Source organism: Pipistrellus hanaki, assembly GCF_964339955.1.
Source record: "Pipistrellus hanaki genome assembly, chromosome: 17".
NCBI lineage: Eukaryota > Metazoa > Chordata > Mammalia > Chiroptera > Vespertilionidae > Pipistrellus > Pipistrellus hanaki.
The window spans coordinates 22,020,870-22,266,489 of record NC_140519.1 but is presented as its reverse complement, the minus strand read 5'-3'; the positions used below and the strand labels follow the sequence as shown (position 1 = coordinate 22,266,489).

The 245,620-nt window shown below is 43.8% G+C and overlaps 2 protein-coding genes and 2 pseudogenes across 8 annotated transcripts; 2 read left to right on the top strand and 2 right to left on the bottom strand.

The window, feature by feature from the left end:
* Nucleotides 1–5,987: 5,987 nt before the first annotated feature.
* LOC311612211 (large ribosomal subunit protein eL33-like) lies at nt 5,988–6,390 on the bottom strand (annotated as a pseudogene). Its single transcript has one exon. The product of its transcript is annotated as a large ribosomal subunit protein eL33-like (transcript).
* A 3,596-nt stretch (nt 6,391–9,986) lies between these two features.
* On the top strand, nt 9,987–12,198 carry LOC311612253 (uncharacterized protein). Its single transcript, XM_084865097.1, has 5 exons — nt 9,987–10,101; nt 10,282–10,347; nt 10,780–10,957; nt 11,122–11,191; nt 12,087–12,198. The coding sequence occupies exons 1-5, from the start codon at nt 10,071–10,073 to the stop codon at nt 12,099–12,101; spliced, it is 360 nt and encodes a 119-aa protein (XP_084721223.1). The 5' UTR covers nt 9,987–10,070; the 3' UTR covers nt 12,102–12,198.
* A 21,307-nt stretch (nt 12,199–33,505) lies between these two features.
* Nucleotides 33,506–34,215, bottom strand: LOC311611793 (large ribosomal subunit protein eL21-like; annotated as a pseudogene). Its single transcript has 2 exons — nt 33,980–34,215; nt 33,506–33,771 (listed from the first exon to the last, which is right to left on the bottom strand). The product of its transcript is annotated as a large ribosomal subunit protein eL21-like (transcript).
* A 4,545-nt stretch (nt 34,216–38,760) lies between these two features.
* Nucleotides 38,761–214,086, top strand: CHD7 (chromodomain helicase DNA binding protein 7). 5 transcript variants are annotated; one of them, XM_084865075.1, is made up of 38 exons: nt 38,761–39,112; nt 94,809–96,643; nt 135,132–135,562; nt 148,553–148,688; nt 153,774–153,911; nt 154,954–155,019; nt 161,228–161,283; nt 168,789–168,903; nt 172,034–172,117; nt 173,939–174,076; nt 174,170–174,291; nt 174,641–174,884; nt 176,002–176,178; nt 177,123–177,266; nt 178,292–178,547; nt 184,034–184,244; nt 184,770–184,965; nt 185,268–185,435; nt 185,660–185,839; nt 188,658–188,768; nt 188,857–189,062; nt 191,774–191,973; nt 192,131–192,290; nt 196,471–196,560; nt 197,042–197,145; nt 198,444–198,573; nt 198,950–199,022; nt 199,178–199,235; nt 199,931–200,159; nt 200,398–200,606; nt 200,730–201,398; nt 202,463–202,620; nt 204,695–204,922; nt 205,376–205,819; nt 208,649–208,870; nt 210,072–210,179; nt 210,365–210,469; nt 212,077–214,086. In XM_084865075.1, exons 2-38 carry the CDS (start codon nt 94,991–94,993, stop codon nt 212,989–212,991), a joined length of 8,934 nt encoding a protein of 2,977 aa, XP_084721201.1. In that variant the 5' UTR covers nt 38,761–39,112; nt 94,809–94,990; the 3' UTR covers nt 212,992–214,086. The 5 variants fall into 5 exon arrangements, with proteins under 5 accessions (XP_084721201.1, XP_084721199.1, XP_084721200.1 ...); XM_084865073.1 differs by having other exon boundaries at nt 210,039–210,179; XM_084865074.1 differs by having other exon boundaries at nt 202,460–202,620.
* Nucleotides 214,087–245,620: the final 31,534 nt, after the last annotated feature.

Genomic DNA, 245,620 nt, shown 5'->3' with positions numbered 1-245,620 from the left:
GTGCATCGGGAGCTCGTTGGGCTTGTTGCAAACCAGATTCCAGGGCCACAGGATGTAAGTGAAAGTGGGAGTGGGGAGGGTAGCCTGAAGTCTGGTCGGAAAGACACTCTGTGAGACCTTCCTGCAGCCCTGCCCTCCTCCCCTGACCCCACCTCCTCTTCCTCAGCCATCCCGGGGTCTAGCAGAATGTGACCTTATTTGGAAGTAACATCGTTGCAGGTGAGGTCATACTGGAGTTGGAGCAGAGGGGACTTAATCCAATATGACTGGTTTCCCCAAAGGAAGAAGAAAACAGCGTGTTGGAGGCAGACACCCAGGGGCAGTGCCATGTGCCAGCCAGGACCGAGCCTGGAGCTCGGCAGCTGCCGGCTAGGGGCTGCCAGGAACCCCAGGAGCCAGGAAGAGGAGGGAAGGATGCGTCTCAGAGGTACCATGGTTCTGCCTGCACCTGGATTCTGGGCTTCTAGTCTCCAGAACAAGAGAGTAAATTTCTATTGTCACTTAGTCTGTACTTACTCATCACGGCAGTCCTAAGAAATGACCATTTTAAGGGTAATAGTGGCCCACTGAGTGGCACTCTCACCCACCACTGGTTTTTTTTTGTTGTTGTTGTTGTTTGTTTGTTGTTGTTTTTTGGGAGGGGGGTTGGTTTGTTGTTTTTTTTATCTTGAGAGTGATAATACAATATAAATTGAGTGTTATGTATTGATTAAGCTCTGTGAGATAAGGATTCCCTTTTAACCCCCGCCCCCCACCCCCCAGTCTTGCTATCCCCAGAAACACAGGCTAAAATTACAGACATGACATAAAGGGAGTCTTGCTTCTGCAGCTGCGGCCACTCTGGGTTCATCCCCACTCAGTTATGCTCTAGGCCTGGCTTCTCACCGTGATGTGGTCACAGCCCCCCAAGGATCTGGTTAAGCACAGATTTGGATTCCGAAAGCTCAGGGGACAGCCTAGGCTTCTGCATTGACAATCAGGTCTTAGGTTCTAAGAAGCTGCTGGACCTCAGACATGCTTGGAACAGCAAGACTTTTAATTCCCAGCCCATTCAGGTCCGTGGGCACCTTTTATTGTAATTTTTTAATGTATTTCTTCATTGATTTCAAAGAGGAAGGGGGAGGGAGAGAGAGAAACATCAATGATGAGAGAATCCTGCACACTCCCTACTGGAGATCAAGCCCACAACCCAGGCTTATGCCTTGACCCAGAATCGAACCATGTCCTCCTGGTGCATGGGTCAATGCTCAACCACTGAGCCACTCCGGGTGGGCTGTGGGCACCATGTAGAAGACAGCAAGGGCTGACCTGGGGAAAGGATGAAGCAGGGAGTCCCAAACGAGATGAACACAAAGAGACTCACACCAGGACACATCATAACTAAAATACCAAAATTCAAAGACACAGAGAGAATCTTAAAAGCAGTTAGTTACCTATAAGGGAGCACCCATATGACTGTCAGCTGATTTCTCAATAGAAACTTTACAGGCCAGGAATGGCAAGAAATATCCAAAGTGGTGGCTAGCAAGGACCTATAACCAAGATTGCTCTACTCAGAAAAGCTATCATTTAGAATAGAAGGACAGATAAAGAGTTTCCCAGACAAAAAAGAGCTAAAAGAGTTCATTACCACCAAACCAGTATTCAAAAAAAAAAAATGTTAAAGGGCCTTCTTTAAAAAAAAAATTTTTTTTAAATACACATTTTTATTAATTTCAAAGAGAAAGGGAGAGGGAGAGATAGAAACATCAATGATGAAAGAGAATCACTGATTGGCTATCTCCTGCACATTCCCCACTGTGGATTGAGCCCACAATCTGGCATGTGCTCTGACCAGGAATTGAACCATGACCTCCTGGTTCATAGCTTGATCCTCAACCACAGAGCCACACCAACGAGGCAAGGATCTTCTTTAAGATGGCAAGGGTCTTGGGGGATGGGTGGAAAAGGTGAAGGGATTAAGAACTGCAAGTTGGCAGTTACAGAATATTTCACACGGGGATGTGAAATACAGTACAGGGAATATAGTCAATGTTATTGTAATAACTGTGCCTGGTGTCAGGTGGGTACTAGATTTATTGGGATGATCACTTAGTAAGTTATACAATGTCTAAATCGCTGAGCTGTACACCTAAAACCAATATAATATTGTATATTAACTATAATTGAAAAATAGAAATTATTTAAAGAAAAAGATGCTTTTTAATCATCATAATAATTGCAACAGTACAAATAATATTTAAATTAAGTAATAATTTAAAAAGGAAGTCTCAGTATTTTCACTTGTCAAACATCTAATTATTAAAGCAGAGAAATTGATTGTTGGGACACTGTATCCACCAGTCTGAGGAGTGATGGGAGGGCTGGATACATTATAAGCTCCCGTTGCTTTTTCACGTTAATGTTTGACAATGTGAGAAGTGGATTTCATCAGATTAAGGACAGCCTCACAGACACTGTATCAGAAGCCTGTACCCCGAATAAGCTTTTGTCCTTCTGAGGATACAGCACTGAAGTCAGCCCAACCTCCCACTTACCCTGTCCTGGGCAGGCCTCGGTGCAGGTAATTCTCACCCTCCTCACAGGTCACCGCCAGTGTTTCTTCAGTGGCTTTTATTACTGCGAAGATAAACTTTTTTATTTCTATCACGTGATTTGACACTGAAAATTATTTAAAAGGACGTAGCAAAACCAAAGCCACGACGGAAAACCAATGTGCTGTGTAGGTATCATTTTTTATGCTTGGGACCAGTTTTATTATTTTTGGAACTATTACAAGACTTCTGTTAAACATGTTGAATGTTAAGAGGAAACAGACTCTTGGCAAATGTGGAAAACCAATTACAGAAAACGTCTCTGCTAGAGCTCCAGAAACACCAGGGAGACCAGGGCGCTGTTCTCCGCCTCCTCTGACTGCCCAGAGCACAGACGGAGGAGCTGCTGAAGGAAATACGCCTGCTGCATTGTCTTTGTTTTTATGTTTACAGGCAGAAGACCGTACAATGGTACTGCTCAGTTAAATCTTATTATAGAGCGGGGTACAACGTGGAACTACTTTTCCTAAGGCAACTCTGATGGAAGGAAAGTAATATTTTAAAAATAAAAAACCAAATGACTATTTGCTACACACATACACACACAACACACACACACACACACACACAGCTTCACCATTAATAAAAGAAATCAAATTACCTTAGATTTTAACCACTTGAAACCAAAAATATTAATTCACTCATCTTTTGAGCAAATTATTCATTTACTCAACTTTTATTGGTAACAGCATGCTATCATGTTAATACTCAATATCAGTTAAAGAATATCATTTTATCGATGTAAACACTGACAAGATTGAAATGAGTGAAACTTCAGTTTTGAATCCATTACATTTTGAAAAACTGGAAAACTGATCTAGAAAAAAAGAATCAATGGAGGGAACAAAGCATTTTCAAATTATTTATCCCAGCTCGTGTGGCTCAGTGGTGGGAGCACTGTCCCGTGCACCAGGAGGTGGCTGGTTCAATTCCCAGTCAGGGCACATGCCCATGTTTTGGGCTTGATTCCCAGTAGGGAGTGTGCAAGAGGCAGCTAAGCAATGATTCACATCATTGACATTTCTATCTCTCCTTCTCCCTTACTCTCTCTCCCTCCCCCCCCCCCAAAAAAAATCAAAATAATATTTAAAAAAATTATTTAGCTATTATTTCATGATGTTATTCCAGGTGTTCAGCACTGTCCTACGCACTAAGGTCGTGTCTGACTCTGTCAAAGCCATGTGGCTGTATGTTCTCAATTCCTCACTAAACAGACTTTATTTCTATAGCTATGATCTTTAATCCACTTTTGATCAGATCTTTTTGACAGTTACACATTTCAATATTTTTACATTAGCCCTTTCATGGGCAAGACATGATCTTTGTTTTGTTTGTTTGTTTGTTTTAAATATATTTTATTGAGTTTTTACAGAGAGGAAGAGAGAGGGATAGAAAGCTAGAAACATCGATGAGAGAGAAACATCGATCAGCTGCCTCTTGCACACCCCCCATTGGGGATGTGCCCGCAACCCAGGTTCATGCCCTTGACAGGAACCAAACCTGGGACCTTTCAGTCCCCAGTCCAACGCTCTATCCACTGAGCCAAACCGGTTTCGGCAAGACATGATCTTTGATCTCAAGGAACTTCTGGCTTTGAAAAGGCAAAGCAGTGTTTCAAATGCAATGTGGTAAGTGAAGTTACAGACATAGCCCATGTGGGAGGGGCCCAAGGACGACCTCACAGAATGTTCCTGAAGGAAAGAATAGCGTACGAGGGTCAACATGTAGGGGAGAGGAATTTGCTGCATGAGAGAAAAAGGGTGAAGAAGGGAAAGACCACCGAGATGTGGGTAGGTGCCAGGTCGTGATGGAGTCTGAGGCAGACATGGTCAGAAGATGAAAGAAAAGACACATTCATGGAGCTTTGTGAAGAGCCTGTTAAGAAGTGTGGACAGAGTGAAAGCAACGGTGGGAAGCATCAGCACCCTGAGGCTGAGGAGTGGAAGAGAGAAGACGACGGCATGACCAGAATCTGGTTCTGTGGACCAGAAAGACAGAGTGGCCACTGGTTGAGTGCTAAGAAGTCCTAGAATAAAGATAAATGAAAAACAAACAAACAAAAAGATGTGACTGAAAAAATATATATATTTTTAAGTCTATTTCTTTATTGATTTCAGAGAGAGAGGAGAGATAAAAATATCAATGATGAGAAAGAACCATTGGTTGGCTGCCTCCTGCACGCCCCCTTCTGGGGATCAAACCCGCAACCCAGGCATGTGCCTTTGGCCGGAATCGAACCTGGGACCCTTCAGTCCACAGGCTAATGCTCCATCCACGGAGCCAAAATATTTCTACACATTTATAAGATGCTTTAATATTTGGATTTGAGAAATATTAAGTGGTAAGAGCTTAATTACGGAATTTTGTAAAAATGAAATGAAAAGGCAGTCACTAGCTAATAAGAGGCCTGGAGGCTGTCTGTAGGGGGACCTGCCTCTCTGGATGTGGAGACTTGTTGCAGCCTTGCCTGTCACCCACTGATGGCAGCGGCGCTTGGTGGGCCACGCTTGCCTGATACTGTCCTGTGCTCCAGGCAGCTGTGTGGCTCGCCTGCCAGTGTTTCACAGGCAGCGAACTGCTTACTGGCCCAGGACAAAGCGCTAAGTGCTAGCTTCCTGTGCGGGTGGCAGTGGGAGGAAGGCAATCCTTTTATCCTTCTGGGCCGCCAGAACATCAAATCCTAATGCCGATCCTTAATCAAAAAAGTTAAACAGACTTAGCCAACTCAATTTTCAGTGATAATGAGCATCAGAAATCACATGGATTAATGAGTCACATAGGATCCCCTCCAGAATAATTTTATTTCTAGATTTTAACAGGCACTGTGATCAAGCAATGGCGGGGACTGATTTCAGGCTGACCCCCCTCGGCCCCTCACCTTTGTCAGAGCTATAGAAGACCACCTTCCTGGCCACTGACTGCGGAACCAATGCCAAAAAAAGACCAAGGTGAATGGGAGGGGCAGCAACCTTCTACCCTTGCTTGTCATTGAAGATGTGCCACTTCTCGGCCAAAGGTACAGAGTGAAGAAGAAAGGCAAATATATAATATTTTGCCCCTGAAAGGCACAGTTTTATGCTTCTGAACCCCCAAAATCCCTGTCTTGTGTTCGTGACGCCTCATCCCTCTCCACCTTTTGAAGGACTGGGCAACTTGTAAGCGGCCAATACTGTAACTGAGTGGCTGGCTGCACCAGCACCTCTTCTGGGCCTGGCACCAACTAGATGCAATAAACACGGCCAACAGGTGCTATGGGGGTCCTATGAAGTGATCCATCTGAAAGAAGGAAAGAGAAAAAGACAGAAAGGCAGAGGGTGAGGACTTAGCCTTGTGCTTCTGTCCATGTACACACCTGTTTAAAAAAAAAAGAATAGATGCACATTTGAGAGGTGCTTATTTATTTGTTTATTATTTTACAAATCTGTTTTCTTTATTTTCAGTAGGTGTAAGTCCCTGAGGGGTACAGCATGACACGGGTTCTGTGTCCAATGGCCTCAGCGGGAAGGTTGCTTGGGAATTTAGCATGAACCAGGCCACTGCTTCCATGAGCATGAGTTTACCTTTCCCCAGGCGACTCTGGTTTGGTTTGGTTTGGTTTGGTTTGGTTTGCCACCAGGAGTCACTGTGGTGTTCTTTGCTTTGGACACATAAGCACATCTCTTGCCTAGATAGAATTCTGCTTCCTCTCGAGCATAAACACCTTCAATTTTAAGAAGAGCTGTGTGTTCCCTCTGTGTGTTCCAGAACCCCGTGTATAGCCAGAAAAAATGGCCTTGGGCTACAGCCTTCCAGACATTTTTGTCCTTAAGTCTGTTCCCAGCAGGCCTCCACAGGGTCCAACATGGTGAAAACAAGAGAGAGGTGCTTCTTAAAAAAAAAAATACACAAATGATAGGGATGCTTGACTTTCTGTAGCAAAATAAATACAGACGGCAACCTTGTATCCACATGGTCATCTGAAGTACAAATGAAAGGGCTATAGCAAAAATATTCAAATGCATAACTGTCAAAAAGATCTGATTTAAGAAAGGGTTAATAATCATAGCCATAAAAATAAGCAAGTTTGCTTAGTGAGTGGTCGAGAACACATACCCACATGGTTTTGAGTTGAGTCAAAAGAGGATTTTAGGCCCCATTCCTGGCTCTGTACTCACCAGCTGTCAGACTTGGGCAAGCTAGCTAACGTCTAGAGCTTCAGTTTCCATGCTTCTAAAATGGGGATAATTGTACCTGCTCCTAGGATTTTTGTGAGGATCAAAGAAGAAAGTTGGTTATTTTTTATTACACTATTTCATCACCTAGAAAACTTGTTTAAGATGAAAGAAAACCATGCTCTTCACTTTGACTAATAACTGAGAACCGTGTGCAGCATATACCAAGTTCCACAAATATTATCACTCTATATAGATTACTCTATAGTTATATATGAAACACCAAAGCAAAATTCCTAAGGAAAAGACTTGCTGGAAGTCTCACATTTATTTGGCAAGACTTTTCGGACCTTATAGACTATATTACCTGCTGCTTGTGTTTATTACAAACATCTTAATTTCAGCTTAATCTTTAAATTTAATCACTTATTCAGTCACTTTTAAGTAAAAATTTTAATTATAAAAACCAACTATTTATTTTTTTTAAAATATATTTTATTGATTTTTCACAGAGAGGAAGGGAGAGGAATAGAGAGCTAGAAACATCAATGAGAGAGAAACATTGATCAGCTGCCTCTTGCACATTCCCGACTGGGGATGTGCCCACAACCAATGTACATGCCCTTGACCCGAATCGAACCTGGGACCCTTCAGTCTGTAGACCGACGCTCTACCACTGAGCCAAACCGGTTTCGGCTAAAAACCAACAATTTAAATGCTTAAACTTTAAATAATCAAAACTAAATTTACTGCAGACATCCACACAGCTACCTGTGCCACTTCTGGAGAGAGCTATTCCTTATGCTGATTTCTGCTTTTTTAGTCCTTCGTTATGGTGGGTGAGGGTGAGGAGCCTGGAACCACTGTCATCTGAGAAAGCTGCTACCCTTTTAAACTATTTTAAAAGGTTTCTTTGTATCTCTTCACTGTATGATACCAAAAGGAGAGGGACAAATCAAATTAGTATCATCTGTATAATAAATTTATTTAACATCAAGTCTGGTTTAGTGGAAATCCCTCTATCCCCCTAATAAGGAATGAGGTCATGTCTCCAACGATAAATCATGTCCATTAAACTTATCTTCTTTTCTGGATGCTTTCCTTCTTTCATTTGTTTGTCGTTTCCAAGTCTCTAATTCTTGTTGATTGCTCAGTTAAATGAAATTACTTTTTTTTTTTTAATGTTGAAGAGGGCATGTAACTGAAACTACAAAATTATACCTATAGCAGCACAAGCCTGCTCTTAATTCTACAATCATTTTCCACGTTCATTTAAAAAAAAAAAAAAAAAAAAAAAAGCAAATACCAATTTAATTTTACTCAAAACTCTCCAAACATTTATTTTTGTGTGTGTGTGTTTCTTTTATTTCATGTGTGTCTTCTCTCTTTTGCCATTTTTCTATTCCTTTGATACTAGGAACAAAATGGGAAAGTTGGGTATAGTTTATGACACTATTTCATTACCCGGAAAGCTTATTTAAGATGAAGGAAAACCATGGACTAAGAACTGATTGATCTCCATACATTTCTTTACTGCTTTCATTTTCCTTTACTCCGAAATTACACACGGAAAGATTACAGCTCTGCCTAAGTAACTCCCACCTATTTTCAAAGACAATCTGAGAACTGTGATGTCCTCAAGGGCTCTTTAACAGGTCTCGTCTATTCCCAGGTCTTGAATTATGATCCCCTTACATAGAATATATCAGGATTCTAAGTCTAGGATCAGAAAAAAAGAGTAATTTTAACAAAGGGAGCAAACTTGCAAAGCTACCAGTCCAGAGTCGGACTTTTTACACATGTGGAAACTAAGACCCAAACAGGCTGCACTGTCCAGAACAAGGTTATTTCATGTTATATATATACATATATGCTTAAAATTCTTAAAGAATATTCAGATGAATTATCATAGATCCTAATGAAAGAAATCTTGAAGACAAAACTAAGCCTAACAGTTGGCTTTTTCCAACGACCTCATTTTACATTTTATCTTAAAGGAAGGAGATCTTTATGGGTCAAGCACAATGATTTTATTTCCTTGTGGATAATGCTTTTGTGTGTGTGTGTTTTGAAACGGCACCTCGGTGCCTTTCTTAAAATCTATCATCTCGCAAACGTTGCGTTTTCCACCACCGCGGCGGGGTTCCCAGCACCGCGGCGGGGGCGCCCGGCCCCGCACCCATTCTGACCGCGGCGGCGGCGGCGGGCGCGGACAGAGACGGCCGCCGACAGACAATGTCCTGCATTCACCGCGGCCTCGGCCAATCACAGGCCGGCGCCTCCCGGTCCCGCGCGGCGCCACCGGCCACGGCCCGGCCGCGCGGAAACCTGGCCCCCGGGCAGCCATCTGCGGCCACCACCCCCGGCCGGGCGGCCGCTCCCACGGCGCCCACCGGGAGGAGGGGGCGCGCGGCGGGCCCTGGGGGCAGGGGTCGCGCACAAGGGCAGGACGCGCCGCCCCCTCGGGCTGAACGCGGCGCTGTCCCTTTAAGACGAGCCTCCCTCCCGGGACCTGGGAGCGCGTCGGCGGCCCCGCCGCGGAGGGCAGAGACATCCGGGCTACCGGGCTGGCGACGGCCCCTCGGGGAGCTCCCAGTCCCCGCCGGGCGCCCGGGTGGCCGTGGCCGCGGAGAGCCGCCCGGGCCAAGAAGGGCTTTCAGTGCCCCGCCAGCTTCAACCCGCTGCGCCCCGCCGCCGCCGCCGCCCGCTCGCCCCCACCTCGCGGACGCCCGGGCAGGGACACCGGGGCTGGCACGCGGGTCACGGACGCTCCGTCCGCGGAGCCGCGCCGCGCGCGCCCGAGCCCGTCCGGGGACGCCCCGCCTCCTGCGCGTGCACAGGGGGCGGGGTGCCAAGGAGGCAGCCAATCAGCGCCGGCCATCCAGGGACCGCCTCCCAAGCCCCGCCTCCTGCGCGTGCACAGGGGGCGGGGTGCCAAGGAGGCAGCCAATCAGCGCCGGCCAGCCCGGGACCGCCTCCCGAGCCCTCGCGGGGGGCCGTGCGGGAGGGAGAACTTCGTGGGGGGCGCCGGCGGGGAGGAGCGGGAGCGCCCCGGGGGCTGGGGAGCCGGCGGGGAGCGGGCGGGCGGGCAGGACTCCGAAGCTCTGCCAAGGGCAAGGGGTGGGAGCGGCCGTGAGAACCGGCGCGGGCGGGCCAGGCGGGAGGACGGGGAGGCGCCGGGAGCAGGTGGTGCCGCCGCCGGAGGGGGGCGCGGGAGGGGCGGTGCTGGGCGGCCGAGTTGGTGCCTCCGGGAGATCGGGGAACTGGGGGATGAACGCGCCGCCGAGCTAAGGAGCTTGCAGCCAGAATCTGTCAAGATCTGTTTATGCAGCCCAGAGAACTGGAAGAACTTCCTGGTAGAGAGAGATTCTAAAATGCACCTCTGTCTGTCCAAGTGTTCTGTTGTTGTTTTAAAGGAAAGTGGATATATATATATATATAACTTTCTAGTGATGTTTATTAAAATTTAAAGTTGATCACATAATTTTTTTCCCCACGGGGTTTGGGAAAAAAGAACAGACTTTTTTTTTTTTAAGAAAAACAAACCTATTTCTGGGATCTCCTCTTCCTAGCACTGGAGAGGAATGGATGTCCGCAATCGGGTGCGTTGTGTTCCTGTGCAGAGTGGGGTGGAGGGGGTGCCGGCTGGCCGGCTGGACGTCAAGGTTCACCTCCAGGTGATCAGGAACAAGCCCTCACCCCAGGGTCTCATTTTCCCCACCTGCAACCTTAGAGCAATCACCTCCCTATCTGCCTCGCAGCAGGTAGCGTGCTGATTTGGTGTGTATTTGCAGAAAAGTGGCATGCAAGCACTGTCCCGCCCCGCGGGTGGGGTCCCCTGGGAAGCTGTCCCGGCAAACCCCCCTCCCCCGGTGCACCCCCGGAGCTGCTGGGCCACTCGCAGACCAGGCTGTCCTGCAGTCCGGGCGTGTTTGCCAGTCACTTAGGTGCCACCGAGAGCTCGTCCTCCATATGTACGCACTAAGCGGAGCTCCACACCTTCCCTCCAAACTTTCCGTGTTTCCCGTTTTTAGCCTCACGACAACTCGGTCACTGGCCCCCCCACCACTTCGCCCTTCAGTCATTCAGCCCAGGATGCGTCCTGCTCCCGTGCAACCTGGCGCCCGTGGTGGCCCCGGCCACGCTCCGCTCCTCCCGTGCAGGCCACCGGCTTCGCCCCCGGATCGCTGCAGGTGCCAGCTCCACAGCCAGGTAACCCCTTCGCGTGGGCTTTCCTCCTCCCCCACCCCACCCCCAGCTCCATCTTTCAATCCGTTTGTTTTAGAGGGACTCAGATGGTGTTTCTCTCGTTTAAATATTTTAGGGGATCTCTGTGGCCCTCGGGTTAAAACCCTATCTCTTTAAACTTGCCCTAGGAGGCCCTCCGAATCTGTTTTCATTTATGTCTCCCCTCCAGCTGGCTCTTCACCGCCGGCTCCTCTCCCGGTAAGTTCCCCATTCACCTGACAGGCTCTCCTAGCTCTAAACGTTCCGATCTTCCCATCTGTCTCCTCCTTTCCCCAGAAGTGGCTGTTTCCCCTCCCCTTGCCCATTTATTTACCCAAAGGGAGGATCAGGGGCGCCATGGCATACCTCCCTCTCGGAGCACCCAAAGCCGTACACCGGGGCAGCCCGCCCTCCTGCGGGAGTGTGAGTGACACCCCACGCCTGCCTTCGCAGCGGGGGTGCATCCTGCTCGCCATTGTCCCCAGCTCCCAGCATGGTCCCGGCAATCCTGGCCGGAGACCAGTGACCCTTTTAGCATATACCGTGGTGGGCACAGGAAAGCAAACAGAACTAGTGGTGCTAGGCAATAGGTTCATTTTGTATTGCTGTATTTTTCAGCGAATTCCTCCTCTCTTAGCTGTTCTATAAGAATAACATATTTAATACATATATATATATATATATATATATATATATATATATATATATATTGCAAAGTGTGTAACAATTTTAAAAAGCTTATATAATTTTACTTAAACCAATGATGTGTTTGTCACAATGACGATACATGTCTAATAGCAAAAATAGTGTGTGTGTGTGTGTGTGTGTGTGTGTGGATTGTGAAGTGAAATTCTGGAACAGTGCCTGGCTGTTCTGTGCAAGTGGGCAGAAATGTTCACTTTCAACTCAGACCCGGAAACTTCAAAACGGAGCTGAAACTAATACCCTCATTATGATTGAGGGAAGGCGTGGAAGGAAAGACTATTAAGCTCAGAGTTCTGGCTCCTTGTTTATTAGTAACTTTTAGGATAGCAATTACTGATTTTAAGAATACTCTGATACTGATTTTTTTTTGTTAATCCTGATACTCTCGATATTTTTATTTTGTTTACAGGAGATGCCATTGTAACAAATGGAATTTCTCGTTTTTGGGGGGGGGGGTTCATGCACAGCTAGCACCACTAACATACGTGCATTTCGATCTGTACTGTTTCTAAACACCGCCCTGCTACACACTTTGCAATAAAGTGAAACAAGAATTCTTTGTTAAGAGATGTAATATTTAGAGGGTAGGATAAGGGAATAAATCTTAACTACTACAAATTGTTTCCCTTCAGCCTTACTCTGAAGGAGATCCTTGTTGGTTTTCTCATTACTGTACAACCATTCTGTTGACTTAGTTACATTTTAGTGGAAGAAAGTAGAATTTAGTAAGAAATAAAAAAATTTTTAAGAGAAGAGAGGGAAAGTTTGTTTCTTTAGTGTAACAAGCAAAACATACATGGGATTATATGTGAGTAAGATCAAGTAATGTATCTAAAGTATTTAAATCAGAAAATATACATTGTAATTACTTACTGTTTCTATAGAAAAGTATTCTCCTTATATGTTTCATATCTGTCAATAGGACACACCAAATGATTATTATAAACATATTATAAGGGAAAAGTAAATGCTGGAGAATCATTTTGAGTTTAGAAAACATTTTAGACACTGTGATTTGGCAAAAGTCCTGTAAATACACTTACATTTTAGCAAACTGTTTTTCAGTTTTTAAACATTTTAAAAAATCTTGCCCTGGCTAGGTAGCTCAGTTGGTTAAAGCGTCATCTACACCAAGGTTGTGGGTTTGGTCCCCATTTAGGGAGCATATAAGAATCAACGCATGACTCCATAAATAAGTAGAACAACAAATCATTGTCTGTCTCTCAAATAAATTTTTAAAAATTTTATTTCCAAACTTTATGGAGTGGTGAAAAAAATTTTTAAATGTTGCCCTGGCCAGTGTGACTCAGTGATTAGAACACCAACCCAAGCAATGAAGGGTCTTGGGTTCTATTCCCGTCAGGGCATGTATGCATGTGAGTGGATTGCAAGTTCACCCCCTGGCCTGGTTGGGGTATGTGCAGAAGGCAACCAATTAATGTTTCTCTCTCACATCAATGTTTCTCTCCCCATCCCTTCCCCCCTTCCTACCTTCCTCCTCCCTTCCTACCTTCCTATCTTCCAGTCTCTCTAAAAACCAGGGGGGAAAATATCCTCAGGTGAGGATTAACAACAATAATTTTTTTAAGTTTATAGTGACACATTTTAAAAAAAAACAACTAACTTAGCCGAAACTGGTTTGGCTCAGTGGTAGAGCGTCTGTCTGCGGACTGAAAGGTCCCAGGTTTGATTCCGGTCAAGGGCATGTACATTGGTTGCAGGCACATCCCCGGTAGGGGGTGTGCAAGAGGCAGCTGGTCGATGTTTCTCTCTCATCGACGTTTCTAGCTCTCTATCTCTCTCTCTTCCTCTCTGTAAAAACTCAATAAAATAAAATAAAATAAAATAAAATAAAATAAAACAACTAACTTAAGAGTATATATACAATGAAATACATTTCAGCCTTATTTCAGTGTATCAAACCTACATAGGTGACCGCTTGAAAGAAACATATTTAAGATTGCCATTTGCTACACTTGTTGGTTATTTAGCCATGATTTCGAGCCAATTGGACATTGAAAATAAACAGCTGGCCCAGCAGAGATATGCCGATGGTAACGACTAGCAGAAGTGTAGTGGAAAGAGGATGGGATTTGGAATAAAAAGATCAGGTCGATGTCAGCTTATTTCATACCTTCTGCACGTTACGTCTGAGACTTAGCTTCCACATTTATAAATTGGACAATGCATTCCCATCTCGACCACCTCACAGTGCTGATGTGAGAATCAAATGGATAATGGATAATGGATACCACCAACACTAAAATCGGGCACAAATGGTTACCAGGATTGTTCTAAACCTTCTGTGTTGGACTTGAAGACATTTAGTTTTCATGGAAATCATTATATATACACGAAGGAAATATTCAATACATTACTTTTTCAAAAACTCAGATTCCCTAAAGGGGAGTCACATACACTTGCACTTGTTTATGAGTAATAGCTGATATTAGAGACAACTGGAGCACTTGCTGTAAAAAAAGAATCAAGTACAGCAGACTTGGATACACACTAGGTTTTGTTATGTTCTATGTGTCCTTCAAGGGCAAAGTGATTTCTTCTTAAGGTGAAGAAAACTGTAACTGTCTTAGAGAAGTATAGTAGCTTTCTGTTCACCCTTTGCAAGTAAAAAGGATGGATCGTTCCACTACTGACATGTAAAAAAAAAGAAAGAAAAAAAAAAAGAGCAAGGTGATATTTGTATGTATAAAAAGGTGAGAGAAAAAAAAACTAATAAAAATGGATAAGGAAGAACAAGGGAAATATTTAATAAAGTATTATCTTGCTCAGTGCCCACTGTCAAAGGTTAAGAGAGGAAGAGATTCTATAATGACAATATGATTTGTTATTATTGATCAGTGATCAACCCGAAGGATAAAGTAGCAGCAAAAGCACGTCTATCATCCTTGACTCCTTCACCCAAGTTTGAAATATTTGGCCAGCGGTTAATGATCCTCCCAGGTTTGAGAACTTACGTGCAGAAAGCTATTGTGCACGCTGTATGGGTGGTCAAATAAATACAAGGAAGCTCGCATCCAGTGCTGAGCCCTTCTGTGCTTGGGGGTGAGCCACACTCTGCAAGGGCAGGAGAGCCGGTGGGCCATGCTCCAGCCGCCTCTCTGCAGCTTCTAACAAGTCCCACCCGTGAGCAGAGGGGGTGACGCCTGACTGGGTACGTCACCCTCCCCTCTGCCAGTCCACCATTAGGGTCTCATTCTTTTGAATCCTAAAGTTTTTAATGTTCTAAAATTGCTCCTTAAAACTTAAATATCCATAGATCAACCGAAGGACTTTTATACATGCATATAAGTACAACCAATGGACATAAAACTCTGGGGAGGGAGGGGATGTGTGGGAGGAAGGGAGGGGGGCAAAAAAAAAAAGCAATAAAATATATTTAAAAAAAATAAAAAATAAAAAAAGAACTTAAGTTTTATGTAACTAAAAAAAAAAAAAAAAAAAACAAACAAAAAAAACACTTAAATATCTCTGGAAGAAGTATAGATGGCACTTGAAGCTAACAAACTCCGAAATAATCTTTTACCTGCTCAGTAGAGATTGTTCTCATCCTGTTGAGACCGAGAAAGGGAACTAGCCCAGCCAGCATAGCCCAATGGTTGAGCATTGACCTTGAACCAGAAGTTCACGGTTGGGTTCTGATCAGGGCACATACTGGGGTTGCTTTGGGTTACAGGCTCCATCCCCAGTAGGGGGCGTGCAGGAGGCAGCTGATCAATGATTCTCTCTCATCGTTGATGTTTCTATCTCTCTCTCCCTCTCCCTTCCTTTCTGAAATCATTAAAAATAGATATTTTAAAAAAAATTTTTTAATAGTTTATTGATTTTTTTATAGAGAGGAAGAAAGAGGGATAGAGAGTTAGAAACATCGATCATCCTTTTCCTGCACACCCCCCACTGGGGATGTGCCCACAACCCAGGTACATGCCCTTGACTGGAATCGAACCTGGGACCTTTCAGTCTGCAGGCAGATGCTCTATCCACTGAGCCAAATTAGTTTCAGCTCAAAAAATATTTTTAAACAAAGCAATCTGGAAGCCCACAGTGGGACTCTGGCTGGAGACCTGTTTGTGCAACATGCCTGATGCCATGCCTGACTTTTCTGTGACTTATCCTCAGCCCCTTAGCCGCCTCCCTAGTCTTCTCCAAGTATTCCTCCTCTTCCTCCCTCAGCACACACACTCCTGGACTTGGGCTGGAATCTGCATTCCCCTAGCTCTTCTCAAGCAAAACTCCCTGCTCTGCCCCTCGGCCCCAGGCTGCCATTCCAACCCCAGGCCTTGCTCCCCCTCGTTCAGTAGGGGCGTCTCCTGGCACTGCCCAGGTCTGAAGTGTGTCCATGGGCAGCCTACACCCACAGCCTTCATCCTCCCCCATGACTTTTATTCCATCTGCTTTTCAGTCTCACAGAGACCCCACTCCCTCAGCCTCTCCCCCACACCCCCTCTGGCCCTCAGGGGTGGCCCGCCGTTGTGTGCACTGGTGCCACTGTATATCAGCTAATTGTCTGCAGCCCCAACTGAGTTCAAAGGGAAGCTGACCAGCCCTTTTCCACAGGTCTGCTGGGGACTTCCTTTTCCACTCCTGAAAACGGAACTCTCCTTAAGCCCTGTTCCGTGTCCACGTGGGCCTCTCTAATGCCTCGTCAGAGAGCACCGTTGTGTCACGTTCTAGCGCAGTTCTGCATGAACAGCCCTCATCTCTAATTGCCTTTCCGGTGGCCCTCCACAAGTCTGTGCGCCCTCTGTTCCCAGTTTCCGCCAGCAGAGCCCAGCGCCTGCATCTGCTTCTTTCTTCTTCTTGGTCTGCCGAGCTCCCATTGGTTCTTCAGGCCTCAGGGGGACCTGGGCTCTGAGCAAGCATTCGCTGGCCCTTTCCCAGCTGCAGGAGGGTGTGCCCTAGCACCCTCTGCTGAGTCCCACTATCAGAACTGTCTTACAGTTTCCCCGGGTGTGAGATGCAGGAGGGCGCTGGCGGTGGCTTATTCATACGGCATCCTTAGGGTCTGATACCGGGCCTGATACACTACAATTAACTGAATAGGCCACTGAATATGCTTTTAAAAACATCATTGTAGCCGATACCTGTTTGGCTCAGTGGATAGAGCGTCGGCCTGAACATCGAAAGGTCCCGGGTTCGATTCTGGTCAAGGGCATGTACCTTGGTTGCCGGTACATCCCCAGTAGGGGGTGTGCAAGAGGCAGCTGATGGATGTCTTTCTCTCATCAATGTTTCTAGCTCTATCCTTTCTCTTCCTCTCTGTAAAAAATCAATAAAATATATTTTTTTTAAAACAACAACAAAAAAAATCATTATATGTTTACTCTCGTAGATGATAATTTGGCTTACAATTTGACTTCTGTGATTTTATTCTTATAAATACCTTTTACATAATTTTTGTTTAAACCAATAACTAGTTAATTGTAATACTTATATCTCAATTTGAATTGGGTTTGGCTGCATATAACAGAAAGTTGTCAAATAACATCAGCATAAACAGAATGGAGGTTTTATCCCAATTCTGTACACATTCCTGTACAGTTTTGGGCAGATAGGTGTCTCACTCCGAATCTGCAGGCTCAGTTTTCTTTGGCTTCACCTCCCCCTGCCCGGGCTGTGCCACTGTCTTTGTGGTTCAAGATGAAGGCTAGACTCGAATTCCAGGCAGCATGTGGAGGAAGGAATAATGAAAGGGTGAAGGGCATATGCCAACTGTCTTCCTGGAAGTTCCTCAGATGCTCACATGCAACATTTTTTGCTTACATGCTGTCAGCTGAAGGAATCACACTTAGCTGCAAGGGAGGCTGAGATACACAGTCTTTATTTTGAGCAGCCATGCACCCAGCTAAAAATTCTATTGGTGTGGAAGGAAAGAAGAAGGGAATATTGGGAGATTAAAAAAAGAAAGCTGGCCATACCTGAGTTTAACAGGATATGTAAATATAGCCGTCCGCTCTTGTCTGTGGGGATATGTTCCAATACCTGAGATCACTCACAGCACTGAACCCTATATATACCATGCTGTTTTCCTCAGCATGGTATATATACTATATATAATCCATGTTTAAGATATAGCTTAATTTCTAAATTAGGCATACTACGAGATTAAGAACAAGTAATGATAAAATAATTATAACCATGCTCACCAGTGATTTTCATATTTTTTAGTCCAAACCTATTCCTGAGTCTGTGTGACCGTCCCTCACTTGTAGGAAGTGGCGAGGTCCACTCATTTCAGGGGACCCCTTGCTGAAGCCGTCTTACAAGTTCGATGCTGCCTGGCAAAGCACAGGTGGTCAGTTGGGATGTGTTTTTTGTTCACGTCTTCCACTCTCAAAGGCAAGGCCTTTTCCATCTTCACTGAGCATTTATTACGCACCGTGGCCCTAACTTTTGCAATTCGAGGTGCGACAGCAAAGCTAGTACAGATTTCTTTTTCCTTCCTCACAATTTCGCAGAAGATTCACTCTTACAGTAGAACTTAGCAACTTTAGCATACGCTTTTTTTTTCTTTTTCTTTCCTTATCAAGTTGAGACTTTCGCCTTTTCACTTACAGGAAACACTTAAAGCTTCCTTTGGCACATCCGAGTTGCCAACATCACTACTCTTGCACTTGGGGGCCATTAGTAAATAAAATAAGGGTGTCTTGGTCAAAAGCCCTGCCATACCACGACAGCCACTCTGGTCACCAAGACAGCTGCTCAGGGACTCCCTGGCGGGGGTATATACAGTGTGGCCACACTGGACAAAAGGATGATTCACACCCCGGGTCGGAGGGGGCAAGACTGTGAGACTTCATCATGCTACTCAGAACGACTCTCACTTCAAAAGTTATGAAGAAGAAAAACAGTTAGTTACCTACAAGGGAGTACCCATACGACTGTCAGCTGATTTCTCAACAGAAACTATGCAGGCCAGAAGGTAGTGACAAGAAATATTAAAAGTGATGAACAGCAAGAACCTACAACTAAGATTACTCTACCCAGTAAAGCTATCATTCAGAATTGAAGGTTAGATAAAGAGCTTCACAGACAAGAAAAAGCTAAAGGTGTTCATCACGACCAAACCAGGATTACATGAAATGCTGAAGGGTATTCTTTAAGAAGAGGAAAAAGAAAAAGGTAAAGGTAAAAATTATGAACAACAAAAAGACATCAAATACATACCTACCAACAAGTGAATCTAAAAATCAAGTGAATAAAAAAAAATCTGAAGAACAGAATGGACTGGTGAATATAATAGAATCAGGGACATAGAAAGGGAGTGGACTGACAATTCTCAGGGGGAAGAGGGTCTGAAGGGTGTGGGAAGAGATTGGACGAAAATATTACACCAATGGATGAAGACAGTGGCTGGGGGTAAGGGCATGGGGGTGGGTGGGGAATCAGGTGGAAGGGAGCTATGGGCGGCGGGGAGGAACACCTGTAATAATCTGAACAATAAAGATCTATTATGTATTTTTTAAAAGTTATGAAGATTTTATTTCTCGACTTTTCCATTTAATACTTCAGACTGCAATTGGCCACAAGTAACTGACACCACAGAAAGCAAAACTTTGGATAAGGGGGACTACTGTCTGTCAGCATTATAATTCAGAAAAACCTAGATTTCAAATGTTCCCTCTCTCTCTCTCTCTCTCTCTCTCTCTCTCTCTCTCTCTCTCTCGTTATTGATTTTTAGAGAGAGAGACATTGATATGAGAGAAAAACATAGATTTGTTGCTGGGGATCAAACCCCAACCTGGGCATGTGCCTGACCAGTGATCGAGCCCATGGCTTCTTGGTGTACAGGACGACACTCCAACCATCCGAGCCCGGTGGGCAGGGCTCTTCCTATTTCCCAATCTCCTCTGTCAGAGGATCATGATCTTTAGACCCAGGAGTTTCACACCAAGCAAGTCCCTACATTTCCAGGTTTTTCCCCCCTTCTGTGATCAGGGAAAAATGTTAAAAACAAGGACTATCAGAAGCCAAAGCTGCAGGCTCCACCCTGAAACCTCGCCCCATCTGTAACTGCGAAATGCGACAACAAAATAAATCACAAACAAAAGAAATGGAGGACAAAAAGCGTCTGGATATAGAGTTCAAATCTACGCTTATAAGGTTTTTCAAGAATTTCCTAGAAAAGATGGATAAGACCTATGAGGATATGAAAAGAGATCATCAAGAAATGATAAGGGAACAACAAGAAATAAAGAATACATTGTCTGAAATAAAACATATTTTACAGAGTCCTAAAAACAAAAGGGAAGATCGCAAGAATCAAGTCAAAGATTTGGAACATAAAGAGCCAGAAGACACTCCTCCACAGAAGCTAGAAGGCAAGAGAATCCAGAAAATTGAAAATAATGTAAGAAACCTCTGGGACAACTTCAAGCGAACCAACATCAGAATTATGGGGGTCCCAGAAGATGAGAGAGAGCAAGATATCGAAAACATACTGAAAGAAATAGTGACAGAAAACTTCCCCCACCTGGTGAAAGAATTAGACTTACAAGTCCTGGAAGCGCACAGAACTCCAAACAAAAGGAATCCAAAGAGGACCACACCAAGAAACCTCATAATTAAAATTCCAAGAGCAAAAGACAAAGGGAGAATATTAAAAGAAGCAAGAGCAAAGAAGGTTGTTACATATAAAGGAGCACCTATACGATTGTCAGCTGACTTCTCAACAGAAACCATGCAGGCCAGAAGGGAATGGCAAGAAATATTCAAGGTGATGAATAGTAAGAACCTACAGCCAAAGATAATCTACCCAGCAAAGCTATCACTCAGAATCGAAGGTCAGATAAAGAGCTTCACTAATAAAAAAAAGCTAAAGGAGTTCATCACCACCAAACCAGAATTATATGAATTGCTGAAGGGGGTTCTTTCAGAAGAGAAAGTAAACAAAGATAAAAATTATGAACAACAAATACGTAACTATCAACAAGTGAATCTAAAAACCAAGGAAATTAAAAAAAAAAAATCTGATGAACAATAAAAAAAAAAAAAACAAGGACTATCATCCTGTCCTGATAATGATGTTGGAGATGGGCCGAGGAAGAGTGGAGGTGGAGGGTGTAAGTAGATAGAAGGGCTCAGTAGTAACAAAGGGAGGATGTCACATTGTAGCAGGGCTGGGGTGACCCCTGAGTCTCACCGGCTGGCTTGGCTTGGTCCTGGTTTTCTCCCTGGGGAGGGTTCGTATCTCCCATCAAGCACCTGCAGTTCCGCCACGGGAAGCTGGAGGTCCCTATTCCACCACGGGCCTCTGTGCATGCAGTTTAGCACTGGGTGTCAGTTGACACCCTTCTCCAGTCACCCAAGGGGAGGTGTCATCAAAGGCCACACGACAATCTCCGGAAGAGGACAGGGTGCAGATGCTGCCGGTGAGGGACGCCACTCTGCACTCCACACACCTGTTCTTGCTTATTACCAGCTCTGCCCTCCTTCCTTCCTCCGCCATTGGCCCAAATGCCAAGCCCTTTACTCAGCTATCCTCTCTTTCACTCTCATTCCGGTGCTTCTCTGTGCTTCTTCCTTCCCCATCTGGTCTTTTACCTTCCATTGTTTTTCCTCCTGCACAACCCCTTCTGGTGTCCTCAGGAGCCCTGATTCCTCTCGTGGCTTTGTCCTGTCTGTATTCTCCACCGAACCGGCTTCCCCGAGCCTCTGACCCCACCACAGGCCGGCTCTCCATCTGCCTTCCTCAGCTGAGGACCCTCTGCTCCTGGCCCAGCATCCTCCAGCACTCCATCCAGCAGGCTCCTCCTCACCCTCCTGCAAACTTGCAAGGGGCCCCTTGTCTTTGCTGCACTATCCCTTTCCTTTCTTTCATCACCAAATAAGGAATACACAGCATCCCCTGCTTCACCACTGCTTCTAACTGAATTTCTGTCATGGGGCGGGGGATAGGGGTGAGGTACCTTCAGCATCTTATTGAAACTACTGTGTTGACATCGTCAATGACCAACTTATTTCTTGATTATAACATAACACCATCATCATTGCCCTTTCATCTAAAATTTCTCTTAAGTCCTGTCATGCTGCATGCTACGGTTCTTTTCTTATCTTTTACAAACAGTCTAATGAACACATTCATTTGATTTCACCTTAAATTTTTCCACCCTCGATTGTTTGATAGAACGTCAACCTGTGGTCTGAAGGGTCCAGAGTAGGGGTGTCGAACTCAATCAGAGAAGGGGACAAAATTTAAAATCCAGCCTAAATCGCGGGCCGAATGGTTTACTGAACAGTCATAAACTGACAATGTCATAAACTGACAGCGGAGTGCAGTGATGACAGCGCAGTGCAGGCCACATTGCAAGGCCTGGCGGGCTGGATTTGGCCTGCGGGCCTTGTGTTTGACACGTGTGGTCCAGAGGGTTCCATTCCAGTCAAGGGCACAATCCCCAATAGGGGGCGTGCAGGAGACAACCAATCAATGATTCTCATTGTTGATGTTTCTATCTCTCCCTCTCCCTTCCTCTCTGAAATCAATAAAAAATATATTTACAAAAAAATAATAAGATTTTCCTAGGATTCTTCTTTGGGCTACCTGCTCACCTGTCTGCAGGCACTTACCTTTACAAAGAAGTATTTGACTTTCATGGGGTGAACACATTTATTTAATTATTTCGTTCCTATTTATTATGGAACATTTTAAACACACATGATAGAGAGAATTGTGCAATGTCCCCGTCCCCCCCCCCCCCCCCCCGCCTCCAGGTACTAGCATCCAAATCCAAAAAACATCTATTTATGGCCACTCTTGTTTCTTTTCTTTTCTTTTCTTTTCTTTTTTTTTTTTTTTTAAATATATTTTATTGATTTTTTACAGAGAGGAAAGGAGAGGGATAGAGAGTTAGAAACATCGATGAGAGAGAATCAATTAGCTGCCTCCTCCTAGGGATGTGCCCACAACCCAGGTACATGCCCTTGACCGGAATCGAACCCAGGACCCTTCAGTCCGCAGGCTGACGCTCTATCCACTGAGCCAAATCGGTTTCGGCTCTTGTTTCATCTGTACCATAATATTCTTGGTGCTCCACCTCCACCAGATTATTTTAAAGCAAATTGCAGCAATCAGTTCATCTGGAAACATTGCAGTATATGTTTTAATAACATGAGGACTTTGCAAAAGCCTTAACCACAGATGTTTAAAATATGTTTAAAAATAGAGAGGAATACATTTATAGGAGCAAATAATTAGATCAGATTTCCTTAATTCTGTCATAATTTGCTTAAAGAGTTGGTTCAGATCAGGATCCAAATAAAGTCCACAAATTGCACTTGATTGATGGGACTCTTTAAATAGCTTAATATTTAGATTCTCTTTTCCTCTCTTTTTAAAATTTATTTTTTTAAAATATGTTTTTTTTTATTTTAGAGAGAGAGGGGGAGAGAGCGAGGGGATCATCCATGTGAGAAAGGAAAACATTGAATGGCTGCCTCCTGCATGTCCCCTATTGGGGGTGGGGGGGTGGGGAGAGAGATCGAACCCAAAACCTGGGCAAGTGTCCCAACTGGGAATCGAATGGCAACATTTTGGTGCATGGTATGATTCTCAACCAACTAAGCCACACAGGCCAGAGCTTTAATTTAAATTTTTATTTATTGATTTTTAGGAAGGAGGAGGAGGGGGAGGGAAGAAAAAGAAAGAAAGAACGACTTGATTTGTTTTCTATTTATTTATGCATTCATTAGTTGCTTCTTGTGTGTGCCCTGACAGGGGATGAACCCACAGCCTTGGTATATCGGGATGATGCTCCCACCGATTGAGCTACCTAGTCAGCTTCCCTCTCTTTTTACCCCTTGCAGTTTATTTGTAGAAAACATCAGCTCACTTGTCCCGTGCACTATCCCACATTCTGAATTTTGCTGATCCCATTTCCACGTGCTGTTGTTTAATACCTTTATCCCTTCACCAACCCAAATTTCCAGTAAATTGTTGTCTGATCTAGAGGTGTGATCTGATCCAAGTTCATTTTCAGCAAGAACATTTCATAGGTGAACTACATACTTTCATCAGGAATCTTATTCATTTACTTATTTATTTATTTATGAGAGAGAAAGGAGGGGAGAGAGTTGTTGTTCCACTTATTTAGGCATGTACGGTTTGTTTCTTGCATGTACCCTGACCAGGGTGTAGCCTTTTGGTATATCAGGAAGATGATCTAACCAACTGAGTTGCCTGGCCAGGGCCAGGAGTCTTACGTAGGTGGCTTCTGAATCTGTGTTCAGCATCATTCCTTTATCTTCAGCTAACTTCTAGATCATTCCACTTAGCCTGCCATCATCTCAAAAAACAAATTTATCTTCCCACAAACAAACTTCTCTTCTGACACCTTCTCTTATTTCTGGAATTCCTATTGTCCTTTCAAATCACTTGGGCCATGGTTCACTTCTCCTCAGCTCCCATATTCAGTCACAAAGACCAGTTATTTTTCTACGGAGTGTCAGCATCCTTTCCTGTGCGTTCTCACACCAAAGCATCACAATACCCTTCCCTTCTGGTCTCCTTTTCCTCCACTTTACTCCCTGTACTACCACTGGATTAAGCATTTATACATTATGTGGTCCTTACTGTGTATTTCCTACTCACAATCCACCCATGAGTACCCGTTACTTACAGAACGAAGTCTAAACTCCTAAGAGTTTTCCAACACACACTGGTCCTAGCCTACAATTCCAGGCTCCCCACCATACTTCACCTTGCTTGGGTTTAGATGTCTTCCCATAGGAGTAGAAACCAATAGAGTTGAAAATGCTTAGAGCAATGTTGAGTGTTGGAGATGCAAATGAATTGGAATACGCAGAGCTTCCCTATGGGAGTCATCCGGGATTTGTCTCTGGGGACACCTGGGGTCCCACACTAGGGGAAGGGAGGTTGCCTGTCATGTGGAAAAACACTGCTTGCTGGCTTTCTCAACTTTCCTAAGAGGATATTTGCACTATTACCAGTTTGTCTGGTCCATTGACCAGGACTAGAGAATGCCAGCCTCCCAGGCTCTGCCCTCGTGTCACCTGCTCTCTGGCTCTCCGTAAAAGCCAAGCACACAAACACCCAACAACACAGAGAACTCTCAGCGGAGAGGGGGACGTGCAGGGACATTTCTCTAGGGCAGTGTTTCCCAAACTTTTGACATATGTGTACCCCTTCTATAATTTTCGTAACGCTGAGTACCCCTCGTACTCATGAGAACATAGAATTAGGCGCAGCTAAGCACGGTGCAGTGCATATCCCCACCAAACTCTTCCCATACCCCTGGGGGTACACATACCACACTTTGGGAAACACTGCTCTAGGGGACAATATTCATTGACTCTTCCAAGAACTTTCCAAGGTAGACCAGTGAACATCCTAGGTGACCTCCAACCAGGATGCTCTTGAACATGGTCCTGGCTTACGCAGACCCCTCCAGGGCCGCAGCTCACGGTCTCCCGTGTGATGATGCTTCCTTACCAAATCTGACAGGAAGCACTTGTATTTCAAGAGCTGGTACGCCATCCTTCATGCCACAGGAGTTTATCGTGTTCCTTTCACCAGGAAGCTGAGATACAGTTCCAAAGCTCAGTAGCTGGTTAATCCTTTTCTGTGGAAATGTTATATTTGGCCCTGGGTTCTGATTTCAATTTCTACTTCTACCTTTAAAAAATGTGTGCTGTTAGTCATCTTACAATATGCATTTTGGAACGAGCCGGTGTACACATTAAGTAAATAAAATACTCCCACATTCTTCCACCCGGGCGACGCCGATTGATTTACCTCATCTGACTCCCAGCTTGCTTATTCTGTGCAGTTTTAATTGGAATGCTGTTCCTCCCTCTTCTCTCACCAAATACTCCCCTCTCCCCACCCAAGGCCTACCCATCCTGTCTAGTTCCTTTGGGGGCTCCTCCCCCACAAACAGCCTGACTGCCCCAGCCTAGAGCAAGCCTTCCTCCCTCTGAGAGCTGTTCATGCTGTTCGTACTCTACTCACCACTTCCCACACGCTGTCTTTTATTGTTGGTGTTAAGCACATTTATTTTAAATTTGAAAATAATATGTGCACACGATAGAAAATGCATGAGAGAGGTTGTACAGATAAAAGTGCCCCTAACTGCCTCAGAGGCTACCTCTACTGCTCATTCTTTGTGCATCCTTCCAGACATACCTATGCATTCACAAGCACATGAGTATTCATGTTAAGTCCAAGCAAACATAAATACGTATACACGTGTGTGTGCTTATACATCCTTCATCCTTTTCCCATATCTCTAAACATACCATATACATTTGTCTGCGTCTAGACATTTTTTTATACAACTGTATAGGCTGACGATTATACCGTAGCAATCAGTACATAAATATCTATCTCATTTTGTGTCACTTCTATCATAAGATAAAACGTGCTTTATTTGATTAGTTATGCCATCAAGGTCTATATATGTCTGATTAAATGTACTCTTTCTGAAAGCAATGGAGGGAATATGTCTATACTTAATATATTCCCCCAGAATTCCAGATTATAGCACCTTCTACATAGGAAAAGCTTAGTAATTACCGATTGTCGGTGGTATCAGTAAATATTGTAATGGCAAGTAATTCTATTATATAAAAATATTTTAAGAGTAACTTGAGAAAGTCTTCTAGCATCATCCAATCAGGCACATCTGCCTTTCACTGAACTTTTCCATTTTGTAATATGCCTGTCGTATTATCTACAGCATGTTTTAGAAAGGTTTGGCCTTGTCTGGCTGGCATGGCTCAGTGGTTGAGCATCAGATCTATGAACCAGGAGGTCACGGTTCGATTCCTGGTCAGGGCACATGCCTGGGTTGCAGGCTCAATCCCCAGTGTGGGGCATGCAATAAGCAGCTGATCAATGATTTTCTCTCATCATTGATCTCTCTCTCTCTCTCTCTCTCTCTCTCCCCCCCCCCCATTCTGAAATCAATAAAAATATATAGTATTTGGAGAAAGGGTTGGCACTGAGGCATACTAAGTTTCAGCTCCTGCAGAGAAGGGCTGGGGGGGGGGGGGTTGAGGACCATATCTAAGGACAAGAGCAGGGGCTCTGCAGGACCAGGAGAACCGCCCCAAGGAAAGAGCACAGCAGTGTGTGAGGAAGCCAACTTCAGTCCTGCTCCAGGAGGCGAGGCCTTCATCATGGGGTGGGCAAAGGGACTAGAGGAGCGAAGGTGGGGGTGGGCTGGCGGTGATCTGAGCTGGTCCTAGGGAAGGGGAGTTAGTTACAAAGTGCCAGGACTTTTGTTGGATGGGTCCCAGTCTTTAAAAGGATCACACTGTACCCATGTTCATAGCAGTGTTACTCACAACAGCTACACAGTGGAAACAGTCCAAGCCAGATGAATGAATAAAGATATATCTCTATCTGTCTATCTATCTATCTACCATCTATATCTATCTGAATATTACATATATAATGGAATAGTAGCTCTAAATAATATAATATTATATATAATGGAACATAATGGAATATTACATATAATGGAATATATATTATGTATATTCTATATGGAATATATATTCTATAACATATTATATATTATATAAATGGAATATCATACACTCTTAAAAAGGAAAGAAATTCCACTCTGGTCAGTGTGGCTCAGTTGGTTGGGTGTTGTCCCGTGTACAAAGGGTTGCTGGTTTGATTTCTGGTCAGGGCACATGGTGAGTTGTGGGCTCAATCCCTGGTGGGGGAGCATACAGGAGGCAGCTGATCAATGTCATGCTCTCATATCAATGTTTCTCTCTTTTCCCTTCCTCTCTCTCTAAAAACTAATAAGCTATTCTTTAAGAAAAAAAGAAAAAAAAGGAAGGAAATTCTGACAGATGCTACATAGGTGAATGTTGTGTTAAGCGAAATAAACCAGATACAAAAGAACAAATATTGTATGATTCCACTTAGGTACCTAGAATAGGCAAGTAGCTAGTGACAGAGTGAAACAGAAGTTACCAGGGCCTGGTGGAGGGGAGCATGTTGGCTCATTTGGTTGAATTCCAGTGTCAGCAGGCCAAGGCCTTGAGTGCCATTTCTGTTCTGTGATCTCAGTAATGTCAATGTCATGCAGTGGGGCATAATATCATCATCGCAAGTTCTTGGACAATTCTAGGCTAACCTGTGTCAAACTCAGAGTTGTGCTTTGGCATGTAAAATGAGAACAGGTCAGCATTTGAGGTTGCCTAATTCCATATCTCATGTATCAGGCCTCATGATACTCCTACATTTAACTCTGCTTTAGATATTTGCCAATAACTATTGCGAGCACATAAAATTCCAGTCTTGCCGGGACCGGTTTGGCTCAATGGATAGAGCATCGGCTTGGGGACTGAAGGGCCCGGGTTCGATTCCGGTCAAGGGCATGTACCTTGGTTGCGGGCATATCCCCAGTAGGGGGTGTGCAAGAGGCAGCTGATCGATGACTCTCTCTCATTGATGCTTCTAACTCTCTCCCTTCCTCTCTGTACAAAAATCAATAAAATATATTATATTTAAAAAACTCCAGTCTTCTTCCTCCTCAGTCAAAAGATTCACAGCAGATAGAATATTAGGTCTGGTTTTTGCAGATCGTGGACACACAGCCCACTTTCACAGATGAGGAACTTGAGGCTTGAGAAGTTGCCCTGCTGTGAAGGACAGAAATGCGATTCAAACGCTGGTCTCCTAACACTGGCCCCAACCAAACCTAGACACTGCCAAAAGGCCACTTGCCTCTCTCGTGACCCAGTGTGAACTTACCTCCTTCACATCCAACTGTTTACCCTTCTCTGCATTAAAGGGGGAAAAGTCACATTGGCAAGACAAGTCCGCACCTCGATTTTCACAAGATCTCGCCTGAGGCGGAAGCTCTGGGTAATACTGACTTAAGAGTTATGCAACAATTATGATTAATCCCTTTCTCCTGGTTGGGAAACTGACGGCCCTGCACCTAACTGCGGATCCACGTTGCAGTATGCAGTCACAGGGACCCACAGATTCAGGACAGCACGAGGGTTTGTGAAAGGTTGGTGCCAGAACCTAATTCAGTGCCTGGCACATGACAGAGGCTCGTGGAATTAGCATTGCATTTCATACACTGGGATGCCTGGATACAGGAAAATAATTTTTTAAACAAGCCAAAAATAATTTTTTAAACCATATTATTATTTATTTCAGAGAGAAAGGGAGAGAGAAAGATAGAAACAGTAATGATGACAGAGAATCACTGATTGGCTGCCTCCTGCACACCACACACTGGGGATCGAGCGCACAACCTGACATGTGCCCTGACCAGGAATTGAACCGTGACCTCTTGGCTCCTAAGTCGATGCTCAACCACTGAGCAACACCAGCCAGGCAACAAATAATTAAAAAAATAAAAAAATTATTCTGTGTACTTGAATCTGAAAGTAGAACCATTCCCTAATTTTATTTTAATTTGTATTTTAATATAGTTAACTTCCACCCAACTATTTACTTTTTAAAGTATGCTTTTTACTGTTTTTTTGTGTTTTTTTTTTTTTTGTTTGTTTGTTTTTTTAGGGAGAGAAAAAGGGAGGTGGAGAGAGATAGAAACATCAATGAGAGAAAAACATCAACATATATCAGCTGCTTCCTGCATGCCCCCAACTAAGGATGGAGCCAACCCAGGCATGTGCCCAGATGGGGAATCAAGCCTGCCACCAAGGTATGTGGCATGACTGGAATCCAACCTGGAACCCTTTCAGTCTGCAGGCCAACACTCTATCCATGGAGGCAATCCAGCCAACGTGATTTATTGGATTTGGAGTTCCACCTTCGGTTGCCTTGGAAGGCCAGACCAAATGATTTCACGGGCCTTGTACGGCCCGCAGGCTGGACATTCCCCGCTCCTGAATTAGTCTGAAGTCTGCACCACTGTCTACACTTCTATAACTCCCATTAACTTTCTTATCCAGCCCTATGACCTCACTTTTACTCTCAACACTCAGTACTGAAAAGGTTAGCCCTAGCTCGTTTGGCCTGAGAACTGAAGGGTCCCGGATTTGATTCTGGTCAAGGGCACGTGCCTGGGTTGTGAGCTCAATTCCCAGTAAGGGGGCGTGTAGGAGGCAACCAATCAATGATTCTCATTGTTGATGTTTCTATCTCTTCCTCTCTGAAATCAATGAAAATAAATATATTAAAAAAAAAAAACAAAAAACCATACAACTGAAAAGGTTAACAAGACCGAATTTAGCATTCCTTCCCTAGTTGTTCTGTGACATTTGACATGGCTGCCCCTTCCCTTCTAGAAACTCCTTTCCCTTAACGTCTTATTTTTCCTTTCAGATGGATCTTTGTGAGTTTTCTTTAACGGATTCTCTTTTGATGCGTCCCTTTATTGTTTTGTCTTAACATGAGTTTTATATGGGTAAGTAATGTTCCCCAATGAATCACTCTTCTGGACACGCATGCACTTTTCTGCTCACATTGATTGTGGGTTTGACGGTGTGACTTGCTTTGGCCAGAGGAACATGAAGTCAGCAGGTAAGTGCTTGTTCTTGGGGGCTTGTCTTCTTGGAATACTCCTCAGAGATTGCTATGTTATCCGGATGACTAAGATGAAAGATCAAGTTGAACAAAAAGGAGAGGGCGGGAGAGGGAAACATCAATGTGAGAGTGGAATATGGATCAGCTGCCTCCTGCCCACAACCCAGGCATGTGCTCTGACTGGGAATCGAACAGGCAACCTTTCAGTGCATGGTACAATGCCAAAACACTGAGCCATACCACCAGGGCTAACATAGAGTTATCAAGATTCCTGTTGTCAGCCTGCTATTGTCTCATGTTGCATGTTTTACAAGCCATGTCATCCATCCCAATGAGTTTAAGTACCCTTTATACTCCATACTTCTTACACCCACATTTCTAAATCAGATCAGTCTACTAAGTTCTCATCTCTTACTGGGCATCCACTTGACTATTCCGCAGAAGCACCTTGAGTTCCCACATCAAAGTCTTTTCCCACAAACTGCTCCCACACCTTATTCTTTATCTTGGCTAATGATGCAACCAGTTATCAGTCACTCAAGGAGGAAATACAGCAGCTAGTTTTCATTCCTCCCTTTCATTCACTTGCCAGCAATCGTTCACCAAATCTTAAATATGTCACCTCAAAATCTCTCACAATTAATCCTTTATTTCCAGCACCTGAAATGCTGTCCTGTCATACTCTGACCATCACCAGTGACTGCGTACTGTCTCTCTGCTTTGAGGTCTGGTCCACACAGTCAACATGTCCCTATTTCCCCTGATCATGTTCCTGCTGACAATCCTTTCATGGCTCCTCCCCGCCCATGGGTTTAAGGTAAAGTTTCCTTACTACGTTCTGAAACCCTTCCTGATATGGCACTACTTATATTTCCATGCCCATTTCCTGCCCTTTCCCTGTCTGTGCTGTGCTCTGAGCCAAATTCCTTGCAATGCCAATATTAGCCATCTGCCCCATGGATGCCCTGGACAGTTTTCCTGCCAGGTGTACCTCCCCACCCCTGCCATCTGCAGAGTTCTGGAAGACTCAGTTTCTGTGACGTCTTCTCTGCCTATCTGGGCGGAAGTAAAAGTAGTTGTCCCTTCTTCTGAGCCATAACTGTACCCAATGTTACCGCTGCGGTACACATTTTAATTGTAGTGACATGCTTAAATGTCTGTCACCCCTAATAGACTCAGAGAGCTCCTCCAGGCAGGGGATTGCTTTATTTTTGTTTTTGCAACTCTCAGCACAGGGTGCGATGCACAGCAAGTGCTCAGTAACTATTGAGTGAAGAAGACACAGCCCGGCTGGGTGTGGCTCAGCAGTTGAGCATCGACCCAGGAACCAGGCGGTCACCAGTTCGTTTCCCAATCAGGTCATGTGCCTGGGTTGCAGGATCGATCCCCAGAGGGGGGCGTGCAGGAGGCAGCTGGTTGATGATTGTCTCTCATCGTTGATGTTTTTTTTTTTTTAAATATATTTTATTGATTTTTATTACAGAGAGGAAGGGAGAGAGATAGAGAGCTAGAAACGTCGATGAGAGAGAAACATTGACCAACTGCCTCTTGCACCCCCGCCCCCCCCCCCCACCGGGGATGTGCCCACAACCAAAGTACATGCCCTTGAATGGAATCGAACCCGGGACCTTTCAGTCCGCAGACCGACGCTCCACCACTGAGCCAAACTGGTTTCGGCTCATCATTGATGTTTCTACTTCTCTCTCCCATTCTCTCTGAAACAAAAAAATATATATAATTTAAAAAAAAAAAAAAAATGAGGCCCTAGCTAGTTTAGCTCAGTGGATATTGTGATGGCCTATGGACGAAAAGGTCCTGGGTATAATTTCAGTCAAGGGCACTTACCTTGGTTGCAGGCTCCTTCCTAGCCCGGACCCTGCTCAGGGCTCTTGTAGGAGACAAACAATCGATATGTTTCTCTTACATCGATGTTTCTCTCTGTCTTTCCTTCCCTCTTCCACTCTCTCTAAAAAAAAAAAATCAATGGAAAAATATCCTTGGCTGAGGATTAACAAGACAAGACAAACAAACAAAGAATAAGATGCTATAATTTCTCACTTTACATGTTTTATAGCCCTGGCCAGGTAGCTTGGTTGGTTAGAACATATGCCAAGATTTTGGGTTCAATCCCTGGTTAGGGCACATATAAGAATCAACCAATGAATGCATAAATAAATGAAACAACAAATAGATGTTTCTTGATCTATCTCTTATTTTCTCTCTCTGAAATCAACCAATAAAAATGTTTTGTAAAAGTACCTTATTATAATTGGCTAAGTTAGCACTATAGGTTTCCATTTATTAGTTTATTTGTTTATTTTTCATTTTTATTTTAAGAAAACCGATATTTATTTATACTTCCACTCACAGTGTTGGAAAAATACATATTTCCCTTACAAACTCAACAGATTTCCATTTATTAGTTTAGAAGTAGAAACAAAGGGGCCCTCGCTGGTTTGGCTCAGTGGATAGAGCGTCAGCCTGTGGACTGAACGATCCCAGGTTTGATTCTGGTCAAGGGCACATGCCTGAGGTTGCCAGCTTGATCCCCAGCAGGGGGCGTGCAGGAAGCAGCTGATCAGTGATTCTCTTTCATCATGGATGTTTTTATTTCTCTCCCATCTCCCTTCCTCTCTGAAATCAATAAAAAAAAATATATTTTTTTTAAAAAAGTAGTGACAATGGGATGCTTTAGGTCTGTCCACAGCTACTTGGGATAAGTTCAGTGACAATAGGTCACAGAATATTGCAGATGGTAGCTCAGGGAGAAATAAGCAAAGTGGCTCGCTCCAGGTTGGGGGCTGGGGCCATGATGGAACCACTGCCTCCACACTCCCCGGATACAGCTCTGCCTTCCTTGGCCACAGGGCAGAGTGGCTCTTCTGTTCTGCCTGGTCTTCCCTATGGGATGAGCACGAACGTGACAAACATTTAGTAACAGGCTGAGTCTGAATAGTATAAAGACGTTGATAATTGCTTTTTATTTTTCTTTAATTTTTTTTTTTTTTTGAGGAAGGAACATCATACTTCTACTCAATTAAGAGAAACCTTTACAGAAAATGTATTTTTATTGATTTCAGGGAGGAAGGGAGAGAGAGAGAGAGAGAGTGTGAGAGAGAGAGAGAGAGAGAGAGAGAGAGAGAGAGAGAAACATCAATGATGAGAGAGAATCATTGATCAGCTGCTTCCTGCACGCCTCACACTGGAGCTTGGGCCTGCAACCCGGACATGTGCCCTGACTGGTAATCGAGCCGTGACCTCCTGGTTCATAGGTCGATGCTCAGCCACTGGGCTATGCCGGCTGGGCAAGAGAAACATTCTTAACATTACAGAGGTCTTCTGTGCTTTTCACACGTGTCATGCCATGCCACAAATTCACAGGGAGTGGGTTCCAGCAGCTCAGGCTCCTTCCCATTGGTTCTCACAAAGTGTGCTTCTCTGGGTGGAGCAGGCAGGCACTTCAGGTACCTTTCTCTTCGGCTGCCTTCTTTTCTGGTTCTTCCTCACATGGTTCAGGAAGCAGTCTCAGCTCTTAGCGCGCTGACTATGCTCAACACGTCCATTCATCCTCTTGGCAAGAATCTTGCCCTTGCTTGTGGCAGGGGTGGGGAACGTCAGGCCTGGGGACCATAGGAGGCCCGTGAAATCATTAGTTCTGGCCCTGCCAAGGCATTAGGGGTGAGTTAGTTAAATGTTTGGCCAAACATAGCAGGCTAATGCTTAAGTTGATAATTTTGTAGGGCCTGCAAATGATGTCATAAATATCCACATGGGACCTTGGCAGATAAAAGGTTCCCCACTTCTGGTTTACAGCAATGCCCACTGCATGCTGGGTAACACCATGGACTCTCCCAGTTTTGCCATGGTGATATTTGTGGGGCATTCCTTTCTGAACAGCGCCCATTCCCTTGATGTCCACAATATCACCTTTCTTGTAGATTCGTATGCATGTGGCCAAAGGAACAATGCCATGTTTTCTAAAAGGCCTGGAGAACATATAGCCAGTGCCTCTCCTCTTTCCCTTTGTGCTAGTCATTTTGGAGAGTTACTGGGAAATGGGGTTCCGGCTGAAAAGAAAGGGTAATTGCTTTTATATCTTCCCTTTTCTTATCTCATGAGGAGGTCCTTTTCACCCTTCCTCCCCCGCCCCCCTGCTGCAGGTCTGGTTGCCCCTACCCTTCTTACAGCAGAGTTTAGAAGGACAGATCTGATTGTGACTCTCCTGCCTAGCTCTCCAATGACTCTCTAAAATCTTTGGGGTGACGTCCAGAGCTCTCCTTGGTTCTGATTTAATCTACTACCTCCCAAGCCCACCATTTGTATAAGGAAGGAAGTATCTATTGAGCTCCTTCTATATGGAAGGCTCTGTGCCCATAGAGGGCTGGGGGTGGGGGTGGGGGGGACAGGTAATAACAGACAAGACAGAGTCATTGCCCCAGAGTAGTTCTCAACCCAATGAGGAGATGGGACAGGAACTCATTATAACTCATTATATGTAAACTAGTGTTGATGGAGTTGGGAAACCAAGGAAGGACAGCCAGCCCATCCTGGAGGGGATGGGAGAAGGCTGAGGAGGAAGATCTGCTCACCCTCCATGTCCCACTCGGCATGAAGTCACTTGCAGGAGCCCGCACTCACCAGGCTTTGCAACCTCAACACGTCTTTGTTGACTCTTGGGAATACTCCTCACCCTTCTTGTTCAGACAAACTCCTGTGCCTACCCAAGACCCAGCTCAAGCCTCCGTGGGAGCAGCCTTCTCTGCCGACCCAGGTAGCAAGAATCATTCCTCTGTTTCTGCTGCCACAACCACGGGCTTCTTGCCAACGGGAGCTAACCACGGTCTCCCAGGCGAACAGAGAATCTGGTACACAGTAGGCAGTCAACAGAACCTAGCTACACATGCTAGCTTTGGGAGGCCACGGTGGCCTAATTGTAGTCCTAGAGGCTTTCTATGCACCTGATAGCTTGACTTTCGGGATCTTGACAGTTGCCAGCAAAAACTCATAGCAAGTGGCCCCACGATGGGTGGAATATGAAGAGCGAGTTTCCCCATCCAAAGAGGTTCTTTCCCTTATGAACGAGGGAAGTGATGCTGTTATTCCAGTGGTGCGGGACATGCTTTTTACTTGTCTATTTCATGTTTTCTTAAGACTCTAAATATAGCCTCTAAACACCTATGCCGCTCTTTTTCTATATGTTTTCAATGACAGTACAACTCTGTCATTTAAAAGAGATGTATTGTTTGGAGCCCGCCAAAATTATGTGGATGCAAATTTGGTAAATGATGAATAAGAAAGCGTTTAGTGGGGGAAAGAAGAGATAGGGGCTCTACAGAGAGTTATTGTCTTTGACTCGCAAACTGGTTCTGAACAGTTTCAAAGATGAGCTCCAAAAACGCATCCAAGTTTGTTCTTAGCACTGGAACTAGTGTAACGTATGTAATCTTTTCAAGTTCCCAACATGTGGAAGGACAGATAGGGAGGTATTCCAACGTTGTGGTGATTTTCAGTGGTTCTGGCTGTGCAAATTATAACACCCCTCCCCACCCCCCAAGTATTATAGTTTGATACATGTGGCTATGTTCCCAACCAAAGACAAATATTTATTTGTCTAAGGACTAACATAGCTGAACTATATAGATCAGTTAGCACTAGTTTGAGTTCTTGGAAGAGACTTTTCATTCATTCATGGGTCTAGAAAGCCTTTTTGTAATGGTATTTTTTTTCTCAGCTGCACCCACCCCATTCTTTAATGCCACATTATTTCCCAGGTTCCTAGTACCTTTCACTCTCTCTGGCTACATACAGCAAACAAGACACCCCCCCCCCCCCCCCCCCCCCCGCTTCCACCTCCCCCCCTCCCCGCACCCCCAAATCACCATTTTCTCTTGCCACTAAACCCAAACTACCAGTCCATTAGACTGTAAACTCCAATAGATCTTTTAAGTTTGTGAGCCTCAGCTAGTGTGGGGAGGAAAACAACCCATTGAACTTACACTCATCTGTGAATGACCCCAGTCCCTTATCTCTCCCTAAGGTATTTGCATATTTAAAAGGAAGGCTTGTGAATTCAAATTATCCTCTTTGGGAAAAGCTCCATAGTGAAGCAAATGGAGAGGAAACATTGGAGGCTAAAGGTGGTGGGGGGTGGGAGTTGGGATTTAAGTAGGCCAGAGCTGCCTAGGGGTGTGCCCCGGAGGCGTTCCGCTTTTCAACGCCCCTCCAGCTCCGAGCCAGCCCCGCCCTGAAAAGCTTAGAGACTTCATCATGGCTGAAGGCAGAGAGGACAGGGCTGAACCAGAGAGGGCTGCAGGGCTGTTTCCACCTTGAGCTTTGGATGCACTATTTTTTTTACCGCCTCCCCTGTATTTCAAAGAGAGGTGTCCTAACCTTCTAAATAGACAGATCTCCTCAGGGTCACTTAATATTATTTGTGGATTAAAGGTTAACTCGTTTACTTTCACTGTATGTAGATGCTACATTTTTAGCTTGTAATCTGACTTGAAACAGATGCATGTCTGTCAATGAGCTGGGGTATACTCTAAAAGAAAATTCCTCTTATGCCACTTTGATATTCTGTAACATAGTCAGGTACTAGTGGTTTCTTTGTAGACATTGGGTCCCCCTCTCTCCCCTTCCCCCTCTCCCTCTCTTACACACACATAAACACACACACACACCCCAAAAGCATCCCCTATATGCTTTCACTGAGACATATAAGCTTATTGGAAATGCAAAACTAACTTCATAATTCTGATTCTTGGTTTATGATATGAGGCTTTTAAAAAGGCAGAAGAGTTCTTTAGTGTTTTTCAATTTTTTTCATGCCAGAATTTTCTGTGGTGTCAATTTTCTCTGCTGTTTATTTATAAATCCCTTCAGTGAATCATTTATCTTTTTTTTTTTTTTTTAAACAACAACACTCAAATAGATGGGGGGTGGGCAAAAGGTTTCATGTACTAGATAAAATGTTTATTTTTATGTTATTATTTATTAATTATTGTATTATTTATTTGCATTACAATTATATAAACCTACTTTTGCCCACCCTGTATGATGAAAGCCCAAACTAGTGCATTTCAATAAATGATAGTATAATGTAACAAATATTTAGAAAATGATTACTAATCTAAGGAAAATAAATATTTTAGTGAAAATAAATATTTAAGTCTAGGACACTTAAACTTAGTTATTGAATAGTTGTAGTAATTACCAAAATACTTTTGATCACCCTTTTGTCCAAATAGAAATACCGTGATATTACTAAAGTCTCAGCACAACAGGTGGTGAATGAAGAGAAAGTATATTTTGCATAGTTTGGTAATTTTTCTGTTTATTCTAGAGTCCAATAATGCAAAGTTGCTTTACTCTGTTATCTATCATAAACCTATCTTTGGTTGATTTAAGTTCCTTTCTTGATTTAAAAATAAATACCACCTTTAACCTAATAAAATCATCTGAAAGCGTACAATCGTTGACAGCTTAAAAGAATTATAACTGCTCGGTATTTTGCTCTACAAGGTGCTTGATAAATATTTGTAGATCCATCTCCTAAAAGGAAAATTAGTAAAAGGCAAATTTATTATTTACTATTTATTTTGCACCGGGAGGAGAAATAGAATGAGTCTTGATTAATTTAAGGCTAGGAGATCCTATAAAAAGGGCTATTTTGCCAAAAGAATGATTAAAACATTCCAGTCCCGACACGTTTAATAATGGGCACACAACCTATTTCTTTGTTTCATAACCATTGCGCTGTCTCTCCCTTTTTCTTTTTTCTTTTTTTTTTTTTGGCGTGGCAACAAATTCAACAAAATCGGCTCCATCTAGTTAAACTTTTTTTGATTTGGCCACGGACGCGAAGTTCTGTCAACGAGGAGGAGGCAGGAAGAGCAAATGTGGCGAGGCAGGATCCATGTATTTGCAGTGGAATGCGTCCACGCTAAATAATTTCATGTGGGAAAATCATTCCAAGTTGAAGGATAATTACAGAGAAGACCTCCACACCCCCCTGGAGCCGCGGCCGTCCGTCCGTCCGCGTAGCCTTGGAAACAAGCCCTGGCCGCTGCGGCCGGAGAACCGCCGCTGGCTCCCCGCCGCCGCTTCCTGCCCCGGGGCGGCGCACCGGACCCGGGGAAGGTGCCGCGCGGGGAGACGTGGCACCCTCTCCGGTCCGCGCCCAGGGGCACCGCCGAGCGGCAGCCCCGAGCGCTCGGACCAGCCCGGCCATGGCCATCCCCGGCCGCGCACCGGGCCGGCGGGAAGACCCGTCCGCACAGCCGGCGCCCGCCCGCCCGCCCGCGGACGGGAAGTGGCGCCCGGCCCGCCCTCCGCCGCCCCGCCGCCCCGCGGCCCCGCGGCCCGGCAACCCCGCGCCGCCCCCTTTTTCTCGGCCTCTCCCTCGGCCTCCGCCACCCCGGCCGAATTCTTGCATAAATTATGCCAGGCGCGCCTGACGTCAGGTGGCGGCGCGCGGGCGCCGGCGCGGGCGCGGCGCGCAGGAGCCGGCGGCGGGCGGGCGCGCGCGGCGTGGCGGGGGCGCGCAGGCGCGCAGGCGCTGGCGTGCTGGGGCCGCGGCGGCGGCGGCGGCGGCGGCGGTAGCGGCGGCGGCGGCGGCGGCGGCGGCGCGGGGGTTGAGCCGTGCTGGTGCGGAGGACGCGCTCGTGCTCGGGAACTATCGGATTAAACTTGAATCGAGTGAAATTACACAAAGGAGCGCCGCGGAGGAGGCGGCCCCGGGGACCCAGAGACCCTGAAACTCGCCAGAGCCCCGTTCGCTCCCCGGCCAACTCCGCGCCCGTGGATTCAGAGCGCCCCCCCCCACCCCCCCACCTCCGGCCGCGGCCGCCCAGCCAACTCTCCGGAGCCTGCTCTGCGTTTTGTTCCTCCCTCGGCACCGGGCAGCGGAGGAGCCCGCCCGACCGATCGAGCCGGTGAGCACGAGAGTTCGCCGGGCGCCTGCGGGAGGGGCGGCGGCGGCAGGAAATCGCTCCGGGCCGGGGCCGGGGCCGGGGCCGCGCGGGGAGTTGGGAGCGAGGAGTTGGGCGTGTGCGGGGCGAGGGGCGAGGGGCGCGGGCGCGGGCGCGGGCCGGGGCCGGAGCGCAGCGCCGCCGGTGCCGTGTCGCCGGCGTCGCCGTCCGTCCGCGGGGCCCGAACCCGCGCCCCGAGCGCCGCCCGGCGCCCCAACTTTTGCCTGCGTCCGCGGGGCGGGGGCGCGCGGTCCGGCCGAGGGTCAACTTCCTCGCATGTAAATGGCTTTTTGTTGTGCTGCCGGCTTGGGGGTGGGGGGGGAGGTGGGGAGGGAACGGGGGACGAGGGACCGGGGACAGGAGGGAGCGTGTCTGCGCGCGGGGGAGCCAGAGCGTTTCCTCCCGCCGGCGCCGAGCACGAGTTGCCGGCTCCGCTGGAGAGAAAAAGGAAGGAGGAAAAGTTGGGCTCCAACTCCGGCGCGAGCGGGCGATGGGCGCGCGGGCGCGGGGCGGCTGAGCGGCGGCGGCGGCGGCTCGGGGACGGCGGCGACCCCCGCCTCCCTCCCGCGCCCGCCCCCGCCCCCCGCTCCGGACCGACCACGCCGCGCTCGCCTGGAGCGGCGGCCGCACCGGCGCGAACAAAGTGCGTCCCTCCCGGCGAGGCGGCGCCGCCCGCCCGCGCGGGGACGGCCACCGGGCGAGGTGGGTCGGCGGCGGGGAAAGTGCGCGGGGCTCCGCGTGGGGCGGGGGCGGCGCGAACACGCGGTGCTGGGGGCGCCCCGGTCCCGATCGTGGTCCCGGCCCCGGTCCCGATCGTGGTCCCCGCCCCGGCCCCGGCCGGCCGCGGGCGCGGAGTTGCGAACCCGGGGCCTGGGGCTCCCGGGGCTCCCCGGCGGCTCCCAAGCGCCCGAGGAGAAGAAAGGGAGAGGGGCCGGGGCGAGCGCGGCGCGGAGAGGAGGGGACCCCACCTTGCTGAGCTGGCCGGGCCAACGGCGGCGGCGGCGGCTGCATAATAGCGACTCTTAACCCCCGAAAGCAACTCGGCTCCCCCACCCCCGGGCCCGCCGAAGTGGGGGTCGCCAGGTGGCCCCCGAGGCGGCCGGGGTGCGCCCGGCCCCCCCGCAGAAACCCCCGGTTCGGAGCGTGAACGGCGGAGGTGGCCGGAGGCCAAGCGGTCAGCGGGGAGAGGAAGGAGGGCGGCGGGGGACGCGTTGTTTGTTTGGTTCGCACCGGGGGCTGAGCTCGCTGGGGGTGCGGGGCGCGGGCACCCCGTGGGCTGCGGTGCCCGGCTCGGCAGTCCGCTCGGGGCCGGCACGGCACGGGGGTGGGGGGGGGGGAGAGGAGGAGGGCGGCTGACCCGGGGCGGGAAGGGGAGGGGGGTCGGGAGGCTCCGGGGAAAGAGCCGCCGGCCCTGAGCAGCCATCATTACCGAGCCGCCTTTCTCCGAATGGCTCTGCCTCGAGGAGCAGCCCGGCGGCGCCGTGGGAGCGCACCCCGAACTCCCGGCCGGCCGCCCGCTTTGTGAGCGCCCCAGCGGCGCGGGCGGCGCGGGGAGTGCTCCTGCTGCGGGTCGAACGGTTTTCCTGGAGGTCACTTTTGGAGATTGTTCACGCCTCGATTTTTAAACTAGTTTTTCCCCCCCACCTCTCCGGAACAGACAATGGACAAAAGAAAAGTAGCAACCCACATGGAGAGTTTCCTTTTGAATTGCTAGAATTAGATACACTATCCAGCTCTCCACTTGCTAAGTATACTTTTTAGTTTCCCATTGTATATTACCCAACAACCGGTTTCAGGAACTTATCTTGAAATAATGCTCATCTTCTGGGCTTGATTTCTGGGATGTATGAAATATTTTAATTTATTTTTTTAAAGGATTATGTAGGAGAAGGCCCTGATTTTTATTTTAAAAACACTAATTTAAGCCGTTTTTGCAATGGGCAATGCCTTTCACAGAGGTTGCGTGTATTTTCTCTCAATCCTCTCCTAATAAGGGGAGGGGGAGTACTCACTATAAGTAATAATCAAGTAGGAAAAAAAAAAAAAAACCCTTGTCTTTATTTCCTCACAGATCTATTCTAACGATGACAAAACAAAAATCTTAGTGACTGTGACCTTAGTAGCTTGGGAACCTGCTTTCTCCCAGTTATATTCCATTTAGATTGTAGTAATGTGTAAGTACTGGGTCATTCTTATTTCAGAAATAACTTGAGCAGTGATTTCATGAAGTTGAATCCTCTCCCAGCCCCCAGAGTACATCTGTCGCGGAGTGTTTTTGTCTTGCTGTTGCACAACAGAGCCCTACAGTCTTTACCCTAAAATGGCAGCTTTCATTTGACTGGGGCCCATTCATTGACAATGATAATAAAGAGGCTGAAAGCTAGATGCTTGGGGCACGTGGTTTGCCTTTCTAGGTGATAATAAGTAGGAGACATTTTATGTCTTCCAGATTTGCTCAGGAAAAGTTTATTTTCCCTAGACAAAAAATCTGTAATGTAGAAAAAAGTTACTAAGCAAACAATTTGGAAATGGAAAGGGGCTTGCAGCAAGTTTTGGGAATTAAATTTTCTTATTTGGTCAAATAGTTGAAATCGGGCATCTCCCCCTTACTACCCACTTTTTAGTAACCTGATAAAGGGAGATCATGGATCTTTGGGGGGCTTTAACAGGTGAATTGCCTCACCATGCCACTCAAGAATTGTTTTCTAGCACTATAGACTTTATTATTTATGTTTTCTTGATATTTTTCATTTTTTCCCCCACTCAGTGCAAGCCAGTAAATTAAAGCTTGATGAATTCTAGGTTTTTTGAGATTAAAATGAGTTTCTAGAAAAGAAATGAACAATAATAATGAAAAACGGGTTTGTGAATTCCAAATTCTAGTTATGTTGGTTTAATCAATGGACTTATTTTTAAATTAATTTTAAAAATTATTTCCTTTTCAGTATCTTAATGCAGAAGTCAGGGTAGAGAAATGATATGAGTTCTGTATAGATAGGTAATGGTTGAAAACCCAAATGTTACTTTCCTCTTTTGAGGAAAAACATACCCACACCCCAAAGGTGAAAATACAGAAGTCATGTTTAAAATAACTCCTGTAGTAACTTAACTTAAAAATAGTACATAAATAGATTCACCTGCACTTGATCTAGTTTTTAATCAGTTCACCTTATAGGACCAATTCCAAACTTTTTTTCATGAGAGTGTGTTACTTATATTGAGTTAAAATGAATACACGAGGAGTACATTTAAGTACTGTATCAAAGAAATGTTACCATTTTTCTTCCTACAGTTGCAGTCAGTATAATATTTATAGTATAGTTTTTAAGCAGGTCAAGAGAAAAATAATATTTTCCTCAAAGAGCGAATACAGTCTGAGTGTTCTTATGTACATGCTGTGTAACTCATAAGAACAGTCTACATGCCAAGTTTAGAGTCATTATTTCAAACTTAGGGTTATAGCATGTTATTCCCTTTGCTTAAGAAAGGTTGTCTGCCATGCAGTCTTCTCCCTGTAGTTACTTGGATTCAGCAACCCCTGCCAAGCTTTCAGTGTGTAAATGAAGGGGCAGTGCCTTCCCTCAGAGAGTTTATCCTCTAGTAGGAGAGAGGATTCTATAGGTAACCGAATACATTTCACTTTTAAGATTAGCTTTGGAGGTAGTGGTTACCTTTTTTATCCATAGATAACCACCGATGGCCTTTTGGGTTTGATAGCAGACACCATGGCCATCTTATAAACATCTATAAATAAGGCATCGCAAGAATAAAAAATGCTTAGTCAGGGCTGAGCAAAGTGTGTGACTACAGAACAAAAAGGCCCTTAAACCTTTAAGCTTTGTAATCAAGTGTTTACTTCCAGTATTCAAATGCTTTCTAGGTGTAAATAGACAAGTACTAAAATAGATGTAGGTCACATAGCTAAATTCACTAAAAACAGATGGAGAAGGAGCTTTTTGGGTGATATCAAGAGGATATCGGATACATATTGGCCCTGTATGACTGTCTTTTTCATTCACATGGACACATTCGTGTATTTTTTTTTTAACAAGCTATTCTTTTTATGCTATTAGAAAATCACAATTTAATATTGTATCTTATCAGACTTCTAAAGCCATTATTCCTTTGTTAGTTTGAGAGAGAAATTATTTTTCCCAACTAGAAAACTTTGTTATTTTGTGTTCGTTCTAAAAACAAAACACAAAAACCCTAATATTTAAAGATGATGGATAATATAAAATATAAATTATGAGTAAATGATCGCTTAATTTTCCTACAAAAACCTGAAGATGTGGTGATTTGTTTTAATTTGGGTGTTCCTCAGGTCATGTTGCAATTATGGCAGAAGTCCATAGCTGACGGTGGTGGTGGTTAAGAGCTGGGGAGATAATTAAAAACACTACTACTGCCCTTTCATTATTTTACTTGTATCAATATATTAAAAACCTTAAAGGAAATTTCACCTGTAGGATAAAAATAACAATAATAGGAAATCATAACGATATTGTCACATAGAAATTTATCTCACAACCAGTAATGAATCTTTGGATATTTAGAATGTGAGGGACCTTAGAGAGCTGGTCTAACTTTCTCATTTTACAGAGTAAGAAACCAAAGCCCAGGGAGATTAATTAAATGAGTTGCCTCTGGCTGGTCACCCAGTTATTGCGGAGCTGTCTCCGTTGCAGCTGTCTTCCCGTGCCTAGCTCAGTGCCCGTGCAGGGCCATGCAGGGCCGGCCCGGGGTTTGTCTGCAGGGCCACTGAGCTGGTGCTGGCAGAGTCCAGCTCTCTCCCTCTTAGGTTCTGACTCGAAGTACCTTTTGGGTTAAGAATCCTACAACATATGCCGAAACTGGTTTGACTTAGTGTATAGAGCATTGGTCTGCGGACTGAGGGGTCCCAGGTTCGATTCCAGTCAAGGGCATGTACATTGCTTAAGGGCACATCCCCAGTTGGGGGTGTGCAGGAGGCAGCTGGTCAATGTTTCTCTCGCATCGATGTTTCCAGCTCTATCCCTCTCCCTTTCTCTCAGTGAAAAATCAATAAAATATATTTAAAAAAAAAAGAATCCTAAAGGTGTTCTTAAGCCAATAGTAACTTATTTGCCTCGACTGCGGAAAGGTTTGGTGGTTTTTTTTGAGAGGGGTGGTGGTGGTGGTAGTGTTGATTATCCATCTAAAAAAATTCAGAGATAATTATTCCAGGATTTGATTACTGTTTTCATTTTAGAAGCATGTATTCATTACCATAACTTGATTCCTGTACCTTTTAACTAATGTTAGGTGACTGCAAACATGGTAGTTGTCTCAGTGAAGTATTTTTGGAGGGCTTTGTTTTGTTTTTACTTGGAAAGTTAAAGACTGTCTTTTAAAAAATAAACATCATGTAGGATAGTAGCGAAGAAGCAGGACGTGGTGATAGTAAAGAGCTGATTGGTCCTCGGGCTTGCTTGCTTGCTTGCTTGCTTAGGCCCATGTGGAATCAGCAATTTGTTGGCCATTTTAGCTTCACATTACTGCTGTAGGAGTCAGCTTGGCTCTAGTGGCAAGTGACTCTGGATTGCAGTCAGTTTTCCTGTTTCATCTGTTTTCTTGCTCATTGGTGCAAGTATTTATTGGGTACCTGCTACCTGAAAAGTGCTGGGTTTGTATGAGTTACATACAGTTGTGCAAAGAGAAGACATGGCAGGCCCACACACAAAGTAAATAGAGCTGCTGCAGTATCATTGGTCATGGAAACCGGAAGGAGGGAGGGCGATGTGGGAATTCATCCATGTGGGGCATTACCTCTTGGGAAGTGGCTTTAGCGCTGCCATCCAGATGATGGTAGAAGAAGGAAGGAGAAGAGGTAGAAGAGGGAGAGGCTGTGTGTTCGAGGTCAACAGAGAGCAGCTAGATGAAACTCAAGAGACAGGTAGAAGGAATTCCAGCTTGGGAAGGAACTTGGGATTTTTGAAAAAAGCAGCAGAGCCACCGATGAGTGTTAAGCAGAGCTGGACACAAGCAGATTTAAAGACTGAGTTGGTGGGTGGGCAGAGGAGGGAGGACAGGGGTGGGGAACAGTACCGTGGCTGGTATGGTGGTTCAGGGGATGGGGAAATAATGGTTTGGACTAGAATGGTGGCCATGAAGATGGAGGGAAATGGATGGACTTGAGAAATATTTAAGAGGTTCAATGAATAGGACTCGAGGATGGATTTATTCTCAGGGAGAGGAAGGTATCAGGGAATGTAGCTTTCCAGTGTGTTCCCTGCTTGGCTGGCTGGTGATGCTGTTCATTCCCTGAGGCAGGGAGCTCCTGGGGAGGACTAGATTTGAGGAGGATGTTCATGAATTTTTGTAGCAAATGACTGACGTAGCCACTTAATGGACCATGGTGCCATTGCTGGTAGCATTCCTAAACTTTGCAAGGTAATATGCTAGCTTCCCCCCAAGATGCTGGTGCATGGTGAGCCCACCAAGGATTGCTGGTGGGATCAGTGAAGTGGGGGCGGGGAGGGAACCTTTGTTACTTATGTAAGGTGTGACACTTTCATTTGTTCCTTGCCTAATGTGTAGCACTTTGCTTATATTCCTTGCTTACTATGTAGCACTTTGTAGAAGCTTGCTCATCATAGACTGAGAATCCTATGGTAAGCAGACTTTGCTACATTTTGTTCTGTGTCTCCACATTCGGGGAAACTGTTTTCTGTTGCTAGTTTCATATTGGGACAAGGTCCTTGAGCTCCCAACAGTGGAGCCCAAGGGAGTTGTATTTTAGGAGCTGGTTGCAGTCATACATGGGTGTGTGGTAGGAATGAGTACATTATTAAATATTGTGGGGGAAAATACTAACTTTGATCAGAATACTTACCTGATCTTTAATATATGTAAACTATTTTTATGTGTGAAAGATCTTAAAAGCCTCTTCGTTCATTTACTATAAAAAGGGGATTGTATGACATGGTTGGTAGTAAATGAGAGATGCTAACTGAAAGATCCAGACAGAAAGGCTTCTAAGTTGCTGACTTTAATATTCTGTGAAATAAGTTATGGGAACCCTGAACATTTATCTTGAAGCCATTTATTGAGGAGTGTTTGCATTTTAGTTTTTTGCCAGTTTGTATAGGTGGCACTGCCATCCATTTGTTTTTGTGATGTGTCAGACTTTGACCTTGGTTTGCCTACATTTCCTTCCAGGGACTTGGGACTCATTGTCTTTGGTTGGGGGTCTATTTCAAAGGCACTTTTATTGATATTGTTCCTCATTGGCCTTTCTGGTGGCCAGTATGAATTGGTCAAGTCCACCAGGCCTTTCTGTCTCCTTCAGGGTTGTCAAGATCGTGTGGCTTTACAGGTTAATTTCGGGACTTGGGTTGTAGGGACATGCTTTACTTCACCGTAGGTGGCTTTGAGGGCTATTTGGGTAAATGTTGGGGTAGTAATATTCCCATATGGTAGAATCAAAGAAAATCTGGGTGTGTTGACTTGGATTCAGATGGGCTTGTGCCAACTACTCTGTAGCAGTTGACTTCTAATGCATTTTCTTCAACTTGCTAGTTTTAAATTTTTCAAAATTCTTGAAAAATATATTCTGTTGTTTGGTCCTAATCAACAGTGTATTTTTTTATTTTTATTTTTTTTAAAAAAAATATACTTTATTGATTTTTTACAGAGAGGAAGAGAGAGGGATAGAGAGTTAGTAATATTGATGAGAGAGAATCATCGACCAGCTGCCTCTTGCACACCCCCCACTGGGGATGTACCCGCAACCAACGTACATGCCCTTGACCGGAGTCCGCAGGCCGACGCTCTATCCACTGAGCCAAACCGGTTTCGGCTCAACAGTGTATTCTTATGGTCTAAGAAAAAGTTGCCTTTTCAAAGGTGTAAATACTAAATGCAAAGCTGTATGCAGGTTCCTGTGATGTGGGTTTTAGTGGGAGAATAAAGAGGATGTTTATTTGGGGCTCTCTCTCTCCCACCCCCACCCTTCAGCAGTGGCCCAGAGGCAGCAGATTGCTTTCCACCATGTGTCTCATCAACACGGGGGTGGGAGGGTAGGGGGTGGGCAAAGAGCCACTGTCATTGAGCCTTTGTGTAGGGAAAGGCAGGGAATTAGACACGTGTGTTAGTTTTGACATGTTACTTACTCTCCCTGAGGTTTCCACACTATATTTTATTTGCATTGTATCTGATAAAAGGACGTGGTATCTTTGTCGGTCATGTTCCCCTTAGTTCTGTGGCAAGCTGGGGGACTTCTTTGACTGATTAAAGAGTCTGTTCTCTCTTTATCCTTCTGAGAGAAATATAACATTTTTGGAATCTGTTCTGTTGATATTTAAAACATAGTTATCAAACACACCTATTTAAACACACCTAAAAACTATCGCCTTTAACATGATACTAAGCAGGCAGATAGTGAGAAGTCCCTTGTAGTATGCATGCCTTTAGTTTCCAAGGCAGTGCTTCCGTTGCAATAAGTGAATAATAAAATCAATTTGAGCACAGATGCACGATAAAAAATATGCCTTAGTTGGTGATGTATTTTAAAGTGTGTGTGTCTGCAAATTACTTTATGTAAATATGAGACTAACAGGATATTGAAACTGTTAAGCCCAGATCTTCAAGGTCAACTTAAAAAAAAAAATCTCTCTTGCAGTATTTTATATTCTTGTATATATGACCTTACTTGTACTTGAAATTCTGCTTCGGCCAATTGTAGGCATGTTGATTTCGTCATAAAAGTCATGCAAACTCATCTTGAGAATTTAAAAGTCTCGATTAAATTAAATAGTATTTATTTTCTCTATTAAGGTGTGTGTTCGGGCAGTCAACTAAATAGTACAGAAATAACACAAAAACAATAAAAATAATAGCCACACCCCTAACGAGTAACAGTCACTGAGCATTGAGTGAGAGAGGCATTAAGCTAAGTGTTACTCGTCAGAACAACTCTAAGAAATAGGTAGATGGTCCTATTTTACAGATGAGGATGCTTGGGTTGACAGGTTAAATTGCCCAGAGTCACACAACCCCAGCAAGCAGTGGGGGAGGAATTTGAATGCAGGTTGGTCATTCTCCAGAATCTGTGTGTGCAACCATTGTGCCATCCTGCTGTTTAGATCAGCTCTGAGGCTTGCATCATTGTGCCTTAATAGGAAAAGGCCCATTCAAAGTACCTGCAACACCCTATAATCCCATCTCATATCCTGTTGCTGTATCCTATCAGCTCAACGTCATTTCTGTCCGCTCCTCCTCTGTGCCCACTGTGTTTGTGAGCCGTATGTCTTGGGACGCTTGGCGCCTAAGATGACCAAGTTCCATGCCTGTCAACCTTAATTTCCTTCTTCCATGAGGAGAACAATTGTTCTTGTGAAGGTTTTATTCTGTGGTGGCTGAGACCTTGAGTTGAGTTGTGATATCAGAGAGATCGGCAAGTGAATCATAAAAATGGAAATAATATTAGTCTCCCGGAATGATGGTGGAAGATTAAAGGAGGTACTTGTTATAGCGTCAGGCATATTTGCTGAGTAGTTACTAGCTCACTCTTAATCATGGAACTTATCAAACCACATATCTTGATTTTGTTATTAATTTAGAAAGGTCCCTAACCTCAGATGATGGCTGGGAAAGAATGAGTGGCCTGCAATGGTGATTGGCTGCATCACGTTTTCTCAGGAGGAGACGTCAGTGAATGTCTGCATGTGTCTTTGTTCTGGGGTGTCACTGGGTGTTGTTTCCTGATCCTCTCAGTCGCACGGAGGTGATTCAGACGACCCAGGTACTAAACACGACAAGTTTTTGGGAGCAGTTGATGCTCATACGAAGATGCTCATCTCCCAACTGGATCATGAGTGTCTTGCGAATGAACCAATCATTACTCTTTTCCCCCCAAACCTGCAGTTCTTTAAAAATGGGTGACGCTGTCCTAGACAATCGGGTAGGGTGTATTCAGTCCTTCTGGAAAGTTCGACCTTTCTGGCGTAGACCAGGAAGACCTTTCTTCCTTAGAGGAAGAAAGGTAGGAAGAAAGGTTAAAGAGTTCTCAAAGAACATTTGATCCAGTCCTTTCCCCTCCACATTTTGTTTGTTGCTGAAGAAAGAGAGAAGATGGGATCTCAAGGGAGAGTAGCTTTGGGGTTGGGATCTCAGATTTGAGTCGCAACTAGAGGGTGAGGGGAGGTTCTTCTGGAAGGGCAGAGATGCTGGGCGGCTTCCTGGGAACTCCTCCGCTGTCCCCATGGGCATGAACGTGGAAGCGATGGGGCGCGGACAGCTTTCATTTCATGCTATTCTGTTTCACTGTCAATTACAAGGGATTCTAAGGGAGGAATGAAAACCGGGGCAGAGTATAAACAGTTGATGACTATGGGCATATGGGAGTTTCTGTGCTATCCTTCCATATTACAAATTTGAAAAGTTGTTATTAAAATCAAAATGACAGTGACTGTAGGACTTGATCTCCATAGCTGACACTTGTGGAGCATGGTCTTTATGTGAGTTTGCATTTTGCTGAAAGTATTTACATACCGGTTTTCACGAAGCATCAAAGTAGGATTCATCAAATGGTGAGGTTGGAACAGTAATCACTACTTTATGGGTGAGGAAATGGCATTTTAGAGATTGTTTAATAAGTGTGCCTGAGAGCACAGCTATTGGTGATGGAGTTGGGACTCAAATCAGGATAGGCTGTAGTTGTAATACGTGGCTTAAATAGGGGTAGAACTCCAAAATATAGAAATCAGGAGGTTTCTGTCTTTTAAAAAGAGATAAAATCCCAAATCTGAATACTACTTAGCTTCATATTTTTCAGTAATATATTTCTAGAGTTTGTACAGGTTCATAGTGTTTTCCCCACTTCACAATTGAACAAGGTGTCAATTAGCTTAAGTACAGTGAGCTTCTAGTTATAATTTAAATTTTGCTATTTTTGGTGCACTTAAAATTTTAATTTTGGTCTTTTTTTTTAAAACTGATTTTTAGAGTGAGGGGGAAGAAGGGAGGAAAAGAGAGAGACACATTGAGAAAGAGCGAGAAACATTCATTTGTTGTTCTAGTTATTTATGCATTCATTGGTTGATTATTTATTTATTTTATTTTTTATGTGCCCTGAGCTGGGATTCAACCTGCAACCGTGGTGAATCGGGATGATGCCCTAACCAACTGAGCTACCTGGCTAGGGCCTTAATTTTTGTCTTGATGTATAAAGTTTCAGAGCCAAGTTCATCATCAGAATTAGCATTTTAGGTTTTCCATTTTCCCTCGTATTAAAAAAAAAAAAAATCTGGGCTGGTGTCTGAAACAAACTTCAAGTTTATAAGGAACCTTGTGGCTAGTTCCGTTTCGCCGCTCGGGTTCACAGGATAAGGAGACTCTGTCTGTGTGCTGTCAAATGAGGACACAGCACTGCGGGGACGGAGGTAATTTCTCCGCGCGGTTGAGCCCAAGGTGGTGCGGCTGCTGGGCCTGAGTTGCTGGCTGGCAGGCAGGGCCTTCGGCTGTCGCTGGGGTATGCACGTCCACATGGCACTGCCTGGGTGAACAAAAGGCAGTGTCCTGTTAGGTCCTGCCCGGAAGCCGAGGCTGTGACTCACACATGGTTGATATTGAGGCCCGACCAGCATTCTCTATGCTCAGGCTTTTTGGAACGTAGGGAAATGCCCACACCATTGGCATTATTCGTTGTGGATCATTGCAATATTACTACTACTACTACTACTACTACTACTACTCCTTGCTCAGTAGACTGAAAACGACTCTCAACTACCTTTCTTCCTCTAAGAAAGACCGCTTGGGCTAGCTCTTGCACTGTGAGCGCTCTGATTTGTTTCACCCACACTAGCCTTGTTGATTCAAAGCATTCAGTGTTCATTAATATCCCTGTGAAATCTTGTGTAGCTCTTACTCCTCCAATATTCCGTTTTGTAAAAGGAACCTCAGCTCCCCCCTTTTTTCACTGTTTGGAGACATTTGCACAGAAAATGCTTGTCCGTGTGTTCTCAGACAGAAAGCTAACGGAGTAGTTGCTACTTGTCGTTGCTGGGGAGGAGGGAACAGGCAGCCCTAAGCCTGGCCTGCTGTGTTGATCCTGCAGCTTTTCAACCCAGTTCTCATCTCTCCTCCCTCCCACTCCCAGGACTCAGAGGTATGAGGTTGCTTTGCAGATATAATGCATCCATTGGCGTTTACATAGAAAGCTGAGCTGGACTCAGCCAGCTTTTTCATCTGTTTTCTTCAAGAGATCTACACAATGGGTCTAACAGATGATTTTTGAGGATCTTATGTAATTATTTAAAAAGTTCATCTGGTAATAAGAGAAGTACTGATAGGCCTGGCCAGTTTTTTCAGTGGTTAGAGCATCGGCCTGCAGACGAAAGGGTTGCAGGTTCGATTCCTGGTCAAGGGCACCATACCCCAGTTGCAGGCTTGAACTGGAGGCAACCAAGCAATGTAACTCTCTCCTCTTCCTCCTTCCCCTCTACTCTAAAAAAAAGTCAATGGAAAAAATATCCTCAGGTGAGAATAAAAAAAGAAAAATTAAAGAAAGAGAAAATGACTAATAAAATAGAGATATATCAGGCCTTAGAATCAACACAGTCATCTGGAATACTTGTTAACAGTGCAGATTCCTCACCCCCACACCAGTTTTACTGCATTAAAATCTCTGTGGGCCGTCTAGAAGCTGAACTTTTATCTAGGTGCTTCTGATGTTTTCTGAAGTTTGAAAAGCCACATGTTGAGGCCAATATGTTTAGTTACACAATGAACATACTGTGGAAATAGGAAACAAACACTTAGCAAAATGGTAACTCATATATTCTTAGATTATTTCTTGTGAATTTGCAAGTAATGCTACTCTTTTTTTAAATATATATTTTATTGATTTTTTACAGAGAGGAAGAGAGAGGGACAGAGAGCTAGAAACATTCATGAGAGAGAAACATCGATCAGCTGCCTCTTGCACACTCCCCACTGGGGATGTGCCCGCAACCAAGGTACATGCCCTTGACCGGAATCAAACCCGGGACCTTTCAGTCCCCAGTCCGACGCTCTATTACTGAGCCAAATCGGTCTCGGCAATGCTACTCTTTCTGCACATTAATATAAAAGGTAAAAATAGATAAAAGGTCAAGGGCTTGAAAGCATAGTCTACTTTAAAGGCACTGTTAACAGTGATAGAGAACAGCATGTTTTGCATTTATTTGTTAAAGATTTCATTACTGCCACAGAATAATCAAAAACTTGTTTTCTGTGTAGTTCTAGTTTATGTGGTACAAAAAGCAAATTGGTTTAATATGCATCAGCAAAACTTTGGGGCAACCCATTTCAAGCCAGTATTATTTCCAAGGGCATGTGACATGTTTGAAATGAGAATCATCTAAAGGTAATTCGGTGAGTGGGTTTCTGCTGTCTTTGAGGACTTGGTAGCATGTACCTACCTAGCAGACAGGATGCCAGGTGGAAGGTGGAGGAAGTCCACACACGGGGCTCTTTTCTCAGCTCTGCTTCTCCCTTCCTTTCGGGGTTTGTTCCTCACAAACCATCCCATCCTCTTTGACACTTGTCTCGTAGGCCTCAGCACAGGCACCTTTGGGGTCCGGGGCCTTCCCTCCCACGCGCTCTCAGCTCCTCATTTCTCCTCTTCCTAAACACAGTCTGCACTCGGGCTTTTCACCGTGGCCTTGTCTGGGGGCTACCTCAGGCCCACAGCTTCAGCTCCATGTGATTAACTCCTAAATCTGTATTTTTATTTCCAGTATCTCCCCCAAACGTCTGTCCTGAATGTTCCCACCTTGTCTAAAATCTGACGTCTTCCTAACACCTTCTTTCTTGAAAACGTAACGGAAGCCCGAAATGCCAACCACAGCGCTTTTCTTGAACCTCAGCTCCCCATCTCAAGCCCGGTGTCCTCTGGCCTTCACTGCACTGCACGCTCCTTCTCTTCAGTGGAAGAAGTGTCCTTGTGCTCTGACATCCTTCTGTCACATTGCACCCTCCCTGACACCTGCTTGGCTGCTGGGGCATAGTCTCGGGCTGCAAGGCCACTGCTGTCATTGTTATTTGCAGTGGAGATCAGGGCAGTGGCCAGTGTGGGGGGAATTCTCTCTTTGTAGCCGGTGCCTCACCACTCTGACTATGAGTTTGCTGAGGCTCCTGCCCCTTAGCCCTTCTCCGGGGCACGGCTGCCTGCAGAGAGGGGACTACCCCAGCTCTGCTCCTTGTGGGACAGGCTTGTGGGCCGCCATGGGAGAGGCCTCTGCGTGCAGCAGGACGGCCTGGGTTCAGTGTTGCAGCTGTGTCTCGGGTGGTGTGAGGTTGCCCTGCACCTGAGGCCTGTCCCCTCCCTGCCTCTGCAGTGACAGGTTCCACCCCCTGCTTGGCTGTCTCCCAGCTGCTTCAGAACGTGGGTGGAAGAAGAGGTGCGAGTTGGTCTGGCCTTCTCAGACCCCATCACCATGTCCTGCGAGCAATTGGAGCATTTCCCCACCGGAGCATTGTTTTGACTAGTTACTCTGGGTGCACTGTGGGTTAATCTGCTACTTTTGTAGGTCAGTGTGCAATTATGTCCGTGTTATAATATTGTGCTGGAGAGAAAACTTAAACTAGCAACTGGAATGGTTTCGGGAGGGAATCTCTTGCTTAAGTGAGCTGTACTGGAGTGGGTCGTGTTAGCACTGAGGGACCCATTCTGTGACACTGGAGTCCGGCACACACCTGGTCGGAGGGCAGGCGTTCAGGAAGGGGTTAGGGAAAAAACGGACTTATCCAGATTCATGTTGGAGTGGGCTCTGATGCAGGCCAGTTCTAGGGAGGGTTTTAACGAATGCAAAGATGTGGCTAATAATGACAAGGAAACAATTCAATAATGTTTTTGGATTTATGCCTCTGAAGAGTAAATGACAACTTTTGTGTAAGGCTCATGATAATTTTTTGTTTTGTTTTGTTTCTGTTTTTAGACATATGTATGTACCTGGTGAAAGTTATTTTATTAACTCTTCTCAAAGATGGAGAAGAAAGAATTATGAGTGTGTAGACCTTTAGAATATTCTTGCTATTGTTTTGGTATGACTTTGGTATGTTTGTGAGGGGGGTGCTTATGTAAAATGATAACTGTGCTGAGGTTCTGTGGAATTGCTAAGAACATTAACACACAGGTGAGGGTGTGGAGCAGAGTGGCACAGTGTGAAGTGCTAAAGGTGTGATGCTGGTACAGTAGTAGGGACGGGGCGCAGCTAGTGCAGGGCTTAGCAGTGGAGAAAGAAATTAGGAAGTATGACTTGCACTTGCTTTTGATAGGGTGGAGGAACTGAAAAGTAGCATGAACAAAATCATGGCGATACTGTGAGCCAAGGGTTCTGGCAGGAAACAGCCCAGAGAAACCTGCAGAGGTCAGGGCAGGAACCTTCGCCCCAGTGTCCTCCGAGGGAGAGTGGGAGCTGCAGAGGGACACTCCGCCCCCTCCTCCTGTTAGCCTCCTGGGATGGCCGGCTCAGGGAGGATCAGAGTTAGCCAGGAGGAGAGGGCCCGGGCGAGGGTGGGCTATGGCGAAATTGGAAGTTTAGACAGAGTCAGATCCCGACTTACATGATGGAAATGGAGTTGAAAGGTTAGTTTGGCAACATGTGATGGATTGCACTTGAAGAGGGACTAGAGGCAAAATGTCAGAGGCTGTCGAAATAGCCCAGCCAACAGGCACAGGAGCTCTGACTATGGCAGGGAGATTTGAAGAGGAGAGGGGATGCACGGGGTGGGTGGGATGAGTAGCCTATCCTTTCAAGGGCTCCAGCATGGAGCTGAGAATGGCATGAAGAGAACTTAAGTTCCATATTTTGAACTTTGATTGAATTAAAAAAACAACACATTTGAGGAGAGTAAGATGTATGAAAAGATTTTTTAAAAAAATCAGAAGTGTTCCAAAATAAAGCTATTTCATGATGAAGTTGTACAGTTTGTGAATCAAGAAATAGCAAAATATTAAACCTTTTAAAAAACATATAACCAAGATGGCGGCATAGGTAAACATCGAAACTGCTGCCTAGCACAACAATTTCAAAACTACAACTAAAAGACAAACATCATCCAGAACCACAGGAAGGCTGGCTGAGTGGAAATTCTACAACTAGAAGGAAAGAGAAAAGCTTACTGAGACTTAACAGGAGCTGTGGAAGGCAGAGGTATGGAGGCGGAGGCGTGCACGTGTGGAGAGGGCAGGCAACTGAGTACACGGAGGGCTTTCTCAATCAGGAGGGAGACAAAAGCTCCCGACTCCTCTAAACTTTAGTTCTAAGCGAGACTAGGGGGACCCAGACTCATGCTGGAGGAGAAACTGGACTGTCTGGCAGTGGGCGAAACTCGAGGGCTGCTTTCTCTCAGAGGTGCTTGCAGCGATTACCACGGGACGCTGAGAACCAGGGGCCTCTTAGTGCAGGGCTGATGGGAAGCCATTGCTGTTTGCCCCACCCTGTGATCCTACCCCATGAAGCCATAGCTGTTTGCTCTGCCATGAGACTCTGCCCCATCCAGGCTGAGCGCAGAGGCTTTTGCATATGAATGGCCTGGTCTTTTGAATTTTAAACTTACCTACAGCTGAGTTAGTGAGACCCAGAATATCCAAAAGAAGGTGCAAGGCTCCACAGCAGCTTGCATTGCTTCATAGCTGGGCCTCATCTGGGCATCTCTAAAACCCAAACAAAGAAGAGAAATTTGCAGATATCTCCGGAGCTCCTGCTGGGTAGCCTCAGGCAGAGGCTAAATTAGCACCCCCTTGGAGATCCAAGAGCCAGTGTACCCAGTGGTCAGAGTGGGACCATCCAGGCTACAACTCCTCAGATCCATAAGGGAACACTCAGAGGGCAGACTCAGTGAGTGCCAAAGCCCCACTGAAGTAAGTCTTATCTCATAAGGGTGTCTCCAGCACAGAAATTCTCCCATAGTATAGACACAGTTGATCCTCACAGCCAATTAGCCTGGAAGTCAATTCCTCCTAGTGATACCAACAACAATCAAGACTGTGCACACAGCCCACAAAGGGATGCACCAACAGTGTCCACCCCGGGTAACTAGGGAGGCTGAGCCACTGGGGCCCTATTGGACACTGAGCACACAGAGCCACTCTATCAACTCAGGGAAGTAGCCAAAATGTGGAGACAAAGAAACAGGTCACAAATGAAAGAAATGGAGGAAAGCAAATGACTGGATATAGAGTTCAAAACCACAGTTATAAGATTTTTCAAGAATTTTCTAGAAAAGGCCAATAAATAAGACCCTCAAGGATATGAAAAGGGACCAACTAGAAATTAAACATACACTGACTGATATAAAAAATAATATATAGAGATCCAACAGCAAACTAGAAGATCCCAAGAATCAAGTCAAAGATTTGAAATGCAAAGATGCAAAACACACCCAACCGGAAAAGCAAAAAGAATTCAAAAATATGAAGATAGTGTAAGAAACCTCTGGGACAACTTCAAGCATACCAGCATCTGAATTAGGGGGGTGCCAGAAGAAGAGAGAGAGCAAGATACTGAAAACCTATTTGAAGAAATAATGACTGAAAACTTCTCCCACCTGGTAAAAGAAATAGACTTACAAGTCCAGGAAGTGCAGAGAACCTCAAACAAAAGAGGATCACACCAAGACACTTCATAATTAAAATGCCAAAAGCAAAAGACAAAGAGAGAATAGTAAAAGCAGCAAGAGAAAAACAGTTACCTACAAGAGAGTACCCACACGATTGTCAACTGATTTCTCAACAGAAACTATGCAGGCCAGATGAGAGTGGCAAGAAATATTCAAAGTGATGAATAGCAAGAACCTACAACCAAGTTTACTCTACCCAGCAAAGCTATCATTCAGAATTGAAGGTCAGATAAAGAGCTTCACAGGTAAGAAAAAGCTAAAGGAATTCATCACTGCCAAACCAGTATTATATGAAATGCTGAAAGGTATCCTTTAAGAAGAGGAAGAAGAAGAAAAAGGTAAAGATAGAAATTATGAACAACAAATACATATCTTTCAATAAGTGAATCTAAAAATCTAGTGAATAAAAAAATCTGATGAACAGAATAAACTGGTGAATATAATAGAATCAGGGGCATAGAAAGGGAGTGGACTGACAATACTCGGGGGGAGAGGGATGGGAGTGTGGGAAGAGACAAAAATCATACACCTATGGATGAGGACGGGGGTGGGGGGGTAAGGCAGGGGGTGGGGTGGGAACTGGATGGAGGGGAGCTATGGGGGGAAAAAGAGGAACAATTGCAATAATCTGAACAATAAAGATTTATTTAAAATATATATATAAAACCCAGGATCTTAAAAAAATGATTTTGGGATTATTTTCACATGCAGTTTGACTTTACTTTTGTAAATGACCTTACAACATTCTTGCATTATTACTTATTAGTTTTTGTATTATTTCCTGAACAAACAACTGTGAACCTACTTTTGCCTCACCCTGAACATTTTTAAAATGAGCAGTTTCAGGGAATGGCAATTTCACTTAGTTAAAATCTTGATCCCAGAGTTAAACAGGCCTGGTTTGAATCCCTTCCCAACCCCTTACTAGCTGTGTGACTGGACAAGTGACTTATTAGCTCTGAGATGATCAGCAGGTTTTTAAACTTGTCTAAGACTCAGTTTCTTCAGCTGTAACTGGGGTGTGATAACAATACTTATCTCCTAAGCTTGTTTGGATTAGTGCAACAGTGCATCTAAAGTACTTTTTCACACAGGGTTTGTTGCATTGCAGCGTTCAGAACGTGTTATTTATTTGCATTGCAGGTGGTTTTTATTTTAATCTTTATTTTTTAATAATTAAAAAATTTTAAACTGAAAGGTACTTTTGTTATCCGGAAAAAGCCAGTCCAAGATGCCATCTGGAACTATATATGAATGTTTTAAAATTTTTCTGTAGATAAAATCTGAATTTGGTTAATATTGACTGCACATTTGGCACTCAAATTTCAGACATATTTAGTGCTAGCTTCTGTACATCTCACCTAATTGTTTAAATATGTGAGCATGATTGTGATGTTTGGGAGTTGGAGGAGAAAACCCTTGAGACTTTCCAGCTTGAGTTAAAAGGCTTAGTGTGTCTTGGAGTCAGTTGATGTAAGCTGGGAGGAAGACTTCCCCCATCTGGAACCCTTTCACCTGGCAGTGGTGTCTTTCTCATAGAAGAAACGAATTTGGGCTGCATACAGGCTGGAGAAAGCTCAAGCTACATTTTCTTCACAGGAGGGTAGCAGCTTTGCACTTACAGTAAGAGAGCTTCAAAGCTTTGTCTCCTGGAAATGATGCTACCTTTCATTTACCTCAGACATTCTTTATTACATCTTCTGTAGCAAACAGGAGGCTAAGAAAAGGAAAAACAGACAAGTTGTTAACATTGTTTCCAGTTAATTATGAATAAATGGGTTGATGGTAACATAAAACTTGAAAACCATAGAATCCCGAATATATGCAAATACATTTTGTTATTGTACTTAGTCAAATCTCAGATGGTATCATTTGTAAGGTAGGCCTTATTTCTGATATATTGAAATGTATCAAAAGTATGACTTAGAATCAATGAAATATAATAGTGAGCAAAACAACAACAACAAAAAACTTTAGATTTGATCCCTACTCAGGGGACATAAAGGAATCAACGAATGAATGCATAAATAAGTGGGACAACAAATTGATGTCTCTTTTCCTCCTTCCCTCCCTTCACCCTAAAAGTCAGCTTAAAAAAGGGAGAAAAAGAAAACAAAACACAAACTTCAGTTTGCAGTCATTTGTATTTTTCAGTTTTGTTTCAAAAACTGAATGCATCTGAACTTGGAATTTAAGCCTGTAATATATAGTAGAAAGCTTTCGCAGCCATATGCTACTTTAATCACACCTGGTGCCACCTCTGATACACCTTGCTCCTACGTTGTGAGTTCAGCATTGATGGACTCATGAATCAGGTATTTCAACATGACTCTGCTTGGCTACTGGGCCTAATATAAGCAGACAGTGGGTGACGTTTATAGTGTTAATCTGCCAGACTGCTGTCAACACATTGGGTGCCATAAAGCAGTGTCACCAAGACTGTTCCACCAGAGTGATGCCAGAATCTATAAAACTCACAGTGAAACAAGAAATGTACTGCTAAGCACTAAATGCCTGATTAACCAACAATCAAGTATTTGAGTATAGATTCTGAGCTTAATATGAGCTAGCGCCTATATTTATTGTACATGTGCAAAAGTAGTAAAAATCAGTGGTTCTTGTTTATAAGAAGTTTTAAAATCTTATTACTCAGTGATACAAAGCAAGGAAGGGTCGCCTTTAATTTTTTGTATCTAGGATACTTTGAGAGGAATTTGCATGAGATAGTGTGAGGCCCGTATGGAAGAAGACAGAGTAGGCAGACTTCTCCAGACACAAATGTAGCCTCTTACAGTGATGTCCAAGATTCCTCCTCCACCAACCACAGGAAAAGAAAACCTTCAGGTGAAGTGATAGCAGTTATGAAGATTCCTTAAGTGCGTAATCACAGAGCAGAAAGATAGCCTGGCATAGAGGCTAAAGCCCAGAGCTCCGAGTCAGACAGCCTGGGTTAAAAGCTTAGTTCCAACACTTAACTACTTTGGGGGCTGTGGGCAAGTTAATCTTCGTGTCTCAGTTTCCTCACTTAAAAAACGGGGGTTAATAATAGTACCTCCTTCATTGTCTGACACATATCAGTCATTCATTAGAATGAGCTGTTATTGCCCTGGCTGGGTAACTCAGAGTGTTATCTCAATATACCTAGGTTGCAGGTTCAGTTCCTGGTCAGGGCACATATGAGAATCAACCAATGAATGCATAAATACATGGGACAACAAATCAATGTCCCTCCCTCCCTCCCTCCCTCCCTCCCCCCCCTTACCCTCTCTCACCCTCTTTCTCCTCCCTCCCTCTCCCTCCTTTTCTCTCTTTAAAATCAAAAAATTTAAAAAAAGTATTTGTTAATATTGTCATGGCTTGCTTTGTATCTTTTGCTTTTAAAATACATTTTTATTTATTTCAGAGAGGAAAGGAAAGGAAGAGAGAGAGAAACATCAGTGATGAGAGGGAATCATTGATCAGCTGCATCCTGCACGCCCCCCTCTGAGGACCGAGCATATGCAACCGGGGCATATGCCCTTAACTGGAATCAAACCCAGGACCCTTGCGTCTGCAGGTTGATGCTCTATCCACTGAGCCAAACCGGCCAGGGTTTTGCTTTGTATCTTCTTAGTAAAGAGAATATGAAAGTGAGAGGTGTAAAGATTGAGAGCCTTGGTGTCTGTTAGTATGACTGGAGGTTTCAAATAAAGATGGTAGATAACACCTTTCTTGGCATCACAGGTGCAACTTGTGAGCAATTAGTTATTAACAACTTGAAAAGAAAAGATGGAAAGTGTGATTATGGCAACTACCTATAGAAATTTTGCTCGTGATATCTTGGTCAGGGTTTTCTGGATTTCCCCTTGTGTCATGTGGTTAAATAAGGAGTGGTTGCCACATGACTGTGGATTTAGGTTATAATGAAATGTAGCATGTAATGAAATCTCTGTTTTATCACATAGATTCCTATGTCTTAGGCGGTACAACCAAATATTATAATTTCTTTGTTTTAATATGTTTTATTGATTTTCTACAAAGAGGAAGGGAGAGGGATACAGAGTCAGAAATATTGATGAGAAACATCAATGAGCTGCCTCCTGCACACCCCCTATGGGGATGTGCCCGAAAACAAGGCACATGCCTTTGACCAGAACTGAACCTCGGACCCCTCAGTCTGCAGGCCGATGCTCTATTCACTGAGCCAAACTGGCCAAGGCCAAATATTATAATTTCATCAATAAATTACATGCCCATCAAGAAGAACTGAGGTGATTTCAAAATTGCCAAATATTGATATTTTAACTGTTTTTAGTCACTGGGGTGATCCAGGACAATGTGATAGGTTCTGTTTTATTACTCATTACTCCCCCCCACCCCCCCAAGGGCTAGGATAGTCTTTTGTGCTGTAACCAGCGTCTCCTCTTCCCCACTGCTATGGAATACGTCCAAACTCCTCTGTTTGCTTCCTGAGAGCCTTCTCTCTACTGTTGCGTGGGGTGGAGGAGGTCATAGAAAATGAGAATAAGAAATAGGGCAGGACTTGAAGGAGCTGACAGCGAGTTAACTTTCATTTCCTCTCCAACCCCACGCTGCAGTGACTTCTAGGATCCTCTCTCACATTCTGCTCTCAGCCACGTCATGGGTTAGGTGAAGGGTGGAGTGGGCTTCTCGTCTGACTTGTTTGCTTTTCATAGCTAGAGGTTAGGAGGGAAGCTAAATACTGAATTGATACTTGGTGATTGCTTGCTTTAGCCTCTTTCCAACCATGTTGGCAGTTTTGCACCTTCACACATTGTGTCTAGGACAGTTCTAGAAGTGTCCATCTTATGGTACCAGCCAGTGGCTGTTCTGTAGTAGGCATGTGCTGGCTGACAGGTCATGGGACTTTTCATTCGATGCTCTGCTGAAACTGCATATAAATATGTATGTTTTATGAAGCTGTGGAGCCTTACTTATTTTGTTAAATCCTCACCCGAGGATATTTTTCCATCGATTTTTAGAGAGAATGGAATTAAGGGAGAGAGACTAAGAGAAAGAAACATCAATGTGAGAGACACATGGATTAGTTGACTCCCATACTGGCCCTGAACCAGGGCTAGGGATCAAGCCTTCAACCGAGGTACATGTCCTTGACTGGGATCAAACCTAGGACCCTTGGGTCTGCAGACTGACACTCTATCCACTAAGCCAAACCAGCTAGGGCAAGACTACGTATTGACCTGACTAAAACCAAGGTCCCATCTATTTATCAACTGGAACCAGATGAAAACAGCATCAAACCCAGAGGAGTCGGGACCACAGAATTAGGAGTATGTGTTGGGCCCACCACAAAGAGATGCTGTCATATCAGGTGACCGAATAGTTTTAGAAACTTAAAAATTTTGCCAGCCTTGATGCTGGCGAGGTGCCTGTGTAAATGAATCAGACGGTCTATAAATATGAAAGTTGTCAAACGCTAGCTCTGCTGTTAACCATTGGAGGCAGTATAACCTAACAGTTAAGAGCGTGGGTTCTGGAGTTGGAACCTCATTCTCAGATGCTCACCGGACCACGTGATCTCAGGAAAGCTACTTAAGTTCTCCAGGCTCAGTTTCGGAAGAGACACCGGTGCCTGGCGCACACACACTAAGCGGACAGCTGGGATGATAAGGAGGACGATGGGTTTGCAGTTTCCGCAAGTCTGTCATTGCCTGAGAAGGCGATCGTTTCCAGAAATACAGGGCTGGCTTCACAGATTAGAACAACATGTTCATTTGAATTTTGAGCAGAGTGAAGTCCGTGAATAATGTATATTTGGGCCGGAAAATAGGCTGATGGAAAGTGAGCACACATATGCTTGCAGACATAAACTTGAGGTAATTCAGAATATCTTATGTGTTAGGAATCGATCTATAGCTGCAGCTTGACCAGCAGACTTTAGATAAAATAAATTAGTTGCAGTTAATGTCTCTTCATAAGCAGCAGCCATGTTTTAGTTCCTATGTGTGTGAGATAGCCAGCACACGTAAAATGCCCATGAGGGAGTACGGTCCTGAGGACTCACTAACGTCCTGGTGAATGTAGTCATGATAGAAAAGACCGCAGCTCAGAGGGGCAGCTTTTCAGACATCCATTAGCCTGTAGAAAGTCTATATTCTTAATATCTTTATTTGAGGACTGCTCCTTTTACTTCCCCAAGTAAGTGTAAGTCCCATACGGTGAAGTAGGTATTTTCCTCCTATTTTTTGACATAGTTATACTTGGGCATTTGTTTGGGAAGGGATGGCACTTACCAGTTATAGTGGCCAGGGTGTTTCTTACCAAGAGATTACACTGTGGCTGTCCCACATAAACAGAAATTAAAGCAGGAACTACTGTCTTGTATCACAATTCTTTTGTGTAGCTGTCTATGTAATGGGAGTATTTCTTAGTATGATTCTCTCTTAGAACAACATTTCTCAGGTAATTACAATTTTTAAAGAGTGTATTTTATTTGGAAAGGTGGGTTTGGGTGAGAAAAAAAAACCTGTTCATTTGAAAGGCATTTGGTTTAGCAACAGTTCCTTGTGAACTTGTTAGACATTTTTCACCTTCCTGGGGGTTTTTAAAAATTTTTATTGAATTTATTAGGGTGACATTGGTTAATAAAATTATATAGGTTTCAGGTGTACAATTCTGTAATATACCATCTGTATATTGTGTGTTTGCCACCCCAAATCAGGTCTCCTTCCATCTCCTTTACCCTCTTTTACCTCTTCCCCCACCTCCATTTTCCTCTGGTAATCACCATACTGTTGTCTGTATCTGTGAATATTTGTTTGTTTGTTTGTTTTTGTTTTTGCTTAATCCCTTCAGCCTCACAATCTGCTTCCCCTCCCCTCTGATGCTGTCAGCCTGTTCTCTGTATCTATGAGGCTGTTTCTGTTTTCTTGTCAGTTTATTTTGTTCATTAGATTCCACATTTAAGTGAAATCATATGGTACTTGTCTTTCTCTGATTGGCTTATTTCACTTAGCATAATACTCTTCAGGTCCACTTGTGCTGTTGCAAAAGGTATGAGATATATATATGTCTTTCTTTTGTGGCTGAGTAGTATTCCATTGTGTAAATGTACCACAGCTCTTTCATCCACTCATGTACTGATGGGTGCTTGGGCTGCTTCAAATCTTGGCTATTGTCAGTAACCAAGGGTTCCCTTTTCTCTACATCCTTGCCTACACTTACTGATTTATTGATGATAGCCAATCTGACAGGTGTGCGGTTATGGATATCTCCTTGTGTATATAATTTGTATTTATCTCCTTGTGCTTTTAATTTGCATTTCTCTGATGATTAGTAATATTGATACTACACTTGATCTTAGCCAAAAGGCCGAGAAGCGATGATGGTTAGTGATATTGAGCATCTTTTCATGTCTACTGGCCATTTTATGTACTCTTTAGAGACGTGTCCGTTCATTTTTTGCCTATTTATTAATTAGACTAGAGGATCAATGCAGCCCCAGCTTCGTTAGGAAGGTCGTCCGGATGGTTGTCCAGAAGGTCATCCAGAAGAACAACCATTTTTGTTGTTTGATCTAATTAGCATATTAGCTCTTTATTACATAGGATTGTTTGTTTTTTTTGGTGTTCAGTTTTATAAGTTCTTTATAGATTTTGGTTAATAACCCCTTATCATTGGTGAATATGTTTTCCCCTTCAGTCAGTTGTCTTTTCACTTTTTGATAGTTCCCTTTGTTGTGCAAAAACTTTTTCGTTTGATGTCCCATTTGTTTATTTTTTCTTTTGTTTCCCTGGCCCAAGGCAATATATCAGAAAAAATATTGCTATGAGAAATGTCTGAGATTTTACTGCCTGTTTTTTTCTAAGATTATTTTGGTTTCTAGTCTAACATTTGAGTCTTAACCCATTTTGAGTTTATTCTTATGTATGGTATAAGGAGGTGGTCTAGTTTTATAAAATTTTGCATGTATCTGTCCAATTATCCCAATATCATTTATTGACTAGACCATCTTTACCCCATTGTATGTACTTGTTCCCTTTGTCAAATATTAATTGACCACAAAGGCCTGTGTTTATTTCTGGGCTCTCTGTTCTGTTCCAGTGATCTGTGGTGTCTGTTTTATGCTTCCACTCCCTTCGGAGGGAAGAACCCATCCCCACTGTGGATTTCTTTGTAGAGGAAGTTTACCTTGCGGCAGGGTGGTTTTTCTGCCCCTTATCAAATCTTAGGCCTTGGTGCGGGGCTCTGAAGAAAGGAGATCGGGAGTGAAGACCTGTGCTTTCTCTCCTGCAATGCTGGTTTTGGAGGCAGGACAAAATTAACAAATACACACCCAGCTCTCCATTCAATAGTGTTTTGACTTGGAGAATTAATTTCTTTAATTTCATTTTCCTCATCTAAAAAATATGGGCAGAAACTACTTCAGGGGTAGTTGTGAGAATTTTGTGTGTGTGTGTGTGTGTGTGTGTGTGTGTGTGTAGTATGTAAAGCACCTAGCACAGTGCTCTGTCCATAATAGGCACTTACATTGTTAGTTACACCCCCTCCCCCAATTTGATACTTATTTTCTGAATGTGGCTGTATAATCTGGAAAATATAGGATTTTCTTATTTTAAATAGTACACTTTAAAAAAATGATTTTAAATTGATTTTTAGAGGGAGAGGGAGAGAGAGAAACATCGAACTTCTGCCTCCTGCATGTTCCCCTCCTGCCTCCCCCAATTGGGGACCATGTCCGAAACCCTGACATATGCCCTGATTGGAAATTGAACCGGTAACCTTTCAGTGCATGCGACGACGCCCAACCAACTGAGTCACAACGGCCAGGGCAATATTACATTTTTTTTTTTTTTTTTTTTAAAGAGGAGGTATCCCTCCTGGTATCATTTGTACATAGGTAAATATAGTGATTGTATACACATCACACCTTGCTTCTTGTAGTTCTTATTTTGGTTTTCTCGTCAACTGTGCATTCCAACTTTATAGAACAACTGGAATCTATTTAGTTTCTTAACTAAATAAAGATTTGAATATTAAGACCTCTTAGCAACAAGCTTGTGAGAAGGTAGAGACTGTGGTTTTAGTTGTAAGCTTAAAACAAAATCTCTTATACTAGTCCTTTCCCTATCAAAATGTTTTAGTTGCCAGTGAGTGGAACATAAAGCAACAAGGAGTCAGCTTGTATGCTTAAATGCCTACAAATGGATTCTCCTAGTCAATATCAGTTACCTGTGCACATAGCTAGGGAGTGTGTGTAGTGGGAACTACTTAAGGTTGGTGTGAGCCAGTCTTTCACAGTGAATGTGCCTTTACCTTAAGTCTATACAGTGCCTTTGGCCAGTTGACTGGTGATCGTGCTGAAATGAAAAGATTAGGGGAGAATGTTAGAATTTCATTGCTTTCTTTTCTCTCATTGTGTAGAGAAACACAAGGTAAGGGTGTGTGTAGGAAACAGAAGAAGTAAACCAACAGAAGGCTATTTATGCTCTCATTTCGTCTCTTATAGCACTTAGATCTTAGAAGCTGTTTTAGGATAAGTTCTTAAAATCCTGTTTGGTTAAAACTCTGGTAATTGAACTATAATTTCGTCATCCCTTTCCCCTCAGTCCTGCCAAGGAGAAAGACATTCATGATGCTTCAGTAACTAGAACCACTGCTTCAGTTCTCATTTTGTTTAGCTGCATAATAAAATTAATATTATGTTCCTGTCTTCAAGTGTAAATGAATATCATATTGTTCCACCTCACCCGGAAGGGCTGTTCCACCAACAGTTCTACCTTTCTGGTGCCACCTTGGACAACTTCTTCAGAAATTAATTTTCCAAACTGGTCTCCTGCCTACATTTGGCCAGTTATTAAGCCTGGTATGTTATTGTTCTGCCTCATCTTTGAAACAGTTCATGACTCCCACCTCTTCCTGTATCTTACTTCATTCTGCCAAACTAATCTTGATTCAAGCACGTCTCAGCTCTTGGACCTACAATGTAAAAATTTCACTAACTCTCCCAGGCTCCTCTGTCCCAGTTCTTCCTCTCCTCCAGCATGGCTCAGCTCCACGCACACTCTTGCCATGCCATGCTTGGAACTGTGCCCAGTCAGAGCCCTTTCTCCTGTCTCCCCCCCCCCCCCCTTAAAATATTAAACCCAGTCAGAAAAATTTCCCCCTTGAGTTTCCTCAGTGCTCATGTCCTTAAGCATATATTTTATCTCATCTCCTCCTAAGGTATTGGCTATAAAATTAGTTGTTTTATGTTTCTTTATTGATCCAAAAGATTAATTATGGCTATCTGTGGCCTGGGCACCATGCTGAGTGTTAGAGGTAAGCAAAACTGTACAAGGTGCTCAAGGCTAGTGAGAGAGATGGGTATTAATCAAATAATCACAAAAACATATAAAAGTGCAACTGTAACAATTACTTTTAAAAGAAGAAATGAGGTGCTATGGTGTGGGTAAAAGGCAGGCATTTGACTTAGGTGGGAAAAGACTGTCTTGGCTGAGGAAGGTAAGTGTGAGCTAGGGTCTTCCTGCCTGGAAGCTCAGTGGTGCGCCGGAAGAGCTTGGTCTGTATCCCAAGAATAATGGGGAGCAGTTACTCTAATTACACTATATGCATAGGTTGGAGGAGACGGGGGGTTGTGAGGGAAGACGATCACCCAGTGAGAGGTAACAGTGATTCAATGTACTAGTGTGGCAGTCGTGGCTATAGGCAGAATGGATGGTGCAGAAAAATGGATTAGATAAAATCAATGTGATTTGATAATAGATTGGATGTGGGGAGCCATAGGAGGACAAATCTGTCCTGAGTGACTCCCAGGTTTCTGGTTTGTCTAAATGGCTATCTGGGTACCCATGTTTGTGAGGCCACCCTTAGGCCAAAGGGTTCCCTTCCTCTTGGGCACGTGAGGTGGTTAGTGGAATATTGGCTGGATATTTATACCACTTGCTTTGCTCAGGTCCTTGTGTAGTGAAAGGACTCTACAGCCATACACTTGACTGTAGCAGCCCTGGCTGGTCATCATGATACAGGCTTGTCAGCTTACTAGGAAAGGAGTTTAATTGGCTGCCTCCTGCATGTCCCCTACTGGGGGTCAGCCTGCAACCCGGGAATATGCCCTGACCAGGAATTGAACACTGACCTCCTGGTTTATAGGTCAACCTCAACCCCTGAGCCCGCCTCTCCTCCTCCGAGGCCGTGGTATGACTTGATGCTGCAGTTTTTGTTGTTGTTGTTGTTGCTCTGTATCTGCCTGCAGCATGCTTTCTCCCCTTCAAACCATAGTGTGTAGCATTTATGCTGCTGTAATCCAGAATACATTTTACATCATTCCTGACCCAGGAAACTCGTGGTATCATCCTATCAGGCTAAAGAAAAAGAAACAATACAGAGCGGTAGAGCTTGAAGCCCAGATATTGTGTGTGCAGGGCGGTATGCTTACTTTTGTTGTCTGTTCCGTAAGACTCTGATCCAGCAGCTCCCATTTTTCTAGAGGCCAGTTTTCCGTTTCAGTATCAAAAATACATGTTCTTTTTTGATTGAAACTATTACCTATATCACCCTTTCCCCCCATTGACCTCTTCTAGCCAACCCCTGAGTACCCTCCTCCCCCTCAGGCCTTCACAACCCTATTGTCTGTGTCCATGGGTTATGCATATATGCATACAAGTTCTTTGATCTCTTTGCACCCACCCACCCACCTTCCCATTTTCCCTCTACATGTTCTTAATTGATCATAATTCTTGGGTAAACATTTTAATTTTTAAAATTCATTTTTGTCTTACTGCTGATGTTAATTTCAGCGGCAGTATTCTTTTCAACAATACAGAACAAACTCATTCTTGAAGTACTAACCTGGTAGGCGACAGATGCCATGACTGTCATTATATAATCAATTAATGAGTCAATTGCACCTAAAGTGAACAGTTTGGCTTTTTCTCTCTGCCTTATGAAAAATGACATTTTTCTTCCTTAGTACTTATGGTAGGTACTAAAGTTGGTAAATTAGCATCCTAACATACAATTGGTTTCTTCAAGTTTAAAATCAAGATAAAAAAATTCAGTGTCTTTTTGTTGAGAACATAGTTTTATTTATTTTTATTTTTTAAAAATATATTTTTATTGATTTCATAGAGGAAGAGAGAGGGAGAGAGAGATACAGTGGTGCCCCACACAACGAACTTAATTCGTTCCAGGAGCAAGCTTGTTATGCAAAAAGTTCGTTATGTGAAACGCGTTTTCCCATAACAATACATGTTAAAAAAAAAATTCGTTCTGTAGCATAAAATATGCTAAGATGACATAAAAAAAATATGCTAAGATGACATATTTTTATTTAGATACATCTAAAAACATAATTTTTTTTTTAAAAAAAACACATTTTTTTAATTTTAAGATAGACTAAGTAGAGTCTACTGAATCTTGCACATCTTCATCCATTTTCTGCTTTTTGGCCAATGGTTTCATGAAAAACCTGTCCAAAGTTCGCTGTGCGAGGCGTTCGTTATGCGAGGCACCACTGTAGAAACATCAATGATGAGAATCATTGATTGGCTGCCTCCTGCACGCCCCACACTGGAGATGGAGCCCACAGTGGGCATGCGCCTCACCAGGAATTGAACCGTGACCTCTGGTTTATAGGTCAGTGCTCAACCTCTGAGTCATACTTTCGTTTTTATCTGATCTCCACTCTCTTCACATTGTTTTAGGAATCCTTAATTTTGAGGTGTTTTTAAAAAAAAAAATTTTTTTTTTTGAGGTGATAATTTGTGTCATGGATGATTAGCCTAAAACTTTCAGGATTTAAAAGTGGTGCATTTTTCTAAAAGGAAATGTACAGAGCAGTCTCCCCCCCCATCTGCTGTTTCCCTTTTCATAGTTTCAACTACCTGCAATCAACCTCGGGCCTGAATATTAAATGGAAAATTCCAGAAATTTTGTAAGTTTTAAATTGCAAGGCTTTCTAAGTATCGTGATGAAATCGTAGGCTCTCTCACCGCATCCCTTCGGGGAAGTGAATCACCCATTTGCCCTGCCCATGCTGTAAGACGCTCCCGCCCTTTAGTCACTTTAGCAGTGGAACTATGAAAGGCTGTTCCTGTTTGGCTTTATAATAAAGTGTAAAAATTGAATACTATTTACCTTGTGTTAGGACTTTTACTAATAGACTTATGAACAGTCCCACAACACAATTTTAAAGGAAAAGAATTGCCTTTCCTGGGAAAGAATCTCCGAGGCTCGCTGAATTCCATTTTTGCGTGGATGAGATTGAGGCGGTTATAAAGGGGTTCAAAGCAGTTTCAAGGCAAAGTGTGGCAGCCTCATCCGATACAGCTTTGTGGCCTGGTGACTTATAATGAGGGTGGCATGTAATTAGAAATTGTCCTTGTCTTTTCTGAGTACTGATGAAAACCATGGCTCAGAGGTTAATTCAAATAATAATTAATATTGGTCTCCGTCAGTATGGGGTGGTAATGAAATCTTTCGTTATTTGATGACTTTGACTTTAAGTGTTGAGTGAGGAGTGGAATTGGTGTTATTCCTCAGAGTAATTGTGGGGAAGCCCAACAACTGAACACAGTATGGTAAAGTAGTCAATTCAGAAGGCATAGAGCACGAAATTTCTTTGTGGCCCGTGATTGCCTACAATAGAAGCTTTAACACGACAAAGAGATATTACTGTTACTTTATTTCCTGAAGTGATAATCCTTCAGAGTGGGACATTAGTAATTGATCTGCCATTATGGATGGAGGAAGCTTTTCCTGGGCCTCCACAGTTCCTACTGCATGTGCTGTCTGTATGTATGCAGTATTACATGACCCGCTAAATTTTAACATTACATGTGCACGCTAAAGACAAAAACATCAAACAGCTGGTTGACTAGAGAACCTCGCACGTTCTTTTCAACCTTGAAGGTTAATGATTCTGTAAGACTGTGCACCACATTTACTGAACGTTTTTCATAGCATTGGAGGTTACCAATGAGGTAGAAGATAAGTAGTTAATCTAAGAAGATTATTTGGAAATGCACACAGGTTTGTTAGCACAAATCAACTGTGGCTTTACAAAGCTGTCAATGCCAAGTAGAATTGTTTGGTGGGAGGGAGATGGTTAGGCAGGATGGTTTTTAAAAAATATTAGATGCGCCGAAACCGGTTTGGCTCAGTGGTAGAGCGTTGGTCTGCAGAACGAAAGGTCCCAGGTTCGATTCAAGTCAGGGGCATGTACATTGGTTGCGGGCACATCCCCTGTAGGGGGTGTGCAAGAGGCAGCTGGTTGATGTTTCTCTCTCATTGACGTTTCTAGCTCTCTATCTCTCTTCCTTCCTCTCTGTAAAAAAATCAATAAAATATATTTTTTTAAAAATTAGATGCTTCATTGAGTAACTTGCTCTAAAATCAGTCTTCTTCCTTGAAACATTTGTTGAGGAATCAATATAGCTTAATCTCTGAGGGTTATGTTTGGTATCATCCCAAGAGGCAATTTTTACAGGGGAAAGTAACAGAACAAGAGAAGAGGACTGTACACAGTTTGAGGACTCTGAGATGCTTCAAGATGCCCACATAGCAGATGGTTTTGGCACGCTAATGTAGACAGGAACAGTAGACTAAGCCATTAAGGACCTTTCACAGGTTCATGAACTCCAGCCAGTCTCATTTCATATACACACTCAGCTTCCATCGTGTTCTGTGTTATTTAGAAGCAAATATCAGCATATTATTTTATTTTAAAATATTTCAATATATGTCACTAAAGGTTGGATACAGTGTGTATCCAGCTTAAATTGCTATATAAGCTTGTGTGAACATTAAAATAAAATCCTAGAGGATATGATTTCTATTGTTTTTAGAGAGAGAAGAAGGGAGAGGGAGGGAGAGAGAAAGAAAGAAACATTGATTGGTTGGATGTAGGAGACATGCAGCCTGATCGAGATTGAACCTGCAATCTGGGTATGTGCCCCAACTGGGAATTGAACCCGCCACCTTTCCTTTTGGTGTACAGGACATTGCTCCAACCAACTAAAGCGTTTTTTTTTTTTGTTTGTTTGTTTGTTTGTTTGTTTTTGTTTAAAGGTGGTGCTATATCTAAGGAGTAATTTGTAAGCATGTTTTCTTCTCTGGAATATAGTGGGTGATAGGCAGTTGTTGGACAGTTAGGATCAGTAGTTTTAATTTGATTTCAGGAGCAATCACAGTTCTGAAATGAGAATGACAGGCTCAACATTGGTTTATTTACAAAGGCATTCTCTATCAGGTGTTGGTTTGGAGGCCAGAGGCTTTTGGGAAGGTGGTCAGAGTTGATGAGAAGTTGATATACAGCTGCTGTTGTTGTATGGGACAAACTAACAGCAATTCTGGGAAAAGAAGTAAAAGAAAAAGCATCATACCTCAATCAAAGTGACCTTTCCTCCCCAAAGCCTTATCCTCTTACTTCTTTGGTTAACACATTGCATCTGCTTCTCACTGCCTTTATACTGGCCAGGAATTGTGACAGAAATCTTGATGTGACTGCTAAGATTCTCGTCTTTTAGCCCCTCCAGGACCCTCTGTCTCACCCCTCCGCCTCTCACTTGACCTCTCTGGTTAGCTGCATTGCCCTCCTTTTCCAGCCTTAAATGATTTGCCTCCCACTCTCTCTGCCTCAGGTGCTGTAAGACCACTCCCTCTGCTTAGAGCCCTGCTCTCCTGCCTTTTCCACCTGGCTGGTTCCAGCCCTTCCTTAGCCTCAGGGCAGTCTGCTTTGGCTGTAGCCCCGGTTAGGCACCTAGGCTGTCAGCCTCCAGCCTATTCGCCTTTCAGAGCCCTCATCCCACTTGTAATTAAGTGTTCCAAAACTGCCTGCGGGAAGACAAGGACCTCAGAGCCTAGAACAGACTTCACTCCATTCAAGTTGTGCTAGATATGAATGACTGAGTGAATGGTAGGACTTAACTGGCTAGCAAGGGTGGGGAGGAGAGGAGGGGATTGACCAGTGCGAGGGAACGGGTGGGAAATCCTGGCAGCAGAAAAAGAGTCACAGACAAATATTCTGCCTGAACCATTTGATTTGTTGAGTTTACAGGATGCATGTGTCCTGTGATCAGTGAGAAATGTGACCAGAGAAAGACATTAGAATTCTAGGTGATGTTGAGAAACAGCAACTACATTGACAACAGTTTTGCCTCCTAAAAGAGATCCTGGTGAATAGTCAACAAGCTGGCTCAACTTTGAAGTGCATTTGTGACTAGTAGGGATGGACAAACCATTGCTTTTCCTTTAAAGATGCTATTAGACCCTAGCTGAGTGAGGGAACCTTCCAGCTTGTTTGGTAAAGAGAGCTTCCTGACTTCACACTGCAGATGCATTCGCTCATGCTAGCGAATTCGTGGGTGCACAGGAGCCTTTGAAATGCCCCAGAACAAGGGTCTCCATTTTCCATATATGGTAACACTCTGTCTTTAAAAAAAAAAAAAAAAAAAAAGGAAAACAAACAGCCACATGATATAATGGAAGAAATCCTAAACTTAGGAAGGAAATCTAGGCTGCTGTTTTGGTTTGAACACTACTATATATGGACACAACACTTACTCATTGGAGCCTCATTCCTGCAGTCATAAAAGGTGTTAACACCGACCCTTCTTATCCTACTTCATAGGTCTGTGGAGCAAAGTGAGATGGCTAGGACAGGGCTCTCCGACCTCAGCTTTGCTCTGAGAACCTTTCCCACTGTGGCCTCGGAGGGAAACCTTGGAATCCTGGGACCCCTCTGTCTCGCATGCTGCGTCACATTTATCCTCCGGCTCTTTTGGCTCTGCCTGCAGAGTGTCCAGACTCAGACAGATTCTCTCTCCACTTCTGCCACCCTGCCCAGGTGGCCCCTGCCTCCCACTGGCATGGCTGCAGTTGCTCCTGCATTGCCTCACAGTCTGTCCTCTGCCTTCCGTTTTTCAGACCAAGCAGAGGGTTGAAGCTGAGTCAGATCACACACAAATACCTGCCCTGAAGGCTTCCTTGGCCCCTTAGGTAGAACCACAGTCCTCACCAAAGCTGCAGACCTGCACCCCCGCCTGTGGGTGCTTGGGATCCATGAGCTCCTCTCTCTGCCTCAGCTTCTTCCAGACCCGCAAGTTCCTGAACTTTTCAGAGGCCTTTTTCCTTCGAGGTCCCCACACCTCCCACTTTATAATTGCTTCCTCCAAACTTCCTTCCCCCCTCCCCCCATGCTGTAATGTTTCTCTTGTTTGCCCTTGAGTTACTTGTACTAGTTTACTTATTTCCTCAGTTCCAATCTCTTCTCACTAGAATGCAGTTTAGCTCCGTGAAGGAACGAGCTGTTTCTGTGATGTTTACTGATGCGACCCCAGTGTCCAGAACAGGGTGTGTCATGTGACAGGTGCTCAGTAAAAATTTGTTGTGTAAAAGTATACGTGAGGGGAAAATACCATCAGTTTGCATCTTTGTAGGACACCTTTTTGGGGGGCATGATACAGCACATGAAACTTGATGAAAGGCAGTGAATTTTGTTAAACTGTAGTGGCTTTTAGATATCTCTTCTGTTTGAGATGGCCAAACAAGCAACTGAAGTAGCAAATTAGATTTTTCCTGTTTAGGTTTAGGGTAAGTTAACCTTGTTTTGGCCAGAGGAATGTAGGGGCAGTGGTGTGTCTTTCCCTGGGCATCCCATTGGGCTCTGTCCTCAACCCCACGATGGTTCCTGCTCACCTGTGAGGAAATCAGGGCTGAGTGAGAATTAATAACCCAGCCAGGGTTACCAGCTGGCAGAACTTGGATGGATCAATTTGACATGGGGAAAAAAATGGTAATAAGCTGTATTTCTAACATCTGGCTGATTATAACTATTTATTCTAAAATATTCACATCATAAAACATGGAAAGTGTAGAAAGTGAAAGCCCCACCTCCCATAAGCTCTGCAACGGTAATTACTCCTCTAGGCTTTCTGGTGAGAGAGAAGTTTTGGTGGTGGGACCATGTTATAGATATGTAACTCTTTTTGTTTCTGAATACTGTGGCTAATCTTTTCATATCAATACATAGAAATCTACGTTGTCTTTTCAAATAGCTCAGATGACGATTCCAATTCCAAGTAACTTCTTCATTTAATTCAGGCCGTTTCCAGTTTTTTACTAGTGAAATGGTGCTGCTGTAAAGATTAGCCCTTTACCTACATCTTCGTGCACCTTCAGGATACATTCCTGGAAAGGGGCGTCATGGGGGGTCCTCAGCTGTGTTCGCCTTCTACATGGTGTGTGCTGTTGGGTTGTCCCGAAAGGCCTTAGTTCACAGTCCTTTCAATGGTGTGGGAATCGCCTATGTTTTTTGCACTTGCCAAGTCTGGACAGTCTCGTTCTTTGCCATTTGATAGGTGCACTCCTTCAGTATCAGTGAAGTTGAGCATCTTTCCGAGTGTGTCTTGGTCTCTTGTGTTTCCTTAATGCCTGCCCTCTGCCCTCTTGTGTTGTGCGGCCTCCATCCAGCTCCTGAAATCCTCCCTGTGATTGAGATGGGGTGTGAGCCTGTCTTTTCTCTCCTTTCTAGAAGAGAGGAGAGGTTGAGACCACTGGCTCTGAAGGCAGGCTGGGAGGTGATTCCCATTGCTGCCGCTCATCAGCTGTGGCTCTTTGCAGGCTACTTAACGTTGAAACCCTCTGTTTCTTTTTCTTTTTTAATATGAAGGTCACTGGTGACTTTATTTTTAATTTTAAATATATTTTAATTGATTTGAGAAAGAAAGGGGAAGAGAGAGAGAAACATCAGTGATGAGAGAAAATCATCAATCGGCTGCCTCCTGCATGCCCCCTACTGGGGATTGAACCCAGAATCTGGCCATGTGCCCTTGACCAAAATTGAACCCAGGATCCTTTATTCTTCATGCTGATGCTTTATCCACAGAGCCAAACAGGCGAGGGTGAAATCCTGTTTCCATCTCTGTAAGGGGGGTGGGCAAGAAGGATTAAGTGAAAGTGCATTCGAAGGCTCCACCCAGGCCTGGCACGTGAGTAAATGCTCCGTACGTGTTTGCCACTGTCACATCCGACACCAGCGCAGGAAGTGACTTCCCTCCTCCTTGCTTCCTGTGGGAATCCCCGGGAGTCCTGCTCAGCTGCTTTGGGTCCCTGTCTGTGCTGGGATTCCCTTGGCTTTCGCAGCTGAGTGCCTTGCTCTCTGTCCTCCCTCCATGTCACGGGCTCTGCAGATGAGGTCCTGGACTAGCAGCACCAGCCTCAGTGCGAGGCCTGAGCATTTTTCTTCTGAAGTTGGTGGGAGTTTAAATTGTGTTTTCCATTTTCACAGGTGGAAGCCCCAATTCCAATGTGGCTGTATTTAGAGATAAGGCCTTTATGGAGATAATTACAGTTAAATGAGGTCATACGGGTGGGGCCTTATTCTGATAGAATCGATGACCTGCCTTATAAAAGAGGAAGAGAAAGATTTTTCTCTCCCATTGTGTGCACAAAAGGTCCTGTGAGCATAGGTTGAGATGGTGGTCATGTACAAACCAAGACAAGAGGTGTCTGAATGAAATCTACCTTGCCAGTTCCTTGATCTTGAATTTCTAGCCTCCAGAGCTTTGAGAAATAAATTTCAGTTGTTAAATCATCCAGTCAGTGTATTTTGTTATGGTGGTTCTAGCAAACTGAGATAGTTTTTCTGGTGGATGGCTGCCTGCCTGGGGTACCACTGGTTCATATATTAAAATGACTTGGGCTGGGGGCTTACTCTGAGCATTTCAAATTTAGAAAGTCTGGGTTGGCCTGAGAAGTCCCATTTTTTACAAGTTCCCCAGTGGTGCTGATGTTGCTGGTGCAGAAAGTCACCCGGAGAACCACTGTGAAGCATGTGCAAGACGTTTCAAAGAAGCCCCCCGAGACTTGGGAAGGGGTATTGGTTCTTCCGCCCAACTACGGGAGTCCCTTAAACTCTCAGAGACTCGGTCTCAACATCTGTAAAATGGGAATATTTATACTCCTTATCTTATGGAGTTACTGCAGCTAAGATATATACATAAAAGGTTTTGGCTCCTCCCCTGTCTTTATACAAAATGGTGAGGGTGGGGGTGGGGGATGTTGCACTCTTATAAAAAGAGAACAAATGGATGAATGCTGCAGTGTTTCATTAGTAAACTACAAAGCAAAAGTAAGTTATTTTCTTTAATGGACATGAATTGCCATTTGATTTGCTGGTTGCTGGAACTATCTCCCTCTACCCCCCACTTCTCTTTACTTTCCCACCCCAACTTCTTGAAAGCCAGACATTTTAGACCAGCTGATTGTTGAGTCTGTGGTTCCTTGTTCTGGTTCTCCCTGATCAGGGGTATCTGTGACTTCGTGGTGACTGAGGCATGGACATGACTGAGGCTCTAGTTCTCTGTGCGAAGGCTTGTGGCCATGCTTTTCATGACCAGGGTGTTGTGTGAGAAATTTCTATGTTTAAAATATTTTATGACTTAAAAACTTTATATATATATATATATATATATATATATATATATATATATATATAAAGTTTTTATATATATATATATATATATATATATATATTACAGATATATTGCATTTTCAGCAATGTTATTAACCAATAATAATGATGCTAGTCATTTAGAACTGTGGTTCTCAATTTTTGTGATCTTAGGGCTACCTTATAGTATGATTGAGAAGCCCAAAGAGCTCTTATTTAAGTGTGTCATCTTTATTCACATTTACTGTATTAGAAATTAAAATTGTTTAAAACTTTTATTTAATCCCTTAAAAATAACATTAAATTCATTACATGTTATTTACTATAAACATAATTTCTATGAAAATATTATTTCCCAAAACAGAAGTTGAGTGAGAATGGACCATTACTTTATATTTTTATGCATCTCTTTAATGCCTAGCTCAAGAGGACACAGTTAACTTCTGATAGCTGCTTCTGTAGTCCATCTGTTGTAACATGCTGTTTTGGTTGAAGGACATGAAGAAAATCTGGCAAAATAACTGAAAAGGGAGAAATATTTGAATAACCTTTTCAGATAATTTGGTAGTACGTTAAAACTTAAAAGGAGCGATTTCCTAAAGCTTAGTTGTAGTGTGGAATTTGAAATCATCAATGAAATTTTTGTACTGACTTTCATTAAAATTCATTGATGTATCTTACACTTTGAATGGCTCTTTTATCTGTGCATGTACAAAACTTAATTTGGAAAATATTGGTTCAGTGAGTTACATATCTTTCAGTTTTTGACACATTTCATCATACAACATTTTTTAAAGCCACATTGGCTGATATCACCAGCTAATAATCAGAAGGTTAAGTATTGGGAGGCTGTCAAGTTTAAATTGGTGGATTCAGATTTTCCCAAAATTCTGATTTTGCTTGAAAGCTCAGATTTTAGTATTGGCAACAAACTGTCAATTGTTTTCCTTGAAGTGACAGACTTATTTTGTTCATTTTTGAGGAGGTGTTTGCCAAATGCTCAAATTGGAATAACCATAATTTGTCAATCTTTTTTTTATATACACACAAAACAGCGTTCTTTGAAAAAAGCTTACAACTCATTTACACAACCTTGAACTTAGTGGTTTATGACATGAGTCACCATCCAGAAGGCTGTAGGTACATAGAAATGGTGGCATAGAGGGCAGATATTTTTATGTGTAAGACTACTTAGAGATCTTTTGGGGAAGCAAGTACTCTTCTGGTTAAAATAAAAAAATTCTCATTATGTACTTGCCTCAATATGCCAGAAATTATGCAAATGAATGTTACTTCCTTCAGCATGGTGACCTTGGAGACAGGACACCACGTCCCGTGGTTAAACGTTTTTAGAATGCCACCTTATTTGGAATTGCTTCAAGTTATGATTTAAGTGTACTCTATAGGTTGTATTTGGATATACTGGTTTAAAACTGTATCGCCTCGAATGTCTGTTAACATTTTCCCAGTGATAGATAAATACGGTTGTCTAGTCTGAGAGGATGCTGTTGGCTAGCTGAGAACAAGGGGCATGCATTCTTTAGCAGTGTAGGATATTTATTACAGCGGGACCCAGTGTTAGTCTTGGAGTCTGAGGTGTGTGGCCAAGTCTTAGCTCCTTGTCTGACAGGCTGGGTGATCTTGAACAAAACATTTATCGCCTCACTTTCTCTCTGTGCTCATGTTTTGTGATTCCCAGATTCTAGAGGCAAGAAAGCAGGATTCCCTTCAGAATCTGGGAAGGCGGCCCACTGGGACCTTCTCTGCAGCCTTCCTGTCCATTCCCACAAGCTCTGTCTCTGCCTTAGTAAGGTGTCAAGCTTCCTATGGTACTGATTTTTATAAGAAGATTTAAAAACTATATAGAGGGAGAGAGGGAGAGAGGGAGGGAGAGAGAGAGAGAGAGAGAGAGAGAGAGAGAGAGAGAGAGAGAGAGAGAGAGAGAGAGGGAGAGAGAGAGAAAGAATCACTGATTGGCTGCCTCCTGCTTGATCCACCCTAGGGATCTATCTCACAAACCTGTGCATGTGCCCTGACCAGGAATCAAACTGTGACACCCTGGTCCATAGGTCGACAACTCTCAACCATTGAACCATCCTGGCAGGGCTATAAGAAATTTAAAAAAAATATATATTTTATTGATTTTTTACAGAGAGGAAGGGAGAGAGATAGAGAGCTAGAAATGTCGATGAGAGAGTAACATCGACCAGCTGCCTCTTGCACACCCCCTACCAGGGTACAGGGTAATGGAGGGTACATGCCCTTGACCGGAATCGAACCTGGGACCTTTCAGTCCGCAGACCGACGCTCTACCACTGAGCCAAACCGGTTTCGGCACTATAAGAAATTTTTGATTCTCATTAGGGCAGAAGAGTTCAGAACTTGGTTGTCATGCCATTTGAGTTTCACACTGTCAGCTCCATAGTGATACCCAGTATATTTGGCGGGTGAAGTTGGGAGCAGGGAAATCTTGGTGCCTAGGCTTAGGTTGGTGCGGAATGGGGATGAAAACTAATGTTTACTGTTTGTCTCCTGTGTGCAAGGCATTTGGATGATGGCCACTGTGAGGATTAAGTGAAATCATGTCTAAGCAGCCCTGTGAGGGGGGTGATGAAATATTCATTTCCATAGATGAGGAAGCTGAAGTCTGGAGAGACAGTGTTTGAGCCAGGTCTATCTGGCTTCACAGCCATATCCCCCAGTTTCTAGATGCTGATCTTTTTTACCTTCCTCTGCAGCCCTGACTTTTCTTTCTTTACTTTCTCTCTGTGTTTCAGGCCTTTCTAAAGAGTTGAAAAATTGTCAGATTGGCCATCATTAATCTTTGCTGAGAGATGTTTTTTATAAGTAAACTTTTAGCATTCATAAACTTAATTTTGGATGACAATTGGTAAAAGATAAAGATGAGAAAAATGCTGGGGTGAAATCACAGACTTGTCCTGGAATGGGGTCATCCCAGGGCTACTGGATACGGAAAATGGAGGGTATATCAATTCTGGGATGTGTTCAGAAATCAACCACAGGGTGTGCCAATACAGCATTCTGGTGTTTCCAATTTGCCTTTCCATATCAAAAGCTAGAAACTCAAATTTTTGTGGATTATTTATTGAGAAGAATTCTTGTTTTTTAATCCCTTCAACAAGCTTGTTCGTGTATTTGCTTTATACTTGCCACAGTGATAAGTACCCGGGATAAAGAGTGGCGGCAGGAGCGGTCCTCGGGAGCCCCCGCCTGGGGCGGTGGCACGGGGCCCTGGTGGTAATAGTGGAAGTCTCCCAGCTCCTCGCTCCAGGGAAAACTTCAGGAGTCCTGTTGTGGGTTCCAGATGGGAGCACATACAGTGGTGGGTTGTTAAGGAAAGAGATGTTTTAAAGAAATGTTCTGTGATTTCTGAAAGTATTTAAAATTGTGGAAGCGGAGGTCAAGGGTGGTTTGAAGATGAAATTTCCTGTTTTCTTGATGAGAGAGCTCTTACACCTACATACTAGTCGTCAGAAAGTCTGAGGAAAGAAGTATTCCAAAAGCTAGACCTGCAAGACTAATCGTAGTGGTGTATAAAAAAGTTAACGCTTTTTCCTATCACTAAGCATATTTTTGGCTGGAATTTGAAGTAGTTAAGTCACCCTCTTAGCATCCCTGAAGATGACAGTTGACATTAATCTATTTTATTATTGAAAAAAAAAAACAAAACTAAAGAGATTACTCTCACTCAAGTTTGTTTAGAAATAAGTGGGAAACGGAGAGAATACATTTAGCATTCGGTTTTTACCTCAGAGCTTTATAGGATGCCTATTAGCTGCATTCTGAACCCTTAAATTGTTAATTTGATGAAAAGATTGCAGTCATGTGGCTAGGAGCTTATATTGTTGGTGATTAGGGAGAGATTGTGCACTGCCAGCCCTGTTTAGAAATTACTTTTCTGAGAAATCTCCTTCAGGTGATTGCTTGGTCTTTGGACTAACACTCCAGACATAGGAGGCTTCTGAGGCCTCTCATAGAGGGGGTTCCTGCAGGTGTCCTACTGATCTACTTCCCTTTCTGAGGTGGACTGCCCCTCCACAGCATTAGAAGTGATGTGTTCTGAGAAATGATTGTTTCACAGTCTATGTAACCCAAGCGCTAATTTACCTTCAGGGAAGCACCTTTCTTTAGATTATTAGTGGTTCCTGGGTAATTTTACATTTAAGACTGAAGCTCATTGAATCATTTATATAAGTGTTCAACTTCTCTGTATAATCGCTCTTTTTTAATTGTCTGTACTTCTTGAAATCTTGGTTACTTTTCTACCACTAGAAGTGTGAATTTCAGAAGAGGACAGCTATTCTTTGCATATTTCTAATTGCAAAACTACTTAGATTAGTCTTAGGGTGGAGGGTATTCACTAATTTGTTCAGCCACCCTTTCGCCTCCCCACCTCCCTCTTCCGCAGATGAGAGGTCAAGAACCAGAGAGACAGCCTCACCTAGTTAACATACTTTGTGTATTTAAGTTTCTCATGTTAAAGGAGAAAGTGATCATCTGATCTGCATTGTGTCCTGATTATGTGCTAGGTACTGTGTTCGAATGCTTTATAAATACATTCTAACTTAGTCTTCATGAATTAGAGGGAGGTGGTATTATGTATATTTTTAAAATGAGAAGAGGACGTTCTAGAATGGGATGTCATTTTAGGGTTGGCCTCAGAATTTAGTGGGTTCATACTGTCCTCTAACTAGGCCACTTGGTCCTATTTATTATTCTCATGGCCTTTTGTGGTTCCACACAAATGGTAGGATTGCTTGTTCTTTTTCTGTGAGAAATGCCATTGGAATTTTTGATATGGATTGTATTGAATATGTAGATTACTTTGGGTAGAATGGACATTTTAAACAATATTAATTCTTCCTACCCATGAGCATGGAATATCTTTACATTCGTTTGTGTCTTTTTCTTTCTTTAAAATTCAAATCTCATAACCATCTCCTCCTTCTGAATTCAGCAAGCCAGTTGAAGCCATTGCAGTGAAACCACATTCCCTTCTTATTTGCTTCTTTGATTCTGAACATCCTTCTCCTTGTCCCAATGGAAGAAGAAGATGCTGCCCTTGGATCTTCTCCCTTCTCCAGAAACTCACGCCCTTAATTGTCCTCTAAGACCTTTTGCTCTCTATGCCTCCTCCTATTAGTGTTTGTGTGTGAGTGTACATGTGTCTATATCTGAGGATATTTTTCCATTGATTTTTAGAGTGGAATGGGGTTGGGGAAGAGAAAGAAACATGGATGAGAGAAAAAAGAGAGAGAGAGACACACATACAGACAGAGATTGGTTGTCTCCTGCATGCATCCTGACTAGAGATTGAGCCTGCAACTGAGATATGTGCCCTTGACTGGAATCGAACCTGGGACCCTTCAGTCCAAGGGCCAATGCTCCATCCACTGAACCAACCAGCTAGGGCAGTATTTATATACTTTCATTTAACAAGTGCTTATATAGTGCTTTCTAAGTGGTAGACACTGTTCTAAGTGTGTTACAAATATTAATACACTTAATTTTCCGAATAACACTATAAAATAAATACTATTATCCCATTTTATTCTGAGAGACAGAGTGACTAGGGAATTTGCTCAGGGTTACATGACTTATATTTGGACACAGTCCCATTTCTCTCATGTTGAATAGACAAATACGCGTCCTTCATCAGTCCTCTTCCCCTGCAGCCGGCTTTCTTTTCACCTGCTCAGTCAGAAGTTGGGAGCCATATGTACTACACTGTCTCTCTTCACCTGTTACCACCTTAACTTGAGCCCCAGAGCTGCTGCCTCCTCTAATTTACAGAAACTACTCTTAGAGTTAGTACTATCCACTTGTGGAGTCTGATGGGCACTTTCATCTTCTTTCTCTATAGCTTTTGAACTTCTTGATCACTTCCTTAAAACTTTCTTTTGATGTCTTGCTAGCTATCCCTCTGCCTGTCCTATTCCTTTCTCTTGTCACTCGAAATAGAATTCTCTGGCTGATCTCAATCCACTCCAAGCCTTTGCCTCCCTATTGTTTATCAATGACTTGAAGAGCCATGTCTTCAGCTCAGCTTTCTCTCTTGAGCTCTTTCCTTGTATATTGTGCTGCTAACTGGATAGCTCCATATGTATTTCCTCAACACCTCTCCCTCACCCCATGTAAACTCTACTTCTCTTTTGTTCCCCATATTTCAGTGAGTGTTATTATTACATCTGCCCGGTTACCGAAGCCAGAATCCTGTCATTCTAGACTCTTCATCCTGCAGTTAGAAACCAAGTCAGATGGTTGGGCAGTTCTGTCTCTTGAGTATCTCCATCTTTCCTTTGCTGTACTTAAATTCCTATAGGAGCCTTCAGACTGGACATCTTGCCCATTTCCACCCCTCCAAATGTATAATGCACATTATAATAAGGGGCATGCTTTCTAAACTGTACATCTTTCTAAACAGTGTAACTCAAAGCAACATCTCCATGAATTCAGAATGAATTCTAAGGTCCTTCATGGGCTTCCGTATGAGCCATATTGAAGTCTTTGCAGGCATCTTGTGTATTCTGCTTTTCTAAGCCTCAGGAATGGATTTTTCAGTCCTCTATGCTTTGTTCTTGCCCTGATTCTGAACCTGTCAATCTCCTACTGTAGGCATTAGCTTAGACAGTCACCTGTAGACCAGCACTGCCTGTCAGTTTTCTGTCATGATGAAAATGCAAATGAGCTCTGAATTTGCTGTGCCCATTTTGGTAGCCATTGGCCATATATGGCTATGGAACATTTGAATATGGCTAGTGTTGCAGAGAAACTGGCCTTAAAAATCTTTTGCAACTTTAATTACTTTACATTTAAATAGCTACAGGGGGCTAGTGGCTATTGTAATGGACAGCATGGGACTGTGTGCTTCTTGGCATTCTGTTCTTCACCAAAACAGTTGCCCTAAGAACAGCAAAACAGCTGATAGTATTGGAGGGTTCAGAAACAATTCACAAAAAAACTCAGGAACTCAAGTCACATTTCTATGAAGATATAAGAATATTATAATGCAGAAAAATAATTTGATCAAAAAGAGACTTTAATCAAGAACCAGTTATTTTCAGCATATTCACATGGCTACTGGATTTTAAACTGGATTTACATCTGAAACGCTTAAATATAAATTGTGAACAAAGAGGTCAGGTGAAATGAAAATTTCCTTTGAACATTTGGTTGTTTGTGAATGCCAGATAGCATTATAGTTTCTCATATTTGATACTGGGCTGTCAGCAAATATCAGTTCAAATAGGTGCGATCGGCATGTGGAGATCTTTGGACTTTTGGGGGAAAAAGTTGTTCAAACATAAGCATTGAATAGAGTTTAATGCCTTTCTTTCTTGGGCATATGAGTAGGTAGAACAGAAAGTTGAGAAGAGATTACCTAGTTTCTTGGAGCCTGTTGATGGGAAACTGCCGCAGGCCACGCTGACCTGGGAGGTCCTCTCTGCAGGCTGGAGGTGGTCATTACACAAACAAGGGGTTGTGAAGCTAGAACATCGGCACCAGTATGTGGTTCTCCTTTTAAAAGCACAGTAACAGTGGAGAGATGAGAGCGGCTTTAACTTCCTGCCTCAACCGGACTCCCTGTGTGAATAGAATCTTCTGGGCATAGTGCAGCCCATACTTTTGTGGCTGGAGGAGGGGCGTTGGTAATATACTGGCATGGCATATAATGGTTAATCCCTTCAATATTTTTGAGGCCTTGCGTCTGGCATCGGGATCACAAATGATAGACATAAAATGCAGAGTTTTCCTCGATGCACTCAACTATCTGGGCACTCTGGGTGTATTCATAGAGATAATGGGACATTTACATGGTTCATGATGAAAGAATGTTGAAATATAGTCTGTACTCACAAGTTAACCTTTCCACTGGACAGCCTTTATTCAAAGGAAAAAATGGAAAAATGAAAAGTAAAGTAACAATTAAAATTCATTGTACAGAAATGTTAGGTTAAAAAAGCTCTACTAACTGCTAAGTTTGTATGTAGCCAATAAAATTTATTTGGATATCAATGATCTAAACAATTTCAAGTACCCAGTGGTATTTAAAGACTTTCTCCTTTACCACGATGAGAAGAAGAGGTTTTCTCAGTATTTGAGGACGGCAGTTTTAGTGCTAGGGAACCTTGGCAGTTCAGTGTGCAGAGCTCTTGACATGTGGCCAAACCAGAGCACGGCGGCTTGTGAGTGTATTTTTGAAGCAGAAATTTGAGATACAGGGTCTGTGAGAACATTTTTTTGCTCTTTCTAGGTGTAAGATGCAGTCTGAAGATGTAGTGTGGGAAGTAACATTCTATTTAACAGGGCTCTTTGCTTTAATACTGAATCTTAAAGGCTGTTTTTGAAATTTTGAGATGTGTTTATTATAGCCACAGGTCTTTGAAGGCACTAAGCTCACAGTAGCTTAGAAACATTTATTTATATTCTTCAGAATTATATATAGAAAAATTGGAATATTTTCCAATCATTTTTGAGAAATGGGCATGAAGTAGAGAATTTGGTATGTTTAGGGATGTAATCGATGTAAGTGAGGGCATTAGAAAACTGTGAGGAGGTATAATATGATGTACATACTATCACTGATGAAACTTAATTATTTAGATTTTCTCATCTGCATCATAATTTTATTAGCTACTGATGTATGGCAATTAAACTCATGGAAAACCATACAAATGGGTGGATGCAGCAGTCGGAGGCCTTAGTAAACTCCGTATTTTAAAGCTAAGTGCCTGGCTCTTTCTGTTTGATTAAATCAAGTAAAATTCAATTATAAGGCTTCATTGTTAGCCATAAATTATATCTATCATCCTCATTATGCAAAACAAATGTCCCACCTGATAGTAGCTCATTTTCTCACTTTGACTTTTTCTCATTTTATAGTCTCTTTTACTTGCTAACTTGAGGTGAACATAATCTGTGATCAAAATGTACAGGTAGAAATTTATAACTACATAAGTAGGATCCCTTCTCAAGTTGAAATATAAAGTTTACTTGCAAGTTAGAATGCTATACTAATAGTAGGAATCTGGTCCACTCATGTAAAAAGTACTTAGAATTGGCCATCGAATGATACTTATGGGAAATGTGAAGCAGGTCATTGCAATCAGTTTTCATTGCTTCAACCAACTGAGCCACCTGGCCAGGGCTATACTGATTTTGGGAATAGTTTTGATTATCAGATAGTGTTGATTTTGGTAGCATTGTAGAACCCACTCACATTTAGAATAGTGTAGGGCTAGAAAAATGGTTCCAGCTTTGCTGTAAATCAAATGGTTATGAAATAGCAGTTGCAAAACTTTACTGTATCTTCTAGCCTTAATTCAATTTCTTTTGTCAAATACAGTTTATTCACAATAGGGATTTAATACTGAAGTCACTTAAATAAGTTACATTTTCTTCCCTTTTTTCTACTTTCTTGAACTATGTGCAGTTCTCTAAAATACTTTCTTCAGTTATCTTCAAAAGACCTCCGCAACTGTCCTTACAGTGCTGTTTCACTTTTGTATTTCTTGCTTCCCTAACGGAAATTTGGAATTTTATAATTTCTGTGTATTTCTCTTTTGCAAGGAAAATGGCGCCTTAGAAAACAGAGGTTACTGTGTGACCTCTGCCCTTGGTGTCCTATGACACTTCACCTGTCTCTGCTTAGGTTTATTCATGATGGATAAGGTTCCTCTCATCACATGTGCTCTGCTGTAGCGGAGAAAATAGATTAATTATTTTCAGCTGCGTGTTGCCAAAGTGTTTTTTGTTTTTTTTTTCCTTTAAGGAAAAGAATGTTGGTGGTGTGTGTTATCAGAGACGACTAACTATCTCTCTCCCAGCAGAATTGAGGACAGTTTTAAACTCCCCAGGAATATGAGACAAGATCCCCTTTTCAGCTTTTCCAGAACCTCTTAAACTACAAAGAATATAGGAAATTGCCAGGTCAGTTAATCAGTGACAACAGCAGTAAGTTCACAACAAGCAGGATTCTTACAAGAGCAGTTGGCCATTTGTTGCTTCCCAGCTCCCAGCATGTTGCTCTTGTCCCATCTTGGAATCTTCCTACCCCATGGTGTCTGGTAGCTTTGAGGGGTCTGTGATTGCCAGGTTGTCCTGGATAGAGGGTGGCCCCAGAGCTCCTCCCTTTCCTCCTCCTGTCCTATACTCACTTTCTGAGGTTTGACACCACCCAGATTTTGTATGTGTGCGTGTGCGTGCGTGCGTGTGTGTGTGTGTGTGTGTGTGTGAAGTCAGTAGCTTGAAATAGATCTGGAGTGAGTGGGAAAATGTTTTCAAATGGTGATTTTTTTTTTTTATTAGGCTAATAAACATGTGGCGTCATTCGCCTTTACAGACCAATCAAGTTTTGTTTGTTTTAAGGATCCCAGGATATTTTACAATATTAAGCAAGACACAATAGCAATCGCCAAATTTTGTAAAACTTATATTCTTCTTCTATTAATCTGCACTATGTAAACATCCTTCAAGTGGGTGGAAATAGATTTTTAAAGCTTAATTTTGCCCTGTCCAAAGTAAATGACAGTAAAATGTTTTTAGTTAGTTATTTTTGGACCCATCTTTACTTGCTTTCCCCCTTATCTATAATAAAATTATTTATAGCAGTAAAAAGATAAGGGATAGATCCAAATATCTTACCTAGATTCATATATTATTTACAAGTATAGACATGCTATGCACAGAGATGTATATCCATCTTCGCTCTTATTTCTCTTCTGCCATTTCATGTTGAGCACTGCAGTGTTACTAGAATGTGTACTGGTCTATTGCTGGCCCTCACTAAGCTGTGTATGGAGAGAGCACCCTTTTCCAGTCTGTGGTGGGACAAGCAGGTCAGCTGCCTGCCGGCTGTCTTCTTAGGGGTTTAGTCTTTGAAGGAGTTAATTTCAAGGAGTGATAGTTGAGTGCTTAATTGCAGGGTATAAAGGCTATTCTCTAAAGGACATCGATTTCCATGATTCTTGTGCTTTAGTGGCACAACTTACATATAGGACAATATGTACCTTGTGACCCATTTAGGGAAAAGAAAGTTAGTGCTGTAGCCATGCACTTAGTATAAGCTGTTAGTTGAGTGCTGTTGCGTTAGTTGCCTTGAAAGAAAACACATTAGCCCCAGCACTCTTACATAGAAGAGAATCATCTTTATCTGAAAGGCAGCTCAGAGTATTCAGACTCCTCAGAGTTATGTAGAAATAACTGAACGATTTCTGCAAGAAACCTGTGAAATACCGTGTTATGTAACATTAGATATTAATGTTAACTGCATTTTTTTTTTTTTTGTCTTGCAAAAATGATTGGCAAGCAGAGGGCGGTATCTTTAAAACTAAACCATTTTTAGATGTCCACTCCTTGTAAACCATTACAAATTAAAATTTGTCACTAAGAGTTAGTCATAATTCTTTGGATAAGGCCAGTATTGCTTCTTTGTCAGTCATGAATGCCAAGACTGCCTTTCCTTAAATGGGAGATAGCATATCTCTGTATCATTGCTTTGCAATTCTTTGGGATGACTTATTTCTTGTTGATTACTTATTCTCCCATTAGTTGAGGAGCATTGGAGCTGAGTAAAGAGGAGTTCAGAGCCCGAGAGCAGGACTCCTGAGCTTTCACATGTGCAGGAACCACCAGGGCCCTTGTTAATAAAATGTATATTCTCAGTCAGAAGGTCTGCATCTCTCAGCAGCTCCTAGGAGGTGCCAGTGTTCTCAGCACCCCCTTCACAGGCAGGGCTTTTGTCTGCAGCGAGAGAGGCAGGTAAACAACCAAGAATAACCGTGTGTTTGGTTTTGTAGCTCCTGCCGCTGGTGCAGTGGGAATCCTAGGGAGGGTTTCAAAATTCGCGTGAGAGGGGGAGAGCTGAGGGTTAGGAAGCTTCCCTGGATGGCTGGTAACGAAAGAATTGAGACTAAAAGAGGCCAGACTGCACAGTGCAGGTGGGGGGGCAAGGAAGGTGAGGAAGAGAAGGCATGGCTGTCAGTAAACTTCCAGTGGTCTGAGAGAGCTAGTCTGGGTAATTGTCAGTGTTTCGTGGGCAGAGGGCAAAGGACTTTGAGGAACTGACTACAAAGTGCCTTCTACCACGCTGGAGCATTTGGACTTGATCCTGAAAACTCAGGCAGCTCCTCTAAAGGTTTTCATCAGGGAGAGACATGATATGATGCCTTTTGTGTTTTGGAAGATCATCCAGTCAGCTCTGTGAATGTGTTGAGCCCAGACTTGGGAACCATTCAGTCTGTAATGCTTTGTCTTTTACTAAACCACGAAGGCCGGATATCATCAGAGGTAGTGTGAATTGCAAGGAGGCAGGCTTGTGAGATAGGAGGCAGAATCAGCAGGATGGTGGATGGGCTGAATATGCAGGATATCTGGGGTATTTATTACCGTGTTTTCCCGAAAATAAGACATCCTCCGAAAATAAGACATCCTCCGAAAATGAGACCTACTTACAGGTTTCCTTCTGATTGAAATATAAAGCATCCCCCGAAAATAAGGCCCTTCCTAGGCTAAACATGAGATATTTGGTCCACTGATTCTGAAAGAAATGGAGCTCAAGAAATTCACCAGGAAATTTAGGAATTGGATTATTATGATGATGTTCCAGAAGATGATGACCTGATTGTCATTGAATAAATGAGTAAATTCTTGATACTATAGGATTCACAGTTTGTCTGGTTTGTGTTGACAACTACCGTACCATATACAGGTAATAAATTTCCTTTATTTTCATTTAACAATAAATGTGTACCGTATTCTTCTTCATGGAAAAATAAGACATCCCCTGAAAATACGACCTAGCGCATCTTTGGGAGCAAAAATTAATATAAGACACTGCCTTATTTTCGGGGAAACAGGGTAGAAATAAAGTTGAGAACAGTAATAGTCTTCAGCGTCCGCATTTGCTCATGTGTTAGATGTTTATGGAAAAAACCTCCTTTGGATGGCACTCTACTTATATTATACAATGGGGTAAAAAGTGGTGAGGTGTAGGAAGTATTTTGCATGTGAAAGGTTTTTTGTATTCACTGACTTTCTTGCTAGCTTTCTGGGTCACTGTGTTACCATATTAAAAAGTGGCTACACAGTACTTAAGCATTTGCGGAAGTTTTGGAATGTTAGAAATTCACTTCAAAATACTAATATATATTTTGCACAACTTATTTCTTTCATCTTGGTTTGCTGTACATCCTTTGCTTCCGTCTCCCATTATATGTGCTGTTTACTTATTTTTTTTAGATCTTTAATATAGTGCTAATATGCCATTTCCTATAAACAGCATAAGTAAACCTTATTATGGAAGGAAACTCTTCTGTTTGCTAGTCAGTAACTGTTTCAGTGACCTATCTCGGAGTAAAACGGACCTGATTTGGGCCTTTACTATGTTGCTTCCCCTAGAAAGGTGCCATCTCATCTATACAGTTTTCTTTTATCTTTGGTAAATGTTGCCATTAAAATTTTTTGTGGAACATGTTCACTCATGGATTAGAAGTTCTCATACCATAACAAGGGTTTTTTTTTTTTTTTTTTTTCACTTATTAACTGAAGAGGGGTTTGGATTAGAAGTTCTCCAAGGTGCTTGCTAGCTCTAAAAGTTCAGTTTGGTTTCACAGTGAGTCTCCACAGTGGGGGTGATTCTGTGAGCTGAGCTGTCTCCTGTGGCCCCTCCTCACCCCCAGACACATGCATCTTCTGAACCTTGTTCCTGTCTCAGAAAATGAGCAGAAACAAAAATTACTGTCTTCATTTTATATATATCTGTGTATATATATGTATATCCCTAGGTATCTGTATGGCTTACTATATAATATCACACATAATTAAAAATACTTGCTATCATAAATGACTAAGAAATATTTTGTAAAATGATATCCTAAAAAAAAAAAACCCTTATCCGAGGATATTTTCCATAGACTTTTAGAGAGAGAGAGGGACAGAGAGAGAGAGAGAGAGAGAGAAACATTGATGTGAGCAACATTAATTACATGCCTCCTGCATGCACCCCTGGCTGGAGAGCAAACCTGCAACCTAGGTATGTGCCTTGACTGGGAATCAAACCTGTCACCTTTTGGAGGATGATGCTCCAACCAACTGAGTCACCTAGCCGGGGCAATATCCTAATTTTTATAACAGCCCCCCCCCCCCCCCCAAACACACACACACACACACACACACACACACACACACACACTCATACCCCCTGACTCTTAGTTCTTATTTAAGAGGTTCCTGACTTACAGATAAATGTAAGGTCCACGAGGACAATAGGGAGTTTTGTTTGTTCTTATTTAGACATCTGCAGCACCTAGACCAGTGCCAGGACCACAGAAAGTGCTCAGTAAATACGTTTTGAACAAAAAAAATGTGATTTGAGATTTAACTTAGTATTTGTTTAATGCCAAATCAAACATAATTACAACTTGAATCTTTATTGTCCAAGTGATAATTATGAGAATTATTTGATAACTCCTAAAACTTATATTTCTATTTTTTCTTTTTAACAATCTGTAAATATGCTAGTCAGAATGGTAGTCACTGCCTTCAGGTGTATACTTTTGATTTGAAACGTGGTAAATAGGAATTGAGATATGCTGGTGTGAGAAACAGACTGAGTTTCAGACACTCAGTAACACAAAATGTAAACTCATGTTTAAGTATTGATTGCATGGTGAATTGATAATGTTTTACATCTACTGGGTTAAATAAAAATTGTTATTAAAATTAGTTTTACTCTCTTTTTGGGTTAGTTTTTAAATGTGGCTATTAGAAATTTTAATACTACATACATGGTTCTGATTTGACGGCTCATTGAACAGCACTGATCTAGACACAGAAATGTAGATACTGAATATAGAGAAGGAAGCACCCTCCCAAAAGGAGCTTTAAATGAACATCTTTGATAGAAACAAAATTATGTGTTGCAGCTGTGACTTGGAATCGTGGGTATTCAAATGGTCTTGATCAAATTAAAAAAAAGGCCAAAATAAATTAATTAGATTAGCTCAAATGAGAAATATGAAATCCAGCTACCAGATGGATTCCTAGCATAGTCGCCAGCCCAGTTTTGAGGTCAATAAAGGGGCAGGCGGCGGTGGTGGCTGTCCGAGCAAGTGTGAGCCGCCACTGATGACAGACTAAAGCCATGGATTTTGAACTTCTCTGACCGGAGCTCACCTGATGGTGATCCCAGTTGTGGTGGGCAGCGTGTTTCCTTGATTCCAGGTAATGCTGTTGCTTTTCATGCCGCTGGCAAACGGACTCTCGGTGGGCGGAAGGAGGGAAGTGGAAGCGCAAGTGTTAGGTAGGATTACTTTCAGCGAGGGCTGTGTTTTGTCCCTTCCCACGCCTGCAGGCAAGTTTTTCCCCCTTCTGCTCAACTCCCTCCAGCTTCTCCCCTCCCTGCTGTGCCTCTGCCTGGGTCAGAGGACCTGACCTTCCCTTGCCTCTGGGCCCCTCTCCCCTGGAGCTGCCTGGGAACCCTCCCCCCAGGAGCTTTTCCTCCCGCCACACGCCACGCGTGGTAGACCCTGGAGGATGAGACCCTTACCCTCGAAAAACAAGGCCATCCAGGGCACAGACGTAGACATTACCTTCCTTAAGCTAATTTGAAAGGTTATTTTGGGAAGTGGTTAGTCTGCATGGCTGGTTTAAGCTGTTATCAAGTCCATTTCAGTATTTATTTCCTTGAAAGCTAGAATGAGCTTTGAATAAATGAAGACTGACCGCTGGGGCTCTTTAGGAGTAAATTTAATTTATAAGTATTTGTTTTACTTGGCACTGGGGATTTTGATTCCCTTTCTTTTGGATTTTAGAGCAGGTGTGTAGTAAAGCAGCGTGTCTGTAAATAAAATGGCTTTCTTGTGGCTCGTCTTATTTCGTGCGGCTCCCCTGACCTCTGTTTTCTAGAGAAAGTACATCAGAAAATTCATGGCAGTTAGCGGCAGAGTGGGGAGACCTTTGACTTTCGCTGACAGCTGTCACCTGAACACTACAGACCTAGAGACCCCCTCAGGTGCTACGTCTGTAGTTCTGACAGCGAACGGGAATGTTGTTTACATTTTCTGTAAGCAACATTCTCCCCTTGTTAGGAAGATGTTCCAATAGGGCAGGCAGAAACTGATTTTTTTTTTTTTTTTTATCCGTCTTATTGGTAAGTTCTCAGCAGAGTTGGGTGGCCCGTTGTTCATCGTCATGCTCTCAGAGAAGTGTGTCGGTGGAATTTATGACTGAGCCTGTTTATAGCATCACTTTGGAAATTCTTCCATAGACATTGTTTTTTCAGGTTGGGCAGAATCATACAGTGCTTCATGTGCTCGTGAAAGAGGAGAAAAATGAGCTAAATTCCAAAGATGTTTAAGATTTCAGACATTTTTCCGGTGTGAATTAGTTCTTTATTAAGTTGCTCATGTAATTAGCATTCAACAGAAATACTCTGTTTTGCTTGTTGAGACATTCTTTAAGTTGGTTATTTTAATCGGACATAGAGTCTGTGAGGAGCTGTTTGACTAAAGTGCGGAACATTAGGCAGCGTGTAATGTGTGCTGTAAACACCGCATGCTGACTGTGTGCCTGCCCTCTTCCCCCTACCTGCTCATGTCCTGCCTGCCTTGTCCCAAAGGAGGTAAAGCTAAGGGTAGGACTGCATCGTCCTAAAAGAATTTTCAGTTCTCACCAGTTTGGGGGAAAGTTTTCTGTTTCTCTTGGTGAGAACAGTCATGGTCCAGAAACTGCGCATGCAGCTAGAGTCTGTCTGAGTGGTCACATGGGCCCCTGGTTCATCACCAGAGCCCAGTGCCTCTGGAGGGATATCGAACCTGTGACTGGACTAACTCGCCGCCAGTGTTGACCTGGAACGTCAGCACAATCAGTCCTCTTGGAGCGTGGATGCTTTTCCACTGGTTCTTTCTGAATCTTGTATATTCCTGCCATTAATTGTGATGAAATCATGAATTTATTGTACTCTGCAAACTTGCTTTCCAACATCGTTATGAACACTTTTTCACTCGACGCCTCTGTTGCTGTTCTGTAGTCGTATGTGGGCTGCAAATATCTAATTTGTACGAAATGACTGATTTTGGTATTTGTATAATCCTCTAGTCAATTTAACTAAGTTGAGCTTTTCACAGCCCTCGGTGCTGCGGCTGCTCATCTGATTACACCGCTCAGGGGAATACGGTGGAGGGCGGGCTGTTGGTAACCAGAGCATTTCCAGGGCTTTAGTTCAGCAGATGGGCTGCTTGGCTATATTCATACATCTGCTTGCCTGCTGTGGCAGCTGCTGCTGCTTCATGTTGTGTTCTTTTGTTCTGTTCCATCCAAGAATGGAACGCTAGGAAGTGTAGTGAATGGATTAATTTAAGGTTAAGGTTAGTGTTTTGCTTGCTTTCTAAGTAACCGATCATAATAATGCTTCTGGTAGAAGCTAATGAGTTTCTCTTAAAGTGAACTAGATTTAGAAAATACAGCTCGGCGAGGGGGCTAGATTAGTATTGTTGATGGAAACCAAATTCAAATGTGTAAAATACTGGCAGTTTCCGTCATTTGTTCCTAATTCTTTGTTTTCTTCCTTCCTCCTCCCCCCCTTCCCCCTCCCCCTTCTAGGACCTATATCCAGACTTTGCCTGACACTGCGGGGTCCAAGAGAATTAAAGGAATATGGAATGACAGGAAGAAGATTAGTTGAGGATTACAGGCCTTGAGGACGAGCACCTCAGTGAAGAGAAGCACAGACAAGCACGATCCCGAGCTGTAGCTGGGAGGAAGGAGCCTCGCGTCGGAAGAAGATGGCGGATCCAGGGATGATGAGTCTCTTTGGCGAGGATGGGAATATCTTCAGTGAAGGCCTCGAAGGCCTTGGCGATTGCGGTTACCCTGAAAATCCAGTGAACCCCATGGGTCAGCAGATGCCCCTAGACCAGGGCTTTGCCTCTCTGCAGCCGTCCCTCCACCATCCCTCTCCTAATCAGAATCAGACCAAGCTGACCCACTTCGATCACTATAATCAGTACGAGCAGCAGAAGATGCACCTCCTGGACCAGCCGAGCAGGATGATGAGCAGCGCCCCTGGGAACGGACTCGCGTCTCCTCACTCGCAGTACCACACCCCTCCCGTTCCTCAGGTCCCTCACGGCGGTGGCGGCGGCGGCGGCGGGCAGATGGGAGTCTATCCTGGCATGCAGAACGAAAGGCACGGGCAGTCCTTTGTGGACAGTGGCTCCATGTGGGGTCCCCGGGCCGTTCAGGTACCGGACCAGATACGAGCCCCCTACCAGCAGCCACCGCAGCCGGCTCCGTCGGGGCCCCCGGCCCAGGGCCACCCTCAGCACATGCAGCAGATGGGCAGCTACATGGCACGCGGGGATTTTTCCATGCAGCAGCACGGGCAGCCGCCGCAGAGGATGAGCCAGTTTCCCCAAGGTCAAGAGGGCCTCAATCAGGGAAACCCTTTCATTGCCACCTCAGGACCCGGCCACCTGTCCCACGTGCCCCAGCAGAGTCCCAGCATGGCACCTTCCCTCCGCCACTCAGTGCAGCAGTTCCACCACCACCCCCCCACTGCTCTCCACGGGGAATCCGTTGCCCACAGCCCCAGGTTCTCCCCTAATCCTCCTCCACAAGGGGCTGTCAGGCCGCAAACCCTTAACTTTAGTTCTCGGAGCCAGACAGTCCCCTCACCTACTATAAACAACTCAGGGCAGTATTCTCGATATCCTTACAGTAACCTAAATCAGGGATTAGTTAACAATACAGGGATGAATCAAAATTTAGGCCTTACAAATAATACTCCAATGAATCAGTCCGTACCCAGATACCCCAATGCTGTAGGATTCCCATCAAACAGTGGTCAAGGACTAATGCACCAGCAGCCCATCCACCCCAGTGGCTCACTTAACCAAATGAACACACAAACTATGCATCCTTCACAGCCTCAGGGAACTTATGCCTCTCCGCCTCCCATGTCACCCATGAAAGCAATGAGTAATCCGGCAGGTACTCCTCCTCCGCAAGTCAGGCCCGGGAGTGCTGGGATACCAATGGAAGTTGGCAGTTATCCAAATATGCCCCACCCTCCGCCGTCTCACCAGCCCCCCGGTGCCATGGGAATTGGACAGAGGAATATGGGCCCCAGGAACATGCAGCCGTCTCGTCCGTTTATGGGCATGTCCTCAGCACCGAGGGAGCTGGCCGGGCACATGAGACCAAATGGTTGCCCCAGTGTTGGCCTTGCAGATCCACAAGCAATCCAGGAGCGGCTGCTACCTGGCCAGCAGCACCCTGGCCAGCAGCCGTCTTTTCAGCAGTTGCCAACCTGCCCTCCGATGCAGCCCCACCCGGGCTTGCACCACCAGTCTTCACCCCCACACCCGCATCACCAGCCTTGGGCACAGCTCCACCCATCACCCCAGAACACCCCGCAGAAAGTGCCTGTGCCTCAGGTAAGGGAACGCCGGTCCTGTCTGCCTTGTGGTATGAAATGTAACTCAGTGACCTTACCTAATAGAATGTTCCTTTGCACTTCACAGAAAGCATTTTCATGATGAGAGCCTTATTTTTTATCTTGTTAAGCTGCCCCAGAATACCTATTTCTATTTCTCTCTCTCTCTCTCTCTCTCTCTCTCTCTCTCTCTCTCTCTCTGTCTCTGTCTCTGTCTCTGTCTCTGTCTCTGTCTCTCTCTCTTTTTTAAATTTTTTTTACTATTGCTCCCTTTATTTACTCTGTCACTTACTGACTTTCGCATTTATTCACTTATTCAAAAAGTCTCGAATCCTCCTGTCCCAGGAATTGTGCTAGATGCTGAGAATGCAAAGTTAAGGAAGTGCAAGTCCCTTACAAGGTCTGTTCTCACTACCCACAGGGAGGTGGACTTTGGACTCAGGACACATGTCTTTTTCTTCTCCTATTCTTTCTATTTCTATCTTCCTCTTTGGTTTTAAAAGACACAAAACTTTGCAGTTTTATGTGTTTGTGGCAGTCCCTCCTACCTCTTTTAGAAAATTATAATTTTTTTCCCTTGGGAAGCTTCAAACTGTGTTCTTTTGTTATATTTCTTTTACCAACTGTTGAATGTTAGTGTGAATTTAAATTGCAAACAGTAGAAAATCAAAGTAACCAATAACCCACAGAAAGTGCTTGGTCTCTAAGGGACTTGGGTCACAGTACTGAGACAGAATTCTTCCTCTTTGTAAGCTGGGATTTTTGTTATCCTATAGAATTTATAAGCAGACAGCTTTAAGTTTCATGCTCTAGCATTCACAAAGACAACTTTCCCTTATAAGTGTTGGTGTTTTTGCCCTAGGTCTGGGAAAAATAAACTAATATCTATGTGTACAGGTTATTCCCAGTGCTAGTCAAAACCACGTATTGATCTTCCACTATGATTGCAACTCTGAGTTTGGATGGCACAGTAGGTGATGTTAGAGCTGTAAGACACAGTGCTTGTTCTTAATGAACTTGAATCAGTTTGGGGAAATATGGCCAACATGTAAAAATATAAAGCAGAGTGAAAGACCACACATGATGATGTGACGAATGTCCAATTTGGCTGGGACTTAGCCATGGAGCGTGCACCCATGAGGATGGCATTTCAGGTCGGGGGATGACTGGTTAAATGGGGCAGCGGAAGCCAAGCTTGCTGCAGGGCTGGTATTCTGTTGCAAGGAATTTAGACTTCAGTGGGCAGCCAGTGAAATCAATTAGACAGTCCATAGGATGGCTGGGGGACCAGAAAATGAATTGTGAGCCCGTGATCCAGGCCTGTGAGGACAGTTTAGACCAGGGATCGGGGAGTGGGACAGAAGGGATTGAAGCAATGTGAAAGTAAAAGGGTTTGGTCAAGAAACAAAGCCTTTTGGGACATCATCACATATGGGGAGGCATTTTATCATTTTAATATATTTTTTATTGATTGATTTGAGAGAGAGAGAGAGAGAGAGATCAGTTTGTTGTTTTACATATTTATGCATTTATTGGTTGATTCTTGTATGTGCCCTGACCGGAGATAGAACCTGCAACCTTGGGGTGTTGAGACGACACTCTACCCAACTGAACTAGCTGGCCAGGGCTTGGAGAGACATTTAAAACAGACTCATAAGGTTCAGCTTCATGGGAGGGGGTGAGATACAAGATGAGAGATACAAGACTCGGGAAGTGGAGTCAGGAAACCTCAGAACACAGGGCACATAGGGACATGGGGAAGCCACCTCAGAGGGCAGGGATTCTCAGGAGGAGCCATGAGATCAGCGGGAGCCGCCCTGCTCACTGCCCGTGAGAGCGGCTTCCTGTCTCCTCCTAATCTGCGGCCTAGGAGGGGGAGGCTTCCGGGACCTGTGGTTCCTGAACCATCAGAAAGGAGAGGTGAGAAAGGTGGTCTGACAAATGCTGGAGCAGAGGCCTCAGGAAACAAGGGCAAAGGAAGGAATGGAGAAGACTTTGTTTTCCTTTTTCTCAGCTTCACAGCAAAATGTCCTTCAAAATTAACCAAAGTGCTATCTTTGAGGCCTTCTCTCCCTGAAGCCGATGGACCTAAGTGGCTTCCAGGGCAGAAATGAATGTGACCTCCTTTCCAGGAATTATTATTTTTTAAAAAATTATTTCACTTCATCTTTTGTTTTGTTAATCCTCACCTGAGGATATTTCCCCCCATTAATTGTGTGTTTTTGTTTTGTTTGTTTGTTTCTTTGTGAGTGAGAGAGTGGAAGGAAAGGAGGGAGAGAGAAACACTGATGTGAGAGAGAGACATATATTGATTGTCTCCTGCATGTGCCCTGACCAGGGGGGCCCAGGGGATCAAACCTGCAACCTAGGTACATGCCCTTCACCGGGAATTAAACCCAATGCTGAACCATACCAACCAGGAACAGAAATTATTCTTTTCTTATTCCTTCGGAAGTTTCTTATTAAGCTATCTTTTCAGAGCAGTGGTTCTAGATTTGTCTTTGTCCTAGCCAGCATCTTCTCTTTTCACTGGGCGGCAAGCACAGGTTGAGGGAGACCCCTGTGAATAGAATCTTATTCCTGGACGGGAATTGTTGATCTTAGCTTTCCCAAGTGTTGAGAATGCAAATATCTCAACGGGCATGTCAGAGGATGAATGTGAGTGTGTGAACACTGCAGGGTCTGTGCTGTGTGCTGGCCAGATGCTTTTCCTCCAGCTCTAACTTCTCCAGTGTGCCACTGTAGATAAACTCGGGCCTAATAAGGGATGTAAACAAGTACATTGAAGTATTTCCATTTTAAGTTCAATTGCATTCTTCAGATTTCACTCATGACATTTGCTTTTTTATTTCTGCTTAACTTTTCATCCTCTTCAGATTTTGAAGCTCTCAGTTCTGAGAATAATATTGGGGATGTGTGAAGTCTTGGGAGGAGCATAGACTTCAAACTCAGAAAAGTGTTTGAATCTCAGCTCTCCTGCTTATTGGCGTGGGGGCCTTGGGCAACATACGTAACCTCTCTGAATGTCAGATTTCCATACAGTAAAATAGTACCCACGCCAAAGGGTGTTGAGTGGGGTGATAATACGACATGCCTGGTATTATGTCCAGTCTTTGGTGTATATGCATATGTTAATTCTCTAGGTTTAATTTCTGACCTCCTGCAATGCAAGCTTAACTTACAATTATGCCATTTCACATGTAAATACATTGTAAAATTACTTTTATTTTTAAGGAATAAGTTAATGTTGTGAAATACAGCTTTAGTTATAAAACACTAAATTTGATTTGGGCAAATATTACCCCCCACCTACCCCCAGCCCATGTTGCTGGGTGAGATGAGAATAATGATATGAAATTCAGAATGCTATCACTAAATCCTAAAGCCTCTCTTTCCCTGCGAACAACTCATATTCTACTCTAGTAGATATATTGATCTAATCACATTTTGCTCTTAGAACTACAAAAATTATTTTGCAATTTATATATGACAGAATGGTGGCTGAAAAACCAGAGCGGGTTGAAATACTGAGGTATTGTGCTGAAGAATCACAGTTAGATAGGCTCGTTCACGTTTTCATCGTGAGTTCACTTTTCAAAAATAGAAGTTTTAAAAATGTTTCATGGCCTCTGAACAGATATTTTCTCAATTATATACCATGATTAAATATGTTTTTAAAAACTACATATTTTTATTGATTTCAGAGAGGAAAGGAGAGGGAGAGAGAGAGAGAGAAACATCAGTGATGAGAGAGAATCATTAATTGGCTGCCTCCTACATGTCCCACTCTGGGGATGGAGCCCATACCCCGGGCATGTGCCCTGACTTGGTATTGAACTATGACCTTCTGGTTCATAGCTCAAACACTGAGCCACACAAGCCAGGCTGAAAGTAAATTTAACTTTATATGGAAGAGTCAACAAAGGAAAACATGAAATCAGAAACATCAGAGTTCATCAGTCTGTAATGTTAATTGTGTTGTATGGACATATTTAATGGGAGCTCAGACTTTCCTCATTACTGATAAAATTTATAGGAGAACATATATTATTTTCAATAGTTGATCAGGCCAGTGACTCCTGAACCTTTTCATCTCAGACCCCTTTATACTCTTAAAAATTATTGAGAACTCCAAAGATCCTTTGCTTATGTGGTTTATGTATGTTGATATTAGCTATCTTAGAAACTTGAACTGAGGACAATTTGAAATATTCAGTAATTGTTTAAAAATAATAAACCACTGTTAACAAATCATCTTTAAATGAAAAATAACTTAATTAACCAAAACCGGTTTGGCTCAGTGGTAGAGCGTCGGTCTGCGGACTAAAAGGACCCAGGTTCGATTCTGGTCAGGGGCATGTACATTGGTTGCGGGCAAATCCCCCTTAGGGGGTGTGCAAGAGGCAGCTGGTCGATGTTTCTCTCTCATCGATGTTTCTAGCTCTCTATCTATCTCCCTTCCTCTCTGTAAAAAAATCAATAAAATATATTAAAAAAATGTACATTAAAAAAAAGAAAAATAGCTTAATAGCATTATTTTGTATTTGCTTCTGTGTACATACAGGCCATGAGCCTTTGAAAAAATCCACTTACATTCAGAGAGAAGGAGAGTGAAAGGCAAATCACATCTCAGTGTCACTGTAAAGCCAGTTCTGAGCTCATAGCCCTGAGAGCCCCAGCCCACTCTAAGAGCCAGCCCAGTATGGAGGGAAGAGTGCAGGCTTCGCAGTAGAAGCACAACCAGCTGGTTACTAACCCTACAACCTTGGGCAGGTTACTTAACCTCGGGGCCTCAATTGCACTATCTCTTCAAGTGAGGGTTGATACGCTTTTCTGGTTAGAAGCAAAGTGAGATTAGCAATACCATCTTTTCACTTAACATGGGAGATACATTATCATAGGCACATGCTCAGAATCGCTTGTTGCAAAGTTTAAAAATAATCTCAAGCAGTTATTTTAGTGTTAACTATTGTGAGAGTTTAGCTTCATTTTCATTTGTGGGGGAAGAGGTGGTATAGGCAGGCATCTGCCAGCAAAAGCGCAGTGTGAAGACCAACACTGCGTGCTCTGGGGGCAGCTCCAAACCCAGTCTTGGGTGGACGAGGCTGAGGAGGGCATTCTGGGTTAAGGGATGTCTTGGCTGATGTGAAGGAGAGGGTTGAGTTGGGAGGAAGATGGGTGAAGGGGGGAGGGGGGCAGGAGAGAGTCTCAGGCTTAGGAATAGGGGCAGGGGTGAGAGAAGGCTGCATGGTCTGGTCCCTCTGGCAGGCTTTTGGCACACACTTCGCAGCAGCTGAGGAGCGGTGGAGAACAGAGAATGGGGCCTTTGTCATGCATGGGAGAGGGAGGAGAGAACACCTGGAAGAGCTTGTCTGATGGTTAAGTGGATTGTCCTTGGGGTTACAGGCAAATCCCCGAGTTTTTGAATAACTTACACTGCTCAGGTCTACACAGGTATCTCAGTTCATGAATTACACTCTCCGATGAGCAAGTTCTTGAAGTATTTTTAGAATCTCCAACATTACGTATATTTTGGATACATTTGTGCCCCTTTCATTAATTTGGTCCTGAAATCTAGTTATGTTATAGGAAAACAGAAGCAGAAAAAATATTTACAGGACTATAGAGATTGAGGTGCTAGGAAATAATTTCTCTTTGTCTCAATTTTCCCATAAGGGATTACTAAGAAAAGACCTAGAGGAATCATTGGTGCATCTTTTCCAGTTCTTTGTCTTTCCGTGATGTCTTATGAATTTCTTTTTAAAAAATAGCTTTTTAAAGAAATTCATGAGTTTCATAAGAAATTCACGGAAAACGTTTTTTTCTGGCAAATGTCAATATTCTGCTGGAACTCTCTAATTTCACCCCATAAGTACAGAATTCCAAATATGAGTAGAGTAATTGGCAACAACTTAATAAATTTATGGAGAAAATGTTCATGCATCTCAAGCTCCATTTTGCAAATTGTGATCAGAAAGTAGAGAAAATGGCCTTTTGAGTAGAAAGTAGATGTATCTCTTGAATGCCACTCTTGACACACTTATACTTTCACACATCTGAAGATGTCTGGTGGAAATGGGGAAAACAAAATAATTTCTGTAATGCACATGGCATTCAGAGCTGTTCAGAGAACAGGCCCTCACCGGGAGACATCGCTGGAACAGGCTGCTCCTCCAGCACTCACAGAGGGATGTGGGAGAGGTCTCCACTTTTCCACATTTTGGTGGCTCCCTGGTTATTTGTTCATGTGTCTCTTCATGTCTTTTTGTTTTGTAAAAGGGTATTGTTTTCTTCGACTATCAAAAATATTGTGGGTAATAAGTTAGTCTTTTAAAGTTTACTTTCAAAGCCATTTTTCAGTACTGCATTTTAATCTTGTATCTTACTTGCCTTTGTTCAACTACACGAAAGAAATATGTGTTGAGTGTCCGTTAGGTGCATAGATTGGTGATGTGGTGTAAGGCAGTGCGGATTAAAGACCTTCACTGAGAGAGGTAGGGAGTTTTTATTTCAGTGTGATCTTCAGGCTGTCATTTCTTTCTGTCCCTCCCATGTTCTAGACAAGTGTTATCCCATTGGAATAGAGTGGGAGTCTCAAGTGCAAACCTCAAGTGCAACCCCTATGCATTACTTGAACATTTTTAGTAGTGGCATAAAAACGCGAGGAAGAAACTGGTGCAACTAATTTTAGTAATATAGTTAAACAACCCAGTATATCCAATATATTATTCCAACACCACAACAGTGAACACAATCACGAGAGATAATTAGTACAGGTGTTTGAAATGCAGCGTGTGTTCTACATGCGGAGTGTGGTGGGGCTGCCCTACTGAGCGCAGTGCTGGGCTCCTCCCTGAGCCCTTGCTTCACATTCTTTCTGAAAACAAGCCCGAGTGTAAGTAAATCTATGCAGATAAGTACATTTAAAATTGTTCAGTCTGATTACAACAGTCAACCTCTAAGACAGGTCCCAGTACCCTCCTTGTAAGGTTGGGAAAGTAGTAGCATTTTATAAGGTATCAACAACACAAAGTGTTTGGAGGATTGTGCGTTGTATGGGTCTTGGTTCATGAAAAGATAAATTAGTGAAGTGAAATCCTATTTGTTTGGATTTCAAAGAATGCAGTCTTGTCTTTTCTGTTGTCTTGTAGGAAAAAAGTATCCAGCCTTTCTGAAAGTTAGATTACGACCATTTTCAAGATTTTGTTTTTTCGTGGGTTTTGGAAACATTTAGTAGTTACTTAGTAGTTATGGTTCCCCCTCCAACTCAGAATTTCTCTTTGCCTCTAAGCCACTAATTCTTATTTCTTGAAATTGGTTCTCGGGGGATAAGGGAGAAAAACTTCATTTTTAATATTATGCTTGTGCGTCCCCTCTCCATTTTTTTTTTTTTTTTCTTTCAGATTTTTCTGTCTGCTGTTGCTTCATTTTATTGACCACTCAGAAAGGCAGTATCTGGCCCTGCAGAGCAGTAGTTAGCTGGGGAGGGAGAATTGGGAAATGGGTTAGGGGGACAAGTAGGAGAAAAGCATTGCTAAACCTAACTACAAGAATTTACCTTAATCTTGACATCTAAATACTATTCTCCATTCTTAGTAGTTATAGCTGTCAATCTATAATGTCTAACCTCAAAGAGATTGCTCTTATTCTTCCTTTGCAGTTCTTTTTATCAGCGAAGAAAGTCAGCAAACTTGTGCTTTTGCCTTGCAAAACTCGAGTAGGTGATGGTGCAGCACCATGTGTAAAGTTTCATTTTTTTTTTTTTTTAAATAGGAGATCCTTCTAGGGCCTGACACTAGGAGGGGTGGTGGTAGAAAATTTAAAGGAACTTGACAAAATGCCAGGGAATTGGCATTATTTTAAGAACTCAAAAGTCAACACAGGTACAGAATACTCATCATCCTGCCTGCTTTTTCCTGTTTTAGATTAGATGGTGAGAGTGATCACCAGGTAAGGCCAGAAGGCATGTTCTTCGTCTTATTTTGGTGATTGAATCAAAGTTATTTGAAGGAAACATACTTTTTTTTTAATGCTTGTTAATGAGCATATTTCTGATATGCTTTATAGTACATTTGGCCTGTTCTCTACTTCCTTCTGTGTTTAATACAGATTCCAGGAGAACTCTTAGGCTTTTAACACTAACCCTGTGAGAGTCAAAACAACTGTTTTAAGCTATATACCAGAGGTATTGATCTTGAGAGGTTTTGATTTGTTTGTTTGGTTTGGGCTAAAGAGTTAGAATATTGAGGAAGTGTAAGTAGTGATGTTGGAAACTTTATTAAGAGTTTCTTGAATGGCATTCTAACTTGAGCCCTTCGTATTTCTTCATGTTGTGGGGTGGAGTAAGGTTGCAGCCTTAGTGGGAGAATCCCATCCTCACCCATTTGTGACATTCCTGCCTCTTGCTCAGATTAGGGACTCAGGGCATCACAGGGTGGATGTCCCTGCTAGTGAATAAGCAAGAACTTTTAGATTATTTTTTTTCTGAGACATTTTTTGAAGTTAATGTTTCTGAATGTGTTCTTTAATGATCTTTAATGTGTATAGTCTTAAAAGTTTTTATTGAATGTGGGACTATTTGAAATTAAAGTTCAATGTTTAGATCATGTTTCTTGATGGACTTGGATCCTGAACATTCTCTTTAATTTAAAAAAGATCATTTAGCCGAAACTGGTTTGGTTCAGTGGATAGAGCGTCGGGTTCGATTCCGGTCAAGGGCATGTACATTGGTTGCGGGCACATCTCTGGTGGGAGTGTGCAGGAGGCAGCTGGTCGATGTTTCTCTCTCATCGATGTTTCTAGCTCTCTATCCCTCTCTCTTCCTCTCTGGGGGGGTGGGGGGGGTGGGGTGGGGAAGAAAGATCATTTAAAACCACGGGATTATTCAGCGTTATGATGTGTTTGTTTTGGTGTTAATGTTAAAAACATGTCAAAATCATTGATCAACATGAAGATATGGCTGAACTTTAATATGGTTGCAGGTTGACAGAAATGGGCATAGGCAACTAATGGAGACTTTACCTTAATCTTGACTTTTAATGTTATTTTCCATTCTCTGTAGTTACAGGTGTAAATCCACAGATAATCTGAAAAGTAAGCATGGGCCATAATCTAGTAGAATGTGTTTATGTGGCTTTAAAGTGGCCCATCACTATGCTAACCCTATTTTTGGCAACTCCATTCTTGTAAAGACTTTTTTTTTTTTTCAGAGGAGCGCTGTTGAAATGCATGGAGGCAGACCTAGGATTAAAGGAGACAAGTGAGAGTTCTTTAGGGGAAAAGTTTGATGATTTTGTAAGGAGTTAAAGTACTATTTCATTTTTATTGTTTAGTTGCTGCATGTTTTCTCTTTAATGATCCTCCTCAGAACAGTGGGGAATGTTACCGGAGCTCACTCATCCTCCACGCTGGGGGCAGACGCCATGGCAGTTCAGGGTCAACTTCCACAGGTGTCCCTCTCACTTGGAAGTGATGGTAGAAGACTTAGCTAAATGAAGGAAATATTCCGGAGTCCAGTTTTGGAAAAGATCTGCCCTTAGAGCCAACTTTAAAGCTCAGAGCTTTAGTTTTTGCAAGAAAGTTAAAAACCAATATTTACTTATGAATAAGGTTTCTAAATTAGGGTATCATTGGTGAAGAGGAGAAAAAAGCCCAGTTAGAGACTACTCATTCATAGAACAAACAATTAGCCAAATCATAAGATCAATCTTGATAAGTTTTTCTCACCAAAGACTTGAATGAAAATCTTTTCAACACATGTCATGTTAGATGCTAGAGTCGCACTTCATATTCAATATAAATTAAATTATAAGACTAAATTTAATGGGAAGAGGTGAGTATCAGCTTACTTGTATCATTTAGTGTTTCCTTTGTCATTTGTTAAGTGCCTCTTACCTCTATTGTTCTGTCCCTTGGGCCACACACTAGGTGGCTAGCTGGAGTGCTGCCTGTCCATGGAGGCAGCAGTGCAGAGTGGCGAGACCATGGGCTTCCGGGCACAAGAACTGCATTTGAATCCCAGGCTTCCAAACCTTTGCTAAGTCAAAATATTGGATACTTAACATCCCTAAGCCTTAGTTTCCTGAGGATAATAATTGTGCCAGTTGCACAGATTATTAGAATTAAATGAGATAGTGGCTGTAAAGTTTTTATCACAGTGTCTGGCATACAGTAAATCCCCAATGAGTGTTAAATATTTTATTATAACTTCTGTTAATGCGGTTGTTGAAATGAGCCATTGGGATCTACTCTTCCTCCCCTTCTACTCTTTCACCTTAAAGTAGAAAAACTTCCCCTAATTTTGTAAAACAGAACAATATATCCATGCCTTAAAAAATCCATTTATCAGATTCTCTGTAAGGCTAAATAAATAAATAAAATCATAAGATTTTTATTGGGGGAGGAGGGAGAGACACACCAAAATTTCTGTCACACTACTTCTTTTTCAGTGAGTCTCTAGGAAATGAGAATGCTATATATAAAATATCAACTATTTTCTCAGTGCTTAATGTCTTCCTAGTTTGGATCAAGGTGAACATCATCCCTTAGTTTTTAGAAACTTCAAGCAGCAGAGGTTAGGTTGACATCCTGTTTTGTGTTGCAAAGGAGATTCGCAGTGTCCCCTCCAGTATGAAAGAGGCTAACCTACTGAACTTGTATGTAGACCTAGTTTTAGTAAATCTTGGTTAAATATAAACCTAAACTCAAATTCAGAGATCGACTTCACCCTTGTTTTTAACAGCATCTTCCTGTATTTTCATAGTGTGCTCTCACACACCTTCAGATGATACTATAGTTTTGTCTAATAAGCGGATTCCCGCTGAGTAGTACCAATGGCGATTTTGAACTAAGTTGGTTTGTGAGGGTCATACCATACCATTTTTTAAAAGTAACTATACACTTTAAAGTCAGATGGCCACAGAAGATAAAAACGACAATTGCAGTTTGATTTACTATCAATTTTTTTTTTTAATTGCCAAAGAAGGTGATTCACATTTTTGAGTATGTGAGACTTACAATTTTGGAGACAAATTTTATGCAACCACTGTTGCCATTTTAAAAAGCTCATTATTTAGAACTGTCTAAACTCATTCTAACAGGAGTCCCTTAACTCTACCTTTAGACTCTAAAGGTAGAGTTAAGGGACTCCTGTTAGAATGAGCCTTGAGCAAATGGTTTTGTCTTTAGGAAAGATGGCAGTTATATCTTAGCTCCAATTTGAATATAAAGGAACGTCCTTTTGTTAATCATCTTCAAACTTTATACACTATAGTTATTCTTTTTATTTATTTTTTTTTTTCCAATAAACTAAGATTTATCTCTCTGCTTTTTAAAACAGACAAACTGTGAATTAAGTGGAGGAAAAGTATAAAGAAAAATGTTAACTCCATTAAAAAACACACACCACATGACTTTTAAAACAAATTGTTGTTGACACTATTACAGATGTCCCCGACCCCCCACCCCTCTTTGCCCACCCTCCACCCAGCCTCCACCCACTATATGAGGAATCTAATGAACAAAAACACATGGCACTTCCAATTTTCTTTGAAAAAGCATCATGTAGCGACTGACAGACTCCATTGCCTCCCTCATGCTATCCCAGGAAACAGAAAGGGACCCCTGACTGACTTTAACAAGGCTCTCCCCTCTGGCTGAATAAGGGTTGCAAATGGAAGCCACCTGGAGATGCAAATAATTATAAAATGCACAAGCTTTATAAACTGGATTTTACAATTCTCCTTCTGATCAGTGCAATTGAGACAATTCAACAAATATTATAAAGTCACAAGTTGGTATATCACAACTTAATCATGCACACAGCCCATCAACTCCCCACTCACTCAGATCCGCGCTGCCCTTCTTTCTCCCCTACTATGTCTGTCTGTCTGCTTATGCCTCTCCCCTGCTTTTCTCCACTGTTGTCCTTTCTTGCGTCCCACCTCACTCCCTTACCCCTCTCTCTGTTCCTTTTCCTACGCTTACTCTGTGAAACTCCTGAAACCCATTTCACCTTGCTTTCTCTCCAATCTTTCTGATTGTTCCGCATCACCATATATTTCTGCCTCTTTTAAAAAAATTATTTTAAAATATTTTTTTTTTATTGATTTCAGAGAGGAAGAGAGAGAGAAACATCAATGATGAGAGAGAATCATTGATTGGCTGCCTCCTACATGCCCCACACCTGGGATGGAGCCCACAACCTGGGCATGTACCTTGGCCAGGAACCGAACCGTGACCTCCTGGTTCACAGGTGGATGCTCAACCACTGAGCCAGGCCAGCCAGACTATTTCTGCCGCTTGCCCATCCCATGTCCCTCTTTGTACCCATTACCTCTCGGGCACCCCAGCTGGCTGAGCTCTCCGAGCTTCCCCTCCCTCTGTTCTGGCTTCCCCTCAGTTCCCCACTGGGCGGCCCATCCTTTCTGCTCCTAACCCTTCTCTCCCTCTGAAGTGCCTTGACCACTGAGGCTCTCACGTCTAACCAAGGGCCCCTCTCCCTTTTGCTTCTGTTCACCTCTGGAGCTGGCACCTTTTGTCCTATTTCTCCATTTTCTTTCTCTTCTTGCTCCTTTTCTGGCATGCGTTTTACAAGTCCCTCCCACATCCTGGATCTTTCCTCTTCCTGTGGACTCCTCACTGATCACATGTCCCTTTCTCTCACGTCCTTTCTTTCTTGCGATCATCACCCCCAGGCCCTCTGCCTCCACACCACCCACACCATTCCCCAGGCCCTCCGCCCCCACACCACCCACACCAATCCTAATGCCAGAAGAGCACAAGCTTGTCACATCCACCTAAGAGGGTACTCTTCTGGCATTAGGATTGGTGTTAAATGGGGGTGTGCTCTTCTGGCATTAGGACTGGTGTTAAATGGGGGTGTGTGTGTTTGGGGGTGTGTGTGTGATATCTGCAGAATTCTATGCCTCAAACCAGTCAGCCTCTGGACGCAGAGGGTGCGGGTCCATCGGCCAGGACTTGGGGTGGTGCAGGGTGGGAGGGCCAGGGAGCGCTGGCTAATGGCCCGCAGGCCGGGGGGACCTCAGGTGGGACAGCGTGGGCAAGAGTTTAACCGGAAGCCAATGTGGATGTCCAGCGGCTGCGGAGCGGTCAGGGTCCGGGACCCCGGGCTCACCAGCCGCCCAGTGGGATGTTAAATGGGGGTGCTGTGCGGGGAGCTCTGGCTCTGGCACCTCGTGCTCTGGGTGCGCAGGGCGCCGCGGAGGCGCAGGTTTGCTTGGTTTAAACCTGAAGGATCAGGGGTGTGGCCTTCGCTCTATGCCTGCGCTTCTGGTCTGCTCATTTTTCTCCCCGTTTAATATATTGATTAAAGAAAAGTGAGATGAGCCCTAGCTGGTTTGTCTCAGTGGATAGAGCCTCAGCCTGAGGACTGAAGGATCGCAGGTTCGATTCTGGGTCAAGGGCACATGCCCGGGTTGCGGGTTCGATCCCCATTGTACAGGAGGCAGCCGGTCAATGATACTCTTTCATCATTGATGTTTCTATCTCTCTTCACTCTCTCTTTCTCTCTGAAATCAATAAAAATATATTTAAAAAAAGGAAGAAAAAGAAAAATGAGATAGAAAAAACAACAGTCAATCACTTAGTTATCCAATTTCCAGGTCAGTGTATATGTATGTATGGATCTCTTGATCAGAAGGCACATGTGTCTTTATTGGGTATTGAAGACAAGCTGAGAAATGTTAGTTGTCCTTACATGTTGCTTTAGAGTGAATTAGTCCTATATTAAGATATTGTTGGCTTCAAATTTTATAATGTCCATTAGAAATGTATTTAGCAACTCTCACACATGTTTTTATATTTTATCTTATTGAACGGTAATCTGTACACTGTATGTGAAATGAAACCTTCTACTCTCTATTATGTAACTACTAGTGTGGTTGCAATCCAGGCCTTTCATAGTCTTCCCTTTAATTCCAGGTTTAGGAATTAAAAACCCTTTGAAATATACTTACCTGATCTGAAGTTTGTCAGAAAGTACATAATATTTTCCAAGTTATTTTTAAAGAAATTTTGCCATTTTCTTTGATATCACATTAATGTATCTATAGAAGATGTAACTTTTGTGTGATGATGAGATTTAGATATTTTTTCTGTCCAGTAGCCACCAGCAACATGTGGCTATTGAGTACCAAAAAATGAGGCAAGGGACACTAAGTAACTGAAGTTTTAATCTTTCAAAAATTTTAACTAAATTTAAATAGCTCAGGTATAATTGAACAAGACAAATTATTTAATCATCAGAAAATAAGAGGTTGAGTATAAGTAGAACTAGAAAAAAACCTTTTGTTGTTTGGGTAAGCTTTGTGTTTCTACTCATATTCTCTCTCACTTTTTACCAGATGGCCTTAAAACTATAGATAAATACCCTGTATCTTTTTACTCTGCTAGCTGGTGATAGAATATAGTGATCTGCACGTGGTAACACTGACACAATTCACTTTGTTATTTTTGGAATAAATCTCTGCTGTGTAGCAGCCAATTTGTTGCTAAACACAGCATGCTTTTTAAAGTAATGTGAATAGTGTCTTGTTTTAAAGTATAAGTGATATTTCAGAAAGTTATTGTTTTAATTCCCTCCCCAAAGGAGTCCCCATTACAAATGCTTCATATAAAGCATGTGTTATTATTTGGTTTCAAAGTTAAAGGCTATCACAGTTGATAAAATTGTTTCATTTTCCTTGAAAATGATTTCTCAAAATTTGATATTAAATTCAATCTCCTCATTCCCAGAAGAAAAATATTGAAAATATTTTCTCAAGTGCTTATTGACAGTTATATCTTGCTCATTGGTTGCTAAGCTTCACTTCCCCTATTTCCAGGTCAGTGTGTATGTATGTATGGATCTCTTGATCAGAAGGCACATGTGTCTTTATTGGGTATTGAAGACAAGCTGAGAAATGTTAGTTGTCCTTACATGTTGCTTTAGAGTGAATTAGTCCTATATTAAGATATTGTTGACTTCAAATTTTATAATATATGATTAGTGGCAGAGGGTAAATTAAATTAATACAAAGTTAGGTTCTAGTCCTTAGTTGATATGAGAAATTCTGACAAAAGGGTACGTGTGTGTGTGTGTGTGTGTGTGTGTGTGTGTGTGTGAAATAGAAATAGGAATTCTGGTCCTGGAATGGAAGAGCAAGGGATTATGCCAATTATGACCTTGGTTGCTGGGACTAAGCATGAATTTATAATTTTTGTTTCCTGGTGAATGTGCAAAGGGATATAAAATAAGATGTATAATTCTCATTATTAGAAAGAAGGAAATATTTATTCATTCCTTCTTTTCTCAGAGATGTATTTTTCCTGGTATCAAATCCTAAAATAATTTTTGTGGTATATTTTGTATGTAGGAAGTATTGACTTACATCACAAATACATTTTTTTGACAAGACTAGGTTTACAAGGATAGAAATAGGGCTTTTGTTTGTTTTCATATGATAGTTCCGTCTGTGTCCCTTGATGACACCATCTGAGTGTGTGAGACTCAGGGCTACTTGGTGTAGGTCATCCTGGGAAGGTTACATTGATCTGGCCTAGGTGCCTACATCCCGACATTCTGCTTGGTAAGATAAGTGACAAGATGCCTGAGGTAGATGGGTGCATGCCTTAGGCCAGTAGTCTGCAAACTCATTAGTCAACAGAGCCAAATATCAACAGTACAACGATTGAAATTTCTTTTGAGAGCCAAAATTTTTAAACTTCTTCTACTGCCCCTTCTTCAAAATAGACTCACCCAGGCTGTGGTATTTTGCGGAAGAGCCACACTCAAGGGGCCAAAGAGCCGCATGTGACTCTCCTCGAGCCGCAGTTTGCCAGCCACAGCCTTAGGCAGTCTCCCTGGATTTTGGGGTTATTGATTAGGTCATAAATTGGACCTCTGTAGGGCATCTTAGGATGGTGCTCTGCTTGGCCAGGGCCGGGACCTTTTTGTTTTAAAATGTCATATGAATCTCAATTCAATAAAAACGAGAGTCTGAGGTACTAATTTTGTATCTTATTGGTGGAGAGCAGAGCTCTGTTTTTGAAAACCAGGTAAGAGGGTTTATTTTATTTTTTTAAAAAAATATTTTTTATTGATTTCAGAGAGGAAGGGAGAGGGAGATAGAAAGATAGGAACATTAATGATGAGAATCATTGATCCTCTGTCTCCTACATGCCCCACACTGGGGATTGAGCCCACAAACTGAGCATGTGCCCTGAATGGGAATCGAACCATGACACCCTGGTTCATAGGTCAATGCCCAACCACTAAGCCATGACAGCTAGGCTAAATATTCTAGTTTAAAAGTTGATTTTCTAACATGCATTGTCACCTGGATGGAAATATCTCATCTGCTGGTATTTCGGGCCATAACCATAAGTAAATCTAGGATTTCCCTCCAAAAGGTATTCAGGTATTTATTAAGTAGCTGGTCAAAGTTCCAGGGTAGCTCTGTCCAGTGGAATTTTTTTGGGATGATGGAAGTTTCTCTGCCCTTTCCCTCATTGTAGCCTATAGCTGCTCCAGGTTATGAAGCACTTGATTTGTGGCTGATGTAACTGTGCAACTAAATTTATTTAGTGCAACTAAATTTTTAAAATTTTATTCAATTGTAGCCTATTTGAATGTAATTAGCCACATTTGGCTATTGACTACCATATTGCGCAGCAGTTTTTAAAAAATCATAATCCGCCTTATTATTCAAACTTTTTTGTCCCCTAAAGTTTTGAAAACGAAGTTTGAAATTCTGATTTTATTTTTTTCAGTTCACAAAAATGTATTACAATGTGTGTGTTTGCACGACTGTCATTTCACTAAAGAGGTGACCCCTGGCACTGCTCCTCTTCGACATTTTTTCCTGAAACTCTGCTGCCAAAAGACTCCTCTATTTGGTTAGTGCCCTAGGAGGATGAGTTAAAGGCATGTTGGTAAAAAGTGATTGTGAGAGGAATATGGCAAAAGAGAAGCAGGAGGGGGCTGGTTAATTTTAGCAGAGAGCTGATGTGGCCCTCAGGAGACTGGAAAATGACCCCTTAAACTGTCCCTGCCCCTTAGAAACTCTTTAGGGTTCTCCAGGGTTTCACCTATCTTGGGTTGAAGACCACTAGAGTGGTCAATTCTGACTCTGGTATTGGTTCTTAGTGCCTTGTACACACCAGAATCACCCATTACCAAGCAAAGATGCTTAAGCCTCTGGCGTGGGCCTCATGCTCCTGAAGTACATCAGAGGCCGAGCAGGGCTGCCTCAGAGGACAGTGGAGAGAGTTTTGGTTTGAAAACTTCAATCAGGTTTTACTACCCATTGATCACCTGTGTAGAAAGTTTGTAGTAGTGTCTCCGTGGGTTGTTGAGTAGTATAGCCTGCTGGTACATCTACTAAGATAAATTAGTAGAAACTAGACCCAGGGAACTGAGCAAGTTGATTTACTGTTTTTAGATCCAGATCATTAACCTTTAGAGAGTGGGTACCGAAGATGGCCGTGTTAGTTCTGAAAGAATGTACTTTGAACAATTCTCGTTGACATTTAGATTCCAGGGTCTTTCTAGATAATAAAGTATGAGCAAAAGAGAGAGCATTTATCTTCTGTTACAAAGGCAGGAGGGCATGCATTCAGATCATTCTGTAAATGATATTGATATCTACAAGTAACTGCTCATCTGTTTACAACTGTTTAGCTTAAAGCAGTGCTCTTAAATATTGATAACTCTAAAGAGCTTTTGTGTATGATGATTTTTTCCTGTGGATATCAGAAATTAACATTAAGAAAATTTTAAAATATCAACTCATTTAAAAATAATAACATTTAAAAATAATAACAAACCTATTACATTGACATAAGTAACATTTTGAGAATGAAAAGTATTTTCCAACTTTGAAGAGAAGAGCAGTGTATTTTATATTTTTGCTAATGTTTCATTTCTGGCCTAATAGAGGACAACTGGGTCATCCTGTCTCTGCTGCTGCGTTAGGTCTGTTGTAATGTGTTGTTTGGTTGAATTATATGACAGTAATGTGTTGTTATACATACGCATGTAGGTGAACAAAAGAAGAGTATTTTTATACCTTTTAAGATAATTATGGATATCCCTTAATACTACACCAAACCTCAACAAGTGGTAAGTTTCTTAAAGGTTAGTGGGAAAGTGGGTGTATCAGTGAGCCATGCTGGCCGGACTGGAAGCCTCTTTTTTTTTTTTTTTTTTTAATGTATTTTATTGATTTTTTTTTACAGAGAGGAAGAGAGAGAGACAGAGAGCTAGAAATGTCGATGAGAGAGAAACATCGACCAGTTGCCTCTTGCACACCCCCCACCGGCGATGTGCCCGCAACCAAGGTACATACCCTTGACCGGAATCGAACCCGGGACCTTTCAGTCCGCAGGCCGACGCTCTATCCACTGAGCCAAACCGGTTTCGGCTGGAAGCCTCTTTTTTATATCGAAGTACATGGGAACCCGAATTTATAGTCAGAGCGTGTGGTGATAATACAGTAGGAACCAAGGGCAGTGATTCTGTTGAGATTTATTTTCCATCCAGGCTTCCCGTAGTCTCTGCCACAGGGCAGAGCTCTTCTCGGTTGAGATTTTCCTTGGATCCTTGTATCTGCTGGATCCAGTTGGCTTAATTAAATTTTTTTGGTTTTTTTTTTTTTTTTTTTTTTGGACCCTAGTAGACTGTACCCCTTCTGTTAATACCTTCTCTGGTTTGATAAAATTATTGTGCAGCATTTAACTTACTTTATTTTTCTTGAGTGCACTTGGCTGTTGGTGTTTCCAAAACTCATTTAGGCTTGTTTTTACGTACCTAATGGATTGTGTGTCAAATGCCACTCTGAGTTCCAGTAAGATGAGGAGTGAATCTCACCAGCTTGAGTCAGACTTAACCTTTTCCATATTCTTGTATGCCTCTCTGCATCTTAACGTGTGTCTGCTAGCTGCTGCCTTGGATGGTGAGGGCCTCGGGAAAAGGTGGCTGAGAGGTCAGAGGTCTTGAGGTAAGCCAGAGGATCACCACAATTCTTGCTTAGGTACTTGGTGAGTGCTGGCCTCACAGTTAGGTAGAAGTCAAGAAACCCGGCTGATTTGAGGGTCAACTTATGAACTGGGTGGTCATGGTTTGATTCCCCTGTGGGGCACATGCTTGGCTTGCAGGCTCCGTCTCCAGTGGGGGGTGTGCAGGAGGCAGCCAATCAATGATTTCCTCTCATCATTAATGTGTCTCTCTCTCTCTCTCTCTCTCTCTCTCTCTCTCTCTCTCTCTCTCTCTCTCTCTCTCCTCCACCCTGTCCCTCCCGCCCCTTCCTCTCTGAAATCAATTAAAAAATTTTCAGGAAAAAGAACTTAAGATTTTTGTTTTGTTTTGTGTCTGGAACAGAGGAGGTAAAATGATAAATTAAGTTTGGAGTTTGAGGTTTAGACATGGGGTTTCATGGATGCAAAGCATAGTCTCAGACTCTGTGATCTTGGGGCCTGGGAAGTGAAACTGAAGCCCTTTAAACCCAGTCCAGACCCCAGCCTCTCCATTCCCCTCCCGGCCCGAGGCCCACTCAGACATCTCTGCCTCCTGCCCAGTCTCTGGCTTCAGGGCTTTTTGGGGCTTCAGCGGAGAATAGATGGTACTCACCCCAACCCCGCCAGTATGTGGGCAGTGCTCAGAGCCAAAAGAAGCAGCACATATTTGTTAACATTTGCAAGCATGCCTTAACCTCCATCTAAAGTGACTGAAATTCATATTTCACAGTCCAAAGCCATTAGAAACTTAAAGTTTATTTTAAAATTTCCATACTGTAAAAGCCATTTTTTTTTTAAATTTAAAAAATACATGATCAGTGTAGTTCAGCAATTACTCGAAAATGTCTGTGCCTTTTTATTTTTGGAGGTCAGATTCTGAGAACTTTTCCTAGGTCTCTGTCCAGGGAGTGCTTTTGTTGTGCAGCCTTTCTCGGGAATGAGGTGAGTGATTGTAGTTAGCTCAGGATAGAGAGGCAATGCTTCTTGTCTGTTGAGTCTTATTTACAATTTTCAGATAGGAGGTTAGGACCTCATTTATTCATTCATTATGTGAGATTGGGGAATTATAAAAATAATCTATTACCCGTCTTAAATGAACCAAGAGGTCACCAGTTTGATTTTTGGTCAGGGCACATGCCTGGTTGTAGGCACTTGACCCCCAGGAAGTGGTTGTGCAGGAATCAGCTGACAATTATATTTCTCTCTCATTGATGTTTCTATCTATCTCCCTTCCACTCTAAAAATGAATAAAAACATTGTAAAAGAAACAACAACAAAAATCCCCAGTTTGGCAGTGATGTAACTACAGTGAAAAGAAAGAAGTAAAGACTTGCATGGGAACAGATACCCAGCTTAATTATTTGCAGGGCCAGGGAGAAAGGTGCTGCTTGAATCAGGGGAAGAGGAGTGATAGAGAAATTTGTGTAGGTACAACACAGAACATGGTCCTTTCAGAAGGTGGCAAATGTTTCAACCTTGCCTTGGACCAGTCAATGAAATATCATACATTTATATATGCATGTATTAGTTCCACAGTTATTTTAGGCACTCTTCTGGGCACCTTGGAGGTATAGCTGCTACAAGGTGTTCATGAATGAGAGCAGTTGTGGTCAGAACACAGGGTGGACATGTGACATCCGTGTTAAAGTCGAAGGAAGTTTGGGAAATTTTGATATTCAATCAGTAAATACAGTACAAAGCCGATGGTATATAACACACATGCACGCACGCACGCTCCTGTATGTATATAGTACTCCTGTATAAATAAGAACAGGAGCATAGCATGCTGCTATCCTAGAGGCTCACAGGTCAGAGGCCTTGAAAGATCTTCTAATAAGCTGTGGAGCAATGCTGTAAACGTTACTGGGCCTTGTGAGTGCATTTGACTTCACCTGGAGAGATGAGGGAAGGCCTCAGGAAGAGGTTATGCTTCAGCTGAGATTTGAAGATATTGTAGGATTTATCTGGGAGGAGGGGATAGGAATGACATTCCAGGCAGAAGGGCTAACATGTCCACCAGCACTACGTTGGGAAAGAGCAGAGTACATTTATGTGACTGCAGTTGTTAGCCAGTGACAGCCAGCATGTGTAGTGGATGGAGGCAGGGCGTGGAACTGGGAAGGTGGGCATGGGGGAGACCTTGACCAGCCACATGAGAGTCTCAGTTTTGAATGTAGTTGATGGAGAGTCATGGACAGATTGTACAAAGAGAAGCAGGTTAGGTGATTTGTGTGTTAGAATGATCTCTTCTTTTATGATGCAGAGAGTATGCTAGGCCTACCCTTCCCCACGGTTATGTTCCAAGACCCCCTGTGGATGGATGAATCCATGGATAGTATTGAACCCTGCTATGTTTTTTCCTATACATACATATCTGTAATAAAATTTAACTTATAAATTGGGACCAGTAAGAGATTAATAACAATAAGACAGAACAATTATATAAATATATTATAATACAAGTTCTGTGAATTTATTTGGGGCCATTATTAAGTAAAATAAGGTAACTTGAAGACAAGCACTGCTGAGATGGCTACTGAATCACTACCCAGCGGGGAGTGTACACATGGAGACACTGACAGAGATGATTCACATCTCATTGGGATGGAGCAAGACTCATGAGATTTCTTTTCTTTTTAAAAAATATATTTTTTATTGATTTTTCACAGAGAGGAAGAGAGAGGAATAGAGAGTTAGAAACATCGATGAGAGAGAATCATCGATCAGCTGCCTCTTGCACACCCCGTACTGGGGATGTGCCCGCAACCAAGGTACATGCCCTTGACTGGAATCGAACTTTCAGTCCCCAGACCTACGCTCTATCCACTGAGCCAAACCGGTTTCGGTGACTCATGAGATTTCATCACACTACTTGCAACCACATGCCATTGAAAATTTGTTTATTTCTGCAATTTTCTATTTAATACTTTTGGGTCATGGAAACCATGGAAAGTGAAGGAGTGGATAAGGGAGGACTACCATTCACTGAAGAAGGTCAGTACAATAGGAGCAAGACTAGCTAAGAAGCTCTCGGGCACTGCTGGGACCACCGCAGAGAAGGGAGGAGAGGCGGGTCTTAACCGCCAGTGGGGATGAAGAAGAAACGGGGTTGGGTGACTGAGACATGACAGTAACCACGATGGGAAAAGCAGCGTTGTCTGTTGAGGTGAGAGATTGTGATTTTGGTTTTTGGCCTGCTGGTCTGAAGGTGCTGGGGAAGATGCCCGTCTCGGGGGAAACAGGCATGTGGACACGCGTCATGTGGACAAGTCTGCTGGACTGCATCATGTGGACCAAGGAATCCCGAGGGAAAGTAGAGGGAAAGAGTCAGGAAAGGGCAAATGAGGGGGGAATGGTCAGCAACAGCAGGTGCAAAGGAGAAAATGTGGTAGCAAAGAGGTCTTCCCCTTCCAACTTTGATTTTAGAAAAAAAATTTCAGTCTATAGAAAAGTTGGAGGAATGAACCATGCAGTGAGCACATATTTATCATTTCCCATAAAATTATTCATTGTTAACATTTTGTCACATTTGCTTTAATCTCTGGGCCCTAAGACCTCATGAAGGAAGCAAGGGAGGAAACTTTGGAGCTATTTCGGAAAGAGCTCTGAGAGCAGAGGCAGCCTGTGCAAAGGCCCTTTGTTGTTGGACCACAAGCAAGGAACAGTGTGGTAGGAGTGGAAGAGAGCAAGGGGAGAATTGTAGGAGATGAGATTAGGGAGGTTTGAAGCCTTGGAGGGATGGTGAGGACTTCAGATTTTACTATGAATGAAATGAGAAAATATTGGAGGTTTTGAATAGATGCAATATATCATGGTCAGATTTGCTTTTTAAAGGATCACTTAGACTGTGTAGCAAATAGTCTGTCTAGGTGGGGTGTGAGAGGTTGAGGATATTTCCTGTCTATGTTGAAGGTGGAGCCGAGAGGTTTTACAGAAAGGATTGAAGGTGGTTTGAGACTAAGTAAAGAGTTGGGGATGACTCCATGTATTTGAATTCTGCTGCTGGTGGCGTAACAATTTACAGAGGTGGAGATTGGTGGAGAAATCAAGAATTGGTTTTGGAATGCATTAAATTTTCAATGTCTGTTTGCCCACCCAAGTGGTTATATTAAGTAGACACTAGGGTTGAGAAGTATAAAGCTCAAGGGAGTGGTTGGGGCTCAATAAAGAGCTTTGGGAATAGTAGCCTATAGGTAGTATGTAGGGCAGTGGCCCCTGTGAGGGAGGAAGCATGGACAGAGCTGAGATTCGAACATGAAGTTACAGATGGAGACGTGGACGAGGAAGCAGTCAAGAGAGAGCCTGCGGTGTAGGCGGAGGGAGGCTGCCCTGGAAGTCCTGTGGAGGAGCCAGGAGTGAGCAGCCGTGCCAGATCCTGCTGACAGGCCAGGAGCAGCGAGAGGGAGAGCGCGCGCCATCGGAGGTCACCTTGGAGAGCGCTGTTCTTGTAGAATATTTGTGTGGTTAGGACAAATTCAGGAGTGAATGGAAGGAGGAGGAAGACAGCAAGTATCAATCACTCTTTGGAGGACTCTGCTCTTCAAGGGAGCGAAGAAAGTTGGCGAGAGCTGGGGGAAGATATGGGGTCCAGAAAGGCCCAATAAAAATTTAAAAAGTGAACTAGGGTTGGAAAGACCCATCCTGTAGGTGGAGAGAACTGTGGAAAGGCAGGAAGCAAATAGAAAAGTAGGCTGGTAACTACATCTGGAGGCCCTAGGTATTTAATCATTCCGTGGGATGGACTTTTTTTAATCGACTGTTTTTAGGAGTGTTGCTACGAGGGTGTCACCTGCTGGGGTGACTTGAAGCCCATGTAGGCTATGCCTTGGCGGATGTTTTTGGCTTCGGAAGCTCACAGCCCTCGGTGGTGGAGATTTGGATTTGCTGCTGTAGCTGCATTCTCAGCTGTGCCCTGAGGAATTTGGGTCTCTGCAAACTCGCTGTCCCCGAGCCCCTGAATTTAGCACGGTCCCCTCTGAAAGCCTCCTCAGGCCTTTTCTGGGTGAAAGACTTACCTTGTGCAGTGGCTCTTGTGTGTGATTTCTCATGGTCCTGGGACTCCTGCCGAGTGACTTCGGGCTGTTTGTTTGTTTGAATCTTGAATTCTTGCCCCACCCCTGTCATATCTCCATGGTAGATTTGGTACAGTCTATGAGTGCAGAGAAAACCTAGTCGATATTCGTCAGGTATATAAAATGAGGTTATGTATTATTGGAATACTATTCTGAAAGTTTCCCCTTTTTTGGGGGGAAAAGTTTCCCCTTTTTATTGTGCAACAAATTTTAGATTTTGTTGTACTAATTCTGGTATATCATATTTAATTTTGGGCTTTCTACTGTAGGTTTTTAAATCAGTCTCATTTATTTTTTGTGTTTATCTGAGAAACTTTCTTACTGTTTTTCTCTGAAATCATCTTCACCTTACAAATGCTCATTCTTTTTAGGCATGTGGGGTAGAGGTCATCTGAGCAGGGCTGAAGCCAGTAGAGACCTAATCTTAGAGTTAGGAGGGACTTGTAAGTCAGATCCCCCAACTTCATCTCACAGGAGTGGGCCTTCTTGGGACGATTGTCTTCTCACTTGGTCATTAAAGCTCCAACAGAGTAGATGGTAAAAAACCAACCCTAATAGCGAATTCCCTAGTTCAGTGGTCAGCAAACCTTGGCTCATGAGCCACATGCGGCTCTTTGGCCCTTTGAGTGTGGCTTAATTGACTTATAGTGCAATTGAAACTTCGTGGCCCATTGGTAGAAGTCGGTTTTCAGCTTGGGCGAGTCTGTTTTGAAGAAGTGGCGTTAGAACACTCAGGCCAAAGAGCCACTTGTGGCTTAAGAGCCATGGTTTGCTGACCACTGCCCTAGTCCATCCTGCTGCCCTTCCTTTTGACAACTTATCTAAGAAGAGCTGCCAGCACTCCCAAGCAAGCGTGGCTCTGTCCACGAATACTGAAGGGGCTGCAGACCCATGTCACCCTGCGGGACCTTGGGGTCATCTGGGCCAAGGCTGCTCTGTGGCTGTCCCCCGTTCCTGTCCTTCCTGGTTGGGGGGTAAATCTGTGCTGTGTGTTGTTTACTGTTTCCTGGGGATGATGATGGTAACATATAAAAATTTGTGAGATTGTTCCCAAGAGAATTTCTATTTACGTTTTTGAATGTGCCATAATAAAAGCTAAAGAGAATGTCTTTAGGTTCTTGAATTTGAGAAGTGGTTAGTGTTGGATGTTAGTTCATTAGTAAATTTGCAACTATGGAGCTTATTATCCCAATACTTTTGATTAAGATAAAACTGCCACGAAATAGGCCTCACTCCTTTGCTGATATATATGTGTATATTTATTTTATTTTATTTTTTAATATATTTTATTGATATTTTATAGAGAGGAAAGGAGAGGGATAGAGAGCTAGAAACGTCGATGGGAGAGAAACATCGACCAGCTGCCTCTTGCACACCCCCCACCGGGGATGTGCCTGCAACCAATGTACATGCCCTTGACCGGAATGGGACCTTTCAGTCTGCAGACCGACACTCTATCCACTGAGCCAAACCGGTTCAGTGCCAATTACATTCTTATTCACCCTCTCTAAGCTGTATTTTAAAAGTGTATATGAAAAATATAAATATTTGTCTTAGACGCAAATGATGATATTTTGTCAGAAGTCATCTGCAGTTACCCATTTTTAGAACAGATGTGGTTTTTTTTAATGTAAATAAATTAAAACAGAAACAAATTGCTCAAATACAGATGACTACCTAATAGCATCTTTTAGCATTTTAAAATTGCTTAACTATTTTAAAATAGATACAAGTACCTGAGAACTGTAAAGAAGGCGCTGAATGGACGTTGATGTTAAGGCAAGGGGTAAATCCCACAGTAGTTTAAACTCAAGCAGCTTAGGTCAGAGGGCACTGCTGTTTTATAACCATATTTAAAAATCTGTTCTCTTTCACTCCCTCAAACTGAGTTCGGGAATATAATGGATCCCATTATAGGTAAAAGGTCTGTGACTCAGCCACCGAACTACTCAAACTCTTGGCTGTTTTAATTGCCACCATTAAAGCTTTAGTACTTTTATCTCATAAAAATAGATATCATTGATGTAAAATGTATGCCAGTTGAAGATACATTTGTACCTCTGCCCTGATGGTTAGCTAATCATCCAGCTTTGTTTGAAGTTAGGTTTTATGTAGCTGGGAACTTGACATAGATCACGAAATTGTTCAGATTTCAATCATGCAAATAAGAAAAAAATCCCATGTAGTAATAAAAGTAACATGTAGCTAGAATACCTTCCAAAAAAGACACTTATTTTGTTTTGGTTTTCATCTTAACTACATTTAATCGATGGAAAGATGGTGGGCTTCTACCATGCTTCTCCTTGAACCTGAGAAAATTATAATGTTTCCCTGATTCTAATGCTGTGACTTCAACAGCTTAAGGGAACTGTCAGAACTGCTGGCTTGTTTCTATGTGACATATGTGTAAACTTAATATGGTAATCGACAGCATTTCTCCACATATCTTCTCAAAGAGGAAAATACCAATGTGTGAAGGAAACTCCAAGAACACAGTGGGAGCTAAATGTTTAAAATGTGAAAAGCTACTTTGTTCTGTGCTTTCCCCCCCCAGTGTGCTTGGGAGGCACAGCCATTCATTATTCATATGGCTGCACACAAGGTGTAATGTCTCCAGAAGGGATCTGCCATGAGTTCATCTCGAGAAAGTTATATTTCCTGGCCCTTAGCACACATTTATTTCTCTGTAGTGTAATAAAACAGCAGATCATTGGTGGGCAGTTCCTTAAGTTATTGTATGTTCTGTAGTTGTGGTTGTGGAATTGTAATCAGATAAGTGGGGGGGGGCGGATCTGTCTACACAAGGGACTCAAATCTGAAACAGTTCTAAAACTAAAACCTACCCATGGACAAAGCATTTGTGAGTGTATATATATATATATATATATATATATATATATATATATATATACACTTCTATTCTTGCCCAGCTGTGTAGATTCAATTATAATAATTTTCTCAGTTGCATAACATTGCTGTTTGTTTATGGCTGCGTTATTAGTCAGTGAATGAACCTCCCTCTTTTTGACCCTTCAGCAGTGTTTATACAATACTTAATTGCTCTGGTATCTGCTGCTTCGTGTGCAATTCCAGCTGGAAGGAGTCATGGGGACACCATCCCCTGTAAGTGTTAAACTGTTTCTGAAGTAGAACCAACTGTCTTTTAAAATAAGTACCAGGAGCCTTTAATATTGTTCATAGCAATTTTCTATATATTTTACTTGAAAATGAAGTTATTTGCTTTTCTTTTAGAAAAAAAATATTTTTATTGATTTCAGAGAGGAAGGTAGAGGGAGAGAGAGAGAGAGAGAAACATAGATGATGAGAGAGAATCATTGATTAGCCATCTCCTGCATTCCCCACACTGGGGATCAAGTCCCCAACCTAGGCATGTGCCCTGATCAGGAATCAAACCCTGACCTCCTGGGTGGAGGCTCAACCACTGAGCCATGCCATCTGGGCATTTTAAAAATGCCCTCCCTGGGATGGCATGAGTGGTGACTGACTGACTGACTGACTGACTGACAGTGCCAGGCTGCAGCATGACGGCACAGCCTGCGTTTCCTGTGGGCTATGCAGTCTGAGTGGGTCCCAGCTCTGTCCAGCTGTTCCCTGCACCAGTGCCCATTGCCATCACAGCTTCCTTCTGTTGGAGACACTTGGAGGGAGTGCAGGCGCTGCGGAGATTAGGCAGGTGGGCGTAGCGGCAGGGATGTGCGCTCCGCAGAGAGCTGCTTGGGCCGAATCCTGACTCTCCTGTGAGACTTCGGGCAGCTTTCCGAGCCTCTTTGTGTGCCCTGGTGTTCCCACTTATAAAACGGGGGCGTCTCATGGGGCGGCGTGAACCCAGAGCGGTCCTTGTCGCCGAAGAGCTCAGTGTTACCGGCGGCAGCAGCAGCTGCAGCACGAGCCTTAGGGATGCCCCGGGCTGTCTTCGTGTGGAAGCACACATGTCCGGCGAGGGAAGGGGATCCCGGATGGGCAAAAACTGAAAAACATCCAGGTGAGATTTGCAGAGGACGCTGACGTGTGTGTCAGTTGCTTATTGTTACATAACAACTTGCATGGCTTAACCAACGCAACATCTCTCAGGTTCTGCAAGTCAGGGCCTGAGCACGGCTTCGCAGGGTCTCTGCTCAGCGCCTCACCAGGCCCTTCCCAGGCGCCAGGACTGCATTCTCACCTGGAGTTCTAACCCGGGAAGGACCCGCTTCCACGTTCCTTTGGGCTGTTGACGGAATTCATGTCTTGCTGCTCTGGGTTTGGGGCTTTAGTTCTTGCTCTTGCCACCCTGCCTTCTGCTCCTTGAGGCTACTCACAGTTTCTCACCTGGTGGGTTTCCCCTCACGGTCAAAGCCAGCATCTGAGATAGTCTCCGACCCTCAAGGGGAGCCTACCCCCCTTTACACACTTCCCCTGATTAAGTCAGGCCCACCCAGGATAATCTCCCCTTCGAGGAACTCAAAACCAACTGATTTGGGCCGAAGCTGGTTTGGCTCAGTGGTAGAGCATTGGTCTGGGGACTGAAAGGTCCCAGTTCGATTCCGGTCAAGGGCATGTACATTGGTTGTGGGCACACCCCCAGTAGGGGGTATGCAAGAGGCAGCTGGTCAATGTTTCTCTCTCATCGACATTTCTGGCTCTCTGTCTCTCTCTGTAAAATAAATAAATAAATAAATAAATAAATAAATAAATAAATAAATAAATAAATAAAACACGCAACTGATTTGGGACCTTTACACACACACACACACACACACACACACACACACACACCCGTGAAATTCTTTCACCTCTGCTATGTTCTGTTGACAAAAGGCACAGCTCCGCCCCTCGCCACAGTCAGGAGGAGGAGAGCATGAGGCCACCTTAGAATTCTACCTCCTACAAGATGTGGGTGAGTTTTTAATAAGACCAAAGTAGGCAGTAAGCATTTCTTGCCAGCTAAATTTGCTAAACTCACAATCTCTGAAAACTTGCCTAGAGTGTGTAAATTAGCTTTATCATTAAGCTCCTTGTAAATTGATTCTCCCCCCCCCCCCCCCCCCACACACACACACACACTCAAAGATTGTTCTATTCACATTTCTACACATACCTCTGGGGTTGGTCAGTGTTAGATAAAGACACACCTTCCTTTCAGTCTATTGCGGTCTGACTTTTTAAATTCCTAGGAATAGCATAGTGAGTTGCTTTTAATATTGACTTTTATAGGGTAGTAGACAACTAAATGCAAAAACTTGGTATAAATTATGCTTCCAGAGCCAAACGTCATACCTTTTACCTTTCCAATTTGGGGCTCAAACATGCTACAGGGTATAACAGTGATAACAAAATACAATGTAAGTGTACAGCAAAGGATTTTTGGATTGAACTTAACTTCTTAGTATGTAAGTTGGGTCTTTGTCTCAACTGTCTTTCAATGGTTCTATTTTTGCAAAAACGTTTTGGCCAGTCCTTTGTGGACGAGGAGGCCTAAGCAACGAGGAGGCCTAAGCAGTTACTCGCCATTACTGCAGGAGACTCGAATTGTATCCAATACGTGGTGGTTTCTGTTTCTCCTCTGCCTGGAGAAGTGAGGCTCTATTGCCCCTTCTCTGTGTTTTCCCCACAGTTAAAAGCACTTCAGGAAATGGTTCTCAAGGCCAGGAACAGTCTGATTACTTGCATACCCCTTTTCAAAAACTAGCACACGTAAAAAGTGTACCGTAATTCACCTCTTCCATAAACAATGAAGCTAATTTCCCCAAGCATTTATGTAGCAGTGGAGATACATCCAAAGTATGTTGAGTTCTGTGCCCTAAGCGTGCACAGGTGTGTGTGTGTGTGTGTGTGTGTGTGTGTGTGTGTGTAGACATTATTGCAATGACATGGTCCTTAAATGCAAACCTGCTACTTTGCCTGGTGCTTTTCCTAGGAAGTAGAATGATCAGTTACCAAACTGCAAAAAAGAACGACCACATTAGATTTCTTGAAATATAGTAGATTGGATTAAAAGTCATATAATCTGGCTTTTTTTGTATGTTTGTTTTGTTTTTAAATATGGTTTTGGGAGAGTTTTCAAGGGAGAGCAGGCAGTGGGATTACCTTTATTTAATTTTATTTATTTATTTATTTATTTATTTTACCTGTTTCTGGTTTTGGAAGACTCAGTTCAGTTCCTGGGACACAAAGCAGGTTGATTGACTTGAATTCAGCTTTTATCAAACAGGGTGATTTCGAGATTCAAATTGGGTAATGTTTGTTAGCTGCAAACTATAATGTGAATTTCAGTTCTTATTTTTATCTTTGGGAGAAAAGTTAGTGGTTCTCTACAGCTTTAGTTCGAAATTAAACTAGAATTCTCTTCATTCTAAAACTGCGTTGAATTAAATGCCATTTTAGCCTGTATATGAGGGTTAAGGTGGGTGGAGAGAGACAGCAAGTGGCTTCCCAAGCTTATGCTGTGGTCACAACGGACCTCCCTGCCACCCCTCTGCAGCCACGTGTGGGCCACGGTCACCTTCACACTGGCTTTGCAGCCACACCCGGGCTAGAATTTTAGGTTTGCCTTTTTCTGGCTGTGAAACTTTGGGTAAGTTCACCTTAAAGCATCATTTTTAAAAGAGCAGTGCATCCTATCCCACCCACCTCATGGGCTTGTTACAGGGACTTAGGAGATTAGGAAGTCGCTTAGCAGAGCACACGGCACATTCAGCCCAGTGCCCCAGGATGGCAGTCCTGGTGCTGCCTCTCCCCAAACACTAGGCCGCACCTTGTACCCCTTTCCCCGTCACCCCAGGTGGGGCCAGGCAGGCCTTGCAGGCGCCACAGCAGCGTGTGACGGCCTGGTCAGCGGACAGCACAAGTCCACATGGGATTTCTCAGACACTTAGAAAGGGGTTAACATTGGTGGAGTTTCACTGCTGTGTTATTCTAGTCAATCTGATTGTAAAAAACACCACAGCCCAGTGTTTTACACATAAAAAATGCTGTTTGTGGCCCTGGCCGGGGTGCCTCAGTTGGTTGGGCATCCTTCTGTGCACCGAAAAGTTGCAATCAATGCCCGGTCAGGGCACATGCCTGAGTTGTGAGCTCTCGAATCAATGTTTCTCTTTCTCTCCCCCTCCCTTCCTCTCTCTCTAAAAGCACAAATTATATATATCTATTATAATATGCAAATCGACCAAACAGCAGAACAACTGTCTGTACGACCTTCCAGACGACCACTGTATGACACACACTGACACCAGGCCAGCCAAGGCAGGTGCGCTGCAATTTGTCGGGGATCCCGCCATTGCCCCACAATCTCCCCAAAGAGGAAGGCCCGGCTGGCGGGGTGATCGAGAGGCAGGGAACGACTCCGCAGTCGCCCCAAAGAGGGAGGCCCAGGCTACCAGGCCAGTGGCGCTGCAGCAGGTGGGCAGGGCCTCCTCTGCAGGGTGATCAACCTGGGGGCTCCGCGATCGATCGCCCCACAGAGGGAGGCCCAGGCCAGCCAAGTGATGGCACCCCATGCCTGTCGCCCGCAGAGGGAGGTGACTAGTGACTAGTGGCAGGGGCGAGGGGGCAGCGCTGCACAGATGGCAAGCAGTGGCAGTGGTGGGGGCAGGGCCAGCTGCCAGTAGCCAACAGCCAGGGGAAGGAAAGCCCCGATAGGCCCTGATCGCTGGCCGGGCCCAGGGACCCTACCTGAGGGGTCCCAGATTGTGAGAGGGTGCAGGCTTGGCTGAGGGACACCCCCTTCCCACCCCCCAATCCCCGTGCATGAATTTCGTGCACCCGGGCCTCTGAGATATATCTATATATCTACATCTATATCTATCTATCTATCTATCTATCTATCTATATTGCACAATTACTTAAAAAATGCTATTTGTGATAATTCCTATAGTAGAGTTTCACTCCTAAATACCTAGATGGTCAGTACTCAATACCCGATGTGAAACTATGTAACATTAAATTTAACCTAACCACGTAGTTCATTAAATTTTGGACTCTATTAATTCAGAATGTTTGTAATTTAGGTGCCATGAAAGCGACTCATTTTAATTTGTAGCTATTTAACATTTTGCTTGTATGGCAGATCTATTCTGAAGAAAATTTAAAAACCCAAGTGGAAAATCAGAGGTTCAAAAGGCCTTTGGATGGTTTTTAAATGAGCTACGTATTTCATCAGTAATTTAAAAAAAATTTTAATTCTAAAATGTAATGATTCTGAGTTACAGGCAAAGATAAATTATTACATTATGATATTTCAACAGTCACTTTATTTAACTTGGTAATTATCTTGACTGTACATATAACAGAAATTATATGTCATCTTTATATGATTATACCAATATTCCTATTTTATTCCTACCAGTGACTTAATTGCGCATAAAAGAACCTGCCAATTCAGTGTTCTGTGTAAGTGCATTTTATATAGCATTACATTTGTTCATACAGTCATATGCTACCTTATAAAACATTTGCTAACCACTGCTTTGAGGCGTAGGTGAGCGCGCGCGCTTTCTCGCTCGCGCTCGCTCTCTCTCTCTCTCTCTCTCATCCCCATCCTATAGGAGCAGATGACTTGGCCCTGCCTTGGCTTGTATCAGTAGAATTCAAAGTATATTTTAAAGAACACTTTATTCCAGACAGTCTTGGAAAAAAGGGATGCTGCCAATAAATACCTGAGGACACACGCCCCTCAGCATGCAGAAAGGACTTTTGCAGTGAAGAAGACCATTTTATTTGGTTCAGCCCAGAAATTTCTAAACTCATGTAACTCAAGTCTTCTTTTTATTTAACAGCTTTTAAAAAAAAAAAAATTTGTATTGATTTCAGAGAAGGGAGAGAGAGAGTGAGAATGTGAGAGAGAGAGAGAGAGAAACATCAATGATGAGAGAGAATCATTGCTTGGCTACCTCCTGTACATCCCTCCCTTCCCCCCCATCCCCTGGGTATGAAGCCTACAACCTGGGCATGTGCTCTTGACTGGAGTTGAACCCAAGACCCTTTAGTCCATAGGCCAGTGCTCTAGCCACTGAGCCAAACCAGCTAGGGCTGTAACAGCTTTTAATATTCTAAACCTAAAAAGGTTGTTCTATACATTTTACCTTCTTAAATAACTTGTACAGCCAACAATCCAGTTGTTCATTTGGTTCATAAATGTACTCATTCATAAAATAATTTTTCCTAGAAATGGTTAAGAATAAGATGAATAAAACTAATATAAAAGGCTTGAACTTGAGGCCCTGACTCGAACACCAAAGTTAGCCAAGCAGGAAATATTCCATCCCTTGATTCTCTTCTTAAGAATATTTTTATGCTTATTTTATATCACAGAATCAAAGTTAAAAATTATTTTATTTGAGTATTTAAACTTATGTCTGCTAATTTTGATGTAATCCCCCACAAAGAAGGTTTTAAAAGTTTGCTTATAAAGCATTTTTATGTCTTCAGTCATCCAATCTCAGGCTTGATTTATTTAAGGCTGGGTCCATGGAGGGACCCCAGGCAGGCACCTGGCTAGTTTTTTTCAGGAAGCCTCCAGCTTCTGCCTGAACCAGGTGCTCTGCTCCCACCTGGCAGCTCCTGTGGCTGCCTAGATTACTGTTAAATCCTCAAATATTTGTTGAGTGAGTAAATGAATTGGACACCACATATCGAGTGCATCTTATTTTTATCAATGTCGTTGAGAAGAAAAGGGTGTTAAAACCTCGACAGGACTTATGGAACCCTTGCTAAATGCACTTTTGAACCCTGTCCCCTCTGCTGACGATAGAGCTCCAGTGTTCATACTGGAATTCCTTTTCAAAAGTGTCAGGGGACCAGGAACCTGACCCATATTGGAAAAAGTAAGAGTGAAGAATGGTAGCAATAGAAATGTGTCTCCAAAGCCATTTTTAAAAAGTTTCTATCTTAAATGAGTACTTATTATTTATATTTTTACAAATAATTTAAATCTGAGTTGGTGTGTTGTGTTTATGGTTCTGTGGGTCTTAATTGGTCTGCCTCTTCTGCAGCAGAATCTTAGATCCTCTGAGCTCGGTGTGTGGAGAGGGCCGTGTCTCCCAGGAGGGCCACCTTGCTTTTGTTTAGTTCATAGTATCTTTTCTTTTCTTTTCTTTTTTAATCCTCACCTGAGAATATTTTTTTCCATTGATTTTTATAGAGAGTGGAAAGGAGAGGGAGACACAGAGACAGAGAGAAACACCGATGTGAGAGAGACACATCGATGGGTTGCCTCCGGCATGCCCCTGACCAGGGCTGGGACCCTACAACCGAGGCACGTGCCCTTGACTGGAATCGAACCCAGGTCCCGTCCGTGATAGGTCCCGTACAGTGGTATTTTGATTTTAGATTTGTATTGCTCAGTAAACAAAATCTCTGTAGGTGGTCCTCTGCTGCAAAATGTGTTTGCAGAGATTGTGCATGTGGGAAACAGGGCACCCCGTTAATGCTGTGCTGCTCACTCCTGTTACTGGACAACGCTGACAGGTAGAGGCTTCGAGAATATGAAGCCACAAGGTGACTGAGTAAGATTAAATCGGCAAAGGCTGAGGAACATTGGAGGAAAAGCACGCTGGAGGTGGATGAACAGCTTCGCTTACTTTCCTCAGGCCCCTGAGCATGTTGAGCCACCTTTGCTTAAAGGGAGCAGCAGGCTTGCCTTCACCACAGCTCTCCTGTGGCTACGTTTGCAACCCGTCTGTGCTGCTGTTTTAAATAAGTTTTGTGTGTTTGTCTTAATTTATATGCTATGAAAACCGGAGTTAGGCATAAAAACAATCACCTTTAGTTTTTGCTCATATTTTTGGCAACATATAAATCTTGGATCATTGTCATTTACAGTTTAAATATCAGTCATTCTGTTTCAGTTCCAAGAGTTCATGGCATAGTCCTTATATATTCCATACTATTCCAGCAGTCATATTGATGTAGGATAGAAAATATTTTAAGCAGGAAGTCCCCGTTAGGGTGTATTTAAAAATACCTCTGGTATCCAACATTCTTCACATTTTGCTCTGACAAATGAGGGGTTTTAGGAATGCCCTATATGGTAATATCAGATGCTAATGGCATTGATTACCTGTCAGGCAGTGGGAATTGATGGGAAAATGTCCGCTGTAAAATTAAATAGCATTAGAGAATGTGCCGTGCAGGGGTGGGGGCAGGACACGGCTGGCCGGGAGACTTTGTCAGGGTATTACTGTGAGCTCCAGGCTCCCCCCACCCCACCCCCACATGATTAAGGCAGGCCATCTGTTCTTTGTTAAATGTTTACAAAAACAGCTTTTCTCTAAAAGGTTCCAGGAGACGTAGGTCTGGTAAACACTATAATATTTCTGAGCACCTTTTTCACCCGAAAACATAATCGTGCTGCATATCAAACAGGATTAATAATCTTTTGTATTTAATCTTTACATTTCCTCCTCCTTACGAAAGATTGGATTTTTAAGGGATACTAATTTATGGCTTCATTTGTTACTGAAGGGAGCATCTAAAATCATTTCCATGCTAAAGTGTGTAAGTAAATTTTCAGTCTTTTTGTATTTGGTATTTTATGCTTTTTCTAATTTAGAAACGTGTACCAGGCATCTCTCATTAGAAGCCAGCGTTCTGCTACGGGAGTCAGTGCCAGGCAGATTTAAGACAGGTACACAAACCCGGAATTAACTCACCATTCTAAGCTCTAAGCATTACTGGTAGACTTTTCTCTTTCCTTCCCTTTCTAGGAAATACTTTTTTCTTCCATTTCCTGAAAAGTAGCTTGTCCCAAATAAGTTTGGTCTCTATGTCCCTTATAAAAAATCTAGAGCCCTAGCTGGTTTGGCTCAGTCAATAAAATATTGGCCTGTGACGGACTGAAGGGTCCCAGGTTTGATTCCGGCCAAGGGCACATGCCTGGGTTGCTGGAGGCAGCCGATCAATGATTCTCATCATTGTTTTTTTCTCTCTCTCTCTCTCCCTCTCCCTTTCTCTCTGAAATCAATAAAGAAATATATACTTAAAAAAAAAAAAAAAAAAAAAAAAAGCTAGAGGCTCCATGCACGAAATTTGTGCAAAGGGCTCCACCCTCGCAGCCCTGGCTTCATCTGGAAGGTCATTTGGCAGTTGGGTCTAATTAGCCTATTAGCTCTTTATTAAATAGGATAGGATAAGGCTTTTTTTCTTTTGATCTACCTTAGAGGATAATATAGAACAATGAATTCAACTTCAACTTTAATAAAGCAGTTCACTCAGATTTCCATGAATCCTCAGGTAACGATACTTTGGACAGCGCCTCGGTGGCCTTTTCCTGGAGTGCCTGTGAGGGGAGAACGGGAAGGGCGCTTGCCTCAGTGCTGGGCTGGCTGTGCTGTTCCCGCAGGGAGCCTGCTCCTGTGGACATCCATCCGCGTGTCCTCCTCCAACCTGTGCCCTCGCTTCTCTCTCCTTACCCGTCCTCACGCTCTGAGGCTCTCTCTCTCTCGGTGTGACTATGAAAGGGCAGTGTGTGCTTTACGTTCTTCTAATACCAGAGGATCTTGGAAAGGACTCTGGAAACCATCTAGCCCAGAATCCTCCATTTTGCAGTTGAAGAAAGTGAGCTCCAGGTGACTGCAACGATTTCCCCCCAAAGCATAGCAAATGGCAGTGCCCAAGACTAGCAAGTTTTTCTCCTCCCTCACAGTTCCCGGCTCTTTCTCCTGTCCTTGAGCAGGTGGAGAACTGAATGTAGGTTTCTTTAATAACATGGTGGGTTTTAATGGAAACAGTGTGACTATTTTTTCTCAGGTAGTGACTTTTAAAAAAAGTGATTTTCGGTCACCAAACTCTTTGGAAAATCTAGTGAAACCTGTGTAGCTTTATATCCGACTTTGGGGGATGGGCAGAATCTAGATTTAGGAAGCCTAGTCTCAGATCTCTGCTCTCTTCCCTGCTGTGTGGCCCTGGGTGGTCACATAACCTGCTCAGACTGCACTTCCTTTCTGAAAGATGGGGAGAAGGAGGGAGGGGTTATCAGATTTTTCTTCTGAGATTCAAGTGAACTAACTCTAGAAGTACCCAGCGCAGTACATGGCATGAAATAGATACTCAATAAATGTTAGTTGTATTGGAATCTGATTTATAGTACTTGCTGGTGGTAAAACATGACTTCTGAGTTACTTTTGAGTGCTCTGCAGACCTGGACCTGGGCTCCTTGGCATTCTCTCTCCGTTTTTGGAGGTGCCGTGACGAGGGATGTGGCCTCCACAGCCATCAGCTCTGATGTCAATCTCAGTTCTGTCACTTAACCGACTGTAGCTCATTACTGCATCTTAGCATGTCAGTGTCCATTCCTAGCTCTTCGGGCTGGTGTGGGGATTGAATGGTGTCAGGGGTATGGTACGCAGCACATGTTTAGCATATAGTCAGATTGTTTAGTAAAGACTAGCAGTTGTTGTTGTTGTTATTTACATTATAGTTACTATTAAGTGTCTGGAGAATGTATAGAAAAAGCAGACAATGAGTGGCAGTCCAACCCCTGAAAACGTTGGAATGTCAGGGCCCATGAGGTGTCATACCTGACAGTGTGGGTAACACCGATTCCTGCCTGGTTTGCATCGTGACTGCCAGGCGGAGTCCCTGACTCTGATCCCAGCCGAACACTGAGCGTTCCAGCCCAGTTGTTGGTATTCTCAGTGGTATTTCTGACCATCTTGGGCAAACACCTAGTGAATGCCATCTCCAACAAGGCATGCCACAAGGACTGTTTGGGTTCTCCTTCCCTCAATTAAATTTGGAAATGTAAAATGTAATAATTTATAAAAAAAAAAAACACTATCTGTGTTTCATATTAGTATAAGAAGTGTAACCAACTTGAAGACTTGTGCTTTTAATGTGGCATTTTGATGTTATTTAGGCCAGAAATGACCTGCACTGTGTAAGATTGATGTGTTCCCACTTCGACCTTAAGCTTCCACAGGCCCTGAACCTTGCACTGCCCACTCGGTACACTTGTTCTTTTTGAAGTGGCTTAATTAGGTATCTTTGAGTTCCCATTCCCACATGGGGAAAGTAATTACATTTAAATTCATCCTGTATACTTCGGTTTTTGCTACTGTTTTGTCATTCACCATTTCTTATACGAGGCTGCTTAGTAAATGGACAATGTCTTTAGCTGAATGAGAATTTTTTTCTTCCTGAAATAATTTTTTACTGTATTATTAAGTTGCCCCTTTTCACTCTGTTTATTTAAAAGCTTTCTTGTTTAAAAAAAAAAAAAAAGTTTTTTTGTTTGTTTGTTTGTTTTTTGATGAGAGAAAATGATACATTTTACAACTATACAGTTGGCAAAATGTGTGCTACCTTGAGTACAGAGTACGTTTTAGAAATACCGGCCTATAACTTTCAGTTCCTTTCTTCACTATGAAGAATGATATACTAATTTCAATTCCTATTTATGTCTCTTAGCATTCTCCATCGGAGCCCTTTCTAGAGAAACCAGTGCCGGATATGACTCAGGTTAGTGGACCGAACACCCAGCTAGTGAAGAGCGAGGATTACCTGCCATCCATAGAGCAGCAGCCACAGCAAAAGAAGAAGAAAAAGAAAAACAACCACATTGTTGCAGAGGATCCCAGTAAAAGTTTTGGTAAAGAGGACTTCCCTGGTGGGGTTGATAACCAAGAACTAAACAGGAATTCACTAGACGGGTCTCAAGAAGAAAAAAAGAAAAAGAAAAGGCCCAAGGCAAAAAAAGACCCGAAGGAACCGAAAGAACCCAAGGAGAAAAAAGAGCCCAAGGAACCCAAGACCCCGAAAGCCCCTAAGATTCCCAAAGAGCCAAAGGAAAAGAAAGCAAAAACTGCCACGCCAAAACCCAAGTCCAGCAAAAAGTCCAGGTAGGCCGCGCACAACAGCACCAGCAGACACAGCTCCGGGACTAGCAGCCTCTGCATCAGGGCTGGGGAGAGGGAGAAGGGAGCACTGTGATGGCCATGGTCATTGTCGAGTTTCTTTCGGTGACACCCACACCAAAAAGTTAATGGTTTCATGCATTCTAAACTTTGGGACTCAGTTATTATTGAACTTCTGAATTTGGATAATATATTTTAGATTTTAGATAGAAATTAGTATTTTGAAACTTGTATTTTTTTTTGTGAAAAAATTTTAATTTAACAAACAGAACCGAGTTGCCAGCATAATTATTTGTTAAGTATAGAGCAATAACCTCATTGTTGGTGACAGTGCAAAACTGGGAAGGAAGGATTATAGAAGCAAGACAGGTCACTCTATTTCACAAAGCTTTTCAGCCCCATGATTCCAAAAAGTGGAAACAGGAGAATGAATTCCCTCCACTTGGTGGAGTAAGGCTTCCAGGGGCAGTGTTGACATCCTCGTGGGCAACACTGGGGAAATCAGATGGCAGTTATCCACCTGATACGCATGCAAGGCTAGCATGAAGTTTAGGTTCCAGGAAATAGCCTTCTCCGCTCCATACTTCCTCTTCTTACTTCCCCCGCCAACTCTCTGACCCCCCAGAAGGCATATTTACTCAGTAAGAAAAGTTGAGAGGAGAAGACATTGAAGACTAATTTTTTTCATTTGTACTGAACATTTCTTACAACTGTTCTGAACCAGTTCCAAACATCTGAATCTATTTTTCAGAATATGGCTCATGTTAGAAAATATAGTTTCCAGATGGAAGTTATGGTCAGACCTGGTTAATCTGAACCTGTTTGCAAACTCCATTAGAAAACACGCTCCCCCGCCTTCCCCGTGTGCATATATGCATGCTCAGTCCTGCGACTGACTGACGTGTCTGACGGGAGCTTTTGAGCTCGCTCAAGGCCTTCTCCAGTAGCTTTGCTGTGTGTGCATGGGCAGGCACACAGAGAGAGGGGATTGTTTCTGTGACTCTGCATTAGATGCTGCAAAGCGAAAGGACAAACTTGGGTTTTCAACTTCTGCTGAAAATATCTAAACAACCCCCAATAATTATTCTGTAGTGTTTTGAGAGTTTGAATCATAGCTATTTAAAAATCTTTGCCATTAGTACTTTTGAATAGTGTTAAGATAACTGAAATTATATTCAGTAACTCGGTCTTGTAGGCAACTTAATATTTGCATTTACTTAGGAATCTTCGATGCCTCATTATGTGGTCTCTTAATTGAAACCCATTATTATTTTCTCCTTATGAGCACTCTTCTAAACTCACAATTTATTATGGAGACATAATTCATTAAGTCATTGCTATTTGTAGGTAATGTGTTAATGTTAGGGACCTGAATGAGGAGGACTTGGTTAGGATTTTAGTATGACTTATGAAGGGTTTTGAAAATAATATAGTTGCTTAAATCTAGGTATTGTGCTTCTGGTAGGAGAAAGCATGTGCAGCAAAATCTAAAGAGAGTGTTTTTAAATAAAATGTAAGAGTCTGTGTTATAAGGAAGCTTTTGAGAGCTCAGAAAATATAACACCAAGACTAGTGTAAGTCTCAAGATGTATCTGGCTTCAGTTTCTAAATTTTTTTGAACCTATTATCTAATGGTAAAGACTGATAAGCAAAAAAAGAAAAACCCACTATATTGTGGATCTGGTCATAAATTTCTAAGTATATTCTTTCAAGCTCTTAGTCTACAGAGAACTGGCCCTCTCTTTAAAAACCTACTTTAGCACACCCTAGAATACATTGGGGCAGTTACTATAATGCTCTCTTCAACAATGAAACTTGTTAAAATTCACCTAACAGCTAAACGACTCTTAGGAACTTGGGGCATTAAGTCCATTGAGTGCTAGGACTTGGTGGAGGTATAGACCTGTTTTCTTCTGCTAGAGGAACCTTCAGTGCAGGCCTCCTCTGCATGCCCTCAGCTGCCCATGTGAAGTTCAGGCTGTCTGTGCAGAGGATGATGTTGGCGTTGCTGAATCAGAGAAATGGCTTTGCATTAGCCACACGCTTTTGGTAGGAGGAAAGGCATGCAATTATTTTCTTATAAGGAAGTCATCTAGTAGTATAGTTTGCCCCTCGGTTATTGCTGATTAATAGTCTCAGTCGATGCCTCCTATACATTTTTGCCCAAGTGGTCTGAAAATACTTGGGTGGGACACTCGTGTTGAGTATGGAGACATGCAAGTGAAAAGGGAGGTGATGTAACATGACCCCGATGCTCATGAGGCCACACTGAGGGGACACCGAGAGCTTGTGGCACCTCTGTTGGCCCTGGTGACTGTCTCTTCTAGGCACTTGCTAATTTATGATGAATCATGGTGAGGACATTCCCGAGAGGCTTTCCTGTTGTCTATGGGGATGCGTGTCCAAGAATATGGTCATCAAATAGAGATTAACAAACAAATACTTTGTTTGAGCTGCAGGGTTTCTGTTGGTCAGATGAATTGAGTAAGTTGAATTGTGATCTCATTGTTCTGCTATGCCTGGAAAGGAAATAGCATCCTGAAGCAAGGATAAGTAGAATGCATACAACTACATGTAAATTCTGAATAGCATAGCAGAGTAATTATGTAAATTGAATATGCAATGATGAAGGTAATAGGGGGTTTGGGTTATGTTAGTACTGGGGTTGAATTGCCATAGCAGTCTGCTTTTTAAGCACTGGAATACAGCAGTGACAATTTTGTTTGGCAAAATGTTATGTGATACCCGTTATTTCCATCCTTGAATAAGTTAACTTGATGAATTTGTTTATACAGAAAATAATTTTCCTACAGTGGGCCCCAATAGAGGGAATAAACAGAAGTGGAATGAGAAATGCGGCACAGGACCACGCTCCCCTCCCCTGCTCGGCCCTGTGAGCAGTGTGATGGAAGTGACCCACTGGTGGGCTGGCCCGCTCTGTGTCGTGTCTGTGACAGGAGAGATCTTGTTCCGTGTCATTCGCACCCTCAGTAGTGAGGGTGGCTGTCGTCCGTGGGGCTAATGTTCTTGTGTGCCTTTATGGTGCCCTCCTCACCAGCTGTCTTCCCTCCTCATTCCATAAAGTAGCAGAGGTTTGAATTTGTGGCCCTTTTCAGGGAACTGGCCTTTTTGGCAACCAAAATATAATTCCATTTGTCTTGCCTGTGCAGGCGAACCTAACAGAATTTCACCAGAAGCTGTATCGTAGAAGGTGGAGTGAAATAGAAAAAGGGAGTTCAGCATTTCAGGAAAAGCTGTTTGAGATTGTAATGATGAGACAGAGGGCCACATTCTTCTTTTCTATCAGAAACATTCCTTTTTCCCACAGTGCCTTTTCTTTGTTAAATATGCATATTTTTCCCTACCTGTTTTTTTCTGGTGCTTTCCCGGGGTATCCTTCCAGCTTCCAGATATTGGCAGTTAATATGGAAAATAAAAGCGGAGACATTTGTGGGCTGAGAGGATGCCATTTTGCATATGGAGGGGTCCATGGAGCTGAAATATGGGGATTTGTGGACTTCTTTTCAATGCGTTTTCTGTTGTGTGTGCATAGCCCTTGTGAAATGAGCAAGAATGTGGAGGAAGTGCTTCCTTTGAACGACTCTTGAAGGACTTAGTGGTCCATTTAGCTCTATAAAGACCCTTTGAGTAGACATAAAGAAGGGAACATGGCCAAAGATTGTGACTTGACTACTGAAGCTTCCGTCACACAAAGCCATGGAGAATTGCTTCTGATGCAGTCTCTAGGGACACGTCTTGTTGTTAAAGGTAGTTGAAAACTCAAATGCTGTTTCTCAAGAGTGAAATGTTTTATTTTAAACTGAAAAATAAACATACTGGTCTTGTTTTTTAAAAACACATATTAAGTACCAAAAACATGTAAAGTATACTTTTTGCAAACCACCCTTTCATTATCATTAGTATTTATGTGGCAGCTTTCTTCTGAGTCACTTAGCTTTTTCAGAGGCTGTTTTCTTAGGGATGACCTAAGAGAGTAGCAGCATTTTACCCAAGAAATATTTTTATTCAGCCAGCAAGCCCGCTGGTGGGATATTTTGGTAAACTAATACATATTTTTATGGTGTGCTCTTATACATGTAAAATTTCTCCCAAGAGATTAGACACAGAAGCAAACCATTCAGTTAGTTTTGCCAATAAGTAGAAAAACCCAGATAGATATCTCCCACCAGGTACATAGGGAATAAAGCAAATTAAACCAACAGTTTTTCTTCTCTTTAGTTTCTTGTTCTTTCTTTTATTCCCATGCTATGATTTAGTCTTGACCCAAGACTTCAGCTAATTGGAAAGACGAAATTAAATATTTTGGATGCTGTCTGCAGAAGAGGGTGTAGATTTCTTTAACATGTGGTCACAAGACGGACCTCTGAGTCCTTTTGGTGTTGGAGAGGAACAAGGAAGATAGAGTGTTGTGAGTCTCTGCCCACTGCCCTGCCTTGTCTCCTGTTAATTAAATGAGAGCACCAGGTCAGAGATGGGACCAGGTGCCCTCTTTTTGGCTGGTCTCAAAGGTTATCTTCTTTTTGACAAATGGACCGTCAAATCTTTTAAATCCCAAATCCTTCTTTCCTTCAGAGTAACCACCTCAATATTTCCATTGCCAGTGACAGGCCACATTGTGGTCCTTCGTCTATCTGATTTGTCTTAAGTTGACAGAATGAGCAGGGAGGAAGAGTGATCAGCCCCTTTTTAGTAAAGACCCTGACAGCCTCGACTTTGGTGTTCAGTTTATACTCAGTAGGGGAAAGCGAATGTGTAACCACATTGACCCTGAAAAGCGCGTTCTGCTAACTCATGCTCTGGGCTCGTTGCTGAGTGGACCACACCGGGCCTGCAGGAAAATCGCTTCTGCCAGCCCGGGAGCTTCAGTGACTTACTTCAAAGCAGTGGCCTGCAGCCACTTTGGTTTCTGTGGGAGAGGGTGATGTAGATCCCACTTTCAACTCTCACTGTACCCATCAAACGAAAGTTGAGAGGTGAGGAGGCCATGGGCAGCAGTGGATATTGAGGGGGATTTTTCTGGAGACACAGTCCTTTGAAGTCTTTCTTAAGTTGAATTTTTGGGTGGGGCATGTGTTGCCAAGTAGATGTGGGTACGTTGAAAGGTAAAGAGCAGAAGGAATCATAACTGATTTTTTAAAAATTATTATTAAAAATGTCTCTATGTAAAAATGCTTTTGGGAAGTATAAAGTCCTGTACAAATGCAAAATTTGTCCCGTGAAACATAAAAATATTTGGCTGGTTGTCTTCCACCTAGAGAAGGCCCCTTTGAGTCACTGGATGCTTGTGGGAACCGCTGTAAGAGCATCAGTCATCTGAAATGCCAGGCCTCTCTTCAGCCACCTTTACATAGAAGTCTGTGTGGCTTTCGCTTACAAATGCTAAATAGGGGCATGGAGCATGTGAATTAAGCAAAAGGGCACTGTTCATTTTTTAAAATTTATCAGGGTGACATTGGCTAGTAAAATTTTATATGTTTCAAAAATACAGTTCTTTAATACATCATCTCCATATTGTATAGTGTGTTCACCACAAGCCATGTCTCCTTCCTTTTCTCTCTCCTACCCTCTCTCCCTTACCCTCTGCTACCTCCTCCAACCCCCTTTTCCTCTGGTAGTCACCAAACTGTTTTTTGTCTATTAGGCTTTTTTATTATTTGTTTTGCTTAATCCCCTCACCTTTTACATCCAGTCCCCCTCGTTTTTTTTTTTTTTTTGTTTGTTTGTTTGTTTTAAATGTCTACACCCTTGAACTTCCATTAGAACACTAATTTTACATATAGCCCTGATTTCCTGTAGGAACACAGTAATTTCATGGCAGTTCAGTTTTTCATTTGAGGGTGGGTGGTGATACTTTCTCCTTGTTGGTTTCGCTGTGCTTAAGTCTCCACCTACCTAGAGCACCTGATGACAGTGTGGGTGGGCGGCTTGGCTAATCTGGGAGATGATTGTGAATGTACTGCTCTGACTGCCACAGCGACCCACCCTTGTCCCCTTCCCGGGGCACGGGAATGCTGCGCTTAAATGAGAATGGCATCTTAGAAGTTGGCACAAGCAGACAAATGTCTGCCCCACTGTTGCCACTTGGAAGAATATGCTACTTATAGGAAAGGGGCATTGGCATCCGTTTTGCAATGTCTAATTTATTCAGTCCTTTCTGTTGCATCGCAGTGCCACGTAGCCAAAGCGCTTAATGCTTATGGTGGGCTCCTGTGGTCAGATAACACATTAGCTATCTACACCTCTTTTCCATGTAACTTCTGGCAGATCTTAATTCATAAAACTCAATAACATTTAGGTTTTCAGGGATAGTTCCTGACTGCATGATGAGTCTTTTTGTTTTTGCTTGAGAATATGCTCAGTATTATAATAGACTTGGCTCTTTTAGGAGAGCTTTCTTTCTCTACCTTCTCTTTTACTTTTAACAACATTCTTCTTTAAAACGTGGTCAGCACTGGAGCTGTTCTCAGGACAGGGTTTCTGTGGGAGAGGGTGATGTGGATCCCACTTTCTGCTCTCACTGTACCTAGTGCTCTTGGAAGGCTCCAGAAGACATTGACCGGGAAAGATTTCTGAGGCCTGCAGGATACTTCCCAAAAGGCCAGGCCAGCGCTGGGCTCCTGAGGAGATCTGCCGTTAGAGGCCTTTGGGCCAGCCGAGAGGTTCTGCAACACGAGAGGTTCTGCCACTTCTTGCAACCTAGTTGGCCCTCAGTTTCCTCATCCTTGGGCAGTTGGATTATAAAATGTAATGACGAGGCGTGTTGAGTTCGAAATAACACATTTTTAAATGAAAGCAGAGTAGGTTTCTGTTACCCTTCAAGCTTTCTTTACTGTCCCTTTCCTAAAAATTTAGCACGTACTTATGGAATATTTGATGCTTTAAGAGCTACTGAAGGTAACAATTTAGATTAAATGATTTGTTTTAGAGGTGTCCCATCCAGTGCTTTCAGTGGACTTAAGAAACACAGTATTAGTAATTTGTTACTGAAATCATATTCAGAAATAGAATCTCCTTTCCTTCTTTCTCTTTCTTTTCTCAGTTCTTCTTCTTTCTCAACTAGGAGAGTGGGGTGAAGAATTTGTGGGTGGAGTTTAGGAGTTGCCGGTGGCAAGGCACTGTATGAGTGCCCAGCTCAGAGCACCTGAAGGTTGACTGTGCCCCGGGCAGGCAGGCAGGCGTAAAGTGCTTGGGCCATGGGTCTTGCTTCTGTCCCCCATCCGTCCAGATGCTCTCTGCCCAAGATTGCCACGTGGAGACCATCACTGAGACTCCTGGGGCCTCGTCCAGAGAGTGCTGAGTGCCTTTGTCTGCAGGTGTTCACCTTCGAGTTTATTGTCTGTCACACAGAGTGTCTCTCTGACCTCATTAGTTTAATTGGTCATCTGCATTTTACTACATTCTACCTGAGCTGTTAAATTTTATTTTTGTCTTAGGACTTTATTTACAATTTCAATTCTGTTGGATTAATTTCACTTTCTGGTATATCCTGGGTCATGTTTTTGTTGCCTTAATTGGTCCTTTTAAACTTTTACTGCTTTATCTTGTGTCTTTTTTAGTTTGTCTCTTTATCTTTTAATATTCTTGTTCTTTAAAAACTTAGAGAAAAGTCCTATAACTCTTTAAGTTGAGAGGCTTGGTGCTTTTCTCTCTACCAGCATTGTGACCTTGACCCTGACAGCTTAGTATGTATTTACCGCAGCTTATCCATTAGGTTCATTTCTTTTCTTAACCACCTTGTGAGCATGCAGACTATAAGGATGCGCTTCAATACCTTTTGCTCTACTTCTAAAAGATTATACTGTGATATTTTGGCTTGAGTCCCTGAAAACTTTATGACTCAAGCCTCAAGGTTGACTTTCCCCCATGTGATGAGAGTCTCCATTAACTTGTCCCACTTGAAGGGGAACTCACTCCCATTTGCAGACATTTTCAATAACTGACCATATTCTTCTCATCGCATGTAGTTCCACAATAGGGTCCTTTTCACGCCCCCCCCCCCCTTTTTTTTTTGTGTGTGGAATTGGATCCTCAGGCTGATGCCGATCAGTGCTTTAGTACATTCTGTTTTATAACTAAATCAGGGCAGTTATCTTTGTATTTCCAGTGTCTGGTCAGGTAGGTGACTATTAGTAGATCCTAGTAAGTTTTGTCCCTTTGCATAAAGCCTTCCTAAAAGCCTGTACTCTTTCTCACCAAAGGCAGTTGGTTAGCTGTGTGCTGCATCTCAGCTTAGGTGAGTTCACCCAACCCCATGTCAGATGGTGTCACTCAGCCCTCAGCTGACTGTGCGTCCTTCCTTAGGTGGGCTCCTTAGACTGTCCCTCCAAGCGAGACAGTCTTCTCTGAATGCACAGTGTGCTTTCCTGATGCGTTTCTCCTCACGTTCTCACCGGGTTCTCACCAGGATGGTATAAGCTTTGCTCATCTTGAAGGCAGGCACAGGGCTCTAGAGCTTGGTGTGGCAAGGTGACCTCTGTGTCATGCAGCTTGACCATGTGTGCACCCAGCTGCCCACCGGTGTGACCTGGCTCATGATGAAATGTGAAACGTGGGTAAAGGGGAGAGCGCCCTTCAGCCCGCCCGCAACCACCTCCCAAGAGCGCAGGGCTAGTCTGGCCTCAGGAGTGGGTGGCTCTGTATCTCTGTGGCACCAGCCATGATAGAGGATAAGGATCAGGAAGTGAGAGAGCTTGGTGAGTAGGGAGGGGAAGTACTCAGAGACACTGGTTTTGAAAAATTGCTAAGGTGAGCCTTAACCCTATTGTGGGAGTTTCACTGAGCTTCCGAGGTGTGTCACCGTAAAGATAGAATCTAGGTGGGTTTGCTGAAATGAGTTAATGAGAAAAGCCCTGGGAGTGGTGCCCAGCACATACCGAGGGCTTTGTATGTGTTGTTACTGCTGTGACTTGTACTATTTAGTTAAATCAATCACCTAACACTTACAGTAACCTACCTGACCAGACACTGGAAATATAAAGGTAAATAAGAATTGTTTACATAAGTGCTTTGATTTTAATACATTACAGTGATGCTATCACCAATTTTGTGTGTTTTATATATATCCCTGTGTGGGATATAGGTGGACTAACATCGCTCTAATCCAGACTGTAGTGGCCAGAAAATGCTTCTCAGAATGAGTGATATCAAAGTCAAGACTTACGGTTACATAGGGTTGGGGGCAGGAGTGGAGGTAGAAGAGGTAGTGTACACTTTAAGGAGGGGTTTTGCATGTCTACAGTATACAGCATACAGAGTTTGGGGTGTGGGAAAAGTAGAAAATAAAGTTAATGTTGCCATTTGCAAAAACCACACAGGGCCTTGTATGTTAATGCCGAGAGTCTGTCTTTTATATACATGGGGTCGGACTTGAAGCAGACAAATGGACAAATGGTCGAGGCAGATTTGCACTAGCTGGTCACTCTGCTGATGCCTGGGGATGGGCTCAGTGATGAGCTGGTGGCAGTGCCATGTCGTTGAACTAGGAGGTGGGAGGCAGAGCAGGCTCAGGAGAGCATTGAGGGCATGATTGTAGGGCTGAGGCCATGGAGGCCGGCCCAGAGTGAGAAAGGGTTCCCTGTGCCCGCCTGGTCTTTTTTGGGCTAAGCCCGTGAGTAGCCATTACTGCAGCTGTTGTAGGTTTATCAGGGGTGTTTGTCTGCACTGGGCAGCTCAGTGTCCTCATCAGTATTGTAGTGTCCATTTAAGGGACATTCCTTTTTAATCACAGTCTTTTCTCCCCGATTGGAAGAGCTGCCCTCTTTGTGCGTGCCAGCTTTCCAATTTATAATTTGGAAGAGGACAGTCTGTATGGCTAGGTTTTTGGCTTTGACATTATACAAGAGTAGCTTTGGACCTTACAGATAACGACTGTGAATGTGGAATGTGTGTTCTTTCCCCCATAGTCTGACAGTGGAAGCCCTGCCCAAGGACGGTGCGGAGACAGGCGGTGGGGAGGCAGCTGTAACAGTCGAAGTGGGAAGTGATGTGTGTCTGAACTAAAAAGTGCTGGTCATGGGCACCAGAGGCGTGGCCTTTGGGATGGCCTGCCTGTGTGTTCCTTCAGCTGGCATCGAGCAATGTTGAAAAAGGACTTCCCTTCTCTTCAGTTGTTTGGATGAAATGATCACAATGAAGTGTGGTCCTGTCTGTAAGTCTCTGCAGTTGAGTTGGCCCAAGTGGGTCTGAGCCAGAGCCAGGCCAGTGTTCCCAGACTTCCCAGAATACGTTCCCAGCTGCTAGTCTTCCAGATGTGTGAGTGTGGCCGTGTGTGCCAGACACTGCCAAGGTTTTCATCCATTATCTCATTTAAATTTGATAACAAATCTTGGGGAGGAAGATGTAAGTTCTAACCTCATTTTATAGATGAGGAAAATTTAGGGAGGGTCCCAGGCAGACAGGTTACAAATGACAGACTGCATTAACTGCATTTGTTAAGAGAAACATTCTAACTTTGGGGTTTTGGGGCAAAGCAGCTATTATATAACACTTAGTTGAAAATCCAAATTAGTTTATTGCAAAATAGTAGTAAAGTCCATTTAATTTAAGTTCATCTTGTCCCTGATTGTAATGTCCTTGGGTAGACACACTGAAGATTCTGTAAGAGCTTTTTTGACTTTGTAGCCTGTTTGTGATTTGTCTATTGGTGTCATGAGGAGACGGTGTGGGCATGCTTAGCTGTCTCTGAGCAACATTAATGGTGCAAGGTCTAATGAGTTTAGAAATCTCTCAGTAATCAGATCGGGGATGAGTGTTTGCCTTGTCTACAGGCTTTTTGTCTAAGCGTTTAGAGAGGTCCTGCCCGACTTTCGGCAGTCTTGGAGGTTTCACATAGCTCATTCTTGGGAAAGGCAGATGGAAAATCATTAGCCTGTCTCTCCTGCAGCAAATTGATATTTCATCAAACCTGGGCTCTGCTGGGCTTCAGGACGGTAAGCCTTTTACTCCTACAGGAGAGTTCCCACAGGGTGCAGTAACCCCGCTAAACTAAACTGTGTACTTTGCTCTGGCGTAGAGAGGTCACCGAGGAAAGCACCCGCTGCCAGCTTACTTGACCTGGCAGTGGTTCAGCTCTGTGACAGGCCTACCTCTGATTTAAACAAATTTGAGAAATATGTAAAGTTTTGGAAGCAGTTTTGCACTGATTTGATAAAAGAAACCACAAAACACTGCAGCGCAGGTGTTGAGAATGTTTGAAAGCTGATTGAGGGAAGCAGATGGCTTTAGTCAGTGGCATCCAGCCAAAAGAGCAGGTGCTGGTCATGTGACCGCTGGTTACCAGGGTAATCTGATTGCTCTTGGCGTGCAGATGAAAGGGAAGGGGCCCAGCGTTCAGCTGTAGTATTGTATAATTTGTGGCAGTTAGAGCGGAAATAAATGCTGGAAATGGAGCCTCATAGTGGGGGAGACTTCTGTCCATGTGTAGCGTAAACACTAGGACAGTTGGATGGGGAACTGTTGTATGGATTTTTTTTTTTAATTTAAAAAATATTATTCTTTCTGTGGATCTTTTGGGGACTTCAAGTTTTTAGGACACTGCCTTTTTAAAAAAAAAATAAAGAAAAAGCACTCTAAACTTAACTGCTATTTGCTGTATCTTGACTTGTAAGTTATTTCCTTATGTGGGTATTTACTATGCTAAAATGTTAACAAAACGAAAAACAAGCTTTGAGTACTTAAATATAACTAGTTTAAATTTATCAAATATCTTATTCATTACAAAAGTACATTTTGTGTGATAGGTACTTTATTACACTAACAAGTACTTTTGAAATATTGTGTGACACATGCTTTACTTAAATAACAGTGCATTGATGTTTTGGCCTCTTTTCCTTTTGTAGTAGCTGAGACTGGAAAATGCTGTTTTATGCATTCTGTCTGCATACTTAACTTCAGTAAATACACTTTTTAAAAGTTTAAAAATATTCTCAGTTTGTAAATTTTATCAGAATTTTAGGTTTTCTAGAAATAATATGTATAATCATTACTGAGGTTGGATTATTTTAAATGTTGGATGACAAATAATAATTGATATTAGAAAATCTTGGGGGCAGTTTGGAAATTGGAATGTAAGGTAATACTAGGTGTATGTTTTAAAAGAAAGTAAAAGTTTCTAAAGGTGGTGGTAAATGTAAATTAAAAATATTTTGTTAGAGTTTATTCATGACCTTTGAGTTATGTGATATTCAGATCACATTAATGTTTTATAGAAGCATACTATGGAACAAGCACTTTAATTATTGGGGTTGTTTTGCTATATTTTTGTATTTCAGAGACCTAGCTTTTCTTTCTTTTTTTTCTTTTTTTTAAGGCTATTGTGACTACCTTACAAGATTCCTAGCACCAAAATAAAGCTTATTTTTAATTAAGAACACAGCATTAATTAAAATTATGTAGAAAAGGAGATTGCCATGTATTTTGTTTTATTTTAAAGAGTTGTAAATTGTATAAAAATGGAGTTGGATGATATAAAAGAGGACACCTAATAGTACTTGTCAAAAAGGACATAAATACGAGTGTTTATTACTATCTGCCAGAGACACAGAAATGATCATTATATTTTATTTTTCCTTGACAATTAAAAAAAATATTCTGTACCTTAAATACTTCACAGCGAAGTTACCTCATATCTGAGTTTTCATTGTGGTGTGGTGCATTGGCAGGGATTTTTGCATTGTCTAGAGATGAACAAATGTACTCTGTGTGGTTATGAGGGGGTTCTTGCATGCAGTTTCTTTTTAATTAGGTTAGATATTTGTTAAAGGTCATCAATGTGGGGTTTTGTCATAAAGAACTTAATTGAGAGTACCATTGAACTTTAAATGGCCAACATGCACTGATTCACCAATTGTCATTGATAGATACTTTTAGGGATATGAATGTGGGAAATGTAAGGCGTGGGGCATGTGGAAAACATCATTAAAAAGTGAACACTAAGTGATCCACTTTGAATTCTAGTAATAAGAAACCTGATTCAGAAGCAAGTGCTTTGAAGAAAAAGGTCAACAAGGGAAAAACAGAAGGTTCTGAAAATTCAGACTTAGACAAAACGCCCCCACCATCTCCTGAAGAAGATGAGGACCCAGGTGTTCAGGTAATGCCATTATTCTGGTCCCGGGCCTGGGTTACCGAGCATGGGAAACTCTAGCTGCCTCCCAGGCACCCTGGGCCTCCCCTGTCTTTGTTACGGAGCTGCTGGAAAGATGGCTTTATTGTTGTCTGGAACACTATATCCGTAGTGAGGCGAGCTGGGGGCCAGTGCGAAATTAAACTCCTCTGACTTCTTGCTTTTGCCATCTTTGACTCTGGGATAAGAAAAAAACCCGAGAACCTTCCCTTATTTCTGTCAATGCATTTTGATGTTTATGTAAATGTTGGTGTTAACATAATGGATATGTTGGTTCATATAAAGTTTCATTCACATTTCTGATTTTCTCTGAAGTTTGGTTGCTTGTCAGTTCTCTTACTTTGCCTAAAAAAAAAACAAAAAAAAAAAAACAAACAAACAAACAAAAAAAAACGACCAGGATATATAATCTGTAGCTTGTCTTAAGGTTTCTGATTTCCCATGGTGAGAGTTGAGATATATTCCTGTAATACTCCAGTTTTCCGTGAACACGTTAGTGACTTTTCAGATGGCAATGCCGCAGCACGATGTTTCAGTGTTAGAGTCTCCTGGCTAACTCTATGAAGAGTTTCATAGGAATTTCATAGGAATCAGCTGAAAAACTGGCCCTGAGATAAACATTAGGAATTCAGGTTCCTGCGTGTAACGCACACTGCCGTCACTGTCACTGATTGGGCTGTAAGGTGAGGGACCCTCACACATGATCGTTAAACATCATTTCCTTGTTATGTTCCCTGGAAGCGTGCCAGTGTGGTCCACTGGGATGGCTGGGAATGTAACCTCTGTGAGTGACATCCAAGTGATCATGGAGCCGTTACCAAGGAGTCCTGCTAGACGGGAAGCCAGCCCCTAGAAGCTTGCTTGATTGTTTTTCTAATTGCTTAGTGCACTAAATACTTTCTGCCTACATCTCTGCCAATTCACTTAAAGGTTAGAAACAAAATAGTTGTCGCATACCGCTCTGTTCTAAAGAATTTCAGATAGTTTTCTTTCTTTTAGTAGAACTCCCTGATAATATCGGCAACTGCACAGAAAGGCCTAATCTAAGGCCTGAAAGGGAGAGGGGGGAGAGAGAGAGAGAGTGTGTGAATGAATGTGTTTTGTTTTGGTTTAGTTTTATAACATAGCGATACTTCTGGCAGTTGGGTTAATTTTGTAATTTACTTTGATTTTACATGGCAGTGAAAAGTTATTGGGAAGGTAAGTAGATATATTTTTTAATTGCTTAATGAGGTTTAAACTAACGTATTTTAATGATTTTGAATTTCATTTTTATGCTCAATGGTGTTTTTTCCCCCTGAATTGTGTTTGCTTAAATTAGGCCCTTTATTACAGTAGTATTTAGGCAATATTAGAGGATTTATTTACACAAATAAAGGAAACTCTGTTTTTTCACAAACACAACTGCCATTTTTTAGAAGTCTGTTTTACTACAGTTTCAAATGGACTTTATGAAATACTAGTTTTGAGGTTTCTTTCCTTCTGCATTTTAGTTATAGAAAAGTGATAATCAATTCAAGTGAACATCAGTGCATCCTTTCTAATTGGCTAAAGCTTAACTGTCCTGGGTTCAGCAGCCAATACAGCAGCCACACACGCAGCTCAGGTGTAGAAGGCAGGCCTTTCTCCGTGTCTTTGACACAGGAAGTGATGCTGACTGCTGTGTATTGTGTTTCTTCCTGTAGCACATGCATAAAGGACTAAAGTTCTGAGTTTTGTGATTGGTTTATTTAAACTTTAGCAAATGCCATATAATTTTAATGAACTCAAAATTGTATCACAAAGTTACTATAACAGTGAGATCGTGGCAACACATTTAAATTTTCTCTTCAGTATACCTGATTTAACTACAAATGGCTTTTCTAAGGCAATCCAAGTTTGACAAGTTAACCTATGATTTTAGGGCCAATTCAAAAGCCTTGAGTTATGGTTTAAATGTAATGCTTACATTTCATTTTGATTCAAAAAATATTTCAAATAGTAATGTTAACAGACCATACATTATATAACAATTTTATTTTATATTGGGAAATTGTAAAAGGAACTTTTATGCCCAAAATAAATGAACTTAAGATCAATTATTATTTAGAAAGTAGAGAAGCCATAAAACACTTAAAAATTTCAGAAGATTGAGTTCTAATTGTATTTTGTTTGTTTTTTACTATTATTAAATGACCTTGGATCCATTACTAACCCCTCATTATTTCAATGATTTATAACATAAGCTAGATATGAAGAGACACTTTGATTATAAAAGTTTTACTGACCGATATATAAATGTCCATTTAAAAAGAAAAAATTGCCCCGTGTTATTGTACTGGCACATTTATTTACTATCAGAGTGGTATTTAATGTAAATCATAGATATATTTATGGGTGTTTAGTAACTTATGTTGGAGGAATACTCTAACAGTGTAGCCTGAACCATGGAAACCTGATAAAACATCATAGATGCATCATTAGTAATACATTACTCCTATTGTAATGACATAAAGATGAAAATATAGATTAATCCATTCAATTTAGTTAAATTGATATATCAAATGGAATACAGACATTATGCTAAATATCCTAAAATTAAAATATGCCTTTTATATCTTAAACCGACAGTCTTCTTGAGAAGTGAGGGTGGTAAAGTGGGCATGAGCAGGAGTTAGTCTAGATCAACTTTGGGAAGAGAGAAAGGAAGCTGTTCAAAGCATCTAGGCCTTGTAGTGGCCTTATTGCACTCTGATTTTTCTTTGGAAAGGTGGGGTTAATTAATGGTAACTTTCATTCTAACTGATTTTGGCATTACTGTGTACCATGCACTGTTCTAAATGCTTGAAATGAGTTCCCTTATGTGATCTTCATAGTCTACTCATGAGGTAGTGACTATCATTAACCCATTCTACAGACCAGGAAACTGAGGTCCACAGCATAACTCACCTGACTCCACCAAGTGAGGGTCTGGGCTCATTTAAACATGGGCACTTAGCTCCAGAGCCTGTCAGGTCAAATTGTGTCCTCTCCCCCCACCCTCATTTCTCCCCCGGATGTGAGTAAGGTTGGCAGATGGCAGAACCCCTGCTGGTTTCTGCCCCACTTTGACCTGGAATTGGTTGTTCTGGGCAGTGCTGATGAGGGAAGGTCAGAGGAGGAACTCCCTCTGGTCTAAGCCACTGGGAAATCTGTTAATAAGATGTTACTCCAAATATCTGTGTCAGAAAGGTGCTTTAGATCTTTGTAGCTGTGACTGTGGAAGGCTAAGAGTTCAGTCCCAAACAGCCCATTTGATCGTCATAGTACACTGAGTTTGTATTTTGAGCTGTTCTCCCTTTTGAGAGCAGAGAGAGCAGGATCTTAATTAAAATCAGTTCTCTTTGAGCAAGAGACTGGGTTTGTTGGTCCTGACATGAGCCATAGGCACTGTGTCTGACCCCCTTGGGTCCACACAGTGGGTAATTTGCCTTGGCCTGTCTGTCCAACTTTAAAATCCACAGGCTCTTTAAAAAGTTTTATTCCATTATTTTAGAAAAACGTTTGAGTGACCTCTCTTAATATTTTTATTCCTTCTATGTGCTTTGCAAACTCATTGTAATCTTGTATTTATCAGAGATTTAAAATGTCATTTTAGCGTTGTCTTAGATTTTATCACAATACATTAATGAAAAGGTTACTTTCTCCCCATTTTTTAATTAAATGACAAAAGTAATTATTTTATCAGAAAGGTTAAACAATTATTCTGAACATAATGTGCAAAACCTTTTTCCTTCTGCCATTTACTTCCCTCCCCAGAATTAATAGCTATTAACAATTTGCTATGTGTCTTTTCACATTTTTTGTTATTGGAAACATGCATATTATACATTCGTTTTTTAGCAAATATTTATTGAATCATAAAGTAAACAAGACATACAGTGTCTTTCAGGAGTTTACCTACAGGAGTAGGCAGAAGTAGATTTATAGTTGTGAGTATACAAAAAGTTTATTCTTGTATTATTATTTATTAATTACATTATTTGTCTTATTATTGTTATTTTGTGTCCTTGCTTATGATTTATACTTTTAGGTAATGATGGCTGGTAATTTAAACCTACTTTTGCCCACCCTGGTATTGATGATCCACACATACAAATAAATACGCATGTTTTGTTGTTGTCCTAAATAGAATTATATGCTACTTATTATGAGACTTGCTTTTCTTTTTATTTCACAATTTCTCTTGAAGATATTCTTAAGCTCTGTTATGTTAAGTAGCTTACTAGGAGTGTAGATGCTGGGCCAGAGGGTGGGCAGCTTTAAATGTGCACAGATATGACCACGCTGCCCTCCAAAGACATTTGACCATGGTGGTGAGAGAGAGGACCCATTTTGCTAACAATCCTACTAATACTAGCTATTACCAATCTCTTACATTCCAATCAGTGTGGTAAAAATATTTTTTTAAATAAGATTACTTTTCATGGTCATTCATCATAAATTCTGATGTCCAGTCCTTCATCCCTTCAAAGGTTTTTAGACTTTCTTTTAGGACCAAGATTAAGATGCAAGCCTTCTATTTAAAAGGTCCTCTTAAGTATTATTAATTCCTTGGATAACATTATGCTAGTGTTTATCTATAACCTTAGAGTAGGAAAATAATGTAGATTATCTTCCGGTGCCTTCACTTCTATGGCCTTTTTGTTAGGGGTAAAATTGTAAATGTACAAAAACTGAGAGAAAAGCATAATGAACCCCTATATATCCATCTCAAGATTGCCTTCAGTTTTGAGCCGAACAGGGAATGAGACCTGTTGGTATTTCCATTTCCTAGTTGAAGGTCAGGTAGCTGGGAATGGCAGAACTATAACTGACCCAGGTGGCTGACTTCAGCTACCCCCACTCTCCCCCTACCCTCTATTTCCATTATAATCATTGCTACTGTGGCTTCTTACCATACTGTAAATCACAATGTTAAAATTAGTTTTTCTTTAAGATTAATTTTCTAAAACACCCACCTCACCATCCTAAGAAGTTGTAAAGCGCATCAGTGATGGGTTTTAAACTCACTCTGTTGGGTTTGTGTTTTAGAAGAGACGGTCCAGCAGGCAGGTGAAGAGGAAGCGCTACACCGAAGACTTGGAGTTCAAGATTTCTGATGAGGAGGCAGATGATGCAGATGCTGCTGGGAGAGACTCCCCCTCGAACACCTCGCAGTCAGAGCAGCAGGTGAGCGTCCAGATTTGCGTGCTTCTCGCTGCATTTGGAGCGGTGGACTGGGAATGTTGTAGCTGGAACCTGCAAAGTTCAGCCAGAGCCATGGAGTTGGAGCTGGAGAGCGTTCATCTAATGTTGGTTACCATGCTGTGGGACACGGGCTGTTTAGCAGCATCTTTTAAAATGCCTTGCTCGCCGAAATGTATTTTTATACAAGCCTGTGATGTGTGATTTGACACAATTTTGGAGAATGAATGGTCTGTGTTGAGGAAGAGTCGGAAGCTGAATTCACCTCTGAAAATTCAAAGCTGTAGCTTCTGGGACTTTAATAAACCACTCAAGCTTGTCTCCTGCTGTTAGGCACTGTAGGAGCCCCTTTATGAAATTACTGCCTTGTGGTACCCAGCAGGGCATACTTTATTCTCAGTGCAATGTAAATGAAGTATAAAACAGTTTGTATAAAATATGGGTAGTAACATAGGATTGATTATGGTAAAGATCTTTTTAAAAATATATAGATTATATAATAATGCCCTTTCTTTACCATTACCAGTTGGTAACCCATTGTAAAACATATTAAATGGAGTTTGGTATTTTGTTTGGTAATCTGTGCTATGTTAGATTGTTACATAATGTTTCATGTGACCTCCATGGATAAAAGCCGCCTACAATAATAACAGAATGATGAGTGTATTTACCCCGTGGGTTTAGATGAGGAAAGTTGTGTTTCTGACTGCTCTCATGCAGAGATTGTTTTCTTCTGGCAGTTGGAGTTTCTGAATGCTCTCTGGCTTCAGGGATCTGTGCTAGGCCACGTAATTAAACTGTGTAATCACGAAGTAATACACACAGACCTTCCTTCTACCTTTGTGCAGAGTGATATTTTTGTTCTTTTCAATTGTATTTTTCCCTACTTCGACTTTGTACCCAGTGTTTTAAAGATAGGAACTTAAAGGGTATAGAGGTAGATGCTAAAAGGGAATGGTTTCTTTCTTTTATAGCTTAGGATGGAATGGTTTCAATCTGAATGGATTCATTCTACTTTCTTTTTTAGGAATCTGTTGATGCAGAAGGTCCAGTGGTAGAAAAAATCATGAGTAGTCGTACAGTGAAAAAACAGGTGAGCACTGTTTGGAGTGACCAAATATGATGGTGTATGTATGACTCTTAAATTATTTTTTGCTTTATAATTTTTGTTAAACATTTTACTATTGGGAAATAAAACCTCTGGTGAGAGTGCTAATACAGCCCCAAATTATGATATATCAACCAATGGTGCTTTATTACACCATTTAGAGTAGGCAAGAAACTCAAAAGTCTCAAACAAATGTATAGAACTTTTAGGGTTAAAGGCTGCCTTTTTCATAAATATTATTCATAAAAATAATAAATATGAACTGATCTCTCATATCCCTTAGGAAGTAGGTTTGTTACCCTCCCCTAGCTTCCCATTCCCCATGGAAGTTTATAATTTTAGGGGATAGGTGTTTTCTCATACTTTTTATATACAATTAAAGTATTCATTAATATCTTTTTGTTAGTGCGAAGGTGAAATACAGAACCATTTTCAGTGTAATTTTTGAAGATCTGACTTATTCTTTAAAATTATTAAAAAATTAATGCTGATCTGCAAAAGTGAGCTCTAAGTACCTGTCATTAGTCTGATGACTATGTCATTGAGGGACACGTACTTGTTGACAAAGAATTTCAGTAACACTGTTTTCTTTTACAATTGAGATTCCTGATCTCATCTCAACCATCTCTCTTCTTGCCCAGTTTGAGAAAATGCTTTCTTTAGTTTGAAGAATGGCATAGGCACCCACGTGCATTTACATATTCCAGCACACAATTTTTGGTGCCTCTAGAAAGTGGTTTTCTTTAGATATAGATGTCCGTCTTTCAGCTTGAGTCATTGTCAAATGCACAGGTCTGTTTTTTTTGTTTGCTTTCAAGGTGGGTGGAAACAGCCTCATTGTTTTGAACTGTAAAATAAGTTGTTGTTGTGTGTGTTTGAAGTAAAGTATATACAGAGTGTAACTTCACATCAAGAGAGGTAGGTAAGGGGGGATTATGGAAGTTAAAGTGAGATCTCAGGCTTATCAAATAGGAAGCCTTTACTATTCAATACTATCTAGATCAGGGGTGGGGAACATCTGGCCTGCTGGCCCTATGAGGCCTGAGAAATCACTTGTTCTGGCCCTGCCAAGGCATTAGGGGTGAGTTAATTAAATGTTTGACCAAATATAGTAGGCTCATTTTAAGTTGATAATTTTGTATGGCCCACAAATGATGTTATAAATATCCAAATGACCGTTGGCAAAAAAAAAAAAAAAAAAAAGTTCCCCGCCCCTGTTAGACTGAAAATGGTATGGCACCAGAAGTAAACTTCTCTTTACCTTATTGCAATACTGTTTGCTTTTTCTATTCAAATTTGAATTGAGTGTAGAGAGTATGGAGGTGTATGGAGTGGCAGTCTGGTGACTCTTTGAACATGAGTATTTCCTTTCTGATGAATTAAATCTCAACCAAATTTCCCACCTGTTCAAGCAGAAATGAGTACTATTTAACTCATTAGAAAGGTTGTGTGGGTTTTTTTTGTTTTTGTTTTTTTTTTTGGGCGGGGGAGTCCTACTAATGACTCTAGAACTATTAATTTCTGAATTGTGGATATATGGTAAAATTTAATACTTGACATGCTTTAAAGAACAATCCCCTTCACTGAATTGAAGTGACTTGTTTGAGTAAATAGCTTGTGGTTTGGATGGGATATATTAATTTTCATTCAGTTAAAAGTGCTTCAGCAGGCATACTCAGCAGGTTTGGGGTTGAAATGATAATTAGCTCTATTATTCAGAGCTACTTAGACTATGTATTATGTAGGACATTGCTTTTTTTTTTTTTTTTTCCTTCTATTTTGTCCACTTGAGGGCTTTCTTTTTTTTATTTTTTTACTTTAAAAAGAGAGGTATCCACATTTTAGAAATAGGTATTACCATTTACAGATGACCAGGTTTATCTTATCACAGGAATTTAAAATTACTATAATCTATATGAGGATGGAGTGCTTGTTGAGTTGGTGAGTTTTAAGATGGAGAATATTAATGAAACATTTCTCTGGAGCCTTGAGGAATGATTGAAGTAAAGAGGAGTTGTGGAGCTCATTGAATTGCTTGTAGATTGCCAGTATTTCATAAAGGACAAAAAAAAAAAAAAAATTTAGAAGATTGTCCACATTAGCAGGTATTAACTTTTTAAAGTGCTGCTGTTCTCAAAATAGTTACGTTAGTTATCAGTTTTAATACATTGGAGGGAAGAATGGCAAATAGAAACAAAAGGAAACTTGAGATTTTCCTGTGGATTCTAGCTGTGCCTGCTGGTCTGTTTCCTATTACCATGAATAATTGAAGAAGTAGCTCTGAGAAGGTGCCTTTATCTCCCCCTGGCAGCACTACAGAAACTGGCCATGAGCGCTCAGAGCCCACCCTGCACAGTGCTGACACATAGTGGGGATGCAGCTAATGGTTTTCAGAGTCAAGTCAATGTCACTACGGTAGCCTAAAGAATGATCTGTTACGATGGAGATTCACAGAGGTCCCGTTCTGTGACCTATTAGTTTGAAGATTATTTAGTTTAAATCCCTAATAGTTTGAAGATTAGGGACTGAGGGAGACTGTAGCCTCCCTCAGTGTGTGGTCAGTTAGAGCACAGGCTTATAATTTGGGACACCGAAAGCAATGGGCCCTGGGACAATTCCTGTTTAACAGCACCTCCTCTTAAATAGGGTCAGCCGATGAGGCACATATGTTTTTCTAAACCCAAATGAATATGGGTGTGACCCAGGGCAAGGGACAGAGTGGATCTGTGTACTGGAATCTTGAGGTAGATTTAAGAATGGACTTTTGGATGGCATAAAGGTTAATTCTTTTGTTTTCCACATTTAGTCATCATGTAGCCTTTCTGCTTTGAGGAAAACTCAAATCCTTTTTATATCAGAAGGTCTGAATTGTTTTAAAAGTTAACTCTGACTGTATTCCTTAAAATTCTTTATATTTCTCTACATGATATATTTCCTTTTGAAGAGCTTATTTTAACCCTTTGCACTCCGAACCATTCTGGACATTGGCTACCAGCTACTCGACGCTACTTTGCGGCGGAAACGTGCGTTGAAATAACTCAATTCCCCGTAATAACTAATAAACTGCAATGTCCCCTGAGAGGGGACATCCGAGTGATATGCTAGAATTCCGATGTCCCCTGAGAGGGGACAGCGGAGTGCAAAGGGTTAAATCCCAAGGTGTTTGTTTTAATCCTCTTTAGCTAAATTCTGGAACAAAAAAAAAATAAGAGTAAAACAAAGTCTGAGTCTTCATCCCATTTGTTCCTAAGTCCTTTTCTCCTTAAGTGAGCCTATGATGTGGCATCTATCAGAGTATGTGGCGGGTTGGCTCAGAAGTAGGAGAGGTTCGTACCTTTGCCATATTGATACTTTGAGGTTCATTCTTACTCTTTTGTGCATTCAGAGAATTTTGTCCTTTTTTATACTCAAGTGAAGCTTTGTTTCTGCAGAGTGACTGCCTAATTTACTAAGATGCTCAGGAAAGGCCATTCTTTCAGGCTCTTCAGGGTCATCATTTGCTGGATGGTTGGTGTAGAATCCAGGTGATGGATGAGTTGCTTTGTTGCCTGATCAAAGTTCATGTGAACAGTGAGGCAAGAATGGCTTAATATGTTTGGAACTTTAATTATCATGTGAATAATAAGGATTTCAATAGATTAGTTTTGGAGTCTAATGAAAAAATATACACATTTCTCAAATTATTCTATTGAACACATAAAATTACTTTAGAGGCCTGTCAAATTTAATGGTAGCCATCCAAGGAATAAAGTTGAGTGGAATTTTTGTGTGTGAAGAAATAGTGTCTTGACTCAGTTTTTTATTATAAATGCCTGCTATGAAATGACTTCTGAAAATTAAGGCATTGGGAGTAAGGGTTGGAGCTGTTTTCAACTATCACCAGAGGCTGGTCAAACTGACCACATTTAGAATAATTAAAATAATGCTCCTGAGGGCTTAAGAATTTTCACTTCTGTTAATTGTTTTGCTATTAGTAATGTAGAAGCAATCAGCATAATAATATTTATGTGAAATAAAGGTTACAAAACAGTTCTATTTATAGTTCTAGGGGCAAGGAGGTGATTCACTGTGTGGTCAGTTAGAGCACAGGCTAATTTGAGACATCCGAAAGCAATGGGCCCTGGGACAATTCCGCACCAGCTCCAGGTACTACTAAATGGGGTCTCAGAACCTAATCTCTTCCTCCGAGACAGCTCTAGACCTCTTGTTCGGCATCTCCATGGCAGGTGCCCAGAGGAAAAGCTGATCATGACCAGAAAATGGGTATTAACCAGAGTCAGGGACAGCTGATGGTTGTAAGAGTCAGCTTTCTGGGAACAGAATAGAGACAGAATGAAAACCATCTCTATTGTCCAAGAGCTGACCCTTTGTGCTTTGGTGCCCACTTCGCAGTTCTGGGGTGGTGAGACCGCTTAGAGTGAGATGGAAAGATCAGGGAAAGGGGCGAAAGAGACACATCAATTGGTTGCCTCCTGCACACAGGCACAGGATTGATCCTGCAACGAGTTCTGGCCGTTGACACGAATCAAACTTGCTACTCTTCAGTCCATAGGCCAATCAGTGCGCCACCCACTGAGCCAAGCCAACTAGGACAGTAGATCAGACATTTGAATTCCATTCTAGATTTCAGTTTCAGGATATGTTATGAGAAGCATCAGAAGGTATAGGCTCACTTTGGTTTTTATTTTCTCTGGTTATCTGGTATCTTATCTTTGCTTTTCTAATAGAATCTCCAGTTCTGTGCAAAGATAACATATCCTTGAAGTCACTACTAGAAAAAAGTAAGGTGGGTCCTAGATGCATTGTCACTAAATTGTCTACATTTATCTCTAAATTAGCTCCAGGCTTATGTTGCTGGCTTTTGAAGGCTTGCAGCAAACATTTCATTTCGGACAACTAAAAATCTGAAACATCCACGGAGTTCTGAATACTTTGAATTAAGGAGCTGTTTTATGGCTGTGACCGTTTTTTTTAGATCCATTAGGGCAGAACCCGATATTAATGGGTTTGGACCACCCTCGTGAATACTGTCTTCTTGGTGAACTTTAGGCAGATGGAAAAACTGTTTCAAATTCAGGTTTCACTGGTACATGTGAGGGTTTTGAAGAAAAGTTTAAGTTCACAATCTTGACAGTAGTTTGAAGATTAGGGGTTGAGGGAGACTGTAGCTTCTCTCGTGTTCCTACTTGCTTTCACTTTTTTTGCAGTATTTCTGAGACAGCTTAGCTCAATGTGACCCTCAAGGCAGGTTTGGGTGCTCTTGTAAGAGTGTACAACCAATTCCTAAACATCTGTAAGTAGTGTTTATATTTATATCCCCGATTTATCTGATCAAATGTTCCAGAAGAAAATTACACATTATGAGTTGTTGAATAGCCTAAAACCAAAAGGAAAAAAAATGTCTTGAAAGGCATGCTGAACATGTCAGATGAGCGGTACCTCCTGCATCCACTGCGGTCGGGTAGGATCAAGGGAGATGGTACTGATAACGTGACCAGGGAACTCTTGGTTTGGCTGGTGTGCATCACAATGCTAATAACCTTACCTCAGTGTCGTATTTGGAGTGTTAATTTTATTTGGCCGCGATGCATGTGAGACATCTTGTCTGAGAGATTTTAATTGTACCAGTGAGTAAAACTAAAACTGTGAATACTGATGCACTGAAATTACAGCATACGCACAAGGTTTAGTTTTATACGGTTTCTTGTTTAGAGTTATTAACTATATGGAGGAATAAATGTCTTTTAAATATTTTAAAACATTACAAAACCCACAATGTAAAGTTGCCATGAGGCAGCCAAAAATAATACATATGGCATTCAGGAGAGCAGTTGCTAATTGGCTGCTGCCTGAGAAAATGGTACACTTGGCGTCTACTTAACACTGTGGGTTTGGCAGGAAGCCAGATTTGGGGTCAGGTTGTTGTGAATGAAGCTGCATGTGGTTAGGGAGGAGTTAAAATGATTCATGCCTTAGGAGCCGTAGCACGTCGAGCAACGTGCGAGGGCCTACGTGTGCCGGTCTACAGCCCCCGGCCGCCCACCAGCTCGCAACGTGCTCCTCGCTACCAGGATGGCCTGTGCTGCCTCTGTCATTCCCATTTCATGTGCGGATGGGAGTAACCCTTTCCTTTTGGAATATTCCAGTAGGTGATTTTAAGTATGTGCCTGACAGACATTTTCTTTCGTTGCAGAAGGAATCCGGAGAGGAGGTAGAAGTTGAGGAATTCTATGTGAAATACAAAAACTTGTAAGTAGATTGTGATGATGATGATTATTATTATTATTAATTATTATTTGGATTGGGGAATATATTTTTTGAAGTACTAAAAATGCTTAAAAAATATTGGGCAAATAAAAAAATAATTGGGAATTTGGAAACTGGTGTGATTTATTTAGAACTTTGAAGACCATTGCCTAATACCTTTTGATATTTCATGAATTTGATTTTTCTGGAAGAGGTGTAATGGGTGTAAAAGTGGACTAACTTTTCATGTATAACCGTGAAGTTCTTTTTAGAGGGTTAAAAACTCCAACAGTAAGAGAAAGTGAGCAGCAATACTCGCCTATCCTCCGAGGAGTTCCACTCTGTGGGGCTCCCCTTCCTCCCCGCTCTGTGTGTGGAATGCTGGGTACTTGAGACGAGAAGTCCACGGTCAGACCAAAGCTGTGGAGAACCGTGACGTCACTCACATGTTGAAATGCAGTGAGCTATGTCTGTCTGCTTTTGTTTCTAATTTTTGTTTGGTGAAGTTGAGTTGCATAACTTTTAAAAAATTGAATTGAAAGCACATCTGTGTTGTAGATGTATGTAGGCAGTTTATTGGGACCGAACACACATTTTGGGGAGACAGCATCATTTTAAGGGTAAGGAGTCATCTTGCTGAAGACAACCAAGTACGTTTTCTAACCTCAGGAACAGTCACAGGGCGAGGACGGAAATACTTGCTGATAACATAAACATTAATTTTTCTTCAAACGTTCTAGGAGAAGGAACTCAAGTACCATATTAATAAATTCCAGGGTTTAAAGAGAGGCTTTCGGAGTTACTGTCCGCACAGCCTAAGAAAACTTACCCTACCCCCGATAATAAAAGTATCAGCCTCGTGCTTTTTATCCTTCTGCAATGTTGCACTTGGCATTGTGTTAATGAACCGGTGCACTTTTGAAGTCCTGTGAGCAAAACCTTTTACCAAGTAAGAAGATGAGGAAGTCTCTTATCAATGTTATGTGAGAGTACAAGGAAATACGGAGTCTGGCAATAAAAAATGTTCGGTAAACATTGGACGTCGTCATCATTCGCTACAAAGAACATGATGAGTGTACACAGTTGGAAATTATGAGTATGATGTGATTTTATACAGTCGTATACAGAGTGTGGTGAGGGTAGGTAAGGCTGAGATAACAAAGTAAGCCAGAGAGAGTGAGTGAGTGAGTTCTTGGTACACTTGTCACATTAAAGTTAGAGCAAAGGTGCCTAAGTAATGATTCCATAGAAGGACGCTGGTAGGTAGGCATCCACTGAATCGGGTGCTGGTCCTAGGAAACAGTTCCTGTGGCCGGGCACAGCCCCAGAGGAGCTCACAGTGCTCCCGACCAAGGCCTGCTGCCAGGCCGGGGGACCAGCCATCCTTCTTCAGTCAGATGAGAGGACGCAAAGGTTCTAAAAAAACAACAACACAGCTTTCCTGTCTGACATTATTGGGATCTAAAGGAAATTAAAATGTCCATAAAATGAACTGTTTCTATTAACCTTTTATTTGGACATAATTTCAGATTTACAGGAATAATGCAAAAATGGTACAAAGAATTTGTTTTTCTTTGTGTAATTAAAAAGTGCCTTGCAGCCGAAACCGGTTTGGCTCAGTGGTAGAGTGTCGGTCTGCGGACTGAAAGGTCCCAGGTTCGATTCCGGTCTGGGGCATGTACGTTGGTTGCGGGCCCATCCCCTGTGGGGGGTGTGCAAGAGGCAGCTGGTCCATGTTTCTCTCTCATCGACGTTTCTAGCTCTCTATCTCTCTCCCTTCCTCTCTGCAAAAAAAATCAATAAAAAACATATTTAAAAAGTGCCTTGCAGAAAGATACTTTGAAATAAATGTGATAATGGCTGCTAAGTGGTGATTTAGTGATTTCATCACTCCTAAATTTATTAGTTGGGTTTCAACTATAATATAAGGAAGAGCTTTAACCTTTTTACCCATTTGCTTATTTATAGCCGTGCAGACTTGTGGCTTCTTACTTGATTCCATGGGTCATAATTCTTTATTATCAGTTACTTTGCTCGCAGTATCCCAGATTTGACCATTGGGAGCCCCTTCAATCTGGCTCTTCTCTCCTTTTGCCTTGTTCCGTGTCACAGCTCTTCTTTACTGTTCTGACACAGAACGATGCTCCAGACTCCTCTGGCAATTTTCTTAGATGTGCTCCTGGCTGCTGGGGAGTCATGCTAGGCCCTCTCAGTGGATAGGGCTAAGAGGGGAGTGCTTATGTCTGTGTGTGCACTTACGTGCATGGACATGTGTATGTCTATGTGACATATAAACACAGGTTACACACACATATACGTTAATTACATAAACACACACCTCTACCTACCAACCTAATAACAGTAAAAAACAATGCTTTTATATTGATCACTTCCAAAGGGTTTATTCTCTCCTTTCCCCTTATAATATCGGGTCTAGTAATAATTAATGTCGTTTTTAAACATTCGTTTAAAATCTTGCTTGGCATTGACTTGTATTGACATAACCTTCAAACACGTGGTATCTACAGAACGTATGAAGTGCAATTAACAAGTTTTGCTTGAAAAAGTTTGTGTTTGGTTTGGTTTTTGTTGCAGAACTAGGGCTAAGAAGATGGCGGATGAAGAGCATATTCGGCACTGCATGCTTTACGAGTTCCAATTAGGAAGAAAAGCAAGTGAGGCTGCAAAAAACATCTGTAGTGCTCTTGGTCAAGATGCAGTTAGCGCCAGAAAATGCCAGCGTTGGTTTGAGAAATTTCGCGAGGGAAATTTTTTGTTAGATGACAAGAGTGGTTGAGGCCGTGTGTCCAATTTTGATCAAGAAGCTCTTCAAGCTCTTTTGGTGCAAAATCCTCAAATTACCCAACAAGAGCTTGCGACAACTTTAAATTGTTCACAAAAAACAATTTCCAATCAATTGCGTGCACTTGGCAAAGTCCAAAAGTTTGGAAAATGGGTTCCTCATGAGTTGACCGACAACAACCGTAATCAAAGAGTCACAATTTGCAGTTCGCTCCTCTCTCGTCAAAACGGTTTGCCGTTTTTAGAGCAAATTGTTACCGGAGATGAAAAATGAGTGCTGTATGTTAATTTGAAAAGGCGGCCTCAATGGTTGGACAAAAATGAGGCCCCGGAGCCCACGCCAAAACCTGACTTGCATGCGAAAAAAGTGATGTTGTGTGTTTGGTGGAATTTTAAAGGAATTCTTCATTATGAACTTTTACCATCTAACCAAACCATTACAAGTGCAGTGTATAGTGCCCAATTGGAAAGGTTAGCCCAAGCTTTAAGAGAAAAAGAACCCGCGCTGATTAATCGGAAGGGCGTAATTCTTCACCACGATAACGCACGACCGAATACTGCAAGAATCACTGCTGAAAAACTGCGCCAGTTGGAATGGGAAGTTCTCCCTCAACCTGCATATTCTCCTGATATTGCCCCTTCCGATTACCATTTGTTTTGTTCTTTGCAAAACTTTCTTCTTGGAAAAAAATTTAATAATGAAGAATGCCTCAAAAATGCATTGACCGAATTTTTTGCATCAAAATCACAAGAATTTTACAACAGAGGGATTAAAATGCTTCCTGAGCGTTGGGCAGAAGTAGTAGAAACAACGGCAACTATATTGTTGATTAAATTTTGTTGTATTGTTTAAATAAATTCGATTTAAAAAGTATTAGAAAACGACATTAATTATTACTAGACCTAATATTAATAACTCCCTTCTTTGACTACAAGAAACCTGACTTACATTTTCTATAATATGTTTGCTTGTCAGTCCTAGAATATACAGGAAGTGGTTTCAGAATTACTAGACCATATTTCTGTGAAAAAGAAGCCTAGTAACAAGTTCATTTGGTATTTGTTTACAGTTTTCTCAATTTGGCCTGAGGGTATAGAGGCTAAATACTTTGTTCAAAATTTCCTTGGGTTAGTTTTTTCCTCATTGCCCCCTTTCAGTGTGGTTATTTATTTGCTGCGCAGTTTGGTTCATCAGTTTCTGTTTGTATTTGTATTCCATTTTAGCTCCCTGCCCCCATTCTTACTGATACATGTAATTCAAGTTCATGAAATATTCACTGGTTCAAAAATCAGAATTATATACCAAAGAAGTGTACCCGTTCCTGTTTTCCTTATTAATCCCAAATTTATCCTTTGCAAAAATTTGCCATGAACATCCATAGATATGTGTATATGTGTATGTACATACATATTACATATATAAAATATAATACTTGTTTTCCCCTTTTTTTTTTTGCACACAAAAGAATAGTATATTAGCAGTACACATTTGCACTTTGCTTTTTTCACAAGACTACACTCTGGAAATTACTTGAATAAGGTCTTCAGTCTTAGTTACAGCTACATAGCAAGCACTCCACTACACGGCTATGTTATAGCTTATTCAGCCAGTCTCCTCTATTAGTGGCTTCTGATACTTAACAGTAACATGTGATGCTGCAGTAGATCTTCCCACACTTGCATATTTTCAAATTGTTGGAGGCATAGCTTCAGGGTGAATTCCTAGAAGTGGGATTGCAAGATCAAAGGCAGAAGGTAGCAGCTCTTTTGCTGCCACATTTCCTCCCATAGGGTTGTGTTGGTTTGCATCCAGTCCACAGTGGCAGAGAGCACCAGCTTTCCCAGTCTTTCCAACACAGCGCAGTTTACTTCCCACTTTCTGTGAGAAATTGTATTTCAGTGTAGTTCCAACTAGCATTTATTTTTATTCTGAATGAAGTAGAACATATTGTCATAAATTTAATGGCATTTTATATCTTATTTTGTCAGTTGTTTGTTCACGTCTTTTGCTCATTTTTCTGTTGAGCTCTCCTCAATTTTTAAGTATTCTTTATATGGGATACTAGTTCCTTATCTGTGCTATATATTGCGGCTAACTTCCCTCACCCCCAGTTTCGATTGTCTTTTAACTTTATTGCATTGTAAATTTAAATATATATTTATATAGTTATACCTATTAATCTTTTCTTTTATTGGGTCTGGCGTCTGAGTCACAGTTAGGAAGCCTTTCTTTGCATCCAGGTTAGAGAGGAATCGCTGTGTCTTCCTCTAGAGTTTGCATGGATTCATTGTCTGTGTTTAGGTGCCTCATCCACGTGTTTATCTCTGCTCCAGCTATTTGAGATGCAACTGTTTATCTCTGCTCCAGCTATTTGAGATGCAACTGTTTTGTACCAAAGATATATATTTATTGGCTCTATATCTGTGCTTTAGTCGGGAGCCTGTGGCACTACTATTTTCCTTTAGGAGTTTTTATAGTGTATTTTAATGTCTGGATTCCCCTAAGATCATTTCCATTTTTAATATTTTCTTGGATATTCTTGCACGTTTATTTTTATATTTAGTTCAGTATTAAACTGTCTTGCTCCATAAAAATGCTTGTTTATATTTTTATTTGCATTGTGTTGATTTGCAAATTTATAATGTTGATTCATGCTGTCTAAAAACAAGAATATCTTTACAGTTGGTTCAACTCTAATTTTGTGTCCATTATAGGAGAGTTTTAAACATTTTCTTATATTAAGTTTCACACGTTTCTAATTAAACTTATTATAAAAGAGATATTATAAAAGAGATTATAAAAGAGATTTTATAAAAGAGATTTTATTTTTAAAATATTTATAAAAGAGATTATAAAAGAGATTTTCTGTAACATGACATCTTCTTATTTGTTATTTGTGTGAATGGAGGCTGTTGACTTAACTTTAGATTCTGCTACATTACTGGAATTATTTTATTTTTTTGAATTAATTTTCCAATTGATTCTCTAGGGGTTTGCAGTTATGCAATTATGTCATCTGCAAATAGAGAGAGTTTTACTTCTTATTTTATTGCTCCTCTTGCTTTCTCTCACCTAATGGCATTGGATAATGCCTTGAATACGATATTGAATAATAGTGGGGAGAGAGCGCACCCTTCACCTGTTTCTGATGTTGGTGAAAAGCCTGGGGTGGGCTTTTCTCCTTAAAATGAAGCAGAGTTCCCGAAAACTTCAGTCCAGTTTGTGTGTGTGAGAGAGAAGTGCTTGTGCCTACCTCCTGGTCACGCTGGTGGTGCTTCAGAGGCCTGTGCACTGCAGCCAAGACAAGAGCACTGACGGCACGCATCCCCTTCCTCCCCAGGAGCTGGGAGGCTAGGACAGGCTATTCTTACATTTGCTCTGGTGATAGCACTATTGAGGGGTATTATTGAGAATCTGGGAGCTCAGGGTTGAAAGTAGAAAATAAAATACTTGCAATGCTTCCATCACAAAATGATCATTATTAACATTTTGATGCATTTTCGTCTAGCCTTTTTTGTCTTAAGAGTATGTATGTACAGGGATTACATCAATTCATATCTATATAGGCATATATATTTAAAGTCAGTAACTCCCTCAGTCAATTGTAGGAGTAAATCATTCCTCCCTTTGAAAATGCATATTAAACATTAAATAAATATAAATGATGTGAGACTTAATAATATCATAGTGTTTTAATATCATCAATCATTTTTCAAAAGATTTTATGATGGTTGCACAGTTTCTAAGAGTAGTATCTTAATTTTGAAAGATGTGTGTGTGTGTGTGTGTGTGTGTGTGTGTGTGTAAGCCCCTCATTTCTTTTTAATGCCCTCGCTAGTAAGAGAAATAAGGGATACTTGAGGCCATTACGATAGGGAGAGAATAAATGGTACTACAGAATATTGAAATATCAAATAAAATAATGTCCGAGTTATCATAAAGCATTAACTGTATACCTGAGAGTCCTGGGGAAGGAAATGGAAGGATGGAGAGTATTGAAGTTGAGATTAGAGAAAACATAGCGTGCTCTAAGCAGGCTGGTGAGTCTGCAGGGGAGGGGATGTGCCATTGCAAGGATGGGGTAGACATTAGAGAATGCCCAGGGACAAGGGGCATCATTGCAGAGCTGAAAGGCTGGGCTGGGAGGCCAGAACTGGCTAGGAGCAGTTGGGGGCACGGGTGTTCAGAGAGCGGGCGGTGGGCCCTTCTCCCTGATTGCTCTGGATAGAAGGACTAAGCGTTAGGTTTGCCTTTGCTATTTCAAATTTGAATTCTTTTAACTTGATGAAAACCTTTTATTTCTCAATTAATGGTAAAAGGCTCAAAATATAAACTCATAATTAAGGCCTCTAGTTTTAACTGTTTTGTATTGAAGTGTAATCCATTTACTTGTAAAACACCTTGTTGGATCTTTTATGTTATTTATGTTATTTATTATTATTTTTTATGGGAAGTGGATAAGAAAGCTGGGGGCTAGGACAGAAGGCACATTTTAGGCACTGTTACCGATTTTCTTTCCTTAGTTTCAAAAGTTAGTAATTATGTGAATGTTGCTCAGCAGCCTGTATGAGTAAACAGATTATTTTGCTAATTAGCTGTTTAGTTGACTTTGGGGGTACTATTAAAAAAAAAATATATATATATATATATAAAATAAAGAATTCATTTTTCACATGTTTCAAGTATATTATTTTATTTTTTTTAGCTCTTATCTTCATTGTCAATGGGCATCTGTAGAAGATCTGGAAAAAGATAAGAGAATTCAGCAAAAGATTAAACGATTTAAGGCAAAGCAGGGCCAGAACAAATTCCTTTCAGAGGTAGGAAATACCTGGTTAATTTTTAAAGTATTTACTTTATTTAAATGTTCTGAATTTTGAATTTTAGTTCAGTAGTTTATTAAGAAAAACTAGTTTGCCTCATTTGGTGCTGTTACTTGCATATTGGTAACTGGTTATTGCTAAAAAAAAATTTGTAAACAGGAAATTTCTTATTCTTCCTGTTGCTTAGTCTAGAAGATACTGGTCCTTAAGATATTGTGTAGAAATATGATGGTTTGATTACAATCTTGAAATGAAAGTCCAGTTAGTGGATACTGAAAAATGTAAGTAGAAAAAAAGTTTTATTAAGATTTAGCAGATTAAAAACTACAGTACGCATTAAATACAAGTTCTAGGAAATAAAAGTTTATTTCTATTGGGGAAGGTCTGAGGCAAACTTCTTTTGTTCAACTTAGTGCCTCATTACAGAAAGTTCATTTGACTAATTTTCACAAATGCTTTGATGTGGTGTGGAAATTGGCATATCTTTGCAATCTCCCTTTACTGCGTGGGCTATCAATTATGAGAAGGTAACCATACCTAGGGCAAGGAAGAAAAATCCACATTTTTAAGAAGGACCAAGTTTCCCCCCAAGATAGTCAACTACGTTTAAAAAAAGTGCTGTCACACACTGCTTCCTGGGGGCTCTGGGCTGTTGATCACCAGTTTGGTTTCACTTATAGCCTCTAGTAGGTAAAAAAGAAACGTTAACACTGAAAGATTAAACTTGCTGATTTCTTAGTTTTCTTTTCCATTAAGGAGTTAACAGAATATAAAATGTAAGGAAGTGTGAAATTGATGCAAAATAATACCTGTTTAACAGCTTACTTCACACTCCCACCTCTTTGTAGAGATAAGGGGTGGGGCCAGAAGAGTGTTTAGTACTTTATGTCATAAAATCCTTATAATCTTAGGTGACAAGTCTGTGTTCCCCTGGAATCTGATTTCCATGCAGATTTTACATGGTTTACAGGCAGATTGTAAAGTTTGTATTAGATGGGGGATCAGGTGGTGGTTGCTTTACTGGACACATGTCTGGATCACCACTTCTGTTATTCTGGGTAGTAGGCGTCTTTGCAGTACTGAGGGGAAAGGAGGTGTGCAAATGTGACTCACTCTTTACATCTTGGAGAATATTTAGGTGATTCTCTGAAAGGGCAGTTTCTAAGAAAAATAATGGGAAGTTCCATTTTTCATTCCCTTCTTAATGAAACGAAGGTTAAATGTCTGTGACATTGGGCAAGTTGAAATCATTTAGCTTCCTTTTAGAAAGAGACACCGTATGTTCTGCTGACCTTTTCTATGGATTAGTGGCAAGGAACAGGAAAGCATGCTATGTTAACTTACCCTCACAGCCTTAGGTCCTGGTTTTGTTTATTAATTTTATTTGGACTGTGTTTCCTGGAGTCAGGAACTTTACGGACATGTGCCTGGCCCTGGCTCTGTAGCCTGTCTGTGTGGGTCTGTCTTTGTGGATCACCTACATCAAGGTTCGAATACATTATTTTTCTGGTAACTTGTCAACTAGAATCTGAAGTTTTGACTTGAATGGGAATCTGAGAAGAGAATCCAAGTGTTGGCAGAAAATGATAAAGGAGATTTCCTTTCCTCTTTCTCTTTACACACACACACACACACACACACACACACACACACACACCTGTTTGTCCATATTCCATAGATGGTCCTGGATTTAGGTTTTGCTAAGTTCTGACTACTTTTACATTCTTTGTTTCATCTTATGCTTTCTTATACATCTGCTGCAATTAAAATCTCTATTCAAGGAGATTATTGAAACTGGAAATTGCATCACATGCATGATGGCATGCATAGATTATTCACCTGAAGGATAGAAATGTTTAGGAGTAAAGTTAAGGATTTAAATTTAGCAATGACAGCTTCTGTTTCAGAATGAACTATCTTAAAAGAGCATTAGTCATTAAAACTAGTACGTAGAAAGTTTTAGTGCTTATGCTGTTGTGAATAACACACACAATATTGTGTGCCTAAATCTAGACTCGTTTGACAAAGCCAGTGCATTAATATATTGATATTTTAAATCAACTGAGCATTTCAATGGATTTTTGCCTTGCTAATCAACTCTATGTAAAGTCCTGAGGCAGTTGAAACACATTTTTGATTTTTGATTTATAATTCACAGTTCAAAGCATCCAAACTCAGTGAGTTATCCTTGAGCTGACTGTGATCGAACAGTTTATCTTTTCAACCTGCAATTCAGCGCATATGAAGTGTCTCATATGTCCTTGCAAAGATTTTAATGCAGTTATATTAGTGATAAATTAATTGACAGGAATGTGATAATATGAATTTTGTTTCTAACTTATCTGACTGATTTATTTAAAGTGTGGTTTAGTCTGTAACTTCCCTTTGAGTCATATTGTGTGGTTTTTTTTAAATGTGATAATTTTGCAAGCAAGCAGTATTACTTTATTTTGTAAAAATTGTTAACATATTGGCTAACTAACCTAATTATTTAAGCCTTATTTTTATATCCCTTTTAACGAAATGCTCTGTATTCAGTACAAATAAACCGTTTAAACCTTTAATGGCAAGACTGTATTCAAATGAGGTACTACCGTAATATTGATTGGCAAAGACAACCAAATATACTCTGTTCATACTAAAATATGAGTTTCACTGGTTTCCATGTTTTTAGCTTTTGAATAACATTCTGTAAATGATGCTGTAAAGCAGCAGACCACTCTGGGAGTTATGAGATTCCAGTAGCACGTACTGTGCATGGCTATGGGTCTTTTTTGCAAGCTGTAGTTTCAAGAATGCTGAATGCATTCGCATGCCATCAGCCTTTTGGATTGCTCATTAGTGAATTGTAATTTCACACTTCATTTAAAATATTCTTAAACATTCTCTCACAGTAAAAAGGTTTCACACAGTAATTAAAAGTCCCGGTTAACAAAGTCTGAGAAGTCTGATTTCCTCATGGGGAATGATTTTGCTAAATTGTAGCATTTCAATTAATATAAAAGAATTTTCCAAATATAAATTTTGTGTTGCTGTGACCCAAAATGTTACTGCTCGGTGAAAAGTGGAATAGTGTTTACTCTCAGGAATTAAATAAACATTTAAATTTTTTTTCCCTTCGGTGCAGATTGAAGATGAGCTTTTTAATCCAGATTATGTGGAGGTTGACCGGATAATGGACTTTGCACGTAGCACAGATGACCGGGGAGAGGTAACAGAAGATCATTCGTATTAGGGGGCGCAGACTCAGACAGCTTATGTGTGTTTACAGAGTAATCGCGGCCAGCCTAGGTCTGGTCCAGGTCAGAGCCTTGGATCATGGCACACTTGGTCCAAATTTAACTGAAATTTATTGACTTACTATTAGTTTTATGACTTAATAATAGTGCTAAATGTGGCTGAAACCAGTTTGGCTCAGTGGTAGAGCGTCGGCCTGGGGACTGAAAGGTCCCAGGTTCGATTCCGGTCAAGGGCATGTACATTGGTTGCAGTCACATCCGGGTAGGGGGTGTGCAAGAGGCAGCTGGTCGATGTTTCTCTCATGACGTTTCTAGCTCTCTTTCTCTCTCCCTTCCTCTCTGTAAAAAAAATCAATAAAATATATTTTTAAAAAATAGTGCTAAATGTGTTTATGTGTTGTCAGGGAGCTTTTTAAAAGAGATCAATTTTCAATATGAAATGAATATATCGACATTTTGCACAATTCCAGAATATAATCAATAAAAAAAAATTCAGTACATTTCAGTATAAATTTGTTATGTAGCACAAAATTTTCTTATGTAATTAAGAGTGCAGTTATAGCAAAATGGAGTTAATGTTGTTTAATGTTGGACATACTTAGTGAAGTTGATAAACTTTCTTTAATGTGGTGCACAGAGGATGTTATAAAATAAAGATCATATCAGTTACATGATATTTAACTTTTTTATTATTTAGTTTCACTTGAAAAATATTTTTATTTTTATTTTTAAAACATTTAAAAATATTTCATAATATATTTACATAGGACACCAAATGGTTTTAACATCCTAACCAGGTCAATGTACCTTAGTCCTGAAATGAAGGTCAGCAGACCAAAACATTTTCTAGAGGAAAAGACAAAGAAAATTCCATTGATCTATATTACCCAAATATTTTGCTCTCCAATCTTTTAGAACTCAAACACATTATTTTTGTAAAAGATTTTTAAAATTGGTTTTTAAAGAGAGAGGAAGGGGGTTGGGGGAGAGAGAGAGAGAGAGAGAGAGAGAGAGAGAGAGAGAGAGACCGACCTTGATGTGAGAGGGGAACATCGATTGGCTGCCTCCTGCCTCCTACTGGGGATTGATCCTGAAACCTGGTCATGTGTCCTGCTAGGGAATCAAACTGGCAACCATTCAATGCACAGTAGGATGCCAACCAACTGAGCCACACTGGTTAGGACTGAAACACATTATTTTAAAGTGATTGGATACAAACGATATTTCTCCCTTTAAGAAAAAGGCAGAAATCCTAATAAACTCAAGCCTTTTCTTATTTTTTAAAGAAACTAACCAATTATATAAACACTAGCAGCCCAATACATGAAATTTGTGCAAGGGGCTTGGCTCTCACAGCCGCGGCCCTCACAGCCCTGGCTTTGTCCAGAAGGTTGTCTGGTCTAATCAGCATGTTACACCTTTATTATTATAGATAGAGATATACTAAGATAATTTGCTATATATGTCTGAATCAAATACCTGGCGAATAATTTGCACAGGCTCAAATTTAGCTATTATTTACTAGATATTTATATCTTTTAGCTTTTGAGCATTACTTATCAGTGACTTAAATAAAAATTAATTTGTTCACATACTACTACTCAGTAATACTATTTCCAGTTTAGACTTGAGACTCTATAACTAGGGACTATTTTAAAACTTCTCCCCACTAAGTCTTACTATTTATTGCTTGGGTGGTGCCTGTTGACAAATGAGGTAGAGCACGCATTTCCTTTATACAGTGAGCATTTTGGTCAAATGAATCTGATTCTGATTCCTTTAAATGTGCCCAGCCCGTAACTCACTACCTGGTGAAGTGGTGCTCCCTGCCTTATGAGGACAGCACTTGGGAGCTCAGGCAGGACATCGATCAAGCCAAGATCGAGGAGTTTGAGAAACTAATGTCCAGGGAGCCGGAAACAGCACGCATGGTAAGAATTGGCTGAGGGTAGGGGATTTAATTTGAAAATAGCATCGCTCGGTCTTTGAGAAACCACTAATGGGATTTACTATATTTGAAACAGGAGCGACCTCCTGCTGATGATTGGAAGAAATCGGAGAGTTCCAGGGAGTATAAAAACAATAACAAACTCAGGGAATACCAGTTGGAGGGAGTAAACTGGCTACTTTTCAATTGGTACAACATGTATGTAAAACATGTTTCCTTCACTTTTAAAAAGGCCTGTTGTTTTTTCCTTTGTAGTTATTGAAACTAGTACTCAAATATAACTTAATAACGTTTAACTCTCTACTAAGATTATATTAAAACAGCAAACATTGAAAGTATGCTTATTATTTATTCAACAATAATACAGAGGTTGATTGAAGTATGTAAAAATTATTATTTCTTGGAAATGTATTTTACTGAAGCTAAGGAAAACATCTAAGATAGGCATTTATGAGTATAATAATATATGTTTTATGGGAAAAAAAAGAAAAGCAGTGAGTAATATCTGTACTCATTAAACTTTCCTTCTTTTATTTCCTTCCCAAAGGCGAAACTGCATTTTAGCAGATGAAATGGGTTTGGGAAAAACTATCCAGTCCATTACATTTCTCTATGAGATATATTTGAAAGGAATCCATGGCCCTTTTTTAGTAATTGCCCCATTGTCCACAATCCCCAACTGGGAAAGGGAATTCCGGACCTGGACAGAGTTGAACGTGGTTGTGTATCATGGGAGTCAAGCTAGTCGTCGGACCATTCAGTTGTATGAAATGTACTTCAAAGATCCCCAGGTAAAACATCACAGGCGGTTTTGCCTATGCTTAGTATGTACATTTTAAAGCATTGGGATTTAAAATGGTCTCAGTGATTTGAGGGAAAGGTTTAGGTTTTGCAAAATTGAGAAATTTGCTTTAGGTTTCTTACCTAATTTATGATTGTGTTATATTTCTGCATGTCATAATTACAGCTTTTTATTTTTATAGCTTAATCATTTTTATTATTAGATTAAAAATAAATGAAATTTTTTACCGAAAATCCCTTAATGTGTTGATTTGCTAATTGGCTTTCTTTTGCAATTAAAAATGTAAACAGAAAGAATATTTTGTTACATTCCTGCTGGAAATGAAAAATATTAGGCACGTAATTTTGAGTCACACAATGAATGAAATACATCCAAGGGAATAGTTTATACTTTAGCTCTTAGTAGTGGCTACTGTGAATTTTCTCTTTGCTAGTTTCCTACAATTATTCTGTGATGTTAACATTAAAAATTACTTGATGAAGAAGGGAGAATAGTAATCCCAAAATTAGTTTTAAGCTCTAGGTAGTAAATGGGAGTTCTGTAACTGGGAATAGGACAGATTTTTATTTTACTTTTTGTTTGCTTGAAGTGTAAAATCTGCCCTATAACTGATTAAGCAAAGGGAAATATTGAAACTTGTTTATTTTGTATTTATCTTTAAATTTGGGAAATTATTATAAGTTCTATTCTAAGTGAATGATTTTTGTTTTATCACTTTAAAAAAAATAAGTTACAAAAGTAAAAGAAAGGTAAAACACTTTAAAAAGTAAAAAAGTACTTTCTAAGTTAGCTTAGTACACAGTGCCTTTGGCCTTTCCCTTTGGAGTCCGTGGGCTGTGACTAGTACAGGCACTCTTAGTAGCACTTTACTGCATGTGGATCTGTAAGGAAATTGGATCAGAAATTTTACTAACGATTTTCTAACCTCCTTGAAAAGGGGAAGATTTTAAGGCCTTCTTATACCCCAACAGCTTAAGCCTCCAAAGTACATGTTATTTAAAATAAAGGTGTCCCCAAAGGGATAAATCCATGCGTCTTATGCTCTTTATTTATTCTCAGAGTTGTTAATCTGTAGTGCTAAATAATAATCAGAGTTGTTTTTGTAGGGTCGAGTGATAAAGGGGTCCTATAAGTTTCATGCCATCATCACGACCTTCGAGATGATTTTGACTGATTGTCCTGAGCTGCGGAATATTCCATGGCGCTGTGTGGTCATCGATGAAGCCCACCGGCTGAAGAACAGGAACTGCAAGCTGCTGGAGGGACTCAAGATGATGGACTTGGTCAGTGATCATTTGGTGATTCCATGGAACCCCAATACAACTGTCGCTGGCGCAGCATTCCCCCCCTCTGGATCTGACTGATGCCTGGGGAGGGTGTTTGCAAAGTCTGTCAAATATTGTGATACATCCTCCCTCGCTTATAGTTACACAAAAGTGGCTGCTGACTTCCTGATTCTGACATTGTTGGCTGGTATCACAGCATCATATAGTCGTGATACTTTCCCTGAAATGAGTTTCAATTAATTGCTAAACAGTTTTCCATTTTGGATATATGGAAGTAGGACACGGGCACCAATGTGATAGGGGAGCTGGTGAAAGAGCTCGTAAACAGGAGGAATTGTTTTAAAGAAATACCTGACTTTGTTCAGAGACAAAGTTAGAAATAGCTTCTGGTAAAAAAAAAAAAAAAAAAAAAAAAAAAAAATGTGGTCTTTAAAACCAAGCCGACCCCTTTGCTAATTTGAAATTTTTGCAGAACAAAATAGGTTTTCATGTGCTGTTGCGTACAGAAGAACTTCTTTTGTCTGCAACGTGAGTCATGCAGGAAGCAGATGGGGAGACAAGCACTGCTGATGCAGAGAACAGAAAGAGTCACGAGCTTTATCTGAGCCTAGGGACTTTAGGGAAAACTTCAGCTTTGATGCGGAAAAAGCAGACCCTTAGGGGACTTGCGAAGTTGACCTAATGACCCCAGGAAGAGACGAAATGGCAAAACACAGTTACCACCAGGCCTGCAGTTCCACGCAGGCCCCTCCGTGCACATCTGAATCAGGGGCCATTTTTTTCTTATATCTCCGCCTTTGTGCCTAATTCCCTGACCTTACGTAGGACGGGTGCAGAATTAACTTCAGAGAGAAGTAGGAATGTGGGTACACAGAGGGACTCTGGTTGTGAGAAAGGGCTTTTGTTCTGATCGGTCACTGGCTCCCCTCACATTCCTGCAGGAGCACAAAGTGCTGCTGACGGGGACGCCACTGCAGAACACCGTGGAGGAGCTCTTCAGCCTGCTCCACTTCCTGGAGCCGAGTCGCTTCCCTTCAGAAACCACCTTCATGCAGGAGTTCGGTGATCTGAAAACAGAAGAACAGGTATTTCTCAGTCTGCTTTGTATTTTAGTCATGCAACTGAAGATTAACTCATGAAATGGCAAAGGAGTAATAGTAAACTAATGTAAAAATGTAAGTTATCTTAGTTTTGTCCTCCTGCCCAGTAGACAAGTGAGCTTTATATCTCCTTTCCTTGGACAGCCCAAGTCTTCATGACAGAGGTTTTCTTGTCTGTCTGTCCACTTGCCCTTGTGAAGGGTTGTTGATGGGCAGAGGTGTTTGTGTAATTTGCAGAGGCTGCTGTGCAGTTCAGGTTGGTGGTTTTGCTAGGTCTGCTTTTGGGAAGGTTGTATACTTTTGGGGATAGTGTCAGAAGCCACGGAAATTTGTAGAGCTGTTTGCCTCCTGGAGTTTTAAGTTCTAGTCTTAATCTCTTCCGTTAAGTTCAAAGTGAAGTCAGTTTTGTTTTGTTTTACTTCTCCTAAAAACTCTCTGGTGTGCTGTACCCCAGTGCCAGTCACCAGAAAAGGGAGCTGTAGGGAGACACCTCTGCTTGCAGGACTGGCTACCTCCTGGCTTATTCGCTGTTTCTGGAAACCAAGAGAACTCAATCAGAGGCCCCGCCCCCTCCCCTGACGCAGTCTCTTCCTTCCCCTTCATCATCCCCACCGCTCAGGGTGAACAGAATTGAAAGGAAATGAGTAGAACAAGCCTCCTGGTTGAATGGTTCATTTGACATTGGATCATTCAACCTTCATGCACTTCTGTTTTGAAAACTGGAAGTTTCCTGCCTTTGTAACCTTACTGGGCTTTTTTAAAATGGAATTTATTGGGGTGACATTGGTTAATGTTATACAGGTTTTAGGGATACAATTCTACAACACATCATCTGTATATTCTACTGTCCACCACCCCAAGTCAAGTCTCCTCCCATCCCCTTATTGGCCTTTGACACAAGAAATGAAATGGTAAACTAGTAGGATAATAATCCTGCCTTTTCACATTAGGATATGTGTTAACGTGCAAGCAAGTCATGGCATCAGTATTTACTTAAGGTCCTTTTTTAGGTGCAAAAACTCCAGGCTATTCTAAAGCCGATGATGTTGAGACGTCTCAAGGAGGATGTAGAAAAGAACTTGGCCCCCAAAGAAGAAACTATCATTGAAGTTGAGCTAACAAACATTCAGAAGAAGTATTACCGAGCCATCCTTGAGAAGAATTTTACATTTCTTTCCAAAGGTGGTGGTCAAGCTAACGTACCTAACCTTTTAAACACTATGATGGAACTACGCAAGTGCTGCAATCACCCGTACCTAATTAACGGTAAGCCTGGCTGTCGGTAAACTTATTCATGTCATTCAAAGCACCAGACGTCCTTTCCTCCCTCCAGACTGAGGACTTCACGGGTTGTAGTCATGGCTGCATCCTGACTCCTCAGTGTGGCTTTCACCTGCTCCCTGTCCTCTGTGCTGCCTCCTTCTGTGGTGCCTGAAGGCCACAGGACCATCACTCCTGCCAATCCCTCTGTGAAGCAGGAACTCGCCTCACCTTTCTCCTCTCTCCCCACATCTGTCTCACTTCTTGAAAGGAGGTGTTAGTGCTCCAGGGCTTAAAAGTGTTCACAGTTAAGAAGAACTCAGTCCCTGATTGAGATTTTCTTGCTGTGTGTGTGTGTGTGTGTGTTTGTGGTGTTTAAATCAGAAAAGTTAGAGAGGAACTTTGGTGTGAGAGGCAGAGATTTATTGTCTGAAAACTTTGATCAGAGAAAATTTCTCTCAGTCTAGAGACATTTAGCTCCAGTTCCCTAAGAATGAGAGATTATTTTATGGCTTTGATAATAGTTTGTCCCCTGTTGCTAATGAATACTTAATGCTCCTCCTATCTTCTCACCTAAATTGATAGTGTTGTATAACTGGCATGAGTACAAACCTGTATCATATACTTCCAAACATCATGAAAGGAATAAACATTTCTTGCCTGTGTCGTGGATGAAACTCTGGAAAACATGAGAGCCTTCATTTTGTCAGGGGTTGAGATTAGGAAGCTGTTGGAAAGGGGTGGCATGGAGTCAGCCTACGGGGCTGGGAAGGATATGGGCCGTCGAGGTTAGAACCAGGAAGGGCCTTACACGGATGTAATAACACAGGCAGAGAAGAGGAGTCAGGGAGACAGAGGGGAACTTGCCCAAAGTGGAAAGTCCATGTAAGCAGCAGTGCAATGGCTGGACCCTGATGTGGAAGCCTCGGCTCTGGGTGGTGGGATTTGTCTCCAGTCCGTAGGCAGTGGAGGACCACAGCCAGGGTCGAAGCTGAGAGATGGTTAGAAATGCGATTCAGGATCATGGATCTGGCAACGTCGTATAAGACAGATGGGATTTGGGAAAGAACGTCAGGTAGGCGCAACAACTGCTAGGGGGCTGGTGCTGTCGTCCAGGTGGAGTTAAGGTGGGGCAAGGAGAGCTGATGGCCCACTCACATGGGTGCTTGTGCTCAGTGACCATTGGCCAGCAATGAAGTTCTTTTCCAGGGAGAAGGAACAAGCCTGCTTTGTCTCTAGCACCATCCATGAGGTTCAAGGGCAGCTATTATAATTTAAAGAGTTCCTCATCTTTTCTTCTTCCATAACCTATACTGTCAGCTGCCTCAGCTCCAGAAGATCCTGTTTCTAAATGACAAATGGCCCATACCTGGGAGACGGTCTCAGTGTGGCTCCGGGGCCATCGCTGTGGGGACAGCAGTGCATTTCCTCTCCAGACGTTGTGCTTTTAGCGTTGTCTTTAAAGAGCGTATCATGTGTGATAATTACATGTTTCATGCCACCAACCTGCTAATCACCATGTGTTTAAGAGCCTGTATGGCCATTTATGGTGAGTGCCAGCCAGCCTGTTCCTGAGTTGGGGAGATGGAGTTGGGGCTTAGGGCAGTTGATGGTCTGAGTAAAGACACACACACACACACACTTTTGCATTTAATGTCCTGTGAGAAGAAAATGAGGGGAAGTGGCCTCCAAGGGGAAAGAAAAGGTGCTCACAAAAGAGATGAAATGCTGCCAACAGGTTGTGTGTGGAAGGAAGATCTCAGTGATGGTTGCCAGATCCCTACCCTCAGTTCCATCGAGTTTGCCTTGTTTGGCTACATGCCAATACATGCACTGAGCATTGAGAGGCGGGGCAGGGAGTGCTGGAGGGGCTCCCCACAGCCCAGCTGCTGGGTGTTCTCTGAGGCTGATGCTCTCTGGGTCTGTATCTTAGGACTTCTGCGGTTTGTATCTGTGGCAATTGTTCTAACTGGTCACACCTTGAGCTCAGCATCTCTGTCCTTAAGTTATGAAGTATCTATTAAGCAGGTATACTTATATGCCTTTATGTTGGGAAATTGTACCTCCAAAATACACACACACATACACACATTAAAGGTCACAGTTTCTCCGGTGACTTCTGTAGGCCTGTGTTTCACGGAGGCGGCTCCAGGGCCAGTACTGGCCACTCTGCCACAATCTGGAGTGTAGAAAAGACTGATACAGCGCCCCCTCTACACATGTTTGCTGTGCAGATAAAGGAGGTTAAATTGAATTTGTATAGGTGGTGGCAGAGTAAAGGACAATGTTTCTGAATTTGTGGGAAACAGAAACAGCTGTAAGTTGAAAGCGGTAACAAGCAAAGCAGAAAAAAATTGGGAGCGATGGTAGCATACAAGTTATATATAAAATAAATACTTTGAATGTGCATTAAGTGCTTACATGGTTGGAACAATGTTTGGTGCACTATAAACACTTAGAAAGTGCTGCTAGTTGTTTTGTTTTTTGTTTTTTTTTTTTTTGCTAAAAGTTAAGCAGGTAACTGAGTAACATAAATGGCAATACTATTTTGGGTCCAAGTGTCATTAGAATTGGAATGTTCAATTTTAGGTTCACTATGTGAGATAAAAATAATATTGAAAACTTGGTCAAGGTCCCCTAATGGTTAGGGGTGACTTGAGACAGTTGTTAATGTTGGGAGTAGGAGGAGTGTAGAGAATCATGAGAAAGAAAACAAGACTGAAGCTACGATGCCAGAGTGAATTTCAGAGAGAAAATAGTAACTTGGTTTTTTTTTAATCTTCAAAAGAAAATAATTTCTTGTTTAATTTTGGCTAATATAGTAGATGACATTGCAGTTACTTCCCTCACAGTGCCGGTCTGTGTAAGTGGAAAGTCTTCTACACTCATTTCAAGAATGTCTTTAATACACACACACACACACACACACACACACACACACATTTTTAATTGTGTTATGAGTGGTACTTTAATTCAAAGCAGTGCCAACAAGTTACATATTTTGGCTTCTCAGTTCTTTTTTCGGATTGATATTTACAACTAACTTCAAGGTAAACCTAACAGATAAACTTGAGAATTTGGCTGTGACATCAGAATGTTGAAATTGCCTCCCTCACCAACACTTTCCCATGCCTCTTCCCTTCAGTCCGGCCTTAAAAAATCCAGTGCCAAAGGAATCACATAGAGAACATGTTTGCTGATGTTTTAAAATGAAGTATTATTAGTGTAAAGTAGCTGCCACATAAGAACCAAAATTCATAGCAAAGACCTGAATTGATTGGTTCAATCAATAGTAACTTTTATCAGGCAAAAAAAGAATAGACTTAAAATTTTTTGAATACCTATATTTTAATTTTGATTATTCACAAGATGAGAAATTATTGATAGTATTGAAAAAGCAGAAAAGTTATTTTTCATCTCTGCATAAATTTAAGATGAAAAATAATAGATTTATCTACCAAATTGACTGAATTATTTTTAAAATTTTTTTACTAAAATAATCCAAACATGTCTGATATTTATTGTGTCAAAAGTGACTACTTCATTTTTGATATCTATTTATTGACCATTAACTTGTTTAAACTAAAACTATAAAAAAATTCTGAGTATGGATTATAATCTTAATGTGGACAAAATAACTATCCAAATATCATAAGAGTAATAAGACCTCTGTCTTTCTGAGTTGCAATGAGCTTATAATATATTGTTCCACAAGAACAAACTGGTAATAACAACCAATGTAGTATATAAACTTAAATCTATTTCTGTTGTCTGCTGAGAATCTTGTCCTGAATATAGAACCTACATTTCTAAAGTTTATATTTTGAAAAACGTTACTGAACTTTTATTCAGGAACCTGCCTGCTACCATTCTTAAAATAGCATTTTTTGGTTTTTTACATGTTCTTCTAGTAAAACCTTTGCGTACCCTACCCCCCCCCCCTTTTTTTTTTTCACTTGGAGGAAAATCCTGCATATTAGCCTGTCCTGGTGTGGAGAGGAGAGTGATGGGCTGGCATTTCCTGCCAGCCCCCCTTCGTAAGCAGTAACTGTGTGCTTTCCAGGAGGCCTCAGTGCTTGGGAAAGGCACTGAGTGACTGTAACCGGCGCTCAGTGAGATTCTGTGTTGATTAATAATTAACATGCGTTATTTGTGCCCACGACCATGCCATAACTTAATTTGTACAAGGCCCTTAAATGGAAAGAGGGGCCACATTTGCTGTGTAAGCCTCCCTCACAGAAGGGCAACTGTCCGAGTGGCTTGGTGGCCTACCGGACCCAACCTTTCAGATCTTCTGAGGTTGTGTATCCCCTTCAGGTGCACAGTAGTTAGTCCTCATGTTTACAACCAGGGGTAACAAGAACAGTTTACAGTATCTGACACGGTTTAAGGAGGGAACCAATCCCATTTAGACAGATTTGTTCGTTTGTATTTGCTAGAGAATAGGTGACCACATCCCTGTCCTGAGGGAAAGGAGCTGAGCAGCCAGCCATGCCCTGATTAAACCCTGGGAGGGGAGGAGGCCAGACAAGCTGCCTAATTCTAGTTAAGCCACCTAAGCAGTTGAAGGAGGCTTAGCCTGCTGCTTCCAGGATGAGGGTGGGTTTGGGGTCAGGGAAGGAGGTGTGACCAAGATGTCATTCTCTTGAGGCTTCTCTCTCTGATGTGTCTCTTCCCGCGCCCCCTCCCCTCCCCCCTCCCCCCCCCCCCAAATTTGAACAAATAGAAATCTATGTGGAGCTGTGATGAAAAGAGGGTTAGGCCTAGAAATCTTACATGAAATGGGTATATTTTATTTTCAAAGTTTTTTGAGCTTTGAATAATTCAAGATAGAATTTTTGTCCCTTATGAAATTATCAGGTGAGAATGACTACAGAAGGAGATTTAGAGATTACAGTAGAAAATGTGTGCTATCCCCTAAAAAAAATAAAAATAAAATAAAAATCCTAAAAAATACCCTGAACAGTGAATTCCCTTTTGTGGCAGTCCTTTGGGCTGTATTATTGTACAATTATAAATACAAACTGCTACCGTACACTGTAATTGTTAGAGTTCTGTCTGCTTGTTGCTTGGTTTCAGAACAGATTTTGTTGTGTGTTTATATCCAGCTAGTAAACAGGTCTTTGTTTCTTCAGCCGTTTAAGTTTCACATTTTCTGTAGGTATCTGGCCCTTGGCTTGTTTCTGCCACTTCTGGCCTGACAGCCTGTTGTTGAAATTCTGTTTCTACAATCAGCACGCATTTGTTTGTTGTGGAAAATGTGGCTTTTCCCCTCCCAGTGCCTAAACGTGTTGTGCTGAAAACTTTGATCCCTTTTATGCTTTCCCGGTTTCGTGTAGGCCGAGCTTTGAGGGAGGGGTAGGTTCGCGTTCGTAAACATGAGCACGGTGGTCTGGTTCCCACAGTTTGCGGTGGGTTTTGAAAGCTAGTTCATTGTTTTCAGTAATAAAAACCTTTTACTGTATTCATGTTATGCTGTCCAATCTCTGCAGGTGCTGAAGAGAAAATTTTGGAAGAGTTTAAAGAAACACACAATGCAGACTCTCCAGATTTTCAGCTCCAGGCGATGATCCAGGCTGCTGGCAAGCTAGTGCTGATTGACAAGCTGCTGCCAAAACTGAAGGCTGGTGGCCACAGGGTGCTTATCTTTTCCCAGATGGTGCGCTGCTTGGACATACTGGAAGACTACCTCATTCAGAGACGGTGAGGCCCCGGCTCCATGAGAATAGAGAGGAGATTCAGAGGTGCCCTTGCACAGGGCTCTCGTGGCTCACCTCGGAGTGAGACCTGTGCTGAGGGGGTGGAGTGGGGACCTCGCGTCTCCTTTTTAAAGGCTGTGGGTGTACACGGCAGGCATTGTGTACTATGGCTGCCTTCGGTCTGCGCGATTTTGTGGGCAATTTTGTTTCCCGTTTTCTTTCATTTGACCAGGGGAGAATAGTTCTGACCTAAAATTGAAATTGTTTGTTATTTTGCTGTTGGAGGTGTCAGCTATTTTTAGAGGTTAGATATATCGGTAAAGAGGAAGTAAAATAAAACGTAATCTCTGGGCATTTGAACCAGTTGTGTGAAAAACAACAAAACTCGTTTGTTCTGAAATTGCTTCTCATACATAATACCATCGTTAATATATATCCCAAGTTGTATTACTGTCTTAGAAATAGAAGCAGGGAGCCGGTGTATGGTGGCTGTCCGGCAGGCCTCCTTGCTCACGCTGACCTTTTCCAGGTACCCGTACGAAAGGATCGACGGCCGAGTGAGAGGCAACCTGCGCCAGGCAGCTATCGACAGATTCTCCAAACCTGACTCAGATAGGTTTGTTTTCCTTCTGTGCACACGGGCAGGAGGCCTAGGCATTAATCTTACTGCTGCTGATACCTGCATCATCTTTGATTCTGACTGGAATCCCCAAAATGACCTCCAGGTAAACATGCAAGAGAATCTTCCTGGTGCCTTTTTTTTTTTTTTTTTTTTTTTTTAAGTCATTCCACTGTGACGGAGAATCCCCATCAAACCAATAAATTAAAGTCATGTGGTCACTCAGGCGGTATCCCTTGATGGGGACAAATGAACCAACTAGTCATCAATTTATTAATAATGTAAAAGTAGTTCCTTTGTGTGTGAGCCCTCCTCGAAGCCGCACCTGTTTATTGGCACAGCAGATGCTCCCATACAGACGACAGAGCCTTTCTTTCTCTGTTGCCATCAGCTCCCCTTTTCTTCCAGGCCCAGGCCAGGTGTCACAGGATCGGACAGAGCAAATCTGTGAAAATCTACAGGCTGATCACACGGAACTCTTACGAAAGGGAGATGTTCGACAAGGCGAGCCTGAAGCTCGGCCTGGACAAAGCGGTGCTGCAGTCCATGAGCGGAAGGGAAAACGCAACCAACGGGGTAAAGCCACCCGCACCCACCCGGCCCCTTCACTCACCCCGGCTCCCAGTGAGAAACGCTCCAGCATCAGCTCGTGTTCCAAGTTCAGGGTTTCTTCTAAGCACTGTCTCCACCTCCTTTGTCCCTTGTTGGAATTTAGGTTTTTCCTCTTTGAGGAAAAAAATAGATTGTTTAGTCTAAAAACATTTCAACTCTATATTATTTTAAAAATCTCTCTAAAACAGGTGCAACAGCTCTCCAAGAAGGAAATAGAGGATCTTCTGCGGAAGGGGGCCTACGGTGCGCTCATGGATGAGGAGGACGAAGGGTCTAAGTTCTGTGAAGAAGACATCGACCAGATCCTCCTGCGGCGAACCCACACCATCACCATCGAGTCCGAAGGGAAGGGCTCCACGTTTGCTAAGGTGTGAATCGGTCGGAAGAGGCAGGCCTTCTACAGACACTTAATAGAGTCTGCATGCAGCACTCTGTGAGGTGCTCAGGAGATGCGCACGGAACATTTGCCTTCTTATCCGGAATTGAGAAGTTAATTAACTCCCTGTGGAGCTCCTAATGCATAAAACCTTTGTTTGTGTTTTGGGTCCTGTTCTATCATATGGCAAGGTGGTCACTCACCTTGGCCTCAGAGCTGCTTCCTGGCTCCCAGGCTAGTCCTTTTCCTGTGGCCTTGACCCCAGCCTCTCCACTTCTTGAGATCTGATTCCTGACATAGCCTCTAACAACTGGTCACTCCCATCTGTCTTCCCCTCCAGCTTCAGTGCCATAGCTCTGCTTTCAGAGCTGGAATCCACACAAGCATCATGCATACCAGTTGCTCACTGCCTCCCTTTCTATTTCTTTTTCAACTTCCAGCTGCACCCTCTCCACCTCTTCATCAGACCAGCTCTGGCAAAGGTCACCACTCGGGGCTGCTCCAGCAAGTGCCCCTCTGAGGCTTCCCCTGCATATTGACCTACCTGCCCTTCTACGCCCAGGCCCCACGTACACTTTTATTTTCAATAGCTTTCTTGAAGTGCAATTTGCTGACCATAAAATTCACCCTCTTTACGTGTGCCTTGACCTTATTTACACTCCTGTAACTATCACCAGACATCTGGGTGTAGAACATTTCCATCACCCCAGGAAGATCCCAATGCCCATTAACAGTTCTGTGGAGCATGCCTGCGTGTGTGTGTGTGTGTGTGTGTGTGTGTGTGTGTGTGTTTGTGTTTGTGTGTGTCCTGCCAAATCCTTGGCAACCACTAATCTACTTTCTGTCTATAGATTCGCCTGCGCTGGATTTTTCAGATACATGGAATCATGCAATGTGTATTTTGTGTCTGGCTCTACTCACTCAGCACGAAGTGTTGAGGGTCATCCATGCTGTAGCCCAGATCAGTACTTCCTTTTCATTGCTGGGCCGTGTTCCAGTATATGTCTATGCCTCATTTACCAGTGGATGATGGACATTGGGGTTGTTTATTCACTAATTGATAGTGAAATTTTTGATTGTTATGAATAATGTTGTTATGGAACATTTGCATGCAAGTTTCTGTGTGGTGATATGTTTTTGTTTCTCTTGTGTGTGTACCAGGAATGGCCTTGCTGGGTCATGTGTTAGCTCCATGTTTAACCCTTGAGAAACCTGCCAGACAGTTTTCCTAAGCGAAGGTACTGGTACCTTTGCTTTCCCACTGGCAGTGTCTTAGATTTCTAGTTTCTCCACAGCCTCTGCAACGCTTTTTATGGTCTGGCGCTTTGATTACAGTCGTGTGCGTTATTGGGACGTGAGAGCCTCTCGGGTTAGAGCTGAATTTCTCTGATGCCTGGGGCATCCTTTGCTTGTGGCCCTTGTGTATCATCTTTGGAGAAATGTCTGTTCTAATTCTTTGCTCACCTTTTGAGTTATTTTTTTTTTTTTTTATTCTTGAAGAGTTAGAATTTTTATATATTCTGGATAAAAGTTATCAGATAATACAATTTGCAAATATTTTCTTAGGGTCTTTTCTTAACGGGTGTTCAATTCTAATGAAGCCCAGTTACCTTCCCCCCACCCCCCTTTTTTTCTTTTATTGTTTGTGCTTTTGCTGTATTGTCTAAACTGAAGTTTACAAAGGTTTGTCATCTTCTCAGAGTTTTATGGCTTTCACTCTTACACCCAGATCTGTAACCATTTGCGTGAGTGCTCGTGTGTGATGATGTTGTAAGACAGGGTCCACCTTTCTTATGCGTGTGGACATCCAGTTGTCCAGCTCCTCCTCCTCCGGGCTCTGTGGTCCGCCACCTCCTCCCTCATATCTCTGCCTACACATACACACCTGCTTGTTCACCTGAGTAACACCATTCAGATGCCAAAGTTGTTTGCTGCCATTTTTCCTGGCTTCCTCCTTTTCCTTCATACTTGACATTTAGCTAGGTCCTCACTCCTTCCAATTAATTTTTTAAAGAAACTTTGTTTCTGCTAGAACTGTTTTCAGTCTTCATTACTTCCTCCTTAAACCACAGTAGCCTGTTCTACCCAATTCTACCCTCCACGCTCCCACAGCAATGCTTTTGCCTAGGATGCTGTCCGGTCCCCAAGCAGAGTTGGCTGCTTCCTCAGATAGAGTTCAGACTCTGTTTATAGGACACGCAAGGCCTGCCTTAATAGCCTGATATTGGCTTACTCTTCTTTTTAAAAAATAAGTTTTTTTTATTTCAGAGAAGAAAGGCGAGGGAGAGAGAGAGGAACATCCATGATGAGAGAGGATCAGTGACCGGCTGCCTCCTACACAATGCTAACCACTGAGCCATGCCATTGGTGCTGGCTTACTCTTCTTGATTACCCTCAATCCCCGCCACTCCTCTTTTCTCCTCTGTTCTTTTAGCTTTCAGCAGCCTGGTCCAGGCATTGTTTTCTAGAAAGCCTATTCTCCCTTCCCAGCAGTGCCCTGCCTGTACCTTCACCCCCACCTGAACCTGGTTAGGGCCTTTCTCTGTGTATCAGTTGCACCTGTACATCCCGTTGTTACCTGTGGTGTAGTATGCTGCACGGCCACCTTTTGTTTCCTGATCTGCTTCAACCCCTGGCCCATGAGGGGTGGTCTTTGTCCTGGTGCCATTGATGACGGCGGCTCGACGGCGGCATCTGGCACACAGTGGGAGAAGGCAGACATGTTTGAGTGAATGGATAAATGGGAGCTATTCTGCATTTTACCTCTGAAGAAAGCATCTCAAAGTAATGCATATTTCCCCCCCTTTTAGGCCAGTTTTGTTGCATCTGGAAATAGGACAGATATCTCCCTGGATGACCCAAATTTCTGGCAAAAGTGGGCTAAGAAGGCCGAGTTGGATATCGATGCCTTAAATGGGAGGGTGAGTGAGAGGTTCCGTTCACGCCCTATCTGACCTAACCCCAGGCTGCTCTGATAGACGTGTAAAGTGTGTCTGCCGTCTGTTTTAGAACAACCTGGTCATTGACACTCCGAGGGTGCGGAAGCAGACCCGGCTGTACAGCGCAGTGAAGGAGGACGAGCTGATGGAGTTCTCAGACCTGGAGAGCGACTCCGAGGAAAAGCCCTGCGTGAAGCCCCGGCGGCCGCAGGACCGGTCCCAGGGCTACGCCCGGAGCGAGTGCTTCCGGGTGGAGAAGAACCTGCTCGTCTACGGGTAGGCGGGGCCTGTGGGAAACGGGCTGTTACTTTAAAAGCAGTTGGAATTCCAGTGGGCACAGGAAGGCAGTACCTGCGTTTGGGTTTCTGTGGCTCCCGCAGTCAGGGGAACTCTGCAGCGACTGCGAGGGCCTGGGGCGTTTGGTTGATGTTGCTCAGTCCTCGAGGATTTGAAGGAGCACGAGTTTGTCCCAAAGGAATTGGGTCAGCTCCCAGTTTACTTGATGATAATAACTCAGAACAAAGTTTCAGAATCACAGCGTCTTTTCTCCTTTAGCTCCACATGGAATTTACTACCGCAGTAATCTTGTAACACTTTTCTGTTATAAAAATTTGTTCAAGGGAAGGATCTCACTTGGGAAGCTCTTCCAGCAGATGTTCATTTCAGGTCTCTGAAGGTGCCAGCTCTGCGTCCCTGTGGCACCCCCAAGGTGCTTTGCAGGGCAAGGTGCTTAGTAAATAATAAGAGGTCTCTAGCCCTATTGTGAGACCGGAGGCAAATTCCATTCAAGTACAAAACCGCCACCAGAATGGCCTTTCTATAGATCTGACAATATCCTGTCTTGGGTTGTTTTTTTTGTTTTTTTTTTCCAGTGAGTCATCATTAGTTCCAGAATAAATACAAACATTCTGTTTCATGTAGCACACAGGGCTCTGGCCTGGCCCTTCCCATGGGCAGCCCAGATTCCTGTGAGGACAGACCTCTCCATCTCCTTCAATGGGCCACGGTCTGTCTCATCTCTCTTCCCACAAGCCCTTCCCGCTGCCTAGAGCCAGCCCCTTCCACCATCTAAGACCCCCACTCCCCCGCCACACACACACACACACACACACACACACACATATATACACATGCAGGCTTGAGCTGCCCAACCCCTCCTGCTGTCCTTGGCATCCAGGGCCAGCATCCCCTCGGCACCCTGCACCAGGAAGTCTGGTCTGCACTTCCCACCACACTCTGGGGCTGTTGGTTTATGACGGTGCAGTGGCTTCTCCCGTTGGAGACACAGCTAGCAGCTCAGGGCTCTCTGTGTCCTCAGGGCGGAGTGCAGTGCCGGCTGACACAGTGAGTGCTGCGTCAGTGGTTGTGGAATAAATGAAGTTCAACGAAAGCTCATCCTGTGTGTGGTCCCTGGGTCCCCTCTCCTATTGCCTGTGCAAGCTGCTCACCCTTTCCTGTCGGTCCTCACACAGCCGAGAGACCCCCCACCCAAGCCCTTTTCACCTGCTTCCATGTTCCAGCTGAATGATCTAAGTTGAGAATTTTGCCAGTAGCTTTAGAAATGGAACACATTAATAACTCTTGAAGCTAAGAAGTGTCCTTAGGGCATACTGCATTTTAGTGAAGCCCTTCCCTCCTCCCACAGGCATCACTAGGTATTGAACACCTACTATGTGCTGGGCACTGTGCTAGGATAGTCTCAGATACCAAGGACACAGCTGTAAGCAGGACAGTCATAGCCCCACCTCAAGCAGGCAGGTGAACAGCAGAAAGCAGCAAACTGTGGAAATGGCGTGGCTGGGAGCTCTGTGCAAATGGAGCGTAGAAGCAGGTCTTCCTTTAAGACACAGCTCAGGTATTCTGTCTCTGCCGCTGGGGTTCAGGGCAGTAGAAGAAGGAATTCCACAGAAGGTGATGTGTATAGTCTGTGACTTGATGGACATCTTGAGTGAGCCACGGTAAGAGGGAGTGTTGGACTTTGAGTTGGGGGAGAAGAGAGTTTCTGGCAGAGAGGGCAGTGTGTCCAAAGGCCTAGAGCTGAAGGCCAGCCTTACGATTTGAGGGCTGAGGGGGGTTCATAGAAGCCAGAGGGACCAAGCCAGGGTGAAGGGAGTTCTGGGCAGGCACTGTGCTTCTCGGCTGAGACTCCCCATCTGCGGGGCACTGCTCTCGTTGGGAAGAAGGCAGCCCAGGGGCTCGGTCAGCGGTACTCTGCGGGAGGCACAGCTCAGACCACATCTGCCTGTCTGTTGCACATTCTCACTTCACAGCACGCAGGAGAAAGAACACAGCACTGGGTCAAACCCGAGACTGGGATCCCAACTAGACTGTTCAGCCCCTGCAGTGTGCTACCTGCCTGGTTCTAGCCACAGTCCCTTCTCCACCCGTTTCACATGAGGACCTGAGCGTAGGCGGCACGTTTCTCCTGTGTATGCTCTTGGAGTTGCGTTCTCCGTTTCAGAATGAAACCTGAGCCTGTCCACAGCCTGTCTTTCATTATTGATTGTAGCACCCCTTAGGGTTGATGAAACCACATTTCTCGGCCCTGACTGGGGGCTGTCACCTTGAGTCCCTGTTCATTTCATATGGTTGGTCAGCATCGAAGCATGCAAACTGTGACTGCAGCACCTCTGAGAGAGTGTAAAATGTCCAGGCCCTGCGTGCTCTCTGTCTTCAGAGTGGCTGCCTGTCTGAGTCTGAGGGCAAGTCCCTGTCCTGCACTGAGGAGCCATGGACCGCAGCCCGCGCTGGGATGGGAGCTTTCACACTGGGCCCTGGGCTGCTTTCCTTTCAATGAATATTGCCAGGTTTTTGTTGTTGTTGCTTGGCAAGAGAAAAGAACCACATTTAAGATCTTCATGTGCCTGGGAGCCCCACAGACATGAGAGTTTTGACCCAAGATAGTCCTAACCCCGCTGCCTGACTGTGGAACCATGCCCCAGACCTACACTGAGGGCACCTGTGCATGCTGAGTGCTTGCTTTGCAGCTGGGGACGGTGGACGGACATCCTTTCCCACGGACGCTACAAACGCCAGCTCACTGAGCAGGATGTGGAAACCATCTGCAGGACCATCCTCGTGTACTGCCTCACCCATTACAAGGGGGACGAGAACATCAAGAGCTTCATCTGGGACCTGATCACGCCCACGGCCGACGGCCAGACGCGCGCCCTGGTCAACCACTCCGGTAGGTCATCCTCGTGCTGTATGGCCGCAGAGGCCACCGGGGCCTGGCAGCACGGGCTAGACCCCGTGTTTCCCTGCCCTGGATGCCAGATTGTAGAAAGCTTCTGTTACTATTACAGTAACAACACCCATCGTCTTTGTTACCGCTATGATTCTAGGTTTATCAGCCCCGGTGCCAAGGGGAAGGAAGGGGAAGAAGGTGAAAGCCCAGAGCTCACACCCGGTGGTGCAGGACGCCGACTGGCTGGCCGGCTGCAACCCCGACGCGCTGTTCCAGGAGGACAGCTACCGGAAGCACCTGAAGCACCACTGCAACAAGTGGGTGGTCCGGGGGCGGAGGGCTCGGGGGTTCCTGTGTGTGTGCGTGCGTGCGTGTGTGTGTGTGTGTGTGTGTGTGTGCACGCGCACACGTGTGTGACTATTAAGCTGTAGTAACTATCTTTGCACAGCCTTAACTAGTTTTCTTCAAACATGATGCCAGGTCATATGATGCCATACCTTTAAATGAGTGATTTTTACTTATTTACTTACTGTTTTGTTAATCCTCACCTGAGAATATTTTTTTCATTGATCTTTAGAGTAGAAGGGAGTGGGGAGGAGGGAGAGAGAGAGAGAGAAACATCAATGTGAGAAAGACACATTGATTGGTTGCCTCCTGCACACACCTTTACCAGGGCTTGGGAACAAGCCTGCAACCAAGGTACAGGCCTTCGATGGGAATCCAATCTGGGACTCTTCAGTCCAAGGGCCAGTGCTCTACACACTGAGTCAGACTGGCCAGAGCTGATTTTGAAAATTGTGATAAAGATACATAGCACAATTTTAGAATTTTATCATTTGTAAGTTTATAATTCATTGGTATTAATTACATTAAAAATGTGTACCCCTCACCACTGTCTAGCCCCAAAACATTTTCATTGACCCCCAATATAAACTCTGTACCATTAAACCAAAATTTGCCTGCCACTCCTCCTCATGGTGACCACCATTCTCTGTTATGAATTTGCCTATTCTAGGTACCTCGTAAGTGGAAATTTACAGTATATGTCTTTCTATGTCTGGATTATTTCATTTAGCATGATATTTTCAGAGTTGACCCATGTTGTAGCTTGCGCCTGAATTTTGGTCCTTTTAATGGCTGGATAATATTCCATTGTATAGATAAGACCACCTTGTGTATATCCATTCAAATAACTGTGGACACTTGGATTGATGGACACCTTTTGGCTGTTGTGAATAGTGCTGCTGTGACATTGTGGATAACGAAGTTTTGTTTTGTGTTTAGTGTTGTTTTTCAGTTACAGTTTACATTCACTATTATGTTGCGTTAGTCTCAGGTGCACCTGTGGATGACTGTGTTAACCAGTGTGAGTCGGGGAATATGATTAGCTTTGTACGATCCCATCTTTAGCTGACTGCCCGCAGGGGAGTTGCTGCGGAATGTTCATGTTATTTTTTGCTTAATCGCGCCTGTTGTTTGATCTTGTTTGGCTTATCTTATGAGCTGAGAATCGTATTCCTTACCTTTATTTCTAGAACTTGATTCTGTATAACTGAACATATATGTTGAATCTAAGTTTATTGCATTGCTTGGAGCCCTGCTAACCTTCTACTTAAACCGGCATCTTCACATGTTGCTTCTTCCCTTGCTCTGAGCACACTATTCAGTATCAGTAGTGCAGCCACACTCACTGAGCCACCACCCCTTCCTGGCCGTGCTGCCTGGCGTACGCCCCTGGCCCCTCCACGACTCCCTCTCCCTGTGCGTCAGCTGGAGTTCTGCAGCAAGGTCTCAGCTGGAGGAGGCAGGATAGAAAGAAATGTGTGTGTGTCTCTCTTTAAAATTAGCCACCACAGTCTGAGCACATGATGCTGCAGTGTGCCTAGCACTGCTTACCGACGGCATTTGAGTTGTCTGAGATGAGAAGTACTGTTTTATCCTATTTCCCTGACAAAAAACTGAGACTCGGGTACTTACGGTTCCTCCGCTAGTGAAGGGGCCGGGCCGGATTGGAGGCCCAGACGGACAAGGCTGGCACCCTTGTCCTCAACCAACCCCACCTCAGACGCCTGCGCCCTCCTCGGGGCTCACACGAATAACCCTGGAGAACACCTGATGCTCCCAGGATGCTTCTCACCCCTTTTTAAACGAAAGTGTCTTCAGGGCTCCCTTTGATCACTGTCTTCAGAGTTTTGAGTCTTCTAAACCATTACCTCCAACCATCTTGGTGCCTCAGAAACTGTTTTGTTGTTACTGCTGTGGCAAGTCCTGCCAGGGGATAGCTGCTGGAAAACTTCCGTTTCCTTGTGGCTTATGTGAACTTTGGGTGATTAGCCTCGTGAGTTCTGGATTTGAAGCCTGGTCAGGTGTGGGAACAATGGCTGTGGCCTCAGGTCCAGTGTGGTGGTTTTTTTGTTTTTGTTTTAAATGTATTTTGATTGATTTCCGAGAGGAAGGGAGAGGGAGAGAGAGCTGGAAACATCAATGATAAGAAAAAAAAACATTGATTGGCTGCTCACAACATGGGCATGTGCCATGACCGGGAACTAAACCATGACCTCCTGGTTCATAGGTCGATGCTGAACCACTGAGCCACGCTGGCCAGGCTTAGTTTCCCATTCTGATGTCAGTAACAGACTTCCATAGGGTGTCCTCCCTGGCCGTGTAGGAGATGTCCTGTCTGGCTTACAGGTGTGAACTCCTTCAGGTCAGAGGCCACCTCTCGTTCACCTGGTAACCCTGCTGGCAACCACCGCGTCCTCCTCAAGGGCTCTGAGTTGGCCAGATGCATTGGTTTGCATTTTATCCTCTAGAAAAAAGATGACATAAAAGTCTCCACATAACTGGAACTCCTCCCAATGTAGAAAATTTGTCTTCTACCAAAAGAAAGAGAAACTGTTAGAGTCGCTGCCATTTTACCAAGTTTTGGTGAATAAAGATGAAACCAGCCCATGGTGGAGGTATTCCCTGGTGAGCATCCTCTTAGGTTCTGGGAAGAATTGTCCTTCAAGTCCTCTCACCAGAGAAGGCAGGCGCAGCCACAGAAGCTTGCACTGCCTGTTCTTTTGCTGGCTCAGTTGGGCAAACCAATGTTAAATCTTATCAAAAGAAAGAAATAAAAAAGCATTACCCAGAGTGAGTGTTCACCTTGGAGTGTATTCAGATGTTTATAGCCCCACACTTTGCCCGTCTGAGCCCAGGTTGGCCGGGAGCAGGCTCCTGGTGGAGGGAGGTGCGCCTGTTCCACATATGACCAGGAATGGTCTGTTTTGGTGAAGCTGCCCCAAGTTGTCATTTGATATTTTCAAGGACAATTACCACGTCCTAAGAGACAGTGTGAAGTGGTGGAGTCGGTGGGCCTGTTCCGAGTGGACGATGCTCAAGGTGACTCTGACCTTGGCTGTGCCTCTCTGCTTTCACGTTTGTAACAGGGAAATTATAGAAATTGTAACTTGCCCCATTCCATCATGGTGTCCTGGTGCAGAAAACAAGCGAGTATATGGGAAGTGTGTGTATGTTGGAATTACCCGGCCGGGCAAATAGCACTTGGTATTGTCATTTACTCACAGCCAAGGAGGCAGTCTCAGCTCCTAGTCCTGATTGCCCCCGAGGGCTGTCAACAAGAGATGCCAGACTCGGAGCAGACTTAGGCCCTGGGGAGTTCCCCAACAGGTGGGCTTTAGTGAAAGAAGTATGTTCAAAGCCGCTGAGGTAATCCAAGCGAGATTGAAAAATCTGGCTCCTAGAATTCCCAGGGTTTTTAAACATTAATTCTTTGAGAATGACTGAGAACGCCAATGAATTAGACATATTTTAATCGCCTTTGTAATGTTTTATTATTTTTTAAGTGACAACTTAGGCTTCCAGGTAATATACCATAAACCAGAAGGAATAAAAAATGGTTAATATTCCTTAAGGGAGAAGCCGATGACCCACGCCCAATCACCAACTTCCTTTCTCGGAAGCAAAGTTCTATAATCTGAAAAACCTGACATTCCATATTGAGGGTTTATTGTAAGGTAGTAAAACCAGATTTTATATCGTGTGTATTCCTACAACTTCTGATGTGCTTCCAAAAATGGCATTAAGGCAGCAGCTGAGGAAATTTTATGAGATAATGAAGCAGAACAGTTACTGAAAGCCATCTGCTCAGTTGTTTACAAACTTGCTTCAATACTTCAGAGGCAGTGGTAGGGTACGTGTCTGAACTTCACAAGCTGCCCTAGGTAGGACGAAGGGAAGTGCGCCCGGGCTGGGCTGAGCCCGGTCCCTCTCTGTGCAGTGTGAACGGTTGCCAGGCAGGCCTGTTGGAAGCCAGCAGAAAGCACCACACAGAGGTGATTATGTGCCACCATCTGTCACGCTTCAAGCCTACCATACAGCATGGCTAATCAGCCTTGGCAGGATGATGGATGAACAGCAGCAGCTGCCAAAAGCCACTGTTGGCAAACAGTCCTGAAGTTAAGAACTTTTTCCCCCCTCTGTCTTCCTCTCCAGGGTCCTGCTGCGTGTCCGCATGCTGTACTACCTACGACAAGAAGTGATAGGAGACCAGGCAGATAAGATCTTAGAGGGTGCTGACTCAAGGTTAGTGCACGCACGCATGGGTTCTCTGCCCCCCTGCCATCATCCGGGTAGTCGAAACACATCATGGATCGTGTTTCAAAACCTTCATAAACCACGAGAAGCACACGTCCTGTTTTGCATCTCGAATGCAGTGTTTGTCCTGTGAGCTTGGGGACGTGGCGAGAACCGGGGAAAGCCTGTGCATGCGTGTGTGTGTGTGTGTGTGTGTGTGTGTGTGTGTAAGTGTGTAAAGAGGTGTGAACTAAATGTATAGGAGTTCTGACACGACCTTTATAATGGGATGCTGGTGATAGCGTTCATTTCTGCTCATGGTGGAAAGCACAGACTTAAGCCCTTTGCTTTCCCTTTGCTCACTCCTCTCCGTGACGCCCAGGTGCTTACTGTGGGAAGGGGCACATGAGCGTGCACATAGTCAAATGACTTAGAGATTTTAAAACACGGGTGCTTGTCTTAAATATCGCACAAATGGCTGTCTTTACAGTGACGCTGATGTGTGGATACCCGAGCCATTCCACGCCGAGGTCCCCACGGATTGGTGGGATAAGGAGGCCGATAAGTCCCTCCTAATTGGAGTGTTCAAGCACGGTGAGTGACGTGTCCGCTTGACCACATCGTGACCGCGTGGCCCTTTCTCTGTTTAGAGCTCGTTGTATCCTCTCTTCCAAAGTCGTCATATTAACAAGGATAGTTCCAGAGGACTCTTGGCATCGACCGCTTTCCTGCACTAAAAATCTAATAGGAACTGTAAATATCAGATGCTGTTTTTGAATGTTTGTTGAGTGTTTGAGAAGAAAACATTTCTTTCTTGGCTGTAAATAAAACCCAAACCATATTTGTTTTAAGAATAGCCCAACTGTCCTGGAGCCCTCCCGAAACTTTGCTCCCAGCACGGCTCCCGCGCGCTGACTCTGCCAGCCCGTGTCAGAGTGGACGGCGGGCTTAACCTCTGCTATTAATCTGTACAAGTGCCTCCTGGGCTTTGTTCCAAGCAATATTTCACAAATGTCAGTGCTGAGAACTCCCGGCTCCCCCGAGTGGGATGCAGCCTTGTTAACTTTGAAAGGCCGGGGATGCGGAACTGGCATGATATATACAGTGAGCGGTTCCTGATTATAATCTCAGCTCTCTGGAGGTCACCGAGGTAGTCTCGGCAGCCCGGCCTGACTAAAGGGGAGAATGATGGCTTCTAAAACCTTCCGTGATTATAGTTTGGCTTGCGGCTCTGCGGCAGTTAGGGGCGGCGGGCTGTAGTACACACCCTAATTGAATTGTGCTGTTCTGCCGATGTGCCCCGGCCCCGTTCTGCGAGCTCGGCCTGTAAACCATTTCCTCGCTCGGCGCTGTTGGGATCTGCCATTTCCCATCTAGTCAGCGTGGGCAGCCGAAGAGCAAATTGCAGTTTGAAAGCCATAGAGGGAACAGTGTCATCTTACTGACATGCATCATCCCAAACCCAATAAGACAGGCTCGCTGGCCTGACGGAGCGGGTTTTCTGCTGGCGGTGGAGGAACCGAGGCTGCTCCCGAGGAGGGTGGGTGCACTTGGCCTGCCTCTGCGGGGGTCATAGAGGAAACGTTACGAAGTCTTTTAAATGTCAAGCAAAATTAGATCTCGGGGAAAACAGGGCCAGAAATCTTCCCCGGCACCTCGCAGTTACGGTTGAACCTGTGCTCCTTAGTATTCGTGGTCATTCTGATAACGTCCCTGGAATGTGACTTGGCTCCCCCAGACCTGCCCTGGAATTGAGGGGTCCAACCGCTAAATCAGGGTTCTTTTTAAGTACAAGGAACGAAGCCCGCGTGTTGTTGTGGTGCTGTGATTCTGTTCGTGACGGGCCTTTCATTGTCTCTCTGTGTGTCCTCGGGCTGGCGGGGATGGCACAGGCTACGAGAAGTACAACTCCATGCGCGCGGACCCCGCACTGTGCTTCCTGGAACGAGTGGGTATGCCCGATGCCAAGGCCATCGCTGCCGAGCAGAGAGGAACAGACATGCTAGCAGATGGCGGTGACGGGTAAGGAGGACATTTTAAAATTTTAATAAACTTTACATCCGTGTTGCATCTATTGGCAGCGTTCTGTTCTTCCACTGCGCAGTGTGCTGTTTGAACTCAGTGATGTTTATCAGAATAGTCTGGGTACATGTCATCATGATTATTTAGACACTATACAGTATCTAGATAATCTGAAACTTGTCTTTTTCAAATGACAACAGACACCCCCTCACTCCCCTCCAGCCTTCCCACACCCCCCTCCCTCCACGGCTGCCTGTTTTAAATACTGATAGGATGGCTTCTGATGTTGAACCCAGAAGTAAAAGTTGCATTAGACAGTCCTCTTCAGTCTCTTCTGATCAGTACGATTTAAACATTTTTGAAAATTTTTACATAGGGGAGAATTTGATAGAGAAGATGAAGACCCGGAATATAAACCAACCCGAACGCCATTCAAGGATGAAATAGATGTAAGAATTTGAGTATATTGATTTTATAGCTCCTGTAAAATATTATATGCCCATATAGGACTTGTTAAACTTTATAGACGATGGCCTTTTCTTTAGAAGATAAAGCAAAATGAAACCCAGATTAAAATAATCCCATTTCTCTCATTGCTTTCAAGGAATTTGCCAATTCTCCTCCCGAAGAGAAGGAAGAATCTGTGGAACTGCGCAGCACAGGTACGGCTCCCTCAGCGCCGGTCCCGCGGAGTCGGGCAAGCCGGGCAGGCGGCGGTGGCGGGCCAGCGGCTCTGGGCTTTGGGGCGGTGGGTCTCAAAGCATTCTCTCGTGTACACTGACTCCTCCCCATCGGGAATAATTTAAATTCTGGTTTAGTGTTGGTTTCTCATTATGTTGCATTTCTTTGTTAAAAATAACTATTTTTTGGATTAAGAGAATTTATTCATTCGCTTTATACCAGTTAGTGAAAACTTTTTAAGCATTTTTAGAACTATAGCTCTTAAAAATGAAAGAAATGTATCTCTTGGAAATGAGGCATTTGCCAAGTGTCTAAAATAGTGCCGGTTTACAGAAAATACCGACCTTTTGCTAAACGTAAAATCATTAGCTAACAATTAATGTGAAATTTTTTTTTTTTTTAAGCTCAAGATTATCACATTACCTGGGAACACCCTTATAATGTAGTTCAGGACATAAAGTATTTCTTTCTGTAAGATTGATTTAAAAAAGAAATGGTTTATAAGTTCCATACTAATATTATTCTTTATTAACATTTTCAAAATGAGGGCACTCTGATGCCCTTTCCCACACTGTCATTGGAATGTTAACGAGTCACCTTGTTGTGATGGAAAATCCTGTGTATTGCGAGGTTGCAGCTACACATTTAAAAAAAATATTTCCCCCCATTTTTTCAGGCAAGCACAGTGAGAGCAATGCTGAGTTAGGCCAACTGGACTGGCCCAACACCTCAACCCTGACCACCCGTCTGCGCCGGCTCATCACTGCCTACCAGCGCAGCTACAAGAGGCAGCAGCTGAGGCAGGAGGCCCTGACCAAGACGGACCGGCGGCGGCGGAGGCCGCGGGAGGAAGTGAGAGCACTGGAAGCGGAGAGGGAAGCTATAATCTCCGAGAAACGGCAAAAGTGAGTTTTTCTTCCAGGGTTTTACTCTCAATTCCTGGCACATTTCTCTCTGGGCTGCTCTTCTAGGCCTGCCAGAGGCAGGAATCCCATTGGAGACAATGATCATCAAAGCAGCCTGTCTCCCTGCCCCCAAAATAAGTACCGTGTGGGAAGATTAGGGCAAAAGAGGAAAAGAGATAATACGCTGGGAGTCTTTTCACTCCAGCACAATGCAAGCCAATGTCTTCTTTCCTGACAGGTGGACAAGAAGAGAGGAGGCTGACTTCTACCGCGTGGTGTCCACTTTTGGGGTTATTTTTGACCCCATGAAACAGCAGTTTGATTGGAACCAGTTTCGAGCCTTTGCCAGACTGGATAAAAAGTCTGACGAAAGCCTGGAGAAATACTTCAGCTGCTTTGTGGCCATGTGTAGGCGCGTGTGTCGAATGCCCACCAAGCCAGATGATGGTAGGTCCATTGATAACCAAAGTTCTATGTAACAGGCCAATAGAATGAAAAATAAGAGAGTGAACAATTGAAAGCCTGCTTCGGTTTTGTCCCAAATAAATGCGATTGTTTTCATGTTTTCAGAACCTCCAGACCTCTCCATGATTGAGCCCATCACAGAAGAGCGTGCCTCTAGAACTCTCTACCGCATCGAACTGCTCCGGAAAATTCGCGAGCAGGTTCTCAATCACCCTCAACTGGGGGAGAGGCTGAAGCTCTGCCAGCCGAGCCTGGACCTGCCGGAGTGGTGGGAATGTGGACGGCACGACCGAGATTTGCTGGTGGGCGCCGCCAAACACGGGGTCAGTCGGACGGACTATCACATCCTCAATGACCCCGAGCTGTCCTTCTTGGATGCGCACAAAAACTTTGCGCAGAACAGAGGGCCTGGCAGTATGTCGGCCTTGAACCCACTGGCAGTGGGATTTGGCCAGACTCCGGCCGTCCTCTCATCCGCTCACATGCAGGAGGAAAAGGTGACGGGTCAGACCGAGGGCAAAGTAGAGGAGCCTGACCAGGCGGCCGCCCAAGAGAAACCCACCATGAAAGAGGAGGAGGAAGACCCCGAGGGCGGGGACAAGGACCGTAAGGAGGACAGTGAGGCCGAGGCCAGCTCTGTCAAACGGGAGCTGAAAGGCATGGAGGTCAACGCAGATTCAGGGCCCAAGTCAATTTCCGAGAAAGGTTCGGAAGAGGACGAGGAAGAGAAGCTGGAGGATGACGACAAGTCGGAAGAATCTTCCCAGCCTGAAGGTAATGCCGCTCCCGCGCCCCCCCCCCCCCCCCCGCCCCTCCTCCGCACGGCAGTGGCGACATGCTGAGTTTTCATTGCCACTGACAAAGCTCTTTTTGTTTCTTAAGTGTGCATTTCTCCTGTGAAGGGATAATTTTAGGTTATGTTTACTTGTATGTTCTGCTCTAATAAGACACGGAAACATGATATTTTGAGTAAGTTGAACTCTCAGGAGAGGTTTATGAATGCATAGTTTCTGGATTAAGGATAAGGGTTAACTTTATAGTAGTGGTGTATTAAAAATTCCAAGAGACTTTATTTGTTTGATCCTCACCAGAGGACAGAGACAGAGGTTGACATCAGTGTGCGAGAGAAACATTGGTCAGTTGTCTTCCATATGTGCCCCGATGGAATTGACCCACAACCCGGCTTATGTGCCCTGACCAGGAATCGGACCAGCAGCCTTTCGGTGCATGGACTGATGGTCCAACCAGCTGACCACTCCAGCTGCGCCCAAGTGATGCTAATTTTGACAGTTAAATCTGTGGGAGAAGAGTCCTTCACTGAGTAAATACGGAGTTATTTTTAGACAAATAATGCATAATTGATACAGTTTTAATTCAGAAGTAACAGGAAGGAGTGGAATCTAAAAATAATTGGTTCTCTTTGTAAGTCACAAAATCAGGCATGTTGTACGGCTCTGCTGCAGCCGGAACTTACTTAGAACTTAGCGGACAGGTTAGCCCCTTTCCTGTGTGGGGGACATGGGCTCTTGAGTCAGTCTTGGCTGCCCTTCAGCCTCCTCTGAGATGCACTTGCACAGCGTCAAGTGACTAGTGACGTGACCTTCCTAAGCTACTCTGCTTCTTCGTCGGTAAGACGGAATAAGTATGCCCATGACAGGCCTGGCGCAGGCTTTATACAGCAAGATCTGTAAAATGCCCATGACCCTTGTGGCCATATTGTAGGCATTCAATAAAATGGAGCGGATCAGTATTTAATTTTTTTCATCGTGTCCTTTCTAAACTTCTTTTTCCGTGATATTCTGGGAGTGAGTCATGCACATTAACTCATTTCTCAGCAGGAGCTGTCTCCAGGGGGAAGCATTTTGATGAAGAAAGCAATGCTTCTATGAGCACTGCCAGGGACGAGACCCGAGATGGCTTCTACATGGAGGACGGGGATCCGTCGGTAGCTCAGCTCCTTCACGAAAGAACATTTGCCTTCTCGTTTTGGCCTAAGGTTGGTGGGTTATTTTTTGTTTTGTTGACCCAAAGAGTGGGTGGAAAAAATTGTTCGAGCTTGCTTGTTCAAAAAACGTTGACACAATGTCTGAAGACCGTAGATGTTTCTCATGATTTAAAGAATGATTTGGAAAAGCCCAAAGAAAAAAAATCATTAGAATACTTTTGTAATAGGATGAGGAGGTGACATGAAGGGAAGATACTAAGAAACAGAACTATCTATATGGACTTTTCTCCTTGAGGTTTTTAGGGTGGTAATCGTGTACTACCCTGTATAGGGATTATTGTTTCAACAGACTAAATAACCCTTTGGCGATGTAAAATATGTGGATTTTTAAAAATATTTTGTTATTTGGCTAAAAAAACGCATAACATAAAATTTATGATCTTAACCAATTTTAAGTGTGTACATCAGTAGTCTTCAGTCTGTTCACATTGTTAGGAAGCAGATCTCCAGAACGATTTTTATCTTGCATGACTGAGACTTTACACCCATTGAACAGCTCCTTCCCAACCCCTGCAGCCACAGTTCTACCGTTTGTGTTAATGAATGTGACTACTTTGCTTGCCTCATACAAGTGCAATCATATAATATTTGTCCTTTTGTGATTGGTTTATTTCACTTAGCATAATGTCCTCAGGGTCTATCCATGTGACAGGGTTTCCTTCCTTTTTAGGGCTGAATAATATTCCATTGCATATATACAGTCTATTTTCTTTACCCAGCCACCGGTCATTGGGACATCCAGGTTCCTTGTATCCCTTGGCTCATTGTAGTGCTACTGTGAGCATGAGTGCATTAATGTCTCTCTGAGATCCTCTCCGTTCTTCTGTTCTGGATATGCACTCAGAAGTGGGATTGCTGGTCTCCTGGTAGCTCTAGACTTGACTTTTTGAGGAAGCTTTATACTGTTTTCTATAGTGATTACACCATTTACAATCCCACCAACAATGCACAAGGAAAATGTGTGGACTTTTTAAACCTGTATTTCAATTTTCTTGTTTCGTTTCTTGTCTGAAATAGAGCTTTCAGATTTAAGACAACTTGCATCTATTTGGAAAGTTACTCTTCTTCACTCAGGAGAAGGTGGGCTGTTAACCCATTTGGTCCAGTATCTTAGGCGCTAATTCCAAAATGTGGTTATCTAGAACCAAAAACAAAGTGGAAATTACTTTTTTTTTTTTTTGGCTGACTAGCATAATTTTATAATAAATCCCTATGTAATTTGGGTCTGTTTTTAAGGGTGGGGAAATAATTATCCTAATTACCATAACAGGGCTGTCTGGTTTAAAACAAACAACACAAAAAACAGCTTCAGTCGACTCATCCCTAGGCTGGCCTTTGTAATGTGAAATTTTTAACTGTAAAGTGTCCAATGACAGACATCTCTTTCTCTCCCTGCCCTCTCACTTCCCCCACTGTGTAGCCTCCCTTATCGGGTACGGATGGAGTTCCCGGATCAGTCAGGTCTGTGGGAGCAGGCAGGCACGTTTAATCTATGGAAACTGGGTCTAAGCTGTAATTAGAAATTTTTAATGTACACGCTTCAGTGAAATTTGAAGTAATAATAGGTGTGGGATGCAAATTGACATTCATTAGGTGTTCCTGGGTTGTGCCCATTTTGTAATGCTGAACTTTATTAATAGTGACGCTAATGATGTCCCACTGCCCGGGACTGACTGTGATCCTGCCTGGCTCTGAAGCGCAGGTTTCCATTGTTATCTGCTGACATGCACCCACCACTCTTTAGCTTGAATAAAAGTTGCTTTTAAAACAGGGGGGGCGTTTAGAGGTGGCGGCCACGCGGTGTTTGCTAACGGATGTGGTTCTGTGCTCATAATCGCAGAACATTAGGTTTTCCGTCCTGGAGCCACCTGAGTACCTTCCACCGTGGCCAGGCGGTTTGGGTGGAATTTATTTGCTTGTTTGTCTCTCATTTTCTCAGACATTTTTTCCTCGCCAATTGACTTCTAAATCTTTCCTACTCTTTAGCATCTTGATAGAAATATTTACCTTGGTAATTTTGACCAAGTCTTCTTGCAATTTCATGCGACTTTTCCTCTCCCTCCAGGATCGAGTAATGATAAACCGATTAGACAATATCTGTGAAGCGGTGTTGAAAGGCAAATGGCCAGTAAACCGGCGCCAGATGTTTGATTTCCAGGGCCTCCTCCCCGGCTGCACGCCGCCCGCCGTGGACAGCCCCCTGCAGAAGCGGAGCTTCGCGGAGCTCTCCGCCGTCGGCCAGGCCAGCGTCAGCGGCAGCGAGGACCTCACCACGTCTCCCCAGCTGTCAAAGGTAGGTCAGCGCGACTTGTTTTCGCAGTTTTAAGTTCAATTCTAAGGCTGCTTGTGTTCCACTGGTCCGACTTAGAAATGTGTCTGCTCTTTCTTCAGTTTGTTGCACAGTTAGGGATATTTAATTCTTTATGCTTCACACACACACACACACACACACACACACACTTTATTGATTTCAGAGAGGGAGGGAGAGGGAGATAGAAACATCAATGATGAGAGACAATCATTGATGGGCTGCCTCCTGCACACCCCACAATGGTAATCGAGCATGCAACGCAGTCATGTGCCCTGACTGACTGGGAATTGAACCCTGACCTGCAGGTTTATAGGTCAGTGCTCAACCACAGATCCACACTGGCCAGGCCTCAGGCTTGCTGTCCTTTAGTTGTGAGAGCCAGCTCCGGGAGCACAGACCGCTGGGGCTCATTGTTTCAATGGCTTTTTTCAACAGGAAGATACTCTCAATCTCGCTGTCCCTCGCCAGCGGAGGCGGCGGAGGAGGAAAATTGAAATCGAGGCCGAAAGAGCTGCCAAGCGGAGAAACCTCATGGAGATGGTGGCCCAGCTCCGGGAGTCTCAGGTGGTCTCAGAAAACGGACAAGAAAAAGTTGTGGATTTATCAAAGGCCTCCAGGGAGGCAACAAGCTCTACCTCAAACTTTTCATCTCTTACTTCGAAGTTCCTCTTGCCTAACGTCTCGACGCCAGTGTCCGATGCCTTTAAGACTCAGATGGAGCTGCTGCAGGTGGGGCTGTCACGCACGCCCACCAGGCACCTGCTCAACGGCTCCCTCGTGGACGGCGAGCCCCCCATGAAGAGGAGGCGGGGGAGGAGGAAAAACGTGGAGGGCCTCGACCTGCTTTTCATGAGCCACAAACGGACGTCACTGAGCGCAGTAAGTGCAGGCCCACCCCGCTGTCTGTGCCCACGTGGCAGCCAGGGTCCCTGCCGCCGCCCGTGGCACTGACCGCATTCCTCTCCGTGGTGCAGGGTTCCTCTCCGAGGTGCAGGGTTAAAGCTGGCTCCTTCCACCAGGGACATAGGGTGACAGTGAGCCGAGCCAGGGCTCTGGGCGGGCGTAGCGTTGAGCAGTGATGCAGGTCACCCAGCCTGAACCAGGCGTGGCGGGAGGATTTGTTACTGGCTTCTCTCGGGAGACCAGCCCAAACAGAAACTGGTCTTCGGAGCCTGATATTGTCATCTCTGTGTTCTTGTTCTTGAGGTGGAAAAGCTTCTGCTCTCAAAAATACTGATATTTTGGGGGCCTGGCACTTACTAGATTAGTATACATGTTTAGTTTCTGACTTGAGAGGTTGGTATTCATATATAAAGTTAGGGATCGCAAGTCTCCTAAAAATCTCAACTATCTAAGGATCTGTGCTTGTTTAGGTTTGAAGGAAATACATGTGACAATGGATTTTTACTTTCTTTTTTTTTTTTCTTTTTTCCCCCAATTTAGAGGAAACAAGGGCAGTGTAATCAAAATTCTCTTCCCTAATCGGTGTCAACCACGCCACCAAAAAATGTGCTGCCTGAAAATGATGAGGGTTTTAATCACCCCAGGAGCCTGATTCCATGCAGCTTGTCTTTAAGTGCTGATTAGTACTACGTATCTTCGCCTGTTGATTAGAAAGCCGAGTCAAACAGTGGTTCTCCTCGTCTGTGCACGAGGGCCTGGGTGGGAGGGACCTGGGGCCCCCGCCCCCCCCCCCAGGGGGGTGGGGGTGGGGAGGCAGTGGGACAGTTTGGGAAATACTGCAGTTTGAATTGAGGGAAGCAGTTGTTTATTTTAATGTTTTTTCCTCATACTATTTCATCCCTGTAATTGTTTGCCCATTTTCTATTTCTTCAACCTAGGGAAAGCTCAGTAACTTAGAAGGGTAGGAAAAGGCATGGTTGAATTAAAGTCTAGAAATTGCAAAATAGCTTTTACTGGAATTTGTCCCCTGGTGAGGTCTGAGTAAAACAGAAACATGCAGGTGGGATAAAGTTAATTTTCAAAATTTATTATCAGTGTGCTAGTTGCAATAACGGTCATTTTTGTTGAGCATATGGTTCTTTTAGAAGCTTGTGAAAATATGTCTTGTAGTAGATCAGCTGTGGCTGATTGTTCCAGAAGATAAAATGCCGGTTCTAGGTTTATGCTCCCCAAAGTTGTGTCTCTAGTGATTGACATTTCTGCTTAAAACCACCCTGTTAGCACAGGATGTGTTTACTAAAAATCCCTTCTTTGTCAACATCAGCAAATGGAGGGGTTTCTGCAGCTCATACTTCTCTTCATTTTCTCTTGTGTTTAATACTTGAACCATGGCACATACAGGAATTAACAGTCATTGCAACCAGTTCTACTTTCCCTATTGTAATTATATACCTCTGAACTTAAGGATGATTTTATTCACTTCATATATCTTAAGTTTTACCTAAGAATTTATTGATATTTTTATTTTTCTAAAGTTAGATTTAGCTCTGAATTCCCAACAGATTTTAGAGAACGTTCTATTAATATATATATATATATATATATATATATATATATGTATATATATATTTTTTTACTATTGTTTTGGTGGTGTGGAGGGCTATGCATTGTGTTAGCACTCAAACTGGAGACCATGAAAAGTGCTGCCATGAAAAGTTAGGTGCAGCCACCATGCATTCAGCAGCATTGTGGGAGCTGGCCTTGCCACTGTGCCACACACTGTGATGCACGAGGAAAGGCCTGACAAGAGCTTGCACTAGACAACTCAGTATCCAGACAATAGGGCATCATTGTTATGAACTATGGTTGGAGTACTTTGTGAGCCCAAAGGAAGAATGGGAATGGAGGGAGGACAATATTAGGAGAAACGGATGAGGAAGAATCCCTAAAGGGGGTCATACTTTGGTTAAGTTTAGAAGTTTGTGTAGAAGTTGGTCATTTTAAAAGAGGGATGCAGAAAGCATGTACAAAGGGCCTGGGGTCAGAGAGAGCTTCTCGTGGTCGATGAACTGGAAGCTGTCGGCTGGGGAATTGGTGAGAAGGGGCGGTTCGGCAGAAATAGCTTGGAGATAAGGTGGATGCACATCGTGGAGGGCCTCGATTGCCATTCAAGAACCTGGACTTTATACTGGAGGTGGTGGGATTCAGTTACCAAAATAAGTCATTTTAGGAACTTGTCTCCAGTGTATCAGTGTGGAGGCTGGATTAAAGAAGAGCGGGGCAGAACTCAATCAGGGAGCCCATTTAGGAAGATTGCAGCAATGTGGGTGGGAAGTCGGAGCAGTAGGATTGGAGAAATGGGTTGACTTAGAAGATGTCGGGATGTTGCAAAACCAGTTTGAAGACCAGTGGCTGGACGATGGTGGAGCCTAGACTTGGGTTAAAGTTGATCTTTTCAGTGTTGTCACACAAACTTAATACAAAATGTTGTGCCACCAGCAAAGTTGCACTGTTCTCAGAGTGCCAGAAAGCTGTGTATAAAGTGGCTTTGGGAACATTTCTTTAATTAAAAACGTGTTAATGGTGTTTATCTGTGGTTTCTGCCTAATTACTAATTCTACAGTGTGGAGCATGATGTTAAAGTTTCATCTTCTAAGGTGTTCCAAGACTGACATTGTTGCATGTAACTTTTCCCCCCCTTTTGAGCAAATATCCATTGTGCTAGGGTAGCCTTTTCTTGAGATAGCACGTTGCCAGAATCTGTCTCTTTGTGAGAGAATTCAGACCGTTGTCAATTTTCTGCAGGAGGATGCTGAGGTGACCAAAGCTTTTGAAGAAGATATAGAGACCCCACCAACACGGAACATTCCTTCTCCTGGACAGCTGGACCCCGACACGCGGGTCCCTGTTATAAATCTCGAAGATGGGACGAGGCTGGTGGGGGATGAAGCTCCTAAAAATAAGGAGTTGGTTGAATGGCTGAAGCTGCACCCTGCTTACACTGTTGATATGCCAAGTTACGTACCAGTAAGTGTTACAGCGCTTGGAGTGGGAGGGATCTGCCAGCACAGTCCATTTTGTTCTCTTGTTCAACATGGAAATCCCTAGTCCCTCTGCCTTTAGCTTGAATGTTTTCTCATCGCAATCATCTCCCAGTTTTTGTCATTATATAATTCTACATTAGAGACGCTAGCTTTCAGGTCTGTCCCACGGGGAGGGCAGCCTTGGAGTTAGTTGAAGACACCTATTATTCATTTTCTTACTTTTGCCATCTCTCACCAACCAGGCATGAGATCTCCAGTTATTCTCTGCCTGGCGTGGTTTCCAGGTGGTCTCGTTATTGGGCTGACACTCAGGAATGCACTTGCATTGTTCTCTAGCCCAGGTCTGATCTGCTCAGAATGCTGTGAAGATACTACTCACAGAGATGTGACCAGCTAATGCAGCCTGCGACTTCATTAGCTTCCTTTTTAAGCAACTAACTAGTAGTTAGCCCGAGATGAACTCGGATCTGATCATCTTCATCCTCTAATGCCAAAGATAGTGCTTACCTAGCGTTTACACCTTTAAACGTCCATGTAACACGCGGGTACCTGGCCACTCCGCCTGTCTAAATGGTTGGGAAGGAAGATTTGTCACATAAACTGTTTACTAGCCAGCGGTGCAAATCTGTTCCTTCCACGCTTGTGAGATTGATTTTTAAGCACTTCAGTGTAGGATTTTGCATTTCGTTTTGCTGAATTCAGCATGAGTTGAGTTTCTGCCACTCAGAACAGCCCTCCTGCCAAGGTCCTTGTGTCCCTCGCTTGGTTCTCCTCGTGTACAGTCCTGTCACAGATGTGATAGCACCTCTGCATTCATTCCCATCGCTGCCTGGAAATCAGAGAACGTTTCCTTTAAAATCACCCTGACGCGGTCAAACATTTGAAGAAGAGACTCTAAGCGGCATTATTGATAGGTCAAAGGCAAAGCTGGTTCTCAGCTTATGTGTTTGTTTAGTTCCTTAATGCACATAGTGGAAAATAGGAGGACTTTTTCCTTTCAAAAAAAAGTATGGTTTCTAGTAATTCAAATAATTTTTGAAGCTTCCATAATAATTGCAGATGATTTCATTGTTATTTATACAGGAAAAAAATAAGTATTTAATGCAATTTTACTAAAGATACTTGTTTTTGTTTTTGTTTGTGTTTTGCAGAAGAATGCAGATATGCTGTTTTCCTCATTTCAGAAACCGAAACAGAAACGACATAGATGTCGAAACCCTAACAAATTGGACATAAACACTTTGACAGGAGAGGAAAGAGTGCCCGTTGTCAATAAGCGAAATGGAAAGAAGGTAAATGCAGGAAGGGGACTCGTTCTCTCTGTGATTTCTTATCCCAGAAAGAAATGTTTTAGCCTGAGATCTTTTTATTAAAAAGCACACCTTTCGGAGTATATGTGTACGTATGTGTATGCATGTGTGTGGAGAGAGATGGGAGGGGAGAGGGAAGGACTCACATTTCCCATGCCTCTCCCCAGATGGGTGGAGCGATGGCGCCGCCCATGAAGGATCTGCCCAGGTGGCTGGAAGAAAACCCTGAGTTTGCAGTTGCTCCCGACTGGACTGACATTGTGAAGCAGTCTGTAAGTACAAGCCCTGCGTGTCGGCCGGGGTAGGCATCTCAACGCAACCGCTCTCCTGCAATTTATTTTCTGTTGGTCCTTAACAGAAAGACATAAAACAATAGCTTAAAAGAATTGACATGATACATCATTTTCGCGTATTATAAACCCATCGTGTCTTGTGTCTACATCATTAATCCAAAGTGTGTTAACTAGACGGCTCTGGTTCAAGAGGATGGCTTGGGAATGCACGTTCACAGTCTGGGAGGGAGCGGCCTTTGGGAGGGATGCGAGGGTAAAGCCAGCAGCAGTCCGCCTGTGGAACGGAGTTCATGGTGGTTGAGTAGATGAAGATTCATTGTGATTTCTGATATTAAAATAAACCAGTGTCTTTTAACCCTTTTCGTCTCATGGCACACACAAGAGTAATAATTACTAAAATTCTTTCGCACACCAAAAAATACATTTTTTTTTTTAGCAGATCTGTCAGAAGAAATAGGTGTAATTTTTATTTATTTACCAAAAATAGCAATTACCCTTTTTGCTTCAAGGTAACTTTTTAGAAAATCTGGTCCCTGCACTTCTATGTAAGGATTTCTGGTACCAAGAATTAACCAATCACAGGCAACCTTATTATGCGACATGACCAATAAGATACAACTATTATATGACTTAATGAGTGTACTAGAGGCCCGATGCATGAAATTCGTGCAAGAGGCTCAGCCCTTGCAGCCTCAGCTTCGTCCAGAAGGTCGCCTGGATATCTGACCTAATTAGCATATTACGCTTTTATTATTATTATAGATAGTTCTAGACAGGGCATTCACACAGGACGGCTATTGTGGTGTTGGCTCATCTCAGTTTTTTACTTGTCAGTCTATGGGAAAAGAGGTCAGTGCCCCTGACTAAGTAGTCAGGTATTGCGTGTTTTAAAAATTTTTGTGGTATACTGTTGAAAATCCCTAAAATAAACAAATAAAAAAATACAACAATTCTGTCTGAGTTTTTTTCACTATTAGTTTCCTTTTCAAATTATTGTGTTAATGATGTCTTGATACTTTTTTGCTAGCTTGTTTTAAAGTATACAGCAAAGCAGCATATTTTTCTTTTGGTATCTGGTAATATTAGTCTTAAACATGGATGGCCTGTGAACTGCCACCATAAGCACAATGCAGATGGTTCCAGAATCCCTGGTGTTTACTCTCTCACACCTCTGGCCCCTGACAGCCACTGATCTGTTCTCCAGCCCCAGAGTTCTGTTTTCCTGAGGGTGTCATGAGCAAGAGCATAACGTGTGTAATCTTGTTTCACTTGCATTGCTATTCAGTCAGAAGTCTGTTCCTTTACATTTCTGAGCAGCCCTCTGTTCTGGGTGCCATAGGTTGCCATTTACCTCATTCCAGAGTAGCCTTTGACAATTTTTATGCAGCTCAGCACAATTCAGTGAGTCAATGTGATGCTAAAACATAAAAATTTTACTTTCCTAATTCTTACCGTTTGAGAGGGGAGGTAATCACTTGTGTGTTTCCGTTCAGAATGTTAGGGTTCAGGCCCCGACGAGGCCACATTGAAAGGGAGTGTTCTCCAGCAGCTCCTGCAGCCACTGTTTGCCTCTCCATTTCCTCCAGGGTTTCGTTCCCGAGTCGATGTTTGACCGTCTTCTCACTGGACCCGTGGTGAGGGGAGAAGGAGCGAGCCGGCGAGGAAGGAGGCCCAAGAGTGAAATCGCCAGAGCAGCGGCCGCCGCCGCCGTGGCCTCCACATCAGGAATCAACCCTCTGCTGGTGAACAGCCTGTTTGCGGGGATGGACCTCACGAGCCTCCAGAACCTCCAGAACCTCCAGTCTCTGCAGCTGGCGGGGCTCATGGGCTTCCCTCCCGGACTGGCCACGGCCGCGGCGGCCGGCGGCGACGCCAAGAACCCCGCGGCCGTGCTGCCCCTGATGCTGCCGGGCGTGGCCGGCCTGCCCAACATGTTCGGCCTGGGCGGGCTGCTCAACAGCCCCCTGTCCGCTGCTGCTGGGAACACCACTACTGCGTCCGGCCAGGGGGACCCGGACGACGGCCCCCCCAAGGGGGAGGAGAAGGGCACCGAGAACGAGGAGGAGAGCAAAGACCCCGAGAAAAGCACAGACGCTGTTTCGGCTACTGACTCTGCGAACGGTCCCGTTGGTGCTGCTACTGCCTCGGCCGGATTGCCCTCCAACCCGCTCGCCTTCAACCCTTTCCTCCTGTCCACCATGGCCCCAGGCCTCTTCTACCCTTCCATGTTTCTACCTCCGGGGCTGGGGGGATTGACGCTGCCCGGGTTCCCCGCGCTGGCAGGGCTGCAGAACGCCGTGGGCGCGGGTGCAGAGAAGGGCCCCGACAAGGCCGAGGGGGCCGCCTTCCAGGAGGAGGAGCACCTCGAGGGCAGCGACGCCGAGGAGAACCTGGACAAGACGGCCGAGTCCTCCGTCCTCGAAGACGAAATAGCACAGGGTGAAGAGCTGGACTCGCTGGACGGCGGGGAGGGACTAGAAAACCAGGAGAAGGACGAGTGACCGCTCCACCGCTCCCAGTCCCCGTCCACGTGTTTGAGACTTTCGACAAGTGGTAGTCCTACTGTTTACACTCACAGTTAATGTTCATACCTAGTTTTATAAGCTGTTCTGTAACATAGTGTAGCAAAAAGAAAAAAAAAAAAGAAAAAGAAAAAAAAGTCCAAGTCATGTTATACAGGTGTGTCAAAAGGTATCTTGGTCATTAAGTATTGTGCAGTGCATTATTTATTACCCCTAGGAGAGATGAAATTTGAGAGGTGATCATGTCTTTTTAAGGAAAGCTTACATAATGCTCTGCTTCGTTTCCTCTTCGTGTGGTACCACTGGTATTATAATAAAGAGCAATTTGTAACGGGGCGGCACTCACGGAAGGACGCGCCGCTCGAAGGAAGTATGAAGTTATATATTTAATTTTTTTTTTTTAATTTTAATTTCGTTGCTGTGAAGGTCAAGATGAAATTTGCCGTACATATCATACTTGCTCATTTGTTTCCCTTTCTGACTGTCCGGGGTGCCCACACACACACACACACACACACACCCGTACACTCTGACAATCTCCACGTTAGTGTGAACGTCTCCGTCCCGAGGCGCAGCAATAATAAGGCAGCTGTTGAATGTGAAGGGTCCCTTTAGAAATTAACCTACTGGGAGGGTTCTCGCCAGGTAGAACTACAGTTCCATTGTCTCGTGGTCTTGTAATGCACTGGTATAAACAAAATAAATAGATGAATAAATAAAAAAGAGTGAGAGACTAGAGAATCAGGTACCTTTTTTTTTTTTTTTAAATTAAAAGGACTTTGTTACTTTAGCCACAAAGCTAAAACAGCATTACCTCAGCTCTAAACTAGCCTTGAAGTTTACAGACATGACTTTGTAAATGTATTGTTTTTCTTTGTTGTGATGTCCTTTTATTTTTTTTCCTTTGAAAACTGCTATCATGTAAGATAAATTGTAAATTGCTGCCAACTGTAGTAATGATGCTTTTAATAAAAGTGACCCATGATATGCAGAAATGTAATTACGGGATGTAGTGTGTAGGGGAACTGGTGTTCGCTCTATTTTTTTGCCTTCGCAATAGATGCAAATACAGCATTCTGGCCTTTGTACCGTTTCTTGATATATCCCCTTCTGCTGGATCAGCTGTTAGCGAGGTGCTAACCCGGTTGTCTTCAGACTAGACGGGAAGGGAAGCCTTAAATTACCTGCTCATAATTCCACTCCAGATATCTCCGCAGAACCACATACAAAACCCTCCTATCACTCTCCCCAAAGGGCATCCGCGCCTGAGGATACTTAAAAATGTGTGTGGCGTCTGATAATGTGGTACACCGCCGAACAAAAGGGCACGAGAAAAATGAGGCTTTAATAGGCACAATATCTAGGTCATTTATCCTTGGTTAATGGGCAGAAAAACACAATGCCGGAGTGTCAGCAAGGGACACAAAGGCGCTGCGGTGCCCCGCGGCCCAGCGCGGCTGCCAGGAGCCGGGGAGAGCCCGGCGGGATGAAAAGGGGCCCACTCCAGCGAGCGTGCCAAGTGCGCACGCAGCACGGACTCCGCGGCGGGCCCGCGCACCCCTCCGCGACCTTTGACATTTGAGGTAAAGTCTAATTTGAGAGCTACTGTTTCTACCTTTTTATGTCACCGGGCCGGACACAAAGCCCCATTTCCACGCAGTGAAAAGGAAGGAGAGCAGAGTCTTCAGCTCGGTGAACGTGGCCTCCCCCCGCCCCGCCCCGTCCCCTACCTGCACACACAGCTCAACCCCCAGTCCCCGCCCGATGTTGCAAGACAGACCGTCTCAACCAAGTGGTCGCCAACCTTTCAGACCTCGCGGACTAGGAGTGGTCCGCGGACCACCGGTTGGCAACCGCTGGTCTAAATCCCCTTAGACAACGGGATTTGCTTAATTTATATCCCAAGATGAAACGTACTCATGAAACAGGTGGAGAAGGAACAACCGGAAACCTCCACCTCGGAGGTCCCGTGGTTGCTTTTGCCCTCACTCCTGCTGCGGGTGGAAAGTTGACAGATGGGTGGTGTGCACTGGAGCGAAGTGCCTGGAGAAGAACATCCTCCGAAATGGGGTTCTTCGAACAAGGGAAGTAAAGCTGGATCTGCCTGGAGCACAGAGAATTTAAATGTTTTAAGTAACAGAAAGATTTTTTTTAAGCCTTAAAATAAGACCTAGAATGACTTCTGTTTAATGAATTGAGTCACAGAAGGGTCGTTTTATACAATTCTTTGGAGTCGGGAGTTTTCCCATGACCTGTAAGTAGAACCTAGGACGTGACTGGCGCTGTTCGGAGGAAATGCTAAGACCAGTGATGGTCTTCGGAACAAAGGCAGCAGGAGCTGTGGCCGGAGGAACCCTGGATAGGCAGTCAACCGCTAGCTCTGGGTTGTCTGGGATTGGCCTGTTAACACGCTCCGTTTTCGACATTGGAAAAAAGCTTTTTCCTTTTTCCCCCTGCTGGAATTAATTATTAATAGTAGGTCTTGAATCGACCTAAGCGAGAAGTACTGTAAATGCAGCCTGTTACCAAGAGGCATTCATGGTGTGCTTCGTGTGAGCGGAGCGCTGAGGTGCTGAGAGCTTTCGCTGCACCACTGCTGTGTCCTCACGTCTCTGCGGGAGAGGCGGCTTTTCCGGAGGAGACGGCCGTGGGGGTTGAAGGAACTGGCTGCAGGAAACACAGGAGCTGCATTTGGAGCCAGCGGCCCTGCTGTAGAGCCTCCTTGCTCTCCTGCATTACTGCACCCTCAGATCTCTGCAAGAAAATCATCAAATGATGATGAGCTAAACTTTTTAAAGGAGTAATCCTGAGGAGTTAATGCAAATTACTCAGATAATTTAAATGGAGGCTCTATCTCTTTAACATCCATAGGATTAGGTCACTTCCCTGCATTAATCCTTCCAAAGACCAAACCCTCCACCAAGGCCGTCCTGGTCCCTGTCTCTCAGGGGTCCTCAAACTTTTTTGAGGGGGCCAGATCACGGTCCCTTAGAGAGCTGGAGGGCCGGACTATATGAACTACTAATTCCTACTGTAACACCTTGGCTGCGCTCACTGCCCAAAAAACCTGGCGGGCAGGATCAGACTCCTCTGCAGGCCGCATGTGGCCCGCGGGCCATAGTTTGAAGACCCCTGAGCTAAAGTGTCTGGGGCTTCTGTATTTTTATTTTTTCCCCCCACCACCCCCTCCGTAAGGAATCTTAAGTTTGGGGTTGAGAATGAAGAGCAAGTCTCTATGAAGTAGAGCCTGGGATAGTGTGAGCGCTAAGAAAACTTGAGTCCTAGTTAACTCATTTAAATCTGGATTTACCTTGCCCTATGAGTATTTCTATTTTTTTTTTTATAAAGAAATCATGGTTTTACAAAAGGTGAACATACTCAAGCTGCAGAGCTAGTCAATTGCAAACCTGATATTTGAACCCAACTTCAAAGCACTGGCCCTTGGCCAGTGCACTAGTGTAACTAACATTCTTCACCACATTGGGTGCTAGATGCCGATGTAGCAGCAAGAACACGGAAATGAAAGCAAAGACAGGCGTGTCTCCTGCTGTCATGGAGCTTACATTCTAGAAAGAAGAAGACATGTTACCTGTTACCAATAAAGTTTTTTGCAGATTGAGGAATATATTCATAGGGTGATCAGCTGGTCATGGAGGAGTTCGCCAAAGAGTTGAATTTTAATTTGCTTACACCCGAGTGATGAGAAGCAGGCAGCAGACAAGAGCTGACTGGAGAACATTCCAGGCAAAGGGAACAGCTTACGCCATGGTGATCATGAATTGAGAGTGAGCTTGGAAGACCAAGGGGAACCTGGCTGCCTAGAAGAGGGAGAGACAGGGACCAGGACGGCCTTGGTGGAGGGTTTGGTCTTTGGAAGGATTAATGCAGGGAAGTGACCTAATCCTATGGATGTTAAAGAGATAGAGCCTCCATTTACATTATCTGAGTAATTTGCATTAACTCCTCAGGATTACTCCTACATAAATGTACCTAGAGTAAAACCAAGAGATGAAAAATTTCACTATGCTTTAAAAAAATAATCCCATGATTCGTGTTACAAGATACTGGAAAGAGAAAATGTTGCTTACATGCCCTGTTTCAAAATTATCTTTTCAGTTCAATGAAAATTACTTGCTATAAGTATGTTCGGGGAAAGTTTTAAGAAACTTATTTCCAACAGGTAGCGGAGGTAAGATCGTATATGTGCATTGCGGAAGGGATGTGTGTGTGCAGTGAGCATCACCGCGTCTCCAGAGCCATCGATAAATTTAAATTAGGAAGCAAAACAATGCAAATGACTTCCACTAACAAGCACTAACTCGTTCTACTTGGCTCCCTAATGAGCAATTTTATGTATTTTCTTAGCACGGATAAGATTTGCCACAGTTTTGTAGACACTTTACAGTAAGCTACATTTGGCAAAATAGATGAATAAATTAACTTCTGGATTACTTCTTCGAATGTAAGACTCCGGTTGAAAAGTCCATCATCTCCGACTGTATTGGGAGAGTCACCCAATTTGGAGCTGTTCTGGTAGGAGTGAGGGTGGCGATTTTCAAAGTGTTTTGAACTATTAAGTCATTTTTATGTGAAAGGTTTCTGCTCAACTTTCCTGTTGCTGCTCCCATTCTTAATTGAATCTCTAAACACAGAAACCTTGTGGGCACGTGAGGCCGTGTGGCTCCGCCTCCTCCTGGCTCTGTTGGCCTGTGGACTTGATTTTGGACCCACACATGTAGAGTTGAATTTTAATTTGCATCTCCTTAATCCATGAATGTTTACCATGCACTTTAAGTAAATTGAAGAATAGGGTAGCAACGATTAAAATTTCAAATATCCTTTCATCTAGCATCTTTATCTTCAGAACAATGTACTCCTACAATTTGTGAAGGTCCTAAACAAATTTTCAACGTTGAAGAGACAGAGATGGCAGACGTGGTCTCTAGATGCTTACAGACATGTTAGTGTAGTGGTACCTCCCTCCCTCTGTAGGTTCCTTCCTGCGAACCTTTCTTACCAGGTCTTTTTTATTTATTTATTATTATTTAAAATATATATTTTATTGATTTTTTTTACAGAGAGGAAGAGAGAAGGACAGAGAGTTAGAAACATCGATGAGAATCATCGATCAGCTGCCTCTTGCACACTCCCCACTGGGGATGTGCCAGCAACCAATGTACATGCCCTTGACCGGAATCGAACCCGGGACCTTTAAGTCCGCAGGCCGACACTCTGTCCACTGAGCCAAACCAGTCTCGGCTTCACGAGGTCTTGACTGGACTCTGGGATAAATTTGTCCTGGTGAATTTCTAGCTAAAGGACAGCATAATCAGTTACTACTGTATAAAAAAAAGAAACACCATGTCAAGTCAACATAATTGTTCAGGAACCACTAACTACTTGAGGTGGCTTCCTCCTCTGTCCTTTGCCCACTGCTGCAGTTTGATCTGAAAGCTCGATTTCAAAATTACAAGTGAGAGAAACCCGATTCTTCGGTGTGCCTGGGGCCAGGTAGCGCAGTGGCTTCGTATCCTGTACAACCCAAAACCAGCTCCATTGCCTGTCGCAGCTCAAGAGACCTGGACTGGGAGGTAGGCAGGGTGAACGACGCTGGAGGAGGCTGTAGGTGTAATAGTTTGGGGCGTGCACATCGCCTTTAGGACGGGAGATCCTTCCTGCCCAACATGTTTCACCCTGTTTCCTGAGTCAGGAAGCTCTGCACGTCTTAGAAGTCAGCATTCTTGTTTGTGAATAGGCCCTGGGGAGTGAGTCCTGACCACACCTCCACGTTCTTGCCACCACCCCGTGGTGAGGGGGGCAGGGCCACGTGCCCAAGGCCCCGTGGTGAGATGGGGAGGAGAGAAGGAAAACGTAGATTTGTCCGGTGGGGGCTGTGTAATGGTGACGATGTGTCTAACATATAAACCTACCGTTCCCATTAATTCAGATCTACATACAGTCTTAAGCAAAACCCCCCCAAACCTGAAATAGAATAAGTTACAAACTCTCTTAATAACAACGGATGTGATGATCTGAGGAAGAACAAACCAGAAGGTTCCAGAATCTAATGCTAAAGAAAGCAGTATTAGTGACGGATGACTGAAAGATGTTCAAGTTTAAAAAAAAAAAAAAAAAAAAAGCAAAGTAAGCAATTAGGAGCATGCTTTTCATCCATGCTGATTTTATGACTTCACCTCTGCAGCTGCTCATCTGCTAGTAAGTCCCCGTGTGTGGCATCGAAGCCTGTTCTGGAGGGTTTGGCTGGTGAAGGAGCCCTGAGTTTCTGAGCGGCCTGAGAGGCAGCCCCAGCTTTCCTGGCTCTGTCGCGCCCAGAATGGATTTGCATATCTGCAGCTGCAGGGCTTCTGTTCCCTCCCTGGGCTCCGGAGCCCAGGGAGGCACCTCCAGGATCCTTTCCACCTGATTGTGCGGGTTCCTGGAAAATGAGAGGCGCCCTTGTGTGTGACTGCGGAGGCATTGTTCTCCCCAGACGAGGCTGGCCTGCCTCTCAGCTCCTGGCTCCTGCGGCCAGAGCCAGGGCTAGCTTCTGAGGAGCAGCTGGCAGACTCAGAATAGCCCGAAGGGTCACATAAAACCATTACAAACCCTCCCTTTCCCCCTTCCTCTCTGCAGTGGAAAGTTACAAGCCAATCCTAAAGCCCCTTTTCTTTGGAGGCCCGTTTTGTGTAGAACCTGCGTGTCCTAAGACAGAAGCCAGGTGCTTGGCCCTGCCCCTCGTGCCCATGAGAAATTCAAGAAAAGAATCCCACTGGCCTTGAGCATGGGGGGTGGGGGGGGGGCGGGCAGGGAGGGAGAAGGCAATTAGAGCAGAAATTTTACATTTCAACCCTAGACCGACCTGTCTAGGTACCAATTGTTGGGGGTAATTACTGCAAAAATCTGAGACCTGGTAATGATGTCAAGGAAACAAAAACTGTTGGTGTTTATGTTTTTTATTATTTATTTTTTAATGTGGTCTGGGAGCAGGCTGAAGGAACAAAACAAGGCTGACCTGTGAAAGGTGGGGAGGAACGGAGAGGCCAAGGTGGAACATTTTTGCAAGAAAAAAGGCAACGCTGAGACCCGCTTGTTGTTTCTCCCTGTTCTTGGAGCTCCGCGAGGCGGAAAAGCCGTCTTGGGCTGACCTGCCGCGGACACGCCTGCGCTCAGCCATCTGCCTGTCAGAGGGCCTGGCTCCGCAGTTGGCCATTTTGTTTGTGGTTGGCCTGGCAGCGAAGGAGATGGAGGACCAGTGCCAGGCTGCCCTGGGCAGGTGCCCGAAGAGCTGAGACGCTGTTGGTGTTGCCCCTTCTTCTCCTCGGGGACCACGCCGAGCACGATGCCTCTCCCCGCCCCCGGGGAGGCACCGAAACCACCGTGACTCGAGGCTGGAGGCAGACTCAGAGCTTGAACAGCCGTGACCGGGACAAGCGATCCCGGCCAGCTGGTTGTCTGTGCAGCTAAATGCACTGAATAATTAAGAAGGTTCCAAGCCCACAGAGCCGGGAGAGGGCAGGGGACGTGATTGGCTGTCCTCTGCTGCAGGCAATGTCAGCGCCCTGCCCCCGACGCCCTCATCCAGAGCCGAACGGCTTAAACTCACCTGCTTTCCCCTGATGGCGAGGCGTCTGAGTCATCACCCGGGAAAAGGGACAAGAAGCTTCAGTTCCATGACTGGCACAGCAGCATCCCTGGCATGAGCCCGTCCTGATGCCACTCCTCTGGAAGGTGCCACCAACAGGGGCCTGAAGATGATGGTGGCGATGGCCGAGGAGAGCACGCTGCCAGTGTCCATGGGTGTGTCCTTCTGAGGCCGGGCACCTTGCTCGAGGGACTCAGGGCAGACACTCAAGGCAGTCCACTTTGGGCCTCCTACACGAAGCCGCCTCTCTCTCCAGGACAAATGCCATGGAGTGTCTATTTAGGACACGTTCTGTTACGTTCACTAGAGAAAGGGAACTTGTCCTTAAGCAGCCGTCAGTTGGCACATGTTTAGTTGTGGCTGGAGGGTATGGAGGGCTAGGGGTGTGGGACCGAGAATGGAGTCAGGGGCTGCTGTTGTTTTTAATATATTTTTATTGATTTCAGAGAGGAAAGAAGAGAGAGAGAGAGAGAAACATCCATGATGAGAGAGAATCATTGATCGGCTGCCTCCTGCACATCCTACACTGAGGAGCCCGCAACCCAGGCATGTGCCCTGACCTGGAATCGAACAATGACCTCCAGGTTCATAGGTCAATGCTCAACCACTGAGCCATACCAGCCAGGCTGGACTCAGGGTTTTGAATCTCAAGGGGCCTTAGCATGTTGCTGACATAGTTTGTATAAATAGCATTTCTGCCTGCAATTTACAGATTTCAAAACATGTTGCATGCTAATCATGAGGACGCCTGTCTGGTGTCATGTGAGGATTAGGAAGGGAGAATCTGCCACAGCTTTGGTGTCATACTCCGTGTAAACCATCCAAGGAGCTCCCAGGCAGGGCACAGCTGAGATCAGTGACAAGCCCCCGGGAAGGGGCTGGGTGATCTGGTCTGCAAGGAACAGTCACGGAAGTAAGGCAGGCGCGGTCCTGGAAACAAGGAGTTCTCAGCTGAGGAGAGCGAAGCCTGCCTGGGGGCGGGAGGCGGGGGCGGGAGGCTGGCTGGGCGCTGGCTCTCCAGCACCGGAGAGACAGGGGCACTGGGACCTCGCACACATGCACGTTCAGATAAGATTTTTTTTCAAAACTTCACAAAATGCAACATATTCTTCCTCCCTGTCACGCACTCTGACCTTTGTTGTTTTTGTTGTTGTTGTTGTTGTACTTGATTTCAGTAAAAATGTATCATTCCCCTGTCATCTCATTTTAAGATTCAGGAAAGGGCAATGGCCTTCTTTTTGGAACATCCTGCTTTTAAGAAAGGATTCTTAACCTGGGTCTGTGGATGGGCTTAGGGGAAGGACAGTGAAGGTAGCTCTGTCCTCTGAAGTTGGAGGCACAACTGTGTGTGTGTGTGTGTGTGTGTGTGTGTGTGTGTGTGTGTGTATTTCTGGAAAGAGGATCCCTAAGTTTCATTGGGTCCCCAAAGTATCTATGACTCCCTCTTTGAGAGAATAGTGAGAGAGAGCCAGAACATTAGATCCGAGTTGATTTGAGATTGCTTTTTATTTTTTTTATTTTTTTTTATTTTGTTGTTGTTGTGTGATATTTTTTTCCATTGATTTTTAGAAAGAGTGGAAGGGAGAGATAATGCATGCAACTGATTGGTTGCCTCCCACCCGCACCCCAACTAGGGCTGGGGATGGACCCTGCAACCCAGGTCCGTACCCTTGACCAGCAACCAAACCGGTCTGTGGGCTGACTCTAACCACTGAGCGACACCGGCCAGGTCCATTGTTAAAAACAATTTTAATAAAATTAATTTTCCATTACAGTTGCCTTACAATATTACATTAGCTTTAGGTGTACAGCGTGGTGATTCAATGTTTACATTCTTGGCGAAGTGACCGCCTGAAGTCGGACATACTTCCTGCCGTGTTACCGGTTCCCTTCCCGCTGCTGGGCCTTACATTTGCGATTGCATCTAAGCCACTTGGAAGCGGAAAGCTGATGAAAGACCAGTCCCCGAGGAGGAAAACCCAGTTTGCAGTTAAACTGAGAATCTCCCCCCAGAGGCACAGAGGACTCCTGTCTCCATCGTGTCCCCGCCGGCCCTCATGACTGCCTCCTCCTCCTCTGGCACAAAGTGGGCCTGGTGAGAGCACCTGCCCCAGGGCCTGCCCTGGAGACTGGATGAGGTGATGCCCGTGGGACAGCTGGGCAGCACTGGCACTGAATAAGCGGGTTTACAATGCCAGCTACTGTGCAGGCTGCCCCTGCAGACGATGGTACCACAGGCACGGCCGTCCCCATTGTATCTGCCCCCCTCTCGTGTGCGTGTGTCTGCTCTCCCTGGGGTGAACTATTTTCTCTTCATCAGCATCGGGAAACTCAGGGCAACCCAGTGCATCTCACGGCCTCTCTCCTCGGACCGCAGGCAAAGCCAGAAGACAGACACGAATCCTTTCTCCCTGTCTGGAAGCTGGTCCCGGGACCTGAGAGGTTCCTGGACACACAGGTGTGCCCACCTCTGCCAGATGGCGGATGGCACCATCACTCCCTTCGCCCCAGCGAGCTCAGGACCACCCTCCTGGTATAAAAATCCAATTAAATAGAATAAAACAGATCCTGGAAAGCTGCTTCAGCTGGCTGTCCTTATGAGGAAGCAGCCGAGGTGAAAGGGCTTGCCTTCAGGAGTCGGAATGACGCTTTCTTATTGGAAAGGTCTCCTGCATACATTGCATCCACGCTGCTCAGGTTGAGGGCTGGGGCCCTGCAGCAGCACCTGGGTCAGCAGTCGGGATGCGGCAGACCCGGGCCGCACAGGCCACAGGTGAGCAGCGGACCACGCACGTCCCAGCCTCCAAGGGGGAATGAAAGGCAAGCAAGTTGTCTGCCAGGAACCAGATCTTCTCTTCCAAAGCTTGGTTTAAGGCGACACAGAGACAGGCTTTGCTGGTTTTAGCAGCTCACACCCGGTAAAGAATGAGGATTTGTACACCTACAAGAGTTGGGCCTATTGGTTTGTCATCAGATGTTTTTGTGTGTACGTTTTCCACCGGAAAAAAGGCAGACCCTGTATCCCCCAGCGCCTCGGAATGAGACTGTGTGGAGGTAGGGCCTTCAAAGAGGTAATTGCAGTACAGTAAGGTCTGGGGGTGGGCCCAACTCACTCTGACTGCTGCCCTGATAAGAAGAGAGGAGGACACGGACAGGCAGAGAGAGGACCATGTGGAGACCAGGGAGAAGACCATGCCTTCTCCCGGACAAGCAGGAAGGCCTCAGAAGGACCAACCCTGCCAACACCTTGCTCTTGGACTTCAGCCTCCAGACCCGTGAGAGAAGAAGCGTTTGGCTTTTAAATGACCCAGCCAGTCTGTGGCACTTCGTTTCAGCAAACCCAGACCCGGTGGTTTTTTAAATTGTTGTTGTTCTCTTTTAATTGTTGAAATGAATACCTGTAGTAACAGTTTGCAGGTCCGGCCAACCACACCAGGAAAAGAAAGAGGAAGAGCCCACCCCGTGGTGAAAGGCGGTGCTCTAATTGGGGGCGGTGGGCTGGCTGGGGTGAGTCTGCTCCACCAATGACAGGGCGTGTGCTGGCCCACAGCAAGCTCCCCCTCCTGGCCTGTGTCCTTAGAGACAGCGGGAGTGAAGGTGAGGATGAGGATGAGGATGAGGATGAGGATGAGGATGAGGATGAGGATGGCGATGGCAGGGCTCACCGCTCAGCCTGCAGTGCGTACTCGAGGGGCTCACACGTGCAAGCCTTTGCACGGTACCCACACCTACAAATCACTCTCCCGGCGATTGCTTTGTTGTCATTTCAGACCTGAGTCATGGCTCCACATCTGGAACGCCCTCCTTCCCACATGTGTGACCTCGAGGAGGTCACCACCTCCCTGGGGCTGCTTTCCTGGAGCAGTGAAGACCACAGGGATCGTTGGGGGACCCTTCCGGCTCTCACTGTTATTATCCTGAGCAATATTGATACGAACCTTTCTGCAGGGAGGAAGGGGGCACCTCCGTGAGCTGTGAGAAGCGTAACACGTTTGGGGGGGTTCCTATGCCTGTGTGTGCATAGTTGACACACCCGAGTAAATGGGGATGCTGTTAGGGAACGACCTTCCAAATGATCCCCCACCCCCCGTTTTAGGAAAAAACGTCTGTACCCTTGGATTCTATAGACATAAACACAAAAAGGGAAAGAAAAAAAAAAAGGCAGCAAACTTCTACTTTTAAGCCGTGCACAGTGACTGCAGTAAATCTGTGTAGGTATCATGGTGTTTGACTTTAAGAAAATGGCTGAGCTATGGGCAAGGTAATTCAAGAAGATATAAATGGCTGCATTATAATAAGCAGACACCTATTTTAAGCATGATCTATGTTTTTGAGAAAATTCATTACAATGAGCCTTACAATACCAACCTCTTCAATGAATTTTTCATGTCTGCATACCAAGATATATATAAAACGATCGTAATCGTGTACCTTTGGGGCAACGCCGAACGCCAGCTGTTTCAGGGATGATTTATAGGTTGCCACACTCAAGGTTAATAATCAGGAGGAACAGGTTACAGTAGGCAATGCATTGATGTCAGGTTAGAAGTTCAGTTAGTGGAGATAGCGTGTTCGAAGGCGGCACACACTTTTAATTATTTTCTAACCACCGCCCCCACGCACCCTTTTCTGCAATAAACTAAAAAATAAACGACGTTTTTCATAGACGAAAACCCCTCTGCCTGCACGTCCTCTGCTGACTGTTGGCGTCACTTAAAGGAAAACCACAGCCAGGAATTATTAGCGCGCCTCCGAAAGCACAGCTTGGAGGCACTTGAACATCTGTGCAATGGGCCTGCGGACCCGTTGTGATGGAGTTTGATCAGCATCGAGGTGATTATGCCCGGATTGAATGGCAGCTCTTGCTGCTGGCAGGTTTTCTAGCAGGATTCTCAGAGATGGGATGCACACAAGCCACACATCAACCTCCTAAAGAACTAACATGGAGCCTGCCTCCCTTTGGAGGCAAAATTATCGCACCAGTTTCATAAATCTCAGAAATCAAGACGAACGTACCTTGTCCTAGCGTACCTTTCTTTATCGTATGGTTTATTGATTATTTAAAAAATAATCAAAGAGCCCTAGCCGGTTTGGCTCAGTGGATAGAGCATCAGCCTGTGGACTGAAAGGTTCCAGGTTCGATTCCGGTCAAGGGCATGTACCTTGGCTATGGGCACATCCCCAGTAGGGGGTGTGCAGGAGGCAGCTGATCAATGTTTCTTTCTCATTGATGTTTCTATCTCTCTATCCCTCTCCCTTCCTCTCTGTAAAAATAATCAATGAAATATATATTAAAAAATAATAAATAAAGAGGAAAAAATGTTCTCTTTCCACTGGTGCGGAAGAGGCTCTCCCCTCTTTCGTTTCTTTATTCTCTCACCCCAGTTCCAGCCCCTCAGCCCCCACTCTCCTGTGTTTATTGTGAATAGATGTGTTTATTTTTGTTTATATTTTTCAAAACGTGGGTTGCTTTGTGTGCATATACACACCACATAGTTAATTATGTAAGTAGTCTTTTTTTATGTGTCATTCTACTTTTTTAATTTTCATGAGTTCATCTTTTTAACAGCTTTGTGGAGGCATCATTGGCTAAAATTCCGCTAATCATGTTTAGATGAGGTTGGATACCTGTGAAACCATCACCACCATCACGATAATGAACATATCACCCTCAAAGGTTTCCTCCTGTTTCTTTGTAACCCCTCCCTCTCTCTCCTCCACCCCCTCATCACCAGGCAGCCACCAGTCTGCTTCCTATCTCTATAGATTAGTTTCCATTTTCTAGAATTTTCCATAAAGGGGATGATATGGTATATAGTCCCCCCCCCCTTTTTTTTGTCTTCTTTTTTTTTAAATTCTTTAGTTGTCCATCCCGTGTAGAGATACCCACCTACCCTTTGAGCTTTCATTCTCCAGGGCCTTCCTAGCGTGGTCTGGCAACAGTCACACGTCCCCCTGAAGCTCCCCACGCATGAGCACTTTGTTCAGAGAACCAGTCTGCCACCATGCCGTAGGACCTCACAGAATCTCATCTTTCCCTGCGCTTTCTTTCTGCCATCTGCCCCGACGAGGCCTGCTAACCAGTCCCAGGTTTCCCTCATTACCTCGAGGTCTGTTTCCTATAACCACCTCTGGTTCCAATTTCTCCATCTGTGAGCACTCTTCGTAGTCAGCAGCAGAAACCTACTGCGATTGATTTAAACAGAAAAGAAACTTGTTAAAAGAGATAAGAGGAATCTCAGAGAAATTCTAGGAGGGTGAGAGAAGAAGGAATAATACCCCCAAAATTGCATCACAGAGTCTATCCAGTGAAGGAAGACCCCATGGCTACTGTCTCCCAGATGCTCTGTTACTCCCCTGGCACCATTGGCCCCAGTCCTAAGACACAAGAACCAGCACTGTGGAATGTGCATTCACAAGGGTCACTCTGCCCGAAGGTTCACTGATGCAATGCAATGCAAAGGCTGCGTTACCTCGCGAGTGTCTTCCCAATGACGCCGGAGCTCAGGCGAGTCATGAGAAAACATCTGGCAAAGCCACACTGAGGAACAGTCTGCAAGTTGACTGACCAGCACTCTTTGGAAGTGGCAAGATTATGAAAGACCGGGAAAGACTGAGGAAGAGTCTTAGATTGGAAGAGATAAAGGAGGCACCACAGCTACATGCAATCTAGCCAGTGGAATTACAGAAAAAGGACAGAATGAAAAAACTGGTGAAATCCAAACAAAGTCTGCAATGTAGCTGCTGGCATTGCACTAACATTCATTTCTTAGTTTTAATAATTGTATCACGGGTATATAAGGTATTCACTTAGGGGAAGCTGTATGAGGGGTATACAAGAACTCTGTACTATTTCAGCAGCTCATCTGTACATCTAAAATTACCTCCAAATGACTAGTGGAAACTAACCCCCAAACAATACTGTGCCCTATAACCAAGGGCACATTTGAATGGAGGGTAAGTGCTGCCTTTTCTCCTCCCCATCTGCCATTTCCCTGTGTTATCACATCAGGGTTACCAGACACCAGCGAGCAGCAGAGAGGGGGGAGTTGGCAGGTGGGAGGAGAGAGAAGGGGGCAAGAGTGGGTGGGGAGACCCCATGACAAGCTGGTGAGGAAGGGATTTGTAAGCAGGGCTTTGGGGTGCTTTAGTGTCTGCCCCAAAGAAGACTCTTTACTTATGGGATGGCTTTGGAGATCACAATTTATCCATCTGGGATCAGGAGGAAGAGCTAGTCTCTTACTTAGAAGCTATTTTCCTTCTGATTACAATATTGTCCAATGGAAGTTTCTGTGGTGATGGCAGCACTCTGTATCTGTCCTGGCCTGGCCTGTGGCCACTAGCCCACGGGGCTGTGGCGCACTTGAAATGGTGTGTGTGTGATGGAAGAATAACGTTAAATGAGATAGTCACCCGTGACTCACAGCTGTGGTATCACACAGAGCGTTCTAGTTATGAGCTCAAGTCTTTTTTTTTTTTTTTCTTCTTTTTTTTCCCTGTTGATCATGACATGGACCAATACAGGTAAAGAGACATCATTTTTTTAAAATATATGTTTTATTGATTTTTTCAGAGAGGAAGGGAGAAGGATAGAGAGCCAGAAACATCAATGAGAGAGAAACATCAATCAGCTGCCTCCTGCACACCCCCCACTGGGGATGTGCCCGCAACCAAAGTACATGCCAGCCTTGATGGGAATTGAACCTGGGACCCTTCAGTCCACAGGCTGGCCCTCTATCCACTGAGCCAAACCGGCCAGGGCCAGAGACATCATCTTCAAGATGTCTGTGCATGTTTACTTAAACCCCAAAGACAAGTGGAAATAAAGAGTAGCCAAGAGAATAGTTGTACAATTGATACATCAGAAAATTGTGGACTTCATAACTGAAAGGCACCTTAGAGTTCTCTGTTCCAACCTCCTGATTTTACCGCAGAGACATTTGGAGGCCGCGGGGAGTCTGTGATTTTTCCAGAGCAGAGGCAGGACTAGAACCAGGTCTCCCCGCCCCAGTCCAGGGCTGAGCGGGATTGCATCATGTGGCCTCACACTCGGGGAACTAAAGATTCTATTTGCACCCCATTCATGCTATGCCGGCTACATACTGATAAGCCAGGGATGCACCCCACTCCAGTCCTTCCTACCCGCCTCCCTCCTCCCTAGCCCCATCAAAATATCCCAGAGCTGCCGTCTTTCAGCCACACGGTCTGACTTGTGGCCCCAAGGGAGGAAAAGAACTAAATAATAAACCCTCCAGAGGATACAGCATCAAGGACACCAGAGAGCGTTCCCATAAATTGCCTCCCCATTACAATCCGAGTCTATTCACCACGGAGAACTCTAAATAAGATGAGGGAGAGGCTAATTCACTTCACAAACATCGCTCTAAATCTCCTCGTGTACCTGAGCCACGAAATTAATTATGACTATGATGAAATGGAAAAAAAAAAAAAGAGAGAGAGAGAGTTGTTTAAAACTCTAATGAATATTACCAGAGCTACTTTCCTAAGCAGTTTATTTTTCAAAGCTGAGTAGGTGACTTCATGAATCTAAATCTCCTCATGCAAAGGCGGGAGATGGCAAACGACAGTTTCATTGGGTCATTCAGCAGAAAACAGATGTGACATTCTCCTCACCAAAGGGTGAGCCTTTGTTCTTCTAAAACAACCAGCAGAGTTTAGGTCACCCCTCCACCCCCGCGGGGTGAGCACTGGGGAAACCCACCCTCAATGGAAATAGGAAATTTGTAAGATATGTGTAACCACATTTCAACAAGGTTGTGTGTGACAGAGCTACTGTGAAGACATTCTAGATGTTTTCTTTCTGGTGGTGAATTTGGAGTCATTTGACAAGGCCCAGATCTTGTCATTTCTCTCTGGAATGTAAAAAAAAGACCAAAGCTTTCACCTGATTATACCGAGAGACCATTCTAAGAAGTTTCACATTGTATACTCTTTCATTGGAATAAGGGCCCACTTCGGTGAAGATTTAAGTCCACTCATTGACATTGCATGTTTTCCTTCATTTGCTCAAGGTCTTTCCTGATCAGGACTCTGATGCCGCCGGTGGCAGTTGACAAATCTAGCATGTGAATTAATTTCTGCTGACGGTAAGCACCTCCGAGCTCCACGGGACATCCTGAGCATCCGATGTGGCCTTGGGAGGCCCAGAGGAGAATGTGCTTTGTCAATCACCAGCAATCACCAGCTATCGCAGGTACTGCATAAAGAGGTAGGGATGGGAAAGACAGTATCATAGCAGCAACTAATGTTGACTGCGCATTTTCTATGTGCTGGGCACTTTTCATCCATCATGTCTCACGATCCTCCAACGTAGTATGATATCATCTTCATGGACGAGGAAATTGAGGCAGAGAGAAGGGAGATAAACTGTTGCAGGTCCTATAACGACCAGGTGACACAGTCAAGATGTGCATCCAGGAGTATCTGACTCAGACGCTGAACTCAACCATCTTATTTGTCTGTTACCTTTTGGAGGAAGGAGGCATAGGGAGACTCAGAACCAATGGTTAACAGGGCCCAGTGCTTCTGGCAGGCTATTTCTGGTCTTTTAAGAATGGTTCTTTGCTCTACTCACCATCCCGTCCTCTAACCCCCAGTGTCCTCCAGAAAGTTGCTGGAATATTTGCCTCCAGTAACTTTCACTCCTTATTCACACTCCTTCCTTCTACCTCAACCCCACCCACCACCTCCTCTGTGGTCTCAACATTTTTTTTTGATTGATTGTAGAGAGAGAGGGAGGAAGAGAGAAACATCAATGTGATAGAGAAACGTCACATTGGTTGGCTCCTGACCGGAGATGGAACCTGAAACCTACATATGTGTCCTGACCGAGCCCATGACCTCCCAGCACATGACCTTCCAGTGCCCGGGAAAACACTCCAACTAACTGAGCCATCGGCCAGGGCTGTGGTCTCAATTTTTCTAGGTCCTCCTGAGCCCTCCCAAATCATAGGGAGGAGAATGGTGCTTTGTCAATCACCAGCTATCGAGGGCACTGCATACAGAGTTAAGGATGGGAAAGACAGTATCATAGTAGCCTGTCTGGGTTCAGAGTGTAAAGAGGGAGCTAAATGAGTCAAGCCTCCTCCTTTGAGGTGAAGGCGGGCTCTCTGAGGACACCCTCATTTCCAGTGAGTCTCCATGTTCCCCACCCCTCTTCCCCTTGGGCGGGGCTCCTCGAAACCACTCGCTCTGTCCGGCCAGTGGGGTCCCCGGGGGAAATGAGACACGGTGCTAGCGCTATCCTCAAGCCAAACCTCCGTGTGGCTAAATTGTTACCTTGTGAAGAATCAGAGGGATTTTAGAATTGCCCTAGAGTTGACTTTCTGAAAATGCCTCCTTTAAGCTGTCCCAACATGTCGGGGGAAAGGCAATCCAAGTGCATTTCCAGATGGCTTTACCCGGCAGGTGATATTGGGGTGCTGATTTGCATGGTATTCAATTTGATGGTAAAAACAGCCCATATTAGCAGTATTACAGCGAAACAGTCATATGTGCATTTGCCTGAGTGAGTTTGGCCATAAAGCACTCAGGCCAAAAAGAAATAAAAAATTTAAAAATTAAATAAAAACAAGATAAAGGGGCAGCACAATAATACAGCAGTGCAGGAGGCCACATCTGGATGTGCACACGCTGAGTGGCGGCCCTGGCAGGCCGACATGGGTGTCAGCGAGTCTCAGGCACCATGTGCCTTCGTGGTCTGAGCCCCGACTCTGGCAGGTGGAGAGGGTTCTCCCCAATCTGCCATCAGTAACCCCACGGCCCAGGTGGTGCCTTGCGGACGGAGCAGACATGTGTCCGGAAGCCAGGAAGATCTAGATGTGCTGGACTCGGGGGCCGCTCTCCCATGGGGCAGCTTCCGAAGGAATTTTCAAGGGCACCGTTCAAAACCGGTGACTCCGAGAGGGGACTCCGCTGGGTGATAATGAGTGCGTCAGGTCCCGGTAATAACTCCCACCGGCTAGGATGCAATCGTATCCCACCTCCCGTCTGTCTTCCCAAGCACTGCCTCCCAGACGCTACTGACCCAGGGTTTCACTGCCTCCCATCTTCCACGCCTTCACGCCTTCCATTCACTTCCTTCTCGGCCCTCTTCCCATTTCTGCTTACTCCCGTGTTCCTCTTTTCATGGCTCACGCTCAGGTCCCTGAAAGTCTGTCTGGATCTGATAGGGTGAGAGTGTGGGCCTGTCAGGCCTCCTCAGAGCCACCCACCAGCCCAGTGGTCGGCAAACCTCGGCTCCCGAGCCACATGCGGCTCTTTGGCTCCTTGAGTGTGGCTCTTCTACAAAATACCACGGGCAGGTGCACACGTACAGTGCGATTGAAACTTCGTGGCCCATGGGCAGAAGTCAGTTTTCGGATCTCAAAAGGAATTTCAATCGTTGCACTGTTGATATCTGGCTCTGTTGACTAATGGGTTCGCCGACCACAGCACCAGCCTGCAGCTGGGTTCCTCCAGGCGGCCCCTCTCCTGGGACAGGGAACCCCAGCACGTGTGGTGCTGTCTGTCGATCAGGGGCCCATGCAGAAGGCGTCTCCTCTGGCTTGGAGACAATGACTTTCCTTTTCCTTCTCTGAAGACTCGAGGTTTACTCATACCCCTCCGTGGGGTGTGTGACTGGATGGAAACTCTAGAGACCGACAGCCTCAGTGAGTAAAGGAAAATGGGTCTGACAAGAAAAGGTGAAAAGGGCTGCGAAAGGCTAAAAGGTGACCACGAGACGTTTTCAGAAAAGCAAAGGTGAAGAAGGACATGGCTCAGCGGTTCCTCACGTACGGGGAGGGCCCAGCGAGGGGTTCCAGCAGCTAGACGCCACCCTCCTCAGCCACAGGAGGCAGTGCCCACAGGGCCCTCCCAAAGCTTTAAGTGCCTGTGGTGATTGAGCTGATGGAGTGGGTGCCTGACTACTGGAAGGTCGTCAGGGGGACTCACATTTTTCACTCTGTCACTTGAGTTCTGAAATAGAAAAGGACATGGGAAGCCCGTTACTTCTTTGAATTCAGTTTAATAAAAGAGTCTTCCGTGTATCTACCATGCTGCCTTCCTTCCACCCTAGGCAGGCACCAAATTTAAGGAGGCCCTGCCTCTCTGGGGCCAACCCTGTGCTCACAGGAGCCTGAGAGCCAGCGCCCCCTTAACGTCTGTGCCTGGCTCTCTTCACAGAAGTGTGGTGGCTTCAATTTTCCTAAAAGCAAAACTTGCGAAACTTGTTGGGTGCCATGAATCACTCTGTCCTGCTCTTTCTGACCCCAGTATTGGACTCAAACTAAAAAGAAAGACTTTTATTTGTAAAGCGTGTGAGAGACAGAGAAGGTAAAAATCCAGTTTTCCTGAGTGTGAAAAAGAAAATCTTACTTTCAGGTTAGATCTTTTAAAGAAAAGAAAAAAAAAATCCCTGTGGACCCTCCAGAACCCTCCTTTCCAGCCTGGGTCACCCCTGTGCCCAGGCTGCCAGGTGGCCACTGGGGCTCCAAGCCCTTTCACATCCACAGTCTGTTTCCTCCGGCCCCAGTGCCTCCAGACACCTTCTGTTCACCATCTTCCTCATAATTGGCTGCAGCCTTTTATTTATTTATTTATTTATTTATTTATTTTTTATTTTTTATTTTATTGATTTTTTTACAGAGAGGAATTGAGAGGGATAGAGAGTTAGAAACATCAATCAGCTGCCTCTTGCACACCTCCCACTGGGGATGTGCCCGCAACCAAGGTACATGCCCTTGACCGGAATCAAACCTGGGACCTTTCAGTCCACAGGCCAACGCTCTATCCACTGAGTCAAACCGGTTTTGGCTGGCTGCAGCCCTTTCCATTTTCCCCTCAAATAGGCTGGCAGGGTTGGGTTACTTAGCACTTTGGGAGCTCAGTTCTTCCAGAGTTTTACAGAACCTCTCTACTGCCCCCTCAGGTCAAAGGACCACCTGAGTGCCTCCATGCTGAGGAGGAGGGCTTTGTGGCCATCACCACCCTAGACCGAGCCAGGATGTTCTCCGAAAAGCTGGCGTCATTGTCTCCAGGCTGCCCCACATAACATAACGACATACCGCCTCCTGTGGCTCTCCTCCGGCCACTAACAAGTCCTAACACAATCACTTCCCCCAAACCACGGGGCCAGTTAGTCCTCATCCCCTGCCTGTCTGAGCGGCACTGAATTCATTCATTCATTCTCCCCCTTCCTAAGAGGCCTCACTTTTGAAGCTGAGGGTACAGGACCTCATAGTAGGAAGCATGGGGTTTCCTTGGAAAATGCCCTAGGCTTCTTGCCCCACTGGAAATATCAATAGTTATGTCCAATCAGGATGACTCTTCTTCAAGCATGTATTTCAGGAGGAAAAAAATACCTAGAAACCGGGACTTTGGGGATGTCTATTTTCAAGACTGTATTGAAAGATAACTGTTTTGTTTGTTTGTTTGTTTGTTTTTTAGAAAATTTTTATTGGGTGCTAATCTCTCTTGAACACCTTCCCCCCCCCCCCCATATTTTTATTGATTTTGTACAGAAAGGAAGGAAGATAGATGAAGAACTAGAAACGTCGATGAGAGAGAAACATCGATCAGCTGCCTCTTGCACACCTCCTACCCGGGATGTGCCCGCAACCAATGTACATGCCCTTGACCGGAATCGAACCTGGGACCTTTCAGTCCACAGACCGACGCTCTACCACTGAGCCAAACCGGCTTCGGCAAGATAACTGTTTTTTGACTGCTAGATAGGAACCAGGTACAAAAATATCAGATATTGGTGTTGCAACTCTGGTACAGGTTGTTGTGAAGAAATCAGCACTTTCCCTCCCATGGGCTCACAAAGTCCTGGGCTTTGCTGCAGTTTGTTTGTTTGTTTGTTTGTTTGTTTGTTTGAGTTAGTGATAAGCTGGTGATGTCATCCAGGGGCTATTTGGCTGGTCAGGATGGTCTCCCAGGGGGTCCTATCATGGGGAGTCCCCAGTGTGGGCGTGGGCTTCTCATGGCAACAAATGAGGAGTTAGGGAGTGTTGGCTTAGAATTACCTCTTGCTTAATCGAAACCCACAAGAAATTGACATGTCAACCATTAGTCCAATTTATTCATATTTAAAGCAAAATATACCAACCAAATGGTCAAGAATATGTCCAACCCTGGTGGCTGTGGATGTCTAACTATAAAAGCCTCCTGCCCCATGCCCATCGTAGGGAGGTATATCCCTACACACACTCACACACACACACAGAGACACTCTGAGTGGCCAGATTATTATGCATTCAGAGATCATAATAATCTGGCCACTCAGTGTGTGTGTGTGTGTGTGTGTGTGTGTGTGTATATATATATATATATATATATATATATATATATATACAATAGATCTCAGAGAGGAAGGGAGAGGGAGAGAGAGATAGAAACATCAATGACGAGAGAGAAAGTCATTAATCAACTGTATCCTGCATGCTCCCTACTGGAGATCAAGCCTAAAACCTGGGCACATTGACCTCTTGGTTCATGGATCAACACTCAACCATTGAGCCACACCAGCCAGGCTCCAGCTCCCTCTTTAGTCCCCATCTGATCATCTCAGCCTTGAGACTGCTGCACGTCATTCACTCACTGTGTGTGGCCAAGCTCCTGTTTGGGGTCCTGATATTACCTTCCTGAGAATGTAAGCTCATCGCTGTGGGACCGGCGTTCTTAAGTTTCTGGAAGCCGCGCATTCACTGACTATCCCTTAGCGTCTGTCATTTCTACGCACAGCTGATCTCATCTCGGTTTTCCCATGTCACAGGGGACCTTCCCGAAGGGCTGAGTAGGCCCTGATGTTGCCTCCGTGTTCAGACAATGTTGAAAACAACCGCACAAAAGAGAAGAAATGATTGATGCACCTATGATACCGGAGCAAAATGAAGGCTCGCTCTGCCCACCTCTGCTGAAGGTCAACTGCATGTAAGTAAAACAACAAAGAAATGTTACAGAGACTTCTCAAGATTTGAAAATCCGACACCCCCCCAACCACACACACACACACACACACTAAAGTGAGTGAACCAATGAAAACATAACTGTGTACTACAGAAACACTGAAAGTATGTAAAAATCTCTCTCATCTATGTTGTCACCATCTAGTTCGGATGTTACAAAGTTCTCGTAAAAACTCTCACTTTGGTCTGAATATTGATGTTAAAGAACCCTTCTGATCGAAGGCAGACGATGCCTCATTTACGCTCCGAGGAACAAACAGCACATGCGTCCCGGTGCCAGTCTGTGTGGGCAGGCTCTGCTGGCTGACACTCTCACGAAAGGCGGAGATGATTGATAACAGGACCCAGGCTAGGTTGTTTCTCTGTGGCTCCCCTCCTCACGCCCACCCCCCGCGCACTGTGGCTTTCCCTCACTACTGTGAGGACCCAGAGCAAAGAGAAAAGTAGCCCCGATGAGTCAGAACGCTCTCCGGCTGGAAAACCACCATTGGAGGGGCCAGGAAATGACAATGGCAGCCGCCCGTGGTCGGTGAGCTATAAACCACACCCAGGGCCCTGTGAACCCCGGGGACCTCGTATATTTCAGGGAAAAAAACCCTCCCCCGGGGAGGTTGGGTTTTGTCCCGTGTGAGTCTAACCCGCGTCTTTTCCTGCAGAGCTTCCCGGATTCCTGCCGGAAGGAAAGGAAGCTTCAGATCCCCGAGGGGCAGCTCCTCCGTGTGCGGTACACAGGCCTCCCCCGGAGCCCGCGTTCCTGGAACCTGCTTCCTGGGCAGGACGTGCAGGGGTAGCCAAGCTGTGAAAGCAACACAGAGATAAGACCCGTGACGTTGTCCTTGTGGCAGAAAGGCCGTCTGCTCACGCTCCGCAGAGACAGTGAATCCTGGATTTAGAAGGGACCCGGTCAGTGTAAGTGAGCACGGCCCCTCCTTTTTTATTTGAATTTTTACCTCTCCCCAGGGTGGGGGCCACTTATGAAGCAACGCTTCAAAGACTTAGAGGTCCTGGGAGAACATGGCACTGGGTTCGTGGCTTCTTTTGGCTTCTACTCTTGTGCAATGAAACCACGCCTGCTGGTCTCCTCAGGTAAGAGCAGAAATGACCAGCTGGAATGCCCATCTGCCCAGGCATAGTGTAAATGCTCACACACTTTGAAACTTTTTTAAAGTCAGAAGTAGTAGGAGACGTGACGTCTGTGGTCCCAGGATACATCATGGTAACCTGTGTGGCTGGAGTAAGTGTGCATTCATCTCGGAGGCCCTTGGACACGGGACCCTGATGTACATTTAAATTGTTCACAGGGTGAGTCCATTTTCATTAGGCTCCAGTTTGATTTTTAACATTTCTTCATGGCCCTGTGTGAATGCCATTTTGGTTTTGGTTTCAAAATAGTACCTACCTCTGAAAGTGCTTCTGTACTTATTAATTTTTTTAAACTTTTAAAAAAATATATATTTTATTGACTATTTACAGAGAGGAAGGGAGAGGAATAGAGAGTTAGAAACATCGATCAGCTGCCTCCTGCACATGCCCTACTGGGGATGTACCCGCAACCAAGGTACATGCCCTTGACCGGATCGAACCCAGGACCTTTCAGTCCGGAGGCTGACGCTCTATCCACTGAGCCAAACCGGTTTCAGCTGTATTTATGAATTTAACAACTACTGCTGCTTGTCCCAGTACCACCAGGCCTCAGAGATGGAGTGGAGGGCAACACAGAATGTGTGTTCCTGTCAGCTGGCTCTTTGAGCTCAAAGAGGAAAATGAAAAAGGAAGCAAGCAAAAATTAAGTAATTTTATGTGATGTTAATTCCTGGGGGGAGGGGAAGGGAGAAAGAGTGCTAGGGTGATCTGACTGATTCGATGTCCATGATATGGAAACATGTAAAGTGAAGAATGAAAAAAATTAGCCAGGCAAAAGCTCGGGGTTTTCAAGGCAGCGGGAGAAGCATGTGCAAAGGCCCCGAGGTCCACAGGTCTTTGGTAAAGCAGGAGCTCCTGACTCGTGGTTGGGGAACAGCGATATGGCCGCTAGGCTGGTCCAGGCGGTGCCAGCCTTGTAGGCCAAGGGAAGCAGTTGGAGTTTTCCTGAGCATGTTGGGAAGCCATGTGAGGACTTTAACCAAAAGCAGGACTTGGTTTCCATTTTAAAAAGAGCTTTCTGGCTACTGGTTGAGAAGAGGTAGGGAAGAGGAAGAAGAAACCCCCGCTTCCTTTGTAAGGATTAAATGAGATAATAAATGCTTAGCATTTGGTGCAATACTTGACACACAATGATTACCCAGTTCATACGAGTGATTATTATTAATAATTATTATCAATATTGGTAACGATAATGCCTCAGTTTGGCATCGTACCTGATGGCATAAATTCAACACGTATATCTGAAATTAAGTGTCCTCCCTGATTTCATCCAGTATAATGTAAAAAAAAAAAAAAAATTAGCTCAGAAGTTGGGAAGTGAGTTTGTTGGCCTACCTGGGACTCAAACATAACACCAGCGTTGATCCCTAAACTGTCTACTGTATTATCCATATAGTAAGTTGTATCTGTTAAATGCAAACTTAAAAAAAATTAACTTATTTATTTTTAATCCTCGCCTGAGGTTATGTTTCTATTGGTTTTTAGAGAGAGAGGAAGAGAAGGAAAGAGGGAGGGAGAGAAAGGGAGAGAGAGAATCATTGATGTGAGAGAGAAACTTCGATCGGTTGCCTCCTGTACTTGCCCTGACCAGGATCAAACCTCTCAGTTCGATGGAACAACACTCAACCAACTGAGCCACACCGGCCAGGGCGAGTGCAAACCTGTTAATGAGCAAGTGTGTGAAACATTTCCCGCACTAATTGAATTAGTATACCAATCCATTAAAGAAGACACCCCCCCCCCCATTACAGTTGCCATCCAATATTAAATTAGTTTCAGGCGTACAGCATAGTGGTTAGAAATTTAAGAAGACACTATAAGAAGACACTAGAAAGTATTTTCCAGAAATCATCACATTTTTTTCTGTGGGATTTACTTCTGACCCAACCAAGAATATACGCAGAGTGTTTGCAAAATTAGCAGTTATATACTAAATCCCAAGCTTTGGGAAGGGTCTTTTATTGGCCACGGAAAACCAGAGCATCTGTACCCATTCTCCCTGCTCTCCAGGCGGGTGGGTATTGAGCACCGGATGGCAGCTCCTCAGCCTTCAGGCACTGGGGTAGAACTGAGGACTGCTGAGGAACTTTGTGCCCTCTCCTGAGCCTCAGTTTACCCGTCTATCAAATGGTTGTAGTAATCGAGCTCTCCTTCTAGGGCTGTGAGGATAAAGGAAGGGGATTCATTCAAGTCTATTCATAGTGTCAGACATACAAAGAGCTCAATATTGTTAACCGGTGAGGTTATTATTATTTTTAAAAAATATATATATTTTATTGACTTTTTACAGAGAGGAAGAGGGATAGAGAGTTAGAAACATCGATGATAGAGAATCATCAATCAGTTGCCTCTCGCACACACCCCAGATCAGCTGCCTCCTGCACACCCCCCACTGGGTATGTGCCTGCAACCAAGGTACATGCCCTTGACCGGAATCGAATCTGGGACCCTTCAGTCTGCAGGCAGATGCTCTATCCACTGAGCCAAACCGGTTTCGGCTGGTGAGGTTATTATTGTTATTGAAGACCAGAGTACCTGCTCTCCTTTATTTGACCTTTGCAATCCAAGATTTTTTTTTTTTTTTAAAAAAAAGATAGTTTTGGCATTTGGTAAAAACTGCTTTGCTTATCAGAACACTTTAGTGTGAGGACTTAAACTATTTTATCTGTGACCCTAATCTGACCCCAGAGCCAGAATGAGACCTGGAAGAACACCACCCCTCCCCCTCCCCCCCAGCTGTCCAATCTCAAGCCCCAGCCTCCCAGCTCTGAGAGCTAGCCCTCCAGGGCGGCTGGAAATTGCACTGGTAACCGGGGAGTGTGATAAGCCACGGGGTCTGGGGTTTCAATCCCCTCTGTCCTCTGCCTCTCTAACCGGCAGTAATTACCTCTGCGATGCTCTAATGCTAAATAATGATGCCGCTAATGCACGCTGCATTTCCACGCACAGGTGCCAGCTGTTACCTCGCTGCCCGGGCAGCTGACCGCCTCATGCACGCTTGGGCACAGTCCCTGGGCCCAGCCCCTGCCCACACCAACAAAACAAAGACCACCCAGCCTTCCAGCCTGTCAGCCTGCCCAGGCCCTTCCCCCTGGGCCCGGAGGAGGCCCTCCTCCTAGCTCCCTTCCCAGCCCCCTCCGCCCTCCCTCTTCTCCAGTCCCTGCCCCTCACTGCCCTCCCTCCCTCCCTCCCTCCCACTGGTGGTTTCTTCCTGCGACAGAAATCCAGGAAACCGCCCCCCACACTTCCTCTACCCACGGCTTCTCCCCAACCCCCCCCCCCCCCCCCCCATCCCCCAGGGCCTGACGCACACACAGGCCAGTGTGGTGTGGAGTTCCCTTTGCCTGTCCCAGGAGAAGCCCTGACTCACCCATTCATTGCTGGGAGGACCGGCCTGATAAGGTTGCTTGTTTTTTGAGTCCCATAATTGACCTTTCATCATCATTAAAAAAAAAAAAGGGGGGGGGGGGCGGGAGAGAGAGGCATATTGAAGACAAATGACCAAAGAACAAATGTGAGGCTGTTGGCTTCACACACACACACACACATACACACACACACACACACACAAAGACCCTTCACACACCAGCCCACGGAACAGCCCTCAGCACACTCATCTGCCAGCTGAGTCGGTTTGCAGTAACTTGAATCTCTTACAATCGCGGTGGGTGCCGGCTGCAGTGGCTCAGCGGGCGGACCAGCAGGCCAGTTTGGCACACAAACAAATTCACATGTGAACCCACCCAGGGGGGTTGCCTGCCCACCTTAGGATGAGGGGTGGGGGACTGGCTGCCAAGGACACAAAACAAAAACAAAACCACAAGTGGGGACGAGAGCTGCAGCTTCTAAACAGGGCGGGGGCTCCCCTAATCTTGACAGCGCGGATAATAGGGGGGTCCCAGCACATCTGCTCCGGAGGCAGACAAAGAGCGAGGTGGGGCGGGCGGCCTGGGCGCCGGAGGGGCCCTGGGTGGGGTGTGCGCTGCATCATTTAACCTTGACTTCTCCCTCCGCATCTGGTGCGGGCGGGCAGCGAGGCGGTCCAGATGGGCATCCTGAGTGTGGCCGCCCGCCCGCCCGCCGGCCTCCGGGCTCTGGCGCAGATGTCGCCCGCGGCGGGGGGCTGGCGGGGGGGGGGGGTCCCCACCCACCATACCGCCCACGAAGCCCCGCGCCCTGTGCGCAGGGATGGGGGGCGCAATGCAAACGTTCCCCTCCGCATGCCCCTGGGGTCCCCTGGCCGGGTCCAGCTGGGACCTGAGCGCCCAGCCCATCGCTGGGTGCTCTCCTGCGGGGGGGGGGGGGGTCCCCGGGAACAACGATAACCCTGCGCTGACCGGCCAGGGGTGCGGGGGTCCCCGCAGCTTGCACCTCCAGCAGCGCCCAGCTCCGAGCTCTCCAGGGGGCGCAGGGGATGAGTGGGAAGGGGGCCCTCGGAGACCCTGGGGGTGGGGTCCGCAGAGTCGCCTCCATGCAGGGCCAGTCCATGGAGACGGACCGCGCAATGACAGGCCGGAGGCGGCTGGAGGGATCCATAATTTATGATGTTGTTCTTAGAGGTTGGGCCTGGGATTTCACAAGCCTCGTCTGTTCCCTTCCCATTTGTTGCTTCCATCCTCTGAGAGAAGGCTCCTCCCCCCCTCCCCGAGATAGTGGCAGTGTCCTCCCGAATTAATTGGAAAAATAAGTGGGTTTCTGCATGAGATTCCTGAGGGGGCTGCGGGGGCACAGGTGAGGGAGGGGCTGAAAGAGGGAGTGTTTGTCTGCGGGATGCCTTCCACCAATTTCACCCAAACTGCAGAGAGAAAGGACTCTGTTCCCAGAGAATTGGGGTGTGTGTGTGTGTGTGTGTGTGTGAGTGAGAGAGAGAGAGAGAGAGAGAGAGAGAGAGAGAGAGAGAGAGAGGGCAGGTCTTCCCCTGCCACCACCCATCTCTCTCCTCACTTAGAAATGAGTCTCTCCCCCCTCCCCCCCATTTCTGTGAGCTCTGCAGGCCCTCAGAAAGGGATGACTTGGTCCAAGGAAGGGAAGGGTTAGTTGCTCCTCCTCCTCCGAGTAAGGAGAAAGGACACCTTGAGGGACCCTTGGGCAAAGGATGCTCTTGCCCTGAAAGTTCCTGTAATTACTGTCGTGATTGGGGGGAGATTTATGGACTTTATCAGGTTTTCATGCAATAAGTGAGTAAGCGATGGGCACCAAAAAAGATCTCAAACTAGGTTGGGGAAGTTTTTCTCTTGTTCTGTTTCCTTTAAAAAATATATATATATATATATATATATATATATTTATTTTTTTTACAGAGAGGAAGGGAGAGGGATAGAGTTAGAAACATCGATGAGAGAGAAACATCCATCAGCTGCCTCCTGCACCCTTAGGGGGATGTGCCTGCAATCAAGGTACATACCCTTGACCGGAATCGAACCCGGGACCCTTCAGTCCGCAGGCCGACACTCTATCCACTGAGCCAAATTGGATAGGGCTCCTTTTTCTTTTCTTGAAAAGAAATGTATTCTAAGAGCCTTCTTTTTCTCTTTCGGGCTCAGTGTTGCTCCGGGTGCATCTGTGGCAAATGCTCGCGGAGGCGGGAGCAGGTAGACTTGGGTAGACTTGACTACAAAGAAAGAGGCCTCAAGTGGTCACATCCATTCCAGTGGCCCATGCTGGTGGGGCCGAGGAGGGAGCAGGCCAGGCCTGGGGTGATCTGCGAACCCCAGAGCCCACAGCCCCTGCAGGTGGCCGGGCCATTGTGTGGGTTACAAATGACCACGTCAGGTGGAAGCCACAGTCGCTGTGGTTACAGGCAACTGTGATTACTCACACAGTTAGTGACCCAGTTATGGCACACCCTCTTTAAAGGGACATCGTTCAACAGCTTCCCAGCTCCAGCTCAGAAATGTCCCGTGCATACAAGGAAGATGAAGAGCGTGTGGGGCGGGGGGGTGGAAACCTAGGGCGTGTGCGCTGCGCCAGGAGTCTGCTTTTCTTAAAAGGAGCAAATCTGGGGTGTGCCTTCGGAGGCACGTAGGGTTTCACCGAGCTCCGGCCAGAGGCTGCTCGCCCGGTTCGGGATGGCCCTTTGGGAAGGGAGCGCGCAGGAGAGAGAGCACCACCCGCTAAGGGCCCTGGGCGCTCTGACTCGGCCTGTCTGTGCGTGGCCACCTGCAAAACGAAAGTGGGGAGGCAGGAAGGGGAAGAAGAACCTGGCCTATGGAGGCGAGTGTGGGTTTTTACTTTTTAAAAATAGCATTTCTTTTTTACCACAGTGGCACAGGAACCCAGCAATCGTAAACAAATTAGCTTAGGTTCTTTTATCTGAAAAGTAAGTAGAGCAAGTCTGCCTCTCCTTAGTGACTCTCTCTCTCTCCAGAGAGGAAATGCAAAGCAAAATCCCCCCTCTTCTTAAAGGCTTCCTGGCTGTGAGTGTGTGTCCAGGAACAAATAGCCTTTTATTTGTCTCCAAAAGTTCATGAGCAAAAACGTGTCCAGCGTCTGGTGCCCCCACCATCCAGGCCCCGGCGGCATAGTGCATTTTTCTGTCCTGAATCTGTGCTCTGTGACCACAGTCCTTTAATCCTTCGGAACAGAAGGCTCTTTGGGGGAAGAAAGCTGGGGGCTTGGGGGGGAGCAACATTAGAATCCGTCTCTTCACGCCCCTCCACCCCACCCCCCAATTTTGACTTTTTTTTTTTTCCCCCCAGTCGGCAAGCCGTGCTCCAGTTCTGATCTTTCCCACACCTCCCGGAGGGGAGGCAGGGAAGGGTTAACTTGCCAGGGCAGGTTTCCCGGCTGGTCCGCCTCACCGGGTGGAGCAGCTGGCCAGGCACCACCTAGGAGCTGTTTATAAAAAGGAAACGCCCTTCTCTGATGCCCTTTATCTCCTCTGGAGAGTTTTCCTTACAGCGTCTTTCACACCCTCTTCAGGGATGAGCGTCTTTTTTAAAGCCCTAGGTTCCCTGTAACCATTGGGGGTTTACCGCCATTCCAGACATCCCAGGTTAGCATCCAGAGAGACAAAAAGGGAAGAGGCAAATAATTAGGGAGAAGGTAGACAATCATCAGGGAGCTGGGCGACAATAATTATTTGTAACTAAACCTTGTTTGCTTATAAAGTTTTCCACTTCCGGTCACTTGTTGTGAGCGTACGCTTCAATTCAGATGAATTTAGTTTGTTGCGCTTCCGCTGGGCGGCCTCAGTACGGGCCAGTTGCTTCCCGAGGTGCCAAGGCCACCCCAAGGCCACATGCTCCTGGAGTTCATCTTCTAGTCGGGAAGGGAGCTAAGAAGTGATTTCTAAAGTAACTTTGGAAGAGGGATCTGTGCTTTGAAGAGAATGAAACAGGATAGAGAGAAGGCCTCTCTAAGGAGCTGTCAGTGGAGCTGAGATCAGAAGCAAAGGGAAGGCAGCCATGGAGGGCAGCTTCCTGGGAGAGGCAGGTTGAGGCTGGCATGAGCTGCTTGGGTCAGAGACAGGAAGAAGCTGGACACAGGGCTGAGGGCAGGCAGGGTGGAGAGGAGGCTCATGGTTCCTTCATTTTCGGATTCTTCTGAGCTCTCCAGGGTAGGTGATTCGCACAACTCTAGGGGGCGCTGCCCTAACTGCCAATCTGCGTGCAACCCGCATCTGCCCTGGCTGACTTCTGCATGCAAACCAGCAAGACAGCCGACGCGGTCCGTTTATCTACAAATCTTCCTTGACTTGACTTGAAAGCCAGCACTGCTGATTGAAAGCAGAAGACAGCTATTGTCGGGGGAGTAAAATGTCCGAGGTGGGGGAGTGGAAGTAGAGAGGGGTGAGCCTGTGGAGTTGGCCAACTGGTGGCTTGGGTTACATAGTTCTGAGGTGAGATTTGAATGACACAAAGCAGAACCAATAGTTCCCCCCGTCCCCACGCCCTCCAGGGACTTGTGCCCAGCAGAAGCGATCCCCTCAAACCTGGGGTGGCCTTCATTTCTCCTCTTCCCTGCCCTCTCACTCTACCCATCCCAGGGCTCCCACACCCAGGCCACAGATGAGCCTCCTATTTCTCCCAGGAGGCCCGGGGCGGCCCTGCCTCCTCTCTCCTCTGTCGCAGCCTCCAGGGTGTGAGGTGACAGAGTTGGTTGTTTGTTCTGAGTTTCCGAGGAAAAAGAGCCCCCTCCTCTTCCTGCTTTCCTCTTTCCTAAATGTAGGTTTTTGATGGGTAGGGGTTTTCCAGTTTGGGGGTAGACTGTGAGTAAGAAGAAGAAGAAATAAGGGAATATTAAATGAGGCAGCCGGGGTGTGATGGCACCTCTGACTTTCATCCCCAGGCCCCTGAGTTTGGGAAAGAGAGTTGTTTTTACTCCTAAGCAAATTCATGTGCTCCACGATTGACTTTTTCTGGTTTTTACATTTTTTTTCTGGGGTCTCCACTTGGCTGGGCTGCCCACACCCCCCTTTCTCTCAGGACCTCAGGGTGTTTCACCACAGGCCTCTGGGAAGTGGATGGGGTTCTCCATCTCTGCCCTGGCCCCTCAGCCATGGAAAAGCATCCAGAATGGCCGCCCTGGGCTGCATCGCCCTCGGCAGGCAGAAGGCCCTGCAGCAGCCTCCCCTGCGCAGGCCCAGCAGGTGCAGCAGCTGAGGGAGCGGAAGCGGGGGCTGCAGCCAGGCCTGGGCCCCTCTCACTCTCTCTCCCTAACCGGGCCGCACTCAATCAGGAGCGTCTCCCTCCAGCTTCCCATCTCGTTCAACTTCCATTCTCTTCCCGAATAGAGATTTCTGCTTCGTTTTGTCAAGCTGCCCGGAGTCATAGCAAACATGGTCTTCTCCCCTCATTTCCCCAAGATCCAGCTCTGGCTTCCAAGGCAGTGGGTTTGATTCCAACTGTGC

What these genes read in the sequence shown, in the direction of transcription:
- LOC311612253 (XM_084865097.1), top strand. Translation starts at nt 10,071, where the DNA reads ATGCAGCCCAGAGAACTGGAAGAACTTCCTG. An exon ending in AGAACTGGAAGAACTTCCTG is followed by an intron (nt 10,102 to 10,281) that starts GTAGAGAGAGAT and finishes TTTTTTTTTAAG; the next exon opens with AAAAACAAACCTATTTCTGG. An exon ending in GAATGGATGTCCGCAATCGG is followed by an intron (nt 10,348 to 10,779) that starts GTGCGTTGTGTT and finishes TCCCGTTTTTAG; the next exon opens with CCTCACGACAACTCGGTCAC.
- CHD7 (XM_084865072.1), top strand. Translation starts at nt 94,991, where the DNA reads ATGGCGGATCCAGGGATGATGAGTCTCTTTGGCGAGGATGGGAATATC. An exon ending in GACTCAAGATGATGGACTTG is followed by an intron (nt 176,179 to 177,122) that starts GTCAGTGATCAT and finishes ACATTCCTGCAG; the next exon opens with GAGCACAAAGTGCTGCTGAC. An exon ending in TCGATGCCTTAAATGGGAGG is followed by an intron (nt 188,769 to 188,856) that starts GTGAGTGAGAGG and finishes CGTCTGTTTTAG; the next exon opens with AACAACCTGGTCATTGACAC.